Source organism: Sminthopsis crassicaudata, chromosome 1 (genome assembly GCF_048593235.1).
Source record: "Sminthopsis crassicaudata isolate SCR6 chromosome 1, ASM4859323v1, whole genome shotgun sequence".
In the NCBI taxonomy this organism is placed as follows: Eukaryota; Metazoa; Chordata; class Mammalia; order Dasyuromorphia; family Dasyuridae; genus Sminthopsis; species Sminthopsis crassicaudata.
This window is the reverse complement of record NC_133617.1, coordinates 432,102,418-432,390,775: the sequence shown is the minus strand read 5'-3', so window position 1 is coordinate 432,390,775 and position 288,358 is coordinate 432,102,418. Positions and strand designations below refer to the sequence as shown.

At 37.7% G+C, this 288,358-nt stretch overlaps 3 protein-coding genes across 5 annotated transcripts; 2 read left to right on the top strand and 1 right to left on the bottom strand.

Annotated features, from left to right (window-relative positions):
- The first annotated feature begins 32,557 nt into the window (after window positions 1-32,557).
- LITAF (lipopolysaccharide induced TNF factor) lies at window positions 32,558-78,631 on the top strand. Of its 3 annotated transcripts, none has more exons than XM_074280557.1 (4): window positions 32,558-32,714; window positions 68,960-69,196; window positions 72,316-72,472; window positions 76,199-78,631. In XM_074280557.1, the coding sequence occupies exons 2-4, from the start codon at window positions 68,965-68,967 to the stop codon at window positions 76,305-76,307; spliced, it is 498 nt and encodes a 165-aa protein (XP_074136658.1). In that variant the 5' UTR covers window positions 32,558-32,714; window positions 68,960-68,964; the 3' UTR covers window positions 76,308-78,631. The 3 variants fall into 3 exon arrangements, with proteins under 3 accessions (XP_074136658.1, XP_074136657.1, XP_074136656.1); XM_074280556.1 differs by having other exon boundaries at window positions 32,707-32,833; XM_074280555.1 differs by lacking the exon at window positions 32,558-32,714 and adding an exon at window positions 68,662-68,816.
- Window positions 78,632-101,833: 23,202 nt separating this feature from the next.
- On the top strand, window positions 101,834-257,688 carry LOC141550295 (uncharacterized). Its single transcript, XM_074280791.1, has 73 exons — window positions 101,834-101,840; window positions 101,918-102,078; window positions 105,185-105,255; window positions 107,426-107,591; window positions 107,979-108,116; window positions 109,446-109,626; window positions 113,922-114,046; window positions 124,649-124,752; window positions 127,979-128,144; window positions 131,156-131,338; window positions 132,100-132,252; window positions 132,517-132,661; window positions 134,024-134,182; window positions 136,964-137,088; window positions 145,122-145,334; window positions 146,319-146,474; window positions 146,558-146,742; window positions 149,371-149,553; window positions 149,763-149,854; window positions 150,480-150,643; window positions 151,442-151,601; window positions 152,642-152,721; window positions 155,272-155,452; window positions 156,022-156,177; window positions 157,228-157,358; window positions 160,040-160,198; window positions 161,570-161,750; window positions 163,715-163,926; window positions 165,736-165,924; window positions 166,756-166,895; window positions 168,604-168,766; window positions 168,864-168,950; window positions 170,078-170,212; window positions 170,318-170,437; window positions 172,443-172,535; window positions 174,779-174,996; window positions 175,543-175,736; window positions 177,949-178,251; window positions 178,520-178,746; window positions 183,353-183,517; window positions 184,175-184,252; window positions 188,169-188,525; window positions 190,312-190,668; window positions 192,243-192,593; window positions 195,030-195,161; window positions 196,971-197,120; window positions 197,236-197,352; window positions 198,164-198,337; window positions 199,035-199,245; window positions 202,613-202,779; window positions 204,490-204,602; window positions 205,259-205,340; window positions 207,210-207,347; window positions 208,369-208,531; window positions 209,892-210,013; window positions 211,607-211,747; window positions 212,869-212,982; window positions 214,371-214,499; window positions 215,714-215,875; window positions 216,255-216,419; window positions 223,562-223,727; window positions 224,796-224,980; window positions 226,095-226,187; window positions 227,071-227,275; window positions 227,578-227,765; window positions 227,939-228,036; window positions 232,444-232,628; window positions 235,159-235,361; window positions 243,941-244,130; window positions 247,461-247,570; window positions 248,774-248,896; window positions 249,431-249,572; window positions 256,737-257,688. The coding sequence occupies exons 1-73, from the start codon at window positions 101,834-101,836 to the stop codon at window positions 256,739-256,741; spliced, it is 11,487 nt and encodes a 3,828-aa protein (XP_074136892.1). The 3' UTR covers window positions 256,742-257,688.
- A 15,775-nt stretch (window positions 257,689-273,463) lies between these two features.
- RMI2 (RecQ mediated genome instability 2) lies at window positions 273,464-279,070 on the bottom strand. The gene is made up of 2 exons (XM_074280565.1): window positions 278,695-279,070; window positions 273,464-275,358 (listed from the first exon to the last, which is right to left on the bottom strand). The coding sequence occupies exons 1-2, from the start codon at window positions 279,005-279,007 to the stop codon at window positions 275,210-275,212; spliced, it is 462 nt and encodes a 153-aa protein (XP_074136666.1). The 5' UTR covers window positions 279,008-279,070; the 3' UTR covers window positions 273,464-275,209.
- Between the last annotated feature and the right edge of the window lie 9,288 nt (window positions 279,071-288,358).

Sequence of the window (288,358 nt, the reverse complement as noted above, 5' to 3'; positions counted from 1 at the left end):
GACATCCAAATTCAGATGCACTTGGAACAGGGAGCTTTTGTAAGAGCTACAGGTGAAGAAAGCTGTTTGCTTACCATTTCATCAGGTCTCTTTCTCTTCACATGTAGATTAACCTGTCACTATTTTGTAGCAGCCAAAATTCATTAGGAACTTGACTTCTAATTAGCTGTTTGGCCTAAGAGCTATTCCCAAACAGATGTTGGATGGCAAGACAAGTTTTCCTTCCCACAGATGACTGGGAGTAGAAGCTCAATTATTTCTATTTGGTCTCTGTAGCCCTAGGATATTATGAGTTTAAAATATAGACATTTCTCTTCTCCTTCCTCCTGTCTATTTCAAGCAAATCAAAGACTTGGGTTAAGAAATATGATCACTAAGAAACAATTTTGTTACCATTCTTTTTATAAGCATAATGAACAAAAGGGCTTTTGATTTCTGGGGCTGAACTGACATCTGCTGGTGTGCACATCAAAATTCAGAGACCCGACCAGCTTTACAGAAAGTGGAGAGAAGCATACTTCTAATTATTGTCAAAGATTAAATATTTCCGGCTGGAGAGCTGCAGCTTTTCCTCCAGCATCCAGCCTTAACCTACATATGCACATATACTTTAGAAACTTAGTGGTGAGTACCTTTCACATTCTTGGCAGTGAGCCTAGGAGAGAAGGTAATAAAAGAAAACAAGCAGTTCTTTCTTAAGGATAGGTATCACTATTTTTCCCTAGAGGACTCTCCCCCCAGTATGAGAGACTTTCATACAAATGCAGGAAAAGAGTTATTTCAACCATCAGTTCAAGGTGGGGGGTATGGAGGTGTCCACCTTCCTTCTGGTAAATATTTTTTGCTTCAGGCCTGTTCTAGAATGGCTTAATAGTGGGTGTTTCCTTTTCTTTATCATCTTCCTCCTCTAGTAGTTAAGAAATGTGCCATTTCCAGATGTTTCAGCTGGGGTTCTCCACCCATTCTGGAGCCACCCCGTGTGGTGCTTAGCTGTCAGATCCCTTGCATATTACTGTAGATTGTATTATTTATTATCAAAACCAGAAATAATTATCTCTCTGCTTTTGTGGAAAGAAGGATCATTTTTCAAGGGGAATTTGCTCATTTATCAGCAGCCTCACTACTTCCTGACAAAATGGTTCTTGAGAAAGTGGAAGCATTTTTGTTGATGAATGAATTAAAAAGCATTTATTAAGCATTTACTATCTGTACATTTTAATCAGAGGAGACAAGAAATATAAGTGCTGAAGTAGATAGAAGGCTGGACTGGGAAATCAAGAAGATCTGAGTTTGATCTGCTTCAGATAACTAGCTAGCTGCATAACTCTAGGCAAGTGATTGAAGCACTTTCAGCCTCAGTTTTTTCATTTGTAAAATGGAGTAAATAATAATACCTCACAGTGCTGATATGAAGAAGGATGAGTATTTTAGGCATATCCTCAAGGGTCCTTTTGTGTGGGACAATAGAGACCACAAAAACAATCAGAAACTCTCAGAGTAAGAAAAAGCAAAAAGGAGTTTATTATGAACTTGAGTATTTGTCTGTAAAAGAAGTGCAAAACATAAACTGCAAAACACAAGATTAAATAGAACATAAGCCCTCCCCTTGACCTTTTTTTCTCATTGTTTGGGGGAGTCCAGGTTTACATCCTAAACCCAGAAATCTATCCCAGAAGCAAAAGAATGAAAGTCAATAATAACAAACTCTTAATTTAAATTTCCCTAGAGAACTGTTATACAAGCAGATATCTCAGATGAGAGAATTCAAAGCCAAAGTCACCTTTAAAAGAAGTACTTAAATGCTAATTAAGAGGTGGTGGGAAACTGGAGAGAAATGTTCATTCGAGATAATCCAACACCTGCAGCTTTTTTAGCTATAAATCAACTTGTTATTATAAAGTCTCAAGTCATAATTAGGTCATATTCCCTTGAGAGGGTCTTAGTTAACTTAGTTAATCCCACACACTTAGATCAGCCCCCACTGACATCATTGAGTTAGGTCCTCCAGAGCTAGGCTAGCTATACTTCATCCTTAGAGTTCTAGAGGTACCACTGAGAAGTTGAGGGTGTCTTTCTAAGTGCTATAGGCTGGAGTTCCTCTTCTAGGGTATTTTCCCTGTGTGGGATTAACTGAGTGAAGACAATCTCATGGAAATATAGCCTAAAATTATACCTTAATTGTGATTTGAGACTTTATACTAACAGAATTGTAGCTAAAAAAAAAAAAATGTTGCAGGTCTTCATCCCCTCTTATTTCCCACCACCTCTTAATTAGCATTTACATACCTCTTTTAAAGGTAATTTGTTCTTTTATTTCTAGAATAGATTTCCAAGATTAGAATATAAACTGGGAATCCCTTAAACTACTAGAGAAAGGTCAAGCAGGGAAGATTGGGCCTTCTGCATTCAGGACATTTAATCTTGTGTTTTCCAGTTTTTACTTTGCACTCCTTTCACTGACAAACACCTTGTTGTATGGGAGATGCCCTTTCTGGGAAGATTTTTGCTTTTTTCTTACTCTGAGAGTCTCTGATTGTTTTGTGGTTGATACTGTCCCACACAGCCCTAATATTAGTTATCATTTAACACTTCAGCATCATTTAGTCAAGTAACATAAAATAACTTTTTATTTTTTATAGAGAAGATACAACAAGAACAAAAGTACAAATTGCTTTCTCTCCAACCTCCAGAGGCACACTATCCTGAAGAGTGGATTCAATCTTAAAGCAGTTGCTGCAAAGCACTCTTGCCATGTAGTTCACGGTCCAGATTTGGCATATTACAAATAGACAGAGTTGCTTCTGGCAGGATCTTAGCTATAGGGGTTATTCATTGTTAGAAAGAGTTCTAATTACTGCTCTGTGCTGTGCTGGTCTATTGAACTCTGAAACAGATGTCTGGTGGCTCTCTTGACCACTTAAAATTTACAAAGGCACAGTATGGTCTGTTCCATCTTCAAAAATCCTTCACTCAGGACAAAAAAGAATAGGTACAATAGGGACACAAGTAAGGGCCCATGCTTTCAGCATGGGTGGGAAGAGTCACATGCCATTAATATGAGCATATTTCTCTCAGCAATCCCAAGACAATGAACCTGAAGATTGTAGGTGAAAAACATAATCTCCATGAGTAAATCCACAGTAACTCTTCCTTGCCGAGAAATACCAAGGAAAAAGAAAAGCTAAATTACTTCCTGAGGAAATCTTGTACCCCCTACCTACGTGTTCTGATTTAACAGCCAATCAAAAGTACATCTTTTCTTTTTCTTTTCTTTTCTTTTCTTTTTTTTTTTTAAACCATAATATCATTTCTGTTTTGGATGTTGACATTTGTCAGGGACAAGAACTTTGGTGGTGTTTTTTTCTGTGTCTTCAAGAGCTGTGATTGATAAGAAGATGGAGGCTTCTGCACCTTCAGAGAAAGTGGCTCTATAGAACAATGGCTGTAGGGGCTGAGCCAGAAAAAGGATCTAATCCCTGAAGGTGGTATTCTTTCTGAAACTATTAGGTTTAACTGCCCACTGTTGACAGCTGGTTGTTGTTGTTGAGATAATATCTGTAAAATACTTAGCATAGTATCAGGTAAATATTAGGTGGTTAATAAGTGCTTTTTCTTTCTCATCCTCTCTTCTCCACAAGGGTTGTCCCCTTGATGATGATTGCAAGGCTCCCGGTGGAAGTGGACCAATGATTGAGGTGGTACCATTATTCCAGGGGCTCTTAAGAAAAGACTGGCTCCATTAAGGCCTCAGTGGAGGGAAGTGCAAATATTAGTATGGTTTAGATCCACTTAGCACACATTTCCCCCATACCTCCCTCAGGACACCTGAGAAGGGTTGTATTTTGTTTTCTTAAAGGAAGGCTAGATCTCAGGCCTACCTCCAGGAAGCCTAGATAGATAATAGATTATTTTCTGAATACAGATTGCAGCAAAAAGATTAAATGAAATGCACCTTAAGAAAAAAAAAGAAAAGTGATTATGAAAGATAAATAGATGATTAAGATTACATGAGAAGTGAGGTTAAATTGGCCTATAGGGACCATCATGGAATGTGCTTAGAATTTTTATTCTTGATCTTGATTGACCATGTGGGAGCTTTGGGATTCATTCCCTACCATTCAGCAATAAAGGGTTTATATTTCTGAGATGACAAAAAAAATTCCCTTCTTGTAGTTGGAACCAGAAGAACGTTAATTCCATGTCTATACAAAAGGGAGTGACTGGTCCTTCAGCTTCCCTCTTCCTTTCTGTCTTATTGCTTCTGATGAGGGATATGGGCTAAGAACTTTTGCTCCACTCTCCCACCTTGGCTTCCCTAAGGTTGTGAACACATTATATCTAAATCACATATTTAGCCATGATGAGAGTGAGCCTGTGTTTGGGCTAATTCTTTTGTGTTTATTCTTTTCTAATCTTAGGTGAACTAGTATCTCTTGGAGGTGATTGAATATATTTTTTTACTTCTTTCTTTTTTAGGGAAACTCTAGATGTAAGCCACAATCTAAATAATAAGTAAAATCATCCCATAGTGTCAAAATGAGAATTTAATAAACGCAAGTATAAGAACAAGGAAATTAACTGCCCTCTCACTATAGGCTAAGTTTTCAATACTAAACTTAATCTAAACCCCATACCTGGGTATAGAACATGTACTGGAACAGTTTTAAGGTCCTTGTGAGACCTGGTCTCTAATATTGAAGTTATGAATAAAACTGAAAAGTATTTGCATAAATAAAATTAATGCAACTAAAATAAAAAGGAAAGGAATAGACTGGGAAAAAATGTTTCAAATATATCTGATAGGGATCTAATATGAGAGATATATAAGAAACTAATAGAAATACATAATACAAAAAGCCAGTATTTGGTAGATAAGTAATCAAAGGATATGAACAGTTCTCCAACAAAGTATGAAGTATTAACAATTATATGAAAAAATGTTCCTGTTAGTAGTTATGGAATATATCATAATTCTGCTATAAGAAACAATGAATGTAAGGAATATATAGAAATAGAAATAGATATGGGAACTGATGCAAAGTTAAATAAATGGAACAAGGAAAACTAATAGATATTGTGGCAACAAAAATGTAAACTGAAAGAAATATAATAAAAACAAAAAAAAAAAACCATAACAATCAGAACTGATTGTAAGTGAAAATTTTAGTTTCCTGAATATTGTTTCATTTAGAAACCTGTAAAATAGATAAGATAGATAATATCCCCAATTTAAAGATTTACTTTTTGGGGGTGAAGCCTTTGGGGGGTGTTAAGTGACTTGCTCAATGTCAACTAGTAGGTATCAATGTTTGAGGCTGGATTGAAGTCAGGTACTCCTGACTCTAGGGCAGGTATTCTATCAACTGTGTCACCTATCTGCCCTTCCCCAATTAAAAAAAAAAAAAAGATTGAAGAAGTGTTAAAGTGCAAATTTTTCAACCAAGGGAAGTCGATCTCAGGGGAGGTAGTCACTATTCTCCTATTTGACTAGCAAGGGTCAGATGTAGAATTTGAATTGAAATTTCTTCTGACTACAAACCAGGCTCCAAATTCTAGAACCAAAACACTCCTTGGAAAGATGTCATGGTTTCGATGAACTTGGATGGAAAAACTGCATCTTTATTTTAATATAATTGACTTTCTTTACAACTCTATATATTTTATTTTATGCATTATTCTGAAAACTCCACAAAAGAATTAAGTGACTTGCTTAGGGTGAAACATCAAGAGACTCTGGGCTTCACTTGGTTACCAAAGGTGTCCATAACACAAAGATAATGAAGAATCTCATTGCTTTCTTGTTGTTGAGTTCACTCGACTCTATTAGGAGTTTTCTTGGCAGAGAAGCTTTCTTTTCTACTTAGATTATAAAGTCCTGGAGGGCAGGGACTGTGTCTTCAACTTTCTGTACATCCCACCCTAGTGCCTATCACACAGCTGGGCTAAGTTGATACTATAATAAATACTTGTTGAATGATTTTTCCAGGATGATACAGGTTTGAACCTTAGGGCATATTAGGAATCCAAACAAGCTCAGACATGATTAAAGTTTTTGCTAGCTCTTGAGAAAATAATTGTTTCAATTATTGAAACATGTTGTTTCCCCTCAAGAGAACATAAACTCTGTGAAGGCAGAGATTGTTTTGCTTCTGTCTTCGTAATTCCAGAGATAGACACATAGTAGTGTAATACTGGAGAAACTGAGGCAAAACAGAGATTAGAGAGTTTTTCATATTTTATTTGGATTTCTGAGAGGGAGAGATTATGCTGGGGGCATGTTGCCCCCAGGGCTGATGTCTCAAAGCACCAGCAGTAAATGTGAGTTCTCAATGACATATATATGGCTCTAAGCTCAGGTACACAAAGGGGATGGAGTCCAAACTCTGGTGATCGGGAATCTACAGGCAGGGACCATCAATCCAGTTCTGACAGGTTGGGGGTAGGACCATAAATTCTTACAAAATGGGAGTTAAAGAGCCAGGAAGTCTGAAACTTAGAGATACCAATTAGGTATCTGAGATAGGACATCTGGAGTTTTGTTGTTGTTGTTGTTGTTGTTGTTGTTGTTGTTGTTGTTGTTGTTGTTGTTGTTTTTGAATGCCAGATCTCCACAGTTCTAATTATCTCAGTTCTAATGAGCAGAAAAGGGGGTTTGCTATCAGGAGGAACTGAGGCAGAACAATTAGGGAAACTGAGGTAGAACAATTTAGGGAAACTGAAGTAGAACAATTAGAGGAGACTGTGGCACAACATTCCACATTCTCTCTTCTGAATATTCAAATCATTGAATTACCTTCCTCTAGATACTTGGAAGGTCTCAGCACCATAATTTTGACCAACCCTATTTGAAGCAAATAAACCAAAATAAAACTAGAAAAATGCAATGACTTATGGCAAGGACAAATCTCTCCCTGACAACCCCAGAGTTAACAGCAGTACAAAGGCTCCCTGTTGCAGCGTGTCAAATCCTCTGCAATTGGAGCAGCCAGAGATCCAGTTTGAGATGGACAATTCACTGTGAGTTAGGCTGTGGTCATTTGTGCACTTAACTCAGCCTCTGCTTATACAGGGAATAGCAGCGCTCAAGATAGTCCTGCTGCCCATCCTAAGAGGACAACAGAAGTCTGTCAGAGACTCCAAAGTGGGGGGGAAGAGTGGGGCCTGAAGTAGCTTCATCTGTTCCTACTCAGAAGAACAGGAGCTACTACTAGGATACAGAAAGATCCAAATTTCTAAGCAGAATTATCAGAGTATAACCATCAAGGCAGGCAAACCTTGAACTTTTAGAGGCCTGATGCCAAACTCCAAGGTCATTTGAGAATGCTGAAATACTAAGTAAGGAATTGGAGCTACAGCAGGACTGGAGAAATAGATCAGAGAGAATGCCAGTCCCAAGACAGGTGTCTGTATCTTGGAGATTTCCTAAAAAATAGGCCCCCAAATTGAGTCTGCCAGGGCAATTCTAACAGAATAAGGGGTTCCAAAGCTAAAGCATAATCAGCAATCATAGTCCAGTAAGTTTAAAAGACTGCTTGGAAGGACTTCCAATTAAGTCTGAACTGGTGAGCTAGGGGTGGCAAAGTGAACTGAAAATTAGGGGTTCCCATTCTTTCAGGTATTTTGAGAAAAATCCACCAGTTTCCCTTATTCCCTATATATTTTCCTCCCTTCTTTTTTTCTTTCAAGCAAATGGAATCATCCAAAAATAAATAAATTGTCAAATAACCAGCCCACATATAAATTCTGAGAGTGAAGTAAAACATAAACATAAAAATCCCATAAACATAACAGCAATAGATACACAATTTTAACATTTTCATCCTAAATCTTAACAGTCATTCATCAACCATTCCCAAATCCCCCATTACAAAGTCCATTGGGACAGGGGCTGTGGTCTCTCATTCAAAAACAGCTTCATGCTGATAAGGGATGGAGAACTGACTCTCAGTCCAAGTAGAGGGATGAGTGTGGTGTGCTGATCAATGATCAATGGGACTGATCCAAATCTCAGAAGCAGTTCAATATAACTGTAATTTGACCATAATCTAGAACAAAAAAAACAAATCTAACAAATGAAGTTTATAATAGTCTGCTACAAAATGTGAAAAGGCCAGTATGGCCAGCAGCTTCCTATGTAAGGAGACATGCTTGTCTCACAGGACAGGCAAATAGCCGTCAGCTATAGTTTCAATAAATAAAACAGCAGTTAGGCCTCACAGACAACTGTGCTAATTGTCCTCTCACTAGTTAGAAACCTTTAAAAAGTCAGTAACAGATAGATGACGAGGCTAAATACTCATTTGCCTAAGTACGTAGGATATAATGATTACATATAATCAGATTGGAAACAGCAAAGTATGACACAAATGAATTGCATTAATAGTTCTTATTGACCATTGGCTCTGATCAGTCACAGGAAGAAAAAAATGCAGGGACATGACTATAATATAACATAAGCAGTCAAAACTGATCCTTTAGCACATACAGGATAAAATAGCCTTAACTCAGTTTTACTCCAGCTAATTGTCCCACCAACTGTCAGAGGGTGGAGCTTTAAAACTCCCAAATAGCATTTAACTATAAGCACAAGAAATTTTACCTCCCATAACAAATCCCATTAACCAAAGTTTCAGATAAATCCCAAATAGGTATTTACCATGACTTTACATTGATAACAGTAAGAAATTTGTCCCAGTAAGTTCACAATTTATCGTTCATATCCAAGTAGATGTTTCATAAATTGAACATTATACAAATCATTTTGCTTTAAAATACCCAATACATAGAAAAATTCTAAATTGCATATTGTTCATAACAGAAACATTTTCAAAAGGACTCAAGAAAAAAACTATTATTTTCAGAAGCCCTTTAAATGACCTCAGGATACAATCAATACAATCAATTAAAACTTATACAAAATATCCTAATTCCATATAAAAGAATCTAAGAAATTCTTTAAAATATTAAACTTTTAGAAATAACCCTGCCAAATTATAGATCACATTTATGATTATATTTCTAAACAAGGAAATCATTATGTATCTAAAAAACCAAATATTCAGTCAATTAATTTAAAAGTAGGCCTGTCTCTTCAAATCACAGTTTGCTGCACTGGCAGCAACTTGATTTAAAAAAACATCTGAAACATACTTGGGGAGGGGGGGTGGATTCCATGTGGCCACCCTTCCCTCCACTCTACCTCCAAAGAGTCAGGGGGGAGGGAAGGCGAGCTAAACTGCACCCTTGGACAAAAGATTCCCTCCTGTTTCCCTCTCAATTTTCCCCACACAGAAATCCTTCCATTAAAAACCTTCCTCTTTCTTTCCCTACTTAACTCTTCTCTTTCCCTTAGCTACAATTTTCCTTCTTATCTCCCCTTCCAAACACTTTCCCTATACTTTCTCTTATTTCCTAAAATCATGCAAACCTTTAATTGCGCTCACAAATCAATCCTTCATAAATCCATTATCTTTTCCTTTCCCTTCAAAACTTAAGATTCACAATACACTGAACAACTAAGTATGTCCATGTCCACATGTCCAGCATACTATCTATCCACACATATCCAGAAAAGCATAACTTATAATGTTAACAAATTACTCAATTTGTTTCAGAAGGTAATATACTCTGAACCAAACCAAATGCAGTTTTTAAAAGTTTTTTTTTCTTTCTGAATTTACTTCTCACAGCAATTAGCATCTCTCTTAGTTGTCCAGGCCCAGCTTCAATCGGATAAGGTTTTATTGCTTTTTACTCTACTCTAGCAGGCTCTGAAAACCTGCTTTTTAAGGGAAAACTTTCCTGCTAGTTTAAAATAGCCAAGCTTTCTGTTCTTTTACTTACAAATTAGTACAACAGGTTAAAAGGTTTAAAATCACAAGCATTTTTTTATACTAAGCCCAGTTGCAACATTGAAATGACCAATTCTTAATCATTGTTCTTAAAATTTAACAGAGCTCTTAAATCAACAAAACAGACATTCTAGTCACACAGAACACAGAACACAAATCACACAGACATAGACAAAACATTTAACACAGAGACTAGGGCTTTTCCCCAGGAATAGCTCCAAGGAAAGTTTCAGCTTGAGATTCTTCCCTGCCAGAATCCAAATGGAGCTTTTCTAAGCTTCCAAGCCTCAGTTTGGTGCATTTCTCTGCCTACACAGAGAGTGCCCAGAGATAACCAGATAGTGCCCAAAGGCACCCAGACCAGATAATACCACATAGCATCCTATTGGCATTCCCCAGAGTTATATGGCTCGTTATATAACTGGGGACCCAGATTTGCTAGCAATCCGACCACACAGAAAGCTTACCCTGCAAGGGTTTCAAACCAGATTCTCCATTTTGGCCAATAGGGGTGTTGAACTGGAAACTGTGTAGATGCCCATCAGTTGGGGATTGTCTGAATAAGTTATGGTACATGAATGTCATGGAATATTATTATTCTGTAAGAAACGACCAGCAGGATGATTTCAGAGAGGTTTGGAGAGACTTACATGAACTGATGCTGAGTAAAGTGAGCAGAACCAGGAGATCATTATACATGACAACGGCAAGATTATGTGATGATCAATTCTAAAGGACATTGCTCTTTTTTAACAATGAGTTGATTTAGGCCCATTCCAATGATTTTATGATGAAGAGAGCCATCTGCACCCAGAGAGAGGACTGTGGGAATTGAGTGAAGATCACAAAATAATATTTTCACCTTTTTGTTGTTGTTTGCTTGTTTTTTTTTGTTTTCTTTCTCATTTTTCCCCTTTTTTTGATCCTGATTTTTCTTGTGCAGCATGATAATTGTGGACATGTATATAGAAGAATTACATATGTTCACTCTATATTGGATTACTTGCGTCTAGGGGAGGGGAGTAGAGGGAAAGAAGGGAGAGAAAATTTGGAACACAAAGTTTTGCAAGGATGAATGTTGAAAACTATCTGCATATATTTTGAAAATAAAAAGCTGTTATTTTAAAAAATGCAGTTTTCAGTTGGTTGAAAGTAACAGCAAGAAAACTATCTATAGAATATTCTAATACTCCTGTGGAGCCTTAATCTCATAAGTGAATACCTTTCGTGCCTTCTCACCTTTCTTCTGCAATTCTTGATCATGTCTTCAAATACTCTTTAATAAAGGAACTGCCCAATGATGAGCCTTGCAATGATACTTTAAATGGTTGGTATATACCAGAGCAGCATATAGATTTTCTCTTAATTATCTCTGACTTTATGGTCCACTTTTAATGGTCAGATATATTTTTAATGATATTTTTTTTGCAAAACTTTTCATGTTTAAGCCTTTCAATCAGTCAGTAATCAATAAACAATTATTAAGTGCCTACTATGTGTCAAACACTGTGCTGAGTCTTAGATAATATTCGTAGTTAATAAACAGTAGTCTGCTATGCCCATCTTCTTTAGACATCTTTTAAACTAGGTTGCTGAAAAAGCAAAGTTTTTTTTTCTACTTTGGGAATAAGAATTTAAACTTCAATTTTATGGAAAAATTGAGGTCTTCTTTCTCCCATCCATTCGTTTACTTAACTTAAAGCAATCACCTAGTCCCTCAATAATTTAAATAAATTAAGTTCATTGAAATGAGATGCAGAGGCAGACAGACACACACATAGACAGAGAGATAGACAAAGAAACAGTGAGAAGCAGCAGGGAGAAGTACATAAAATGCTTCAGAGACAAAAATAATTGGGTTCAAATCCAGCCTCTGACTCATACTAACTGTGAATCCAGGCAGATCATTAAACTCTCAGGGTTCCCAGGCAACTACCTAAAGACTATAAATAGCAAAATTGCTAATCTGCAATGTTAAAAGAAACTCTTTCACCTGGAATTCACTTCTCCAAAGAAGACACAGAAACTGACAAATAAAAAGTGAACTAAAACTCTTGCTTAAATGGCATTTCCAAAGGTTTCAGAGTTCATCTTGTTAGTGAGTATTTGTGGGATGGAGTGGGGTGCCATGAAGGCTCAGGCTCTAGAAAGTGTGATTATTATTGAGTTGTTTTGCCAAGAGTTCTGGCAATCACTAATTAGGACAGGATAGTCAATCCCAGGCAAAATTATGAAGTAAATAGCATACCTACCAATTTTCCTTTTGCCTCTCAGTACTTTTGCCTAATTAACCAGTTCGCATTAATTTCATGCTTATCTGTACAGTAATTGTGCTATTCTGTGACTATAAATATAAAAGTGAGTCAGCTTTTATCTTCAGGAAGCTTCCATTCTACTAGGAGATACAAAATGTGGCTAGATAAGTAAGGCCATTCACAGGGGAGGCATTAACAACTGGAGTTAGGGGAAAATTAGGAAAGCCCCACACAGGAGGTATCCATGTGTTATAAAGAGAGCAATGTGTAGTCATTAGAAACAAATTCCTACATTGCCCATATCCAAAACAACAAAAAAAGTCTTATTCTTCCTACACTTTGAGTCTTTTGCCTTTCTGTCAGGAAGTGAAGAGCACATTTGGCCATTTCAACTATCCCTTCCACATTGTAGGAGTTAGGAGTACAGCCTCCCATAATCTGGGATGAATCTGCATAAATTTTTTTTGGTCTTCCCTTCATATCAGAAAAGATGTCTGAAATTTTTCTTTTTCTTTTATGGGGTATTTACAATATCTTGTTATAAAATTTGAATTACTTTGATCCAGCAATATTTCTACTTAGTCTGCATCCCAAAGGGATCATAAAAGAGGGAAAATGATCCATGTGTGCAAAAATGTTTGTAACAGCCCTTTTTGTAGTGGCAAGGAACTGGAAATCAGTTTCATCATCAGCCCATCAGTTGGAAAATGGTTTAATAAGTTATGGTATATGATCAATACAATGGTATAAACCATTTCTATAAGAAGTGATGAGCAGGATGATTTTAGAAAAGCCTGGAATGACTTATATGGACTGATGCTAAGTGAAATGAATAGAACCAAGAGAACATTGTACACAGTAACAAGATTATGTGATCAACTTGGTTCTTTTCAAGGCAGTTCCAATAGACTTGTGATGGAAAATGCCATCCGCATCCAGAGAGAGAACTATGGCAACTGAAAGTGGATTAAAGCGGGTATTTTCACATTTTTTTTTGTTATTGTTATCTGTTTTTCTTTCTTGTGTATTTTTCTCTTTTGATCTGATTTTTCTTGTGCAGCAGGACAAATATGGAAATATGTTTAGAAGAATTGTACATATTTAACCTCTATTGCATTGTTTGCTGTCTTGGGGAGGGGAAAGAGAGGGAAAGGGAGAAAACTCTGGAATACAAGATTTTTTTTTATAAATAGTGGATGTTGAAAATTATCCTTGCATGTATTTGGAAAAATAAGGGGCAGTTAGGTGGCACAGTGGATAGAGTATCAGACTTGAAGTTAGGAGGGACCTGAGTTCAAATCTGGTCTCAGACATTTAACACTTCCTGGCTATGTAACTTAACCTCAATTGCTTCAGCTAAATAAATAAATAGAAATAAAATCTGGGTTAAGTATTTGATTATAGGCTATGCATTATTTGCTGGTCTTTACATGTAATCTATAGCTTTCACAAAATTGCCATTTAATTTCTTATGCCAACCCATAAAATACTGACACTGCTATGGGGAAAGTTGCTATATCTAATGGATAATTGTATCTTTTGGAATTGTGGTTAGTCATTATGCTGATTAGAGTTCATAATTCTTTCAAAGTTGCTTGCCTTTATTATATTGTTGTCATTGTATGATAGATCCTCTCCCCCATTTCCTATCACTTCTCTCAGTTTCAGTTAATTTGTATACTTTAACTAGCATTTAAGAGAAGAAGCTCCTAACTTTATTGTCCAATATCTCTCCTATTACTTAATGTATATTAATGAGAATTTTGAATCAAGGAGGAAGTGAAAGTAAAATGATAGCAAGTCAATGTGAGGATATGCTTTTGAAGAGGTGAAACCTTAAAAATAATAACTAGCATCTAATTTAGAGTCTTGAGCCACACAAATTGCTTTATAGAAATCTTATTTGCTCCTAACAACAATCCTAAGAGAAGGATACTATTATTATCTCTATTGAACAGATGGAGAAAAACGAGTTAAGTATAGGTTAAATTACTTTCTCAGATTCTCATAGCTAGGAAGTAATCTGAAGATATATGCAAACTCAAGCCCTTGTAATGTTCTACCCATCTCAGGAAACTGAGGCAAACAGGATTAAGTGACTTTCCTAGAGTCACAGAGCTAATAAGTGTCTGAGACCAATTTGAACTTATGAAGATGACTCTTGCTGCCTTCAAGCCCATCATTCTATCCACTGTACTATTTAGCTGACTTAGAGTTAAAATAAGGATGTTCAAAATTATTTTTAGCTCTTTATGAGATAACCTAACAATTTCTAATAGTCTTTAACTCATATTCTGATTTATCTTTTAAAAATTTCTAAGAATCCACTAGAAAAAGCTGTTTGGGGAAGTCAAAGTTCTGATTCCAGAACTAAAATTTTGGGTTTGCACTCACCAAGTCTTATGGACTTACTAAAGTTTCTTTTTGACTTATGTCTCCAGCTAGAAAGTTCCCTGGGGATATTGGAATATGGCTCATTTTTCTTCAACTTTTTGTGTTATCCAGGAAACTTCCCTCTTCTATCCAAAAGGTTTGTTCCAGTAACTTTTTATTGTTCAGGAACATGTCATCTGATCCCAGTTGGCTCGGTCATAGAATTCCATGGCAACTTTGTGGTGCGATGGATAGAATGCTGGTCCTTGAGTCTTATATGTAGTTTGTTTACATTCTGTAGAAGAAGAAAGCATCAATGCTAGAAACAAGTCCCCATACTTTCAATCTTGTTAATCTTACTAATGTCAACTAGGTGCCTTCTGATCCCTCATATTACCAGAAGATACTGTGAACATCTCTAAAAAAGCAAGTCTATCTCACTAACCATCAAAAATCATCACCAGCAATTCCAATGGTCTTGTGATGAAGAAAGCCATCTGTACCCAGAGAGAGAACAGCGGGAACTGAATGTAGTTAGTATTTTCACTCTTTTTGTTGCTTGCTTGCATTTTGTTTCTTTCTCTTTTTTTTTTTCCTTTTTGATCTGATTTTTCTGGAGCAGCATGATATTTGTGGAAATACGTATAGAGGCATTATACATGTTCAACATATATTGGGGAGAAAAAAATGGGGGAAGGGAGAGAAAAAATTAGAACACAGAGTTTTGTAGGGGTGAATGTCAAAAATTATCCATGTTAATATTTTGAAAATAAAAGGCTTTAATTTTTTTAAAATGTGGTCAAAATTTTTTCTTGTTATTGTCATGTCAAACTTCTTGTGATCTTATTTGATGTTTTCTTTATAAAGATAATGAAGTGTTTGCCATTTCCTTCTACAGCTCATTTTACAGATGAGGAAATTGAAGCAAAAAAGTTAAGTGACTTGCCTAGTTACATAGCTAATAATATATATGGGGCCAGATTTGAACTCAAGAAGATAGATGGCTCTAACACCACTGTATTCACTGCATTGCCTAGCTGACCTAGACATAAAATAAGGATGTATAAAATTATTTTTAGCTCTTTATGAGGTGACAAAGAATGGGAATCTGAGTGATACCTATTAATTGGGGACTGGCTGAACAAATTATAGTATATGAATATGACAGAACACTGTTGTGCTGAGAGAAATGATGAAAGGGATGGTTTCAGAGAGATGTGGTAAGACTTGTATGAACTGATGCAAAGTAAAGTGAGAAGAACCAGGAGAAGAATTTATATGATTACAACAATATAGTTAAAGGCAAAAAACTTTGAAATAACTCTGATCAGCATAATAACCAACTTGTGATTCCAAAGTACTAATGGCAAAACATACTACCCACTTCCTGATAGAGAGGTTAAAAAACCCAGAATGCAGAACAGATCATTTTTTTTCCCTTGGCAAACATGGCTAATGTTTGTTGTAGATTTTATTTTTCTCATATTCTCAGTTGGAGAAGGATTTGAGATGCCAGGGCATGGTAAATTTTTGCTGATTGAAAAAAATTAATATTTTTAAAGAGTCCTAGAGTGATAGAACTAAAAAGAAGACCTTCCCCAAAAGTCAAACAGAGCCAGAACTGGAACCCCAATCTCCCAATTCTTAGGAGTCCCCTTATACTCTGCCAGATTACTTTAGATAGTGATGGAAGTCAGCTACCATCACTTCCACCAAAAGCATTTTAACAGAATAAAGTGATAGTTGATATTTTAAAAATGCCTCTAAGGTTAGCAAGGATTTTATATTTATTATTTCAATTCAATCTCATAATAAGCTAGTATGATTTTTAGGTAGTACAAATATTATCCTCATTTTAAGATAAAAATATTGAGCATCAAAGAATTTAAGCTACTTGAACATCATCACCCAGCTAATTAGTATCAATCAGTACTTATATAGTGCTACTTTTTAGAATTTTACACTGAATCCTTCCAGCCCATTTCAGAGTAATATCTATAATTTATAGATAAGGAAATCAAGACTCAAAAAAGATTGCCTTTTATTAAACAGCTATATGTGTGAATGTTTAGTATCCTCAGGGTCTGAGAGTCAGGAGTACTCCTCCCCCTAAAGGGGACATAGTTTACATCAGGGCTCCCCCAAAGATTAAAGGGGATACAATTTATATCAAAACCACTCCTGAATTGGTCTTCAGAGCTGGCTCTTTACCAGACTCAGTTATTTATTCTACCAGCTTTCATGGTCATTGCTACCGGTTCTTATTGCTGAAGTGACTTCTGATGGCTCATTTGACCTTTTGAGATTTAAAAAGTTGTAATCTGGTCCATTCTGTCTCCATATATTCATTCCCCTAATATCAGAAACAGAAACACCATGTCTCAGAGACACGTGGTGGCCATATGGGAGAGAGGGCAACCTGACCTTCCTTTACTCAGTGGCTCACAGCAATCCCCCTTATTAAAAGGAACAGGGGAGACAATCCACTGGAATATCTCATATGTATACTCAGTTCCATTTTGACCTCTGAGTCATTAATTTTTCCAACTTGTCAGCTGACTAGAAGACTGTCCCATTAAACTTGCTCCTCTTCCTTCCCCTCTAATCACTCATAGACAGAAACTATTTCCCCAAAGTTCTACATACTGGATTGAAATCAAGTAGGACACACTATGCATACTGAAGATAACCCACTAAGAAAGGAAAATCTGCCAATGTCCTAAGAACAATTTTCTATTGCATGTAAAATGAAAGGATGGGGACTAGATGTTCTCTCCTATGATTCTGTAATCCTATGATCTTAAAAGTCTCTTCTAGCTCTATGACCTCATGACCACTAAGGTGCCTTTCAGCTCTCAATCTAAGAATAAATGGAGAAGGTTTGAAAATTGACCTATTGAATTATCATCATGAACATGGTTGAGTCACATGGGGCCAGAAGTTTGCCAGGCTTTTTTAATGACTTTGGACCCTGTGATTGACAAACTGCTGCATTTACAGACACAAAGTCCAACTGAATAGAAAAAAAAAGCTTTTGATTATTATGCAAACACAGTCAATGAGATACCCTTCCATACTTATTTTGTCTTCTAGATAATATTCTTTTTTTTTTTAATCTGTTGGTTTTTAGCAGAAAGAAACATTATCTTTCTACAAATAGAACACATAGAGAAAAGAGGATCTCAGAGAACATAATAATTTTTTTGCAATATTTTTGCCACATTAGAGCCATGGAATGAAAGAGAGACATAGAGAGAGAGAGAGAGAGAGAGAGAGAGAGAGAGAGAGAGAGAGAGAGAGAGAGAGAGAGAGAGAGAGAGAGAGAGAGAGAGAGAAGAAAAAAGATAGTGTGAGGAGGATAGGTAATTGAAAGGAACCATAAGGAGAATGATAATGAGAAAATCATAGATTTAAATCTGGAAAGGACCTCAGAGGCCATCTGGCCTAATTTCCTCCTTAAAGTTAAGGAAACTTCTGGCTAGAGGGGAGGATTGACTTGTCTAGGGTCCTACAATTAGTAAATAACAAGGATATGCTTCAAGCTCAGGTTCTCTGACTAAATTCAGGGCTCATTTCACTGTATTTCACTGGAATATTAAAAAAATACCAAAAAGAAGTCAAAGGGAAATGGGGAGGGAAGCTCAGATTCTTTTTTTTTTCTTCCACAGCATTAACAAAGCAAATCTGTGAGGTTTTAATTCCTTAGGAAGCAAAGCATTAATTTTTCAGTTTGAAAGAATAGCTAGAACCCTGATTGTTCTGTAGACACATACAGAGATTGTTCAGGCTTGAGTTGGAATGGGTATGTTCCTGCATTCACATTTGTTTGATCACAGATCTGTCTTGCTGAATTTGTTCTAAACAAATTATAGTTTTCTTCCTCTTCTATGAAAAGTATCACATGTTCTCTGTGCCTCTGAATAAGCTTTCTTCTGAATAAATCTCCTGTAATAGCTGTGTTGGTCATATTTATATTGCACAAATCAGCCTGCCCCCCCCCCCCCCAATCATTTCTTAAAAGACTAAGGGAAAAAAAAAAAAGGTCTCATCTTTATTTTCAGGGTAATATGCTTAGATGAGATTTGGGGATTTGGGTAGTCCCTCTTCAGTTCCTAAGAAGAAATGAAAACAGCTTCCTTAAATAGGGTATGAATTATCTGTAATCTGTTTCAAAGGGCCCTTATGACTGATTTGAATCCCCTAAAATTCTGGTGGTTTCCTGGAGGAGGAGAATAAGTTTCTCTTCCTTCATTATTATGAACTTTTTTGACCTCTAGTACTTGGCTGGTGGAAGTCTGGGTCACATATGTTGCAGAATTGGTGGAGTAAGAGTCTCTCTATCAAGCATTAATTTTTAAAATAAAATCAGTTTGGATGTTTACTGAGGGAACTGCTCAAATACCTGGTAATCAAAGTGAGGCTGGGTGGTTCAGCGCATCAGAGTTGAATTAGGAGTCAGAGGATTTGGATTTGAAGTCTGGTTCTGCTACTCACTACCTGTGTGATCTTGGGCAAATTATTTTACTCCTCAAGCTCAGTTTCTTCATCTATAAAATGAGAGGTTTGAACTAGAATCTAGATGGCCTCTATCTAAGTCCCTTTCCACTTCTGAATTTGATCCTATAATCTTATCAACAATTCATTTTTTTGGGTCACAACTTCTATACTTTAAATAATATTTTAAATAAACCAAAATATTATTTTAAGATGTATTTCTCTTTTTTAAAGACTCCACCGATTTTTAGAGGTGAAAGGAAAAACATATGAAAGAAAAAGAGGTGACATGGACATTATCAATAAGAAAAGAATGACTAAAATGTCTCCCAAAGATGAATAAGTTGATATTTTTTTTTGCTTTGTCAAGATTTGTTCACCAACTAAACAATGTTGTTCTTTCTATGCTTAAGTGCTATTATAAATTATATTTTTGCACATGTGGGACCTTTCCCTATCTTTGATTTCCTAGAATCTGTAACTATCCATGTGAGGGTAAAGGAAGACTAGATAGTTGGAGAGTTTGAAGAATTAACCAATAACTAATATCACTACTCAAAAACCACTTTAACTTGAGAGTATTTATACTTTAATAAATTCCTCATTCAATTTTCCTCTTATTTGATCATATATAGTAAGGATTTCATTTTTCCAGTTCTGCTTTCCCCTCTTTGAATAAAGTCTTTCCAGAGTTTTTTGTTTGCCTCATCTTTTTTAGTCTAAATGGCACCATAAGATTCTATTACATTAATGTACCACAATTTATGTAACCATCCTCCTATTGTTGGTCATTTAAATAGCTTTTTTGTAGTTTTTTGTAGTTAGTGAGAATGTTGCTAGGAAAATCTTTGAGCAGCTGGCTCTTTTTTGGTTGTCTTTGACTTTGACAAAATACTTCGTGGGTATATTCCCAACAATGGAATTATTAAGAAAGCTAATACAATTAATTCACCAATATCCACTTGAAAGTAAAGAATGAATTAGGCCAATAATCCTTTCAAGACCCCTTTCTTTACTTTGCTTCTATTTAAAGGGGAATCATTTTAAACCAACCATATGCGAAAAGTGATAGTTTTAGAATGAGAGGACTTGGGTGCAAAATTATATTTAAAGGGGATCCTTTTAAATCAACCACATACAGATACAATAGAAAAAAGTGCTAGGTTTGGAATGAGAAGACCTGTCACATATCACAACAGGTGGCACATTGGGCCAGAGAACTGGACTTTGTGTGGGGAAGACTTGAGTTCAAATTCTGCCTCAGATATTTATTAGCTGTGTGACTCTGGGCAAGTATCCTTTCTGATTCTCAGTTTCCTCATATAATGATAATGATTACAATAATAATAGCAAGCATTAATACAATACTTTCTGTATGCCAAGTATTGTGGTACAAATTCTGGAATAGATAAATTTGACAGTTATTTCCATTTCTAAAATGATAATTCTATAACTGGGTAGTCTAGTGGAAAGAGAATCGGACTAGGAGTTAGGAAACCTGGACTCCAACTCTCTGTGTAACTTTAGGAAAATAAAATAGCCTCTCTGTAATTCAGAATACTTGTACCCTAGACTACAGAATTAGAGATCAGAGTTAAAAGAGACCTCAGAGGATATCTAATCCAATTCATAAATGATATATTTGGTCAATTGGTCAATTTGGTTGATTGGTCAATCAGTCAACATTTAATATTTATCAAATTAACGTATGACAGGAATGAAGCTAAGTGCTGGGAATTATTGTTGTTGTTTGTCCTTCCCTCCGGAGAAGAGCTAGGCATTGCATGACATGCAAGTAAATTGGATTCAAGTGAATGAGGGCTGTGCAAAGTTACCTGTCCCAATTTCTCCTCCAAGGTCATCTGGGTCAAATGGCCAGATATAGATCAGAATGACTGTAGATGGCCCCAGAGGCCATAGGAATGCCTTTTTAAACTTAAGTCTTCAACAAAGAAAGGGTCTTTTCCCTTTTCTGTTCTCACAGAGCATTCATTCTCCGGGGGAAGATTACTTGTTCCCAACTATGAAGAAACAAGTTATATACATAATAAAATGGAGAAAATTAAAAAGAGGAGGCATTAGCATTAAGGGGGATCAGAAAAGACTTCTTACAGAAGATGAGAATTTAGCTGGGACTTGAAGGAAACCAGAAGATAAAAATGTGAAGGGACAACATTCCAGGCATGAGGATAGATAGTTGGTGAAAACACCCACACTTCTCTTGGTGTCACAGATCAAGCTTTCATTCATAGTCCCTTTTCACTTAAGAAATTTCTACGTGATCCTGGGTTTATATGTATATAAAATAGGTATACAAATCAAATATTTAATGATAATAAATCATAATTTCACGACCCCCACATTCAGTTACAAGACCCCATTTGGGGTCATGACCCACCATTTAAGAAGCTGGGTAGTAAAATACTGAATTTGGGAATCACTGAGACTTGGTTCAAATCCCACTTCCATCCTTATCCATGTGACCCTTGTTAAACTGCTTAATTCTCAGTTTTGTTATCTGTAGAATGGGGAAAATAATAGTACCTACCACATGAGGCTTTTGTGAAGCTCAAATGAGATGTAAATGTAATATATGGTGTTTACAAATTACAAAGTGTTATGCAATTATTATAATATTATTAATAATATTAAGTTCCTATTATGTGCTAGGTCCTGGAGACATGGAAAGTCATATAAAGACCAGCCACAAATCTAAAGGATTCCAGATGAAATGTACTATTCATCTCTAGACAGAGAGTTGCATCAGCATGCACATTGAAGCATATTTTTTTTTCTGTTTTAGACACATAGTTAATGTGGGAATTTATTTTGCTTGACTATATGTACTGGTATCAGTTTTGCTTCTCTTTTCTCCTCTTCAATGGATGGGGGTAGGGAGGGAGAGAATTTAGAATTGAAAATAAAATAAATTTGAATAAAAAAAGGAAACCACATAAAGATGCTCCTCAAATGATCTGGACTATTCCAGCTTGAGTCTGACCCAAGCACTGAATCATTCTGGTTTTTGTTAAAGTGGGAGATGAGGGCTTGTCACTCATCAAAAAGCCTCAGAAGAGAAAAGGCTTTGCAGCTCGATTTTGGCCTGAAACATGCCTCCATCTCCCTATACACGTAAAGTTCTAATCTGATGCTGGGCCTCTAATAACAAAAATGGAAAAAAAATTCTACCCTCTATGAGTAAACATTCTATTAGAGGAGATGATACAGATATATATGTAAATAAACATATATGAGTTGATATAATCTATATAAAATGTGTGCAAGCTGAGTTTTTTGGGAAAGGCAATAGCATTTGAACCTAACAGGAAAGGCTTCAGGTAGGAGGTGGTATTTGAACTTAGCTTTGATAGGAACTAGGGCCTCTGGGTGACTGGCTTGAGGAGGGAAGTACAATCCAGGCATAATGCCTTTTGGATAGCTGCAGGTACTAGGAAGTCCCTTCCCCAACATCATGTGTAATCTGCCCATCCACTGCCCATAGCTCTGTTCTCCCAGGCAAAAGCTGCCTTTTTTTTTTTCATTAGGCACTAAAAACCAATTACTATCTCCCAAGTTTATCTCGAAGATCAACTGAGGGATTAGATGTGACATTTTTGGAAGAGGAAGAGTAACACATTAAGCAACTGTAGGACTGCCATGTGATACAATGAATAGATTGCCAGCTTGTAGTCAGCAACTCATCTTCCTGAACTCAAATCTGGCCTCAGACATTTATTAGCTCTGTGAATCTAGGCAACTCATTTCTTTTTGTTGTCCTCAGTTTCCTCATCTGTAAAATGAGCCAGAAAAGGAAATAGCCAACCATCCTGGTATCTCTTAAATCCTTGAATGGATTACAATAACAACATCACATCCAAGTACATTCTTTCCCTCCTCTCCCTGTCTGCTCCTGCCCCTCCCCAAGTCCTTCTCTTTCTTGGCAAGGATTGAGAAATCTTAATTGAAACAGCTGGTGCCAAGTGTTGTGGACAGAGCTTGCTGACGGATAAACATTATTGTTCAGGTTCAAATTCCAGGAAACATAACAATTCAGGGCAAAAAAACTCTGGGAGACAGAGACAAGGAAGTCCCTTTGATTGATGACAGATTAGCAGGGTACTGGTTCTGGCCAAGAGCGGAGGTGAGGAGGACACTGAGGTGGGAGTGAGAGGTACTGAGATCAGAGAGAGACAAAGGCCTGTCAGGTATTCCAGTGAATGGAAATAGAACTCAGAGACAGCAACCAAAGTGATATTGGGTGAGCTTTAGGATCAAATGTTTCCTTGAGATGGTGTGGAAAGGACAGTGATTTGCTAAGATTAGCCAAGTAATGGTGGCAACCTGTTTGTAGACTCGAATGCTAATTCTGAATTCCCAACATTGGTCTTAATGTGTCTCTGGAATTGGAAAGCATTGTCCGGGAGCTCTGGGATTGGTCTGTGTGCAGTTCTGAGAAGGCTGAAAAAAAGGCAAAGTTGACTTCTTCTGGAAGCTTATTTTTCAAAGGTGCACCTTTGGCTGTTAAAAAGGAGAGCCATATTCTAACTTTGGGGAGGCGAGCTAAAGGCTAATTCTATTTGGAAGCAGGCAGTTTATCTTTCTGTGAAGGTAGAGACGATGGTGGGAACTCGACACGAATAGAAGCACTAATGCTCTTTCAGGCTTTTATATGAAAAAAGCTAGAACACAGAAGGCAGTCTGGAAAAGTACCCAGGATTTAACTTGGTCTACCAGGCAAGGGCTGCTGTTCTGATTACATAGGGTCACCATCTTCAGACAATTAAATTAGCTGTAGGTAATTGCCTGCTTGCAGGCAAGGCTCTCCGGCTTATACAGAAGCACTCTGTTTGTATGTCTTTCTCTGCAAACAATTGCATCTCCATTTCAGGGCATGATCTCAGCTGCCTTGGAAAAAAGGGAACACTGTTTAGTGATAAATATATGCAGCACTAAGTTGCCTTGGTGAAGAGGAAGAGTTCACTTACAGAGGCTGGCTCTGGCAATTACTTGTACTGCTCAAGTCTCGGATTATGTATGCCCAGAGGGGAGAAAAAAAATCAGTTGAAATCAGTGCTCTCCTTTTAAGACTGGTTCATGTGATACCATATGTATCCAAGGATAGAGAATACACCTCCCAAGTCCCCTTCGAAGTCAAAAGAGAGCTGGAATCTCCCTAGACTTGGCAGTAGCAATAGTTCAGTTTCCTGTGTACTAGAAGTTAGCCAGTATGTTTTTCCTCTTGCTAGATGATAACAGGGCAACACATGAAACAAGCGGCATTATTTTTTGTGCCCTGCTGGAAAGCTGCTGGTTGGAAATCCAAGTTATAGGTTTTTTTCTGGAAAATTTTTTAAAAGGAAGAAAGAATTAAGAAAGGAAGGGAGAAGACAGAGAAATGGAAGAAAGAGAAATAAAGAAAATTAAGAAAGGAAGGAAATAAAGAAATTTTAAAAGGAAGGAAGATTCTAGTGAAATGTTCAGACACGAGATAGACAGCTCTGACCAGATTATTCAATTTAATCATTTATTAGCCAGCTGGAAATTGACCCCCACTAGACAGGCTAGTAGAGATCATCCCCTGAACCTTTAGTGAGGTACACTTTTAAGCCTGTTTGCCACATCCAAGTACAGCCTTGTGGTTACAAATTTTGGGAATCACTGACATAGTTTCTCATTTACAATGGGGAAGTGTCTGGATGAGAGTGAGTAGATAAATGGAACCTGTGGCCATATTTTGCAATGTTGTGACTTTGTTAGACACACTCTTCTCAGAAAGTCTAGGGTCTCATGAACTGGGGGATGGGCCCAGTCTGAACATAACTGTTAGGATTACAAGGTGATAACTCAGATTGTCTAAACAATTCTCTAGATCAGAATTCACACCTTTGGTTTAGGCCTTTGAAAGGAGTTTGCACCTTTGGACTTCTGAGGTAGAGTTTACATGTTTAAAGGAGTTTGCACCTTTAGAGGGAGCAAGTTCATTGATTGAAGTGTTTCTCACAAGCCCCGTTGAGTTCTCACTAGCCCATTCTTTGCTAGGATAAAAGAGGAGGGCAGTAGGGAAAGGAGTGAGTCTGGCTGGGAGATTCAGTTGAGAAGGTGGTCTGGAAGGATAACTTAGAGAAGACCAGACCTTTACACATAACAGTTCCTTTAATTTTAGTTTAAGCAACATTTTCCTATAAGCCTGAGGCCCCTTGATGCAGGGATGAGAGGGCCAGTCTTTTGTCCATTTCACTCCCCTCTTTTTTATGTTCATAGTTGTGACTCATCTGAAGCCAACAGGGAATAAGTCGTCTTGAGGGTAAAAAGTTTCAGGATCTGTAGTGACTGATACCTTACGACTGGCCTCCTGGTCATCCAATCACTTACACAAGGAGGTAAGCAATTCCCCTGACCGATTTGCATAGAAGCAACAAGATTCTCCCAGTCCATACATAATCCTCCTTGCTTCATGAACAGCAAATTTAACCCATGGCAGTTCTGCACAACCTCCACTAGGGAGTCCACTGATTTTTCTAAATGGCTGATGAGACTCTCTAGAGTCCTACTGTCTGCATCCACTTGGGAACTAAGAAGGCAAATGTAGAGCCAGAGAAACTGGGGCAAGATAGAGTCAGAGAGCTCTCAACAATCTATTAATTGGAGAGTTTGATGGACTGGACAGGACTCTATTCTCAGAGTATCCAGTGATGATATGAGTTCTTAATGACATGTATACACACACATGGCTCAGCTACAGGGGTAGACTAAGGCAGGGGCGGGGTTAGAACATTGAGAATGGGAACAGACAATCAAAATGGTTCTGACAGCGTGGTGGGAGACACTGGACATTCTGATAGGAGCCAGGAAGTCTGAACTCCCCCTTATCTGGAGTCTCACATGAACAATTTGTAATCTTAGAGCAAGTGGCCCTCAGTCTTCAATGAACCAGAGGGGAAGTTTGCAACTAAGGGGACTGAGGCAGAACAGCCAAGGAAACTGAGGCAGAACAATTTAGGGAAACTGAGTCAGGACAATTCTCAAAGTATAACAGTTAAGGAAACTGAGGCAGATCAATTTAGGGAAACTGAGGCAGAACCAATTAGGGAAACTGAGTCAGGATAATTAAAGAGGACTGTGGCACAACATTCCATACTCTCTCTCTCTTCTGAATAAACCAAAATTTAACTAGAAAAGAAAAAAAAATGCAAGGACAAGTCTCTCCCTGATAACCCCAAAGTTAACAGCTGTACAAAGGTTCCCTTGTTGCGAGCATGTCAGGTCCTCTGCAGTTGGGGCACCATCTCAGCCAAAGAATCCAGTTTGAGATGGACAGTTCACTGTGAGTCAGGTGGTCTGCAGTTATTTGTACACTTAACTCAGTCTCTGTTTATAGAGCAGCAGGGCTCAAAGGCTCAAGACCCAATCAGAGGGGCAACCCTCTCCAGGTGGGAAGGATGAAGCTTGGAGTAACTTCACTTGTCCCCGCCCAGAGGAACAGACAGAGCTGCAGAAAGGATCAGATTGCAGAGCAGATTATGCACAGTCAGACCATCAAGGCAGGCAAACCCCAAACTTTTAGATGCCTGATATCAAACTTCAAGTTCCTTTGAGATCACTGAAATACTAAGGAACTGGGGTTACAGGACTGGAAAAACAGATCAGAGAGACTGCCAGTCCTAAGACAGGTATCTATTTTCTGGCTTTGTCTTAAAAAAAAAAAAAAAAAACTAATCCCAAGAACTGAGTCTGCCAGGGCAATTCTGACAGAATAAGGGGTTCCAAAACTAAAGCATCTGACCTAGTGAGATGGGGGTGGGGTAGAAGTGCCTAAGGCAAAGTGAATAGGAGTTAGGAGTTGCCATCCTTTCAGGTATTTTGAGAAAAATATACCAATTTCCCTAATGTTCTATCTCACCCTCCCCCCCCCCCTTTTTTTTCCTCATGGAAAGGAATTATCAAATGACCATTCCACATATAAATCCCAAGAGTGAATCAAAATCCCTATATATAACTGACTAGTACAGTAGCATTTCTTAAAAATCCCTCAAATATAACAGCAACAGTTTTAACAAACTCCCATCCCAAATCTTAAACACACAGTAATAGAAGATCCAGTCAAGGTCTAACCATTCCCAGTCATCAACCCTTCCCAAAGTCCCCCATTTCAGTCCATTAGGTGTGAGGGGACAAAGCTTCTCAGTCAAAATTGCATCCTGGCGAAGATGGTCGGTGACTATCAGTCCATGCAGAGGGTGGATGTGCCATGCTGACAATCAAAGCTGATCAAAGCTGATCTGGGTCCCAGAAGCAAGTCAATATCCATGATTTGACACAAATCTCACAAATAAAGGTTAGAACAGTCTGAGATAAAAAGACTGGTCCACCAGACTGCTGCAAAATGTGAAGAGCCAGCAGCTTCCTATGTGAAGAGATGACTGCTTTACAGGACAGGCAACCAGCTGTAGTCATAAATCTTAACAGTGGTTAGGTCTCACAGATTGATGTTAATTGTCCTCTTATCAGTTAGAAACCTTAAAAAAAATACAAATACCCAATAACAGACAGATGACCAGGCTAAATACTCATTTGCCTAAGCATTTAGGATATAATGATTACATATAATCAGACTGAAGACCGCAAGGTATGACATAATTGGGTTGCATTAACAATTCTATTGACCATTGCTCTGACCATAAAGATCAGTTACAGGAAGAAAAATTGCAAGAATATAACTATAACATAACATAAGCAGTCAAAACTCAACCTTCAGCACCTACAGGATAAAATAGCTTTAACCCAGTTTTATTCCAATCAACTGTCCCACTAACTGTCAGAGGGTGGAGCTTTAAAACTCCCAAATAGCATTAACTAAGTAAGTATAAGCCCAAGAAATTTTACCTCCAATAAGAGATTCCATTAACCTTATAGTGGTAACAATAAGAAATATGTCCCAATAAGTTCACAACTTCCAGGTAGATGTTTCATAAGTAAACATTATACATACAAATCAGTTTGCTTTTAAAGTACCCAATACATAGAAAAATATCCCAAATTACATATTTTCCATAAAGAAACATTTTCAAAAGGACAAAGAAAAAAACTATTATTTTTAGAGGCTCTTTAAATAACCTCAGGATGGCCCAATACAATACAATCAATTTAAAATTTATACAGAATGTCCAAATACCACATAAGAGAATCTGAAAGATTCTTAAAAATAGCAATTAAACTTTTAGAAATAATCCTACCAAAGTATGAATCACATTTATGACCATATTCCTCAAACAAGGAAACCATTATGTATCAAGAAACAAATATTCAGTCAATTAAGTAAAAGTAAGCCTGTCCCTTTAACTAATAACTTTCTTAACTAGACTTTCCACTGCTAAAATAGCAGAAAGAAGTGGGGGGTGGGTGAGTTGCTCTCTCTCACCCTTCTTCTTTCTGCTACCAAAATCTTTCTCTTACTTCCTAAAATCATGCAAACCTTTAATTGTTTCTACAAATCAATCCTTCATAAATCACCTGCATTCTTTCCAGTTCTCTTCACTGAGTCTTTAAGACTCACAATATAGTGAATAGCTAGATAACTCCATAAAACATAAGTTACAATGTTAATAAATAAACTGAATCAAACCAAACTTTCCTTTTTTATTTTTTTCTGCCTGAGTGTTTGTCCACAATTAGCATCTCTCTTATCTGTCCAGGCAGAGCTCAAATTGTATTGCTCTTTCCCTTCCTCTTTAGTAATAGAGGTATCAATATTCAAACAAATTCCAAGATCTTATACTCAGAATAAACAAATCTAGCATGCAAAAGCAGTAGCAAAATTATATTTCCCATAATTTCAGAATCATCCCCAATATTCCTAATCAAATGTTTGTTTCTTTATTTGTTTATTTTTTCTTCCTGAGTTTCAATCAGATAAGGTTTTATTGCCCTCTACTCTAGCAGGCTCTGAAAACTGCTTTAAGGAAAAAAAACTTTCCTGTCAATTTAAAATGGTCAAGTCCCACTTACTTACAAATTAGTACAACAGATTAAAAAGTTTAAAATCACAAGCAAATTTTCAAATAACCAATTCCAAGATTTCTTAATCATTGTTCTTAAAACTTAACAAAGCTTTTAAATCAGCAAAACAGACTAGGGGCTTTTTCTAGGACCCCTGCCCTCAGAGAGAAGTTTGTCTCACCTTGAACATTTTTTTTTAATTCTGTTGCTTTTGCTTACGAATTAGTGTGACAGATCTTAAATCTTTAACAGGGCTCTTCAACCAACAGACAATCAATCATACAGGACACACGGGACAAGAACCACAACCAACAGAACAGACAGACAAATCACACAGAACATCCAGGACACAGATTGCAACCAGACAGACTAATCACACAGAGACAGAACATGGAACACATATTACCAGGGAACCAGATTAGACCTAACCATCACACAGTATCCTGTGGAGGTCAACGAGTGCTTTGATGTTGCATCCACCCTCGTTGACTTCCACAGGACACTGTGTGATGGTTGCATCCAACTTAGCCACTTGTTTCAGGAGTACTCAGGATGCTCTGTGTCAATTTTGAACGGAATTCAAAAATTTGGGTCTCACTCGCCTGGTCGACAGAAAGAGATTTCTGGAAACTGAGGCCGAGGTACATCTCTTGATGGCCACCCCCTAGGATCCATAACCTCTTTCGCCCTCCAGGGAGAGAGACTGGCTATCAGACTGAACCAAAGGCTTATCTCAGTAGCAACCTCCAAATGAAATGGACAGACACAAGATAGACAGCTCTGACCAGATTATTCAATTTAAAGCATCATTTATTAGCTGGCTGGCAATTGACTCCCACTAGACAGGCTAGTAGAGATCATCCCCCGAACCTTTAGTGAAGTACACTTTTAAGCCCATTTGCCACATCCAGGTACAGCCCTGTGGTTACAAATTTTGGGAATCACTGATACAGTTTCTCATTTACAATGGGGAAGTCTCGATGAGAGTGAATAGACAATGGAACCTGTGGCCATGTTTTGCAATGTTGTGACTTTGTTAGACACACACTTCTCAGAAAGTCTAGGGTCTCATGAACTGGGGGATGGGGCCTAGTCTGAACATAACACTTCCCTTAATTTTAGTTTAAGCAACATTTTCCTATAATATATATTTTGTCCATTTCAATAGGTTTAAAGATCTTCTAACAAATAATTTTAAGGTCCTAATTGTAACTTGTCTGCATTGGTTTTATTTGTACAAAACATTTTTAATTTAATATAATCAAAATGATCTGTTTAATAATGAGCTCCAGTTCTCCTTTAGTCACAAATTCCTTTCTTTTTCCCTGATCTGAGATGTAAACTATCTTATGTTCTTCTAATTTTGCTTATAATATCACTATTTCTAAATTATGAACCCATTTCTACCTTATCTTGATGTGTTGTATTAGGTGTGGGTCAGTTTCTGCCATATTCTACTAGTAACTTTAGACATTTGAAAAATAAAAACAAACAAACAACAAAAAAAAACCACTGGAGTTAAATGTCTTTTGTGTTCTACATATCAGGGAAAAGGAAATAAGAAATACTGGAAGAAAAAAAATCTTTTTTTTTTTTTTTTTTTTTTTTAAGACACATGTAAAAAGTAGATGTGATATATTTTCATGTTCAAAAATCAAACTGGTTTGGCTTTTGCTGTACTATTTCAGTTTCTTTTCTATTCAGAAATCAAATTGATTATGACTTTTGCTTTTTTATTTCAATTTCTTTCCTATTTCTATCTCCAAGTTTCATGCTTAGTGGCAAAGCACTTTTTGAGTATAGTTTAATGATATGCTGTCCTTTTTTTCTGCCCATGAGCCCTTCCCTTAAAAGATGGCAGTGAACCAGGAATTATGAAGGAAGCACATGGTGTGGCTCCCAGTGATAAGATGTTGCTAAAATGCTGCAGTTAATGAAAGCTTACATAGGCTAAGACAAGTGGCATCCGGATATAATGTATATTTGAAGCCTGGCTTCAAATGAAAAAGTCCTGGACTTTTTCTGCCTCTGACAAACGCCTCTTGGTGATCATGGGCAAATTATCTGATCTCAGTGCTTTAGGTATAGACAACTTTCTAAGACTATAAATTCTAGAGAAATACAAATCTGGACTGGTAGAGGGAGTTTTTTTCACTTGAAGTATCTTGTATTAATGAAATTGAAGATTCAATACCTATCCATATAGGCATATATGCTGACCAGACATTCCCTATATTGATGAAATCACAGATCCAGTGTTAATTCATATATGCACATGCACACACCTTTTAAATCATCAGAGGAAATTGAGTAGCTCCTTTAGGGAGGAGTTATGGAAAGAAATGAAGAAGCATAACAGGATAAAAAGGTGTTTCAATCCATTCTGATGAGATCATAGATTTATTGATGGAACTGTTCACAAACTCTGCCAGACTCTGATATACAGCCCTTTCTAAAGCTTTCAGTTTTGTTGTACTGAGTTGGATCATTATGGGGATTTTGGTGGAAGAAGTGATTGGACTGGGAGTCAAGAGTCAAGAGTGAGGAGGACCTGAGTTCAAATTCAGCTTCAGAGATTTACTAGCTGTGTGAGTTGAGGCCAGTGGCTTAACTCTGTTTGCCTTAGTTTCTTTATCTGTAGAATTAGCCAAAGAAGGAAAAGGCAAACTCTTTTGGTACCTTTGCTGCGAAAATCCCAAATGGGGTCAGGAAGACTTGGATAGGACTGAACAACAACAAGGACAACTAAAAGGCCATTCTAGAAAGGGCAAAGAAGACTGAAAAGAGACTGTGTATATAATCAGTTCAGTGAATTTCCTATGAAGGGACATGGTCATTGACTCCTCTGAAAGAAGGAACAGAAAGAAATTGGTTTTTGTGAAAGGACTATACCAGAGCCTTTGAGAAGAGAGAAGTAATGGGGTGCAGATGGAAATCTGGGAAAGGTGGACAGAGGGATGAGAAGAGATTACTGGGGAAGGCTCAATGAAGGCAAAACTGGACCAAAGAAGGGGAAATTTTGAGGGAAAGAGCAGTGAGATATCTAATGTAAAGACTCTTGAATGGGAAATAAGTGACCCAGAGTTCTAACTAAAAATCTAGGAAAGTGACTAATTCTCTTCGGGTTTCAGTACCCTCCTCTGTAAAATGAGGAAATTGAGACCAGATCAAGGGTTCTCAACCTGGAATCCACGGACTTAAAGGGTAGGGTGTGGATAGATTTTTTAAAGGACCGTGAACTTGGCCAAAAAAATCACATCTTTATTTTCACTCACCTTTGGATTCTTTTATAATCCTTTGGATTTTATACATTCGTGATTCTGAGAAAGGCTTTGCTAGACTGGAAAGTGGACCATGACCTAAAAAAGGTTAAAAGCCCCTGAACAAGACGATTTCTGATTTTTCTTCCAACTCTGAGAGGTAGGAATCAGAGGATGGGGAAAGCTTAAGGGCTCTGCAGCGAACTGGATGGGGGGCACAGAGGGAAGCCAGGGCTCGTGAGTAGGGTTACGGAGCTTTCAGCCATAAGAGGAAGGGGCTGGGCAGGGAAGGGAAAGGGGAGGAGAGCGAGACTAGGCGGGACGGGACAGGACGGGACGGCCTGGCTGCTCTCTAGGAGTCGGGCCAGGAGGCGGGGAGAAGCCGGAAGCCTCTCTAAATGCGCTGCCCGCCCCGGTCAGCTCAGACCCGCCCCCTCGCCTGCCCGGGCTAGCTCAGACCTCCCGGCTCAGCTCGATAGGCGGTGGTAAGTGCGGGGCTCCTTGAACCGAGACTCCGGGAGATGGGGTGGGGGGTAAGGAGACCGGGAACTTGTCTTGGTCGGTTTCGAGGCTCGAGATGGGGATTCCGAGAGGGGCAGAGAATGTGAGTGGCCACCTTCAGGCTGGTCCTGGACTGGAGCCGGAACCGTGAGGAGGGGGCGGACTCCCGCGGGGCTCAGGCTGGGCCGGGGCCCCACCGCCGCCTTTCTTTTCTCGGCAACTCCCTGGTTGTCTTTTCCGGGATCTGGTTACTGGGAGTTGACTTTATTGGGGTCGGGTTTCCTTTTTCTTTTCTTTCTTTTTTTCTTTTCTTTTCTCTTTCTTTTTTCTTTTTTTTAAGATTTGGGAGACCGTTTCTCCGTCCCTAATGTTTTGATTTCAGAAGTCTTTAGGACCAAAAGCTGTAAGTCCTGGATGGACAGAATTTGAGGGGAGTCCTTCGTCCAAGTTAGCTCAGTTAGGCAGGCACCTTCCCTCCTCCCAGGGCTGTCCTTCTGGGTCAGTTAAAGAGGAGAAAATTCACCCCACACTTCCTCCCGGACTTTAGGTGATTCGTGGCGACCTGCCCCGGGGCAGCTTCAGCTCGTTCGGGACTTCGTCCATACCTTAGGCTTTTTGATTGTGCTGTCCAAAGAGGAAGTTTGGGCAAGCTTAAATGCCAACAGGTTGGTGCCGCATTGGACCACCTGGTTTTGGATCTATTAGAAAACAGCCAAAGGGTGTCTAGAATATGGACTGACCCCTCCAGGCTTGTGCGATTCTGTTTGGGGAAGGAGAGGAAAGGATCTAGCAACTTAGAACTGATCGGGATGAGAAAGTCACTGAGGGAACTGCTAGTTATTGGTTTCGGAGTTAAGAGTTGGAGTTGAGGTCTAGCAGATGTCCGGTGCTCGGGGCAGAGTGAATGTTGTGCACCAGACTGCTAGTGACGTTGCTGCTTTTCAGAGTGATTGGTTCAGACTATTTGCAAAAGCAAGTAAAGTCACTAGTCCAGTTTATGATAACTGGAGGGAGTTTCTATTTTTATTTCCCAGGGTTAGTCCAGTGATTTGATTGAGGTTGGAAATTAGAGGCAGAGCCAGAAGAAAAACTCAAAACTGCATTTAAAGTCAGAAAAGGAAGAAAAAAAAAAAAAAACCTGTTGTGGCAGTCTACAGATCCCAAAGAAGGACGCATAGTTCTGTTAGGAAACACTCTGAGAAGACTTTTAAGCAAGCAATTGCCATACTGCTCTTCATTTTTGATGAGAAATAAGACATTTTCACTGTTATTCGACATCATTTACCTGTGATGAACACATTATCTCCCTTCATTTGAACTTCAAGTTAGGAAGACCAGAGTTCAAATATAGTCTCAGACACTCCCTAACTATGTTCTCCTGGGCAAGTCACTTAACCATTCTCTGCTTCAGTTTCCTCATTTGTAAAATGGGGCTAATATTGGCACTTTCCTCTCAGGATTTTTATGAGAATCAAATGAAATATTTGTGAAGTGCTTTGCAAATCTCAAGGCTATATAAAATGATTATTGTAACATTATTACTAAATATAGTTCTTAGAACTTGAAGTGAGAAATTGTAAGTATTCATTCCTGAAATAAAAGCATACTGTAGATCTCATTCACCTTAGTTACTGACTTCTTTCAGCTCCTTTATAGGTTCCCTATTTCCACATCTAGACTAAAATATTAATTTGGTTTATTATAATCTAGAGCAAATGGGATGCCCCTGTTTTCAAACATATATAATTCTGAATAAAAAACTTCAAATGAGACCTCAGTCCTTCCTGAGTCTAGTTGAGGTGTTCTATCCACTGTACCCCAAAGCAAATATTTATTAAAAGCCTATTATGTGCGAGGCATTGTTCTAAATACTTTCAAATATTATCCCATTACAACATAATGATTTCTTTTAGACCTGGGATTTCAACTCTAGTGTCCAAGAACTTAAAATTGTTTGATAAGTTTTCAGTACTCTAGTGTCCAAGAACTTAAAATTGTTTGATAAGTTTTCAGTATAATTGATTTCCTTTCTACTCCTGTGTGTTTCATTGTATGTATTTAAATAAATTCTGAAAAAGACTCCATCCTTTGACTAAACCAGATTGCAAAAGATGTCCATGACATACACAAAAAAAATTAAAGAACTCCTGATTTAGCATGTCTTGTCAAGTGAAATTTATAAGAATTAGACAAAGGGAAATTTGCCTAAAAGGGGTCGATTCATAGTAAAAAATAATTGTGTAAATATGTGGGTTTTAGGGGCTACTAGGTGGTGAAGTGGAGAGAGCACCAGCCCTGAAGTCAAAAGGACTTGAGTTCAAAAGTAGTCTCAGATACTTAACACTTCTTAGCTGTGCGACCCTGGGCAGGTTCACTTAACCCCAATTGCCTCAGCTAAAAAAAAAAAAAGAAAAAAGAAAAAAAAAAAAGCAGGTTTTAGTCTTAGTTTAAAACTATAATGATTGCTCATTAAGCCTGTGCTAAAGCTGGTTTTCTTTTAGGCTATAAATTATTTATACCTTGCCACTGCATTTTTTTTTGATGGTGTAACTTCATTTACCTTTTAAAATTATTATTATTGATTTCCTTGAAATCATCTAGACTTTCTAAAGTTGGTGGTTTCTTTGCAAAAATGTTGCCAGGAAGATTCAGCTGCTAACTTTCAAAACTAGATAGATTGCATTCAGGGCAGTTGAGTTTATGTTCTTTCACTTGTAATTTGAAACTAAAGTTTTGCCTGAATTATATCAACTCTAAAAATCCCCTGAGACACGTTACTGAAAAGTAATGGCTTGCTTTAGATTGTGGTAAGACTACTTCATCTTCCAGAGTCCCCGCCTCCTGCTGCTTACCCCCAATCTTCCTCATCTCTTGCCAAGTTGCTTTTCTGGAGAGTTGGCAGTTTTAAATTATTCTTTCCTAGGCGTGCATAATTAATAAAACACTGATTCCATTGGGATGGAAGATGACAACATAAAATAAAATTAATAGTTTTAATCCAAATATTTAAAATTAATATTAAGTTTTCATTTTATCATATAGCTTCAGTTTCTGCAATTGTTGGGCAAGTCACTAAATTATTGTGGGACTCAGTTTCCTTATCTGTAAAATGAAGGAAGTCATAAACTTCCATAAATTTCTATAATTCCTGTGTGCCAGACACTGTGTTAAGCTTTGGTACAGGCTATTCTTCTTGTTTTACAGTTGAAGAAACTGAGGCAAATAGAAATTGAGTGACTTGGCCACCGAAATCACTTTGAGCTAAGGTTTTCTTGGCTCCAGGACCAATGCAAGTATGTTGGCCACTTTATCACCAGCTGTCTCTGGAGGATATATAGGATTTAAAGTTGGTAGTTGAGAGACTATGTATGTGTGGCAGCTCAGGTTGGAAATTGAAATGTAGCATGGCATATTGAAGGGGGGGGGCGGTGTCCAGGGACCTGATATAAATTCTATCTCTTGACTTGCACTGATTGATAAAAAAAATTCCTCACTATGAAACCTTTGCGGGAGATGACATGGGATTTGATGTAGAGAGTCTGTCTGCCCATTTCCCTTCACTTTCTTGCCCTCTCCTCTTCTTGTGTCAGAGAAGTCTTACATTTCCCTTGGGGACCCTAGAAGCAATAGGATCAAGTCAACAATAGAATCAATAATCAGTGAACATCCTTGAGACATTGCCAAGTCACCTTCAGACCCTGAGTATTCTCCAATCTCCTATTTTAGGGATCTAGGATATGGATTATAAGAGGTCAGAAGGGACCTAGGAAAAGACGATTGGGAGGATTTGTGTGTATGTGTGTGCTGAGGCAATTGAGGTTAAATTTTTTGCCCAGGATTATGCAGCCAGGAAGTGTCTGAGGCCATATTTGAACTCAGGTTCTCCTGACTAAAGGGCTGGTGCTCTCTGACTTGGTAGTCAGAAATCCTACTTTTCATAATCATATCAAGGTTATATAGGTGCTGGCAATATAATCAATAGCAGAGATAGGATTAACAGAATGTTTGAAATGTCAAATCAGGCATACAGAAAGAATTACAGGTCTGATAGTTGAAGCTGTAAGGGACTGAAGAGAAAGAAACCAGAATTTCATGGCCAGAAATTTCTTGAACATCTTTTCCAAGTGGTCGTTTATCTCTTGTTTAAAGGCCCATGAAAGGGAGCCAATTACTTTGTTTTTGTAATTTGCTTATTATCTAAATCTTGAACCCATCTTGACTTTAGCTTGGTGGTGGTCTATGCCTAGTTTTTGCCATACTGAGCCATTTTGGATCGGAGTCTATAAAGATTTATTAAGCACTGAATGTATCAGTTTCTATGTTCAATTATGGTAATGAGAGATAAGCAGAAAGACAGTTCCTTCTCTCCAAGAGTGTATATTCTAATGGAGGGAGGTATCATGTAAGAAGAATCTGAAAAGGATGGGAGGAGAAATAAAATCTCATGTTAGAGTTTGGATCTCCAGGAAGGAAGGACTATAGTTATGGATGGTCAAATGCATTTTCTCTTTCCACATGATAGCCTTTCATATACTTGATGATGGCCAAACCCAACTTTTCAGATTGATCACTTCACAAACTACTTGACAATCAAACCAAAGTCCTTTCTGTCTCCATATATCTGTATGAATCATCTCCCATACTTGGAACAATTTCCCTCCTCACTTGTGGTTTTTGGAATAATTTTTGTTAAATAGAGAGTTCTAATCCTGGAAGCTTGAGTCTGTGGGTTTATCAAACACTAAGTTACTATAATCATTGACTAGTGTGAACTTAATCTATTCCATTGAACAACCACATTTATTCCTTAGTTAATATCAAATGGTTTTGATGACTGCCACTTTCTAATACAGTTTTAAGTCTGGTATGAGTAGGCCACTTTTACATTTTTTTTTTCATTAATTCTCTTGAAATTTTTGACCTTTTGTTCTTCCAGATGAATTTTGTCATTATTTTTTTCTAGCCTATAAAATAATTTCTTGGCAGTTTGATTGGTATGACACTGAATAAGTAGATAAATTCAGGTAGAATTGTCATTTTTATTATATTAACTCAGCCTACCCATGAGCACTTGATATTCTTCTAATTGTTTAGATCTAACTTTATTTGTGCAAAAAGTATTTTGTAATTGTGTTCATATAGTTCCTGGCTTTGAGGACAGGTAGATTCACAAATATTTTATATTGTCTACATTTATTTAAAATGGGATTTCTCTTTCTATCTCTTGTTGCTGGGCTCTGTTGGTATCATATGTTTCTAATAGTTTTTTGTTGTTGTTTTTATTGTTGATTCTCCAGGATTCTCTATACTATCATCATTTGCAAAGAGTGATAGTTTTGTTTCCTCATTACTCTTCATTAGGTATTTCTTGACCACTTATTGTGTAAATTGTACTCCCCTTCTTAGACAAGAAAGACATAAAAGACATTTATTCCTTCCCTTGGGGAAGATATAGCTTAAAAAGAGTAAAAGACAGAGAGTTCTATAATAGTTCAAATTAAATGGAATGTTGAGAACAAAAATTAAGGAAATATTTTCCTTGGGGTCAGGTCTATCAAGTAAGAATTCTTGGAGAAGATGAAAGGCTTTTATTCTGGGTAGATGAAACACTTTTGGAAGTTTTTTGGAATTTTAAGGGAACAGAAATGATAGAGCGAGAAGAGGCATTTTTGCCTAGCTCACCCAGCACACTTCCTCCTCAACAACCCAGAAGATGCACCACACCAAATTCTGATATAGAAAACCAAGAAAAAGTCACAGGGAAAATGTTTTGATAAACAAGAGAGCAACATTAGTAAAAGTTAGAAATATGCAAAATTATGAAACTTGACAGTCATGAGACCAATCTGGTTGAAATAGAGGAGCAAAGCATGGTTTCCTTTTAAGTTTATTTTGAAGTAATTCAAAGTGCTTCTTTATTTTTTCTTCTTATCCTTTTCCTTTTGTATTAAAATTAGTACAGATCAGTGTATCTTCATGTATAGCATTTAGGGCTTTTGGGCAAAGCTGCCTAGGAGTTGGAGTTTTGCTTCATTTGAGTCTAAAAAGGTAGAATATATCTTATAATCACCGAGGTGATTTATATTCTTACCCCAAAAATAACAACCAGAGACTTCATACTGTAACTTCTGTGTAAGTCAAATAGCAAAAATGGAAGAGGAGACTCTCTATTAGTGGTAAGTTATCTTCTTGCCTTTGAAATGTTCTACTTAAGTTACTTGGAGCTGTTTGGAAAAGAGACCATTCAGTATAGTAGTTTGTGCATTAGAGATAATAAATAATTTGAAACTGGATAGTGAAATGGGCTAGTGCATGGAGAAAATAGGCTTCATGTCAGAAAGACCTGAGTGCAAATGTAGTCTAGCCCACTTACTAGGCTGTGTAACCCTGGGCAAATCACTAAACCTTTTTCAGCTTCAATTTCTTCATTTCTAAGATGAGAATGTTGTCTCTAAAAGTTTTTCTACTTCTAAATCTTATGAATTGAAGTGAGACTATCTAGTTTTGATTTTGTTGGATGGTTTCTACTTTGTATGCTGTCTTCTCATATGTTGAGGTCTAACATGTACATGTTTTTATTTTTTGGAAAAAATAGTAAGTTGATTAAATGAGTCTTTGGCTGAAGATTGTTTAAATGGGATGATTTCGAGTCCATAGGAATTACTTCCATGGATAGGGAGGGAAGGAAATAAGAAAAGCATTTATGAACTGAGCATTAGGAGAAATTTTATGACAATTTCCAGTTTTAGTGTCTGGCAGTTGAAGAGTTAACTTCCTAAACATTATAAATGTAATATCGGATTTATAGGATACCTTATTGTTTTTTTGAGTGTTTATATTAGTATTCCTTTAAGGAAAGTTTTACATATGTCTTTTCTCAAATAGTAATAATTGTAGGAATATTTTTTATTCCTTTTGTTTTAGAGATTACAATTTATTTTTTTTCCTCCAAAGCTCCAAAAATCCCAAAGAACTTGTAATCTAAATGTGGTTAGGTTCAGTATTTTAACTATTGAGTTCAGTCAGATGGCATATACACTTTGGTGTAAGGCATTACAGATGCAGAATGAACAGTACTAAGAATTGGAAAGACAGGAAGAGGAAAGCTGGTTAACCCTACCATTTGGAAAATTTAATGGTTTTTGTTGTTCTGAGTTGCTGCCTGCCAGCAAATGCCATCTTTTTTAGCACCAATTCCCCTAGCCATACAATATGACCACAAATTATAGATCATTGCTTGGGTGATTTAAAGGAACCACAATCTGTGAAGACTAAAAATTGTGCGAGATTTGTTCCTGTTAACTTTTAATTAAGACTCATATTAAGAGTAACAAACAAATGGACTTTTAGAATCCCATTTATTAGAGACTTTAAAAAATATATGTATGAATATGTCCATTTGCAATCAATGAACCCATTTGTTGGGCACCTACTACATTCCTTGCCCTATTCTGGGATCTTAGGATTCAAAGAAAAAAAAAATCAACAATTCTTGCCTTCATTGAGCTTACATGCACACTCCTACACATATATTCCTCTCTTTGAGTGTATATATGCATCCTTATCTCATGAGCAGTATTCACATAGAGTGATTTTATATGTACATATTTTTTACATACACATGTATATAGTATATGTGTTCGTTCAATGATCTTGACTCAAGAAATAAAAATGTTAGGGTTAGCTAAAACACCTCAAGTCAGAAAAGTCTGTTTGAGTCTTGTCTTTCGACACATATGGGCTTTGTGTCTGCTAGCTGTTGCAGTGGATAGAGTCCTGGACCTGGAGTCTAGAAATCCTCAGTTTAAAACCAGCTTCAGACACTAGATATGATGCTAAGCAAGTCAGTTAACTTTATTTTCCTTAGTTCCCTCATCTGTAAAACAGGGGTAGTAATAGCACCTATTTTCAAAGTTGAGATGATCAAATGAGATAATAATTATAAAGAGCTTTGCAAACCTTAAAAGTGGTATTTGTTAAATTATTTCAATCATGTCCAACTCTGTCCAAACATGCCATGCTATGCTATGCTTGGCACATCAAGAACCTCTGTCCACTGGAATACTTTTTCCAGTGCTATCCTTTCTTTACCTTCACCTATTTCCCTAACCAGACTTTAACCTTACTTCCAAACCCCATAATAAACCTCATTTATCAATCTAGGTTTTTGGGTCTACAAATTCCTTTACAGGGAGCCTCTGTGCCACCAGAAGGGAGTCCCCAAAACTCCCTACCCTTGCATCAAATCCTAAGGGGTTGCAGGGGAGCTCCATTTGATTCCCTGAACCCCAAACCTGCCACTATACCTCATTATCTCCCTGACCACCAGAAACACTAATTTCATTTGGGTTCCCCAAATCTAAACCTCATCAAACGGACTCCTAGCTGTTGTGGAGTGGAGTTATAGTCCTTTTGGAAGCCACCAGGAACCAAACTGATCTTTTTTTTTTTTTTTTTAAACTTTCAAATATTTTAAATAAAATAACAGCTTTTTATTTTTCAAAATATATGCAGTTTTCAACATTCACCCTTGGAAAACTTTGTGTTCCAAATATTTCTTCCTCTCTTCCCTTCTTTCCCCTTACTCAGACAACAAGTAATCCAATATAGGCTAAACATGTACAATTCTTCTAAACATTTCTACATTTATCATGCAGAAGAAAAAGCAGATCAAAAGGGGAAAAAATGAGAAAGAAAAATACAAGCAAGCAAACAATAATAAAAAAGATGAAAATATATTGTAATCCACATTCCATCTCTATAGTTCTCTTGACAAGGGGAGCCCCAAACTCTCTCTCACTCTTTCTCTTGAACTTTGAGGGAAAGCTTGGGAAACTCCCTCAGAGAAACTCTCCCCTGAGAGACCCACCCCAGGGAATCAAGATAAAGTGATTTCATTCTGTTATCTGGGGCGGACTAGTTGAGTCCAGGACCACTCTTACTTAGCCAGAGCTGGAGATCAAGATTTCTATCCAACTCTATTGAGTCACATAGCTGTGACCCTCTGCCCGCTGAAAAGACATTCTCTTTTCAGTGTTACTCACTCTTTATCTCTTTCACCTATTGCCCTAACAAGACCCTATTCACCTCAATGTCAGGATTTCTCTGCTCCCAGCTCCCACCAAAAGCTGACTTCTCAGTTCTAATAAACTTATTTTGCCAGTTTAACTTTTCGGGTTCATAATTTACAAAGGAGCTGGGCGGATCAGAAGGGGGTTCCCACAACTCTCTGCCCTGCGCCGAACCTCATCATTCTTTCTTTCTATCACAAGTCTATTGGAATTGCCTTGAATCACTTCATAATTGGAAAGAGCCAAGCTGATCATCGCATAATCTTGTTGCTGCTGTGTTCAATGTTCTCTTGGTTCTACTAACTTCACTTAGCATCAGTTCATGTAAGTGCAGGCCTTTCTGAAATCATCCTGCTGATTGTTTCTTATAGAACAATAGTATTCCATCACATTCATATACCATAGCCCAACTGATGGTCATCCACTCATCCATAAACTGATCTTTTCAAATGGATTTTACTCATTTGTTGACATAGTTCTTGACTTGCTCATGAAATAATCCTTACAGAGCAGCACTCATTTGAGTGAACTCCCTGCTCCAATCAATAAGTTGAGTGGTTGGAGGTGTCTATTGTCGGTTTCCTCCACTGACAAAATTGAATATTTGATGTTACAAATGGAATAACAATAGAATATGCATGGACCTTGACTAACTTCTAACTAATTTCTTTGTTTTTACTCGACATAAAAATTCAAAAGGAAGGGAAGGGGGAAGGTAGGTATAAATATCCTATAACGTATTACTGACAGTAATGGGAAAGGAGGTAAGCTAGGTTACAGAATGAGAAAAAGAAATAGACAATTCAGATATTAAGCTAGTATAACTCAAGTATTTGGGGCGGGAAAACACTCGGGAAGAGGCCTCTATCTAACTGGAGAGATATTTTGTGGAGGATTTATGGAAAGACAAGGACAAGAATTATCTAGGATGAGAAAGGCACAGATACTCTGACCTCTGCACTGAAGAAATGAAATAATCCCTTGTGGAGCAGGAGCTCAAGGAGGAAATTAGCTTAAATAAGCACCCACTACATGCTGATCACTGTGTTGTGATCTTATAAATATTATCTCAGTTGAACCTCACAACTTATCCTGTGAGGGAGGTGTTATTATTACCATTACAGTTTTACAGTTGAGGAAACTGAGGCTGCCAATGATTTTAGTGATTTTTCAGGATCACATAGTTACTATCTGTCTGAGGCCATCTTAGAATTTGGGATTTCCTGACTTCAGGATTGCATTTATCTGCCTGAAGAAAGCTAAAGTTGCTTTTATAGGATCAATTTCATACAATTACAAAATAGATAGTCAAGTTTAATGTGGATAAAAATCATCATCTAACACAGAAAAATATTCCTGTTGGCAATTTTAAATTTTGTCAAAAAGATTGAACCGACACATACTGTTAATATGAGTAGATGGTATAGTGCTATTAATTTGGTTCTGTTAAAAGCTATTATTTCACTTAGAAACAGTCATTTGTGGTCATGTGGTTTGTTGAGAAATGGCCTACTCTGGTTTTTTCAAGATATCTTTAGATAGTCAATGGAAGTATTTTTCCATTACACAAATTGTTATAGGTTATAGTTATTATGTATTCAAATATAACATTCAGATTGTTGTAACTTGATCTCTGATCTGTGAGAAGTATCAGACTTAGAAAGGCTCTTTAGTTTGGACTTTGGATTTTCTGAAATATTCCATTATGCATTTTGGCATTATTTTTAAAGTTATAATTAAAGAGTCGATAAATAGGCTCTTTAAGAGATGGAAGTCAGATAAATTATTCTAGGTACTTTTCCCCTGTCTAGATGGATACTCTAGGCAATTCTCCTTTGATTCTAACTTCCTTTCTCAGGATAGTTGTTTAGGAAAACACTTGTAACAGATCCAGAATTGGAATGTACTTCATAGGTCATCTGTACTCACATCGTCCCCTCCCCCCCTTTTGACTTTATAAATGTAGAAACAGGAACACAGAGAGGTTAAGTGATTTGCCTAACGTCACATAAAGAGCTGGGAGCAGGGGTTTAAACAAAGGTCCTTTGATTCGATAACCAGTAAGTCCTCTTTCCCCAACGTGACACTGGTATCTCACAGAAGTCAAATTCCATTACAATGAGCCACCATTACAAAATGTCTGTATGACTAAAATTTCTAGGCAGTGCTCCCTCTGTTTCAGAAAGAAGTCAATATAACAAAATCTCATTTCAGCCAGAGCATGTGAATAATCTTTGAGTTCCTTGAATAGGATCTGACTTTTCATACATGCAATATTACTGGATTATATTCTAAAGAGATCATTAAAAAGAGAAAAGGACTCACATGTATAAAATGTTTGTAGCAACCCCTTTTTATAGAGACAAGGAACTGGAAATTGAGTGAATGCCCATCACTTGGGGAATGGCTAAATAAATTATGGTATATGAATGTAATGGAATATTATTTTGTAAGAAATGATGAGCAGGCTGATTAAAACCCTGAAAAGACTTACATGAACTGATGCTAAATGAAGTGAGCAGAACCAAGAGAACATTGTACACAGCAACAAGATTAAGTAATGATCAGCTTAGCTCTTTTCAATTATGAGGTGATTCAAATCAGTTGCAATAGACTTGTGATGCAAAGAGCCATCTGCATCCAGAGAGAGAACCATAGAGACTGAATGTGGATCAAAGCATAGTATTTTCACCTTATTTTTTTGTTGTTTGTTTTTTTTTCTCCTTTTGATCTGATTTTTTTTGCATAGCATGATGAATATGAAAGTATGTTTAGAAGAATTGTACTTGTTGGGGCAGCTAAAAGGCCCAGTGGCTGATAGAATGCTGGCCCTAAAGTCAGGAGGACCTGAATTCAAATGTAGCCTCAGACACTTGATATTTCTTAGCTGTGTGACCCTGGGCAAGTCACTTAACCCTAATTGCCTCAGCAAAGAAGAAGAAGAAGAGCACATGTCTAACTTATATCAGAGTGTTTCTTGTTTAGGGAAGGAAGAAGGTGAGGAAGGGAGAAAATTTTGGAACACAAGATTTTGCAACAATCTATGTATCTGGAAAAATTTTTTAAAAGCTACTTAAAATTTAAAAATACATGCAGTATTGAAGAAATCTGATAAGCTGGGAAATAAAGCCTAATAAACACATATTCAAGCCTTAGAGCTAAGTAATAGATTTTTGGAGGAAGGGAGCTTTAGCTCATTTAGTCATGATGTTTTTCTAAACTTCATTCTTTTCTAGGGCTTAATGGATTTTCTGTTACAATGACTCCATTTCCTTAAGGAATTAAAGTGTGTCTTATAGAGCTTTAGAACTGGAAGCGACCCAAGAGATCATTTAGTTCAATCACTTAATTAAAAAATAAATTTTAAATGCCTTACTGATTTTTTTTCTTTTGGTTGCTCTCACTTCTCATTGAATTCTCATAAAGAAGTGGTTAGCTAAGTAGTCTGCAGTTGGCCTTGTCTGACCACATGTACCTTTTTTTATCTCTCTGTGAACAGGAGTGAGGATGTTCACCTTCAGTTCTTTGAAGTCAAAATTGGCAACTGATTTGCTAGAGTTCTGATGTATTTCATATTGGGTCTCAACTTCCTTAATTCATAAAATTTTGGCCCAGAAGACCCCTGAGGTCCCTTCCAGCTTTAAATTTGTGATCTGTCATACAATCTTTTGAGCATTACTATGTGTCAAACAACAGAAAAGAAGTTCCTGCCCTGGAGGAAACAATAAAAATTATTTGGAAAAAAGAAAATGTCCTGTTGAGATGCTTATAAAACAATATAATATATAACCAAGTGCCTGATTTACTTAATGAAAACTTGAAGCAGTAAGGAAATTAGATTGGACAAATCAGAGATAAAGTAAACAATAGCATTTAGTACAATTTACGACTAACAGCTTTGATCCTTCTTCTTAGGCATGTTTATATATATATACATATGTATATCCCACAATGGATGCCATCTTTTTACATTTTTTTAAATTAAAGAAAATCATTTGATGATTTTTCTTTGTTCAGTTTTGTCTGGCTTTTTGGGACTGCCTTTTGGGGTTTGCTTGGCAAAGATATTGGAATATTTTCTTTTTCAATTCAATTTACAGATGAAGAACTGAGGCAGAGACACTTACAGATATGAACTCAGGAAGAGGAGTTTTCTTAGTTTTAAGCTCTATCTACTTTGCCATATAGCTGCCCAACCCTACATTTCCCTTGTGATAAAGCAAGCAAAAGCATCTAACCCAGGAATCTTGATGGTTTTAGTATTCCATATGCTCTCCTAGTTGTTTCTATAAGGAAGATGGTATGTTTCTTTAATTTTTTTAAGTATCTTGAGTGTTTTTAAAATTTTGATCTTCATTTCCACTTTCTCTTGCAGAGACTTTGGTAGTAACTGCAATAATTGATGATGCAGTAATATTATTATCTTTTTTATCTTAGCTATTGGCTTCTAACTTATGGAGAACATAATGAATTAAGGAAATAGTTTATTTGATCTCCAAACCCATTGTAAGTAGGAAAAGGAAAAGTGGGACTACATTTACAATTAGAAGAATGAGAGGACTGTGAAGGAGGACCACAGAAAAACTAGACAAAGTAGATGTGCTTTTTAAAAAAGAAAGAAAAATCAGATATAATTTCAAAAAATTACAATAGGAGACTTTCATATGAAAGTCCATGTATATGTACAACTAGCATGCTAAGAGATGTTAACAATGAAGACTGATACCAAAAAGAGGTTTAATTTTTTTTTTAACTTTGTTTAGAAAGTCAGGGAAGTATTAAAAGAGACTTTAGTCAATCAACAAACATTGTTATTGCTTTCTATCAGGCATTGTGCTAAGTTCTGGGGATACAGTTATTAAAATAAGACAGTCTGCCCAATATGAGGGTACAACATGTTTATAGATAAGTAATTGCAGGGTATATGCCTGATAAATATACTTGGATAACACTAATATCTGGAAGAATTTGAAAAGTTTCTTGAAGGAATAGTCAAACTATTGAGTTTTGAAGGGGAACTAAGATGTTTTAAGAGGTATAGATGAGGTGGGGAAAGCATTACAGACATAGAAGGGGATTGTTTGTGTAAAGGCAAAAAGAGAGGAAAATAGATTATCATGTACAGCACCTAGGACTAATTTCAACTGGAAAGGTAGAGTGGATGAGATGAATCATATATAATCAACCTGAAGAGAGACTGGAGCCAGATTGTGAAGGGCTTTAAATGGCAAACATAGGAGTTTGTGTTTTATCCTAGATACTGTGAGCCATCAGAGGTTTTTGAGCAGGAGAGTATTTTGGTTTCATAGGTGCTTTCATATTATCAATTTGACAGGTAGGTGGAAGATGAATTAGAGGCCTTCTAAATAAGGCACAGAAACCAAATTGGAAACTGTTGTGGGAACCAATATAAATAGTGATAAACACCTGGAATAGAGTTGTGGTGTAAATCAACATATGTTATAGATGTTGAGAAGGTAAAATAGATATCATGGATGAATAGTGATTGAAAGTGAAGAATCAAAAATGGATTCCAGGTTATCAACCTGGTTTTGCAAGTAAGTCCTGAGTATTTTAATGCCTTCCCTTTGTTGATTATTTCCAATTTATCTTGTATATTAGCTGGTTTGTACCTAGTTGTTTGCCTGTTGTTTTCCCCCTAAGATTGACCTACTAGAAAGCAAGTGTTTTTGATCTTTGTATGACACGTAATAATAGGTACTTAATATATTTTTATTGACAGACTATTCTACTTTGGTAATTATGAGAATGATATCTCTAAAGAAATAAGAATGTTGAGTGGGAAATAGGTTTAGAGAGAGGAAGATGAGTTATGTTGTGGATATATTAAGTTTGAGATGCCTATGGAACATAGGTGGAGATGTCCAACAGGCAAAGAAAGATATGAAGAGTGGACTGGACTTAGGTCTTTTTAGATAACACCTTTTTCCCTCATCAGAATTATTTCCTTTTATGTCTTTAGAATTTAATTCTTGAGAGCTTATCTCTCCTGGACTAACTCTGTAGTTAGTGTTTGGGATTTACTCAATCCTTCTGCACCCTTTAAAATCTGTTTTTTTTAATCCTAGAGTGTCTGCCAAACTATTCCTAGCTTTCTTCTTTTCTAGAAAAAAAAAATTCTCCCTTATTTTCAGTTCTGAATTCTCTTCCTTCTCCCTCCCTATTCTTCACCCACTAAGAAGTCATGAAAAATAAAGCCCATTACAATTTCCTTCATTCACCATGTTTTTAAAATAAGAAAAAAAAAGATATGCTTCAATGTTCACTCTTCTGGTCACAGATCACTTTCTGGGATGGAGCCTTTTCTTCATAGGATCATAGGTATAGATTTTTAAGGAAACCCTATTGAAGGCTATTTATTCTATTCCTTCATTTTATTGATGTTCAAAGGTTTTAAGTAATTTGTCAAAGGTCATGTTAATAGTGTCAAGAGTTGGTATTTGAGCTCAGTTTCTTCATCTTGTTTCTTTAATACTGACTGATGGAATGAGCAGTTCCCTTCCTTACCCTTTCCTAAGTTTCTCTTAAGTTTTACTCTTGCTGAGGACAACTAGATGGCACAGATGGCTAGAGCACCAGCCCTGAAGTCAGGAGGACCTGAGTCAAATCTGGTCTCAGACACTTAAGCTTCCTAGCTGTGTGACCTTGAGCAAGTCACTTAACCCCCTCCCCCCCCCAAAAAAAGTTTTACTCTTGCAACTGATGCAGAGTGGAATAACCCTTCATTAGTTCTCCCTTTTTTTTGAAAGAGGAAATTCTTATTAAGGCAAGTCAACAAATGTTTAGCTTCTCTGCTTTGGGTAGGCAGAATCCTCTATTGGATATTTAGCCAACTTAAATCTCACATTACCTTGTTGTAGAAAATATTGTACACAATTTATCCTTCCAAAGGTAAAGATAAGTGTTATCCAAAAAAATATTTGGCCAAGGACAAGGACCCTTGATTTTTGTCATAAGCCTCCAGTGAGCAAGCTCCTTCCACCAGTATGGACTAATAAATCTTATTTAATTTACAAATTCAAAGATTTGCCTTGGACTGTCAGAGAATGTCCAACAATAAGTATTTTTAGCATCTACTATGTGCCTGGAACTCTGCAATAGGCCTATGGTTGAGAGTCAACATGGCAGGACTTGAACCCAAATTTTTCTGACTCCTAGGCTGGCCCTCTGTCTATTTATTGTTCCAGGCTCACTCTTGAAAGAATTGTTACCTTCCAAACTACTGTGTATTTATTTTTTTTCTTTGTCCTGATTTTTCTTTTGGGAAGTAAGGTTTGTTTTTTATTTTAATTAATAGATCTTAAAAGGGGGAGGGTAAACAGTCAGTTTTGGAAATCTTAGTTATCTAGAACAGTCATTCCAGGAGTCTCTAGATTTGCCAACTTTTCTGTTTTTGTTTCCATATAAATTTTGAGCCAGCTGGGAAGAAGCTTTTGGACTCAACTAACCTTGATAAGTGTTTACATTGACTTAGAACTATTGGGGTGGCTTTCTCATGTGGGTGGTATCTTCCTGGTACTCTGGAGTCTTACGATTTACACCTTAGTTTCAGAGGCTGCTGGCGTTCTTGGCAAGAGCCATTAACAGTTTTGCTGGTATTTATTAAGGTGTTTTTGGCTCCTTTATTTAAATAAAAGACTTGAACAGAGTCCTAAATGTATGAATGACTTTTTCCACTTAATCAAGTCCAGTTTCCCTTTTTGTCTCTAAAATATAATTCTATTCAATCTAGCCCATCTCATTTGTCCCAACTCCCCAACACCTACTGTTTGTTTTTTGTAAAGTGAGTCTGTTTTCTTGTTTATTGGCATATTTTATACTCTTCTTTTTTCTTTCTTGCCTTTGTCTTTAATTATTTAATATCAAGCCCAGAGTACTGGCCCTGAAGTCAGGAAGACCTGTATTCATATGTGACATTTACTAGCTGTGTAGCTCTGGACAAATTACTTAATTTCTACCTGCTTCAATGTCCTCATCTATAAAATGACAATAGCATCCAATATACCAAGGTTGATGAGAGAATCAAATGAAATATTTGTAAAGCATTTTGTAAACCTTAAAGTATCACGTAAGTGCTAGTTGCTGATATCATCATCATTATGACAGAAAAGAAACAAATTGGAAGTTTTAATTTTTACTGTTATATTTTATATCCTCTTCATTTCAGAATGTCGCCTTCCTTCTATCTCTGTTAGGAAATCCATCCCTCATAACAAAGAATATAAATAAGGGTGGGTGGGAAATTCAGTTTAGTAAAATTAAGGCATAGGTATAGTAAATCTATGATCCTATGGTCACTAGGTCCTGATAGCATAAACAGTATTCTATATCTAAAGACCCCTATCAGTGTTCATTTTAGCCAATTTGTTTCCCTTGAAAGTCACACTCTGGTACTATAAAAATAAAGCATTCCTCCAAGGTCCTCAGAACATAATAAAGATTTCTCATCTGAGTAGTCTGCTTGTTACCTCTTTGGGGTTGAGAGTCTTTTGAATTTTTCTCAGAAGCTATGGTCATGTCCTTTATAAACTGACCAAACTCTTTGCACATCCTGCCTTCCTCATGCTTTTGCTTGTAATTTCACCAAATAATATGTTTAAAAATATGGTGGTGTGAGGGAATCATGGTGTTTGCTTCTGGGTTAGTGGAGAGAATGAAATACTTCTGAAAATTTATCAGTATTTTGATGCTTCAAGTAAAAATTTCTTAAATGTAAATGACTTTTTTTTTCTTTTTTACAAGATGAACCCCATGTTTCATCTTTACTGCCTTGAATTGTCAAGGCTTAATAATTATTGTCTTGTACAGGTCAATCAAACAAGCATTTATTAAGTGCTTACTATAAGGCCATCCATTGGCATTAAATACAAAGACAGAAAGGAAGCAATCCTTATCCTGGAGATGTTTATATTGTAATGGGGGAGATAACATGTATATATAACTATATACATAGAGTCCATACAAAATCAGTAAGAGCTCCTGGAAGCTGGAGGAATTAGGGAAAGCTTCAAGTAAAAGGTAACTTGACTGAGTTTTGAAAGGAAGTAGGGATTCTAAGATATGGAGGAAGTGAGTAGGCACTGTAATCCATATAAGGCAAAATGATGATAGAAACAAAGGATCAGGGTTCAAAGCCCTATTCTCCCCATCTAGTATCAATAGCATCTTGATCAAGTCATTTAACTTCTGTGGAACTCAGTAGCCTCATCTATAAAACAAGAGATTTTGTCTCATAAATGGATTTCATACAAAGGGACAAATGATATCTGAGATCAATCAGGTAGTTTCAGGGAAGCAATTTTGTTTTTATTTTTTGAAATAAAAGTTGACTTTTATTACCTTTCCCTCCCAGATTTTCAGGTAGAAATAGGTAAAAGATGCCATTTTAAAAAATCAAGGAATGGATAAAGTAGATTAAACAGACACTACTCAGAATTTTCTGCAAAAACCCAGAAATGAACAGTTCTTGAGGTTCTGGAAGACTAATTTGTATCTTTTTTCCCCTTCATTTTTTGAACGCCTCTACATTTCTTGGCTTCTTTTAAAATTTATTTCCTCCTAATCATAGTCTAGACTTTTTATCTCTAGCCGGGATATCCTAGAATGAACTATTTAGAGACAGCATTCTTGCCATGGAATCTTGTAGAATATGAATCAAGCCAGTTCTGGAGGTGGAGAAACCTGGGCCTGTTGACATTCTGGAGCTAATTTAGTGATGTTCTGCCATTGAACACATAAGTCCTTGTAGTTGAAATGTTGCCACAAACAAACCAAGACACTGTAGGAGAGTACAAATAGTTGATGGTTTACAAAACACTTTTCCTTATTAATCAGCAAACATTTTATTTATTAAGGTCTTACTATGGGCCAATCACTGTGCATATAAAATAAAAAATAAACTGGCCTTCCTTCTACAAGCCTACATTCTGCCAAGTGTTGCAACAGTTACACATGTAAGAAAATACAAAGTAAATACAAAGTAATTCTAGGGAATAAGAGGAAACATTTGGAAGGAAGATAGAAAAGTGCCCATTATGTGCTAGACATTGTGCTAAGCATTTTACAAACTTTACTGATTGATTCTCCCAACAACTGTGCAAAATTGGTGCTTTTTTAAATCCCCATTTTACTGTTAAGAAAACTGAAGTAGAAGCAGTTAAGGAACTTAACCCAGGGCCAGTCATTTAGTGTCAGATGCTAGATTTAAGACACATGTGTATATAGATACATTCTACATATAGACCTATATTTTGTTCTTTGTTTAGTTTTCTGGAGGCCTTTGGGGCAGCCTTTGTTTCAGTTCAGTAATTACCAGAAGAGCAGCCAGGTGTTAAAGTCCAAATCCTTTATTGTCTCCTTCAAAATCTAGTTTCCTTGCCTGGGGCTTGTTATAGCTTCCTTAGAGGCCTTCCAGAGTCTTGGTTTCAGTGGAGAAGCTTAGGAGGACAGGCCAGCCACCACAGGGTGTGAGATGGGATGAATGAATCTGAGTCCAATGGCTTGTGCTTCAGCCTCCAGTCTGCTGTCTTCCTTAGCTCTGAAATCTGGCTGAGGCTCCCAGCTTATATGCTCTATACTGAGTATAAACCAATCATTATATCACTAGGAAACCATTATTTGTTGTAGGATTAAATCAATCATACTGAACTAGAGAACTATTAATCACCATGCTAAACTAGATACCATTGTCTCTTCAACTCCATTGACTTTACATCCTTGTTTCAGAGTTCTGGCCAATAACAATATTATATGTATCCATGTATACACATAAACACACACACACACACACAACCGAGGAACCCAGCTGATAATTTACCAGACCCGGATCTAGGATGACTAAACTTTCTGAGTTTAAATTTGGCTTAGATACTTAATAACTTTGTGTTCCTAGGCAAGTCACTTAACCCATTTTGCCTCAGTTCCTCATCTGTAAAATGAGCTGGAGAAGGAAATGTCAAACCATTCCCGTATCTTTGCCAAGAAAATCCCAAATGAGATTACAAAGAGTAGGACATAGCTAAAAGCAACTGAACAGCAACAAAAATATAGCTCACATATGTGCGCATGCACACACACACACACACACACACACACACACGATGTATTTAGTTTCTTGTTTAAAAAATACTTCCAGTAAAAGCTTGCCCCATCCTCACATTAGGTTTTAAGTTATATTAGTTCTCTTTTTTACTTCCTCTGATTACTGTCTTTTGACAGTTATCATGGCATCTCGGGCCCATTTGATTGTTTCATTGATGATACAATCATTGTTACTTTGAATGCATCTAGAACCACAACAGAGGACATTTCCTGTTAATTTGAGGAATTGCCTCTTTTCTTGACAGACCCAAGGGAAGATCTAGTTTATGAACATCAAAACTTATAAAAACAAGTTAATTAGGGAGTAAATATTTGTATTCCAAAGGACTTTGTTTTGTTGTTGTTGTTGTTGTTGTTGTTGTTCTGAGGCAACTGGGGTTAAGTGACTTGCACATGGTCACACAGCTAGGAAGTGTTAAGTGTCTGAGACCAGATTTGAACTAGGTCTTCCCGACTTCAGGGCTAGTGCTCTATTCACTGAGTCACCTAGCTGCCCCTAAGGCCTTTTTTCTTCACAAAGAGATTTGCCACAGTATCCTCTCCTAAGTGTATTTAAAATAACCATTCTATTTGTCAAGACTCATAGAGCCAAGACTGGGCTGCCACCTTCCATAAAGGGTCAGGGCCCAATAGGTTCGGTCCTGAGAGTCTGACCTTTAAAGAAGGGAAATCCAGTTATACTCTTGCTTCTTTTGTCCAAATCTGGGAGCCTTGAGGGAAAAAAATCTCATAGTTTAGGTTTGAGTGTGCCTAGGATCTTTCCGAAGGAGATTTACAGGGTGGTCCCATTTAGGAAGCTAATCAGTGTACAAAGTAGAACAGATTGTTATTTCTTCCCCCACAAAAGAAATGTTTAAAAAAATACAGGACTTATAAGCATACATTGGCAAATACTTAAAATGTGAATTGTAACCCATCACAGAGGACTTAACAGAAGATATAAACAGATAAAGAAAACACTTGAGAAATTTAAAGGACTCATAGCAGTAGTTCATGATCTCTTCAGATTTGTGTTTTCTGCATAACTCATAAATCCTAATATCCTGAGCAGGGATGGGGGGGGAGGGAAGAGGAAGTCTACTGATTCACCCTTTTTGCATACTTATAGCAATTCTCTTTAAACACAACTTTTAAAAGTATTTTTCTTTTGTGATATGTTCTTAAAAATCACCCTTTTGTTTGTAAAGACTCACAGTTGAAGAGGACTAACTAGGTGGCCCCCTTCTTCTAAGGGACAGAGTCGAACAGGTTCAATCCTGGGCGGTCTGACCCCTAAAAAAGGAAGGAATCAATTAGCTTCTACTGTAATTACACTCTGACTCCTTCTGCCTCGTATTTTTCCTTTATTCTGAACTTGGAACTTAAAGTTATAGCTTTAGAACAAGGAGAGAACTTTAGAGACCATCTAGTCTTAACTTTTCCTCATTTTTCAGATGAGGAATTAAGTTCCAGAGACCCTCATCTCCCCTCCCCCCAGTCACAAAAAAATAAGTAAGTAGAAGAGCCTGTAGGTTTTAGAATGAGTCAGACCATTGATATTTTTAAGGTTTCTGTGTTTTCCCATTGAGGTGGAGTGTTTAGAAGGCATTAGAGATTACTAATTAGATGGCTTTTTTCCAGGTTCGCTAGTTTTTTCTTTTAGCCAAGAAATCCAAAAGCTGAATTGAGCTTGGGTTTCTGGCATTTTGGAAATGCCAACTAAATTCTGCAATCACTTTTTTATTGAGTGTTGGCATGAGAATGTGTTAATAGTCATCTACAAGCATTAAAATTTCTTTTTCCAGGAGAGTATTGGGTTAAAGGAATAAGCATTTTTTTAAGTGCCTACAATGTGCCAGCACATGCTGGCACAAATATTGCCTCATTTATTTAGTGCCTACTATGTGCCACCTACTATGCCAGCATAAATATTATCTTATTTCATCAGAATTCTGGGAGGTAGGTGCTACAATTAATCTCCATGTTACAGTTGAGGAAAGGGAGATTGAATGACTTGGCCAGAGTCACACATTTAGTAATGAGTCTGAGGCTCCCTTTGATCTCTGGTTTTTCTTTCTCTATCCATTGCACTACCAGCTGCCTCATGACCTATTAGTCACTGTGTCAGCCTCTCTTTGCTTCCCCTTTTTATCTACCATATTTTGACCATCTGAATTTTGGCATGGGACCACCTTCAGTGATATGTAAGAGCTTGATTTCCATTTTCTTAGAGAAGGATGAGTCACCCAGAATTACCTAGCCTTCAATGACAAAGTTATTTGGAATAGAGACTGAACACATCTACCTTTCTTCAGTAGAAAGGTAAAAGATGGCTTTAAGTGAAGCTCTCTGAACATTTTTTTGAGGATGAGGAAGAGAAACCTGTGAAATAGTTTAAAGGAAAAGTTTATATTGAACATTGTTTGTTCCTCTTTCATTCTGAGGGCAAGGCAAAAAAAAAAAAAAGGTGTTGTTTCTAGCTCACTGCTAGAGTTACCCATCTGCTTTGGATATGTGTTGAGAAGTCAACAACATCTTTCTTGTTTAGGGAAAACAGAGAGAGTCTAGAGTGAGGAAGGTGGGGAAAAAAGCAACTGGAGTGAGGTTGGGAAAGTGATGAGTATGAGCTAGGTCTCCTTAGCTCCTCTTCCAATCATGTGAAATCACTGAAAGAGAATCTTTAAAACTCTGGCTGCCCTGGAAGAAAAAAAAATGGTTTCTTACACAGAAGATAATTCTGACTGTAATGATGTTTTAAAGAGATTTTAATTTTTAACAAAATAATTCATTAAAAACTTAATATTGCACCCTTGCCCAACTAATTGTGTATATTGGAAAGATTGCTAGATTTAGTATTAGAAGACTAGAGTTCAAATCCCAACTTTACCATTTACTACTTAAGCATATCCCTATGGAGCCCCTAATTTCCTTACTTGTTTTTTGCTTTTTGTTTTGTTTTTGCTGAGGCAATTGGGGTTAAGTGACTTACTTCAGTGTCTGAAATCAAATTTGAACTCAGGTCCTCCCAACTTCAAGGCTGGTGCTCTATCCACTGCGCCATCTAGCTGCCCCAATTTCCTTACTTGTAAGATGAGAGGTTTAAATTCCAAGTCTTTGAGGTTTTAATTCATTTCTAAATATATAAACCTGTTTGAATTTGCTTAATATACTTATATTTAAATTAATTGCAGGAAATAAATTACCTTAACAGATTTTTAGTTAGGCCCTGGAAGGGCTAATCAGAATTCTTTATTCATTTATTCTCTCTCTCTTTTTTTAATGTCAGGAGTTCTTGTTTTAATTCTTTGGGAGGAAGGAGGAGGTTTTCAGGCAACTGGGGTTAAGTGGCTTGCCCAAAGTCACATAGCCAATATTTACTAAGTATCTGAGGTTAGATTTGAACTCACGTCCAACTTACTTCAATGCCTGTGTTTCATCTACTTGGCCATCTAAGCTGCCTCAGGAGTTCTTAACCTAATTTGTGACCTTACTATATATAATCCCTCCTTTTCAAAACTAGTGGTTCTTCCCATGTGCCACATAGTTATCAAATACTAATATCTATAACTACAATGTAAAAACAACACATTACCATTTGTAATTCTCCTCCATTTTGAGTCCTCAGATTTAAAAATAAACTTATTTTTTAAAACTGAAGTTTTCTTTTAATTAAAGCTTTTTATTTTCAAAACATATGGATAGATAATTCTTCAACATTAACCCTTGCAAAACCTTGTGTTCTAATTCCCCCACCTTCTCTCATCCCCTCCCCTAGATGGCAAGTAGTTCAATATATGTTAAACATGGTAGAAATATATATATTAAACCCAATATATGCATACATATTTATACAATTATCTTGCTGCACAAGAAAAATCAAATCAAACCGGAAAAAAATGAGAAAGAAAATAAAATGCAAGCAAACAACAACAAAAAGATTGAGAATGCTATTGTGAACCACACTTAGTTCCCACAGTCCTCTCTTGGGTGTAGATGGTTCTCTTCAGCACAGGATCATTGAAACTGGCCTGAATCCTCTCATTGTTGAAGAGAGCCATGTCCATCAGAATTGATCGTTGTAAAATCTTGTCGCTGTATATAATGATCTTCCGATTCTGCTCGTTTCACTTAGCTTCAATTCTTGTAAGTCTCTCCAGGACTCTCTAAAATCATCCTATTGGTGATTTGGTGGGCATTTAGATTACTTCAAATTTTTTTTTTTATCATAACAGTACTATAAAAATATTTTAATAAATATACCTCTTAAATTTTTCATATATTTTAGGGTAGATTCTAAACAGTGGAATTATTGGATTTGTAGAGAGTACTTCACATGACACAAAGAAAATTCATGAATAAGCATGGTAATTATAAACTCAATATAATTTTAGCATAGAAAGTGACCTTAGAGGTCATGAAAAATCTAACCTTATACTAATTGCAGAACTTCTGTAACATAACAGGTTCAGAAACTGATAGGTCATGGAAATTGTGCTCAAATATATAACTGGGGATGCAACTAGATGGCACAAGTGAATATAGCACTGGCCCTGAAGTCAGAACCTGAGTTCAAATGTGACCTCAGACATTTAGCACTTTCTAGATGAGTAACCCTGGACAAGTCACTTTATCCCAATTGCTTGGCAAATAAACACATGCTTATTTACTAAATAGATAACAATTTCAGAAAAAAAATTGATAGTTTTTCTTCCTATCCTTTTGGCAGGATGATAATAGTTTATAAAGGTACTGTAATGAGTGAGAGAGATTTTTTTGGTATCACATGAAATGACGGAAGTTGTTTGGTACATCAGCCTGGTGGATTCAGGACTGATTAAATAATTGCATTAGGATAGGGTTAGCTGAGTAGAATCAAATCAATAAGTATATATACTGGCACTTTGCTAAGTTGTGAGGGTATAAAGAAAGGCTAAACAGCCCCTGCTTTTCTAGAATCTCATTTGCAAACAATGTTTTACAGATAGGATATATACAGGGTTAGTTGGAAATAATTTCAGAGAGAAGCACTAATATAGAGGACTGAGAAAGGAATTCTTATTGGAAATAGGAATTTAGATAGGACTTAAAAGAAGCCAGAAAATAGAGCAAGGAAACAATTCCCAGCAGAGAAAATAGCTTGCTAAAGTACCCTAGAGTTGGAAGAGGGAATATCTCTTTCTTGGACTACCAAGAAGACCAGTGTCATTGGATTGTAGCTTGAGTGGGAAGAAAAAGAAGAGATGAACAAGTGGATGGGCTAATGTGTAAGAAGACTAGAAACTAATAGATCAATGTTAACCTGTAAAAAATTCCATATCTAGTTTTGATATGACTAGAGGTAAAATCAACCTGCTATCTTTTTGCCTTCTTCTGGGAATATTCTAATTTACTTGTTAGGTTCTTACTAAGTGCTAATGAAATAATGAGAAGTTAGGTTCTTACTAAATGCTAAGTCGATACTTAACAATTCTCTAGTTCACACCTTTTGGTTTCGGCCTTTAAGGGGAGTTTACCCTTTGAACTTCTGAGGAGGAGTTTACATATGAGAAGGAGTTTACACATCCTTTAAAAGGAGCAAGTTCATTGGTTGAAGTAATTTTCCCATAAGCCTTTGAGTTCTCACACTTCCCTTCTCTGGGAGGATAAAAGAGACAACATTGGACCTGGAGAAGTGAGTTTGCTCTCTGCAGGAAGAAGAGACTGGCTGGGAGATTGAGTTGAGACAGCAGATCTCCTCCCAGAGAGCGATTGGCAGTTTCTGGAGACAACAGGACATTATAGTTACTGTGATGTGACATCTCAAATATAATAGTGACTTCCATTTGTAGAGTGCTTTAAAATTTGTAAAGTATAGGGTGTACCCAAAGACCTAGTCAAGTTTTAAGTTATGTTATTAAAATTGTAGAAATCTGATTCTTCTTGTACAGCACAATAACTGTTTGGACGTGTGTGTGTGTGTGTGTATGTGTGTGTGTGTATATATATATATATATATATATATATATATATATATATATATATATATATATATATATATATAGTATTTAACTATATTTTAACATATTTAACATGTATTTGTCAACCTGCCATCTGGGGGAAGGGGTGAGGGGAAGGAGGGGAAAAGTTGGAACAAAAGGTTTTGCAATTGTCAATGCTGAAAAATTACCCATGCATAAAATTTTTGTAAAAAAAAAAAAAAAAATTGTAGGGCTTAAATTGCACCAAGCCTTTGGCAATACTCTCTACCTTTTTCAAAACAGTCTTTGAGGATAGATAGTATCTCATTATCTCAGTTTTATTGATCAGGAAACTGGGACTGAGCTGATATTTATATAAGTTCTTCTGAATTTAAGTCTCATATACTGTCTTTCAATATTGCCTTGTGCCTCGGATGTGGTCCCACAAGGCAGAAAGTGCAGTTAGACCACTTGAGATATTAGTGAGATAGTAATGATGATATGATTCCTTTTCTGTGCATAAATGAGCCAGCAATTGATTCTTGTATTTATATATACCTTTTAAAAAATATAAATATAGTAAACATTCTTCCATTGTAAGCTTTGTCATGCCTTCATAGTGTGTAAAGCCTCACCACAAACACATACACTCATACACACACACACACACACATATTTTACATTTGAATGATAAACATCAATCAGAAGATATATTTGATCTATGTTTGTGGCATGTGAGAAGAACCAATGATTTTGAAAGAGGGACTAGATACCACATATCTAGGAATTAAGCTAAGAATTTTTGGCATTTTCCTCCATTGGAGTGTAACTGAACTTAGAAATAATGTCCCCTTTCTTCACCTCTCCCCGCCCATAATCTGTTAAATGAGGAGCATAGCTATCAGAAAGCACCCACACTTGACTCCTTAGCAAAGGAGTAAAGTTATCTTTCTACCGTATATTATTAATCTAGGATTATATATAATATTAATTACTGATTTATAATACATTAAATACTACTGATTTATAATTTTTTTTTTTTGAGGCTGGGGTTAAGTGACTTGCCCAGGGTCACACAGCTAGGAAGTGTTCAGTGTCTGAGGCCAGATTTGAACTCAAGTCCTCCTGAACTCAGGGCTGGTGCTCTATCCACTGCGCCACCTAGCTGCCCCCTGTTTTTACTAGGCATCTTCAACTTATAGTGGCAAGAAAATTACAATCAGTTCACTGTGGCCATGATGGGGAATGGAAGTTGTTGAATGTTGAAGTACAATGAAAAGTAATGATAGAATATTTTGAATTTCTAACTCCTTCCTCTGACAAATATGCCTACTCAGATTTGAGTGTAGAAAGTATGTCATTAAAGAGACAAAGAATCATTTAAATAAAGAATGATTAATTGGGGACAATGAAGGAACTAGCTGCTAGGCTCTGTGTTCCCTCTTTTATTTGCTCCTAAGGGCATCACCACATTATAGCATAGTACATTGATTAGTTTGTAATGATTAACCAAAAGTCAGGAAAGAGCTAAATTATGTTTAATACATAAAGGAAGAATAAATTGTATTTCAAAAAGATTAAATGGGCTAGCTTCAATTATTAGGTGAAATACCCATTAAGAACACCTCATTCACTAGTAATGCTGAATAAAAGAAGTATTACTAATATTACTGTAATTATATCTGTAGTATTACGTGAGGTAGTATATTGTTTGTCATAAGAATTGAAATTTAGGGAAGTTACCACTGGTTTAAATGTTGAGACTTTGGAATCCTCAATTTATAGCTAAAAGAGATCTTTAAAAATCATTTGGTCAGTTATGTTACAGAAGTGGAAACTGAGGCCCAGAGAAGTGAGAGAAGGTGCTCAAAATCACATAGCTAATTACTAAAATGAGTTGGATTTAAAAATAGGGTTCTGTGACTGCCTTCCTGCCTAAATCAGTATGAAGTTTAATAAAACCCTTAGCAAGTGCTAGTATTTTCCTGTGATACATGATGAAGTGCTATTTACCATGAATTTCTCTTACTGACTGTTGCTAAGGGTCAGATTTAAAAATAAAAATGATTTTAAATTGTTCAAAGATTCCTTAGCTGCTTTTTGTAATATATAGGAAGTAGCTAATCAAATAATACCAGCAAGATGACGAAAACAAAACTTCCTGCTTTTAGCATACTTTGGCAGAAAGGTGAAAAGAGGGTGGAAAATTGACCAAAAGCATTACTTAAAATGGACAATTCATTCTTGATGCCATTCTGGGCTGCCTAACTTAATAACAAAATCAAACAACTTAAGAATGAAACATCTCCCTGACATTCAAAGTTTCTTGTTTCTATGGGGACTGAGACCCTGCTATCTTTGGTTTGTGACTAAATTGTTCAGTTCCTTCTTTAGAAATGTCTTCCGTTTATTTACATAAATAATTGGGAGGAAAATAAAATATTATAATAAAAAAGTCTTTCATTTAAAATCATTTCCATCTTACCAAAAAGCCAAAAGTTTAAACTTGACTCTTCCATTGCTATTTCTGTTCAACTTAGAAAATCTTAAGTAGATTTTAGCTGTATAAAGTATTAAATATGTCTATTGTTGAAATTCTTGTGGTAGGTTATATTGACGAGTGGTGGCTTCTCAGTTATTCATGCAGTTTTGGGTAGTGGCTGTAGATCACAAGCAGCCTTGGATGTTGTTATTACTATACTTGGTTTTAGGTGGGATGAGAAAGGAGTCTGGCTTCCTGGACAAAGATTGGTTTGTTTAGGCCAGAATAAAGACCTTTAGTGCAAGTAGAAGCAACTTTTTCCTTGTTAGAGGCAAACAGAAAATTTGTAGATTCCTTATGAAAACAAAATTTCAGTTACATGTGGATCATTCTGAACTTTTGCTTTCTCATGATAATGGAAAAAACAAATTCTGAATTGTTAGCCTTTAAAAGTCTTCAGAAATCATATCTTAAAATTCTGACAGATGTGGATCCTAATTCTTTGGTCAGTAAAATATGATGGATATTCTTAGCAAGAAGTAAAGATTTTGAAAACTGAACTACAGAACCTTTCCCCTGCCAGTTCTTCGTGGTCTATTTAGCCATGTACATAAGGACAACATTAACTCATTGCCATTTAGAGAACTGCAATGATAAAAAAAAAAGTGATAGCTTCAAAACTTGTGGCACACAGGATTTATTTTCACCCCACTATGTGTCTGTTTGCATTAAAATAAACGATACATCTAAAATCTTATTTTTATTGTTAACTGATAATGATTTCCAAATATATTATTTATGGTAAAACGCACAGAGACATGTGTTGTGTAACATAAGATTAAAAAAGAGATGGAAAGCAAAAATTAATTAATGCCTCAACACTATATGCAACATTCCTCACCCACTGTCCTTCAGCTTTGTACAAGAACAGTTTCTATAACAAAAGCAAAACTTGGATATAGTGTTTAGTATAAGCTGTTGATTTCTCTCCTCCCTGCCTCCCAACCCTATTTATTATAGGATAATAGATTTATACCTGAAAGGGACTTTAGTGATCTTTTGATCCTTATTTTACAGATGAGGAAACTGAGGCCCAGAGAAGTAAATAACTTTCACAATTAGTATCTGAGGTGGTATTCCAACTCGCTTTTTCCTTATTCTCTCTATTACACTGTTGTTTTCATTATCTACATTGTTTTCCTTCTGCTACACTGGATTACTTTATATAAGGCTTCCTATACTTCTTAATTTAAATAATTTCTAATGGCATAGTAGAATTCTTCTACATTTATGTGTTACAATGTTTATACATTCACCACTGGTAAAGGTGGTGTATTTGTAAAAAAACAAAAACAAAAACTTCTGAAGTCTGTCCCTTCAGCATGTGCTTGCCCAACTTTATAATTTTACACATTAAATGTTAGTAGTAAATCTCTTTAGCAAATCTCTCTGACTCACAGTTTAATTTTTTTGAAATGGAGGATGGGGAAACATTGAGTTCTAAAAGTTCAGCAAAGATATAAATTACTTCAAAGAATCACACTGACAACATTGTTCTTTGTTGAAAATATCTTATATGCACCACAAAGGAAGCCATAGAAACAAATGTTCAGGAATTATTAGTGCCATCTGTAACTAGACTTTAGCTAACTTTGCAATGGATACTTTGAGTTTCCCATTTAAGGACCATGGCTTGTGTGACTAACCTAACTGGCTCATTCATTCTCTTTCTGCATTTTCCCCCCATCTAATCTAATCTCTGTTCCACTTACTCGATGTAGGAAGTTGATAATGATTCTGTCCTAACTAGGGTTTCTTATACCATGGTCACATGATATGTTACCCTTTGCCTCATCCATGAGCAAGTGGGTACAAGAAGGTGGTAGCAGTATATTGGAAAATATGAGAAAAGGCAGAATAAAATAACAATGTCAATATAAAGTAGAACAGGGCCCCTCAACCATGCAATCTCTCTCTTATACATTTTTTTATTGACTTCCGCTTGAGGCAGATACTGAATATTTCTTCTAACCAGGTATGCCCTGCCTAATTTTTTTTAAGCACACAAAGGATGGTACTGTCTACTAATCAAACTACTTTATGGTTCAGCTAACAAAGTCTTGGACTGAAACACACCCTGTTTACGAATTGTAATTCTAGCCACCTGGTTTGTGTGAAACTCCTCCATCTTCAAAAAGGAATGTGTGTGTTGAATGCATTTGTATTTCCTTTTAAAAACTGAGAAAGTTTTATAAGTTGCTTTTTAAAAAGAAATTAAACTCTTTTCATTTTGTTTACTAAAGATGTTAGAGTAATGTAAATGGGAAGTTCAATGGAGCTAAAAGTTTCTAAATATTTTAAAGAAAATTTAAATATTGGCTTATCACTGAAGCAAAGAAAAAGATATTTATGTTAAGCTTTGCTTGGTATTTCCTCTTGGCCTTTTGTGTTAGATGTTGGTTAATTTGGGTCATTTTCTTCATCTGTTTTTCTCATATACTTTGAATAAAATGCATGACAATAATGTCAACAGATCTTGAGGGGAGACATCATGTATTAATTAAGCACCTAGAATATATAGTATTATTCTTTTTTTAAATAGCCTTTTAGTTTCAAAATATATGCAAAGATAGTTTTCAAGATTCACCCTTGCAAAACTTTGTGTTCCATTTTTTCCCTGCTTTTCCCCCACCCCCTTCCCCAGATAGCAAGTAATCTAATATATGTTAAACATGTGCAATTCTACTATATAGATTTCCACAATTATGATGCTGTACAAAGAAAACAAAAAGCAAACAAACAACAAAAATGATGAAAATACTATGTTCTGATCCACATTTAATCCCCATAGTCCTCTCTTTCTAGATGCAGATGGCTCTTACAAGACTATTGGAATTGGCCTGAATCACCTCATTGTTAAAAAGAGCCAAGTCCAAAACAGTTTATCATCACATAGTCTTTTATTGATGTGTACAATGTTCCCTGGTTCTGCTTCCTTCACTTAGCATCAGTTCATGTAAGTCTCTCCAGGCTTTTCTGAAATCATCCTGCTGATCATTCTTACAGAACAATAATATTCCATAATATTCACATACCATAACTTATTCAGCCATTCTCCATCTGATGGGCATCCATTCAATTCCAGTTTCTTTGCCACCACAAAAAGAGCTGATATAAACACTTTTGCTTATGTGGGGTACAGACCCAGTAGACTAGATCAAAGGGTATGCATAGTTTGACAGTTCTTTGGTGGGCATAGTTCCAAATACACTGTTATTCTAAGGAGAAAAAAACCCACAAAAATGAATTTGTCCTTGTCTTCAGGACAATATGGATACTTATAAATCTATGCAAGATAAAATCTAATGTTTTTTGGGGGTAAGGCAGTAATAGCTGTAGAGATGAGGAGGGGCTTCTTGTGAGGAATACCAGAACTAGGTCATGATGGAAAGAAAAAGCAGAGGTGTGAGAGAGAGGGAATGTTTTCCAGGAATGGATAGATTGGGTAAGATATAGAGTGGTGATTGTCAATGTGAGGAACAGTAAGAAGACTTGTTTGAGCCATATAGAGCAAATGAAAAGGAATACTATATTCTAATCCTTAAAAAATAGGCCAACAGAAACTGACTTGTAAAGCACTTCAAATGTGTGTGTGTGTGTGTGTGTGTGTGTGTGTGTGTGTGTGTATACACACACACACACACACACACACACACACACACACACAATCAGTCCTTGGGGCTTTCATAAGTTCTTGAAGGAAAGAACTATTGTTTTTTTTGTCTAGAACAGTGAATGACATAGGGTAGGTAAATAAATACTTGTTAATTAAGATGTAGTGGATAGAAAGCAGGCCTCTGAGCCTTAGTTTCAAGTCCTGCTTCTGACATACTGACTGTATCAATTAATCTTCCAGTGCTCTAGGATCTTTGTCTCCCAGACTGACTTTTTTTTTTTTAAATAAATACACATTTCTTTATGAATCATGTTGGGAGAGAAAAATCAGAACCAAATGGAAAAATCATGGCAGGAAAAAAAAACAACAGAAAAAAGAAGTGAACATTAGCATGTATAGATTTACATTCAATCTCTTCAGATGGAGATGGCATTTTCTGTCCAAAGTCTATTGGGATTGCTCTGAATCACTGAACCACTGAAAAGAACCAAGTCTTTCACAGTTGATCATTGCACGTTCTTGCTGTTACTGTATACAAGGTATTCCTGGTTCTGCATGTTTTGCTGAGCATCAGTTCATGTAAATCTTTTCAGGCCTTTCTAAAATCATCTTGTTCATCATTTTTTATAGAGCAATAATATTCCATTACCTTCATGTACCATAACTTGTTCAGCCATTCCTCTATTAATGGGCATTTACTCATTTTCCAATTCTTTGTTACCACAGAAAGAGCTGCTACAAATATTTTTGCACATGTGGGTCCTTTTCCCTCCTTTATGATTTCCTTGGCATGTATACAGATCCAGTAATGGCACTGCTGGATCAAAGGGCATGTACAGTTTTATATCCTTTTGGGCATAGTTCCAGATTGTTCTCCAAAATGGTTGAATCTTTTCACAACTCCACCAACAATGCATTAGTGTCCCAGTTTTCCACATCCCCTCCAACATTTATCATTAACTTTTCTTGTCAGATTGATTCTTCTATGAAGGCAAAAAATACCATTTTTTTTGCTTCCATTCTTTAATTTAGCCTTTAATGACTGAATGACTTTGCCTTAGACAAACTGAGACCTGAGGAAAAACCTTAGCTTAAAAACACCAAGTTTTTCTTCCGCATCCAGGGCCATTGCCACTGGTCTTCCAGTGACTGGATGGGAGAGTGAGACTGGTAACTTTGCACAGCTCTGTCTAATTCATTTGTCAGTCAAGACACCACTCTCCTGATGTCTTTGATTCTCTTTGAGAATGAAGGATGAACAATAGTGCTTTGGAACTCTTTAAAGCTGTGAATTGTGGGGAAGGTGCCAACTTATATTAGTAGAGAGAGATTCCTCTTCTAGGAATTTCCCTGTTATCACTGAAATCACAAGTCCAATCCTTTTCCCTATTCCCACTTTTTTGAGCAGGAAAGTGACATGGTAAGATCTTTGATTTAGAAAAATCATTTAGTAGCAGTGTGGAAGATGGGGTAAAATTTGAGAAAAAGGAGACCTATTAGGCTTCTGTTGCAGCAATCCAATCAAGAAGTGAGGAGAGCCTGAACCAATATAGTTATTGTATGAATAGAGAGAAAAGGATGCAAGAAGTATTGTGGAGGTGGATGCAGATTTGGTGACTCCTGGTGGAGTAGATTATATTTAGTGAGGTAGATATTTAAGGTAGTGGACAGTGAAGAGTTAAGGATGACTTCAAGACTGCAAACTTCATTTAGGGAAGGATAGGGAATGTCTTTGATAGAAGTAAGGACAACCAGAAGAGGAAGATGAGTTTGCAGAGAAGAAAGAATGGTGTTGTGCATGTAATGATTCTCAGATGCCTCTAGGACATAAAACTAGAAATATTTGATTTTTGTGTCCAATAAGCCACTGGTGATGAAAGAGTTGATCCTGACAGATATATCAGGGCTACATCTGAGGCATCTGCTCAGATGATAATTGAACAGATCTTTACACACTGAGAGTGTAAAGTGAGAAAAGAAGAGGCCCCAGGACAGAGCCTTGGGGATTTACTTACAGATGGGGAAGGAAATCTAGGGAAAGATACAGCAAAAGAGACTATGAGTTGTCAGCTAGGAAAACACACAGAAAGAGCAATGTCACAAAAAAACTCAATAAGGATAAAATAGTCCCATGGGGTTTAACCACAGGGCATGTTAATCTTTTTTGCCTCATGGATCTCTTCTCAGAATAGTGATTTTACTGAGTGGATACCCATCAGCTGGGAAATGACTGAATAAGTTATGATATAAGAATGTCATGGAATATTACTGTTTTGTAAGAAATACTAGCAATTTGGTTTCAGAAAAGCCTGGAAAGACTTACATGAACTGACACTGAGTGAAGCGAGCAGAACCAAGAGAACAATGTACAGAGCAACAAGATTATGTGATGATCAAATATGATGAATGTGGCTCTTTTCAAGTGGGGTGATTCAGAGCAATTCCAATTAGCTTGTGATAGAAAGAACCATTCGCATCCAGAGAGGGGACTGTGCAGACCGAATGTACATCACAACAAAGTGTTTTCACCTTTATTGTTGATGTTTGTTTTTTTCTTGTTTTTTTCTTTCTCACTTTTCTCCCTCTTGATCTGAATTTTCTTATTCAGCATGATAAATGTGGAAATATTTTGAAAGAATTGCAAATGTTTAACCTGCATTGGATTGCTTGCTGTCTTAGGGGAAGGGGGAGAAATTTGGAACACAAGTTTTTACAAAGATAGAAGTTTAAAACTATCTTTGCATATATTTGGAAAAACAAAAAACTGCTATTAAAAAGAAAAAATAGTGATTTTAAATGCCTCATGAAATATGTAGGATTACAAGGTAAATAATAGCTAACATTTATATGGTGCCTACTATGTGCTAAGCACTGTACTAAGAACTTTACAATTATTATCTCATTTTATCCTTATAACAACATTGGGAAATAAGTGCTATTATTATCGTTCACATTTTACAATTGAATAAACTGAGGAAAACAGGGTTTAAGTGACTTGCTCAGGGTCACATAGTAAGTGTCTGAGAGCAAATTTGAACTCAGGTCTTCCTGTTGATAGGCCTGATGATGGACTAACTGTGCTATCTACCTAACTGAATTATATCGAAATATACTTATAAAGATATTTTTTAAATTGTGGTATGGTAATAAATGTTTCTTTAATAACATATTAAATAGCAAAACCCTATATTTAAATATAGGCATGTTCACATTAAATCTTATTTTTAAAAGATAGTGTTAGCCTGAATCAGCACATTAAACTATGGGGTAGTTTTTGGCAAGTTAACATGAATTTCAAATTATATATACAGTCTGTTTTCAGTTGTAATATGATATGAAAATATCTAATTTCTTTTGATGGCAAAATCAGAGGTAATAGTGATACTACTGCTGATTGTTGCCCATATTCATAATGAAGAAAATGCTAAATTAAGTTAGGGATTAGTGGAAATCATGGTATATTTTTTTTCGTCCATTACCTTAAATCTTTCACTTAATTGAAGGTTTAAGGACTGTTCCTTTTGAAAGAGAGAGAGAGAGAGAGACAAAGAGAAGGAGAAGGGGGCGGGGGAAGAGAAAGATTCTTTGCTGTGATGTAACAAACACATGAGAACTGAGAAAAGGATCTAGCAATTAAGAGACTATTAGTATTAGTTTGAACTCAGAAGCCAGATTACAAGGAAGATATTAAGAATGAAGAGAAAGAAATTGAAGCAGCAATTGTAGGTAAATGGTATGGTGGTGGAGGAAGAGCTAGAATTGGTGGAAGAGGAGGAGGATCAGGATCAAGATCTTTCAAGGTAGGGAAGTGTCAAAATAAAGTTACTGTTTTGTAAGAAATTTGTTACACTGGCCTAATTAATGCTTAAAACAGAGTCCTACACCTAGTAGGCAGGAAATAAATATGTCAAATAAAAGAATAATTTTTCTGATTTTATTTTAGTTAAAATGTCTGCGCCAGGACCACATCATCAAGTTCCAGGACCACATCAAGTTGTTCCAGGAGCATCAACTGGTCCAACTGCCCCTCCTTCCTATGAAGAGACGATGGCTATCAACAGGGGTTTTCCTACTCCTCCTCCTGGGCCTGTACCAGGAGCAGTACCAGGAGCAGATGGGAAGGGTATGAATCCTCCTGCATACTACTCACAACCTTTGCCAGTTCCTAATCCTAATGCAAGTAAGTGATTGACTTAACCATTTTTTTTTTTTACAACCCTTTCTTTCCATTTCATCCTTAACCAAAAAGTTTCCTTCTTCAAGTTTTTTTGTTGTTGCTTAGTTATTTTCAGTAGTATTCCACTTTTTGTGTCCAAATGGGGTTTTCTTGGCAAAGACACTGGAATGGTTGGTCATTTCTCTCTCGCACCCATGATGAGGAAATCTAATGCAAACATTATTATATAAAAATATATATTTTATATAATTATATATAATATATATATGTATATAATATATATATTTTTAAAAAATATTATTATATTAAAAAAATGAGGAAATCTAAGATGAGGAAACTAATGCAAACAGGGTTAAGTGACTTGTCTAGGCCTAGAATTTATTAATCAAACAATCTATCAATCAGTCAGTTTATTAAGCACTTAGCTATGTGTCATAAGGCATCTGGGTGGTGCAGTGGATAGATCCTCATCTCCTAAGTTCAAATCTGACCCCTGACACTAACTCACTGTATGACTGGTCAAGTCACTTCACCCATTGACCTCAGTTTGCTCATCTGTAAAATGAGCTGGATCAGAAAATGGCAAACCATTACTGTTTATTTGTTTGTTTGCAAATTCAAATGGAGATCAGGAAGAATCAGATCCTACTGAACAACAACAGCAAAATTTGCCCAGACACTTAAAAAAGTAAGACTGCCGTCAAGGAACTTATTGTATTCAACTGGAAGGTATGATAATATATTCACTGATAAGTAAATATAAGGTATATAGAAAATAAACATGCAGGTTTTGGGGGGGAGATAATCTATCCTGCAATGTTAGAAACAACAGTTTTCTTTCAAGAATTTGGTCTCTTTGGTTATGTCCCCGGATAATTTGTTTGACATTATGAGTTGCTACTGGGACTTGAACATTCATTATTAGAGTCCTGTGAACTCTGTATTTATATATTACTAAAATATATGAAGGAGGACAGATTGAGTTTGTCTCTTTGGTCTGATTTTACAGCCTATAACAGGGGCTTAACCTGTTGTTGGAGTATCTAGGATAATCTTTGGGGTGGGAAGGACAGTTGGAGGGGCCACCATGAATTATGGTTACAATGTGGCCTGAAACAGAAACAGGGTTGGGAGTATTTGTGGCCTGGAAATGAGTAAGCTGGAGCCCTGGAGTCCAGCATGCATTGTACACTTGGAGAAAATTTGCTTTATCCCCTCTCCTCATTTGCTTCTACACTTGCCATCTTATTTGAGCTGTCTTGGATATGTAATTAATTAAAATTTAAGGCCAGTTCAGTTACAGTTCTTAATTGCTATTTTTAACTTCCCTAGCCTTCTAGTGTCTGTTATCTCTTAAGGCTAAAATGAATTCTTTTTAAGGGTGGGGCTGGGAGGAAAGGGGAGGGAATGTCCAGTATGGAAACTCCCTCCACAGATAATACAGATTGGCTGTTTATAGCTTTAGAGAGTTGCCCCGGGGCACTGAAAGGTTTCAGTGACTCATTTGGCTGCGAGTGTATATTTAAAGAAATGAGCTAAAGGGAGGTCTTCCAGATTCCAGGCTGGCCGGCTAACCACCATACCACACTCCATCCTTGAAAGGAACCGGAAAATAATTTTGTTATTTTAGGCCATGATTATTGCCTGTATGTACTTTTCCCCTCTGTGTTAATGTTTAAAAATTATATAAATCTATATTATTGCTAAAATAAAATTAAATTTTTTAAATGACTACACCTGAAGTTCCTTTCTGTTCTTTGTTAATGCTATTATCCTAAATATCTAGAAAGCTAAATAGTTTTTGAATGATTGATTTTTCTTTCCTTCACGGAGATTTATTTTCATTATTATTTTGATCCTTTTGTTTTAGGAGTTATTGAGGTCCCTTTCAATTTTTTATCTCTGAACCTATGGTGCTGTGATCCCATGTCTCCATCACATATATTGGATATTGAAATGTCAGTCAATTTAACATCACATGAAAGAATTTCCTGACAATAATTGATGTCAGTTACAAAGCATTTGCTGTGACACTGAAGAGCAGATAGGCTTGGGTCTCTTGGGATGGGGAGAAGGGAGAGAAGATGGATTCTTCTTCAGGGATTTTTATTTGATTAAATGTTAGAACTAAAACCAAGAGTATATAAATTTTTCTTCTCTGTCTTCTTTTCAGTTTAGAAAAAAACTACCAGCATTTTAACATTCCAATTACCTTTCTCTAGCTCAGACCCCAAACTCTAAGGTGTGATGAGAGTGCTCTGTAAATGGGTTATTTGGGGGGGGGGGGGATTGATTGTGTAAATGTTGATAAATGTGATTTTTTTTAAAGTTTACTACTTTGCCTTTTAGTCATTATCAATTGACTAATAGAAAAGAAAAGAAAAAAGAAGTATAAGAATTAATTGCATTTCTATAAGGCTTCTTAAATTTAAAAAAAAAATTATTTTACCAGATATCATGACGGATCAGCGACCTCATTATAGACCAAAGCTTCTTAATTTGTGGATCACAACCCTATATAGGATCATGTAATTGAATGTGGGGGTCATGAAATTATGATTTATTATCAATAAATGTTTGAGTTGTATGTCTATTTTGTATACCTATATTTACAGGTTTATGTAAAGTTTCTCTGGTGAAAAGGAATTGCAAGTGGGAAAAGTTTAAGAAGCCTTATTATAGACTATTATTGACAACATGACCATCTGCAGCTCATTTGACTTCCCTGAGTCTCATTATCATTATCAGTAAAAGGAACAGATTTGAGTAAATGTCTCTGAGATTCCTTTCACTTCTTGACCTATGATGTTGTGACTATTATTTTGATAATTCTTCCACTTTTCACATTTTATGTATTCATTATCTCTTTATGAGCACTTCCTTAAACTTATCACAGAGCAAGTGACTTTATCTTTCTCTGCCGAATTTCCTTATCTCCAAAATGGGAACAATAATGATAAAAGTTAAATAAAAGCATTTGCCTGCTTTACCTCTAAGATTTGCTAAGAATTAGTTTCCAACTGTGGTGTGACAAACATGTTTTAGTATGACTGGCAGACAAATTAAGTTCTGAATTTTTGATAATCATCCTTGACAAATCATTTCTCTCTTTTTCTAACCAGTTGCAGTTCAGACTGTGTATGTGCAGCCAGCTGTCGCCTTCTTTGACCGCCCTGTCCAGATGTGCTGTCCCTCATGTAATAAGATGATAGTGACCCGACTCACTTATAATGCAGGAGCTCTAACTTGGCTTTCTTGTGGCAGCCTTTGCCTGCTGGGGTAAGGTGTTAAATGTTTAGGGTCTTATCACAGGAAATTGACATTCTGGCAACCAGGAGAACCTGGAGATGCACAGAGACTTTTCTGGTCCTTTGTTCAGGACAAACTTCTCTTGGGTTCTCCTGGTCACCTCTGCTACAGATATTGTACATCATAGTTGTTGTTCTTCAAATGTGAAATAATTAGGAAGTCTGGATTTCATCATTTCTTTTGCTTTCTTGGTAAAATTACTCAACTACATTTTGAAGCAAGTATTAGTCGTTTTTATTATGCTGAGTATTATCCTTAGAACAAGAGTTCCTGATCTGGGATCTGTGATGTTAAAAAAAAAAAAAAATTTAGATAACTATATTTGATCTATTGATAACTATTTCAAAACAATTGGTTTCTTTTGAAGTCTGTGTTATAAAAACATTATTCTGAGAATTGCTAAAGGGACCATTACACACACACTTTGCTTAACAGCTCTTGCCCTAGAGAATTTATTTTTGACTTTGGAATTTGGGGAATATTTTTGTGGCCTGAATGACGGTATTCACTTAAACATATGCAGGGTGTCGAAAAAGGTCTTACTTCAACTTTAAGCTATTAAAACTTTTTGGGGGGAAATTTTTGGGACACCCTTTATATGTCTGAGTCTGTGATTTCATGAGTGAAGGGGAACTCCCTATAAGGAGTTCAATTGAAATTGAAGATTGCTATGCCATTGAATTGTCTCTAGCTCTTACTAACATGAATCCAGCTCTTTCTGACTTTGAGGCCAACTTGTTATCCACTATATCCATACTGCCTTTCATCACAGTGGAAGTTTGGAGCATAAATTTATGTTTAAAATACTTTTATATTAATATCTTCAAAACATTTTTGCTCTATTATGAATTAAACTTTTTTCTCCCATTAACTTAGATGGATGCATAAAATCTGTCTGGATTAAATAGTGTTCAAAAAATGGTCATTACTGGTTTTTGAGAGTGTTTTGAAAAGTTTTGTTTTACTCTCAAAGCAGGGAAAAGTAGCTTCACTTAATTCCTTGGCTACATGTGAAACTTAAATGACTTTGGGCTATTCATGTATTTAGTTACCTCATGTTTCAGTTTTTCCTTATATAAAAGAGTAACCCATATGCCTTTTCTTCAAAAAAGCCTCAAACAATCTTACATATGTTAGCTCATTTTTCTTCATTATTTATGAAGCAGATAAAGGATATGAATAGTATTCCTTTTCCTGTCTCCAAATGAAGATGCCATAACATGCATAAAGTGTCTCAGTTTCTCTACCTTTGTCTCTCTTTTTTTTTCCTCTTTCTTTTTCTTATGTCTTTCTGTCTCTGTCAAACACACACACACACACACACACACACACACACACACACACACACACACACACACACACACACACACACCCCACTAGATTTCCTGGCCCCTGATTTACTATTCCTTTCACCCATTTATACTATACTGTTGATTGCATGTTTGGAATTCCTTAGGAAGAAAATGCTAAACATCCTTTTTAAGCCTCAGCATCAAAGACCATTTTAATCTTAGAAAGAAGGAAAATGCAAAACAGTGGCCCCATATATTCTTAACTTTGAAAAGTTTATTAGCTAAATTATCTCCTTAAGAAAAATGATAAACGGACATGAAAACTAAACTCAATTAAGAGAGATTTTTTTGAGGGGTGAGGGGTTAGATTTATTGCTGTAAAACAAAAATATAATTCTTAATTAGTATTTGTTTGTGTTATGGACCCTGTTAGCAGTCTAGTAAAGCCTAAAGACTTATTTATATTTAAATGGTATTTATATGAAGATAATAATTTATATTTATAGCTTCCTAAGGTTACAAAGTACTTATTATAGTATTTTTAAGTTTCATGACATCGTTTTCAGTAGAAGATACAAATGCTCTTCCCATTTATAAAGAAACTTGAGATTCAGAGAATGACTTGATTGGCAAAGAATGATCTTAGATCTTGTAGGTGTCAAAGGGGTTAAGCATGAACTCACATTGAAGTCTTTTTGGCTGTTTTTCCTCTAACCTAAGAGTGCTTCTTAGAAATAGTAAGCAACTCCTTTCTAGTCTAATTAGCATCACTTTTAAAAATATTTATTTTAGCAATGTTTTGCTTTAGTGTTTCTGATAAGGCTAGGAGTAGAAAGTAAGCTCCCTGAGGGCAGTGCCTATAAGTTTTAGGCCTTTATTAAATACTTGTTGGTTTGAATTGACTTAACAGGTCTTGTCTCTATTAATAATCCCTGGTAAGTTATGTAAGATTTTAAAAAGGGAATTTTGACATAGTGGATAGAGATATGGCAGAAAGAGCTGGGTTCAAAACCCACTTTTAACAGTTATAAGCTTTTAACTCCCCTCAATACCCCAGTCATTTCTCTGAGATTATATAAATTACATAGAACATGCAGATGTACAACAATAGAAAAAATTTCACCCCCCTCTCTCTGGTATTGTTTATAGATTTATTTCATAACAGACATTGTCAATACATTTATTGAACTCTTTTACCCAGGGATTTTTTTTTTTTAATTTTTTTTCCTCAGTAGTGTTTTATTTTTTCAAATACATGAAGAAGACTTTGTGTTCTAATTTTTTTCTCCTTCCTTCCCAAGAGCACAATCTGCTTTGTCTTTTTTTTTTTTTTTTTTTTTTTTTTTTTTTTTAGTAAATACATTTTGCTTTAAGTCTTTAAAACATATTTCCATATTTGTCATGTTACATAAGAAAAATCAGACCAAAATAGGAAAAAACCACAAGGAATAAAAAGTAAACAAACAATAAAAGGTAAAAATTACTATGCTTTGATCCATGTTCAGTCTCTATAGTTCTCTTTCTGGATAGAGATGGCATTTTCGATCCCAAGTTTATTGGAATTGGCTTGAATCATCACATAATCTTGCATTAGTGTGTACAATGTTTTACCCAGAGATTCTTAACCTGAGGCCTATGAGTTTGGCTTTGTGCAAATGAGCACTTGAGTGTGTGTATGTGTAAAAAATTATACTTCAAATCAACAGATTTCTCAGTGTGTGTGTGTGTGTGTGTGTGTGTGTGTGTGTGTGTGTGTGTGTGTGATTTATTTATTGCCACTTGTTATTTTTGAAACATATGCAAGGATAATTTTTTACCATTGACCCTTGTGTTCCAATTCTCCCCCCCCCCCAAATGGCAAGTAATCCAATATATGTTAAACATGGTAAAAAAAAAATATGTAAATCTACTATAGGGATACACATTTATACAATTATCTTGCTGCACAAGAAAAATCAGATCAAAAAAGAAAGAAAATAAAATTCAAGCAAACAATAATAAAAGAAGTGAAAATGTTATGTTGTGATCCACACTCAGTTCCCATAGTCCTCTCTCTGGGATCATTGGAACTGTCTTGAATCGTCTCATTATTGAGAAGAACCATATCCATCAGAATTGATCATCACATAATTTTGCTATGCATTCTTATCTATTTATGCATTTTAAAACCATTCTCTCAAAAATAACTCTTCTAAAGGGGTCATTAGACTTCACTAGATCCTAAAGGGGGTTCATAACACAAGCAAAATTAAGAACCTTTGTTTTTATAAGCAATACTGTTCTGGTTTTCCATAGACAAATTGAGATAGAGGTAGTCTTGGTTGTTATAGTTTATGTCTAAGACAGCTTGTAGGAAAAATCCCATGGCTGATAAATCAAGACTTTTTTTTTTCTTTTCTTCTAGATGTGTTGCTGGTTGCTGTTTCATTCCATTTTGTGTGGATGCTCTTCAGGATGTTGATCACTATTGCCCCAATTGCAAAGCTCTTCTTGGTACCTATAAGCGTTTGTAGGACCAAGGCAAATGAGATGAATCTGCCAGAAAGGTTTTATGGCTTTTCAAGTCCTTCAGAAACTTCACCAAGACCACCACTGGTGATGGTCTCCTCCTTTTTGGTGATCGGATTTTTCCACTGGTGCATTTAAAGGAGAAAAAACAAACCAAAATCCAAACTAATGCTTCCCCTTCTTCCCCAACCTCCAAACTTATGAAGATACTGCGTGGAGGACTTGAAAGGACATACAGGGACATTAGTTTAAGTGTAGTTTGCCTATGTATGCACCAAAGTCATCTTGTCTTTGACTGATTGCTGTCTTATTTAAGATTTCATTTGGTGATTATTGATTGGCAGGCAGACCCCTTCTGCCTCCTCTATTAGCACCTTTGCTGAGGGTCTTTACATAAAAGTTGTGGGCTGCCTAGGTTTTGTGATAGCCAGAAAGAGACTGCATCACTCCATAGTGCCTACACTTTGCTCCTCCATGGAGCAGAATCTTAGTTTAGAGAACTTAGAAGGTGCTAGTCTCAGATACCATTCAATTAGGGACTTTTTATGAGCACAAAAATTCACTTTAACTTTTTTATTGTTTTTTTTTTAAAGGGGGGGAGGTGGTAATATGGTAATTCTAAATACAAGGTGCTTGCTACCCAGATACATTTCTATGAGTTCATGAAAGCTTGTCCAAATTAGAATTTCTTCCTTATAGTTCTCTATTTCCTCAGTTATAGTTGAGTGGCCAGACTTTAGCACGTGAAGTATCCCTATGATCCATTAATTTTGTTAGCAACTGAGTTAGTTAGTTTGTTTGTTTGTTTGACGAAATTTACTTTTGTATTGACTTGCCTTTGTAAATGACTTCAAAGGAAATGTTTATCAGCCCATCTTGACTAATTCTGGGGAATGACGTCATTCTTACATATGCCAGTATGGCATCCCATTTTATTAAAAACAAATACACAAATCAAAAACACAACTCTGCTGCCTTTAATTTGGCTCATTGCAATTCTGAACAACTTCCACAATAATAATTTTAAAAATTAAAAACTTTTGGATTCTGAGGGTTTTTGGTTTTGGTTTTTTTTTAAATGTGAAAACATGGCTTTGATTTGTAGGTAGATCTTATTTTTGGAACCTCTTTTCCAAAAACGTGCATATTGTAGGAAATCCTGTGAACTTAAGGAGTCTGGAGTTTAGTCTTATTTTCACAAATCAAATTAGTTTCAATGTATTATAAGACATGACTGTGAAGATTCAGAGATGTCATGGTTAAAGAACTGCATTGTGTTTGAAATCAACAGACAAACAGGACTTTGGTTTCAAGAGTCCCTCATTCAGTATTCATTGAAAGCAAAGGAAATATCTGGATAATATGTCTAAAATTAGCCCTAAAATGCTAGAAGAAAGCTATCCATTGGTTAAAATTTGTAAAAGTTATGCTTATTTTCTTCAAATGTGCATAAAATTGCATCTTGTTTCTAAAATAAGGTTGTTGAAAAGTATATGGCTCTCTTGGAGCACTTTGACTTTTATTTACTGTACTTTTGACTTTTTTATTAAGTCTTTGATTTACTTGGTACCCCTTTTATAAAAGTCTTCTTGTGGGTTTAGGAAAGGTTTTATATTACATTGCAGCTGTTGCTTTCCCTTCCTTCTCTCCCCCCCCAAAAGCCCAACTTTTTATCAACCAATGGTGTAACTGGATCTCTGACAGTGTACCCTTAAAGTCAATATAGATGATTATGAGATGCACATGCTCAGTGCATCAAATCTGATGATTAGCCTATTTATCATATTTTATCTCAATGATAGCAAAATCAAACCAGAGCTTTTATATTATAAATTAAATGTATAGAAAAATAAAAGTATGATTATACTTCCAACAAAATATGGTTTGTTTGATCATTAACTGAGGCTTTTGTTGGTGCCAAGAGGAAAATAGCATATCTAAGAGATACACTTGTACACTGCTAATCATTCATTTGCTTTTACCTAAGTATACAGTCATATGGAAGGGTTCAGGAAATTAAGGAACCTCATCTCGATGCAGTTTGTGTTGTTGTTGAAACATTTATAATTTATGGTTTTAAAAATCATTGCTTACTAATGACAGGTGTGTTTAGAATTCTTTCTTTGTTGTAAAGAAAGTAAGATGCTGTGTTTCTAGCTGTTTTGTTCAAGTGATATGTAAAATGGTCTCAGGCTATTGTTGAAATTAATATATGCAAATTCTGTAATTCAGGCACTTTGCATTGTGCATGAAAATGCATTTTGTAGATGGCAAAATGTATAATGTACGTAATTAAAAAATAAAATTGGATGCATTTTAGGAAATTCCATTATCTTGTGCAAAGCTCACATTTGTTAATTTGTCATGTTTAGAAGTACTTGGATAATTTGCAAGCAATGGATTTAATAGTATAAAGAGTTTTAAATACATTTGTACTCTAAAGAAGATTTTAGTTCATTTCAGGCTAAAAATGCCAGTGTGCCTATAACAAAGTTGTATAGTTGTAGTATTTTAAAAATTATCATTACATAGGTATCTATTTGCACCGCATTCATTTTTCATGGAAAGTGTTCAATTTTTACTGTAGCCATTCATAATATAGCCTGGGAAAATCAATTCTATAGCAACAGGGACTTTTTGAGTTAATATTGTGAACATATACATTCTTCAATTTGTTACAGAGTCATTTAGAAAAGCTAAAGCTACATTATAGTCCTCTTTTCAGGGGCAGCTTATTGCATGGAGGGTTAAAATATAGCTAGAATTTAATGGACTGAAATCTCCTTCACTGTATGAATATTACAAATGAATTTCAACATGTGCATATTATTTACAAAAAAGTTTTTATTTTGAATTTTACTAAACTTATCTCTGTGTTAATGGAAATGTCTAAAAGTAGTCACTTCTGTTTGGATTTTTGTTTTTGTCAGGAAAATGATGGATTTGAAAATCACATCTAAGCTTATCTATAAAAGAGAGAGCTAATATTACCAAAAAATAATTTTTAAGTAATGTTTTTAAAGAAAGCATTCAAAGCCTTTGAAGAATTTTTAAATTTCATCCAGTTCTTGATTTATTCATTCATCCAATCCCTTTATGCTCTTCAAGAAAGAAGTTAGTTCATTTCATATCTTTTTGTAATGCTCTTGGAAAATGGCTCTAAAATTTTGTCAAACATTTATTAAGCATTCAATCTGTAGCAGACATGGTTCAGGACTGCATGAAGCATGAATAGGTCTCATCAAAACACAAAGACAGGAATAAAGAGAACACTGCTGGAAATACAGGTGTTGGGGCTCAATTGTCTCATTTTTAAAAATGCATCTTTCACCTTGTAACAGTGATTAACAGATCATGGATTATCTTATTTTTGGAGCTCCTTGTGCTGACATTGAAAACTGCCTTTTTCATAAATATGCATTGATCTTGCCTTTTGACTTCTGTGTATCTTAAGTACCTGATTATATTCCCCAGGTATTCTACTGCTACTAAGCATGTGTTTCTGTTCCTTCAGATGGTGATTATAAAATGCCTACAAATAATTTAGGGAGTTCATTTTCTCTCTTTCTAAGGAATAAAATAAATGAATTTTTATGATTGGAATTTATGACAAGATAAGTCGACTGAGTCTATATTATGTAGCTACACTGTTCTTTTATGGTTTCATTTGTTTTTTCTACTCATTCCACTCCAGATCATCCAGTTTTATGACTCCTCATTGCTTACTGAACAAAGTCCAATATTCTTAACAGGAATTCACTTTACATTGTAGCTCCAACTCAATTTTATGACTCATACTAATTGTCACATGTCCTTTGATCCAACCAAATTACACTCCGAATTTTATACTTTAAATAAATCCTGGAGTTCCCAGCTTCTAAGCCTTTTAAAATTCTGTCTTCCCTCTTATCTATTAAATGACATGATGCCCATCCTTCATCTGAATAATTGCCTTCTCCTTGTGATCTTTATTGACTTTCCTTGGCCAGAAAAAATTCCTCTGGAATGTTTAGATCTCTGCTAGATTGTAAGCTCTTTGAAAGCAAGGACTTTTCTTTCAGCTAGGTGACATAGAACATAAATCACTGAAACTGGAATCAGGAAGACTTGAATTCAAAACAGGCTTCAATTGTGTGATCGTAGGTAAGTAACTTCTGTCTGCTTCAGTTTCCTTATCTATGGAATAGAAATAATAACAGCAACATTGACCTTCCAGGATTGCTGGGCAGATCAAGTGAGATAATATTTATAAAATTCTTTAAAATCTTTATTCTATATAAATGTTAAAATTTTATTTATAATTTCATTTATGTAACATTTATACAATAAAATTCATTTATAATGATATTTATACATTTAAATTTATAAATTATTTATAATAATTATTGTTATATCATTTGGTTCTATTCCTGATAGACAAATAAATAGAAGCATTGTCAAATTTTATGTTCTTGGGCTCAAAGGTCTTTGCAGCCATTAAAGTGCATTCATGAAATTAAAAGACGTTTACTTCTTTGAAAGAAAGCTATGACAAATCTGGACAGCATAGTAAAAAACAGCTGCACCACCTTGCTGATGAAGAACCATGTAATCAAAGCTATGCTTTTTCCAATAGTAATGTGTGGCTGTGAGAGTTGGACTCCAAGGAAAGCTGAACGCTGCAGAAGTGACATTTTTGAATTGTAGTGCTGGAATAGATTTTTGAAAGTTCCTTGAATAGCAAAGAGATCAAATCAGCCAATACTTAAAAACACTAATTCAGAAAGCTTAAACACTTCTGTTACATATTGAGAGGACAGGATTCATTGGGGAAAAAAAAACAAAAAACAAAAACCCTGAGTTGCAAAAGATTGAAGGCAAAAGGAGAAAGGAACAGCAGAGGGTGAGAAGAGATGTCAGGGAAGCAACAAGCATGAACTTTGATAGACTTCAAGAGATAATGTAGGTTAGATGATCCATGGGTCATGAAAAGTTGGACACAATTAAATGATTCAACAATAACAAATCTCTTCTCAACACCTAGCCTAGCACACTCAGTTCTTGAATGTTGTTGATGGTATTTAAACATTTGTTAAATTGAAATGACATAAATTGGAAGTATTTGAATGATATCATTTTCATAACCCCATCTTGGCTTTGCCAAATTTAGGGAATGTTGCCTTTTTGTATGTTACACTGGGAGGGAATTATCAAGAATGACTTTGTTTCCAATAAGTAGTTATATATATTCTTACAAGTCTGAATCCAGATAAACACCTGTATTCTGTCTAATAATTTGGCCATGTGCTTTTGAAACAAATACCTTGATGGTTAGTCACAAATGTACCAAGATTATTTATCATTCGTCATCTCCCCATTGCCTTTGAAGTTGTAAGTCTAAGTTCCTTCCTGCTCTAAATCTATGCCATTAACAAAAATGTAATTCACTCTATTTTCCTTCTGTGGTATATACAGTGTAAGTGAACATTCCTTTAGATCCAGGATCATTATAGGAGACTGCTAACTTTACTGCAAGATAAATAAGGACTTCTGGAAAAAGGAAACATTTTACAAAATAGAAATAAAGATTCCCATCACAGCTTTACAGATGAAGAGTATGAAGAAACTTTTAGGGGTCATCTAACCCCAACCCCTTTTTTTACAGATAAGAAAAATGATAGTTTAATCTCCCTAAGGTTCCATTAAATAACCCTACTTCTATACATGTGTTGTCTTCCCCTATTAGAATATAAACTCTTTGAGAGCAGGATCTGGCTCTTCTGTATCAGATCCCTAAATGCTTTGCACAGTGAGTAGTACATAGTAAGCGCTTTTTTATTCATTCAAAATGAGATATTAAAAAGCTTCCCCAAGGTTATGTATAAGTAATAGGTAACAGGTTTTAAGTGGAGGTTCTACACTATATTGAGAAAACTTGTCTTTCTGTGTGTCTGCACTGTATGTACAGAAAAAAAAAAAAAACAATGCAAGATCAAGGGAGAATTTTTTGCATACAGATTTCAAAGGATTCCAGAGTCCTGCCTGACAGTTTGAAGTATAACCATGTGGTTGACTTGTGAAAGCCACTGAAAAGTTAACTGTCTCAATTTAGATCTGGAATTAAGCTGGGATTTGCAAATGTGTAAATTTTTTAAAAATAATTTCAATGTAGCGAGTTCCTTTTTAATACTATATATTTAATTTAGCATTTAGAAATTTAGAAGGAGCTATAGGTTTTGCAGATTATTTTCAAAGGTCTCTGTGAGATTTCTACGAGAAGGGATTGGGAAGGGAAGTAAATGGGGTGTTTGGAAAAAGAATCATGTGGGCACTTGATTGATACAGAGGGCATTTGAGTAGGGTCCAGGCTTAGGCGATAACTGCAGATCTTGAGAAACTGTAATGATTCTTGGCCTATACCTTATCATAATTGAGTGGTTTGTGTTGCATACAAATATGTTTATATGAAACACCAGTTTTTTATGACCAACTTTATTAATTTCTAAAATTGAAAAGTTAGAAAAAGTTTCATTGACTGTGAGAAGGGGCAGAAATTCTTTGTTTTCTTTTCATGGCTGAGCATTTAATATTGTATAATGTACATATTTTGGTGATGTTAAAACAGTAGCTTCCAGAAGAAGAAGAAAAGAATTTATTAAACATCTATTTTATGTTGACAGGCTCTGTGCTTGATAAATGCTTTACAGATACTTGATTTGAGCCACAAAATAATTCTGGGAGGGAGGTTATTATCATTCCCATTCCACTGTTGAGGAAAGGGAAGCAAAAAGAAGTTAACCTATTTGCCCAGGGTGACACAGCTGTTAAATGTTTGAGGCTGGATTTGAACACAGGACTTCCTCACTACAGGTACAGCACTATCCACTGTGCTACCTAATTGCATACAGAGCACATTTTTATTTTGTCATTAAAATATAATCCATTATACAATTGGATTCAAAGAGATTTTTATTTTTCCAGCTATTGTTGACCTTGTTCAGTTATTTTTAACTGAGTCTTTGTGACCTTTTTTTGGGTTTTCTTGGCAAAGAGATCGGAGTAGTTTGCCATTTCCTTCTCCAGCTCATTTTACAGATGAGGAAACTGTGGCAAACAGGGTTAAATGACTCACCCAAGATCACACAATCTTCCTGACTCCAGATCTGGAACTATGCACTGCACCACCTAGCATCTATTATTCAATGTTTCTAGCTATAGCCAGTCCTAAATTTTTCAGCTTCAAATGCTTTTGAACATTGGAGTAAGATGGTAAATATTAATGATTCCCCATCCCTCCTCCCTTCAGTTTTGAAGCTGTACTTGGTTGTGTCAATTTGGTTTCCTGCATAGTAAGAGTTTCCTCTCTTTGTTTTGTTTTCATCCTATTACCTATATCAAATCAGTTCTTAATTTTATATGTGATGGTCAAGCTTCTGAACTTTGTGGTTTATGTATGTGTATGAATCAAAAGGGAAAAGCTCTTATACACCTGTGATTCCAAGTTAAGAATAACAAGTCCCTTATAGCCTTAATTTTTAATTCTATTGAGTATTACTTTTTAAAATGTTCTTTGAAGCTTTTTATTTTCAAACATATGCATAGATAATTTTCCACATTCATGCCTATTCCAAATTTTTTTCCTTTCCTTCCCCCACCCCCTTCCCTAGACAGCAGGCAATCCAGTATATGTCAATCATGATGCTGCACAAGAAAAATCAGATAAAAAGGGGAAAAATTGAGAAAGAAAAAAATGCAAGCAAACTACAACAAAAAAGTAAAAATACTGTTGTGATCCACATTCAGTTCCCATAGTTCTCTCTCTGGGTGCAGGTAGTTCTCTTCATCACAAGATCATTGGAATTGCCCTGAATCACCTCATATTGAAAAGAGCCACATTCATCAGGATTGATCATCATATAATCTTGCTGTTGCTATGTACAATGTTCTGGTTGTTCTCACTTCACTTAAAGCATTAATTTTCTTTGACTTGTTAGGTACACTACTCCTGTCATTGTGGGTCCGTTCCACATATAAGTGGATCACATCTGGATCAGTTTGATCTTAGAATCAGCTTCTGCCAAGCTGCGTCCATCTAGAGAAGTAAACTATTTGTGTGTAGGAAATACATTTTGTTCATGATAATTTTCATATTAATAGTTGCCTATTTTAGGGAAAAGTTGAATATCATCTATTTGTAAAAAAAAAAAAATTTAAACATTTTTCAATGAATAAAAATAGATTTTCTCTATCTTACAGGGGTAAGATTAAAAGAGAAAAAAATTCTTAAAAAATATAGTCACGCTAAGCAAATTTTTACATTTGCTATATCTGAAAAAAATATATTTCTCCATCTTGAGTCCATCATCCCCATATTAGGAAGTGGGTGGAATGTTTCAGCATTCATTTTTGGAAATGGTTGATCTTTGCCTGGATCAGAATTATTGAGATGACACTCTCTTCACTGTTTCAAACCTTGCCCTGATTCCTAGTTTGGCACCTGGTAGTCATTGATATTTTAAAATTGGCTCAAATAATTTGAGTGATAAAGCTGATATAATTTCTCTTTCATTTTCAAATATTTAAGTAATTTAGTTCAAAACTGCACCTGAAAAGCTATCCAAATTCAGCCACCTCTCTAATTTAGCTCTCACAGAAATTTGCAGTCTCAAATGTTAAATATTTGCCCAAAGGCAGTCTTGTGTTTTACCATTTTACCATTATGACTACCACTACCAGTAATTAGTAACTATCTCAAATCTTCTGTCCTCATTCTTTACGGCAGGTACAGTGATAGCTTTTTCATCTCTTGACCCAAACTGATTTTTCAGCTCCTTTTGTGTCCCCCCATCTCTACTTCCCCCTCCCCCCAAGCCTTTTGTTTCATTGGCTTTCTATAAAACTGAGCACAGATCTTGCCTTCTGCCAGAAACCTTTCTCATCCCTGTGACTGCTAGTATTTTCCTCTCAAAGATTACCTTTCATTTTTTCTGTATATATCTTTGCATGTAAACAATTATATTCATATTTGTCACCCACTAGAATGTTAGCTTCTTGAAGGTGGATGTTTTCTGCCTTTCTTTGCTCCTCAGTGCTTAATAAATGTTTGTTGCTTGCTTGCTTTACATGATTGCCAGTGTATAACCAGCACTTAAATTTGTTGACAGAATCACTTGAGTCTTTACTATATTAAAAATGGATCCTTATTTTCATAATTATCTGATGTTGTGTAATAATCCAACATAAAGGAGAGAAATGGGGATCAGCATTTGTATAGTTGAAAATGATAAATAGCTTATTCTTTTAATAAAGGCAATTCATTAGAAGATCACTAGTCATTTGCTATGTTCCATTGAACTCTGCAGGATCTTTCCCTCCTTTTCCATACACAAAATGCAACATGACAAAGTATACTTCATAGAAGCATTTGCAATGCCTCATTTGTATTGGGTGGTATTCAATGGTCAAAGACTTTTTCCTTTTAAAATGTTTTATTCATGCTTCTTTTATATTGCTGTCACTGCCCAATGACTCTGCTACACCCAACAGAGCCCTCCCCTTCTAAGAACTAAGTATAAAAAAAAGACACATTAGCCATAGGCTGAAAATTCACTCCTCCTTTTGCACTTAGAGTGGTGTAATCATGAAAGGATATTGTGGGTAACATTCTGGTTTATAATATCCTGACTATTTTTACAAGAGACATACTCCACCATCAGGTCTTTGAAGCCATTATTGGTCCTTGCACTGATTAGTGTTCTGAAGTTTTTGAATGCGAAAGAATTCTCCACAAAACTTATTTTGTTATATGCCCACACAGACACCACTGCTGTCTTTGAGTGCCACACATGCAACTTGATTAATTGATATCACAAAATAAATACTTATGTTCCATGAAGAATAAAATTTTCTGGCATTAAAATAGGTAGACTAAATTTTTTTTTTAATATTTTGATTTCTTTTGTATTTATGTTACCTACATTTCCCTTTGTATTCCCTCTCAGTCTTCCAAACTGCTATCCCTTATGATAATGTTTTTTTTTTTTTTAAAGAAAAAAGGAAAATCCCTAGTAAAATCAATTAATACATTGGAAAACAATGGATATACAGTGGATAAGTATTTGCTCCTAGAAACTGGTTAAGGTGGGTTTTGATACACAGGATAAAATTCACACAATATATGTAATGCCACAAGACCAAGTTATTTTTAGTCCTAAGGTGCTAGCCTTGCCTACCAAAGGAAGGATAAGTATCAATTAGTTTAACAGCAGGATTGGTAACACATGGAGACAGATGGTGGTGACCTCCATATTATATTTTAAGACTAAGAAAAACAAAGAACCCTCTTAAACCCACCCTTCACAGATTTGAAATGTCTTTCCCACCTTAAACATTCATGAAGGGGCAGAGATGCTTTTTATGGGAGATGAGGGAAAAACCAGTTAGCTATGTAAATATATTTGAATCTTGGATAAATGGAAAGCAAAACAGTTCTAATTATAAAACTATCATTTACATGATAAAAATAATGCATTTATGCAACATAATATATGATTTATAAAGCATTTTATACACATTTTTATTTGATTCTTATAGAAATGAGGCAGGGATTAATATTCCCCCTCCCCCCTTTTTCTCTTGACAAGGAAACTAAAAGAGGTGACTTGGCTAATATGTTTTGGAGTGAGGACTTAAACTCAAGTTTTCCTGTCCTAATTTCCAACATTGCGACCACTGTACCACAAAGCTTCCCCAAAAGGTTGCATAATTCTTTCCTTAGAATGACTCTTTTAAATGTGATATAATCAGTTCTATCCTCATCTTAGAGATGAAACAAATTCTGGGACAAATGATTTATGAAAAGTCGTACAGTCAGGATTTAAATGAAGGTCTTCCAACTCTGATACCCCTCCTTCTTTCCACTATGCAAAGCAGCTCATAACCTTTTTGTGAATCTGTTTCCATTCATAGGCTTTATTGAGAAAAATAATGGTTACAACATGAGGGAAAATTAAGTAAACCTCAAACCATAGTCCTTTGGTATCTTATAGATTTAACAAGTAACATAAACCAAAGGATTCTAATTGTTTATCTGCAAAATAAACTGGAAGCTGCCTTCCCTGAAGTTTTTTTTTTATTCTTCTTTTAGCAAAGCATCGACCCAAGACTAGTTTCAGAAAATTTTTATTCATAAAGAAAAATAAAATGTTAAAAAAAATCCCAAGTCATTGTTGATTAAATTCTTTAAAAAAAAAAAAAAAAGTTGTTTATACTTTTGTTTCAGAAGGAACAATTATCAAAATAAAACCCCAGGTGAAAGAAGAAAAAGGAAGGAAGGAAAAAGAGAAAGGCCTCCTTTGTTTAGAGTGATTACTTGGCAAAAAAATGAAAGCAAAAAAAAAAAAAAATTGGACCTTCCTTCTTTGGGAAAAGGCAGAGAGAAAACTCCCATCAATCATTTCAAAGGGGCTATAGTCATTCACCTTTTATTTCCCTTCCTGGTGAGTAAAATGAGTGATTCTGGGGAAGATAAAACACAATAACGAAAGTCCACCCTCTTTGCCTTTTCCAAAGGCAAGTCAATGTATTCTAATGAAAACATTTCTCTCCAGAGCTAAGCAAACACACCAGTGTGTGGTCCTTAGTTGTGAAACTAAATCTGGATATATTTGCTAAGGGTACAACTTCGATTTTGTAGTAAGTAAGGAGATGAATACAAAATATCCCTCCCTTCTCAAAAAAAAAAAAAATAGGAGTTTTTTCAATCTGTATAGGATATGTTGTTTTTCCTTCATTCTCGAAGAGAATCATAACATCAGGGAGGGGATCCCATGACATACAAGTGAATTGGATTTAAGTGAGGGAGGGCTGTGCAAGATCACTTGTCTCATTTTCCCTCTAGAGTCATCTGGATCCAGGGACCAGATACAGATCAAGACGACTAGAGATGAACTTGGATGAAATGGAAGACTGGTTTTTTTAAGCTAAAATCTTCAGCAGGTCTGAATACAACTGAGGCAAAGAATCTCATCTTTCACCTAGTCCAAATCAATGCTTGTTGACTGATATCAATTCTGAATAAATATTTCTTGAACAGAATTTAGAAGCATATTCTCCAATAATATAAATCTCAATAAAATCCTATCCGAATCATTTTGGCACAGAAGTGCTAGTATGGTGCAGTGCTTACTGAAACTGTATTATGTGTGTCTCATGAAAAATCTACAGAAGCTTACAGTACCCCCTACTGGTCAGTTCTTTTTCTTGGGTGAAGATTCACTTTTTTCCTTCTCAGGGTATTTTTGTACTCAAAATTTTGAGTCTCAGTATGGTAATATAGTAACATTACAGAAACCCCCATGTATGTATATGGCTTAATGGGCCAGTTCTATCTAAAGAAAATCCAGCCAGATGCTTGCCACTTTCATGAGGCAAATATTTGGGGGGTACAATAAGCATATGTACTATTGGAAAAATATTTTAGCTGAGAATATTGTTTATGATGTTGGGAATATTTACAAGAGTCAATTACCTTATGACAAATCATTAAGCCAACAACCATAAATGAAAACATTTTCCTCCAGATCCATCTCTCTGACCAAGGTGGCTGGGGAGAACATGAGGAAATGTCTCATTTATCGGAGGGGAAGACAAGACTAAACAGGAGGATCACAAAGCCAAGAGCTGGGAGGAATGCTACAGATAACATTTTATGCATGAAGAAATTGAGGTCCCTGAAAGTTAAGTGATTTTTCCAAATTCACAGAAAGAGGAGCCATCAAAGGCAGGCTTTGATCCCAGTTCTGATCTCTAGAGAGTCAGCAGTCATCTCTGAAGGAAAGTTTAACAACTCTATGTACTGCTGGTCTTGAAAACCTGCTTTAAATCTTTATTATTCCATTAACTCTTCATTGGCTTCTCAGTGATTTTCCCTATATTCGATCAATGAATCAAACAAAAAACACATCTAAAGTGTCTCTGATATTCAGGCACTAAGTTAAGTATTGGGGACACAAAAGGAGGGAAAAGGTAGTCCCTACCTTTAAGGATTTTACGATCTAATTGGAGATACAACTTGCGAACAATTACAGTTATCACTTCTATATCACGGAGGTTAAGGGTGGTGTTTTCCTGCAATCTAGAAAATCTGAGTAAAATATTTTGACTTTTACTACCAGAGAAGAAGTATGATTGTTATGGTATTAAAAGATAAAACATGTTAATATTATACAATACTATACATATATTTTATGCATTTCTGAGTTTCTAAACCTTTTCTATATCATTTGCTGGCGTTTGTATGTCAACTGTCCCTTCTACAAAACTTCCCCCAAATTTCCATTTAATTTCTTATGCCAATTTGCACTATATTGAAGCAAACGATATACAAGATAAATAGGAAATAATAGAGAAAAGGTACTAAAGTTGAGAGGTTAGGGAAGGTTCCAGTGAAAGATAAAAATAAACATATTTATTCATTTATTAAGTCCTATTACTAATAACTACAGTGAGTTTCATATGAATGTATTCCATTTCGGTAACTGTATTATAAATTCCTTGAAAGCAGGAACTGTGTATTATTTACCTGCATATCCTTCACAACATCTACAATAAGGCATATAAACAAGCTTCCAACCAAGTCTGGCATGTTTTTTGGTCTTCGGAAGTGACTCCTTAATAAGGGAGTGAATGTTGAATTTTGCAAACCTGCCAACAGTTAGTGCCAGAAACTTTTCCAAAAACATGAAGAGAGAAGGAAAGGCTTTGAAAGTTACAGACCTGTTGAAGATCTGTTGCAAAGCCAGCTTTCCTTGTCTCTGCAGCTTCCAAAGTCTTTCCCCCTTATGTCTTTCCTGAAAAATCTCTACAATGATTGATGTCTCTCTTCTAAGAAACTTTGGTCCCAATCCTATCCTTTACCAGATATATGGAATTGCCTCAGCATTCTCTTCCTCAATTAGGAGTCCCTTCTCCCTTTAGATATCAACAACCCCAGGCCTCAATTGGAGAGCCACTTGTAGTCTCTGTCTCTCTATCTTCTCTCTGTCTCTGTGTATCATATATGCATGCATCATGTATTTGTGTTTTATATAGTCATACTTATATATGTATATTTGCCTTATATATTATATAAATTTTTTCACATTGTTATAACTTCTCAGTGACACTTATAACAAATATTTACACATACACACAAAGCAAAACAAATCAACATATTGACCATGTCAGATATGGGTATGCATCTTTCTGCACCTACAGTTTACAATTCATCACCTCTCTTCGGGAAGGAAGGAGGACTGCTTTAAAGCCAATCCTCCAAAATTCAGATCATCATTCACCTAGAGCACGATGCTGAACATAGAAGTTTGTCAATAAAATATTTGTTGAGTCGAATTTCTTCAGCTTGGAGCCAAAGACCATTATTTTTCATCCTGGGAATGTTTCATATTTTGGGACATGATTCTGAAAATTCAGAATGCTGGGTACCAAGCGAATAGAGATGTTAAGGTGTAGAGAGGAAGAGGAAGTGGGCTGCAGAGAAATGAGGTTTTGTTTTGTTTTTTTAAATAGTTTTTTATTTGCAAGACACATGCATGGGTAATTTTTCAGCAGTGACAATTGCAAAACCTTTTGTTCCAACCCTTCCCTTCCTTCCCCTCATCCCCTCCCCTAGATAGTAGGTAGACCAATACATGTTAAATATGTTAAAGTATATGTTAAATACAATATATGTGTACATGTCCATACAGTTATTTGCTGCACAAGAAGAATCAGATTTTGAAATAATGTACAATTATTCTGTGAAGGAAATCAAAAATATAGGCAGAGAAAAACAGAGGGATTGGAAATGCTATGTAGTGATTCACACTCAGGGAAATGAGTCTTTATATGAGACTGAGGATGTCACAAAGAACCAGGTTTTGTTTCTTTGTTTTTGTTTTTTAAAGTATAAGAGCTCTCCCAAGGCATCTTTCCCAAGCACAACAGATCTTGGCTCGGGTTCAAAGACTTTTAAAGTGGAGGTAAATATTATTGGAGATGCTGTGTTCTGAATTTGAAATGAATAACTCTTTTACTTTCATCTAGCTAGAAGTTCTCAATATAATGGATAGGGAATTTCCCTGATTCCAAGCCCAGTGGTCTATCTACTGCACCACCTAGCTGCCCTAGAGTCAAAAAGACTTGAAATAAATAACATCCTACTTCAACCATCTACTGTGAGACCCTGAGCAAGTTACTTAACTGTGTTTGCCTCAGTTTCCTTATCTGTGAAATGAGTTGGAGAAGGAAATGGCAAACCCCACTCCAGTATCATTGCCAAGAAAACCCCAAATGGGATTACAAAGAGTCAAACATAAGTGAAAACAACAACAAATGCTTGCTCCCTTCCCATTGTCCCCTACTTTGAATTAGTGGTAGACACTTCAAATCTTGCCTCAGCTGCTTCTTAGCTTCTCAGTTTAGTATAACCATGGGCAAGTCAGTTAACTTTTCTGGACCTCAGTTTTTTCATCTGTAAAATGAGGAGGTTAGATTACTGGTCTCTAAGATCCCTTCCACCTCCCAACGTTCCCATAATTCCCTCTGCACAGCTGCCTTCTTTTTTCTGCTTTGCCCCTTCCCCAAATGGGGCCTGAGAAAGGGGAAATGATTTGCCTTTCATTCCCAGTGCGTAGTCATTGCATTAGGGTCTGTGAGTTTTGCCAACCATGAGGAAGCAAAACCCTCTCTATTCCTAGTTAGGAAGGAGGGATTTTCTTATTGGTCAGTACCTTTTTCCCCCCTTCCTTTCAGATGGGGAGCTTATAACTTTATCTCAGGGTTCTGATTGGCTGGCAAGTTTCCTCCTAAAGCCCCTTCTCCTCCCCTCCCCACACCCCTCTGGCTAAGAAATGAAGCAGTACTTTGCTAGCCTGCAAAGAAAGTGTCCTTTCAGTGCTGGCCAGCTCTGAGCTACCTTTGCGAGTTGGAGCTGATGTTTGGTTAACTTTGAGCTAAAGAGGCAATCCTGAAGATCATGGGGTTCACGGCTTTCATCGTGCTCTGGACTGTGGTGACAGCAACTTCAGGGAGTAAGTAAATTAGTAGAGTAACTGCAATTCTGGCTAGTCTCCATCCCCACCCCAACCTCCCCAGTCCCTTTTCAGAATGATATTGCTTCCATGGTCCTACTCTGGGGAAGCACATTCTGAAGGGCAAGAAGGCTTTCTATAAGTGTCACTCTTCCCCTTTTCCTCTTCCGACAGCTCTGTTCTACTGTTACACATCAAAGTTTGTAAAATGGGACAATAGAGGGAAAGTAAAGGAAGAACCCTTTACTGGTAATGTCAGAGAACTAGACTCATCTTCAGGCAACAGCATTATCTGGGGAAACAGGGAAATGAGGTGGGTTTGGGGAACTTTGGGGAAAATTATCTCCCAGCACCAGTCATTCAAATCTAGGGCAATATCTGTATTTAAAAACTTGGTTTTTGAAGATATCAAGTTGTCTTTCTGAAAGGTTCCAGTTTTGAAAGAGAGTGGATCACTAGTCCAGATCACCTTTGTGGAAATCTAGTGCAAAAATTACATTTGAAAGAGTGGAGTTAGGTAATTAGATTGGATTTCTTGGGTCTGTGCTTGCAGGTGGTAGCCATTTCAGAGGTTTGAGCTGAGAGGATAAGACATGATTGGAAGTTTAGTCCCTGAAAAAGAATTTAAAACATACACACGCACACCTACACACCCACATACACCCCCTTGTCTTGATTAGTTTTGATTTGCTAAATATGATTTCTGAAGGATTTATCTGTACTTGTTTTCCTTGTTTTAGATTTTTTAAAAAGTTCATCAGAATTGAATGAGAATAGAGAGATGGCTTTTACAATTCCTGTCAGTCTTCAATACCTAAGGGGGAAAATTTTTTGCTTTTTTTCCAGAATTCACAGAATTCTTGGAGGGATCAACTCATCAAGGATAATGAGTAGCAGAGCAAATATAATTATTTTTTTTAAAAAAAGGATAAATGCTTAGCTTTTAATGCAACAGAAATCTTAAAGCTGGTTCTTTCATAAAGCTTTTTAATTTGGCACATGAGCTCGGTCCAAGATGTCCTAGGGAGGAAAGATATTATTTCAAAGAAAAGTCAGATGCGCTAAAACTATATAGAAATAGTTGGAAATGTGACCACCTTTCTGACAACCAATTAAATCTCAGTTCTGCTTTAATTTAAAAAAAAAACTAGCTTTGGGTCAAAATATTTAGAATGAATATTATAGTTCTTGATTATCTTAAAGGCTTTTTAATGGTATATCTTTGTAAAATGATTTTCCTTTATCTTTTTCTTCAATTAGTATTTTTAAATATTTATAGATGGCTACTTTCTTTTTGGGGGTAGAACTCCAGAAAGCACAAAAATCTCTGCAAAATACAGCCACTATTGCAGCCATTGCCTGTTGTTTTGTAAAATTTTGGTTACTCCTTTGCAGAACTATAAAGAGCAATTTTTTGTACCCGGGTTAGGTTTCAGAGATATGAGTGGGTTCATCTAGGTGTGTGGGCACTAGATGCATGAAGGACAAGCTAGGGCATCAGGCTGGACAGGAGAGGGAGTGTACCAAGTGACTGTACTGTTAACATCCTCTTCATTTTCCACTATGGCACAAAACCTTACATTTTCCCACATAGTTATATAGTTGTAATCCTGTCCTTGGAAAATAGAATATGTTTCACAAATGTCTATGAAGCTTGAGTTAAGCATATTAAAAGGGAATAGAAGAGGAAAAAGTATGCACTCCAAGTACCAGGTGATTGCTGTTTAATACTTGGATCTAGGGATATGTTGGTAAATATGTAACAGTCTGCTTTCAGAAAATTCAGGGCACACTTTTAAGTTGAATCTATCTGCATTATTCATATTTTCTCCACCAATTTCTTTTTTTTCTTCAGAACTTGCTTTCTTTTTTTTCTTTTCTTTTTTTTATTATAGCTTTTTATTTACAAGATAGATACATGAGTAATTTTTCAGCATTGACAATTGCAAAACCTTTTGTACCAACTTTTCTCCTCCTTCCCCCCATCCCTTTCCCCAGATGGCAGGTTGATCAATATATATTAAATATGTTAAAGTATAAGTTAAATACAATATATGTATACATGTCCATACAGTTATTGTGCTGTACAAAAAGAATTGGACTTTGAAATAGTATACAATTAGCCTGTGAAGGAAATAAAAAATACAAGTGGACAAAAATAGAGGGATTGGGAATTCTATGTAGTGGTTCATAGTCATCTCCCAGAGGTCTTTTGCTGGGTGTAGCTGGTTCAGTTCATTACTGCTCTATTGGAATGGATTTGGTTCATCTTGTTGTTGAAGATGGCCACATCCATCAGAATTGATCATCATATAGTATTGTTGTTGAAGTATATAATGATCTCCTGGTCTTGCTTATTTCACTCAGCATCAGTTCATGTAAGTCTCTCCAGGCCTTTCTGAAATCATCCTGCTGGTTATTTCTTGCAGAACAATAATAATATTCCTTAATATTCATAAACCACAATTTATTCAGCCATTCTCCAATTGATGGGCATCCACTCAGTTTCCAGTTTCTTGCTACTACAAAAAAGGCTGCCACAAACATATTTGCACATGTAGATCCCTTTCCCCCCTTTAAATTCTCTTTGGGATATAAGCCCAGTAGTAACACTGCTGGATCAAAGGGCATACACAATTTTTCTCCATCAATTTCTTAAGTCTAGACCATCAATGGAACAATAAATCAAGCTCAAATCTGTATCATTTACTGGTTTCTGAGGTATAAATGCTCACATTGAAAATTCAACAATCTCAAAATTTAGTCCTAATTGGCTCTTTTACATCCTTGTTTGAGTTCCTACAGGGCAAGTAGAGAAGACAATTGATATCATCAAAAGAAGTGATCATAAGGAAATGTAAGATTAAAAAAACAAACAAACAAACAAAAAACTTAGATTCTGGCTCATTTGACAGTGAAGGATTTATGACCATCCTTACTTTTGCTTTGCATTTCTCCCATTAAAAGAAGAAGGATTTAAGAGTACCCTCTTTACACTCACTCAGCACCCAATCACCACCATAGGACTATAGGTAGAAAGTCCCTTAGGGCCACCCAGTCCCCAACTTCTTTTATTTTACAGACAAGGAAACAGATGTTAGAGATTTGGGCAGAGGCACAGAGCAACTAACTGAAGACCTCTGGTTCTAGATCCAGTTTTCTTGCCACTGTGCCACACTGAACGTTGGAGCACAGGGGCAGATACCTTCAGATGGCAGGTACTGAGGGAGAATAGAACCTCCTTGAATAGCATTCAAAGGACACTGTTGCTGCTGGAGACAGAAGGGTTCTAGTTCTACCACAAAAGGGAGGTGGAAGGGTGGAATAACAGACTTCTAGTCAACAGCATCTGAAGCTTCACAGCATTTGGAGGTGGTATTTCAAGTTCTCTATAAACCAAAGGCATGGGGCTGTACCTGAAGCTTTGTAGTCGGGCTACAACTCCTACAAATTTCCTTTATTATTTCAGATGCTCCAGAGAATCCGGGGCAGGAAACCTCCTGTATGACAGAGTGTGCTGGTGAGTGAGATACCCTGTACGATGAAGTTAACTTCTAGGAATGCCCAGCAAACTCAGCAATTTGAGGCTTCTTTTTGAGCCTCACCTCTTCTCCCTTTCTTTCTCAGTGAAATAATAGTGATAATGATGATGATGGTGATGACCTCTCACACTGACAAAGCACTATGTGCCAGGGACTGTTATCTCATTTAATATCTACTCTGTAGTTTGTAAGATTATATTCAGATCTGGGAGGAGGGTACCTGCCAGGGCCTCTGCTAGATGGTGACTCAAAGATTATTCTGAGAGTGGCCACAACTGTCTGAGCTTGAGGGCCCACAGGCTCCATTCTGTGCCCCTTCTATTCATAAAACATTTTTAAAAATAAGTGAAATAGCAGAATGAAAACCTACAATGGACTGGGGGTGATATTCATTCAGGCTTTCTGACTGTTTCTTTTCAAAATGTACATCACATTTATTTATTTTAAAAATTAATTTAACTTAAAAAGTTAATAATTATTTAATTTTTCATAATTTTTTGCAGTTAACAAGTATTTTCTTTTTTTTCCCACCTTAAAAAGGAAAATAAAAATCTTTATAACAAAAAGCATAATTGAGCAAAACATATTCCCTCATTAGCCTTATCTGTTCTTTTTAATATATATTCCATTCTGATCCTCTGGGTATTTCTTTTTTTAATATATTTTTTGTCTTTTATATATTTATATCACAGTTATATCCTTTAAATTTTAATTTTTTAATTAATTTTGTAATTATAATTTTTTGACAGTACATATACATGGGTAATTTTTTTTTTTACCACATTGTCCCTTGTACTCACTTTTCCAAATTTTCCCCTTCCTCCCTCTACTCCCTCTCCTAGATGACAGGCAATCCCATACATATTAAATGTGTTACAGTATATCCTAGATACAATATCTGTGTGTAAAACCAAATTTCTTGTTGCACTGTAAGAATTGGATTCTGAAGGTATAAGGAACCTGGGTAGAAAGACAATAGTGCAGACTAAAATTTAATTTTTAAAATTAACAATAATTTATTTTCCTTTTTGTAGGTTTTTTTTTTTTTGCAGTTAAGAGACATTTATTTTCCTATCCTCTCTCCCATCATAAAAACAAAACAAAACATCACAACAAAAAACCTTTATAACAAATATGCATAGTCAAGCAAGACAAATTCCTGCGTTGGTCATGTCTATTCTGTCCAGTGTATGTTTAATGAGATGGGTACAATGAAATATCATCAATATACTGGAACTGTGTTCATATTTTAAGGAAAAAAAACAACTCCTTCCTCCTGCTCTCATCTCCAATGACCTCACACTTTGAATCCTTTTTTGCACTTGAGATAAATAATTAAACAAAAATATCTGATTAAAATAGGGGCTTAGAGTCAGGAAGATATCTCCTTGAATTCAAATCTAGAATTGGACACTTATTAGCTACGTGATCCTGGACACATCACTTAATTCTGTTTACCTCATTTTCCTCATCTGTAAAATGAACTGGAGAAGGAAATGACGAATCACACTAATATCTTTGCCAAGAAAAACCCAAATGGGATCTTGAAAAATCAGGCATGACAAACTACTGAACAACAAAATCTTATATAATATTAGCATCCGACATTATTTGCAACATTCTGCCCCAGCAGTCCTTAATCCCTCTATTGAGGAGAGAGAAGCATATTTCATTCCAAAGCTGTGATTGGTTTTTCATTTAGTCCAAACTTTTACTGCTTTTCATAGTCTTTTTATTTACTTTGTTATAGTTGTTGTATGCAATGTCCCCTGGGGTCTGTTGTTTTGACCTGTGCCAATTTATACAAATGTTTCCATGTTTCTCTGAATTTCTCATTGTCATCCCTTTTTATTGCTCAAAGATATTCCATTAATACACATAAAACACAGTCTTTTCAGCTGTGGTCTTTTTTGTTTACATGGTTTACTTCATCCTTAGCAGTTGCAAATGCTGCACATACTTGACCACACATACTTATGTGATAGAACCATTATAACAATAGCTCACATTCATAGGGTACTTTAAGATTTTCAAAGGACTTCACATACAAAGGATCCTCAAATTCTTGGTTTGTATCCTTAATGGTCAAAACTTCACTAAGACTTTTAGGAGAACCTGTATATATAAAAGATAAAATATGTTGATATTATACATATTATACAATATGCATAGGCATATATTTTATACATTTTTGAGTTTCCAAACTTTTTCTGTTTTGTCTGTTGGCCTTTGAGTATCATCTGTGACTTATGTAAAGCTCCCCCAAAATCCCCATGTAATTTTTTTTGCTGACTTGTGATATATTGATACCACAAAGGGCCAAGTTGAGATGTGGAAGGAATAACTCTGTTTACACACATACCCCCCGCCCCCCCACACACACACTAGAAGGAAGGTTGGCCAGAGAAGAAGGCTTAAGTAGTTGGGGAGATTGAGGTCTCCTAAAGAAGATGATATTTAATTAATTGTTTTGTTAGTTTGTTTTTTTCTGAGGCAATTGTGGTTAAGTGACTTGCCCAGGGTCTCACAGCCAGGAAGTGTTAAGTGTCTGAGGTCAGATTTGAACTCAGGTCCTCCTGACTTTAGGGCTGCTCTATCCACTGCGCCACCTAGCTGCCCCTTATTTAATTGGTTGTTGAAAAAGCAATGAACACCATGAAAAAGAGGTGATAAGGGAGGACATTCCAAGCAGAAGACATAACCCAGAGCAAAGGCATAGAGAAATAGAAATGAGTGCATTGTTGGGGGAAGTGGGAAACAAACTAATGTGGCTAGACCATAGAGTAAATGGAGGGGAGGAAAGTATGAGAAGGCTGGAAAAGAAAGAAGAGCCCAGATTAACTAGCATCACATAGCTAGTAAATATATGAGGCAGGATTGGAAGCCAACTCTGTCTCAAATGTCTCTGAGCCTAACAGATCATCTTAAATATCATCTGGTCTAACTTCCTAATCTTGCAAAATAAAGCATTTGAGGCTCTGAGAAAAAATAAAGTAGTTGCTTGTTATGAATCAGATGAGATAATGATCCGGAATGTGCTTCCAAAAGCTGAACTCATGATGCAAATATAAAGAATTCTCGTGGTTGACCTTGTTGAAGAATACATTATGGAGAAATTTATTCTATATAATGAAATGGAAGTAATCACCATCATTTCCTCATCTTTTTTCTACCAAAATGAGTGTTTCAAAGTCTTTGGACTCCCCAAATTATAAACTCAATATTGTAATTAAATCCAGCACCCTTTTGCTTATAACAGCCAATAATAACTAACTTGTTTTAGTGCTTTCAGATTTGCAAAGGGGTTAATATTGCTTATCTCCTTGGATCTTCATAACAGCTTTGTGAAGTAGATATCATACTCATTTTACAGAGGAGGGAACTGAGGCTGAGAATATGATATACTGTGTGGCTATTGAATAAATACCTATCTACTTAACTGACTAGTTAAATTGCACTAGCTCCATATTGCCTGGAGCGAGGTAGTTTTGTTTTTGTTTTTTAGTCATTTCAAGACTCTTGATCACATTTGGACTTGTTTGGGCAAGGATATTGAAGTAGTTTGTCATTTCCTACTCCAGCTCATTTTACAGATGAGGAAACTGAGGCAAGCAGTGATTTAAATGACTTGCCTAGACTCACACAGTTAATAAGTGCCTGAGGTTGAATTTGAATTAAGGTTTCTCTGATTCCAAGCTCAGATCTCTATCCATTGAGCTGCCTAGTCACCTAGCCTAGGTCTTGGTAAATCCTTAGCAATGTTTGTTAATCTACTATTGCTGCATCTTATCCTCTTCACCCTACAACTCTCAATTAGACTATAATTTCCTTGAAGGTAACTTTGCCTTTGTAATTTCTAGGAGAGTTTCTTTCTTTTTTTTTTTTTTTACTTTATAATTTCATCCATGTGAGTAGCTATAGTTTAAGAGGCACCTTTCCTCAGTGCTGATTGAAATTATTCTGCAAACCTTTTGTTTTTCTTCCCAGGTTATTTTTACCTTCTGAATCCAATTCTTCCTGTACAACAAGAAATTCAATTCTGCGCACATATATTGTATCTAGGATATACTATAACACATTCATCTAGGGGAGGGGGTGGAGGGAAAGAGGGGAAAATTCGGAACAGAAGTGAGTACAAGGGATAATGTTGTAAAAAATTACCCATACACATGTACTGTCAAAAAAATTATAATTATAAAATTAATTTTTAAAATGGATAAGCTTAAAAAAAATTATTCTGCGAACAAGTAGTCTTTAGAGAGTTGAAACATGAAGAGATTAAGATGATTTGCTTATAGTCATCCAGTCAATATGTTTCCAAGGTGTTATGTTTTTTATTATAGAGATTTATTCTTTTTTTTTAATTTTTCAATAGTATTTTATCTTTTTAATGTAAAGATAATTTTCAACATTCATTTTGTAAGACTTTATGTTCCAAATTTTTTTCCTTTCCTTCCTTATCTCCCACCTCTCCAAAATAGCAAGCCATCTGATATAGGTTAAATATGTGCAATTCTATTTTTTAACGATAGCTTTTTAATTTCCAAAATACATGCAAAGATGGTTTTCAACATTCACCCTTGCAAAACCTTGTGTTCCAATATTTTCTCCCTCTCTTCTCCTTATCTCTTCCCCCAGACAAGACAAAACATGTGCAATTCTTCTAAACATATTTCCACATTTATCATAAAGGAAAAAATGAGAGAAAAAAAACCAAGCAAACAATAAGAAAAGTGTAAATTCATTCAGTCCCCACAGTCTTCTGGTTGCAGATGGCTCTCTCCATCACAAGTCCATTGGAACTGGTCTGAATTACTGAAAAAAGCCACGTCCATCAGAATTGATCAGCACATAATCTTATTCTTGCTTTGTTACAATGTTCTCTTGGTTCTGCTCACTTCACTTGACATCAGTTTAAGTAAAGTCTTTCCAGGCCTTTCTGAAGTTATCCTGCTGATCATTTCTCATGGACCAGTATCCATATGCCATAACTCATTCAGCCATTCTCCAACTGATGGTTATCCACTCAGTTTCCAATTTCTTGCCACTACAAAAAGGGCTGCCACAAACATTTTTGCATGTGTGGGTGCTTTTTCCTTTTTTATGATCTCTTTGGGATACAGACCCAGGTAGGAACATTATTGTATCATCAAAAGGTATGCACAATTTGATAGCCTTTGGGCATAGTTCCAAATTGCTCTCCAGAATGGCTTTATCACTTCATGACTCCAAAAATAATCTATCAGTGTCCCAGTTTTTCACATCCCCTCCAACATCCAACATTATCTTTTCCTGTCATTTTAAGTAATCTGAGAGGTTGATATCTCAGAGTTGTCTGGATTTGCATTTGTCTAATCAATAGTAATTTAGAGCATTTTTTCATATGTATATGTGCAATTCTTTTAAACATATTTCCTTATTTATCATGTCGTGCAAGAAAAATCCGACCAAAAGGGAAAAAACATGAGAAAGAAAACAAACAAAAGAAAAAAAAATAAAAACAAAGAAAACAAACAATAGCATGAACAAAAGGTGAAAATAGTATTCTTTGATCTACATTTAGTCTCCATAGTTCTCTCTCTAGATGCAATTGCCATTTTCCATTTCAAGTCTATCCAAAGTCTTTTTGACTCTAATCAGAGTCTACACCATGGCTATATTTCCCCATAATCAAAATAGACATTTAAGGTTTGTGGAATTGAAATGGATGGATAGTGGTCCAGAGAGGAATAATAAACTTGGGGTGGGAGCTGAACTTGGAGTTATAAAACCTGAGTTCAAATGCTGGCTCTGCCACATATTACATGTATGACATTAAGTGTTTCACTTAACCTCTCTGTTAATCTTCCTTAGAGGAACAGAGAGAGTTGGATTAGATGACCACTAAAATCCCTTCTAATTTCTTGACGCGTGTGTTGTGTTCCATGATTTATTTACACGATGCAATGTGGGTTTGCTAAGGCTATGAAATAGCTTGCTCAGGGTTCCATTCCAGCCATCAGTGGCCCCTTTCTTGCTTCCTAGGTCCTGCTGTGCTCTACTTCTCCGAAGGTACCCAGTACAGCTACCGATATTCTACCGGCAGCAGTACCTCTCTGCAAGACCATGGGACCCAGAAGAGCAGTCTTGGGCTTGAAGGGCTGGTGATCCTGAAGGTAATCAGCAGGTGCCACATAGTGCTGTGGGTAAGTATCTTTGGGGAGTCCTCCCAGGAAGGCTGCACTAAAGCCAAGTGGAACAGGCAGAGGCAGTCACTCCCAATGCTTGTGCTTTTATAGAGTGTTAAACATGACTCAGCTGGTGGATAGCTGAAATTCCTAATAAATCACTAGGAATTCTTGTCTTAGGAAGATCATAGCTCTAGGACTGAAGGGCATCTCAGAAACCATTTAGATCATTGCCTTCATTTACAAATGAGGAAACTGAGGTGCAGGGAAATTAAGTGATTTACTTTAAGTCATATAAGCTGTAAATGTCCAAGACAGAATTCAAATTCATATCTTCTAATTCCATGTTGCCAAGCCCAAGTTCTCTTGGAGGTAAGAATTATAAAATAATGATTTATTACATGTGTCATATAGGTTCAAAGGAATAATCAGACCCTAAACATCTCCTGGTTTCTTTTAGTACCCTCAGAATGTCATAACCAGGATCAACCTGAAGCCAGATTGTAAAGTGGGGAATGCTTCATTTTAGTTACAATATTTCTTGGGTGCCTCCTGTGTGCAGAGGATTGTTCAGTATCTACTGGGGAATATAGCGAAATAAATATAATATAAGCTATGATATTTACCTTAAAAAGCTCGCTTCTTTTGGGGGAAGATGGGAGTTATAGCAAAACAAAGAGTAAAAAGTTAGAAGTTCAGGGAAGGGTGTATGGTAAGGGTGTCATACAAGGAAAGGTAAATTTCCTCAGAACTGAGGTGGTCCAGGAAAGATTGAGCTAGACGAAGGTTTCATATCTAAGTGACAGGTAGAAGAACCATTGACAGGGGGCACAGTGGATAGAGAATTGACTCTAAAGTCAAGAAGACCTGAGTTCAAATCTGGTTTTACATTCTTAACACTTATTAAACTGTGTGACCCTGGGTAATTCACTTAAGCCCAATTGCCTACAGAAACAAAAAAAAAACCCAAGAACATTGATAGAAATAAGGTAGATAAGGTAGTTGAGAGAGAGTATGATAGAGCAACAGAGCAACACAGCAAGAAACAGATACAGAGACACAGAGAGCAAATTATAGGAGTATAGATCTGGAGCTACTAGGGAGTTCCAAGCCCATCTACTCCAAATCCCTCATCTTAAATGATGAAATTGAGGCCCAAGGAAGTTAAATGATCTGTCTACATCCACACAGGTAGTAAGTTTGGAGAAGACTACGGAAAGTCCACAAGTATTTATTAAGTGACTACTGTGAGCCAGGCACTGTGCTAAATGCTGAAACAGGCCTTTAAATCAGACTTTTAAATTATCAATTCTAACCTTCCCATTTTATAGATGAGAAAACTAAGGTCCAGGGAGATAAAATCATTTGCCTAAAGCCACAGAGTTAGTAACTTTGGAAAAAATCATAGTTTGCAAATATTAAGTGCCTATTATATCAACATGCCCTGTGCTAAGTGTCACATCATATAATTACAGTTGTAAAGGATCTAAGAGGTCATGAGGAAACCACGACCCAGCATCCAAAGTCATATAAGAGTTAACTGTCAAAGAGATAGGGATTTGTGATTTCAGAAGCAGTGAGTGTACTTCCTACTGTACTGTACTGCCTCAAGTAGAAAGAAAATGGGATGGTCTTGGTTCAAGTAAAAGCTGAGATTTGAAGGGCTTTAGGGATATCCAGATGAAAATGATTTATAAGCAGATAGAGATTTAGCAAGACTAGAGCTGGAAGAGAGAGGTCAGGGCCAGAGAGTTTCATTTGGAGTTTCCCACAAAAGGGAATAGTTAACAATGAATTCCCCATTCCCTAATTTTTTCATGCTCATCTTCTATTTTTCTGTTCTTTACCCTCTACCCCTAACGCCAACCCTATTGTAGGTATCTAGGTTCATCATGCTACCCAAGGTGATCATTCTATGCCTGGGCTGCTCAGAGTCCCAGCCATACTTCTCTTACTAGGACATACCCTGTGTTCCTGATCAAATCATACCTGCCTTCTGCCATATTTCTCCAAATCTCCTCTGTAAGAGTAATTCTCTTGGTAGTCTCCGTGGATCTTAAATTTATTAAGGATAGTTGATGACTTCATATTGCTTTTAAACTCAAAGAAGCGAGAAAAAGAAGGCTACTTGAAGATACTTAGAAGTACAAAAAATTAGAATGGAAGGCAATCTATAATCTATTATAAACTTCTTGTTCTACAAATGAAGAAACCAAAACCCAAAGAGATTAAATGATTCCTCCCGGCCCAGGCTGTGTGACCCTGGGTAAATCAGTTAACCTATCAATGTTCTAGGCAACTCTTTAATTTTATTTTATAGAAGATGCATTTGTAGAGTGACCTCTGCCATCTGAGAGTTCTCTATACCAATGGATCCCTATTCCTAGCTGGCTCTAGAATCCAGATCTTCTGATTTCTTGTCTGGTGCTTTCTGCCTTGTGGGGCATAAGGGGAAAGTCTTTCCCTCTGATCCTCAAATATCATCTCTTTGGCAACTACCTATCTTTGCCAATTTGAGAAATCTGACGCTGGATGCTCTGGATGGTGGCAGACAAAGGGGTATAGAAGATTCTTAGAGCCTAGTGTGATGGGTTTCATTGTCTGTCTTTACTCTTGAAAGCAGTCTGGTTTCTTTTAGGTCTTTGGCTCTTGAGGATAGGCTTGTGTGAATGGATTTTTAAAAGCCTTTCCAAGGTGCTTAAAAGTTGTGGCCAACACAAACGGCATTTTTGTGGCTCTTACAATCACCATACTGGTTCTTTTCTTCCTAGCAGTTTCCTAGCCAAAACAGATGGCTGAGGTAAAAGAGAAAAACAAGTCTTTCTCTTTGCATAGTATGTAATATCATAGAGCTTTGTTTCACCAGTATAGGGGACTCTCAAATGAGGAAACTTCCTCTACCAATGTAGGTGGGTACCTTCTCTATAGTTTGCATTCTTAATAAAGTAACCTAGAGTCTGAAAAATGACTAGCCTAGGGTCATACGACCACGATCAATCAAAGGTGTAACTTGAATCTTGATCTTTTTGGCTCAGAAATCAGGGCTCCATTTATTCAACCATAATACTAGAGATAATTAAGCTATAAATTCTTTGCTAATTAGCTAACAATATTTCCATCTTAGCTCCAAGACATCCAAGTTAAATCTTCTCTGGAATCAACAGAAAAGCCTGTGAAGGAAAGGGAGAGTTTGAGGTAAGGAAATAAGCCCCAGGGTTGCTTTTATTTGAGTTGAAATGACTAACTCCCCCCCCTATGTGGTTCCTTGACAAATGGGTTCTATAAATTACTAATACTCCCTCCCCAGTGGATTGAAAAACTCTGTTTAGGTCCCTAGAGCAGTGGAGAGCTCCCTGGAGCTATTTAAGGACCTTGTGAACACCTAAAGCATGCATAAATAATTTTTTAAACTTCAATCTGTGTGAAACATTATAATCCAAGCAGACAAATGCTTATGAAATTTGTTGACTTTGGTAGGAATTGGGAAGCTACAGTAAGGAATTGGTATTGAGAAATGGGTTTACCTCTTCTTTAGTGAAAGAGAAATTTATTCCCTATCTTTTCTTGAAGTTGAAACTGTATGTGTTGCATATATTATGAATATCTACACAGAATCACTTCCGGATCTATGGAGAACTTACCCTCTCCCTATAAAGTGGCTCCTGGATTCCTACTCACATGGACTGAGGATAGCCTGTCCTTTAAGTGAGGAATCTGGATCTTTTTTCCCTTTCCCCAAACTATTGCACTCTCTACCCCCATCACATGCACTCAACGTACACTATAGATCAGGTCTTGGACAGCTACTTATACATCTCTAAATCTATAAGTTTGGTAATTGAGGGAATTTCCAATGTGGAAACTCCCTTCACAAATACAGATAGGTAACTCTGGAAGTTAAAGAGTTATTCAGGGCACATGGCTCAGAAATGTCAGAGGCAAGATTTGATTTCAGGTTTTCTTGATTCTAAGGTCATTGGACCTCTCATATCTTTAAGACCTTGATAATTGGACCCGTCATTTGCATACACAGCATAGTGCCACAATGCTTATTGGCTGACCGGTTTCTTATATCTGTATTTTACATATGTATGTATATGCACATGTACTTTTACACGTGTATATGTGTGTATGTGTATATGTGCATGCATGCAACATTTAGTTTAGTTTCTTGCCTTTACAATTATCCATTTATGTCTAACTCATTTCTGGTAAGTCCCAAAACCAGCTGATATTCCAAAGTTCTACATTTTCACTCATTTCCTAACTTCCCAAAGATGGAATTTTTCTAGAGAATTGGTTTTCTCTTGTCATCAAGGAAAGCTAATTCTATTATCTAACTTGGTGAAGCCGAGTTATCTCCTGGTATTGTCCAACTGATCAGCTTCCCCCTCCCCTAAGACTGGAACTTTTTGGGAGATAGTTACTTCAAAGCTGAGAATCAAACAGTGTCAGCCCAATCCTGCTCTCCTCATCTCTCCAGCTTTCCCTCTTTTTCTTTTATTTTAAATTCATTTGTTAGAGCTTTTGTCTGAGGATCTGGGAATTTTGTGGAGGCAGATGGATCCTCTGCTCAAAGGTTTGCTTGGGGAGGACCCGCTCAAGATGGGCGGTGATGTCTATTGTCCTGAGCTCCTCATCAGAAATGCTAAGTCACAGGAATGGAAAACATTGGGGCTTCCTGAAGCTAAAAGAGTGACATTCCCTATTCTGGGTGGTCAGACTCCATTAGCGTTTCCCCAGCACAAGCAAAGACGTGTGACCTGAGACCCAGTGGGGATTGCTATCCAAAAGCATTATTATTATGGACTACACAATAGTGCTGAGAAAAAAATGTGCTTTAAGAAGAGTGAAATTGAAGATATGAAAACAGGAAAGATATAGATCACAGATTATAGAATGCAGTTATAGGAATGAGACCTTTGTGGCCAGTTAGTCCAGTCCCACCTCCTTATTTTATAGAAAACAGAAACTGAGGTTCCAAGAAGTTAAATAATTTGCCCATGATCACACAAGTAATAAGTTGTGGAGGTGGGATTCAAAACTTGATTCAAAACTCATCATTTATTATTTTTGTATCACATTTTTTCAAAACAAACTCAATAGCTATTGAGGGGAGAGAGAATGATGGGAAGAAATCCTGACTGAAAGGTGGAAAGGAAGAGCCACTGTAGGGAAGAAGGCAGGAAAGAGAGTGAAAGTCTGATGTTATAAAAGGATTGTAAATAAAAGCTAAGCTCCTAGCAATCTGCCAGGCTTTTCTCCTCTAATAGTATTTCCTGGTCTAAATTTTATGATTCTGTGATCCCCAAATTGCTTCACTGTAGATGGAGTGGTCAACTTAATTCTACTTGGTTCCATTTAGGATGATTTTGGAGAAGTTCCCACTTTCCTTTATATTTCGTGATGGAAAGATTCCGAAGGTCTGCCCCCAACAAGGAGATCCAATCTGGGCTGTGAACATCAAACGTGGTATCTTGAGTCTCCTTCAGACCAGCCCCGGAACCACTATCCCAGAAACCATTGATGAGGTAGGTCTGGCTGCTTCTTGGCTATGGTATAATATGGCACATCTTATCTCCTTAGAGAGATCCTCTCACATGAGGATACTCCTGGATGTGTTTAGTTGAAATGGGAGAAATGAAGCACCATTTTTAGCTTGGATTCTCTGCCTGAGAAAGACCAACCACACAATTTTTCTCAGAGGGATTAGTGTCTAGCTGAGAGATTCAAAGTGTGTGTGTGTGTGTGTGTGTGTGTGTGTGTGTGTGTGTGTGTGTGTGTGTGTGTTTTGGAGGTGGGAAAGAAGGAAAGAGGAAGAAAAGAGAAGAGTGAGAGAGAAATAAAGAAGGGAGAGAGATAGAGAGAAAGGGAGGAAAATCTTGATATCACTTATATGCCTAGGACTTTGGTTCTAGATTGACATCTTGGGAAAATGTCCTACCACATATGAGCGAAAAGGTTCCCAACTCCTGAAGACAAAGGATTTAAACCAGTGTTCCCTCCGACATCATGGATTTTCTTTTCTTCAATCAGAAGTTCTTCCAGGGATGCCAGTAAGTATTATTGACCTGCATTATAGTCCCAACCGAGATTCCTGGGACTTTTGAAGGAGTGTGTTATTTCCCATAAACATGCAAAATTTATCTATTGAATCTCTAGCTCACTCTGTAACCAGCCACTGTTTGGATAGAGCTACTTAACTATTCTCTCTCTCTGGTTCCAATTCCCATCCCTATTGTCAAGGATATACTCAATGCCTCTGTGACTTGTTACTGAAGAATAAAATAAGAAACCCTGGAGGCTAATTCAGGACTCCAATCTGAGGAGAGGTTTCAGTGTGTTTCACACAAGAGGAACCACAGTATTCTCCTGGGTCTCATTCAAGTTTAAGTAGCAGAAGTGTTGGAAGAACCACAGGACTATAGACCAATTGGGCTAGAAAATCCCCTGGATTTCTATCCAATTTCATCATCTATAATTAATAGGATTATAGATTTAGAATTAAATAGTTGACCTATGAGGTCAACTAGACCAAATTCCTCATTTTACAAAAGAAGAAACTGAGGTTTGGAGAGGTGATAATTCTTTCCCAGAGCTACATGGGTAATGGCTGAGCCAGGATTTTAACAAATGTCCTATGATGATTTCAAGTCTAGTGCTCTTATCTATTGACCCACAGTGCCACATGAGGATATCGAGGTCCAGAGACTTAAAGCAACTTCTCCAAATCCATAAAGAGATATAATGGCAGAACTAGTACTAGGATTTCTTGTCTTGTGTTACATGTTCTTTTTACCTTGCCAATTCTTCCCCAATTAAAGATGCAGGTACATCTGTAGGTTCTACATATACATAAATATATCAACTTACATAACTTATTTTCTTTTTAAAATCAAATTTATTTCAATGAACAAAAATCTATTTTCTCTCCTTCCCACTCACTTTCACTGAAAAAGAGAAATAAACAAATCCATGTAACCAAACATGTATAGTCAAGCAAAACAAATCTCCACATTGACCATGTCTCAAAAACTAGGAATACCTCGTTATATACTTTCAGTCTATCACCTCTGTCCACAGGAGTGGCAGACTTTGCCATTTGTCCACCAGAATTGTAGTTGATTATTAGGCAATCTGTTTTCAAGCATTGTCCAGATCTGTTTTATAATTATTCCATTCAGAGTCTTCTCCCCCTTTTCTTTCCTATTTCCTCTATCCTGAATTCAATAGATGAGTCCATCCCAATACCCAAAGAACTCTTTTTTGGCCATAGTAGTTCCTGGGTTTAGAGCTCACTTTCTTGAGTCAGGGTCCTCATTCCACTGTTGTTGTTCTTGTTGTTGTGTCTGAGGTATTTCCTCTGCTTTTCTCAATCCCCACAGCCAATCTTGACTTCAAAACTGGAGTGCTACCAGAGTTTTCAGAAAGGCCTGCTGGAGGATGCAGCCTGCACAGAGTTTGATATAGTCAAACCCTTCTCCGAGAACGGGAATGGTGTGCAGACAAAGACATATTCTACCCTGCGTTTGCTGCATGTGAGGCCCCAGGCCTTGTCCAACAAAGGTAACTTCTATATCCAGAAAGGGTGCAGATTTTCTGCCCTTGCCCACAAAAGTAACTTCACATAGAAAAAATCTTAAGATATTGTCATTCCTCCCTCATCTTTGGCTTCCCTGAGACATTCAAGACAGATGGTGAATTCAAACTGTTTTTGAAAATGTCCAGAAAAGAAGATTCTACTTTTACCCTAATATTTGATAAATTTACTCTACCCAGCCTCATCACCTTTGACCTATCTTATTCTATCTCCTGTGGATACCCATTCAAGTGAATTTTTCTCAGATATAAAAATTCCTTCTTAAGTTTCTAGCTCTAGCTGGTGCTGAACATATTGAAATTTTGTTCAGTTTTGGGCACTATGATTTATTTTTAATTTTTGAATTTAAAACACCAAAGAGGATGATCATTTCTAAACAAAACAGAACAGAAAAAAAAAGATTTTATGTGTAGCCCTCAAGCCAACAATTTAAAAGGAACATTGACAAATGAGGGGGCATCCAGTGGGAGGTGGCCAGGATCTGGGGCTTAGGTAGCCATGGAAAATGGCAGATGGAAAATAATGAACCTGAAAAAATGGGAAAAAATCCTCTGGAGTTGAGTATGAGTAGAGGAGGAAATCCTATTTTGTTTAAAAAAACGAAAAGAGAGTAGGCTTGGTATATAGGCATGTTATACACACACGTGGATATATATATAATACATACACATGTTATGGGTTATATAGGTGAAAATGACAAGATTCTAGTTTAATTTATTTTTTAAAAAGTTTCCAGAGAGGCATGATAGGGTAGTGGAAAGATTACTAGTTCTGGAGCCAGAATCAGTCCATTGAATAAGCATTTTATTAAGTATTTAATCTATGCCAAGCACCATGCTAAGCACTGGGGATAGTTACAAAAACAAGCAAAAATGCAGTTTTTACCCACCTTAGTCCTAGGGGATTTGGGTTTCACCCCTGCCTTAGGTACTTTCTACCTCTGTGATTTCAAGCAATCAGTTGGGTCTCAGTTTCCTCATCTGTAAAAATGAGTGAGTAGGACTAGATGGCCTCTGAGGGCCCTCAATCAATGCTTCCTTTTTTGAGTACTCTACAGAGCGAAGAATTATGTTGCTATGAGATGCTTTCATAGGATTGAAAATCTCTCTGGCTTTCCTTTTCTTGGAAAAATGATTATTTATCTTACTAGAGCCTCAGTAACTAGAATATTTTCCTTGTGTGTGTGTGGGGGGGGAATGCCCACGAATATGTTGGCCTTTGTTCACAGAGGATCTGGGCTTGGGAGCTCCTCCATCTCTGCTGGATCTAAGACAACAGTCAAACTCCCTATTTGGGGGAAGACTCAATTTCAGCATAGAACTAAGAATCTTCCCATGGAGGGCTCTTTCTTCGCCTCCTCCCCTGGGGATGTGAATGGAAGCACAGTGTAGCCTTGGGAACATGGCAGTGGGTCTCCCATTCACCGAGTGGGCTCCATTGAAGAATGACAGCAGAGCAGTAACTTAACAAATGGCTGGCATATAGCTTAGCCCCAGAGGGAAAGGGAAGTGAATAGGAAGTTTTCACAGTCTACAATGGTTGATGAGAACAAGCTGGGACCACCTTGGGTTGAACGGGATAAGGGATTTTTGGAGATAAATCTAGTAATGAAATTTAGTTTTACGACCTTATTTTCTGTTCATATGGTTTTATTGGTATAAGGAATTCCTAGTGTGGAAATTGTTTCCATGGATGCAGATGAGTAACTTGTCTATATAACTTTCAAACTGAGAGATTTGCTTAGGCGGGTAAGTAAAATAGACTGAATTAGTATGTGTCAAAGGTATGACTTGAACCCTGGACTTGTTGACTACAACATTGAACTTCTACTCATGGTGTCATGCTGCCTTTCATAGGTTTCTACTGAAAATAAAATTCATGAAAATATTCTGGTATATCTTTTCAATTCAACAAGCATTTAATAACAATAATAATAAACATCTATAGATTACATTAAGCTTTGCAGAGTACTTTACATGCTATCTCATTTGAGCTTCACAAGAACCTTAGGAGGTAGGTGCTATTATTGTTCTGCTTTTAAAGTTGAAAAAACTGAGGCAGGCAGAGGTTAAGTGACTTGTCCAATATCACTCAGCTATTAAGTGTCTGAGGCATAATTTAAACTCATTCTTCTTGTGCCCAAGTCTAGTGCCAAATCTACCTAACTTTCTTCGATTTATTGAGAACCAAGGTACTCAGAAATGGTCAACTTTTCCCCCCTGTGGCAAGGTGTAACTTTTTTTATTTTACTAAAGGTTTTAGATTACAAAACATATGCATGGGTAATTTTTCAACATTGATCCTGATTGTTTCAAATTTTCCTCTCCTACCTCCCCACCCCCTTCCCTAGATGGCAGGTAGTTCAATACATGGTAAATATGTTAAAATATATGTTAAATCCAATATATGTATACATAGTTATACAGTTATTTTGCTGCACAAGAAAAATCAGATCAAGAAAGAAAAAACCAAGAAAGAAAACAAAATGCAAGCAAACAACAACAGAGAGAGTAAAATTGCTATGTTGTGGTCTACACTCAGTTCCCACAGTTCTCTCTCTGGTTGTAGATGGCTCTCTTCATTTTGAAGAAGTGGAACTAGTTTGAAACATCTCATTGTTGAAGAGAGCCCCATCTATCAGAATTGATCATCGTATAGTCTTGTTGAAAAATGGCTGTTATCTCAATTCTTACCAATCCTTAGTGTAGTCTAAGACAAAACGAGACCTGAGAATTTAGAAAGACCAGTGCCATCTCTAGTCATATTGACCTTTGTATTGTCATTGGATTCTGATGATTCTGGAGGGGAGAGATTGAGGCGGATTACTCAAATCCAATTCATCTGCAAGTCAAGACATTACACTTATGATGTCATTGTTCTTCTTTGAGAATTATGGATAAACAATAGCTCTGAAGAAATAACTTACTAAGACACAGAAGTCTTACTTGCTCTTACATACTAAGACACTTAGAAGTCTGAGATACAATTCCTGCCTTGAGGCACTTTGACAGTTACCTTGTCAAATAAATCTCTTAGAGATCCCTCCCCATCTCTTCACAAGTGTTCTCATTCTCCTTTTACAGATGAGAAACCTAAGGATGAGAGAAAGTGATTTGCTCAGGTTTACCCAACTAGTGAGTGTTGAAAGATGGGATTTGAACTGAGGTCCACTATCACTGTATCTGATGTCCTTTCATTTATATCGCATTATCTCCCAGTTGTGGAGAACAGTGCCTTTGTATCCTAACCTTGAACTAATGATTACTTAATATTTGTTGAATTGGTCAAATCAATTCTTCCTTTGCTACCAAAAAGAGCATGAAAATCTACTCCTCTGTGGCTTTGTGGCCTTCCCATAATTTTTACAAACCAGATTATCCCTTCATGACTATTACTTCTCTTTATTTGTTGCCTCTCCCCATTAGAAGGTGAACTTCTTGGGGGCAGGAACTACTTGTCTTTGCTTCTATATTTGAGTGTCTAGTTTTATCGCCTTGCTTTGCACAGTGTAAGCTTTACACTAAATTTGTAAGTTTGGACTAATTTGTCCTAGAAAGCTATGAGGAACTTTATAGTGATCTCAAGAGATCTCCCAGTTTTTATTTATTTTTTTTTAGTATCTTTTCTCCTTCTTTTACCTCCTGTCCCCTTTTTCATAGAGGAGATATTTAGCTACAAACAATACTTTCACTACTAAATAATTCTGTTTAAAATCATAGAATGAAAAGGGGTCCTTGGAAGTCATTTACAAATATCCCATTCACATTATTGAGGTGCCAAGCTCCTAACCTCCAGAGTTAAGTTTTTTGAACTTTTGTACCAAAGAAGTTTGAATTATCATGGTATTAAAAGACAAAATATGTTGATATTATACAATATTATACATATATTTTAAGCATTTTTGAGTTTCTAAACTTTTTCTGTGTTATCTGCTGGCCTAATCTGTGGTTTCCTCAAAATTCCCCACAAATTGTCCCTTAATTTCTTATGCCCATGGCACAGTGAATAAAGTACTGGCCCTGGAGTCAGGAGTACCTGAATTCAAATGTGACCTCAGATAGTTAACATTTACTAGCTATGTGATCCTGGGCAAGTCACTTAAAACCAAGTGCCTTGCAAAAAAAAAAAAAAAAAGACCAAAAAAATCTCTTATAGTCATCCTTCATGTATCTAAAACCACAAAGGGGAAAGTCACAATGTGGTATCCCACAACTTGAGGCATTAACCCTCTCTGTGTGTGCACTTCTTGTCTCTGAAACAGATTATGGAAAATTTTATGTGAGCAGTCTACTGTATGAATGGGAGGGCCTGGCCACACAGTCCCAGGTAGCTGATGTAGCTGAATCTGTGAGGAAGTTGTGTCTGGCTCAGGCTACAAGTTTTGAGGTAAGCTGATTTTTGTAGCTCTCTCTTAAAGTCTTCTGTGAATCACTTGGGAGTGGGAATGTGCTAGCAAATGTTTAAAAATCTGCTCTCTGGGGAAAATGTATATATGACATTTATATTTGCATTATTTAATTTTCCTTCATTTTTTATATTTAGCTTAATTTTCTTAATTTAATATTTAACTTACTTTTCTTCATTATTTAATTTAATCTGAATTATTAACATGTTCTCTATCCCTTTCTTAAGTAGGTTGTTGTTCATTTGTTTTCAGTCACATCTGACTTTTCCAGAGTCTATTTTGAGTTTTCTTGGCAAAGGTACTGGAATGGGTTGCCATTTATCTCTCCAGGTCCTTTTACAAATGAAGAAACTGAGACAAACAGGGTTACGTTTCTTGCTTAGGGTCACGTAGCTTGTAAGTGTCTAAGGCTAGATTTGAATTTAGGAAGAGAAAGCTTCTTGACTCCAGGTCTGGCATGCTATCCTTTGGGCCACTTCTTCAATCTAGACAATTAATAAAACAACAAACCCAGCCCTGATTTGTAACCTTTACCTACTTCTAGGGTATAAATGCTTACATAGAAAATTAAGCAATTGACTTTATTGAGCTGGTTAAGCTGGCTACAGCACATTCTCTACTAGGGGTGTGAGACCTTTTGAGATCAATATAAAGGGAAGTCCTCTGGAGTCTACAAGAAAGTGGAGTTGATGACCAAATCCTCAAACTCCAAATTTTCCAAGTTTGGATCCTCAGCAAGGAACATAAAAAGAAACAAACAAACCAACCTGGAAGACTTTAGAACTGCTTAAAAATCTTGTAGCTTAGTCCTGAGCATAGCTTTGAAGATTTTCCTATACCCAACTCAGAAACACATGGCCCTAATTTCCCTTCTCGCTTCCACAAGTTTAGAATGAAGCAAGAGATCTCAGAGAGGAATAGGCTATGGAATTATTGTGATTTCAGGGTGTTTGTGATGATCAACATATACTTTCTGAATGGATGGTCCTTCTGTCTCACAAAGTTACTCTGGGAATCAGAATGTACAAAGTGCCTTGCAAGTTTAAAGATAAATATAGTTATTATTACTATTGGGTTTTTTTTTTGACCCCTGGCAAAACTTCCTCTGTGAATTAAAAGAACTCAATAGGATCAGTCTCTTTCCTCCTTCCCAATTCTGAATGACAGGTACAGAGATAAGGGTTCAGTAGCCTTGTAAGAGGAAAAAGGAGACATTCTAAAAGTTAGATGAACAGTGATATCACAATCAGTATTTTTTTCTAGCCAGCTTTGTGTCATATCCTTTCTAAAGTGGTTCATATAGAAAGTACTTTGCAAGTCTCTTCCATGATACCAAAGTCCTATCTTTTAATGGCAAGATTCTTTTGGTGATATTACTATAAGTCATTTTCAATTGTGTCTAATTTGTCAAGACCCCATTTGGGATTTTCATGGCAAAAGTACAAAACTGGCTTGCCAGCTACTTCTGCTGGTCCTTGCACGGATGAGGAAACTGAGGCAAATAGGGTTAAGTGATTTGCCCACAGTCACACAGCTAGGAAGTGTCTGAGACTGGATTTGCATTCAAAAAGATGAGATCTCCTGATTACAAGTCCACTGCTTTACCCACTGTGCCACCGAGCTGCCCTTGAGGCTACTGTAGATAGCTACAAATTTAAATCCTAAAAATGTGAACCTTAAACATGAATAATAATAATAATAATAACAATAATTTATATGGCATCTTAAAGTTATCAAGTGTTATATAAATATATCATTTAATCCTCCTAACAATCCTGAAGACAGGTACTCTTGTCCTGTCACTTCAGACATAGTCATTATTGTCCCCAATTTACAGATGAAGAAATTAAAGCAAAAAAATGTTAAATGACTTGCCTGGAGTCAAACAACCAGTTGTCTGAAGTTGAATTTGACCTCGGGTCTTGTTGACTCGGGACCCAATATTCTTTCTACTGTGTTACCTAGCTGCCAATCTTCATTATTATCTGCTAAGATGGGCCACCAAAGGGCTTAAATTCCATGAGAGCATCTCTGCCATATTGTATTATTGACTATTCGTGTCTGACCTTTGGCAGAGCACTCCAAGCTCATGTCGGACTGGTCAACCACAGTGGGACGCACTGTAACTTAATTCTAACATAGTGATATCCTTTTGGTTCTTTTCAAGAGCAGAGGACAACAACCGATCAACCAACTGTTGTAGACAGTCAGGATATCCAAGTCCTTCATAGCCTCCCTAGCTCAAGTCTCTTATCAACTTCATTTCCTTTACCTTTAGAATGGAAATAATCATAATGGTAGCCCTTGTATGTATGTGAAGCTGCTTTGAAGCAAACCTACAAATAAAATCTGAATGTCAATTATAGTTACCATATGAACTCTTTCCATAACTGTTTATTTATGGTACTGGCTGTGTGCATTTTCTTATGCAAAACCTGGAACATGTGGGGAAAGAGAAAGGGGCTCTGTACTCCCTTTCTGATCCAACACATCTGCTTGGGAGAGTTCAAACACATCTGTTTATTTATTCTTGACACATCAGTTTCCAAAATAAATACTTTCTTCAATTTTTGCTTTTAGGGGGCCACAGGACTTCAGAGAGTGCAGTGTAGTTGGAATAAGCTGAGGTATTTTGAGATTCTGGGACTGCCCATTTGGGGCTCAGAAGGCTCTGTTCATTTCCTCCAGGCAACTCCTTGGACAGGAGTCTCATTTCATACATTGAAACAGAGGACGGGTTTGGAAGGACTATTTGTTCTGTCCCATCAAGCCTGTGGCATGGGCCTTCATCCAAGAGTGCCCAGCTTCCTCTTTGTGCACCCAGTTCTCTCGTCCCAGAGTGCCCAAGCCTCTTTGCTAGTTTGTAGATTAAAATGAAATGCCTGAAACCACATTACTGTTAGTTAAATTGATGACCTCTGAGAGTAAATATGACTTTCATTGCCCCCTAAGAAACCAAACTAGATTAAATGAAAAAAAAAAAAAAAGCAAGCAATTGGGAGATAGGAGTTCTGAGGCTTGGATGCTCACAGATCTAAAGATACCTACCCTAAACCCCTCCTTTTATACAGATGAGGATTAGTGAATGACTTGACTAAGCATAGAGATATTAACTGGAAGGGGTAAGAAATTAATTCTGCTTCTCTGACCAGAGAACTAACAGTAGATCATTGTCATTATTTCTTTGCACCTGAATTTTTCTTATCTGAGAGAAGAGGGTTAAACTGTCCTTTGAGCCTATAATTTCCTGGATCTATAAACTGGACTTTTTTGTTTTATTTAGAAGATTTCAAGCCTGTAATTCTATTGGTTGGAAATGCCTACTAAGGAGACCTTCTCTATCAGTGCATATTGGCAACTACTTTTTTAGTGTATAATTTTTTAGAGTTGCTTGGAACATTTAGAGCTAAAATGAGTTAGCCAGAGTAACTGAGGCAGGACTAAGTCTTTTGGACTCCAAGGCCAGCTCTTTATATACTACTGTTTCATATTTCCTTTAAGGGTAATATTATATAGTGGTTGTTTAGATAATTTTCGTCATGTTCAACAAAAGTTGACCCCTTTGGGGGTTTTCTTGGCAAAGATATTAGAGTGGTTTGCTCTTTTTATAGATGGGGAAACTAAGGTCAAAAGGGTTAAGTAATTTGCTCAGGGTCACACAGATTAGGAAGTGTCTGAGGCCAGCTTTGAACTCAGGAAGATGAGTCTTTCTGATTCCAGGCCCAGGACTCTTGTCTACTGCACCATCTAGCTGCATAAATCATATGATTAACATCACATATTCACCTACCTGGTAAAACAAAACAAAACAAAACTGTACTATCCAAATGCATCAAAACTCTTGAGACTCAACATTATAAAGTGCAGGTACAGTTTTAAAGGTATCTTTGACTTGGAAATTAGTGACATGGACTGGCTGATGCTCAAAGGAGACCGATTCCTTTGTAGTGATAGAAGAGCCAGTTGTGAGGATGAGGGTCAGTGGAAGGAAGCAAAGGGAGGATGATATGACCTTGGGGTCTGGAACATTTCCAGTCCAAAGCTCTGGCAAAGCTCCCAGTCTGCTGTCAGCCTGTGGTTACCGCTGTCCCCTCAAGGAGAGTGCCATTAGACTAGGAACAAAGCCAAGCAGTGACACTAGCTGCAGGAGGGGGAGAGCTAGTGGAGTCATTGTTAAAAATGAGATAACAAAAATTATTTGCTTAGAATGTGGCAGCTAATCCTGTGAGTCACCAAGAGTCTGAGAACTAATGGTAAGCTCTTAGAATCCTACATCAGAAAAATTACCTTTGCTAGTTTTCTAATCCTCAGTTTTTTAAACAGTGGTTCCTGACCCCATATGGGATCTTGTAAATTGAATGTGGGGGTTACAAACTTATAATTTATTATCAGCAGTTTGATTTGTATGTATATTTTATATATCTATATACTAGGGGTCATATAAAAATTTCATAGGTGAAAAGGGGTTGCCTGCGGGAAAATGTTTGTTTTACCTCTGGTAGACTTTTTCTTCTCTTCTTGTGAGAGGATGATGGTGATTCAAGGAGACTGAGAGGCAGTTGCATTGTCTGACCTCTTTCCTCTGCCTCCAATTTATTTTCCCAGTCCACAAGCAACACCTGTGTCAGTAAAAGCTGCTTTGCAACACCTTCAGATATTCACAGCTGTAGAGGCTCTGGGAGAATTGACCTGCCCCTTATAGTGCACTTAGGCATGATCCTTAACAGAAAAAGTTCAAGAAGCTCTGTATCTAAACCAGCCTATCTCTTACTCAGAAATAATCCAAATCTCCACAGCTGTCTTGGGAAGTAATGGGTTTCCTCATTGGAGGTTATTTTAGCAAAGACCAAGGGGTCACTTGTCAAGGGTATTATATAAATTTTTTTTGTTATATACAGTTTAAATAAAAATAATTCTGAGGTTCCTACTGATTGACATTCTGAGGTCTAGGACAGTTGTCCTTATATAGAGCTCACAAAATAAGTATTTAACTAATGCTATATCTCTGGTTCTCATCGATTGGCCAACAATAGGCCCTAGACAGTAGGTTCTTGTTTGGGCCCTGTTTGGCTCAGAGTGAATGTTAATAGCAATTGTTTCTGTTTTGGCCAAAAACTCTTTCTTGAGTGTTTCTACCTCCCAGATTGATTTTTTTTTGACTAAGTAAAATAGTCCTTCTCATTCCTTACCTAACCTTAATCACTGAATGGGTATTGCCATAGTCAAACTGAGACCTGTTAAAGACCTTAGCTTAAAAGGGCCTGTATCTAAGATCATCTCCAGGAGTCCTGATCTATATTACCATTGGAATCAGATGATTCTAGAGGGCAAAAGGAGGCATATGACTTTGCATGGCTCACTTAAATCCAATTTACTTGTATGTCATGGCATCACCTCCCTGATATCATGGTCCTGGACTTAACCCTGTTTGCCTCAGTTTCCTTATCTGTAAAATGAACCAGAGAAGGAAAATCCCAAATAGGATCATGAGAGGTCAGACTGAAAGAACTAAACAACAAAAAATAAAATAAAAAAGTTAAACAACTTCACTTCTTAGTATCTTTCTAGCTTTAATGTTGTTTTATTTATTTTTCCTCCTTTGAGGCAATTTTAATCCCTCTTACAGAAATGTAGGCTTACTTCCTCTAGTGATTGTAAACCCAGTTCACGACATTTAATAATGCCTTCCCCCTCCTTTCCCTCTGTTGTTTAATCATGATTGAGGAAACTTCTGTCCCACTGCCTTTGTGGAATCTTTGTCCCAGCAAAATTCATTGAGTTATTTGGATAGAAAGCTATTAGAGAAGCAGCATGGTGTAGTAGTGGATAACGTTTGAGATGTAGCTTTAGGAAGGCTTCAGTTCAAATCCCACATCTTTCAACAAGTGTTCGTAAAGCAGCTACTATGTATCAGACATTGTGCCAAGTGCTGAAATTGAAAGTACAAGGACTGAAACAATATCTATTTTTAAAGACCTTAAGTTTAAGGTAATTGCTAACTTTGTGATCTTGTGGAAATCCTTTAACCTCTTAGAACTCGTTTCCTTCCTTGATAAAATGTAGAGATTGGGTTCAATGGCCTGGAAGGCTTCTTCCAGCTCTAAATCTATGATTCCAGTCTGAAAGAGACTAGATGCTATATTACCCAGTGTGCTCCCCCCTCTGTCTCTGTCTCTCATAATAGTTTCTTATTTTCAAAACACATGCAAAGATAGTTTTCAACATTCACTTTGCAAAACCTTGTGTTCCAAATTTTTCTTCCTCCCTTCCCGAACCCCCTTCCCCTAGACAGCAAGTAATCTAATATAGGTTAAATCTATGCAAGTCTTCTAAACATATTTCTACATTTATCATGTTGCACAAGAAAAATCAGATTAAAAAGGAAGAAATGAAAAGAAAAAAAAAGCAAGCAAACAACAACAACCAACCTTCTCTTTTTATGGATAAGAAAACTGAGATCCATGGAGTAAAGTGATTTTCCCAAGCTTACATAGTTAAAGGTGTGATTCAATTCTAGATGTAAGTTCAGAGTCAGATTGAAGGCAGGTGCAAATGACCAAGTGGTAAGTCACTTTGTTTTCTCCTATGGCTCAGTGCATTTTAAGGGAAATAAATAATTCCTAAGGCAGCTGGTAGGCTTGAAATCAGGAAAACTTATCTTCATGAACTCAAATCTGGCTTCAAACACTTATTAGATATGTGACCCTGGACAAGTCATTTAACCCTATTTGTCTCAGTTTCCTCATCTGTAAAATGAGCTAGAGAAGGAAATGATAAATTTCTCCCAGTATCTTTGCCAAGAAAACCCAAAACGGGGTCACAAAGAGTTATACATGACTGAAAAATGACTAAACAACAAATTAAAATGATTACTACTGTTAGACTAACTAGGTTGAACAGAAGGGGGTAGGGGCTGGGGAGGAAGGGAAGCAAGGCACATGTTAAAATGACATTTCAAACAATAACAAGCCTGTCATGACCTTGTCCTTTAGAAGGTTTTGAGAAGGCTAACAGGGTTGCCTAGGGGACCATCCCTTTGCTTTCTGGGATATAAAACCCAGTCTGGGAGGGAGCTAAGATTTGTCTTTTTAATCAGAAAACAAAACTCATGTTAAAAAAGAGAGAATCTCTCTGCTCTGGTTCTTCACAAGATGGATGTATAACTCCTGAGGATGTAGATTGGATCAGCCAAGTGGAGAGAGGAATAATAGGGGAAAGTAAGTGGGACCCAAGTAAAGAAACATAAGGGGAGGAGAAATAGGAAATGAATCAGTGAGACTCTTTCTTTGGGTTGCTGGAGAGAAATATTTGAGCATTAAGAAATTCAGCTCCATTCAGCAAACCTTAAATACTTGATTTTTCTTGGCCTTTACATGTCTGAATTTTTTTGATCCAACTGTCATGAATTCTTGGAAAGAAACAAGCTTGGCAGTGGAAAAGGAGGTATAATTTGGGATTAAATGTTGGTCTTTCCAGAAAGCTCTTGATAATCCATGAGATTTAGAAATAGAGAAGAGGAATAAATGATCTCTTAGAAAATGTCACATTCTTATCTAGTGGAAAGAAATGTTCCAGGGAGCTTACTGGTGGGTCTTCATGCTACCATGTCTCCCCCACTGCATCACTGTCAAAGTGATACTTTTTTCCCTTGAAATAAAAACTTATTGTTTCATATTTTGTTTTTTATAATAAGCTTTTTATTTTTCAAAATATATGCAGAGATAGTTTTCAGCTTTCACTTTTGCAAAACTTTGTGCTCCAAATTTTTCTCCCTCCTTATCTTCCCCTCCCCTAAACAGCAAGCAATCCAATCAAAGTTAAACATGTACAATTCTTCTACACGTATTTCCACAATTATCATGTGGTGCAAGAAAAATCAGATCAAAAAGGGAAAAATGATAAAGAAAAAAAAAACAAGCACACAACAACAAAAAGAGTGGAAAATGCTATGTTATGATCCATACTCAGTTCCTATAGTCCTTTCTCTCAGTGCAGATGGCTCTCTTCATCACAAGACCATTGGAACTGGCCTGAATCACCTTGCTGTTGAAAAGAGCCATATCCATCAGAATTGATCATCGTATAATCTTGTAGTTGTTAGGTACAGTGTTCAAGAGCTAGATGTTATATGGTACTTGAAAGTCTGTAAAATGCTTTACTTGTGTTATTTTATTTTATCCTTAGAACAATCTTATTAGGAGATAATGTCAATATTCCCATTTCATAGATAAATCTATTGAAGCTGAGAGATGAAATAAGTTATACAGGGTTACACAGTAAGTGATTGGAGGAGAATTTAAACCAATCTTTCTAAAATCAAGTTTATCTCTTTATCTACTCTACCACCTTGCTTCCTTAAAGTGTAAGCCCTAATGTGTTGTGTGGGAATGTATATGGAACAAAACACCCTGGGTGAAAGATACTTTGGCATTCAAAAAATATGAGAAATTGTTCAAGAAATATGAAATTTTATTTTTAAGTATAAATCTGTACAGAACCCAGGAAACACTAAGAGCTGTTAATGGAAAGGAAATCACTAGTGAGAGGGGAACACATACCTGAATTTCCCAGAAGCCTGGCTCTCTGCCCAGCAATCTCAGGAAAAGGAGAGCAATGATGAAGGACTCCTATTGAAAATGTAGAGCACTCAGAGGAAATGAGCTCCTTGCAAATGCCACTCATGAAATACAGTTCCTAAACTCCTCAGCACTCTAGTATTAGAGCGGGTTGGAATCTGGAAAATGAGAGACCATTGAGGGAAACTTTTGGAATGACCAGCAAAAACCCCAAATTCGGGGCAGAGAGGCAACCCCCTTGTTTAGAAAACATGATGTAGTTGAAGTGGCAGAGTGGACTGGGCCAGAGAGGGAGACTAGTTTCTTAGCCAATATCTGGCTCAAAAGGAGCAGCCTGCAACAGAGGCTCCATTCATAGAAATCAGGCCTAAGGGATTATGAAAGTAGCTTGTTGTAGGCCCATATAGTTATAGGAACCTGGTATTTGGAGCCTTCAGTATTGCTTCGGGTTCTGATATTGTTTTCAAGTGGAGCTGAGATAATCATTAGAAAAGACAGGAATAGGGAGTTTGGAGACAGTGTGGTATTAAGGGGAGATCACTGAACCTGAAGTCAGAAAGGGCCAGGGTTTAAGTCTTGTTTCTAATATTAGCTATGTGATCTTGGCAAAGCATTTCTCTGATTCTCTTTTCTCATCTGTAAAATGGGTATACTATTTTCATTATCTACCTCAGAGATAGCCTTTCGAACCTTACAATGTTATAAAAATGTGAATTGTTATTTAGCCCAGCCACCATCTTAGTTTGTACCTATGGCTGTGGTGATAAACCTGAGATCAAAGGTAAACATTGTGGCAGGATATGATGAAAGTTTCCTAAATCCCCTCTGGAGAGCAGGGATTACTTCTCCAAATGTGCTTAGTTAGTTCTTTGTCAGCATGTTGAAAACACTGAGTGACATGATTCAGACAGAATAAAAAAAACTTTCTTTCCACAATGGTTGATGTATTTTTTCAGATTTTTATTGAAACTAAGTAGGGTTAAAATGAAGGAAACTGACTTATTTTGAAGTTTAATTTGCAATGGGATAATCAAATGAAAATTTTAATCCAGGCAGGGATCCAGGGTAATCCAATTGCCCTATTTTACAATTGAAGAAATCGAGGCCCAAGAAAATTCATATAATCATAGATTTAGAATCAGAAGGACCCTTAGAGGTCACTGAGATTACCCTTTTCATTTTATAGATGAGAAAACTAAGATAGGCAGATGTTAAGTAACTTACCCAGGATCACAGTGATAGTGGAAGTCTGAGGGAGGAATCAAACCCAGTTGCCTGACTCTTTTTATTATGCCAGCTAACTGAATAGTGCCATCTGGAGGAAATGACTTGCCCTATTTTGTTTTAACTTTATTATTATAATAATTATTTTTTAGTTTATACATGTACATTCATTTTTTTCCATATGAGTCATGTTGGGAGAGAAAAATCAGAACAAAAGGGAAAAACCACAAGAAAGGGAAAAAAAGTAAAAATTGTGTGTATTGATCCATATTCAGTCTTCATACATCTCTGCAAAGGACATTTTCCAACCAAGTTTATTGGGATTGCTTTGGATCAATGAATTGACTGCCCTATTTTGGTCCCTTACTTAGTACAGTTAATTTGTGATTATATCTAGAAGCCGGGGATGCTTAGGGCAACTAGGAAGTGTAGGGAATAAACACTAGTTCTGCATTTAGCCAGATCTGAGTTAGAATCCTGACAGATACTAACTGTGTGATTCTGCTCATTTATCCCATCGGTCTCAGATTTTTCAACTATAAAATGATTGTATCTTGTGAGGATTGTTATGAGGATCCAATGAGATATTTCTAAAATGCCTAAATGCTTATTTCCTTCCTTTTTGGGAAACTCATTTTATAGGTGAGGAAACTAAGACTCACCGAGGAGAGAGCTGACTTGATCTGTTTTGGAATCTTGCACTGATATTTTTCTTGCCCACTCTGGAAGCAGTATGATGTATATGATGATCCTTCAAAGTCACTTTTCCCCCTTTATTTCCAGACTGCAGAGCTCTTCATGGAGCTGGTGTTTGAGCTGAGGGGTTTGTCTGCCGATGCACTGATGGACCTCTGGAAAAGATCTTCCTTTAAGTGCAGAGACAATTGGTAAGAGGCTGTTTCCCAGAGTGTAGGATAGAGGGGAAAAAAACAGGTCAGCTTTGCTTAGGCTTTGAGATTCTTGTGAGGGATTTGGGAACTGCCCTACCTTCATGTGTGACTTGTATGCCGCAGGGAGAGATAATAACATCCCTCCATCTGTCTCTCTGCTTGTCTCTTTTGAGTGACACTGACCTGGGTCTTGCTCTTCAGACTTTGGTGTGTCTTGGGAAGTTTGCCAGGACAGAAAGCTGGGCAGGGCAACCCTGAGTTTCCCACGAACCCCAGCACTGTCCTGCCACAGAATAGAATTGAAGGGCCAAGCTGCATAAAGGCTGGCATTGTTCCTTCCCACTTAAGAGGACCCTCTTGCTCAGAGATGGAATTAGCATTCAAATATAGCTCAAGTACCATTCCTGGGGAAAGGACTCAGGAAGGGGGAGAGGATGATAGCAGGGTTGGGGGTACAAGTCTAGTATGCCCAGGCAAGACAGTCATTGTCAGCATCAGAACCTGCTGTAGACAGCAATATTCTAGCCAGCAAGTAGGACCCATGGGTAGAGAGAAAACATAGAAGAAAATTAAGAGGGAATAGGTAAACTGGGTGGTCCTACCTGGCTTGCCTTCTAAGCAGACTTACTAAGAAATGTACCTGCCCACTGGGCTAGGGTCAACACAGAAGGAAGAAGGCTTCTTTTGGCCTTTCTACTTTCTTAGAAGTCTTTGGATGATAGCAGTTTCAATCATAGCAGCCTTTTGGGAGTACTACTGGGTGTCATGATAGGTCATAATGTAGTCTTGATTCTGTGAGGCTAGTGGGATATTTAGGTGTCTTCAGAAGTTCATTTTTCTTTACTGCTCTGATTTTATCTAAGAGGTTTTTTTCCCTGTATTTTTTTCAAATACATGTAAAGGTAATTTCCAACATTCATTTTTTTAAGACTTTGTATTCCAAATTTTTCTCCCTCCCTCCTTCTCTCTCTAAGATAGCAAGCAATGTGATAGAGGTTAAATAAGTGAAATACTTTTAAACAGATGTCCATATTTGTTATGTTGTGTAAGAAAAATCAGTCCAAAATGAGACAAATCATAAGAAAGAAAAACAAACAAACAAAAAAGTGAAAATAGCATACTTCAATCCACATTCGATCTCCATAGTTCTTTCTCTGGATGCAGATGGCATTTTCCATCTTGAGTCTATTGAAATTGGCTTGAATCACAGCATTGTTAAGAAGAGTTAAGTCCATCACAATTCATCATCACATAATCTTGTTATTATGTCCAATGTTCTCCTGGTTCTGCTCACTTCACTCAGTATCAGTTCATGTAAGTCATTCCAGGATTTTCTGAAATCATCCTCTGATCATTTCTTATAGAACAATAATATTCCATCACACTCATAAACCATAACTTAATCAGCCACTGATGGGCATCCACTCAATTTCTAATTAAGTGAGTTTTTCAAGGTAGATAACCTCTTCAGAAAGATTTCTATCTCTTGCCACAGTTCTTAATCCTCACCCAGACGTGGCTTTCAGAGACCTAAGTCCTTATAGAGATATGTATGACAAATTCTTTGGAAGACCATACAAACAGGATGCAGTCGTGTTGCTGTTTGCTGTTGTTATTATCCCAAGTCCTATATTTAGCAGGCTCTGCCTCTGGATGCTGACAATGGAACATCTCTGTTCTTCTCTCGCTTTCTTGGAAGAATGGTCTGTGATTGACACTTCTGAGTCTAAGAGCTCATTCTCAGGCCCTACTGCCCTTTGTTTTTAGAGAATGGGGATTTCAAAGAGATTCATCCTCCCCTATGCTGTGACCTCAAGATCCTAGACTTCTGCATTCATTTTCCAGTATCTAAATCCACCTTTCAACAAGGGTTTGCTTCTATGCTTGTTTTCTAACTCTCTGAGCCTGGTCATAGTCTCTTGAAGTAAATGTGTTTTGGTGGAAAGAACACTAGGCTGGGTATCAGATGTGGGTGGTTTTAAGCTCCAGTTCTGTCACTTACTAGTTCTATGAACTTGAATGAATCATTTTACTGCTATGACCTCAGTTTTCTCTTCTGACAAATGAGAATAATAATGCCTGCCTTCCACTCTCACAGGATTAATGTGAGGATCAAATAAGTTCATTTATATGAGAGTATTTTGAAAACTGATAGGTCACATGGCAAAATACAAAGAACAGGACCTGAGTTTAAGACTTGCCTCTTACACATACTAGCTCTATGGTTATGGACGGGTATTTGGATTTCTCAGTGTCTCAAAAAATTCTTAAGTTATAGATATAGATGAGATGTATTGGTAGAGGAAGCTCTCACACTGGAAGTGTTCCCTATACCTATGAAATAACAGACCATAATGTCATTAGACTTAAAGCTAAAATGGATCCCTATTTTATAGATGAGGACATTTTATAGTTACAGAGAGTTTTAGTGATTTTCTTATGGTTACACATGTCTAAGAGAATTGAAACTCGGGTTTTCATGAGTTAAAGGTCACCACTCTATCCTTTTGTTTTTGTGGTTGTTCAGTTGTTTAAAAGTTTTATACAATGGGGCAGCAAGGTGGCAGAATGGATAGAGCACCAGCCTTGAAATCAGGAGGGTCTGAGTTCAAATCAGATACTTAATACTTCCTAGTTGTGTGATCCTAGGCAAGTCACTTAACCCCAATTACCTCAGGGAAAAAAAAAGTTATATCTGACATGTGACCTCATTTAGGGTTTTCATAGGAAAGATACTAGAGTGGTTTGTGATTTCCTTCTCCAGTTCATTTTACAGATGAGGAAACTGAGGCAGAGTTAAGTGACTTGCCCGAGTCACACAGCTAGTAAGTATCTGAAGCCAGATTTGAACCACACCCAGTGCTCTATCCACTGTATCACCCAGCTGCCCACTCTATCCACTACTCCATAGTAGGCTCAGACAACTCCAAACAGCAGAAATGTAATGGGGTCTTATCATTCCCCAAACGAAAAGGCTCAACAAAATTGAGTGGTTACATGTAAGCAATTTACTCATAGTTTACTTAGTGTGCAAATAAACTTTTCATCAGTCCTTGTTCCCTTCCTACCAGCATCATTTTGGATAGAAAAGCACAGCCAAAGGCTAGATATTCCTGGAGTCCTAGGTTTCCTGAAGTCATCCTGATTCTGTGAAAGGTATCATGCTGGGGGGATGGCTTATTTTGATGATGACCATTGATCGATTGGCCCATGGCTGTTTCAGGCAACCCCTAGTGGATGCTCTGCCATCTTGTGGAACAGAACCTTGTGTTGCCCTCATGAAGGAGCTCATCATGTCTGGAGATGTGGAAAATGAAGAATCAGAGTCATTCCTCTGGTCCTTAGCGTTTGTTCCTCAGCCCACAGCTGGCATGGTGCATTTACTGCTGGTAAGCTTCCACCCTCTTTGTCTGGACGTGACTCTGGTGCTCTATGCATTATGCAAAAAGACATGTAGTGAGCCTGCCAATAGGTCTGATAACCTGCATAAAACAGACTGGAGAAATCCCTGTGATCCAAAACTGAAATCCATATGTTCCAGGCTCATCAGGCTATTGTGACTATCCTATTTTTTTTAAGTATAAGCAGATCTGAATCCAGGTCTTCCAGTCTAAAGTAAAATCTTTAAGTGCCTGCTAGAGAAGTGACTCATTTTCCCTGCTCCTCCTCAGCCCTGAAAAATATGCATTTATATTTCAGAATTGGTGATGGTTTTGAATCATCCAGCTCTATAGCTGGTATGAAAAAAGGACCATACCTACATCAATTTGGGCCTTATTGATAATTCCTGGTTTGTGAGTTTCAATAAGCATTTGATAGAAGATCTGACATTATCCTGGCTAAATGTGTCGTCTTGAAGGATGAATTCATAGACTTGAGGCTGGTGTCTGGCTTGTCTCTCCGATCTGGGTGTGGGAAAAAAGCTCTCCTTGTGACTTCCATGAGAGCCTTTAGTAACTCTGGAATTAGGATTGGAGAAGATTCCTGAGGCTGAAGGGCAGAATACTAGTAGTGTGTGGCAGTATTTAAATACTGGATAAAAGGTTCCCTTTGATAGCTTTGATGTCCAGTTTTTCTTCTATGTTTCCTGTTTAACATACATGTCTAATCTTGTTTTCCCCCTCTTCCTTTCCTTCCAATAATCTCCTTCCTTGGTTTCCATCTCTACCCCCAAAGCATCAATCTGTCTTGCTCTCCAGATGTCTCCTTCCTCAAGTTTGCATGACTGGCAAATATTTGAGAGGTGTTGAGTTCTATCTGAAGCCTGGGGACAAGGAACTCCAATATATTCAGGTTGCTAAGGAGCACAGCTATGATTACTCCAGAGAATCAACCCTTAATCCTGTCTCTGTTCCTATAACTTGGTTTGAACTCTCTATCTCATGAGCTTTGGACCCATTAGCAGCTAGGAAAATGGGAAGCAAAGGACTATAGAGATCAAAGAGAAGATAACTAAAATCGTGGGTAGCAAGCAGGGAATGTTTCAGTACCATTTCTGAATATCTGCATGGAGAATGCAATATGTCAACCAAAACCAGAACCAGACAATAAGAGAGGAATAGTGCCCAGAATTTGGGCAGCTAGATGACATAGAAGATAGAGTGCTGGGCCTGGAGTGAGGAATTCAACTTCCTGAGGTCAAGTCTAGCCTTAGACAGTAGCTATATGACCTGGACAAGTCACTTAACCTTGTCTGCCTCAGTTTCCCCATGTAAAATTAGCTGGAGAAAGAAATGGCAAATACTTCAGTATCTTTGCTAAGAAAACCCAGGACTCAACAACAAAAACTATAACAAAGAGCCCAGAATCAAGATAAAAATAAGAGTCCCAGATCACATTTAGAGCATTGTGTTCCATTCCGTGAATCACATTTTAGAAAGGATACTCACACAGAGGAGGAAGTCCAAAGGAAGAAAACCAACCACAGTGATGGGGTGATAGAAAAGAGGTGGGGGGAATGGAAATAATACTGCATGAAAATTGGTGAAGTGATAATAGATATTGCTTAGTTTGGAGAAGAAAAGGATATCACAATAGCTAGCATTCATATAATTCCTTGAGGTACAAATACTATATCATTTTATCCTCTCAATGACCCTGGGAATTAGGTGCTGTTATTACCACAGTAATAAGGAAACAGTCAAAAAAGGTTAAATGACTTATCCAGGATAATACAGCAAGTAGGTGGCTGAGGCTGGATTGGAATTCAAGTCTTCCTGAGTTCCAGTGCACTGTTCACTGTACCATCTAGCTGCTGCTTATATAGCACTCTGAGGTTTGCAAAGCACTTTACATATATTCTTTCAGTTAGTTCTCAGAATTACCCCGTGTCCTACTAATTTATCTTCCAAAAATGTTCCAAATTGGTATTCCCAAAGCACAATTCTGCCTCTGCTACTCAAGAAGTCTTAATGGTTCCCTCTTATTTTTAGGATGATGTACCAACTCTTCCATTTGGCCTAAAAACACTTCACATTCTGTCTCTACTCCTTTTCTAGATTTACTGTACATTATCCTCTATCATAAATTCTATATTCCAGTCTAAAGGCTTGCTTAACATTCCCACTACATGCTCATTCCTTTTCCTAACTATAGCTTTGCATAGCAAGCTTAGAATGCTCTTCTTCCCTCCATTCTGTCCCTTAGAATTCCTAGTTTCCTTCCAAGTCCAATTCACCTGATGGCTTCTTCTCTAACTCCCAATTGTTAGTGCCCTACCTCTGGAAATGAATTTGTGTAGATTTTAGAATTTTTGCCTATCTATATGTTGTTTTCCCTAATAGATAGTAAGGTTCTTGAATACAAACTCTGTTGTTTTTGTCCTTTTATCCCTAACATCATGCCTGGGACACAGCTGGCATGTAAAAAAATGCTTATTGAATGGATAAATTAATGCCAGAAGTAGTACTACTATTAATAAAATAGGTAATATTCATACAGCACTTTAAGGTTTGGAAAGTGAAAAAATTTTTTTAAATTTGCAAAATGCATATACTTTAATGTAGGCTATATTAAGAGGTCTCATAAAATATGTGATATTATACAAAATTTATCACATAATATATTAATATATAAAATCTGTATTTTCTATATATTATAAATACTTTATCTATCATTTAATATATTTAACATATAATTCATATGTAAATGTCATAGGTATACATACATATACGCAGTTTCTCTCTCCTCTCTTTCTTTCTCTCCTCTCTTTCTCTCTCCCTCTTTTTTCCTTCTCTTTCTCAGTCCCATCAAATAGAACAAAAATAGCAGGTAGAACATTTTCTTGAGTACTTCTTACTTGATCCCTTGTGAGGCTGATCTGATGTTAGTCTGAAATATCTCTTTTTCTGTGTTTGTAAAGAGTGGGCTTTTGACACTGGGGTCTGTTTCTGTTTTCCAGCCCTTACTGCAGTCCCCAGCAGTGAGTTCCAGTGCCTTCCTCAGCATCTCTGCCCTGGTGCACAACCTCTGCATGGCAGGTGGGGCCTGTGAGCGACTTCCAGGAGTGAGCTCATTAATGAAGATCCTTAAAGAAGCCTTAGGAGAGAACTGTAGCTCTCAGGGACCCAAAGACAATGGCCGGGTAAGGGGATCTGGAATTTGGAGGGACTGGCACCAAGATACGATGAGAAAGATTAAGGTGACACGTTCTGGGGAAGTAAGAAAAAAGGGCAGTGACTAAAGTGTTGGCCACAAACTGTTCTGAGGAATTGGAATAGCTCAGCTGTGAATAGAGAATGCTTGGGAATGCTTCTTAGTCTGCAGCCTATGCTGGAGCTCTGCTCTCCTTCTTGGTCTGCACACAACGGGAGTAAGTATGCCCACTGCCCCAGAGCAATTCAACCCTGTACTCTTTCTCAAAATTTTCTCTTTCTTGGATAGAGAGTGGTTTGAAGGACCTCTTTTTAATCTGTCATTTGTCCCTATGATACTCTTTTCTATGAATGAAATGAGATTTGAAAAATATATCTGCTCCTTCCCAGAGAAATTAGGGCTCCCTTTTTGGGGTGAAAAGTGGTCCAGGTGAAAACATGTCCATCTGCTGCACATTCTCTGGATACTTGGGTATTTTACAACCTTTTTACTGCATTTGATCTAGAGGAATAGCATCTCTCTAGCAGATCCCATCCCTGCCTCCTTATTTTGGAACCAATTTGCCAGGGTTTTAAAATTTCCTTCCCTTGCCCTTCCCTGGTTGGAATTTGCCTTGGAAGGGAAGTACTCCCATTTTGGGTCAAAGTCATAGTGACTACATCTTAGTTATGTTTTTGCATGAGGGCAAAAGGGAGGTTCATCCCCCCTAACTTTTAGGAGCTCCCCACAGACTTGTGCATTTTGTTTCAGCTTCAGCTCATGTTGAAAGCCATTGGCAATGCGGGCTTGGCAGCAGCCACTCTCACCTCCGTCCTGAGCTCCTGTGCAGCCATGAAAAGCAATGCCCCTGAAATTCGACTGGCTGCAATCCAGGCCTTCCGGAGAATCCCTTGCTCTGTGAACGTGAGCTTCTCTTATGGTTGCTGTGGTTTGTGGGCACCTGTGTTGTAGTGGGAGAAAAAGAAGTATTCCTTGAGCTAGAAGTCCCAGTTCAGGCTGAGGTTTGGCTCTGTCTTGGCTCCTAGATGTATGACTTTAGGACTTAAAATGCAGTTGTTGAATTGAACTGAATTTATAAATTTTGCCCAATGCTCCACAAATGTGAGGCCTTCAGGTGATTACCATTAATCTAAATTGTTTTGATTCCTTATCATTTGCTTGTGACAGCGCTCTGGGCTTGCCCAGCTGTACCAAGCCCCAGAAGAAGATGCTGAAATCCGCATGACTGCCTATTACTTCTTTATGAAATGCCCCAGTGAGGAAGCATTTGCCTTGGTGCGTGAAACTCAGGCAGCAGAGCAATCTACCCAAGGTTGGTGGCAGTAATTGGCTCAAGTCCATAGGGTTTGGGGGAAGAGCCACCCAATTCTAGACCAGGAAAACAGTTATTTCTAGAATGCACAATAGTGTCCTAGAATCTGGTGGTGCAAATGCATTGCATGGGGATCATATGAAGCAAAATAATGTTAAAGGAATAATAATTTTAAGCTATAATTGTAGAAAAAGTTATAAACTTTCAAGTGGAAAGAACCTGAGAGCATATAGCATGTAGGTTATTTCCCATTTTTTATAGAAGAGGAAACTAAAAGACTGAGATGTTGGATTTGTTCTTCGTCACAAGCATAGGACTAGAAAACTGGGATCCCAATTTTTTGTCTATACTTGTATAGCACTTTAAAGTTTTGGGGTTTTTTCCAAATTATTTTCAGTATTATCTCTCTAGGTATCAGTTTTCTCAAATAACATACCTAGAGGATTAGACTAGATGATCTTGAAGATCTCTTTCAATTCTATTTTATCCTAAATTATCTTATATGAGCTTTACAATAGCCAGGAACTCAGAGTTCCAGATTCTAATATTTCCTCCTCCCCTCCACCCAAGCAAAGAGAATCCTTCTCCCATAAAATGTTTTTTTTTTTTTTTTCTTTTTTTTTTTTTCCTGAGGCTGGGCCCAGGGCCACACAGCTAGGAAGTGTTAAGTGTCTGAGACCAAATTTGAACTCCCATCCTCCTGAATTCAAGGCTGGTGTTCTATCCACTGCGCCACCTAGCTGCCCCTGGGATCATATTTTTTTACCTTAAGGTTGTACTGACATAAAACAGTGTCAACATCCTTATTATGGGATAAATTTTCAGGTTTCAGGAAAAACCCTTTGGTTCCCACTTTCCCAGGAATGGGTACAGGCCGTGAAAACAGGTTACTAGGGAAACATTGGTATGAAGGTTATATAGTCTTTTCTCTTTTTTTAGAAGAGAGGTATTGAGATGCTTTGTATCTCCAATTAGAATCATAAAATTTCAGAATTGGAAGATATTTCAGAGACTATTTAGTTCAAACCATTCCTGTATAAGAAATTTGAACCCAACTTCCCATCAATCCATCATGGAGTCCTTGATTTGATAATTGGCAGTGACTGGGAACTCATTATTTTTCAAGACAGGCCTTGATACCTACAAATATCCTCAAATGCCTAAATATGTAAATACAGATACCTAGATACCTAAAGATCATCATAGGGCACAATCTTGAGGATATTGGCAATCTTGATTGCCATCCTAAGGATGACCTCCAATTTCTCAATGTTCTTCCCAAAATATGATGCTCACACTTGACTTTTGCCTTTTTTTCTTTATGATTATTTTCTTCCTCATCCTTCCCCTTCTTGGCTCTAGTGGGAGCTTTTGTTTGGAGTCACCTCTCTCAGCTGCTGGAGACTGAGGACCCTCTCAAACGCTCCCTTCGGGACTCTCTCCCTGATGATATCCTCAGCCAGGAATTTGAAGCCGAGACCTGGAAACATTCATCCTATTCAGATGTCACCTTTCGCTCAGGTATGGTCAAACTCTATCATTTCCCTTCCCCCCCTCAGCTTTGTTAGCAATTCTTGGAAGAGGGTTGATGGAATCCTGCCATTTTACACCCTTACAAGCTACTCCCAATCTCCTTTTCCCAAGCCTTATAAAATATTACTCTCTCTTATAGACTATACATCTCAGCCAAATAAGACCATTATCTCCTGAATTCATCCTACCCTTTCCTGAGTTTGCTCGCACTTTACATTTTTCATCAATCTCTGCCTATTGAAATTTTCTCTCTCCTTCAAACCTCAACATAAATGTTAATTCTTCTACAAGTCATCACTGAACCCTCTAGCCTGAAGTTTCTTTTTCTCCTATTCCTCTTGGATGCACTTACCATATTCTATTTTCACGGGTAGTTATTTGTTTATATTTTGTGTCTCTTAGTAGACTGTAAATCTTACAAGGAAAATACCAAATTTTATTTATCTCTGTATCTTCCTTAGCATCTAAAATAGGAATGAGTGAATTTATGGCATGGGCTAAAGGGAGAACTGCATTGTTCTGGGAAACATTTCTTCTTGGGTTCATTTTATTTTTGGACCATAACCTGTGATTTTATTAGTATAGGGTATTTCCAAGGAGAAAACTCCCTCTATTAATACAGATCACCACTCCCTCTATTAATACAGATCACCACCTGCTCTCTAAGAGAGTTTTCTGAAACATTGAGAATCCCAACCTTTTGTTTAAAAAAAATTATATATATATATATATATATATATAATTTGAACTTTATTACCATAACATTTCTTTTTTAGAATTTTTCCCAAGTTTATTTTATTTGAAAAAACAGAATAAGTAACAAGAAAAACAGAAAAGCAATGCAAAACAAAATGAAACAAAAGAGAACATTATTATGTTATGTTCACACACACACACATACTCCACATACACACCTCTTTACTATCCCTGTTGAATCTAAGATTTTTTGAAATTTGAGTTTTGAAATTTGGCAATAATATTCCTATGTGCTTTCCCATAAAGGATCTCTTTGAGGTGGTGATCAGTGGATTTTTCCTATTTCTACTTTCATCTCATGTTCTATTGCTCCACGACAATTTAGAATTATTTCCTGCATTATTATGTCAAAGTTCTCTTTTTGGTCACAATTTTCTGGCAGTCTAATTATTTTTATATTTTCTCTTGATCTGTTCACCAGATCTGTTGTTTTTCTTATGAAATGTTTCACATTCTGTTCTATTGTCTATTCTTTATAATCTGTTTTGTTATTTCTTGGTCTATCATAGTTTCACTGGTTTCCCCTTGCCTGATTCTAATTTTCAAAGAGCTATTTTCATCTTTGAGACTGTGTACTTCCTTTTCTAATTGGTTAACTTTTTTTTTTCATAATCTTGTTTTTCTTGGATGATTTTAATTTTTTCTTTAGTTTTTCTTCAGTGTTTCTCGTTCGATTTTTTAATTCTTTTTTGAGTTCTGTAAATTCTCTCTGGACAGGGAGTCATTTCACATTGCTCTTTTGGCTAATAACCTTTTTTTTTTTTTTTAAAACTAAAGTGTCCTCCTCTGAAGATGAATCTTGGTCTTCCCTATTCCCGTAATATGTTTCAATGGTAGGGTTCTTTTTTCTTTGCCAGTTCATTTTTTTTTAAAATGAGATATTAGTGTAAATATCTCTAATCATGGGGGATAGTGCTTCAAACTTTCCTACAGCTCTCTACTCTGACCAAGAAATCTGAACCAAGAGCTCCACCCTCCTGTAAGTGCCCACAGCCAACAGTGCCCCTGCCCTGCTGTTTCTGCACTCACCAGGTGCTGTTTCCTTCTAGCCCAGAGCTGTGTCTCAGAAGTACAGCTAAGCCTGGTGTTCCCAATCAGCTGAGGTTCACTCTATCTTTCCATACTCAAACCCCTACACCACAAGCAGTCCAGGAGGTAAAAATCTCTGTGGTATAGGCTGAGGCTTCAGCCACCATCAGCTAGCCTAAGGGAGCCCCACCTGATGTTTCAGTAGAGCTTGTTTATACTTCAGACAGATTAACCCTGGCCTGGGTCTTTCTTCAGATCTTGTTGGGTTGTATCAGGAGGACTCCAGTTCTGTCCAAGTCTTCTTGGTTTTTTGCAAGTCTATGTTCCCCCTGAGGTGCAAATTTGTTCTATTTGTGGGGAAAATCAGAAGAGCTTGAAATTTACCAACCTATTTCACCATCTTCCCAGACTCCTCCCCAAATCCCAGCTTCTTAAACTGTGAAAAATGACCTCATATGGGATCTTGTAACTGAATGTGAGGGGTCACAAAATTATGATTTACTCTCAGTAAATGTTTGATTTGTACGCCTTTGTTGTAAACCTACATATCCAAGGTCATCTAAAAATGTCTCCCATGAAAAGGGGTCATGAGTGGAAAAAGATTAAGAAGCCTTAGGCTAAATGACTTATCCTCATCACCCTGGCATTGCGTGTTGGAAACAAAACTTGAACTAGGTCTTCTTGATTTCAAGGCAATTCTCTGTATACTACCTTACTTTTGAATCAGGGACCTTAAATTGGATGACCCCATTAATCCAGCTAACATTCATATGGGCATTGAATTAATACCTCTTTAAAAATGGACAACAACCAACCAAATTAATGTTTCCTTCTTTTCCCTTTATTATTTCCCTAATCTTTGTCTCTATGACCTTCTTAGATATCTGTTTCCTGCTCTAGGAGAGCAATCAACTGGCTGCTTAAAAACACTACTTTGCTATAGAAAGGAGATATGAACTGTAATCCTAATCTCTTCCCTTCCAGGCTCCAGCAGTGTGGGTGCCAATCTGGAAGCCACTTTGCTCTTCTCCCCAGCCTCCTTCCTCCCCCGTTCCATCATGACTAATCTGACCGTCCACATCATGGGCCATGCTACCAATATTCTGGAGGTAAAGCCAGTATTTGTTTCATTTTTCATAGTATTTGTCTTGGAGAGCAGGACAGATATTTAGGGAGGTCTCAATAAGGCAGCATGGCATAGCAAAAAAAAAAAAAATAATAAATATATATATATATATATATATATATATATATATATATATATATATATATATATATATATATATATTAGATTTAAATTTAGAGACTGTTTTCAATCAATTAATCAACAACTGTTTACCAAGTACCTATGATATGCAATCTGCTAAGTGCTAGGGAATACAATTACAAGGATACCATCCATCAAGGAACTTAAATTCTTTTTTCTTAATGAAAATTATTTTTTATTTATTTTTAACATTCATCAATTTTTTGAAGTCCAAATTCCATCATTTCTTTCCCTCTCTAATTGAGAAAGCAAACAATATTATATTAATTATACATGTGAAAGCATGTAAAATATTTATTAGCCATGTTTTTTAAAAAAGGCAAGAAAAATAAAGAAAGTGAAAATATATTTAAAAGGGATGAGTTCAACAGTTCTCTTTCTGGAGGAACATAGCATTTTTCATCATGAGTCCTTTGGAATTATCTTGGATTATCATATTAATCTTGGATTATCATATTAATCACTTAACTAAGTCTTTCATAGGTGATCATTATTACAATATTGTTGTGACTACATGTAGTGTTCTCCTGGTTCTGTTACTTTACTTTGTACCAGTTCGTAAATATTCCCACGTTTCTCTGAAAAAAAATCTTCTTTTCATTTCTTATAGCAAAATAGGTAATAGAACTTATATTCAAATGGAAGAGGGAGAGACAATAGGTAAATATTAAAAATAATAATGTATAAAATAGCTAAACTTATCTAAATGTAAATCAATAAGTAAAGTATAAAATAAATATAATTTAAAAGTGAATAAATACATATTTTATTATAGCTATTTAGACAGACTTAAATATACAGATATATCTATATAGATAGTTATCAATATCTCTATTTAGGTAGATATTTAGAGAGAGACAAAGAGAATTCAAGGTGATTTAAGAAGGAGAACACTATGTCTCCTGGGCTTATATCTCAATGAGATTTTAAAGGAAGGAACAGGACCTACATGTACAAAAATGTTATAGCAGATCTTTTTGCAGTGGCATTAACTGAATAAGTTATGGTAGATGAATGTTATAGAATATTATTGCTCTATAAGAAACAATTACAGCAGTATAATTTCAGAAGGGCCTGGAGAGACTTATTTGAACTGATGCTAAATGAAATGAACAGAGCTAGGAGAACATTGTACACATCAGTAAGACTACACAAAGATCAATTCTGATGAATGCAGCTCTCTTCAACAATGAGATGATACAGGCCAGTTCCAATGATCTTGTGATAAAGAAAGCCGTTTACACCCAGAGAGAGGACTGTGGGAACTGAGAGTGGATCACAATATCGCATTTTTCCTCTTTTTGTTGTTGCTTGCTTACATTTTACTTTCTTTCTTATTTTTTTCCTTTTGATTTAATTTTTCTTGTGCAGCAAGATAATTGTATAAATATGTATGCATATATTGGACTTAATACATATTTTACCATGTTTAACATACATTGGATAACTTGCTATGTAAGAGGGGTCGATGGGTAGAGGGGGAAAATTGTAACACAAGGTTTTGCAAAGGTCAATGTTGAAAAACTGTCCAAGCATAATATAAAAAGTAAAAAAGGTCCAGTTTAAAAAATAAAAAGAAACTGTGCTAATAGTACCTTTCTTCAGCAGAGAATTATTAACATGAGATGGATAAAAATAAACCATAATCTTTGATTGCTAAAATATATATATATATATATATACTGAACTTTTTTTTTTTTTTTAGCAATCAAAAAGTTCAGTATTTTTGCTCAGAAAACCCCAAATGGGTTCATATAAGTGAAAAAAAAAATAACAGCAACAACAATAACAAAAAAGAAGAACACTAGAAATTGGGGGAATTAGGCATGGTTTCATGCCAGAGAAATGCCTGAGCTTCATATTAAATTAAAAGTGTGACTGAAGGAGAGATAAGGAATGAGTACATACCAGGTTCCATTTCAAGGGCAGGAAGACAGGAGAGAGAGAGTTTTATGTGTGAAGAACAGAGAGAGAAGGACACTTTTGTTGAATGACAGATGTAAGAAGGAGAGTAAGGTCAAATTTCACCTTGGACACTAGAAAAGTCATTTCACCTTTGGATATGACAATTTCCTTTTCTATAAAAATGAACGTGTTACACCAGATGACTTCTAAGGTTACTTTGATCCCACTTTGATTTGTAGATCTAGGTTGAGTTCTGACTCTAATGCTTAGTAGCTGTCTGTCCAGGGCCAAATAAATCATTGAAACTCAGTTTCCTCTGAGTGATATTGGGATACTTGCAGTGACTTCCTCAGAGACTTGTGAGGATCAAATGAGAAAATGTATATATAAGTGCTTTTTAAACCTTAATGTGATATATAAATTTCAGCCATTTTTATTACACTTAATAATTACAGTAAACCTATAGGATGGGTAGTGTAAGTATTGGTATTCCCATTTTACAGATGAGAGTACTGAAGCTCAGTGTCCTCATCATTTATCTAGGAAACTTTCACCCCAACCTTTCATTTAAAATTAATCATGGTTGAGCTCCACTCTACCTTTTTTTCCTGATTTCTTTTATTTTATTAAAGCTTCTTATTTACATAACATATGTATGAATAATTTTTTCAACATTGACCCTTGCAAAACTTTTTGTTCCAAATTTTCCCCTCCTTTCCCTCACCCCCTTCCCTAGCTGGCAGGTAGTCCAATACATATTAAATATATTAAAATACATGTTAAATCCAATATATGTATACTATTTATCTAGTTATCTTGCTGTACAAGAAAAATCAAATCAAGAAGGAAGAAAAAGAAAAATTGAGAAAGAAAACAAAATGCAAGCAATTAACAACAGAGAGAGTGAGAATGTTATGTTGTAGTCCACACTCAGTTCCCGTGGTTCTCTCTTTGGGTGTAGATGATTCTTCATTACTGAATAAGTGGAAGTGATTTGAATCATCTCATTGTTGAAAAGAGCCACATCCATCAGAATTGATCATTGTATAGTCTGTTGCTATGTACAATGATCTCCTGGTTCTGCTCATTTCACTTAGTATCAGTTCACGTAAGTCTCTCCAGGCCTTTCTGAAATCATCCTGCTTGTCATTTCTTACAGAACAATAATATTCCATAGCATTCATATACCATAATTTATTCAACCATTCTCCAACTGATGAGCATCCACTCAGTTTCCAATTTCTTGCCACACAAAAAGGGTTGCCACAAACATTTTTTGCACATGTGGGTCCCTTTTCCTCCTTTAAGATCTCTTTGGGATATAAGCCCAGTGGTAACACTGCTGGATCAAAGGGTATGCACAGTTTGATAACTTTTTGAGCATAGTTCCAAATTGCTCTCCAGAATGGCTGGATCTGTTCACAGTTCCACCAACAATGTATCAGTGTCCCAGTTTTCCCACATCCCCTCCAACATTGGTCATTATTTGTTCCTGTCATCTTAGCCAATCTGATAGGTGTGTAGTGCTATCTCAGAGTTGTCTTAATTTGCATTTCTCTTATCAATAATGATTTGGAGTATCTTTTCATGTGACTACAAATAGTTTCAATTTCTTCATCTGAAAATTGTCTGTTCTTTTCCTTTGACTATTTATCGATTGGAGAATGGCTTGAAGTATAAATTTGAGTCAATTCTCTATATATTTTATAAATGAGGCCTTTATCAGAACCTTTGAATGTAAAAAACGTTTTCCCAGTTTATTGTTTCCCCTCTAATCTTGTGAGCATTAGTTTTGTTTGTACAAAAACTTTTTAACTTAATATAATCAAAATTATCTATTTTGTGGTCAGTAATGATCTCTAGTTCTTCTTTGGTCACAAATTCCTTTTTCCACAGATCTGAGAGGTAAACTATCTTATGTTCTAATTTGTTTATAATATCATTATGTCTAGATCATGAACCCATTTCAACCTTATCTTGGTATACAGTGTTAGGTGTGGGTCTATACCTACTTTATGCCATACTAGTTTCCAATTTTCCCAGCAGTTTTTTGTCAAATAGTGAATTCTTATCTGAAAAGGTGGGGCCTTTGGGTTTGTCAAATACTAGATTGTTATAATTGTTGGCTATTTTGTTCTGTGAACTTAACTTATTCCACTGATCAACTTCTCTATTTCTTATCCAGTACCAAATGGTTTTTGATAACCACAGCTTTATAATATAGTTTTAGAACTGGTACAGCTAAGCCACCTTCATTTGCTTTTCTCTTCATTAATTCCTTTGAAATTATTGACCTTTTGTTCTTCCAGATGAATTTTGTTGTTATTTTTTCTAGTTCAATAAAATAAACTCTTGGGAGTTTGATTGGTATAGCAATAAATAAATAGATTAGTTTAGGGAGTATTGTCATCTTTATTATATTCTCTCGACCTATCCAAGAGCACTTGATATTTTTCCAATTGTAAATAAATTTACTATTTTTGCCTTTCTGCATATGATTTTGAGGTCTTTATGTCCTAATATATGGTCATTTTTTGTATAGGTTCCATGAACTGCTGAGAAGTGTACTCCTTTCTGTCTCCATTCAATTTTCTCCAAAGATCTATCATACCTAACTTTTCTAGTATTCTATTTACCTCTTTAACTTCTTTCTTATTTATTTTATGGTTTGATTTATATAGTTCTGAGAGAGCAAGGTTGAGATCTCCCACTATTATAGTTTTGCTGTCTATTTCTTCTTGTCACTCTCTTAACTTCTCCTTTAGGAATTTAGATGCTACACCACTTGGTGCATATATGTTTAATATTGATATTGCTTTATTATTTATGTTACCCTTTAGCAGGATATAGTTTCCTTCCTTATCTCTTTTAATTAGAACAATTTTTGCTTTTGCTTGATCTGATATCAGGATGGCTACCCCTGCTTTTTTTACTTCACTTGAAGCATAATAGATTCTGCTCCAGCCTTTTACCTTTATTCTGCATGTATCTCTCTGCTTTAAATGTGTTTCTTGTAAACAACATATTGTAGGATTCTGGCTTTTAATCCAATCTGATATCCTCTTATGCTTTATGGGAGAATTCACCCCATTCACACTTACAGTTAAGACTACTAATTCTGTATTTCCTGTCATATTATTAACCCCAAATTATAATTTTCTTTTTCCTATTCCCCTTTCCCTCCTCCCCAGTATTTTACTTATGAGCACCATTTGCCTTAAGCAGTCCTCCCCCTTTAGAGACTCTTCCCTTTTCTTATACTTTTCCTTTACTATTTCTGTTTTCCCTTCTATTTAGCCTACTCCTTTCCTTTTCCCATTTCCCCTCCCACTTTTCTATAAGGTGAGAGAAGTTTCTCAGTGAAACCAAATATATCTAATATTCTTTCTCTGAGCCAAATCTGATGAGAATAAGATTCACACAATATTAATCACCTTCACTTCTTTCCATTAGTTATAATAGGTTTTTTTTTCCCTCTTCCTGAGATGTAGTTTCTCTCATTTTACCTCCATTTTCCTCTTTTTTTTCTGGTACAATTCCCTTTCTACCTCTAGTTTATTTTTTTATATTATAAGAGTAAAATCAGATTGTACATGCACTCTCTATGTACCCAAAACAGAAATACAGTACTCAAGAGTTTTTTTTTTCTTTTTACCTCTTTATGCTTCTCTTGAGTTCTATATTTGGAGGTCAGATTTTTTGTTTAGCTCTGGTCTTTTCATCAAAAATATATGGAATTCACCAGTTTCATTGAGTGCCCATCTTCTTCCCTGGAAGAAAATGCTCAGTTTAGCAGGGTAATTTATTCTTGGCTGCATTCCAATTTCCTTCATCTTTTGGAATATTAGATTCCAGGCCCTTCTATCCTTTAAAAGTAGAAGCTGCTAGGTCCTGGGTGATCCTTATTGTGGCTCCTTGATATTTGAATTGTTTCTTTCTGGCTGCTTGTAATATTTTCCTTGGTCTGATAGTTCTGAAATTTAGCCAAGGAATATACCTTGGAATTTAAATTTTAGGATTTCTTTTAGGAGGTATTTGGTAAATTCTTTCAATGGTTATTTTACCTTTTGATTCTATAACATTAGGGCAGTTCTCTTTGATGATTTCCTGAAAAAAATAGTGTCTAGGCTCTTTTTTTCATAACAATTTTCAGGGAGTTCAATAGTCCTTAAATTGTCTCTCCTAGATCTATTTTCCAAGTCAGTTATTTTCCCAATTAAGCATTTTACTTTTTTTTTCTATTTTTTCTTTTCTTTTCTTTTTCTTTTTTTTTTGTCTTGCTTGACTGATTCTTGTTGTCTCATTGAGTCATTCATTTCCATTTGTTCAGTTCTGAATTTTAGTGAATTATTTTCTTCATTTACTTTTTTTTTTTTTTACTTTTTTTTGTATTTATCCAAATGAATTTTAAATGAGTTATTTTGGTCTATGGAGTTTTTTCCATTTCACATATTCTGTTTTTTAAGGAGTTATTTTCTGTTTCTGTTTCACAAATTCTGTTTTTCTGGGAGTTGTTTTGTTTTTCCATTTTATTAAATTTATCTTTTAATGAGTTGTATGCCTTTTCCAAACCCTCTTGCAAAATTTTCATTTCCTTTCCCCCTTTTTCTTTTAGCTCTCTTTTAAGATCCTTTTAAATTTCTTGTAGGATAGCCTTGTGTGATATATCACCCTTTTGGAGCTTCATCTGGAGACAATCTGCCTTTAGTCTCCTCAGGGTTTGAAATCTGTTCTTCTCTTTCACCTAAAAGCTGTCTATTCTCAGAGTTCTCTTTACTTTTTTACTCAATTTTTTTTTAAGATAAGGTCTGCTTTTAGGGCAGGGGAGGTTTTCCAAGCTTCCTCTATAGGTGGTGGCTTCCTCTATAAGTGTCTGCAACTGCACTTCGAGCTAGGTATATGTGGCCAGGTCCCTTGAGATTCTGGTATTTTGAAGTTCAGTATTAATCTATTGTGTTTGTGTTGGATGTTTTCTAATTTATCTATTGATCTACAGGCTTGCTACCAGGGCTGAGTAGCCAACCCTGCTTTTGTAGATTCCTCCCCGTGGATTCTCCCCCATGTAGAGCCCACATTGCTCCAGATTTGCACTGTCTGCTCTGGCATCTGTGCTCAGTTGCTTGTGCTGGCTGCCTTCCTCCCATTTCCAATTGAAACAGACCTTTTCTGGAGATCTTTGAAATTATCTTCTGCCAATAATTTGTTGCACTCCCAATATTTGTGGGTTCTACCAGTCCAGAGCTAATTCAGAGGCTGTATTTGCAATTAGTCTGAGAGTTGTAGGAAAAGGTCAGAAAGAAACGTATGTCCTCTCTGCCATTTTGGCTCTTCCCCTGGAAGTCTTGCCTCTGATTTCTCTCCATCTTACCTTTTCAAGGGTTTTTACCTTATTCCCAGCCAAACTGGACATTTTCTTGTTTCTGGGTACATGATTTTCTGTTTTCTGTCACCATGACTTTGCTCAGGCCCTCCAGCATATCTAGAGTAAAAAAATAGTTCAAGTTTTACCTTTTGTAGGCCTCTATGTTAATTCTTTCACTTGTTAATGATATTCCTTTGCCCACTGAAATTACTTTGCACGGATTTTCTACTTATTATGGGCTTCTGGCTTCCAAGTACTTTTATTTATTTTTGTTTTATCATATTACTTATTTTATTTCATTCTTTTTATATCTAGCTACTGGCTAATACAATGTCTGGCATGTCATAGATGCTTAATAAATGCTTATCAAATAAATATACATGTTTGGTAGCAAACATGCAATTGTTCCAGGAGAAGATCTCATTTGACTCTATCCCCTGAAGCTGGTAGGTCTGTTTCCACACTGGATTCAGGGTACTTTCTAAATTTGTCCACTTCTCCAATCTCTTAATGGAACCAGGAGGCTGTGAATGCAGCTTTCCAAGATTCTCTCTGTTCCAGTTCTGCAAAATATCCATTACCTTTTTTGAATGTGCTTCTTTTCTCAGCTTGGGCTCCGGTTAGAAAATGCTGAAAAGCTGGCTTACAGAGTGTTTGGTAGGCAGCCAGCGATGGCAACATTCTGGGATGATGATGAGAAAAGTGAGACCAAACCAGATACTGACATGGAATTGGTTCATGGAGTCAATAAGAAGTCAGGATTGGCTAGGGCAGAGTGCCCAGGTCAGGGGCACAGTAAGTTGAAGGAGTTCCAGGAGAAGGTAAGGGAATTTAAAGACACACCCATTCTCCAACCCATGCACATACTGCATATATCATCCCTTCAGGGGCTCTGGGACAAGTTTTTGGAAATAATAATTCCATTTAAAAGTGACCAGAGCAGGCAGGGCCACTTGAACAACATTGAAATAACATACTTTCTCCCACTTAGAGAAAACAAATCTCTAAGGTAGACCTATCCCTGTTCTTTTTATATGAATAATGCTTGGTATCATGTTCTGTCCCAATTGTATCCCAAGGTTAATCTAGATTCTCTCTATGCTGATTCATCACATTTTTTCTCCCCCTCCCTCCCATATCCAGATTTTTTCTCCTGATATAGTGCACTGTATTAGTATCAGGAAGACTTAGATTCAAATATGTTCTCAGCTACTTCCTAGCTGTGTGACATTAGTCAAGTCACTTAACCTGTGAGTCATGGCGTTATCATTTGTAAAAGGAGGGGGAAACTGGATAGTTTTTAAAATCCTTTCTAGTTCTTAACTTGATGGTCTTTAGATCCCCTGCTAACCCCAAACCTCTCGTGAAACCCCATTTGAGCATCAAGCTTGGGAGGAAACTGTATAGTGATATGTTTAGAACTGGAGGACCTGGATTCAAATCCTAATTCCTTTTTTATTTACTTATATGACTTTGAAGAAGTTATTCCCCATCTCAGGGCCTTAGTTTGCCCTCATAAAATGAAGGGATTGAGGAAAAGTAGGATGTAATAGATAGCCAGGAATTTCTGGCTTCAAATTTTGCCTCTGGCATATAATGAACCAAGAGTTCCCTTATACCAAGGAAGTCACAGGCATCATCCAAAAGTAAAATAAAGAGATTAGACTCAATGAACTCTGAGATGAATTCCAACTATAAATTTATGATCCTTTGATTCTATGAAAATAAAATAAGATAAGGGAGTTGAGTGAAATTATCTCTTTGGAACCTATCAGGTCTAACTTTCTGGGTTCTTATTTGGTCAGATGACTCAGAGATGGGAGAAGAGAAGGCACCTGAAGTGTGATCTTAGTCTGAAAATCTTTGGGAATGAGCTTAGTTTTGTGGACTGTGGGGCAATGAGAAGTCACATGAAGAGGTATTCCCTGAACCTGGCCGAACTGACTGTCAAGCTCCTCAAGGTATATGCTAGGTGGAGCTGTTGCTGGGCTTGGGAGCTGATTGTTGACAGGAGGTGATGTCAATCTCTTCCTTTTGGCTGCAGGGTCAGGAGGTACAGATTAATAGGAGGCTGAGTCTGGCAACTGAAGAGTTTTCCTTTCCAACTCTGTCGGGTTTCCCTGTGCAATTAGCCTTGAATGCCTCAGCTGCCATCAACATCCGGATTCGAGGGACTGTGGACTTCAAGCAGCTTTCAGATTTCTCCTTGGAGGGCTATATCAAGCCAAGGTACCAGAGCTGTCCAAAGTGTAGGTACTGAAGCCCCAATTCCTCAAGGGTATATCCCTAGCATGGCTCTCACCTGCCTCAGAAGAGATTAAAGGAGGCCATGGAGCTAAATAGAATTATCTATGTGGTCCAGGGGATGACTTCAGAACAATAGAAATGGCTCACATTTATGTAGATCTTCGTGGTTCTTATGTACCTTATGCATATTATTTCATTTGATCCATATAATAACTATAAGAGGTAGATATCAATCAATCATTATTAACCATCATGCCAGGTATAGTGCTGGACATCAGGCAGGAAAATATAAAAACAAGCAATCCCTCCTCAGGAAGGGCTTACACACTAAGAGATAACAAATAGAACATATATAAGTACATACAGCATAAATATAAAGTAAATTAAACCATATTCAAAGTAGTTCAATACACGGTAGTTGCGAGTAGAAGGTAAGGGAAAGCATTCTGTGCACATAGTTTAACTTCTTTTCCACCTCTTACAGCTAATTTTCTGCTCAGGTTAGGGCTATGCTCACAGCCCTCCCTGGCCCTGCTCACCCATTCTTGCCCCTGCCTCTCGATGAAGGTCTCAAAGTACTTTCTGCCTTTCTTCTTGTTAACAACAATAGTGAGTGCTGTCTCTCCCTCCATGAGCCTATCTCTCTATCTCTGTTCCCACCCTGCTCCCTCTCTCAGGCAGACACACAGAAGCATTTGGGGGATCAACAAAGTTTCCATACAAAGATTGTGCCTGACCTGCATTTTAAAGGAAGAGAAGATGCTGTCAGGAGAGAGATTGTTCCGAGCATGGAGGACAGCCAACGCAAAAGTCTGGAGAAAGGAAATGGATTGCTGTTATTGAGGAACAGAGAAAAGTTCAGTTTAGCTGCCTAACCAAATCTGGGAGGGACAGTAATGTCTAATAAAACTGGAAAAATAGGTTGAGGCCAATTTGGGGAGAGGTTTTAAACATAAACAGATGAGTTTAGATTTTATTTTTGAAGCAGTAATGAAAATATCATCATTCCCATGTTATAGATGAGAAAACTGAGGTTTTAAAAGTTTGTGACTTGCCCAAGTTCAGTATTTAGCTAATAAGTGATGTGGATGAGAAATGAATCATTATCCTTTGACTCCAAGTTTGGCATTCTTAACAGGAAACTGTACTATTGTTCCCTCTCTTCAAAACCATACTTGTGTGGGAATGGAGAGAGCTTGGTTTTAATCTTAGCATTTCTTAGCATTGATTTTTTGATTTAACTTTCAACAAACAACTTAGCTGAATTTGTTTCCCCTTTATATGTTTTATTAGATAACATATAGATATGTATATAGATATATATGTGTGTATATGCATGTATGTATGCGTATGTAAATATATGTATATCTATATGTATATATGTGTGTGCATTTGAAAACATATACAAAAAAATTTAGGAGCAGCTAGGTGGAGCCAGAGTGCATAGAATGGCAGGTGTGAAGTCAGGAAGATTCATCTTAGTTCAAATCTGGCCTCAGACATTTATTAGCTGTGGGAGCCTGGGCAAGTCATCTCACCCTGTTTTTCCTCAGTTTCCTTATCTATAAATGGCTGGAGAAGGGAGTGGTAAATCAATCCAATATGCCTGCCAAGAAAACCTCATTTGGGGTCATGAAGAGTTGGATATGATTGAAACAACAATAACAAAAAGAAATTTATGGAGGCAAAGTAAGAGAGTAGAAAGAACACTAGCTCAAGAATCAGAAAACTGGGATTCAAATCCCTTCTCTGACATTTTCTATCTCTCTGGATCTCAATTTACTCATGGGTAAACTGAGGGACTTTCTAGATCAATTAGTAAGAAATCAAATTAGTAAAAACAAAAAACCTAAGGTGTACTGTGCTAAAGGATAGGTTAGATTAGATGGCCTCTGCTTTAGAGCTATGATCCTATTAAGAGGAGTAGGAAAATGTAGAATGAAAAGAGACAGAGTGTCTTAGTGGGCAAAATACTGGAAACTGGTGTCTACCACGTGTACAAATCCTGTTTTGGACACTTACTTGCTTTGTGACCATGGACAAATCTCAGATTTTCTATTTTCCATATTAAACTTATATGTTATAAATGGGTTATAAATGGGTCATACTAGGAGTTATCATGTAGATGAAATCATAGATCCTTTAAATATTGATGTAAAATGAAGGATGCATTTTCCTTATTTTTAGAACATAATTCAATCTTCTTACAGAAGGCATGGTGGGTAGAGAAAGGAGCAAAACAAATATCTGAGGATTGGCAGAAGGTATAACTCTGGGGTTATAATCTTCCTGACATTAATAACAATAAAAGCTAACATTTTAATAGATTTGCAAAGCACTTTACATAAGATAAAATTAATTTGATTTTCATAATAACCCCATGAAATAGGTGCTATTGCTATTTTCATTTTTGCAGTTGAGGAAATGGAGGCTGAAGTGACTTTCTCAGAGTCACACAGCTTGAGAACGTCTGAGACAATTTGTAAACTTCAGGTCTTCCTGATTCTGAGATACCACTCCATTCTTTGCTTTTCTCCTGGCTCCTTCTTCTAAGAAATCATTATCATACATGGCTCACTAATTATAGTCTATCTGTGTGTTTTACCTTAGTGCTTTAATACAGATTGCAGCTCAGATGGGTGTGACAGGCTTCCATGGGAAAGCAGGGGTCAAGTGGGTGACTGGCATCCGAAGTTCCACCAGCCTCGATGGAGGAATCACAGTGAAAAGAGGTCAGGAGCTCAAGATGTTCCTGAATACGCCTGAGGAATCCATGGAACTAGTGAATTTCAGGTAGGCCCCAGGAGCAAAGCACCATATTTTACCAGATGTTTGTGAAGGCCTTAGTTCAGTGTCCCACCTTCCCTTTGGACATGGTTTGTATCAGGTGTTAACCATCTCTTAAGAGATGAGATAGTGAAGTCAGATGGGCATGATCTCAGAGGCATAGTAGTGTCTGAGTTAAATGGAAGAATCCAGGACTAGCTATGTGTTTCCCTTAGCTCTAAGCTGTATCTCACGACTGTGGATGGTGTAATGAATATTGACCGATTAAACAACCCTTCAGAGATGCAGTTCTGCACTGGAGAAGAAGGTAAGCAGCTAACCTCATCACTCCTCCATCTTGAAAGGGAAAACCTCACAAAGGACATAAGTGAAGGACCTGATTCTAAGTGTTCCTTCTTGTTTAGAGAAAAGTTATAGGAGTATTACTGTAAATTTAGGAAGCATTGTACATGTTTAATCAGTTTCTGGGTCCCTAAAAGGATGAGTTGGGAAACTCTGGATATGTGGCTACATACATGCTTATTACTGGAATGTATTATTACAAGGTTCAGAGTGACCCTAGAGTATTATTCAAAACAGAAATGACAAATCTTAAGAAGAAGAATGTTAATCTGCAGATTTTCCAGTCTTCTATATAAATTCAGGTATTTTAATTCTATTATTCCTTTCAAAGAAGCAAGCTTTCATTTCCATAGGACTGTATTTAAGATCATGGAGCCTCTTTTCTTGGAAATAGAACCCTAGAGGTATAAGGTAGATGTGGGAGTATATTTGGATGTCCATGGATGGACTTTGTCCATCTTTTCAGCATTCCAGGATCAGCAGTAACCCAAGCTATGGGTTGTTTATCTATTACTCTGGAATTGGGATCCACTACCCAATAGGGTAATACTACTATTTCTGCACTGTCACTCTTTCTTCTGTCTCCCTAGCATCCCACATTTGGGGCTGGCAGATGTGTTCCAAAGTGTCTTATCCAGCCCAGGGGCAGCCTTTCTCTCTTGCTGTGCCAATAGCTGCAGCAGTGACATTAAAGAAGCAGGACAAGGGATTGCAGCAGTACCTGCTAGAAGCTGCCTATGCTTATATTCCTCAGGTAGGACAGAACAGGATTCTATCCTACCCCCTTGCACTTCCATAATGAACCTATCATCCCAGTCTGGTTGGATCTCAGTTACCATGCATGGACAGTGCTATTTGTTCCTACAAAGTATCCAATGACTCACATATATCTCATCCTGGCCACCCAGATGGGTCACTTGGCTGAGTGAAAATGGCTGAAGGCAGCAGGATATAGCAGGAGGAACACAGACATAGGAATTAGGCAACCTGGCTTCTGATGCCATTCTGTTCCTAGCTTGCAGTGTATGTGTGGATGTGTGTGTGTGTGTGGGGGGGGTATTTAAGCATCTTTGAGCCTCAATGTCCTCTGTTAAATGAGAGAATTAGAGTAGATGATCACTAATCTAGATCCTTCTAAGGGGTCTTCTCAACTCTCATATTTTATAGTTCTCTAAATTATTTCCAAAGTTCTTTCCAGATCTAACATTCTGAGGATATATTACAGGGTGACTCAAAGGTCCTTTCCAACTTTAATACTCTACAGCAGAATTCTGCATAAATTTTATTTCTAACCAGTAATGCCCAAGGTTTTTTGTTTGCTTGCTTTTACCAAATAGCATGGCTTTTTCAAGAACATCTCAGATTTTATGGGCAATTCAGGTGAGATTCCATGAGATTTCTCGGTTGGGTTCTTTGGAGAGGAGATCAAAAGAGGTTGAGAATGGGGTGGGGAGTTAGGTTTTCTGGAACCTAAAAGGGAAGGTCATTCTAGGTAAAAATCTTGTTTTTGAAAGGGTTTCCAAAGGGTGAGGGAGCTTTCTGTTTTTTCCAGAAGGAGGGTTGGATCCCTGAAGAAGCCACCATCCATTTTTTAATGGGCACCCCAAAGTCAGAACAACCTAGGGATGTCGGTATGGATCTCAGCTTCAGTGTGCCTCAGAAGAAGCTCCGAATCAAGCTGCTTCATCCCAAGAAAAAAATTAAGGTGGATGGTAAGTGTACAAAAGAATGAAATGGTAGAATGGCTCGCTAGTGTGCCCTTATCCCGCAGCTGAATCTTTTTTTGGCAGTTTCTTAGGGTGATGTGCTTAATTTTTCACAGAAACTTAAAATTGGTAAGAACCTTAAAGGTCACCTCCATCAATAAGTATTTAGTAAGCATACATTATTGTGAGACTCTTCATCAGGAAAACTAATAAAGGCAAAAACATGGTCCTGGAGGTCATAGGGAGCCAAATTAACCTAACTTCCCTTCAAATGCAGAGGAACTTGTTACAACATCCCTGGTCTATAATCACCATTTAAACAAATCCAGTGACTAGGAGGACTTCTTTTCTATAGGCTAAACTGCCCAAGTTCATTCAACAAGTTTTTGTTTTTATTTTTGCTTTTATGCCTTGGCATCCCAACCATCCTTCTCCTTTGGATCCAATGTAGTTTGTCAATGTCCCTCTGAAATGTGGCTTCCTGAACTGATCCCAATAAATACTTCATATGTTATCTGATCAGGACAAAATACAATGGAGTTATCCCTTTTCCTGACTTGGATCCCACGTGTATCCAAGTGCTTGGGGCTAGCTATTTTGTGCTTGCCTTTCTTTGCATTCTCAGCACTTAGCACAGGTGCTTGGCTTTCAGTGAGCTTGATAAATGCTTACAGACTAAATAATATCAATGCAGTTCACAATTACATTAGTTTTTTTTTTAAGTTGTAGTTTTACATTGTTGATTCATGTGGTCAACTAAAACCTATATTTTTATGCTTCCTTCTGCAATATTGCCTCTAGCTTAAACACATCTTGAATTGAAAAGTTTACAATTTTCAGACCACCCAGTAATAGGCTCAGCTAAAGCTGTGGAAAGAGAAATTGATGTAGGCCCTCACCAAATATTCATTTAGGAATAAAAACTTGATTTTGAAAGTACTAAATAAAATTTTTACTCCTTTTTGCTCCACTTTCCTCCATCAGCTCTTTTGACAGAAACTCATTAACATGTTTTTTTGTTTTTTGTTTTTTGTTTTTCCAAATAGGAAAAATAGATTCTTTCCAAAGTACCCGCTTTGGCCACCTGGAAATGATCTTGGATGACAAGGATGTCTATTACATCAAGGTTTGTCCATGGGCCCCCAAGTCAAATCAGTTACATTCAACAGATTTTACAAAATAGTTTTTACATATGTATGTAATTCTTGGAGACTTCTGTAACAAAGTAACATCAAAAGACTTTTTCTAAAGAAACTACCATGTGCAATATACTAAAGATAAATAAATTGTATTTGTCTTCAGGGAGTTTATAGTCTAGGAGATAAAGAGAGCAACATAAATAATAAAAATTAGAATGTGATAAGTGAGTGGTATGGGAAGAGAAGACTATGTCAGAATTGCACAGACGGCAAGATTATGTCTATCTGGTGTGGGAAGTTTTTATAAAGAGTCTAGCATTTTTGTTTGGCCTTGAATCATGGATAGGAATTCAGGGAAAAGAATAAGAATGGTGAAATTCCATGGCTAGCAAATGACATGATGAACATTTGAGGTTTGGTAAGAAATCCAATGATTTGTGGCTTGAACATAGAATTTGTGAAGGTGGTGGAGGTGGTAGTAATAATAATGATAACCATACTTTGTTGTTGAGTTGTTTTCAGTTGTATTCAATTTTATGACCCAGTTTGGGGTTTTCTTGACAAAGATAATAGAATGGTTGTTGTTTCCTTCTCCAGCTCATTTTACAGATGAGGAAACTAAGGCAAAAAGACTTAAGAAATTTGCCCAGGGTCACACAGCTAGTGTCTGTCAGATTTGAATTTAGTTCTTCCTGATTACAATGATCTTTACCCGTGGAGTCACCTGATTGAAAATATTGAATGAAAGTTTTGCAAGAGTGAATTTTGAAAATCATCCATGCATATATTTTGAAAATAAAAAAGGAAATATTGAATGAGGTCAGATTTTGGGTATCTTTAAATGCCAAATTTGGGAGTTTTATTCATAGAATCATTAATCTAGAGCTGAAGGGACCCAAAGGCAATCTGATCCAGTTTCTTCATTTTACAAAGGAGGAAATTGAAATTCAAAGTAAGTGAATTGTCCAAAGTCCCACGGCAATGAATGTCAGAAGTGGGTAATGGAGAATCATTGAAGGTTATGGGGCAGAGGAGTGATATAATCCTAATTGTTCTTGAAGAAATATTTTTGGGCAGCATGAGAATAGTATATTGGAGCAGGGGAGACTGGAGGAATGCAATTCATTTAGGAAGGTATTATAATAGTGCAAGTGCAAAGACTTAAACTAGTTTGATAAATAATAAATAATATATATGATAAATAATAAACTAGTTGGAATATAGAGGAGAGGACATATAGAAAACATATTTTGAAGGTTGAATCATATGGGCTAATTATTCAGGAGATAGATAATACACCCATTTTCCCTATCTCCAGATTATTTTTATAATGCTTATACTATGTCATTTTTCTCTCCTAATGGGGACCCTTAGATCCTAATTAGTATAGATATTTTTCAGACTCAGCTATACATGTCCAGGGGTTCTGGGTTAGTGCAATATTTTTTTGGAAAACATATCTGATACATTATCTTCTCTACACCTTTGGGAAGGAAGGTGATCAGATGTCTAATGAATGAAAAAGCATTATTAAGCACATACTATGTTCTTAGCATTTATGTAGTACCTACTAAATGCTAGATGCTGTACTAAGTGTACTGTACAAATATTATCTCATGTGATCTTCACAATAACATTGTGAGGTAGATGCTGTTATAATCACTTTTTTGAAGAAACTGAGGTAAAGGTAAAAAGAGATTAAATGATTTTCCCAGGATCACATAGTTAGGCTGGATTTTTAGGTCTTCCTAACTTCAGGCCCAGATCACTATGCATTTTACCACTTAGTGATAGAGGCAATCATTAGTTGGGAAAGAAGAATATACATTGTATTTATATTTATATAAATATTATATGTCAATAGTTTAATCAGGTAACCCCAGGTCAAAAGGTCTGGGGACAAAAGGGGTGAAAAATGATTTCTGACCTAGACAAAAAGATAACTGAAGAGAGAAGCAGCTCTTTATTTCAAAGTCATAATAACCTCCCATTAAATGAACCTGGGGGCCTGCCTAATAATGACAGCCTAATTAATTGAACACCTTTGCCAATTGTGTGTGCCAATGTTTGAACTAAAAATGTCATATGACTCAAGTCCCTGAATTTATAAATAAAGAAACTGAGGCCCAAAGAAATCAAATAACAAGTTAATAATGGGATTGGAATGAAAATTCAGGTTTCCTATTTTTCAGTTCAATGCTCTTTCCATAACCGAGCTCTGTTATTTTTCAGAAATTTCAGCATTATTAGAGTTCTACTCAGTGGTCTATTTGTATCTGCCTAGGGTCAATGGTCATTCCCTAGCTGCCCTCACCATTTTCTATTGCCCTCTGAATTTCTGAACTCAATCACATGAACATCTCTGAGTAAATTCTCCCAGATAGAGAATATCTTAAAAGCCAAGCAAGAAGGACATAAGGACATAGAGGAAGAGTTAATTAAATCCCCCTAACTCCCACTATTTCATTTCTATTACATTTAATGACCTAACTTTTTAAGAAAGGGACAAAGGACATGAACATGGATGCTTATTTCAGGGGCTGAGTGATGTCCAGACGTCCAGAGGGGAACAGAGATATGAGACTCAGCTGGAGGCGAAGCTGATCAGACAAGGCAACCCTGTAATTCTCATGGGCAACATCACCAAACAAGTTGGCAGGAAGATGACATTCTCTGTGTCCCTGATGAATGTGCTGAAGGACAAAGCCTTTTTGTCAGGTAGGAAGAAGGAACAAATCAATAATAGTCCTTGTCCCTGTAGACTCTTACATTGTGAATTCCTTCTCCTTCTCTCTTTTTTCTTCTTATTACTCTCCTAGCCCTACTCAGCTTCCCCCCCTCCCTCCAAACTTTATAGATGCACAAAATGTTTGGGATGAAAGAGACCTTAGAGATCATTAAGTCTAGTTTCCTCACTTGACAAATGAGGAAATGGAAACTCAGAGAGATGGAGTTATTTGTTCAAGGTCACTCAGCTAATTGGTGGCAGAGCTTGGAATAAGAACCCAGTGTCCTAACTCCCAGTGACTGCCATCATTTTTCTTAAGGCTCACTGAGAACAAATCCAAGCCATGAATCCATTCCTCCCCTCCTCCCTCCAGCCTCAAATCCTGAGCTTTCTCATAAGTCTCTGGTTAGTCCCAGATCTATCTTCCATCTCTCTTCCTCCTCCTTTCCTTAAATCCATTTGGAGATTATTCCCTTGACTATTGTTTCACCACTGGGTCTGCTGTCCCACTGATTGGTTCTGCTTATTCCAGTCACTTAGTGAGCCTTTCTCTCTGTAGCAATCCTGGAGAAGAAGTCAGAGGATGGACTCCAGCTGTATGCACTAGAAGGAGAAGCCTACCTGCCAGATATTCTGGGTTTCCATGCCATTGGCCTGTTGCAACAAAGAGGAAGCCTCTGGACCAATGCTCTAAGGATAAAATATGGTCTTCTAGGTATTACACCATTTTTGTGAGTGTCACATTTCCCAGGAAAGAGGAACTGGATCTATGTATCCCAAGTTAGCATCCTATCCAGGAAGTTAATGCCATCTGAGTTCTTTATTGAGAAGTAGATTTAGATCTGGATAGGATTTTAAAAAATCATTGGATCCAACTCTTTCATTTTACAGATGAAGAAACTGAGCTACAGAGAAATGAAATAACACATAATTAATTAATAATTATCTGGAATTTAGACTCAAGCTCTCCAGACTCTAAGACCAGTACTCTGTCTACTCATTACTCTCTGCTGCCTCATTGAAAGGGCCCTTTATATTTCTTTTTTGAAAACTGACTAATGATAACATAGAGTATTGGACTTTATATTATCTCTGACAGATCTCTAATTTCTTCTTTGCTGCCAACAACTAAGAGGAAAAAGAGGATGGTAGTCTTCTTTCAAAGTTGTGATTGGCAGGAAGGCAGAGGAAATCTTGAAAGAAAGTAGAGATATGAACTCAGAGATGTATTTTCTACCTTAAAATTAGTTGAAATCTAGAGAAGCATAAATCCAAGGTGTGTGTGTAAAACCTGCGTGAGATATGGCATGGTATAGTGGGAAAAAGCTTGGAGTAAGAAATACTTGGATATAAGATCTAATTCCATTACTTTGTGACCTCAGGCTATTGTGTTTTGAGAAGTAAAAGTAATTAGGTAGTAATGTTATTTCTACCCCATGTTACAGAAGATGTTACAGGGCCATAAATTTAGAACTAGAGAAGATCTTAGTGAACATCAAGCCTAGTCCCCTCATTTAACAAATGAGGAAATTGAGGATCCAGAGAAGTGATGCGATTTGGTCAAAATCACATATCTTATCTCTGATTCCATAACCAATACTCTTTCCACCATACCATGTCTTGATCCTCTCTTGGGACTCATTAAATACTAAAGAAAGGCTGGTTTGCTGGGGCTGTGGGTATCCTGTGCTCTCCTATCCCAGGAGCTGGGCTGTGTGTTTGCCTGGTAGGAGAAGGGCAGGTCTTTCTGTGTTGACCGGCATAGGAGAGGCTAAGCACCTCCAGCAGGAATGCAATGCTGCCCAGAAGCTCAAAGTGGAGAACCACCTGGAGGTATACAAGCTGGACCTTGGGCATGAATTTCATTGTACCCAGGTGCCCACGTATAACCACAAGGTAGGTGGCTGAGCAGAGTAGATATCTACATTACACCCCAGTCTGCCTTTGCTGTAGTCCTGAAGATGGGATTGGAGATGCGGGAGGGTTCTATTAATTTATTTTACTAAATCACAGCTGATGTCACAATCATGTATCATGAATGAGAACTCTAACTTCTTTTATAATTTGCTTCTGAGGGAAGCCAAATGAATCCAATGTTTAAGGCTAGGCTTGTTTAAAACAGTAATCCACTGTTTTTTGGGGGGCCCCTGGATATTCATTTATTGACTTATTTCAGGAGTACTTATTAAGTGATCTAAGATCCCAACCAGGAATGAAAACCAACTCCTTGACCAGATCCCACCAGAGAGGCCAAACTGAAGGAGAGTAAAATAGGTCTGAATGTACCCAACAGTTATGGGAAACAAAGAAGGATTGTTTTTTTTGTCTCATTGACTAACTTATTCAATGGGTAACTTAATTGCTGTTGCCCATCTAGCAGTTGAGAGAGACTAAAAGACTGGATTCTTCTCTCTACTTTTTCCCCCCTTCTTATGAATGATCTCTCTTGACATAAGCTGCACTTGTCAGAACATGTGAATCTTTGTGTTCACATCCAGGGGAAGGAGAAGGAAGGACATTGAGAGGGCTATCAGGGGAAAGAGGGCTTTAGGAATCATAACATAAAACTAGGGATGTTTACCTTGAAGAAGAGAAAGCTTGGGTTGGGAATGGGGAAAGATGATAGTCATTTTCTAAAAATTGAAAGGAATTGGAAGAGGAGACTTCTTCAATGTAGTTCTACAAGACAGAGCTAAGACTGAGGATTGGATGTTTCCAGGTCCCACTTGATTTCTAAACTAATCATAAGAAACAGTTTTCTAAAGCAGTCAACAATAGAATGGCTATCCCTGTAATGAAGCAAAAAATTTTCTGACTTTGGAAGTATTCTAGTAGAAGAACAAATATGTGTCAAGGATGTTGTGAAAGGAAAGTTCAAAAGAATCATATGTTTGAACTGGAGAAACCCTGAAGTGTAATCTGATTTAACCTCCTCATTTTACATTTATGGAAACTGAGTCCTAGGAAGTTTTTAGTAACTTGCCCAACATTACTCAAATGAGATGTAGTACAATCAAGATTTGAACCCAATTCCTCAGAAGCCAAATCCACCAGTGACTTCTGAGTCTCTTTCAGTTCTGAGCTTCTGTGGATTCTCATAACTTTAATAATTATTCCAAACTCTTCACACTGACCTTCTATTTGATTATTAAATAAAGCCCCCTAAGGAATGCATAAAGTGAGATACTTTATATTTTGACAGAATTACGGAACTTAGAAATAGAAAAGACCTAAGTGCCTGTTGAATCCAAATCATAATTAAAAGAAAAGAAATCCCCACTATTGCCTGTTCAACAAGTAGTTATTCTGCCTCTGCTTAAATGCCTCCGTTGTGAAGGAACCAATTCTTCTCTCAAGGAAGCCCATTCCATTTCTGGATGGCTCCATTAAGGTTTTTCTGGACATCTAATTTGAATTTCTTATATTACAACTTCTGCCCATTGCTCCTGGTTCCGTCCTCTGGGGCCAAAAAGTCTCATTTCTCCACCACGTGAAAGTCCTTCAAATACTTGAATATATATTTGACTTTCTCTTTCCTTTTCCTGCTAAACTCCTGAATCTTTCAACTAGACAACATGTATTATGGACCTAAAGCCTTTCTCACCATGCTGATTGCCCTGCTCTGAAAGCTTATGATATTCTTACATGACATTACCCAGAATTGAATACTGTATTCCAGATGTAGTCTAACATGAAGGAATTTTACCTAAGTTCCTATTCCCTTTTCCCCCTACTTTTCCCTACTCCCATTTCCCAAGTTTTTGAGTTTTTTCAAAGTAGTCTCCTTGAAAAAGAGTGAATATTGAAAGAGCAGTAGTGATACTAAAGATGCATAATGAGACATTCATTTCTAGACTGGGACAATTCACAAATTTATTTTGCTTTATTATGCATATTTGTTATAAGGGTTTTTTTCCTTCTCCTATCCTATACCTCTCAACCTGTCTCAAATGTAGGGAAAGAGATGAGGAGAAAAAAAGAAATGCTTGTAAATTGGCAAAAGAGGGAGGCTGACAGAGAAAAGAGGGACTTAAGGGAAAGGAAAGAGGGATGTGATTAAGCACTATATTGTAGTTTTTGTTGTTGTTTGTCCTTTGTTCTGGGAGATAACCATGACATTAGAAAGGTTGTGCCATGATATATAAGTGAATTGGATGAAAGTGAGGGAGGACTGTATAAAGTCATCAGTCTCACTTTGTCCTCAGAGCTATCTGGCTCTTGTAGCAAAATACAGATCAAGATGATTAAAGATGCCCCTGGATGCAGTGGGAAATCCTTGACATTTTTAAGCTAAGGTTTATCAAAAGGTCTCAGTTTAACTATAGCAATAGCCCATATTCAGTGATTAAGGTTAGGTAAGAAATAAATGAGACAAAGAATGGCCTTTTTTTAAGGAGATTGAACCAATCATGGATTGATTCAATGAGTTCTGTGTGTGGAGTACTGTGCTAGGGTGTGGAGGAGATGCAAAGTGACAATAAGACAAGGTTCTATTCTCAAGAAGCGAGTAGTCTTACAGAGATAATATGTAAGTCCAACCTTGAGAGAATTAACATTGAGGTGTTTTTTTCAACCAGGTTCAACTACAGCACGAGGAGAGTATGTCCCGTCTATATTCCATGTTGGAAGTGAGTTATGGAAAACACTGGGATGAAATCAACAATAAAAGGAAGCTCCGAATCAGCCAGACCTTCAAAAATGACTCTGGCCCATCCCTGAGCAACTACTTCATGGAGGTAAGCCTTGTCTCTCTTCTTGAGGCTGTTGAAATACAGTCTATGAGGTGGAAAAGACAATAAACAGAGGGAGGCACTGAGGTATGTCTAAGCCACAGTCTCAGACATCTATAATTGAAGGAGAATTCAAGGAGTCGCTTAGTTTAGCCCCTGCCTCCAGACAGAACCACACTTGGTGATATGGATTTACTCTAGGTGGAAACTTGGTAGCCAACAGAGCTGATGGCCAGGGAGCACTTGCTCTTTATCATAAAGATATTAGATCTGTTCCCAGGAGAACCTGGGTTCAAATATATCACAAGTTTGTGTGAACCCAAGCAAGTCATTTAACCTCTCATTTATAAAATGAGGAGGCTGACATGTGCAAAAATGCTTGTGGCAGCCCTTTTTGTAGTGTCAAAAAAACAGAAACTGAGTGGATGCCCATCCGTTGGAGAATGGCTGGGTAAATTATGGCATATGGATGTTATGGAATAATATTGTTCTGTAACAAACGACCAGCAGGATGATTTCAGAGAGGTCTAGAGAGACTTACATGAACTGATGCTGAGTGAAATGAGCAGTACCAGGAGATCATTATACATACAAGAAGATTATACAATGATCAATTCTGATGGGTGTGGCTCTTTTCAACAATGAGATGATCCAGGCCAGTTCTGACGTGCCCTCTGCCATCCAGAGAGAGGACTTTGGAAACTGAAGGTGGTTCACAACACAGGATTTTCAATCTTTTTGTTGTTGTTTGTTTGTATTTTATTTTCTTTCTCATTTTTTCCCATTTGATTTGATTTTTCTTGTGTAGCAAGATAATTGTATAAATATGTATGTATATATTGGATTTAATATATATTTCTACTATGTTTAACATATATTGGACTACTTGTCATCTAGGGGAGGGGTGTGGGAGAAAGAGGAAGCAAATTGGAACACAAGGTTTTACAAGGGCTAATGTTGAATTATCCATGCATATATTTTGAAAAATAAAAAGCTTTAAAAATAATGAGGAGGTTGGACTTGGCCTCTCAGGTTACTACTAGCTTCAAACCCCTTTTTAGTGGTTTTGAACTACAAAGATGAAAAAGGACCTCTTTTTTGTGTCAGGGACCCTTTTGACTGTCTGTGAGGCCTATGAACTCCTTCTCAGAGTAATGGTTTGTAAATGTACAAAATGAAATAAATAAGATTGCAAAGAAAGCCAATTATACTGAAATGTAGTTATCAAAATGTTTTTAAAATCCACATATCCAGGTTATAAACCCCTCTTTTAAAGCTATGATCCATTGATTTCCTATGTTTGATTTCATTACCACACATAGTACTGGAGAAGTGCTGAGGATGCCATCAGTCACACCATGTCCTTTGTTCCCCTAGTTCCTGCTGCAGGTGCCTGAGAGGCAGGTGGATTACCGAACTCAATTCCAACATTCCAGCTTCTCCGAGGGCCACGTGGAGATCAGCACTCATCTGAAGGTGCAGTATAATGGTCGCCTGCCCTTCATGGCTGGATTTCAGTGGAAGGACATGTCCCGAGGTCTTCAATGGAAATGGGAAGGTGAGCAGCTGCAGGACATCCCTAATTTCTTGGGGAAACTTTTGATGTCCCTTGGAGAATTGGTGTGAAGGAATACCCTTTGAGACTTCTTCCCTAAGAGACCGCAATAGGGCTCCTGTAGAAGGGTAGAATTATTAATTCATGCCATAATTGGATGGCTCCATGAGACCCAGCATAGTCCTAGATTCTAGGAATCAGAACAACTTTGAGACATGATTCTTGACCCTAGGGACTTTCATTCTAATTGGGTGAATAGGATGATAGAGGAACAAGTCAGGTGTGGTTTAAGTAAGGCAGGAGTGTGATAATAAATATTTAACAGTGAAACCTGTAGCACACTTTTAAGTTTAATCTGCATTGTTTGCATTTTCTCCATCACTTTCTTAAGTCTAGATAACCAACAGAATAATAAATAATTATTTTTCCCTTTCTTCATATACCTAACACTTAGTTTCTGATCATGGTGAGATTCACTATGCCGGGAATCTCTCAAGGAATGAATTGGAAAAAAAGGTCAAGTCAAAGGAGGCAGAATCCACTTTCATTCAAGTCAACATTGCCATTCTAGAGATAATCATATATGGGATTGTCAGAACTCAAATATTCCAAAAGATCTGTGATCTCATTGATGTAGATGTAGATCCTCCCTCTAAGGATGCACACCCATTCAACTTTGTCACCAACCTAACCCTGTTACAGCAAAAATTGCTGTTTTCATTTCCTTTTCTTTCCTTGTCTACTCACCCCTGCAAATCTAGAACCATGAACCATGATGAAATTAACTCGTGACATTATTTCTGGCTAGGATAGTCTACTCCTTTTCTTTCCAAACCAAAATCCTCATCTCTGGCCATAATTTTCTCATGTATGCTATTTCCCTTATTAGAATATAAGCTTTTGACATCATCAATATGGGAATTTGTTTTTTCTTGACTATGCATATTTGTTACAAGATTTTTTTTCTTTTTTTTTCCATTGGAGCAGTAAGAACAGAAAATAAAAAATAGATTTTTGTTAAGATAAAAAATTAAATTTTATTAAGTTCATTAGTAAAGATGTTTCTTCGTATTTAACATGTATTGGTCAACCTGCCATCTAGGGGAGGGGTGGGGGAAAGGAGGGGAAAAGTTGGAACAGAAGGTTTTGCAAGGGTCAATGTTGAAAAATTACCCGTGCGTATGTTTTGTAAATAAAAAAATAAAGTTTAAAAAAAAGAAAAGATGTTTCTTGAGAGCAAGGGCTATCTTTCCTTTTGTTATTTGTATCTCCCATATTTAACAAAATGTTTGGTACATAGTAAGTAGTTAATAAATATTCTTTCATTCATTCATTTGATCAGTTGGCATTTTCTTTTAATACATGACCAACTCATCCCTTTTCTCTGCTTATATATTGCTTTGATGTTATCCTTTCCTCCAGTTCTTCATAATTCTTTGTACCATGTTACAGCCAACTCATATCCATCCATCACTGTCTGGATGATAATCACTTTCACTTCTTCAGAGACTCTTGTCTTCAATGACTTAACAACTCCAATAGAATATTGGTAACAAGGCTGCTATTATCAGATTATATTCCAAGTTAACTCCTATGGCCTCATGTACTTGTTCCTTTCCAGTCCCTTGGTCAGCAGAAAGTAAAGTTTGCATGTAATAACAACATCAGTAATAATAATAATAATGGCTATGGCTTGCAGAGCTATATACATTATTTCATTTGATCCTCACAATAACTTTGTGAAAGTAGATGCTATTATTATCCTCATTTTACAGATGAGGAGACTGAGGCAGAAAAATCAATTCCAGTATTTCAACCAACACCTACATATGTTTGACCTGGGTAGCTTTTCTGTCTCTCTCTTTTTTTCCTTGACAAAGGAACTCAATATTTATAGAAGGCTGTGGTCCCATGGCTTCCATTCTTCTGTCCTTCCCTCCCTCTTCTCTCTCCCCACCCCCAAACAGGTGCATTGAACTTGGATACTCCATGGTTGCTGTTGTCCCTGGCTCACAGGCTGCACCAACCTCACCGTTCTATGTATCAGGCCATTTGGGAGCTGACAGCAGGGAAAGCCTTGTCCATCAAGAACCTAGTAGTGGAGCTGTCCTGCAAAGACAAAATTCAAAACAAAGAAGGGAAGATCCACATTTACACCCCAACCACCACCTATCTCAAGGTGAGTCCAAGGACTTCTGTTCAATGGTTGGATGTATAATAAGCACTCAAGAAATACCTATATGATTAAGCTACATATTCTATATATCTAGAAATACTTATTAATTAAGATAGAGAGAGAGGATTTGCACACACATATGCACACACCTATATACATATCTATATATAGTAAATGTGTGTCTCTGCTTTGCATGACAAAGTCCTTGTACATAAGTCCCTCCTTATTCAATTGGCCTCTGGTCCTTGTCAAGATTTAGCAACTTGGTCCTGGGAGGTGAGACTCCTTGCTGTTGGGGGAACTTGATTTTGCATCATCAGTGAGCATTTGTGTATGTGTATATCTGTATTTGTATACGTGCACACACACACACACACACACACACACACACACACACACACATATATATATATATATATACATACTAAATTATAATACTATGCTGAATTATCCTGAGCAAGTTGCTTTTTCCTTCTGATGATTTATATGTAACCCTTTAAAATCTGCAAAGCTCTTTAAGAATCCTTTGAAGGAGATAGGTTAGATAGAACTATTTCCATTTCAGAGATCCAGAAACTAAGTCACAGAGGTTACAGCCATAGTCACCCAGATAATAACTATCAAAAGCCAAATTTGAAACCGGGCTCTCCCAACTCCTACTGACTTTTTCCACCATTCAATACTGTATTTAAGCTTCCTCTAACTCTAAAACCCCAGGATATTGTTATCCTATGAATCTTGTGTGCAGAGGATGTGTATGAGTGTAAGCCATAGAACCAGGATTTGAACTAGGGTCCTAGGATGTCCTCCAGCATCTAGAACTGATCACCTTTAAGTCTCTTATAAATATAAGATTTTTTGAATTGTATATCCTGTAATAGTTGTCCCAAAAGGAGAGAGTGATATAATTTGAGAATTGCCATGTGGTATAGTGGATAAAGTGCTGAACTTAAAGTCAGGGAACCCGAATTCAAATTTTGCCTTAGATATGTGTTAGCTGTTGAAGGAGATAAGTTAGGTACAATTATTTCTATTTTACAGATCCAGAAACTAAAAGTCAGAGACCTTACATGAGAGAGAACCATGATTACCCAGATAGTAAGAATGAAATTTGAAACCAGACCCTGGACAAGTTACTTCTTTCAGATTCAGTTTTCTCATCTGTAAAATGGGATAATAATGGCACCTACCTCCCAGGATTGCTATAAGGAAAAAAAAGTGAAATAATATTTGTAAAGTTCTTTGCAAGCCTAAAAGGATTCTAGATGTACTAAATATTAACACTTCCCCCTACTGACCCATTCCCAATGTCTGAAATTTCCATGATTAGAGCTTTCTTTAGATCGTCCTATGAGGTTTTTTGGTCTTTCTATCTTTTCTGCCAAATAAATGAAAATACTCTTGGGAAGGGCAATACTTTTGGCCTTTATGAGTAGTCTGTTGTATAGCGCAAGTTCCTGTAAAGAGAGGACATGGGAAAAGTGGATTAAAAATGAAAAGAGAGAAAAGGGTCTAGTCTTCATCTCCTTCCCAATTTTGCCTCAGGCTGGACTTATCTTTTCTTCTAGTTTAAGGGGATGTTTTGCACTTTGGCAAATCTGGCTTTGGCTTCTGCTGACTTGAGACTGACGAGTTTTTTCCTTTGGCGCTTGGTTTCCAGCTTCTTAATAGTTGGATTGGCCTTCTCTTTATAAAACCGTTGCTCCCAATGCTAGAGGAGATAAGTAACCTTTTCCCACTGGCCTCAGAAAGCTGGTGCCATTTCCCTGGGAGGCCTCTACAAGGAGACCAGTGTGGTTGTCTCATTTACAGGCCTCCACATTGATTACCTGGGACCAGAGTGTTCTCCGAAGCCATGGTGAGCTGGTGACCACCTGGAGTCCCCTGATTCAGATCAAGGTTCACCTGGAGAATCGTCGGGACAAGAAGCTCTTCCACTGTTGGCTGAAGGGTCCCAGGCAGGGACTGAACCTGACTTCTGTTTACAGACACACCGAGCAGGTGAGAACATGGCCCCTGGTTGTTTATGCGGTTTGGCTGGGAGGGCCCTGTCCTCCTTCTGTAAGGTCAGTCCCTGAAACCAGTCACAGACTGGTTGATGCTTTTATAATTTTGATGCTTAATAATTGTGACCTCTGGAGACATGATACCCAGCTACATTGTCCAGGGCACCCAGAGTCCTTGGTGTGGTCCTTGTGCTCAGCTGACCTCTGGTCTTGGTCAATGCTCTGCAAACTGGTTCTGAGAGGTCAGATTCAGTCCAGTGCAGAAATTCTTGTTTGACATTATCAATCAAGAAAGTTAAGCATTTATTAAATGCTTATTCTGTGCCAGGCTAGAGAGACAAAGGAAAGCAGAATCAGTACCTACCTTTGCATTGTAATAGGGAAAACAATATGTACATAAATAGGTATATGAAAGATACACACACACACATACATATATATATATATATATATATACACACAACTGTTCTTTCCCTTAAGGGACTTGCAATGAAATAGGGATATAGCATGTAAATAAAATAGGTATATGCAACATACATATGTTTATGCTCTCTCTTTGGGGACCTTTGCATTGTAATGGAGGAGACAAAATGTAAGTAATTAGATATATACAAAAGTCATACATATATATACATATATGCATGTGCTCATATTCACATAGCTCCTACTTTGGGGACCTTGCATTATAACAGTAGAGACAACATAAAAATAATCAGGCATATATGAGAGCACCTGAATAATTTGACCCTTGTTTCTCCTCAAGACAAGCTGAATGTGTGACTTTTTCCTCATTCTTATATCCTGGACTTTGTATTTTCTACCACAGCCTAGAAAGACCACTGTGTTAATAATGGCCATGTGGACTGATTCTAAGAGCCAGCCTGTGGGATTGCACCTAGAGGGCCAGCTGGAGGAGCTGAAGAGGGAGAGGCTATTGTACCAGAAGCGAGGAACCCTCCAGTTCAGGTCCTCATACTTCCTTCTTGAAGGATCATGATCATCAGCCAGCCTTGGTTTCCCTTCCCAACCCATTCTCTGTACAGGAGATGTCTGGGTTACAAAATCAAGGAAACCTGCCTTGGTTTTCTAAAAGCAAGTCTTCTTCTCACTGAGGGAATAGCTTTTTTCAAGAGTGCAGAATGGAGCAGGTGGAGAGCAGCTCAGCTGGGGCCTAGGATGATACCTGCAAGGCAGACACCAGCCCAATGAACATAGATCAGCACCATCAATCAGGCAGCATGCATTTATTAAATGTATATTGTGTGCTAGTAATGCTAAACCTGGAAATACAAAGAAAATACGAGAATCCTTGGCTTTAAGGAACGAACAAACCACAGTTAGGAGGACATGTAGATAACTATTTAGTTATGATATTGTAAAATGAGGTTAATTGTACCTGTCTCCCAGGTTTTTGTTATGGTCAAATGAGATTACATAAGTAAAGCACCTTGTAGACTTGAAAGCATCATATAAATGCTAATTGTTGTTGTTATTTATGAACTTATGATCTGTAAAATGAGTAGGTCTGAATGTCTAAATTCCTGGGTTCAAATCCTGCTTCTGACCCATGACTCCTATGTCTTAAATAAGTCACTTCTCTGGGGCTCAGTTTCCTTAACTGTAAAGTGGATTAGATGTAAAATGAAACATAAAATGGAATAGATGAGCTCAAGAATCCTTCTCGCTTTAAAACTATGATTGTATAGACTTGGGATGGAGAGAGCCGTCCACATCCAGAGAGAGAACTATGGAGATTGAATGTGTGGATCAAAGCATAGCATTTTCATCTTTTGGGAAAGTTGTTGTTTGCTTGGTTTTTTCTCTTTCCCATGGTTTTTTTTTCCTTTTGATTTGATTTTTCTTGCACCGCATGATGAATATGGAAATATGTTTAGAACTGAGCATATTTAATCTATATGATTGCTTGTTGTCTTGGGGTGAGGAGAGGGAAGGAGAAAAATTTGTAACAAGGTTTTGCAAAGGTGAATATTGAAAACTATCTTTGCATGTATTGGAAAAATAAAATACTTTTGAAAAAAAAAGAAATTCAACAGGTGAAAAACAAATACAAAAATTATGATTGTTGTATTATTTTTTAATAAAGTATTTTATTTTCAAAACATAGACATGGATAATTTGACAACATTGAGCCTTGCATAGCTTTATGTTTCAGATTTTCCCCTCCTTCCTCCCATCCCTTCCCCTAGATGGCAAGCAATCTATGTTAAATCTAATATGTATAAACATTTATACAATTCTCTTGTTACACAAGAAAAATAATATCAAAAAAGAAAGTAAATGAGTAAGAAAACAAAATGCATATGAACAACAACAAAAAGAGTGAGAATATTATGTTTGTGATCCACACTCAGTCCCCACAGGCCTCTCTCTGGGTGCAGATGGCTCTCTCCATCACAAGATCATTGGAACTGGCATCAATCATCTCATTGTTGGAAAGAGTCACATTCATGATTGTATTATTATGATTCTGTGATCCTTTTCAGCTCCATTTGCACCTAGATGGATTGAACACAAAGAGAGACCTTAGAATGGGGTTGACAGTAACCCTAAGCTAGTATGTGGCAGCAGTGCAGAAGTTTGTTTATTGTTCTCTTCCTCTATGGTGCTCTTGTTAATTTTATATTTTAAAAAATTTCCTCCTACTCCATTCTAGGCATCCCTTAAAACTGCCCATCCCTCAGAGCCTCCTCCTACAGGAGACCTTTACTGCGGACAAAAGCCAGAAGCACTACATGTTAGAGACCAAGGTCTTGGTGAATGGGCTGGAAGAATGCCTGCAGACCTTGACCCTGGGCTATCAGGCTGACCGCCCCTATGTGAGTGGGTCAAGGAGACTGGAGCAGGGGAGGGAGGGATAGCTGAGACAGTGAGCTTAAGCCAGTAAGTGCTCAGATTCATGTGTATTCCTTGTAGATCTGTGTTACTCTGACTCATCCATACAACAGCAAGGTCATCCCCAAGAACATAGACACGTGTGTGCTGACAAGGATTCGACAAAACGTAAGTGGGATCTTTGATGGCCATGGGATAGGGTGCAGGAGGGGAAAGAAGCTCTTTGATATTGAAACCTTGGCCAGACATGATTCAATGTATTTTGACCAAAAAGGATTCTGGCACTTGGGCTTGTCCCAGAATTCTCATTGAGGAGGGAAGAGGAAGGTTTTTCTTCTCAAAGATGCAAAAGAGACAGGACACTTTCTGGTGAAAAAAATTGGTTAATATTCCTTAAATACAGATTTTATTATGCTATGTCTCTGTTGGGAACCCAAAAGACTATTGCCAGGTCGAATCTGAACTTATGGTGGTGCTAGAAAGGGCTAAAGGGTACTCGGAGCTGAATCTTGGTTCTACCATTAGCTATGTGACCTTGGGCATGTGCTTGGGTCTTTCTCCCTGGGTCTCAGTTTTCTTCCTTGTAAATGAAGGTGGTAGAATAAAGGTCCCTTCTAAGGGCACTGACTCCAGAAACCCAGGATCCTGACTAAAATTCTGCTTCCTATGTGGAGATGTGTAGGTCTCTTATCCACCTAGGGTTAAGTTCCTTAACTAATTGTTCGATCCTCCTCCTTCCCTTCCTTCCTTCTTCTCTCTCTCCCTCCCTCTCTCTCCTTCCCTCCTTTCCTTCTTTTTTTTTTTTTTTTTTTTTTTGAGTCAGAGGACCTAGGTACAAATCTTGGGCAAGTAATTTAACTTCTCAGTGTTTCAGCTTCCATATTTGTAACGTGAGGGGATTGGACTAAAAATAGCATTCAAGCTCTGGATTTATGAGTCTATAATCCCCCCCAACCCCAACTCCCACTCCACCATGGGCATGTGGATGTGCATGAAACTAATAATCAGCACTTTGTCATGAAGAGCCACATTCAAGTCCCACCTTTGACACATACTCTCAGGGCTCTGGGCGGCTAGCTCTTCAAGATATAAATTGCAGAAAGCATGCTGACTTGCATAAAGTTCTTTGCTACACATGTGTATATTTGCACACACAAATATATATGTATAAGTGTGTACCCACATGTGTATATGCACACATACACAAACATATTTAACACATAGCTGTAACTATTTGTTTAATATCCATTTGAAAAGAAGGGGTTTATAACAGCATCCCCATCTTGTCTACCCAGAGTAACCAGGAGGTTGAAGCTACTTTGAAAGTTAATCAAAAGGATATTCTACATTTTAAGGGAAGATACCATAACAGGACTATGGAAGGAAATTACCGTCATGGCCTGAACTTGGATTTGACCCATTCAACTCAGGTATACAAGGTTATGTGATTCCTTTCTGGCTCCATCCTTACCTCAGATTCTCTTAACTTTCTCTCTCCAGAAGAATGAATATCACTGAGTGTGTTTTTTCCTCAGCTGAGGATCCCTCAGGCACTGGGCTTTAATGGTGAGATCTTCTTCAGACAGCACCCCATGGAAGAGTTTGACTGTGGTATAACTATGCAAGCTGCTGTCAGCCAGAAGGTCACATCTCAGGTGGGGAAGTTCACCTGTCCCTTCCTCTGGGGATGTGGAAGAGAAGGGTGGGTCTATTTTATTCTGGGTTTCCAAGTTTCCTTCTAAAGTGAGGGCTCTTATAAATCTGTTTTCTCTGGTAAATAGGTCAAGCAGAAAAGACTGAACTTTCTGCTGCCCAACCAAGTCTTAGTGAATGTACAGGCTTATTGGGAAAAGAAGTTTGTGGTTGGCAGGAGGAGAAAAGATTAAAAAAAGATTAGAAATTTGGCAATCCTAGATTTTTTTTCAGCCTTTCACAAATTCCTCAGACATTATCTTCCGAACCTTTTCCTCTGTGCTATGGGGATGGTGGGTTGTGCAGGTCAGAGGTTTGGAATTTCTTTTCTTTTGGGTTTCTAAAACACTGTTCCCTTAGGGGGGATATGCTATCCTACCTGTATTACTGTTCTTTTTTTCAGTCTCTTCTTTCACACCTCTGAAAGGTCTGTCCTGGGTCCTCTTTTTTGTACACGTTCTTATTTAATGATCTGATCTATTCTCATATGTTTAATCATCATCTCTCTGCAGATGATTCCTAAATCTTTATATCCAGCTCTGGTCTCTTTCTGGTGCTTCCATCCTGCATCTCATTATCATTTGAACACAGAGTTAGACCTGAAAGGGGCCTTAGAATCAAACTACCTCAGGCCTAAGGAATCTCTTGAATCTTGGATCTCTTTTATCCTGTACTTATAAATCACTAATTCTCTTCAATGCATTGTGAATTTCTGCAGACCAGTGGTGTCAAACTCAATGAGAAATAGGGTCCATTAATTAACTCATAAGAATCTCAATGGACCATACATTGACTTAGTTTTAAAAATGTAATGGTATCTAAGTTTGATTGTATTTCTATTTATCTTGTTAAATGCTTCCCAATTACATTTTAATCTGGGTAAATGCCCAATAGTGTTGCAGGCCTTGTATTTGACACTTTTTTTTTTTTTTTTTTTTTGGAGGCTGGGGTTAAGTGACTTGCCCAGGGTCACACAGCTAGGGAGTGTTAAGTGTCTGAGACCAGATTTGAACTCAGGTCCTCCTGAATTCAAGTCTGGTGCTCTATCCACTGCGCCACCTAGCTGCCCCCGTATTTGACACTTCTGCTTATAAACACCTCAAGCTAAAAAGAGAACCATTTCTCTGTCTGTCCCAACCCATCTCTCCTCCTAACTGTACTGTTAATCAAGGGCAGCAGCATCCTTTCATTCACCAAGTTTTGCAATCTTGGTACCACTCTCAACTTCTCATTATCTCTCATTGTCCCCTGTTCAGATCAGTTATGGCAGCCCTGTATTTCAGGTCTGAACTACCTCTTGCCTGGATTATATTTCAACAACTTTCTAACTGGTGTCTCTTCCCAAATTCTCCCTCCACTCCAGTCTAACATCCAATGAGCTGTCAAAGTGATTTCCTTAAATCACATATCCGACCATGTCATTCTCTTATTCACATGATACAGTAATGACCTGGTAAATGTTTAACAATCAGCTCTCTGAAAATGTAGGACACACTTTGAAATTTTAACTGTATGATTAACATTTTCTCTACCATTTTCTTAATTCTAGAACTCAGCACAATAAATCAAGTCTTGATTTACTATAACATTTGCCAGTTTTCTGAGGTATACAAGCTTACATTAGTAAATTTAACAATCAGCTCTTAGAAACTGGTACCAGTTGGCTTCCTCATCCCACCCTATCTTGATTTTGCATATACTTTTATGTATATGTTTTGTATACCCTATTAGAATGTAACTTCCTAGAGGACAAAGACTTTCTCCTTGTTTGTATATCCCTAGGGTCTGGCACGCTACTTGTGCTTGATAAATGCTTTTTGATTGGTTAATCTCAAATGGCAGAAGATTCCCATTATTGGCCTGAACTAAATTTTGGATGAATCTCCAATGTAAAACTCTCCCCTGAGCTCCTGAGAGAACCCAGCTAGATTCTTTGATTGTTCTTCCTCTTTCCTCTCATCTCTGCAGTTCTTGCTTCAGCTGAATGGATCCAAGTCTCACTTTGGATTTTTCTCCCAACTTAAGCATCCTGTCAGAGTGACACTTCCTCCAAATTTCCAGGTACTATATCATCTATGGAATTCTAAATAGCCTCCCTAGGAGGATTTTTCACATGTGATTCCCTAGGATGAAGATGGAATCAAGAAGATTCAATTTTTTAAATGTTATTCTTGGGACGTTGGTGGGAAACTCAAGGTGGATCTGAAACAAAAACAGACTCTACTAAATTTTCTGTTAAACTGCTCATAAATGGCTAAGATTTTTGGTACTTTTTAGGATGGAAGAAATTAAACTTCTTCATGTCTTTTCTCCCTTTGAAATACAGGAAGAGAATGTTTGTACTATGGTGATGCCACTTTTACTAATAACTGACTGTCCTCAGTATTTTGCAATTGTTATCTAGTTTGATCCTCATACCCACCTAGAGAGTAAGTGCTATTATTATCCCATTTTATAGATGAGAAAACTGAGACAACTAGGCCTTAAGTGACTTGCCATGATCACATAATTAAATATGAGGTCAAATTTGAACTTGTCTTTCTGATACCACATCTACAGTCTCTCCAATGTGGTACTTAGTGAATAAAGTACTGGTCCTAGGAATGGCGAGACCTCTGTTTGAATTTCACTTCTGTTTCTTATCAGCTGTGTGATCATGGACCAATCACTTAACCTCTAGGTCTTATCTATAAAATCATAATAGTAGAATCTACTGTATGGATTGTTTCATAGATAAAATGAAATAATATAAATAAAGAACACACTTGTACCCTTTAAAGTGCCATGTAGACAGGTTCCTCCCTTTATTTTTAGTCAATCCCTCCCAGGGAGATATTTAATTTTGAGAAAACAAAAGTGGATCAGGTTAGGCAAAATGGTCTCCCTGAGAAGGAGGGAGAATTAGTTTTAGTTTACTTGGTCTACTACATTAAGCAATGATTCTAGAACTGGCTCAGATCAAGGTTTCTCTATTCTTAATCCATTTAACCCTACTTTGTGCTTGTCATCATAGAAAATATAAATGAAATATTTGTTCAGTAAACATTAAGTTCCTCCTGGGTCCAGATTGTCATTCCAGACATTGGGGGAGAATTGACTAATGATCCTTCACTAATGTAGCTTATAGTCCAATTGGGGAGTGAGGTACAAACACAGGTAACTATAATACACTGCATTATGTGCTAAATTATTAGGGGCAGCTAGATGGTGTTGTAGAAAGAGCAATTGAGCTTAGAGTCAGGAAGATGAGCTCACTTCTGGAATCAGACACTTAATTAGATTTGTAACTTTAAGCACTTTCCTCAGTTGCAAAATGAGGTTAATAATAACAGTTGTTATAAGAATTAGTTGAAATAATGCTTGTAAAATACAGTTTTGACACATAATAGCTATTTAATAAAAATTTCTTTCCTTTAAAAATATGACTATCTATGCACTTAAGGAGTTTATTTCTAGTGTTTTATTAATGCTTTTTTTTTAACTCCACAATTAGTAAAATTGTCTCCACCCAACAGAATTTTCCCTTAAAACATAAAATTAACTTAGTAGAATCAAGTGATGCAGCAAACTCCCCTGACAGTATATACAATATTTTCCACTGTAGGCCATCACCTCTGTAGTGGGAGGAAGGAGATATATTTCATCATCAATTCTCTGGAACCAAGAATGATCATTATGTTTAATATAATCTCTGATACATTTTACTGTGTTTTTTGTTTATATTAGTATTGTCTTTGCATTTTGTTGTTCAATTGTTTCAGCCATGTCCAACTCTTTGTGATTCCATTTAGGGTTTTCTTAGCAAAAATACTGGAGTGTTTGCCATTTCCTTCTCCAACTCATTTCCTAGATTAGGAAATTAAGGCAAACAGGGTTAAATTAATTGCCCAGAGTCATACAGCTAGTAAGAATCTGAGGCCAGATTTGAACTCGAGGAAAATGAGTCTTCCTGATTACAAACCCGGTACTCTATCCAGTGCACCACTTAACTGGCCCAGTCCTTGTATTCAGTTTAAAATATATTCGAGTCAACAAATTATTTGAAAAAGTAGCTAAGAATGCCAGAATGTGTGTGCTAAATGTCATGTAAAACCCAAAGACACAGTGTTTTCAAGTTTAGAGCAACTGTTTTGAATTTATTTTCATGGAAGACTTTATGGAGTAGGTGAAACTTGAATTAGACTTTGAAAGCTAGGTAGACCTTCCCTTCTCTCCTTCCCCAACTACGCCTCCTTTATGGTTCCCCTCTGCTATAAGGCGGAACCCCATTTGACCCTTTTGCCTCTGTCTGATCTACCCTGTAGGTCCAGGCTGCTGGTAGGTATTACAAAGATCGAAGCATCAATGGCTCCTTATCTGTGCATGTCTCGGGGAAGGAGCAGGCTCTGCTGGAGGCCAGCTTGAGCAGAGAGGCCAGGAAGAGCTCCCAGGGATGGGATGTGCGTGCTCTCCTCCGGCAAGCCATCTTCAATGATCCTAGGGCAGTGTGGCTACAGATGTCCAGCAAATTCTCTCCAGCAAGGTAATAGTCTACAAAAGTCAGTGTAATAGTGGTCAGGAGATTACTCAGCTAGCAAATAATTTGGTGAGTAGAAAAACTGATTTGATGGACACTTAATACCTACTGCAGTGGAATGTTATCTTTTTGAGAATGGCTGGGCTATAGCTGGAAGTATTTTCTTCTCCACTCACAATTACCTATGTTGTTGGATATTCCATGATAATGATTTCCAATCATAGGATCTAGGTTTAAATACCATCACTGATGCTTGCTACATGCATGATCCTAGGGAAATCAATCTCTCTGGGACTCAGTTTTTTCATCTGTAAAATGAAGAGATGGAGCTAGATATCCACTGGTAGCTATATCCCTTCTATGGAGTGTGAGTATATTGGCTTAAGAGGGATCCAGGAGAGAAGAAAGGGACCCTGAAGAGAAAGGGAGAGACAAACTTCATCTCCTTTATTGTTTTGTACAGGGCATATTCTGCCCCTAGCTTTAAAGAAAATGTCCAATGGGATTGATGTGGTCATTCTTATCCCTTCAATTTGTCTTTTTCCCTCTTAGGGTCTGGTTCATTACCAAGATGTCACTCAATCAGAATAGCGCCCAGCTGTTTTTCATAGGACTCAAGGAACAGAAGGTGGGGTCCGTCTTGTCCTTGCAGGGTAGAGTCCAACACAACATCGACAGTTGGGAGGCTGTCCCAAAGCTCCTTGACCTCACCGGATTTCTTAAACAGAAGAATCAAAGCAACGAGGGTGTGTCTGCCTTTGATTTCACTTCCTCTCCTCTTCCCTGGGAATTTGGCTTTTTCATCATTCCCTCCCTCTCTTCAGTTTTCCCCTATTTACTAGCATCTTCCTCATCACATGCAAACTTAAAAAAAAAAAAAAAATGAACTTCATTTATCTGCAGCTCTTTAAACAGATAAATATCCCTCCTCTTTGTCAATGGTTTCTATGACACTGCTCTCTCCTGATTCTTTTCTTATCAGCTGACCACTCCTTTTCAGTTTGCTTTGATGAATCATCAGCCCTCTCTAGAGCTTAAATGAGTCTCCCTTCCATTGCATTGTCCTAAGTCCTTTTCTCTTCTATTTCTACCTTTTCTCTTTTGAACCCTATCTTTTCTACCCCAATTACTCACAAAGCTATTTATTCAACCATGAATAGAAAGTTAACTAATGTGGTTTGGAGGTATGTGGTAGATGACAAGAAAGAGCTTACTGCAGATGGTTTGTGATTTTATTTTAATTTTATTTTTAGTAAAAGCTGTCAAGATTTTTTGCTGAGAGGAAGAAAAGATAAGATGTTGTAGGGAGATAAAGTGAAAGAGAGAAAGAGAGAGGAGGAAGGGAGAATGAGAAGCAGGGAGGGAGAAAGGAGAGAAAATGGGGGAGAAAGAAAGGGGGAAAGAGAAGGGAAGGGAGAGAGGGAGAGAGGAAGAGAAAGAGAGGGAGAGGGAGAAGATTTTGGATAGCTATTTCAAAATGCAACAAGTGATCATTCAAAAAATAAGAGGATTGCTGTTCTTCATTGAAGGTGCAGTTGATTTTAGGTTACATGAACCTATAATGGACACTGTCAATTTAGTTGTGTGACTTATAGCAATGTTCAGCAGCATAGGAGAGAAAGCATATGGCAATAGCAAACCAGGGATAGGGTTTGAGAAATAGTGTATGATATTATGATAAGAGGGCAAGGCACCCATGAGGAGACAACAGCATATTTGTCAACCTTGGGGGAAAGCTTTTCCAACTAGAAACTGGAAAGCCCAGCGAGAACAGCACATATGAGTGCTCAGACCAACTTTGTAATTCATGATTATATGATACAAGTAATTAAATAAAAATAACACAATTAAGTCAAATTCAGTTGAGTGAGAGGATAGACTTCAGGACAACAAGATCTTTGTGGATAGATACCCTACGATACTTACAAGTCTTAAAGTGAAAAGAGACCCTGAAATACAATCCTTTTTAGGAAGGATATCCCCAAACAGTAATAGGCAAGCAGAATGTGGCCATTCCAGGAAGAAGGTAACCTATACTAGTTCTGAAGGGAGGAAACAGCATATAGTAGCTTCCTATTTAATTAATTATATTTGCTAACTAGATGTCAAGTTCAGTTGCTTCTGGGCCATCAAACTGCAAAGGTTCTCAAAAGATAAATTTAGCCATTTTAAAATCACACTATCTTCTAAAGTCATTATTTTAAATTTTTTATCCTTTCAATTTCAGTGCCTTAGGACAAAGCTCAGGTTATTCTAGTTCCAATTGTAAGCATAGGGCCAAGATTATGAAGAGAGAAAAGTAAAGAAAGAACTGGGAAGGACTGGGAACAGAAAAAAAGACAGGGTTGGTAAAAATAGTTTTAAGTGAAAAATAGAAGGTGTTATGGAAGGATAAAAGGTAGGAAGCAGGAATTTCAGAGTTCAAGATCATGGAGGTAACATAATTATCAGTGATGATGAAATCTAAATAGTATCTGAGTATGGCTAAGGTGGAGTGAAGATAAAGATGATGGGAGCTGTAGATGTTGTTCTATGGTGTGTGTGTGTGTGTGTGTGTGTGTGTGTGTGTGTGTGTGTAATATAGTGTAGTATTTTCAAGAGGATAGCCAATTTGTATATCAAAGATCCAGGTGTGAAGGCTGGAGTGGGTAGGAATATGCTCATTCAAATACTGAAATCCTTGAGGGAGGAAGGAGAGTGACCTGGAGGCTGGTCCATTGCTTCAGTAAGGATATTAATTGGGTAACACAAACAGATGAAAAAGACTTCGAAACAAGCAAAGGGCTAAGTAATGGGCAAAGAGGAATGTGTCCTCCAAGGGACAGGGAGGAGCAAAGAATTCACCACCTGCTCCTAATGTGGAGTCTCGGACTGTGAGCTCCTCTTCCAAGGGATATAAGAAATTGTGTTCTGTTCCTCTGTGCTGAACTAAACAGCCCCACTTTCTGTTTCCCACAGGGAACCTCAGCATCCTTATTGATGATGCCATGTTTGGGCTCCGTCTAAGGGACAAACACGTGTTCGGGAACAGCAGCATGCACAGTGTGACCTGTGTGATGATTCAGAATGGCAGTCAGGCCTTTCCTGAGGAACTTAAGCTGAGGGGGCAGTTGAAGACCCGACCAAATGGCTATCATACCCATGTTACCTTTCACGCAGAGGAGACCATTTTGTCCCTGGGCACAGCCTGCACCATAGCTCCAGGGCACAGGCAGCTCTCTGCCAGTCTATCCCACAACAGTAACACCTTAAAAAGTTCAGGTAGGAAATACAGACAGAGCCCTGACCATACACTGGGGGTGGTTCAGGATTAGGGGAGGGAGAAGGGCAGCCACATTCTCCTGTTTGCATCATGAAAATCCAGCAAACTCTAGAGAATCCAAGATAATGGAATCAGTGGTATCAATACTCTCTGATTTCTTCAACCCCAGCATGGCTCTTGAGGAAATGGACTGGACTGAGTTTTTCCGAATAGTCTCATTGTCTATCTCCATTTCTCTTGTCTCTGTTTGTGTCTCTTCCCATCCAGGACTGCCTACTAATGGAGAGCTTCTGTTCTCCCACACCTACGTTACTCCCAACCACAGGCTGACTCTGGGGCTACAGAGCAATGGACACCATATTGATGCTGCCTTGAGAGTAGAAAATCCTGGGGAATTCTCAGAGGCCCGGATCACTGCAAACCTGAGCCATAATGTCGAGGACTTCAGGCAACTTGGAATCCCTTTTTCTGTTGAAGGAGACTGTTATTATCAAGTAAGTAATTACTTAATGTGGGGTCTTATTTGACACAGGAGTGTCTGAGTGAGAATGAGGAAGAATGACAAGGGAAGATATAAGATACTTGGCTGGTCTCAACTCCCTCTTAATACCTAGAACTTTTCTCTAACAGTAAACTACAATAGGTCTCAAGCCAGACCGTGAAATTTTTCAATGCTCTTCCTTCCTGTTACAGTTGAGAGGGATGGGAAGAAAAGATGTCTCCTGGACCTCATGGAGTATGAGCCTCTGAATAGGGCAACAATCATGGATTCAGAAGTCGGGTCATGGGCTTTGTAGATTTAGAAACTTGGTTTTATCAGTTCAACCAGGTGCAGATAGGGGCACTCACTGGTAAACCAGAGAACCAGTTTATTAATTTCTCATAGAATTTGAGATATGTACATACAGAGAACCAACTCTCCTAGCACCAGGAGATCCAGATTCTAGTCCTGCATCTGAAACATACTGGCTTTGTGACCTCGGATAAGTCAGTGAATCTGCACAGTAATTACTGAGCTGTTTTGGTAGATGGAATTTACTCACTGGAAGTTCCCTCTGCCAGTAAAATTACAGGTCCAGACTGAAAAATAATTACCTTAGGAGATTTTTGTGGCAAGATCATTTAAAAATTATTTGGCAAGTAGGTAGAACATTGGATTAGAGAAACTTGACTTTATGGTATAAAGAATACTTTATTTGATTCTCAAGAGTTCCGCTACTTACTATTTGAATGATCTTAGACAAGTTATTTTCTTCTGTTTTCTCATCCATAAAATTAGAGAATTGGACAAAATCCCTTGTCATCCTAAAATGTCACTCACTGATGGCCTAAATGTTGTTAACAGATATTTCCACCAAATTGTGGTAGCTTGTTCAATTACCCTTTTGCATTCAGGGCATACTTCTAAGTTAACAGTCACTGATTATGAGTAAAGCAGTTTGGCAGTGAGGTATTATAAAAGAATGAGGATTGTATTTGGAATAAGAAAGGGACAGGGAGGTGTTATGGAGTCTTAAGAAAGATCTGAGTTCAAATTCTGCCTCAGATACTTACTGCCTCAAATATTGGGTGAGTCATTTAAGCCCTGTTTGCCCCAGTTTTCTCATCTATAAAATGGGGATAATAATAATAGTACCTACTTCCCTAGATTGTTGTGAAAATCAACAGCACAGTGCCTGGCACATAGTAAGTTCTATATACATATTTGTATCTTATCTGAAGAATGGGGATAATAATAGTACCATACTTACAGTGCTTTTATAAGGATCAAAAGATGAAATATCTAAAATGCTATATTAATAAGCAATGAATAATGTTGTTGTTTTGTAGTACTGGGGAAAGATTAGGCTTTGGAGGTAGAGGGTGTCTTCTCAAGTAGAGGGAGTTGGATTAGCTGGCCTTTGAAAACTATTCTACCCTTACGATCTCACGACTTCTCTGGATCTCCAATTCTTCATTTGAAAAAAGGGGTTGGGGAAGGAGGAAGAGCCCAGACTAGAGGGCTTCCAAGCCCTCTTCCCTTGCTAATAAATCTATGATCTCAACATGGAATATAGAAAAAAACAGCAGACTTGAAATCAGATCCAAGCTTGAGTTTCAACACTGCCATGACCAACACACATTGCTATGGAATTTTGGAGGTTATATTATTGCAAATAAAAGAAAACATAAATAATTCTAATATAAATTTTACTGACCCAGTACACGTAGTATGGTGCATATGGTATTCAAAAAATAAACAAAACCTATCCATTATCTACGTGTACTAAACCTCAGAACTCTGTCATACTTTGAACTCAAAATTCAACAAAAACCAGCTGCCCTTAGAAAAGGAAAACCAAGAATGCTTAATTAAGTTTCCTCTCTCCTTCACTCCTTTGGTCTTGCCAGTTTAAACATTCAGAGTGCTGGGATTCTTCTGGCAAAGAATATTGTATTGTGAGGAAAAAAAAGTTTGAGAAATACTAGCTACCTCTCTGAGCCTCAGTTTGTTCATCTATAAAACAAGGATAATAACAATGAAGTTAGTTACTCCTGATAATACAATAATAGCTGGCATTTATATAGTGCTTTAAGGTTTGCATAAGTAATATCTATAAATATGAGCTTTTGTTATTTTTCCTTCCCTTTTTGAGGAAGAAATATATTCCTGGGGATGGAATTTTAAACCTAACAGCAGAATGGTGGGAGAGGCGCACTAGTAAGGTCTGGAGCTTTTACCTTCATCCTTAAAAGATCAATGACAGGCTGGACAAAGGCCTGGCCTGGATCATTGTAATTTGTCTTTAAATATTGAATTTAGAGCTGGAAGGCAGACCTTCCTCCTCTCCCATCAATGTGGGACACAGTACCAAATGTAACAGGAGATTGTCAGTTGCATATGTGAGCAGGGGACTTTAATGGTGGCAGAAGGATGGGAAGGGATGAACCTTTGGTGAATAAGATTATTTTCCTTTCCCAGGCTTCTCTTCCAGCTCCCAGATTGAAGGCAACAAAGTGAAGGAAATGCAGGGCTAGATAGTATATCTGTATTGGGGGGGGGTGAGACAAAACAACTCTATTAAGAAAAAGTATAAATTGGGCCAATGACACTGATGATGTCTAGATTTATGAGATTTAAGGGAGACAGAATTGTGCAAAGTACTTGATCTCACTCTCTCTCTTCTTGAGTCAGTAAAGTCCAGGGACAAGACAAAAGTCAAGACAAATGGCCTTGGCCTGTCTTAGCTGTTTGAGCAAGCTCTAGACACTCCACAGCACCTGCTTCATTCAGCCTTGTGACTGTTGGAACAAGTTATTCTCCTCTGCCCATTCCACTGGGAGATATATTCACATGCTAAGGGGAGACACCCTCCCCCAGCTCACCAATAGGTGTATCCCATCTGCAGAGATGGTTTATGGGGTGGCCACTGTGCATGCTACCTCTAACACTTGGTAAATGAGGCAGCCAGCAACTTGGGAGGAAAGGCGTAGAACAAAGCTGACTTCTCCCTTGAGGAGAACCTGGAAAATGACTTTGGAAAATGGTATCATATCCCTTCTCCTTGAGAATCTCAGTCTCACAGCTTTAGAGCTACAAGGAACATGGTCTTATGACAGAGTCTAACTTTCTCATTTTACAGATAGGGTAAACTGAGGCACAGAGCATTTAAGTGACTTTTCCAGGGATATACAACTCAGTGTCTGAGGCAGGCTTTTAAAATCCCAGGTCTTCCTGACTACAAATTCAGCTCTTTTATCTACTATGTCTTGGTGTCTCTTTAATTATTATTATTATTATTAGCAACTATAACAAAAATGACAGCTTATTGGTAATTATTACTTCCCATGAAGCCTGAGCCAGAATTACTGATGATGATGAAGGTGAAGAAGAGGAACAGGATGAAATATCACCAAAAATATCATCAGACTAGATTGTAAGCTTCTTGAGGGTAGGGACTGTCTCTTGTTTCTTTTTCCATCACTAGCATTTGGCACAGTGCCTGGCATGGGGTAGGTGCTTAATAAATGTTCATTTAACTGAAATAAGGCAGTGTGGTACAATGGAAAGAACATCTACTTTGGAGAAAGTGATATCGAGTTCAAATCCTGTCTGATACTTATCACCTATGTAACCTCAAATAAGTCCCCTAACTTTCCTGTAAAAATGGAGAGTTGGACTAGATGGCTTTCCAGCTCTAGTTGGACAATCCCTTGTATTTGGGGCAGTGTTTTATGCTTTTAAAAGCCTGTTCACTAATAGTAATAATGAGAAGAAAGATGATGATAACTAGCATTAATACAGTACTTATTATGTGCACTAGCATTTATATAGCACATATTATATGGTAGGCACTGTGGTAAGTATTTTACAAATATTATCTATTTTTTCCTTGTTGTCCTATAAAGTATGAAGAGCAGGTAGGTTCATTCTCATATTATAAAAGAAATTAAACCAGAAGACCAGAAAATAAAATGGTTTGGTCAAAGTCACCCAATGAGGACTAGGTCTATGCCTTTTCTATCCTGGGCAATGTTTCCTTCATCTCTCTCTCTTTATTTTGGTAGTTGGGCAGTATAGTGGATATAGGTGTTAGAATTGACTTTAGGAAGATCTCAGCTCAAATCCTGTCTTAGAGACTTATTATTTGTACAACACTAAATAAGTCATTTAACTAGTCTGTGCCTCAGTTTCCTAATTTATAAAAAATTTTATTAAAAATATAAAATTATAAATAAATTTATAAAATTTATAAAATATAATTTATTTAAAAAAGCATAAAATTGGACTCAATCGCCTCTAAAGCTAAGCTAGAAAAGCTCTAAATATATGATCCCATAATAGCCACTATTTATACATTATTTTAAGGTTTACAAAGTACTTTTATCATCTCATTTGATTTTCACAACCCCCTTATGAGGAAGGTGCTGCTATTATCTTCACTTTACAAAGAAATTAAGTCAGAGTGATTCTTCTCACTTGGCTAGTAAGTGTGTCTGAAGCTTTCCCTTCTCCAAGTCCAGAGTTTTCTCCACCATGCTACAAGCTTTTTACATTTTGCTGCTGCTCCTCTGTGGCCCAGAGTCAAGGGCTCAGAGACATCCAATCTCATTGTCTAGAACTCTGGCTCCAGGCTGGTGGCTGGCATGAAGGCTGGCTTGGATGGGGAGTACCTTCGCTTGGCGCTGGAGAGAAAGAAGAATGGAGGCCGTTCAGAGGAGGTGGTTCTGGGGATACAGCACAGTGTGCCTGGACTCATTGGTGTGGTGCCTTCCAGGTTCCAGGTAAGCAGGTCTCAATCTGCAGGTAAAGCCCTGTTTGCTCCAGCAGGAGTCCTTTATCTTAACTAGTGTTTGATGAAGCCCATGGACCTCTTCTCAACATCATGTTGACAATTAAAGTTGAACTGTTAAAGTTTAAGAGAAAAAAGTTAAAAACAGTTAAAGAAAATCCTTAACAAAACCATTAAAGAAAATATTTTTAGTTGGAGGTTAGGGAAAAGCAGGAGTCCTTTATTTTAATTGGTATTTGGTGAAGCCCAAGGATCTCTTCTCAGAATTAGGTTCACAGTTAAAGTTGAACTGTTAAAGTTTAAGAGAAAAAAGTTAAAAGAACAGTTAAAGAAAATACTTGTTTTTAGTTGGAGGTTAGTGAAAATAAAATGTAATTTTTTTCTTGTCCAAGTTTACAGACCCTTGAAATCTATCCATGGATCCCTAAGGGATCTGTGAATTCCAGATTAAGAGCCCCTGCTTGATAGCCTCTCCTTAACATTTGTAGCTTTCTTGTCAGGGACAACAATTGTGATTTCTTGAGTGGGGTCCTTCTGATCAGAAGAGGCGTTCCAAATGTGGCAAATAAAAGGAGAGAGCCCTTCTCCACTCCTGCCCAAGTATCCTTCTATCCTTCCAATGTTTAAATGTATCTCCTGGGTTCTGCAGGTCAGCTGCAGCGGGGAAGCCTCCTCCAGCCAGCTGTCCGGTCACTGTAGCGGAGACATCTCCCACCGTCCATTTGAGGTACAGACTTCCTTCTCAACGATGGGGTTCCGTAGATGTGGCGCAGTGAGGTTCAACTATTGCCGGGATAGCCTAAGCGCAGGTGGCTGTCACAGCAGGGGACGTGGGCAGGAAGTCGTAGGAGAGCTGGTGCACACATTCTCCCACCTCCGTTTCCTTCACATCCCAAAAGACATGAAGGTCAGAGCCTTGCTCACGTGTCAGCCCAGTAGACTGAAGGCCAGGCTAAATCTAACTGCAGAGGGACAAGGGATCTACACCCACTTAGATGTTCAAAAGGCATCAGGGTTCAAAAAGGGCAGAGTAACTTCTTCTCTGAGGGGAGAGGCTGATGCACATCTCATCAACCACACAGCAGACACCTGGAGGGTCCCCAAGCCACATTGCCATGGTTTTGAAGGGCATGTTCATGCCTCCCTTGACAGGAGAGGTGTATTCCTCTCAGCAAGAACTCACTGGCAGGGCTGGGGCATAACCAAGGTCAAGTTGCTCCAGGATCTACCACAAAAAAAGAAACCACAAAATTTAGGCAGGAGGTGGTCAATGACATTATATGCAAAAGCAAAAAATAAAAAAATTAAGGGCAGCTTGAAAGTTCGAAGAAACCAAGATTCTTTCCATACAAGCGGGTTTATCTGGCTGCTGGATCATGGGGCCAGAATGAACTGGACTTGGGAGCACCAGTGGAGACAGCTGAGGACTCTCCTTGTGCCTTCAAGTGTACAGCTAGTGGGGTGGGTGACCTACGGTCCAACCTTGCTAATTAGCAAGGTCCGAGTCATTGTGGGGGGCCAGCCCTTGAGAGCAGAATTGCTGACCTCCTGGGGAAGGAAGACAGAGCTGAAGGTACTGCTGCACCACACCATCCTGAGCTGGCTGCAGACCGGCATTCCTGAGAGAAACTGGTTCCACGGAGCAGCTCAGCTTGGGAGTCGGGCAGAACTGAGTCTGGAGATGTTGAGTGGAACCTGCAGGGTGTCCGGTGTGGGGCGACAAGGGAGGAGTCCACCCGGGCAGTGGAAGCTGGCTCTCCGTGGTCACTGTCCCTACTTCCAGGTAGAAAGGAACATGTTCTTCCCAGAGAAGGACATGTTTCAAACTGCTTTGGCTCTTGCATGCTGCTGGCTGGGGCTCCACTGACCTTGGAGTGGGCAGACAGGTCCAGAATGATGCTGGGGATGGAGATATGGACCATTTCAAAATGAATCAAACAAAGGCGCAGTTTGAGGGAGGAGAGGACAGAAACCCTGAATTAAGGGAACTGAAAGAGGCTAAGCCATAGCTCTCTCACCTTCCAGTCTGATGAGGCTTTATAAGTACCCACATGATCCAGAAACTGTGCCAGCCCCTAAAATAGACCCTAAAACACTTCTTCCCCCTGGAGAAATGTCCATTCTCCTTGAGGCTGGAAGGAAGATGTTAGCCATATGAGTAATTTCTAATTCTGGAATTTAGTGGTAGAACTTCATATAGCTCCATGGACTTCTGTCCTAAAATCATAGAATTAAGGTTCAGAAGGGACCTTTGAGGTCATATATTCCATTAATTTTACAGTTGAAGTCAAGAGAGGTTAGTGTCTTGCATTAGATCACACAAGTTTTAAATGGCAAAGGAACAGAATTCCTGTGATTCCAAAACCAGGGATCTTTTCATTGATGGAAAAGATCGTATTTGTAGTAGTAATAATTAATGATAATGACTAGTATTTTAAGATTTATAGTGTTATATATAAATATACACACACACACATATATATATGTATATATGCTCCTTTAATTCTTACAATAACCATATGAAGTAGGTATTATTACAACATTTTAACAAAGAAGGGAACTGAAACTGACAGAGATTAGTAGTTTCCTTGGAGTCAGATAGATAAAAAGTGTCCAAGATGGGATTTTCTATTGCCAGGTCTCCTCTTTATACCTCTATCATTCTGAGCTTATGATTCCAATTCATCCTTTGCCTTCAGGTAGTCTTAGAATAAAATCAGAAAAGAAAAAATAGTTCTATCCCTATGGAAGGTCAAAAAGTAGGCTTTCAAGAAATCAGTACACTGCCTTATCTTTTTCTCTTCCCTTCTTAGTATTCCTCCACCTTCTGATCCAGGAATCTGAATTGTTTAGGAACCTTAAATTCCTTTGCCAACACACATTGTCATGGATTTAAAGGATTTTCCTTATTTTTTTCTCTGAACTTTTGACTTATCTTTCTCTTCTCTACATTAAGTAGTCTCAAGGGTTTTTTTTTCTTTTTTTTCAATTAACACTTCTCCCAATTGAAAAAGAAAAAAAAAAAGTCTTGTAACAAATAGGAATAATCAGGCAAAACCACTTCCTACATTGGCCATGTCCAAAAATATTGGTCTTATTCTGTGGCTTGAGTCCATCATTTCTACTAGAGGAGGGCAGCATGCTTCATCTTTGGTCATCTGGAATCATGGTGTAGCAAGCTACAAGCATATATTCCCTAAGTCTTCTTTCCAAGTTAGACATCCTCAATTTCTTCTATTGGTTTCTTGCTTTATCACCATCTTCTGGATTCATTAACATGTTAAAGCATGAATATTATTTCCTAAAATAAGGCACCCAACATTGGGCTGAACCCTCCCAATGTGAAGTGGGCAGGGCATATATTCTCACCTTCCTCATACTGAACACTTTCCACTCAGTATAGCTTAAGATTGGTCTTTGTTTTTGTGACTTCTATTGTTAATCCTTATTGAATTTGCAGTCCACTAAAAACAAAGATCTTAAAAAAAATAATAACACATAAAAAATTTTGCCTAACTACGCTACTTTCTCCACCCTATACTCAAAGAAAAAGCAACTTATGTGAATAATTTTATTTGTATTTCTCTTAATTAAAATTGATCTTTTTAGATTCAAATTAAAATTCTAATTTATGGAGATGTTTCTGCATCTTAAAATTGTTATCCAGCAAGTTATTTTTTTCAGTTTTTTTTGGTCAGCTGCCCACCTAATAAACCTTTATCAAAATTATTGATAAAGGTCTTTAGCATATATTCTCATTTCTATCCTTCCCTCCTTTCTTTCTTCCTTTCCTCCTTTGCTCTCTCTCTGTCTCTATTTCTCTCTCTTTCCCTTCCTCTATCCTTCTACTCTCCCTTTTTTCTCTTCCCTCTTTTCCCTCCTCCCTTCTTTCCCCCCTCTGTCTTTTCCTCTCTCCCTTTCCTCCTCTCCTTTTCCCTCCTTTTTTCTCCCTCTACCTTCCCACTCCTTCTTTCTCCATAAACAAAATATATGAATATGTATGTATATATACACATACACATATATACATGTTTGTCTTTACAATGTAATAGTATAAATTTGTTCTAGTTCTGCTCATTTCACTATATATTTATGTGTGTATTATATAGTATATATAATGAATATATCCCAAAGATCTGTCTCTGAAATATATTTCTATATCTATAACTTTATATTTCATTTTTCAGCTGTCATTGAATTATTCATGACTATTCTTTTGATCCAGATATCCACCTTAGCTTGAATATACTCAACTATACCGACATCTAGTTCATTTCTTCTGATTTTGTCCAAAAATTTAAAAAAGCATTAGATACTCTTTTAATGTTTTGCTGAAATATAAATCTATAACATACTTGCCTTCGACCAGTCTGGTTTCCTTGTCAAGAAAGGAATAGGCTTTTAGTGAACATTGCTTCTCTTTCTAAATGTAAACAAAGCATCTCTTTAATAAAATGTTCTGGAATTTTTGCCAAGAATAGATGTCACATTTTTCACTTTAGAGTTTACACACACTCTGTTCAAGAAAAATGCTTAGGCTATAGGAGAAATGATATATTCTCCCATCAGAGAGAATGGGTTGGTTGTGGAGGGGTTCTTGAGGTCATTATTTCCCTAACATCCTCAATCTTCCTTGGTTGCAGAGTCCAGCCATGCTGTCCCTGAATGGTTCCCTTCTGGCACATGGTTGCAAGGCCAGGCTGGCTGGACACCTCTCTTCTGGTGAAGCCTTTACCCACGTCCACTTGTACACTTTCTGTGGTCTCCACAACCACTTGGAAGCCCAGCTTCAACAATCGTGGCCTCTACTCAAAGGACTGGGAATTGCTGAAGAGAATCTGTTCAGGGTGTCAACTACAGGCGGAGATGCACCGAGGGTGCTGCTCGAATTGACCATAGGCCCATGTTCTGTGATGGCAGATGGAGATATCAGGATGGAAAGCAACACAACTCACACCAACTGGACCCTTTCTCTGGAGAATCATTGCCCTATAATAGAGGTATAATCCAGTCTCAATTTTTAGGTCCATTCTATATTCAATTTATATTTACTATATACCTACTTACATCAAAAACTGCGTTAGTCATTGTGGAGGATATCCTTGGGTTCATGGACCCAGCATGGACCAGCATAGGAGCTGCTTAGTAGTTTTTGTTAAATGAGTGAATGGATATATGAATAAATAAAATAAATTTCAGCTAAGGGAATGAGGTTTGAAGTGACCAGGGAATGTTTCTGAATCTTGAAGGATGCATTAGATTTGGCAAAGATGAGGAAGACAAGGGTTAAAAAAAAAAGGTAAGAACCATTTCTACTATGTACCTTAGTGTTAAAAATCTAGAATTTTCTGGTTTATTATTAATCAGGCTCTTAGGTCTTTCATATCAGCATAATTCTCCTAATAACTCCTAATTTCTGCCAGTCTTTTCCCTGGTTATTTATCAGCTATATTTATTCTTTTGCTTTGTTCTCAATGATCATCCCTAACAAAAGACTGAGGGGCAGACATTCCCAGTGCATCATTGTGATTGCCATCACAGCTTTGTGCTTCTATGGCAAAGCAATAAATTGCCTAAACTATTTCTGTATCTTCTGGGAGTTTTTAGTATCATTTGGAAGTAGGGATTAGAAGACATCAGAAGAACAAAAGAATGAATTATGCCCTAAGAATTCTGAAAATTAAACTGAGTATAAATTATGTCATGCAATTCTTAAGTGAATTAGCTTCTTCACCAATTTATTACAAATATTTATGTATCTACTGTATATGATACCTCCAATAGGCAAATACAAAGATGTATAAAACAAAATCCTTCTCCTCGAGATTCTGATAGTCTAGTAAAAGGAATAAGTATGTAAATAAGTGGTATATAAAAAGAATTTGGTGAGTGCTCAGGAAAAAGAAGATGGAGAAAGAAGGGGAGGAAGGAATTCCTTGATGGTGATGGTGGCCAGGGATAAGAGGAAAGATCAAGGAAGGCTTTGTGAAACACACATTTTGACTACTGAAAATGGTTAAGATTTGAGTTCTAGAGAAAAGTATGAGCAAAAACACAGAAGTAAGAAAATAGAGATCATGTTTAGAGGACAAGTAGTCATTTAGCTTAGCTGGAGCATGGAGTATATAAGAGAGATTACTGAGATAAGCTAAATCAACTGGGTGTGTTTGTGAAGAGCCTTGAATGCCAGGATAAGAAACTTGGGCTTTATTTCATAAACACAAGAGGTAGAGGATTTCTGCATAAAGGAGTGATGTGATCTGAGCTATGGAAATGTGAGATGTGTGCTAGTAAATGTTTAATAACAGTCTCTCTGAAAACCATGACATGCTTTTAAATTTAATCTGAATTATTAACATTTTTCCATCTCTTTTTAGAGTCTAGATAACCAATAAAATAATAAGTCAAGCCCTGAGTTATAGCATTTACCAAATTATGAGATGTAAATGCTCATATTGCAAATTTAACAGCAGAATCTCCTAAGTCTGTATTAACTGACTCCAGAACATCCTTGCTAGTGACTGCTGTGGAGGATGGAGAAAGGCCAGAGAAGAAGAGAAATAATTCACAGCTGATATTGTGTACTTGTTAGGAGCTATTATCTTTGAGGGACTGCCTCTTAGCCATTGTATACCAGGCTTGAGATTCCCTTAATTCCCCCCCTTCCCCAACATGTCATTTACCTAAAAATGCTGGGGTTCTATTGGTCATTCAACAGGTTCTCTGATACATCAAGTATAGCTCATGCTTTTTAAAAACCTCCATTTTCTTCTTCCATGATTACAGAAAGCAGGGTTTCCACAGAGTCTGGCCACCAGGGGCTCCCTCAGGATTGGACCCTGTGATAGTGCTCTCACCATGGCCCTCCAGAGTGATGAAGGAGATGCTCACATGCACTTAGCAACTTCCTGCAGACAAAAGCCCTTGGTACAAGGAAGCCTGCACCATTCCTTCAGGTCCCTGACCCATCTGGGGCTGCCCCCCAGCAGCACCATCTACCTGCAGACAGGGTTGGGCTCTATCCCACAAAGCTCCTTGACTCTCCAAGTTGGGCAGTGTCGACTTCTGGGAAGAATGGAGTTCCAGCCCAGGAACAAAACCCAGTGGGTACTTGATACAGAGACAGACTGTGAGCTACTGCAGGTAGGTCTGGGCAATGAGGAAGGGAAGGAAAAGTGCAAGAAAACAGTATCCTCTGGTGATTATAATATATATTAATAGTGGGAAATACTAGATAGTTATAATTTACAATTGTGTAACATATAGGAAATCTATTGTATTCACCTTGAAATAATCCATTTTATAGATGAGGAGGAACTCAGGTTAAGAAACCTGGTCAGGGTCTATAGAGAGTGATGAAGTAAATAAACTGAGTCACTCCATGTTGTGTTTTAGGATCTCAAATCTGTTAGAAATACGGGTTTACTAATTAACCAGGCAATTGCTGAGACTCTGAGGTTAAGGATCCTGGCCAGGGTCACATAGAGAGTGATATCACTCCATATGGTGTTTTAGGATCTCTTATTGAGTGGTGTGGATTACCCTTCCAGCCAAGAATCCCAACTAGCAATGAAAGCTTAAGACTTTATATATCTTTCCAGTGGGTTTATGGATGATTCTGAGAAGTTATGTACCTGTAAATCTTGCCTTGTAGTTATATCTCAATAAGACTTTATTATCAGAAAAAGCAAGCAAGTTAAAGATATAGTTGACAGTAGGTGCTTTATAAATGCTGGCTGACTGACTTTAACAAGTTGGAATTAAGGTTCTTTTAGGGTTATTTTGGATCCATGCCTTTGTATGTGAGATTTATTTGTGAAGCAGTAGGGACAACCTCTTTAAATTCCTGCAAGGTAGTGGGTGAAAGAAGGTAAAGGAGGAAGGGAGGGGAAGATTTAGATTATCCAAATGCCGTCCTAGGAAAAATTCCAGACTGAGACATTATGATTTTGCTTCTATTTCTACTGCATTTAGGAAGCTTGGGGGGGTGTGGAAAGAAAGGGGAAAATGAGAAGCAGGAAAAAGAAGAGGCGGAGGGAATCCTTTTTTAGAGCTCCAGCCTTGGTGATATAACTTCTCCTCAGGTAATGTGGTATGGTGACAAAAAAAAAAAAAAAAAAAAAGGATGAATTTGAAAGCAGATGACTTGAGTTTAAATAGCCAACTAAAATTCAGTTACTTTGGCAAATCCAGACTCTCAATTTCCTCATCCATAAAATGGGGCTAATAATATTAACTTCACCAAGCTGGCAGGGCTATTGTTCAAAAAGCACTTTTTAAACCTCAAAGTGCTTTTGCAAAGTGAGGGGACTATTTAGATCTCTCCTTTTCTAAGCCTTCACTGACTCATTCCTTCTCTCCTTAATCCTCCTTCTAGACATCTGGACACTTGGGCTCCAATTTGACTTTCATCTACTTCGCCTAAGTCTAACTTCCCGCCAGCCTGTCTTCAAACCCTCATCAATCAGTGGGCTTCACTTTCTTGCCTGCTTCCCACACTCCTACACCCTACTTAGCAACTCTTCAGCATTTATGAGCACATTAATTATTTCTCCCCTCCAATCTAACATGCTTTCTCCTTTGCCAAGACATCTGTGATTAAAGTGTTTAGTCTAGCTGAACAAATGGAATCAGCCAAGAAGGGCTATGCTTGGTGGGGAGGAGGCGGGAAATCCTTGGTGTAGAGCTGACCAGGTATTTTGTCTGACTGGTGGCAGGACCTTGGGATCCCTGCCCGGATGCACCTCAACGGATCAGCTCAGGTTGCCGACAGTCAGGTCAAGCTGCTCTGCACTCTGGTGATGGATGGCCCGGCAGCCTTCTTGGAACTCAGGGGGGCATGGCAACCCCAGATCACCATCCGAGCCACGTTCAGGCACACCTTGCCTACATTCTGGGCCATTCCTCAGGAAACCAAGCTGTCTTTTCAAGCTGGCAAACAGGCCAAATACCAGCTGGGCCTGACTCTGAGATCGGGAGCCTGTGAACTCCAAGCTAATGGGGATCTGCAGCTGGAGAAGAAGTTCCAATGGAGGGCCCTGGTTGAGAATTTCTGCAAAGCAACACAGGTACTTCAGGAGGGAGAGCTCCCCAAAACCCACAGGACATTGTGCTTCCCAATCCCTATGAGACTGGGCAGGAAAATCAATGAGGCAACAAAGTGCTTACAATGTATCTGTCAGGCATGGTGCTAAGTGCTGGGAATTAAATTGTCTTTACATTCTAACGGATAAGGTAACATGTACAAAAGTCAGCTAATGTCACAGATACAAAGAAACCTTACAGGAGACAACAGGAGCAACTGGGGTGGGCTGGAAGGATCAGGAAGGGCAGAAGGAAACATTTGGATTGAGTCTTGAAGGAAGCCAGGGATTCTAAAAGGTAGAAGTGAGAAAAAAGTATATTTCAGGCATGGGAGATAGAACATGGTTAATGAGAAATAGCAAGTATGCTGGTTTGTATGGCCTTGCAGAGTCCATAAAATGAAATGATTTATAAGAAAACAAGATAGGAAAAGTCCAGATTGTGAGAGGCTTTCAATCCAAATAAAGGGCTTTATATCTGGTCCTAGAAATAATAGGGAGATACTAATATGCTAACCTGAGTTCAAATCTTCTTGAGATACTTACTATCAATGTAATCCTGGGCAAATCATTTAACCTTGGTTTGCCTCAGTTTCCTTAACTGCAAAGTAAGGATCATAATAGCACCAACTTCTCAGGATCAGATGGTATAATATTTATAAAGTGCTTTGCCCAGTGCCTGTTAATAATAGGGTACCATATAAATGATATTTTTATTATTGACTCATTGAAACAGAATTTTAGTTCTCTTTGAAAATGAAGGACAAACAACATTTATTACTGTTATTATCATTAGAGTTTACAGAGTTTGTATATAGAGGGGTGGGGGCAATATGGTTTTATCTACACTTTAGGTATATCATTTATTGAGTTGTGTGAAGGATGAGTTTGAATAGAGAGAAATATGAGACAAAGAGACTTCTAATTAGGAGTCTTACAACAGTTGTCCAATAAATTTGGTGGCCCTGTGGGTACAGAGAAGGAAGGAGAGATATACAAGAAAGTTATGGAGATAGAAGCAGCAAGGATATGTTGGGCAAATGAGAGTAAGGAACCAAGAATAACACTGAAGTTTCCAACCTGAGTGATTAGAAGGCTAGTAGTAACCTTGATAGTAACAGGAAAGTTCAGAAGAAGGAGAAAGATAATGAGTTTTCTTTTGGACATGTTGAGTTTGAGATACGTATGGGACTTCCACTTTGAAATGTCATATTTGCAGTTGGTGATGTGGGACTGGAGCTCAGCAGAGACTAGGTCTGAGAATTAGCTGCATGGAGATAATTGAACTCTTGGGAGATCGCCATGAGAAGATGGAGAAAAAAAGAAGTGAGACAGGACAGAGCCTTGGGATATTCAGAGTTAATAGGCATAACATGGTAAAGATCCAGCAGAAACCGAGAAAAGAATGGCCAGACGGGTCAGAGGGAGAACCAAGAGGATGGTTTCACAAAAATTCAGAATACTTAGAAAGAGCAGATAATCACCAGGGTCTGAGACTGAAGAAAGGTCAAGGAAGGTGAGGATTGAGGAAATGCCATTGGTTTGGACAATTAAGAGATCACACTGGTAGCTTTATGAAGAATAGTTTTAGTTGAATGATGAGATTGAAAGCTAGACTGCAAAATTTAGAAGAGGATAAGAGAAAAGGAAGTGGAGACAGTAGTATTGATGGCATTTTCAAGGAGGTTAGCTGCAAAGGGGAGGAGAGATAAGATGACAATTAGAGGAGATGGTAGGGATATAGTTTGTGTGTGTGTGTGTGTGTGTGTGTGTGTGTGTGTGTGTGTGTGTGTGTGAAGAATGATAGAGATATAGACGTTATAATCTGACTGCAAAAATAAACAGTGACCCACATGGCCAGAGAAACTAATGTAGATCTAATGAGATATTGGTCATTATACAGTACCAGGCATTGTAAAAGGACCATTAGGTTTTTAATGGGTTCTTTGTAATGATCACAATGTTGATAGGTCCAAATAAAAATGAAAATAAACTGAGAATGGTGGCTTGTGCCTACAAGCCCTACTGCTGGGGAGGCTAAGACTGGTGGATTGCTTAAGTTCTAGAGCTCTCAGAATCAATGGGAATAAAATCAATTACGTGGCACCAAGATGGTAAAATTTTAAGAATTGCCTAAGGAAAGTGAACTGCCAAGGCAAGAAAAATGAAGCAAGTCAAAATTCTCATGCTTGCCATTATTGAGATTGGGCCCATGAGTGGTCGTTGCATTTGTAAAACACAGTCTCTGGCACCAATAAATAATATTGATGATGGTGATGATGGTGATGATGGTGGTGTTAAAGTAACTAATCTCTAAAGTCCTGTTGAACTCTTAACTCTAAACACAAACTAAACACAAAATTAGAACTAATTAACATTAATTAGCTGTTTAAACTAATTCTCTGATTTGATGCTCTCCAGGCTCTTGGGGTCCCAGGTCGGATTGATGGCTCTGGCTATGTGGTGGTGAACAATATGGATCTGGATGCTCAGATGTTAGTCACTGTAGATGACAGCACAGTGAGAGGCCTTCTTATCCTGAAGGCTACTGAGGTGAGTAGGTCACAAGTAAAATACTGGATATTGGGTATGGAAGCCAGCCTGAGGATGCTGACTATTCTCCTCTAACACAGCTAGAATATCTGACAGGAAAAAAAATCAATAAACATTTATTAAATACCTACTGTGTGCTAAACACCATACTTGAGTACTTGTTCAAATTACAAGGAAGAGAATTGAAACTGAAACTGCTGAAATTGGGAAAGGTCAGGGCTCTTTACACAATGGAGAGAAACCCAACCAGGTAAGTCATCGAGAGCTTTCTTCTGCTCTGAGGATGAGGCAGTGTGATGCAGTAGGAAGAGTCCTCTGATATCAGGGGACCTGGATTTGAATCCTGTCTCTGCTAATTTACTATCTGTGTGAACTAGCAACTACTGTAGTCCTCACTGCCTGAAGGCCCTATCTCCTATATTTCACCTCTTCCAGTGCTATTTTTGGATGGTGTCTAGTATCTCTGCCATTAACTCCATCCCCTCCCTCAATTTTGGGAGTGTCCTTCACCTCAGTTCAATTAAATCATTTACCAGTCAAATTAACTTTTATAAAGAAATATTTGCCTCAAGGCTGTAACAAGAACAAATGTTAAAATACCTCTCTCCTTACCACATACACACATGGAAATTCTTGCTCAAGCCACCTCAGTCTTTGGGGAGAGGAGGGAGATTAGGTGCACAAGTTCCTTCAGTTCTCATATAACCTAGTCCTACCAGAACTTCTCTTTGAACTCAAATCATGGTTACCTTGGCTTCTCAGGGGCTTCCTTCTAGATTGGCTACAACATTTGAACTGGAATTTTGTCTTTGATCACTAGGGCTGAAATCTGGGTCCAGAGACTCCACTTCTCATACTTAGGACTAAAAAGGACAAAACCCCAAGTCCATTCTCAGACCACAAGGCCCTGAAAGGAAAGGGCTACTTTTCCTCAGCCAGCTGTTTTTCATGTGAGAACCTGGCTAAGTCCCCTAACCTTTCTGGGTCTGTTACCTAATCTGTAAAATCAAGGGGTTTGATAAGAAGAGCTCTACAATCCCTCAAAGCTCTAAAGTTATGATCCTACTATCATAGGCCCTAATTTCCTGAGCAGTGGGAATAAAGAATCCTAAGATTCTTTAGGAATCTTTGACAAAAACCTGACTTTCCCTGTGGTATTCATTTTCTTTTTCATTTCTCTTTTTAAAGTCTTGTTTTTATTGATAGCTATTTAAATATCATATTTACTGACTTTCCCTATGGTATTCATTTTCTTTTTCATTTCTCTTTTTAAAGTCTTGTTTTTATTGGTAGCTTTTTAAATATCATCTTCATTTCTGAATGCATTTCTCATATCTTCCCTATGTAGTGAACCACAATGCCTTTAGCAAAGATTTAAAAAAGAAGAGAAAAAATACTTTAACAAAAGGAACTAAGTTATTTCTGATAGAATATGCATTATTATGCATCCATAGTTTAGGTAGTACATTTTCTCCACTCTTCCTTAGGGCTAATCTTGGCCATTATAATTTAATTTTTGTCTTTGTTGTTGTTTCTCTTTCTTCTCATTGCTATAAGTATTGTGTATATTAGTTACCTGGTTCTGTTTATCTTATTCTTCACCTGTTCATGTATCTTCCCACCCATAATTTTTTACATTACAGGAAAATTCCATTGCATTAATTCAATACAAATTATTTAGCCTATTCGCCAATCATCAATATTTGCTAAAGTAAGATGTTACTTTATTTCTATTATTTGCTACCACAAAAAGTGCTGCAATGAATATTTTGGCATATATGGCTCCCATTTCTTTTTTACCTGACCCAGACACATCAAGAGCTAGACATGCTGTTTACCCACAACCTCCCTGATGCTATCCACTTTGGCATCCCAGCTCGGATCCTGGTGGATGTAACCACAGTGAGAAGTAATCATAATTATAGGCGTACCATCCGATTTGGAATGGACAACAAGCAGGTGAGAGGGAAAGGCCTATGAAAGGACTCTCTGGGCACTGTCCGGCACAGCACTGCAGGAGGAATCCTGTGAAAGCTGCCATCTTGGCTGATCTTGTATCCTTTGTGGTCAACAGATTTCTGAGGAGCTTGGTTTCACTCAACAGTCAGACTATGTTTCCCTCGACTACAAAATCCGACACAATGTCCCAGCGTTACAGGCATTAGGGCTGGAAGACAGGATAGACTTGCAGGTAGGTCACCTTTCTCCCCATTTCTCAGATCTCTCTCATCTTCCCCAAATACAAAGTTTGAAATACCATTAGGGAGGAAACTTGGTGGAATTGAAGGTGCATTCAACTAATAGCCAAGAGGCCCAATTTATCTTCTCAGTCATCCAGTTTTCTTGATCTATTTGTGGCTATTGGATCTAGAAAGCTCTGGAGGGGAAAAGTGAGATAGGTGACCTTACAGAGCCTTCCCTCGCATAAATGCAGTGCAGTTAATGTCATGCTATCACCTCCCTGATGTCATGGCCCTCTTCAAGAATGAATGACAGACAACAACCCATTAATAAGATCCATGACCTTGGGGAAATAACTGTTGTAATTGTTGTAGAAGGGAAAAACAAAAATAACCTGATATTAGAATTAGAGGAGTCAGGTTTGAATGCTGGATTTACTGTTTCTGTGTGACTTTGCAAGACCATCTGGCCTTCAGTTTCCTCAGTTTATAAAGTGAGAGGGATGAGGTCGGACTAGATGATTTCTAAGGCTTGAGCTGTGATTTAGACCTCTCTGGTTTAAACCTTTATGGAGCACTGGCCCTGAAGTCAGGGGGACCTGAATTCAAATTTGGCCTCAGGCACTTGATTTCAATTGTCTCAAAAGACAAGCAAATAAATAAAATTGCATAGTCCAGGTTGAGAACCCCTTCTCTAGCCCAACCTTCCACTCCAGCCCTGAGATCCTGTAGAATTCCACTTGGTTCCCACCACCCTGAGTTGATGTTGATGTAGCTGATAGAAAGAGAACTCTTTTCCGACTTAAATCCTGTTACTCCCAGCTGTCTCTGGACCACCAAGCAGCCAAGAACTTGAGTATCAGAGCCCAGTATGGCTCAGGGATCATCACCTTTGGAGGCCAAAGCTGGAGCACCACAGCCAAACACTCCTGGTCTGGGACTCTCTGGCATAATTGGCCTGTGTTGTTGCAGTGTGGACTTCCAGAATCACTTCAGGTACATCAGACCTCAGATTCCTTTTCCATAGCCCCATGAAATGCTTCCATATTAATTCATGAAAATCTTGTTCACCTGCGCATCCAGGAGTGATGACCATTGCTTGAATTCCTGTAGTATTTTGGTGCCATGGAGGGCAAGCACAACTCTTGGCCCTGGTCTCCTATTACCACTGAGAAATAAAGTTTTGAGTCCCCTCCAATAAAGAAATGGGGAAGCAAGATGGTTAGTGGGGTTTTCTCCCCTCATTTCCCACTAACCCTCTTGCTCCCACTTCTTTATGTTGAGTTGATTCAATTATGTCCTACTCTTTCATGACCCCATTTTGGGTACTTTTATCTTCCTTTAATGGACTTAAGTCCAAAGAAGGATGGATGAGATCCTCTCTGAAATCTTAGTTAAGCCCATAGATTCTAGGATTGCTTAACTTGGTTTTCATTTTTTATATAATGAAATGAATATTTTATATGTGAAATCAATTCCTTTCATGTAATAACTTGATAAAAAAAATGAAATGTTTCTAATTGGATCAGATCCTTGAAGAGTGTAAGGACCATCACAGAAGTCAAAGTGAATTTATTCTGTGGAAGTTCTGAGGTGATGGATTTGGATTTTTTATTGTTATTGTTCTCAGAAAATGACAGGTAAGGAATTTAGGGTGGTGGCTCAATATCTATCTCCCTTTGCTTTAATTCAGGTTGCGATGTATCTCCAAGGAATCAATTCCAACATTGACAGCTCTGTGAACATTCTGATGGGGCAGACGTCTCTCAACTACACCATGAGCTGTTTTTATGCCAGACAGCAAATAGAGTTCTCTTGTTGGAGCAAACATAACAGCAGTGCTCTGAGGCAAGGAACTGGCTACCCAGAGGTGGTTGGCTTTACTGTAGTGCTACAGACACAAGGTAAGAATGGTGTATTGCCTTCCTCAGGCAAAGACTGGGTCCAGATTTTTACCCTCATCCAAGGACATGTCGGAAGGCAGCACTGTCTGCCATTACTTCTGTGGCAGTCAGGCAGAGAAGAATCCATTGGAGTCAGGATGATAGTGCATTTAAAGTAGTGGTCCTCAGTCAGTAATCTCATACTAGGGATTTGTGTTTTTAATAGCTAGTACTTTACATCTATATTCTCATTTAATCTTCACAACTCTGTGGGTAAGTGTTATTATTATTCCCATTTTAGAGATGGGAAATTGAAGATGAGAACTTAAGTGATTTGCTCACATACATAGTAAGTATCTGAGGCAAAATTCAAACTCAGATTTTCCTGATTATAGGCTCAGAGTTCTATCTACCACATCACTTGGCTGCCCCAAGGGAACTGGTAAGAGGAAAAGAGGAAAGAGCACTTTTATTAAAAAGGATTGAACTGTAGTCAAGTCTTGATTCTTTAGAGGCTGTTTATCTAGTATGTATATTATTGAAGTTCCCGCCTCCTCTTCTTCTTCCCCACCTGACTCTTGGCCATCTCACTGGTCTTTTTTTTTTTTACAGTATGCATGTGACCAGTGTGGGGAAAAGAGACCTTGAAAGCAAACCTTGAGAAAAATTTTGATGGGAAAAATAGGTGGCAGCAAATGGCTGAAATAGTTTTAAATTACTTATTCTCAGAGATATAGTGATTAGATTGTTGAACCAGGAGACAGGAATACCTTGATTCAAATTCTGCCTCTAACAGTTGCTAACTACATCATCATGAACAACTTCCAATCTCCCCAAACCTCCATTTCTTCATCATATTCTTAGTGGACTAGATGGACTTCAAAATCCTTTTTCACTGTAGTTTGATGATCATATGGTTTAATTTAGTCTTACATCTTGTATAAGACATGCTCCCCAAACTCTTTGTTGCTACAGATTAACAAGAGTTTGTGGGTTATTCAAATAATCAGAGGATTGAGGGGAAGAGATTAAATCAGTTCTTAATCTATGCAGTAATCTTTGCTTGAGTTTGAAAATCCTAGCCAGTCTATACATAGTGAAAGCTTGAAGATGAACTAAAAACTTTTATTAAACATTAACAAACATTTCTTAATTACCTGTTGTGTTTGAAACACTATGCTAGAGTTTAAAAAAATGAAGTGATGAATAATACATGGTTCTAGCCCTCAAGGGATTTATAATCTAGTGGGAAAATGACCATTTTCTTTTGAGGGTTAATTAAAAACATGATTTTCTTCTTCTATACATCAATTCCCCAAAGTCAGAGAAAATAATTTCCAAGACTCAGAGAACTGATAATTTTCCCAGCTTTTACTGCCATGCTGAGAAGTAGGCTTTTCAGAGCCAGGGAAAGAATAGATAAAGATGACAGTTTGACATTTTCATTGTGTGGGAGAAAGGAAGGTTCGCTGGCAAGGAAGTGAGACTTCAGCACCATCTGCCATGGACCCTCAGAAAGTAGCTTCATTGGAAGCCCCTCAAGAATCCACGGAGCAGCCTTGCTTGCAATGTCAAAGGAACTTTTGAAATCATTTTCCACATTGGGCTCATGAAGTAGAAAACATGGTTAGGCATATCTGGAGGGAATTAAATGTATCACAGGAACTTGGCTTTCCAAACAAAACCCCCAGATTTGCTCATAATGAGTTTTAGTTTTCTAAAAGTACTTTAAGAAACATATAGCATGAGGGTTTCAAGTAAGAGAGAGAATAATTTCCTGACAGTGAAAGTTATTAGGTTTTAGAAGGGGTGGCTAGAAAGGACTTCAGAGTCTCTTATCTACATAGCTTAAAAACAAGCAAACCCCCAAACCACCAAGTTTTGAAGAAACAGAATATTTTAGAAATCCTTAGGTTTGTTTTCTAATTTCCACGGACTGCCCCTAACCAGGTATGGGACATTGGACTATATGGACTAACCCCTTCTGGGTTTTATTTCCATCATCCACAAAATGAGATATACCATGAAACAGTCAGGTGGCAGAATAGATAGAGCATAAGATACAGAAAGACTTAAGTTCAAATGCTGCTTCAAGTAATTACTTTGTGGCCCTGGGCAGGTCATTTCACCTCTGCCTCCCTCAGTTTCTTCATCTGTAAAATGGAAATAATTATAGCATTTATATTACAGATTTCTTGTGAAAATCAAATGAGAATCTATATAAAGTGATTTACAAATCTTAAACTAGAAATATTAGTTATCATCACTACATTAGATGATCTCTAAAATCTCTTCTAGATCTAATGAAATGTAACTTATCTCTTTGGCATGGTCTACATGTGATACTGCCCACAAGCAAGCAGACCAAACAATCAAGTTGGTAGTGGGCCTTTTGTCCATGTCATGTGAAGATTGTCTGAAAGAATTGGAGAATAGAAGACTTGAGGAAGAGAAGATAACTGTCTTCAAGAATTTGATTGACTTTTTATGTGGAGGAAAAATTAGATTGGTTCTATTTGGCCCCCGAGAATAGAATTAGGAGCCATGGATAGAAGCCACAAAAATAAAAATTTAGGTTTGATGTCCAGAGGAAACAAAAACAAAGATTTCTAATAGAGTTTTCCCAAACTGTAAGGGCCAACTCAAGAAATAATGGGTCCTCTCTCCTGAGAGGTCGTCAGCAGAGGCTGGACAACCACAGTATGTTATAGATGGAATTCCTTTTGTAAATGAGTTAGACTGGACATCTGCTGGGGTCCCTTCCAACTTTCAATTTCTGTGATTCTGTGATCCTGAGCAAGCCAATCCTCTGAGTGTTAGTTTTCACCTCTGTAAAATGAAGGATTTGTACAAGATGGCACCCAAGATGCCTTTCAGCTTTTAATGTTTCAGTGATCTGAAGGTCTCTTCCAGGCTAAGGAAATTACTGAGTTGAGACCAACTGAAGGATGCTCTCCATGCAGATAGGGCTTGTAGCTTTCTTTACTCATTGGTGGGGACCAGAGAGAGCAATATCACCCTCACTGTAGTCTCTAGTTTCTTCCCTATCTTGGAAGGGAACAAAGGGAGAAGAATGGCTACATAAGGGCATAAGGAGACATCCTATCATAGAATGTAACTCGAAATGGAATTGGAAGGAACATCAAAGGTTATCTAGTCTAACCCTCTCATTCTATAGATAAGTAAACTGTAGCATAAGAAATAACTGATTTGCCCAAGTGGCTGGATTTGAATTTAGGTCTTCCTGATTCTTAAGTGACTTGCCACAGATAGTAAATATCAGAGGTGAGATATATGAATCCAGGTCTTGTGACCTTAGAGCCAGTTCCCTTTCCACTACACCTCATTGGCTTGCTATTACTAAGTGTTTTTATCCTTCCACATCTAGAAACACAGACCCAGGGCAGCGTGAACATCCAGGGAGGGGACAGGAAAATCAGTGTCAATGTAGCAGCTCTGGCGGCCTTGGAAGTAAATGGGACCCTCGAGCTTGTAGTCCATATCCAACACACAGTGCCAATTCTCAGACAGCTGGGCCTGCCCTTCACAAGCCAGGTAATGAGAAGAGATTATTATTCTGGTCCCTAGGAAAGGACCACAGCTAGAAAAGCTCTAGGAATTAGTTATTTAAGTTTTCCAACCACCGTTTGCATACTCAAGCCACTTTCTGGATGGACCATGTATTGAAAAAAGTTTTACTCCAGACTGGCTCCCTCCACTACTCCCTGAAATATTTTTCTCAAGGAAGATTGGTGTGTTTATAAGGAATATGATTAACTTTAGTTGGTTTCCTAGGTAAATCTGCTGTGAAAAATCATCTCATGATGAAGTGAGCAGAACCAGAACATTGTACACAGAAAAGCAAAAATGTATGATGTTCAACTATGATAGATTTAGTCCTCCTCAGCAATGGGAAATGCCATCTGCATCCAGAGAAAGCATTATGGAGACTAAATGCAGATCAAAGCATACTATTTTCACTTTTTTGTTGTTTTTTTTCTTTCTTGTGGTTTTTCCCTTTTGTTATGATTTTTCTTGCACAGCATGACTCATGTAGAAATATATTTTAAGTGGATGTACATGTATAACCTTAAAAAAAGGAGAAAAACCATCTTATGCATTCCAAAGTTTTAAAAATGATTTTAAAATTATCTACCATTTTGAACTAGTTTTGCTCTACTATTAATAAGAACACAAAAGATTTGCTTTTATTTGGAATCCTTGAGTAACGCCCTCAAAAGTCAATCTGTAACTTGTTAAAGTGGTTTTCAGAAGACTTGTTTCTTCTGTATTCGTATTTTTTTCTTTTTTTTATTATTTTAATAGTTTTTATTTACCAGATATATGCATGGGTAATTTTACAACATTGACAATTGCCAAACCTTTTGTTCTAATTTTTCCCCTCCTCCCCCCCCAGATGGCAGGTTGACCAAAATATGTTAAATATGTTAAAGTATAAATTAAATACAATATATGTATACATGTCCAAACAGTTGTTGTGTTTTTTTTCTTAATAAAGTGAATTAGATTCCTTCTCACACACATGTTCACCCTAGACACACACACACACACACACACACACATACATGCATTCTATATACACATATACTTCCAAAGGACTCATAAAGTGATAGAAAACAGTTTCTATTTAACTTATTTCTTGTTGAAAGTTGGCAATCTGGTCAGTTACCAAGTCTGTATTAAGAATCTATTAAGCAATGGTACAGAATTGGAGGTGAAGAAAGAGGGGGATAAAAAGCACATAAAATCCTTGTCCTCGGGAAGTTGAGAGTTTGAAAGGAGAATAAAAGAGAAACATACATATGTGTGTATGTATGTACATAAACACACATATGTGTATCACACTATAAATAAATATATAGTATACATGAATATAATCAATAGTAATCATTAAGTCTGATTATTGCAGTGTGAAAAAAGGAAGGATTCATCACAGATCACATCAGCGATTTGGAGAAGGCTTAGATCTAATCAGTCTACTTGATAAACATGTGTTTTCCATCTTAATCTTATTGGGGTAATTTTGTAAATTCAATCCATATCAACAAGCATTTATTAAATATATTCTATGTGACAGACACTGATAAATTCTGGAGAGACAAAGATAAAAAAAATTTAGGTTCCATCCTCCAAGAATTTTTACTTTATTTTTTATTTTTATGTTTATTTATGTTATGTTTTGTTATGTTATTTATGTTATTTATGTTTATTTATATTATTATTTTATCCTCCCCTTCCTACTAGTTGTTATTCCAGGAAATCTTGGCAGCCAGTGAAATGAAAACATCCTTGGAGGTGACCTGTGAGAACCAAACAAGTCTTCTCATCCATGTGAGGGGAAGGAATCAACTGCTCAGGTAAGGAAAAAGTCTTTGGATCTGAGTTTCCAGATACTCACAGATCATGAATTCATAGTATGTTGAGGGGCAGGTGGACTAGGAAGGAGAACTTAGAGCTAGAATACTTCTTGACTAAATGACCACATACAACTCACTTAACCTAACTGCCTCATTTTTCTTATTGTTGAAATGAGGAAATTGCACTGGGTCACCTCCATGATCCTTTTAAGCAGTGAAATAATGACCTTATATTCTAGGGAAAGAGAATAAACTTTGCTAAAAAAGATTTCCTATATTATAGGTTTTCTTCACCAATATTATAATAGTAAATCTGAATTGCCCTACTAAAATAAGAGGGAATTCCTGAAATTGTTCCTTAATTTTTCCTTATACTCTTATAAGAGGCCAGTACTGATTTCAATATTTCATTCCCGTTTTTGTAATCCTAGTTGGAAAAATACTTATGTTTTGTTTCTCAAATTATACAATGTGGTATGATCAAAAGTGTTGCATTCAGAGCCAAAAGCTCCAACTTCTAATTCAAATTCTATCACTTACTTCCTGTGTGATGTGACATTAATCTTGCTAATCCTTTGTTTTCTCCTTCATTAAAGAAGGGAGTTAGGGTAAATGATCTTTAAAATCCTTTCAGGTTCTATGATTATTTTTTCCAGCAAAGAACTACATGTTACCAGCCAACAGCATCTCTCCTTCCTCCTCAACCACTTCCCCAGAAGAGCCAAACTTTCCACCAAGGTAACTATTCCCTGTGGCTCACATTCCTGTTGGCCAGTCCCTGAGCTCTGCCGGCTCCTAACTCATTCCACATGCATCTTTTTTCTCTTCTCATGGCTGCCCTCCAGAGCAGAAAGTTGAGGGAGAGAGGAGTATGTTGAAAGGGAGGAGGCAGATGGAGATTTGGAAGGGGGCAGTGTTAGTGATACAGAAGAATTTGTTAACATGTTCACATCTGTTTAAAGGAGCTAAAGAAAACCCCAGGTGAGCAGCCCCAGGCTGCTCTACAGAAATGGGCCTCTAGCTTTTTAAAAACCCCATTGGTGTTTACGTGCTTTAGCTGGCTTGCTGGGTACCTTTCCTCCCAACCCCCTCCAGACAGTATCTCCAATCCCCAGCTCAGTGGAGATTCTCCAGCAGAGCATCCTGCTGCTGGGGCCCACGCTCTGAGTCTGGGATAGATTAAAGAGCGTTTCAAGCCCATCAAGACATGGCTTTAAAGGCTTTTCCAGTTTCCCGACATCTCAGACTTTGTCTCCCAAGCTCAAAGGTTTTTTTTTTTTCTTTTTTCCCCAAACAAATGGTTGGCCTGGTATCTCCCAACATAAGTTGTTCAGCATTTCTTTTAATACCCTTGTGTCTTGATAATTGTATAAATATGTATACATATATTGGATTTAACATCTATTTCTACCATATTTAACATATATTGAACTATTGGCCATCTAGGGGAGGGCATGGGGGAATAGAGGGGGGAATTGGAACACAAGGTTTTGCAAAGTCTAATATTGAAGAATTGTCCATGCATATGTTTTGAAAAATAAAAAGCTTTAATTAAAAAAAGAAAACATTTTTTAAAAATTCACTTCAGTCTTGAAAAAAAAATAAACAAACAAACAATCCTTGTGTCTTACATCTGCTGGCAGAGTGAGGGGCCTGGCTCAAAATGGGGATGTCTAACACATGTTCCTGTCTTGAACTTTCCTCCTTCTCCTTGGGGAGTCTGGGTCAGAAATAAGCTCCAGGAGAGCTCTGGAGAGAGTTCAGCCCTGCACATAGAGCTTGTTTCTCTAGAGATCTTTCAGCCCAACAGAGACGAGAAAGCGGTTCTCTTTCCTAGCAGTCCCAGGACTGTAGGTAGCCTTAAGCTTGTTCCCAGCCCTCAGGTCACAGTGAGTGAATGCTGATGATAAAGTTCCACTGTGATAAAGGCATATACGTGGATTTGACTCCCATCTCAGAATTTTCCTAACTACCTGACTTCCCAAACTGTAAAACAGGTTTAATAAGGGCATTGCCTTACATACAAGAAACAACACCAACTCTGTGGCCAGAGGGCCTAGATACTACTCCTGTTTCTCATTTATTATTTTGGGCAAGTCACTTAACCTACCTCAACTGTAAAATGAAGGAGGGCATACTAGATGGCCCCTTTGGGCTCTAGATCTATGACCCACCACATGGGATCTTTGTGAAGCTCTAATGAGATATGTTAAGTATTTTGTAACTAGGACATACCATACAAATGTGCATATAGATATAGATATACACATACATACATGTATTTGAAACATAACAATAATAAGTAACATTTATATAGTACTTTAAAGTTTGCAACGCACTGTACATATAATATCTTATTTGAAACTCACAACAGCTCTTTGAGGTGAGTGTTATTATTGTCATAAATGGGAAAACTGGATGTGAAATTAATAAAATGATTTCCCTACAGTCACACAGCCAGTAAGTATCAGAAGCAAGATCTCTAGAATTTGAGTTAAGCGCCTCCTTCATTATGCCAGGGGTTGACAAACTATGCCCAGATCAGTTGTGAAATGTTCCCTCAGATTCTTGATGAAGCAACTTCATTTTGCCCTCTCACCCACCTAGGTAAGTTATTCTACAAGTGGAGCTGAAAACATGATTGCTGTTGACCTGGAAAAGCATCATTTCCACATGACCACAAAGCTGACATTTGCTGCATCCAACTTCACTCATGTGACTGAGCTGATGCATACAATTCCCCAGGTAGGGAACAGCAACTTGGGGCCCTGTGTGGCAGCCAGAGCCCGATGTTATAGCCAGGTTATAGAAATGATAATATTTAAGTTTCCTGGGCAAAATCCCAAAAAAAAACAAAGAGCCCAAAAGTCAAGTGAGCCTTGTCAAGTGGGTGAAATTGGTCTTGGTCTTGACCACTCCTCTTTTGGGAGTCACCTTTCATCTGAAGCACAAACTCCCTAATTGCCCAGAGACTTCCATTAGTAGTGCCTCATACTCTGACTTTTTTCTAAGTCTTCTCCCATTAAAAAAAAAAGGGGGGGGTTCTTAACTTTTTTTGATTCATGGACCTCTTTGGCAGTCTGGTAATGCTTATGAACCATTTCTCAAAATCATCTTCTTCTTTTTTTTTTTTTTGGTGGAAGTAATTTGGAGAGCCTAAAGTTTTCTGACTTACTTTTGTTATCTTCCTAAAATCCTCTACTAAAATCACATTTTTAAATGCATAAAATAAAATATATAGGATTACAAAGGAAACTATGTTGAAATGAAGTTTTTAAAAATGGTTTTAAAAAAATTTGTTGGTAAAGGTTTGGCAATTGTCAGTGCTGTAAAATTACCCTGCATATATCTGGTAAATAAAAACTAAAAAAAAAAAAAAAAGTTTGTTGGTCCCAGCTTAAGGACCTTTCTGTTAAAATGTACCCTTTTTGAGTCCAAGTACTTCTAGGAAGTCCCATTCTCAGACTGGCAACAATGAATGGTAATGTTGTCTCGTCATCCTTTACACAAGTAACTAAATATCTTATCACGATTAAATCATTATTCAAACAGACAAGTATTTATTTAATATCCACTTGGTGCAAAACACTGGATTCTCCAAACCAGATTGCTGACTCCAAGACTAATGCTCTGTCTCAAAAAGCCCAAGGCCTAATTAAACTTTTTCTCACCTTTCTAAAATCTTTTCTCCTTTAGTCCCTTCTAACCTGAACCCCCACCTGAATTGCCACTCTGGTGATGATGCTTCCTTCTTTCTCCTTTGTAGCTCAAAATGATCCCCTGGGAAATGGTGCTTCTGACCATGTATCAGAAAGCCAATGGGACTAGAACCATCCAACAATTGGTACTATGGGGTGGCCAGGAGTTCAAATTCATTGGCAGCTACAAGGGACTTTTTCCCAAGTTCTCAAGGGGCCAGCACCTGCAGGGTAAGTTTCTCAGTCGCAAGTCATTGAATAGGCAACAACCAGTAGATATCTATCGACAGATAAAAGTCAAAGATTAGAGAAGGCATCAGCTGTGTTCATCAGGCGTCCCTAAGCAAATATAGAGATTAAAAAAGTTTGTAATAACTTCCTAAAAGGGGCTAATTCTGGCTCTAGACATGTGTTCTAATCCCAAATTCATTCCTAGGAAATATTCATTTATAAACAGCAATCCTTGATCTTAATTTGATGCAGTCCTAAAGGAAATAGTCTTTCCTGAGAAGAATTATCAATCACAGCCCCTCTGTTATGAAGGCTTTTTTGCCAACCCTGAATTATGCCATGGTTGATTAATGTGAAAAAAGAGAAGAGGCCCAACTAACTGGGTCCCATCTGCTACTTTCCTTTCCTCCCAAACTAGGTTTCCCAGTCTCCAAACTACCAATCAGTCAGTTAACAAATATTACTTTGTGTATCTCTCTGGAAGGCATTGAATGCCCGTCATTGAGTCAATATCTTCCTCTTGGTGAGCTAAGGACTAATAAGTTGGTGCAGGTATCTGAGATGGGAATATTTGCTGTGTTATCCCATTTCTGTTATCGTCCCCTCAGTGGAGATCCCAGTTTTTTAAAATGATCATAGGATCATCAATTTAATCTTAAAGAGCATCCACTTTATCCTATTTTCCAGATAAGGAAATTGAGGTTCAGAGAAACTAAATGCTTTGTTCAAAGTCACAGGAATAGTAACTGAGAGATTTTGAATCTGTCTTTTTGCTTCAAATCTATTACACTTTCCATTATACCCTAAGAAATAACCAGGTTCTTCTTTAATCTATGTGGTTCCAGGAAAAAGAGAAAGAGGGAGGAAGGAAAAAAGGAATGAAGAAAGGACAGAAAGAATGAAGGAGAGAGGGAAAGAAGAAAGGAGGAAGGCAAAGAAATAAGGGGAAAAGGAAGATGAGGAGGAAGAAGGAAGGAAAGGGGAAAAGGAGAAAATAAGGAAGGAAAGAATGAGAAAGGGAGGGAAAGAAGGAAGGAAAAAAGGAAGGAGAAAAGCACAATTACTCTCTTTTGATCCTCAACAACAATCCTGGGAAGTAGGTGCTTCCCAGTTTGGAGTTTTCTTTTTTTGGTGGTGTCCCAGTTTTGCTGCTGACAAAACTGAAGTGACTCAGAGAGTAAATAGCGACTTAAGTGCCCAGAGTCATATATCTAGTTAGTCTCTGAAGCTGTACTTGAACAGTCTTTTTAATTCCAGGCCCAGTGATCTATCTATGCCATGATTGTGTGATGGAAAAATGTAGCCACTGGTAAACAGCCCTGATTATGTTCTCCCCCAACTTTTCTCCCCTCTCTTACAGTGGAACTTGTCCATCCTCTCTCCATCCCTTTTCCTCAGCATTCCAAGATCACCATGTCTCTGCTCCACTCAGTTCACAGCCATCACAATAATGTAGTCATTGAATGGAACAGCAAGGAGCAGGTAAAAACAATCTGGGGAGAAGAGAGACAGGAAGCAAAACATCAGGAAAAATCATCCCATGTCAGACAACTGAAAAGCACCTTGGAGACCACTTAATTCAGCCCCTTCATTTGATTGACAAGGAACTGGGATTCAGGAGTGTTAGGATTACTAAGTGAGAACTCAGGTTGTCTTGATAGAGGGTTAGAGAGCGATCCAGCAGCTTCTAGAGACGAACAGCTCGCTACACAGGAGCTTTCTGATTTTCTTCAAATCTCAGCCACCTTCTGCAAGAAAGATTTTTCCCAGTCTCTTAATCTAGAGTCTTCCCTCTATTGCTTATTTTCAATCTGTCCTGTTTATATCCTGTTTCTACATAGCTATTTACATAAGGACTATCTTGTATTTTGTCTTTTTTTAAAAATTCCCAATGGTTATCATAGTGCTGTCCAATAAGCAATGGATGCTTATTGTTATTCAGTCATGTCTGATTCTCTGTGACCCCATTTGGGATTTTCTTGGCAGAAGTATTGGAATGTTTGCCATTTCTTCCTCCAGCTCATTTTATAGATAAAGAAACTGAGGTTAAATGATTTGCCCAAAGCCACACAGTTATTGTCTTGAGACCAGATTTGAACATTGGTCCAGCACTCTCTCTAATGCAGCCACAGTAGGTGCTTAATAAATGTTTATTTGTTGTTGATGTGGCTTGTCCAAATTCACACCATTGGTCTATGATAGAGGTAAGACAAGAGCTAAGTCTCCTGACTCTCAGCTCAGTGCTTTTTCTACTATATCTCTCATACATTTAAAGACAAGAGGAAAAATGTGACAGCTAAATTATATACAATGGTGAGTGAGTAAGTGAGCTTGAAAAGCTCCTCTCCAATTAACTCTGAGCATGACATAATATGGTCCCTGGTCTATAGTTCCTTCTCACCTAAATTATTTGAACTGATTCTTTAGAATCTTCTGCCTCTAGTGGGTGGGTTCAAGCAGAAGGCACAAGATAAAGGGATAAAAGTAAATTAGGGGATAAGTCAGAGGGACTGCTCCCAGTAGAGACCCTAGCTCCTACAAGGTAGAGTCCCAGTCAGATCAAGTGAAGAAGAGGCTTTGCACGACTCAGGGAAATTCAAACTAACAAATGTTGGGTTCTGGGGACCAAATCTCCAGTTTGGAATGTTCTTCCAAGGGTCTTCAGGGGACATCTAACTTTCTTTGCCTCAGAGCTAAGTTTCACAAATATCAAACCCGCAAATCAATAAATCAATCAACAATATTTTATGAAGCATTCCTGTGGCAGGCATTGTGGTACCTATAACTCTTTGTGATCTAAGGGCCCATGAATGGGGACAAGAATATTTTACTATCTGCCTGTTTTTCCCCTGAATGGAGGTCCCAGCTATTGAAAATGATCCTAAGATCATTGATTTAGAACTGAAAGGGATCTTGGAGCTCATTTAGTCCAATTCCTTTATTATTTTCCAGATGGAGAAACTAAGACCCATAGAGTTACTTGGGAGTGAAGGGTTTGGGAGGGGGGGTGTGGGCGACAATCAGAGCTTCAGTGCCCGTGTGATATTTCTCTCTTTGACCTCTGACTCTGGCTAGGTGGTGCTCTCCTCCTCGCTAAAGCTGGGAAAAGATCAAGTGGATGGCCAGGTGGCATTTGTGCATCCCTTCAACCTGTCCTGGAGCCACGTGGAAGCCAAGGGCCTGGCAGAGAGGAGGGGGAGCAGATACAAGCAACAGGTGAGATTGGTAAAGGGACAGAAACAGGGAGGGGGTAAAGAGACAGAAATGGATTGCAATTGGCTTTTTCTACCTAGAATTCTTAACATTTAAGAGAACAGTCATATTTCAAATGAAAAAAAAATGGGGCTTATACTATTATTTGATTCTTTAAAATTACAAAAGTTTTATATCACATTACTTACCATCTTAGGAAGGAGGGAAAACAGAAAATTTGGAACTCAAAATGTTATAAGAAATAAATGTTAAAAATCATCTTTGTGTAAAAAATAAAATATTATTTTGAAAACTACAAAGATTTCTAAGAAGTGGAAAGAATCTCTGTAATCAGAGGATCTAGGTTCAAATCCCACTTTATAATTTCTGATTTATATGTCCTAGAACAAGGCTCTGAACTTCTCTGGGCCTCAGTTTCCTCATCTGTAAAATAAAGAAATAGGACTAGTTTTCCTCTGAGTCCCCTTCTAACTTGAGATATTGTGATTTTAAGAATCCCCTGCTTCCAGGTAGGTCATTGTCAAAACTGTTCAAGACAGATGGCATCTATGTTTTTTTAAAGTTTTATTTATTTTTAAATGCATTTATTTTTTATGTCAAACTAAATACAAAATAAGAAAAAACAAAATAGAAGAAGAAAGAAAAACAAAACACAAGATTGCCATATGCCTAGCAAGATATGAGAGAGGATTCAAAATAAGAATAAATTTCCATTTCAAGAAAGCATATATAATAGAATATAATATTCATAATTGTCCATCTTTGCTTCCTTGTAGGTTATTCTTTTGTTCTCTGCTGTGTACTTTTTACTTTCCTTTCCCCCACCTCCCCCAAGCAGGCTGCAGTTAAGCATGGATTATTTAGCATCCATCCTTAAAAGAAGGATGATGAGAGGAAAAAAGAGAGGGGGAGGGGAAGGAAAGAAGGGAGAGGAGAGAAGATAAGGTCTTTCCTGCCCTGGTTTCTTTTGGTTTCTCCATATGGTACCCAGATCTCAGCCATGGGACAAGTCTACTGCTTGGAGACCTAGTGTAGGCACTGGAGCCTGGTACAAAGCAGAAATGGGGGCTGCCAGTCCAGTCCTGTTATTCTGAAGCACATCTGATTCTCACCTCTGATTATAGGTACAACTTGCCTGGAATAGGGGGAAACCTGTCAACTTCCAGCTCCTTTGGGCAGATAGGTCAGAGGCTATCATGACCATCTGGGAAGGCTGTCTGACTGCAACCTCAGGACAGGTACCTGTGACGGGGAGGGAGGATCCCTCTCTGAAAGGGTCTGGGGATTGAGAGGGCAATACCATGGGCAACCACTGGGCATCAGCTCCAAGGGCGCAGTCAACCCCTGCTACCATCAACAAGGATGTGCTAAGGACACACAAAAAAAGGAAACAGCTTTTGCCCCCAACAGGGGTCCTATTACAACAGGGATCATTGCAGAATATATACATTCCTTTAAGAATTAGTCTCCACCAGCTCAGAGAGGAAGAGTTTGGGGGAGTCATAAGTCTTTAAGTTCATTTGATGGTTGTTCTAAAACCTTCATTTTCATCATAGTTCTTATGTCCCCCAGAAAATGTGAGCTCTTTGAGGACGTGGACTTTAATATTAAAAAAAATAATAACAGCAACAAAAAACAATTTTATATCCACAGCATCTAGCACAGAGCCTTACACATAGCAAATACTCTGGAAATGCTTTGATTTGGATGCTCACAGATCGAGATGTGGTACTCCGTACAGGCCTTGGCCATGATGCTACACAGAAATGCGGTTATTCCTCCAATTCTCTGGCACAAACACAATGCCTTTCTGCCAGAAAAGTTAGGCAAAGAGGAACAGAATTCTACATCAAGTTCAAATTCCAAAGATGTTTCTTTTATATTAAGCTATTATTATTTTAGTTCTATTCTGTGTTTTATATTAACCAACCAATCTACCTCACTAGATTTCTGGATCAGGATTCAGGTTTTGTGACCAGACTTGGCTTTTAGGGCAAGAAGAGATATCAAAGTAAAGTTAACGAGCATTTATTAAGCACCTGATATGTGCTCTGCTCTGGAAATATCAAAAAAAGGCAAAATAAAACCAAATCCAAGATATGCTCTCAAAGAACTCACTGTCTAGACCAAGGGCCTGAGTTCAAATGTGAGCTCAGATACCTATTAGCTGTTTGACCTGGACAAGTCACTTACTTTCTGTTTGCCTCAGTTTCCTCATATGAAAAATTGGGGATAATAAGAGCATTGTTGATGAGACCCAAAGAAGATGAAATTGTAAAATAGTGCTTAGTGTCTGGCACTGTATAATATAACATATGTACATATACATATATGTACATATATATACACACGTATATATGGTACTTATTACTATATGGCAATATAGCAAAGACTGTATAAATATTGACTATTATTATTGTTTTATATATAAACATCATTGTGCAAGCATGATGCAGACAGGATAAATTGAAGACGGCTAGCTGGTCTATCCCTTTCTCTCTGAGTATGGCTGTATTTTATTAAACTCTGAGAACACTACTAAAGTATGATCACTTAATTTTCATACCAAAGAAAAAAATAACCCTTTTCCCAGAATCATTAATACCGATGCTTTTCCCTTGATTAGCTCCAGAAATTCCTGCCCCTGAGCAATCTCAAGGCCTGTGGGTCTGTAACTCAGACTGCAGTAGTGTTCAGCGAGCATCTTGATCTGTCCTGGGACAGCCGGAAAGTCAAACAGAGTCTGAAATATGAGGTAACATGAGAAAAGCCAAAGCAATATTGTGATATCCAGGAAGAGGGGGGCTGTTTTCTATTATCTCTGAATTACTTATTCTCATGAGCCTGGAAGGAAGACCATTAACTCCATCTCATTTCTTTCATAGAAAATGGTACCTGAGTTATCCCATGGCATGTGAGGTGATTTGATTCTTGGATTTGGTGTTCATTTCCATTTATTTTTTTCAACCATAGCTGGATTTCCTGGGGATAGAGCAGAGAAGCTTCTTCAGTCCTTTCATAAATAAACTGCTTTATTCCACACAGAAGGCAGTGGCTGCTGACCCTGGACAGCTTTAGCATTTAAAGGCTCCACGATATAGTGGCTTCAGAAGGGAAAGTGCAACATACCTTTTCTTCTGGGATACCCCAAGTAGAGAGATTCTGTTGGATGACTAAGATATTAGGGAATAGTGTTGGGAGTGGGGAGCTGAAAATAGGGGTGTAGTTGGACACAGAAATGGGAGGGGAGAAGGCCCACAGGATGGCTCTTCCTGGTATTTGCCAGAGGTACCTGGGATGACTTGAGGAAGCCTTGTAGCCAGAGCGATGCTAGCATCCAGACCTTATGATAGCCAGCTCAGAACTTTGGTTTCCAGGAAGCTAGGGTGGAGCTAGTGCTAGACAGAATTGTGAAATACAGAAAGTTTGTCTTTAGTATTTTCTTTTTGCCTCTCTTTCCTCCTTACCTCCTAGAGAAAAAGGATCCTTCAACTTTGCTTTCCTTCCCTTCCTTCTTTTAGGACCTGCCCTACATTGTAAAAACTAGCTCAGAAGCTGATAAACACCTTACAGTTGTGTTCTTCTTCTGTCATGTTTCCCTAGTAATGGGAATAGATCCTTTAATAAAGAAATGAAATCCAATGGTAGGTAGAATTTCTGACATCGGCAAGAGACTGGATCGTGAGAGGAGATATATTTGGAGGGCTCTCCTTTTTCCTGCTGTAAATCTCAACAGTACTTGGACGTATCTATAACCATGGACATACATAGATGATAGTATGGCTTGTCCTGTGTGGAGAAAAACACACTCCCACTGCTTTCTGTAGGGTAAGAACAGTGTGTCTCTCCAAGATCTGTAGGGCCAAATGCTATAGGGGTGACCAAGAAGTCAAACCCAATTTAGCAGGCATTTTCTTTCTTACTGAAAAAGCTACCACCAACCTCTCTGGGTTATTCTGTTCCCTACAGAAACACCTGCCACTCCAGTCAGATAGACTCCATGCAGAAGTGACTCTAGAGAATATCTTCTTGACCTCCTGCCCCAAACAAAGCTTCCAGGGAGAAGTAGAGACTGACTACCTCAGTCGTCTCAGCCATTCTCTCAGCCTGGGACTCTGTGATCTTTCCAGGGTAAGTCGCATCTGCTTCATAGTAGAAAGGGATTGGGAGGGGGTGAAGGGATGATTATTATTGGCTGTTGATTTGATAATTAATGAGGCTGTCTACCCCATCTGGAACAAAGATCAAGAGTCTTTCCCCCATCATCCAAGTGAAGATGTTCCCTCATTGATGCTATTATTTTCATTGTAAGTAATATTAACTCCATTTTCAGCAGAGATCTCCATAGTCTACCTTACAAAAATATGGCTCTCTGAAATGTCTTTTGACACCTTGAACACAGAATCGATAGTTTTCTTGAATTGGGCTTGGGTTTTGTTTTGAGGAGGCAGTCAGCCTGGTGGGGAAGGCTTCATTGTTTAGCTTAGAGACTTCCCATGTCTCTCTCCAGGCTGTTGTGATCTCTGGAGAACATCTGCTGAGCCAAGGTAGCTTCATGCTACAGTCCAGGAGCCTGTTCCGCCTTGCCCCGGATCCTGGGGATGGTTTGGTGTTGGTCTTAACCCTCAGGAACCACAGTACCCCAAAGACTCAGGACTTCTCTGGAGAGCTAGAGGTGAGTAGAGCTCTTAAGTGTGAGGAGGGAAGAAGCCATTTAGTTTGAAGGGGCACACATGGACCTGGTTTCCCAAAATCTTTAAAAAACAGGCAAAGACCCTGTCCTTTAAAAATCCATTAGTCTTTCATTTCAGGGAGACATTGTTCTAGTCTGCATTAAGTCAGTACCTCCCCTTGTGACCCCTGGGAGTCAGTTCTGGGTCCCACTGCCTGTCATGTAAGCTAATGTACTAGGAAGCATTTTGAAAAGTATTATGTATAATTACAAAGCCAAAAGGGAACTGGTCTTTAACCAGGGTGAATAATGCCTCAATAACTCTTCTTTTCTCATCAGGGGCAATTTTAGCTCATTTACAAGTGAATCACATTCTTTCCAGTGGTATTTCCCTTTAAGTGAACTCAGTTGCAGGGATTTGCTTCAATCAGAGCTTTATTGTCTAAAGATGAGGCTGCGAGCCTGGGAGTGGGAGAGTTGTAGGAGGTGCCTCTTTCCAAGAAGATTTCCCCATGCCTTTGTGAGGAGAGATTAAAAGGAGGAGTGATTGATTGTAATCCTTGGTGGGGGACGGGGGAGGCCCAAGGAGGGTCTTATTAATTGGGACATCTGGATGCAGGCCAAGTGAGAGATGTGCTGGGGGTTAGGGGTGAGGGCAGGTTCTATGTGAAGAGTTCCAGATCACTGGGGCAAAAGGGCAGAGGTTACAGTGAGGGTGCATTTTAAACTAAGCAGAGTATTTGCCTAGGAGCTCCCCTCTGTAGAGTCAATGTAGATCTCAGAATATGTTAATGTCTTACTTCTGTGGTTTATCTCCAGTTTTCCCTCCCATAGGTAGTTATTTGCTAGTATCCCCCACACTTAACACAGAGCCTGGCACATTGTAGATGCTTAGTAAATGTTGTTAATTGACTGAAGTCAGGTATGAATCTATTTACCTTAAGGCTCAAATTCACATTCTTTGATATTTAACATCCTTCCCAGGTAGCCTCCAACCTGCCTTTCCGTACTACTTTGCTCCCTTTTATGAACTTTTTGCTCTTCTTCTCCCATCTAATCCGTGCCCTTTGGAACTTTGCACGCCCAGAACGCACTTCCTCTTCACCTCTGCCTCTTAGAGACTGTCTCTAGTTTTCTTCAAATAGTTCAAATACCTCTTCCTACACGTTCAGTCGTTTTCCAGTTGTGTCTGACTCTCTTCATGATCCCATTTGGTGTTTTTTAGGCAAAGGTACTAGAGTGCTTTCCTTCTCTAGCTCATTTTAAAGATGGGCAAACTGAGGCAAATACCCTCTATAGAGGGTGGGTCTCAGGAGTTTGACATAACTTGGATTTCAGACTGGACCATCTCCCCGAAGGGTGGGACCTTGGAACTAAACTGATCTCTTTCATAACCTTCTGCTGGCTTGCCTCAGGGATCAGTTCTTCTACTAATCATATCTAACATTGAACCTCTTCAGTGCACATCTTTAGTACCAGGATATCTTGCTGAGCCACAATTTTAGCAAAGCTCATCCACCCATCCAACGGGTGCCTCCATGGTCAGCTTGCCTGATATCCACCAAACCTGCCTAGCGCCCACTCTTTCTAGGAATTTCCACCCAGAGGCAAGTTCAGCTGGGTTTATGAGATTAATTTAAGTGTACAGACCTTTACAAACCTTTACTTATTGGTATACACTGCATCCTCCAAATCATGAGCCCTATATCTGTATATATATGAATTAACAGACACGTAATAAATGTCTACTATATATCAGGCACTGTGCTAGGTCTAGAGATAGAAACAGTCTCTATCTTCAAGGAACTCTATCTCCTACTGGGGGAAATAGAAGTATATACATATAAGTCTATACAAAATATAAATAAGGCAATGAGGGTGGAGGAGTTGGTAGCAGATAAGAGGGATTAGGAAAGACTAAAGGAGTCCTTTAGGAGATAAAGGACTAGACATGGAATCAAGAAAGATTCATCTTCCTGAGTTCAAATCTGGCCTCAGACATTCACTACTTGTGTGACAAGTTACTTAGCTCTGTTAGCCTGTTTCCTCATCCGTAAAATGAGCTGGAGAAGGAAACAGTAAGCCTTTCTGCCAAAAAAAAAAAAAAAAAAAAAAAAAAAATGGAATCATGAAGAGCTGGAGATGATTGAAAGAAACAATTGAACAACAACAAAAAATGTTAGACCATTGCCGGATCTGAGAGTTCCTTGGCTGAGAAGAGTATTTTCTCAGTACATATTTTTTGGAAAGACTCATTTTAAGGAGTTAGCAAGTTACCTTACTCTAGACTAGGGGGTTCATTTATCAGTTATCTTGAAATCCACATTTCAAGAAAGTCTGTGAAGTTAGGGAGAAAATACTTTTTTTTTTTTTACTCATCTTTGATTTCCTTTATAATCCTATGAATTCCATTTTATGAATTTAAAAACAGTCTGGTAGGAGTCCATAGACTTCACCAGATGCCAAAGAGGTCCACCCATTCATTGAATGGACATAATTATCTGACTGAATCATCAATCAACCCACAAGCATTTATTAAGTGCCTAAAAGCGGAAATGATTGCTATTTACATCCACTCTGAATCAATCAGGACCCACACAATGAGCAAATGGGGTTTGGCCTGGGACCTTGGCCAGAAACTCTGGGGGTCTTCCCTTCCTAGATTGATTTATTTATTTGGATTTTTGTTTTTGACGATGTAAAAGAGGAGATTCTTTGCCTCAATTGTCACCTAGTCTTAATCACTTAATGGTGCAACCTTAGTCAAACTAAGACCTGTCAGAGACCTTAGCTCAAAAAGGCCAAGGTGTCCCATTGCTTCTGGGCCATCTCCAGTCCTCCTGATCTCTAACTTGCCACTGGTCCCAGGTGGCTCTGGAAGGGAAAGTGAGGCAGGTGACCTTCCACAGCCCTCCTCACTTAAATCCAATTGACTTGCAGCACCTCCCTGAGGTCATGGTCCTCTTCAAGAGTGAAGGACAAATAAGTAGATTGAAGTGGCAGGTCGTGGGAAGAGAAAGCATTGGCCCAAAGGCTAGCCTTGCTGTTTCCCAGCACTGGTGGGCAGAGCATGCTCTGATTTTGTTGTTGTTGATATGGAATCCTGGATCATCAGTGATCCTTGGGATCAAGATGGGAAAGGGGAACAAATAAGCAAGCAGGAGAGAACAGGGAAACAGCCACTAGAGGTCAGTAAGAAACCTCCATTCCCCAGGGTATAATCATACTAGGTTTCCCATACCCAAATTAGCAATGTGAAAATTGAATTACATTATTGTCATCCTCATCATCCTCATCTCATAGCACTTGTATAGTGTTTGAAGGTTAGCAAAGAGCTTTTTAAATATTCTCTCATCTTAATCTTACCATCATCCCGAGGGTAATAATAGGTGCTACTATTTATTTTTTCATTTATTTGTCCATTGATTAATTCATTATAGAGAGGAAACTAAGGTAAGCAAGGGTTAAATGACTTGCCCAGCTAATAAGTGTCGGAGACAGGATTTTTGGGAACATCCTATATTTCTTTGAGCCTACAAAAAGTAAGAATTCAACTTCAAAACTGACCATTTCCTAAGGTAACATATATGCTAAACCATTTTGAAAACTGTAAAGCACCGTGAAATTCAGGGTCAAAGTCAGGAGAGATCTCAAGACTGATCAGCATCCTTTCTGTGTTGAGGGTCACAGGAGTTCTGAGAGGCCCTACAGATAGAGGTGAGAAGGAAAGTCCCTTCTTTGGGAAGTACCTTTAAACTCAAAATTCATCTCAGATGACAAGGAAGGAAGAAAGGAGGATGTAGGAATTATTGAAATGGCTTACCTCAGTCCTGTTGACCCCTCTGAGAAAAAAGGAAAGGGGGCTTACAGAAAGGACCTCTGACCAGGGCATTGAGACAAGCCATCAGAGCCTTTTTAATTTGCAGACTCACCCATCCAGCAAAAAGGAATGGATTCTCTAATATCAGGAATTCTTGGAAGTGCTAGGCACTTCTCTCTTGGAGACATGCAAAGAAGGAGGGACTACCTCTTCTCTAAAGGGAAAGGAGTAGGGCTTAAAGAAGGGTTCTGATCTGGAGAGAGGGTTGGAAGGGGGAGAAAGCTAGAGACATCATTGGCTAGAACATTGAAAGAACCCTTTTCCCAGTTGTAGGATGACTTGAAAGAGGAACAATTTTTCTCTGGGAGAAGGGAACACATTGAGGGATGTCAGAAGTGAGCAGAGTGCTGGTAGTATATGGAAAGGGTGCTTAGGAACTGGACTGGACTAAAAACACTAAAACATAGAAGATGGAGCCTGTGATGAGTGTGTATTTCAGGATGAGAAGGGAGGGAGTTAGGGAGAATAGAATGTATGTAGGTCACCCTTACCCTATTTAGCACCTGCCTTACTTTATCTTTCTCTGTGAAAGCATGTTGTATATCTGTGGTGTGTGTGTGTGTGTGTGTGTGTGTGTGTGTGTGTGCAAGGATGTGAGGATCATGCTTGGTTTTCTGGTACAACCCCTATGTCTTAAGCAGCCAAAATGACATCATTATGTTAGAACAAGGTACAGTATATCCCACAGTGGCTGATCAATCAATATGAACTTAGAATGCTCTACCACAGGTCGGACACAAATAGTCAAAAGTTTGGAGGGCAGAAGTCTCTAAATTTGTGCATCTCGTGCTTCTTTTGAGCTACTGCAATACTGCTTCACTCAGAATACAGAGCATTCTTTGATGCAATCATGCCAAGCTGGTGGTTTGTGCCAGGATCTCCCATGCTTCTCAATAGTGAAGTTCTTCAGAGACTTTGAGGGTGTCCTCACATCACTTTTCCTGACTTCTGTGTGAGGGCTTGTCTTGTGTAAGTTCTCTATAAAATAGTCTTGTAGACAAACATGTTTGGTGTTCAGTGTAGCCGTCCCATCAGGGTTATGCTCTCTGAAGGACAGTTTGAATAATTGGAGGTCAGCTCAAGAAAGGACCTCAAAGTCTAGTACCTTATCTTGCCAGGTGATCTGCAGAATCTTCCTAAGTCAATTCCGATGGAAGTGACTCAGTTTCCTGACAGGGTGCTTGCTGGTGGACCATCCTGGCATAAAACAGCAGAGGAGCAGGGATAACAGCTGTGTGATCAGATTCTTTTTAGTATAACTCCTCTCTGGGTTGTGGGCACAGATAAGCTTGATTCCAGCTTTCTCTTTAGAAAGAGACAGAGAGGAGATGGGGCAATAGATTACCTAATACTTGCAGCTAGAGCCAAGTTATACCTCCCCAGGTTTGGGGAAGAACTGCAAGCTAGAGCTCCTTCAGGGGGTCCTGAAATGATGACACCTGGTCCTCAACAGACACACCAAAACCAGTCAGATTCTGTCATCCAGTGGAAAGAATTCTGGCTCTGAAGGAAAAGAACCTGCTTTCAAATTCTACCTCTGCTGATTGCTTTCTGTGTGACCTTGAGCAGATCTTTCTAGGTCATGGATACAATTGAATTTGCTTTCAGCTTTCTGTTTTCAAAGAAGAGAGAACCTCGTGGACTTGTTTTCTCATCTGTAAAAATAAGTAATGTATGTAGTCCCTTCCAGTTGTAGAAGGTTATAAAATTGGCAAGATCAAAAGAATGGATTGCTGACCTTGCACCTGAAGCTACATTCTGGTTCTCAGGGCAGAAGAGACAGCTCTTCCTGGCTCTGGGACACTGGCCAGCATTCCCAGTCCTTAGGTCTCTCTTTCTACTGCCATGCAAAAGTACAGCCGGGAGCTAGCCCTGGGCTCCTGAGTAAATGTTCAATTCCCCTCTTTTGGAGATGTGTTGGGGAGGGGAGGCTGGCTGCTTCTGCTTGCACGACACCCCCATCTAGTGGCAGATACTGGAGGGAAACATGTCCCCATCTCCTTGGACAAGCATCCCTCCTCTTGGGTCATATCCAATCCTTTGGGGCCCGTGATCCATAGGCAAAAGGGTTGCTTTTCCCCCTCCTTATGGCCTCTGGGCTTTCATTACTGCAGAAAAATTTAATAACTATTCCTATTACTTTCTCCCATGGTAGAATTAGCAGCCTCAGCATTAGACCATGGAAGGTATATGGACTTTAAAATTCGTCTTTACCAGTGTGACTTTGGAGAATTCACTTAACCTGCTCGGAGCCTCAGTTTCCTTAGCTGTAAAATGAAGAGGTTGGATTAGATAGTCTTCTAGCTCTATCTAGAGCTGCAATTCTTATCCTGCATACAGTAGTGCTATATAGTTTCCAAAATACTTTTAGCATCTATTTTCTCTTAGGAAATGCTCAACTCAGACAGGAAATCACATCATGGTTTATATTATATATTATAGGATAAGGGCTAGAAGAGCCCTGGTAAGTCATCCATTCATTTATAGATGAGGAAACTGAGGGTCTGATGACTTATTCAAAATTTCCCAAGTGACAAAGGCAGGATTAGAAGTCTTTGGGTTCCAAACTCTGTGCTTGTATGTACCACACTTTCTCTCCTCCTTGGCTGTGTTTTAAAGGTGAAGAACTCGTTCTGTGACTCTATATAACTGGGTTGGTGGGTCAATGATGGAAATGTTTTGGGAGCAAAGGAGCCTGCAGTTTGATGCCCATATTACCTAGGATACCATTTCCTTATATAGAGAGTCTCTCATTTTTAATAGTATTTTGTTTTTCCAAATACATGAAAAGATAGTTTTCAACATTCATTTTTGTAAAATTTTATGTTTTACATTTTTCTCTCTCCCTCCCTGATTCCCCCCCTTCCCAAGACAGCAGGCAATTTGATATAGATTAAATATATGCAATCCTTTTAAACGTATTTCCATATTTGTCATGTCATTCAAGAAAAGAAAAACCATGAGAAAGAAAAATAAAAGCAAACAAAAAGGGGAAAATACTATACTTCGATTCACAATCAATTAGTCTCTCTTATTCTTTTACTTCAGAACCTTAATTTCCTTTCCTGCCACACACATATCATTATTAATCAAGAGGGAGGGAATCTGGGGAGCCAAAGAAGATTAGGAAGATGGTCAATCCTATTGTTCTTTTTCCCTTCACTCAGCACATCCCCAGACATGCCTTTTTGGGCGCTGCGGTTAATGGAGGCTAGGAGAGGATTATGATCAATCCAATGGGCTTGAGTTTCTCTCTCCGCTATAGATGAGGGCCCCTGGAAATCAGCAAGTGAGCCTGCTGGGAAGGGTCTCCGAATCAGCCTCTCGGAAGGTAGTCCTGCTACAGGGGAGCATGGAAAGAGAGGAAAAGTTGAAGTTGACAGCTTCCCGGACTCCAGACTGTCTCCGAGCTTACCTAGCATATGGAAAAGGTAGGTGAAGGCAACAGTAACTTTATGGGAGTATGTATGTGTATTTTGGGTAACTAGGTGGCTCTGATTATAGAGTGCTGCAACTGGAGTAAGGCTTGTTTTTTTAGTTCAAATCTGCCTCACTGACTAGTTGTGTAATCCTGGGCAAATCACTTAATCTGTTTGCCTCAGTCTCCTCATCTGTGAAAGAAGTTGGAGAAGGAAATGATAAGACACTCTAGTATCTTTGGCAAGAAAACCCCAAATAGGGTTACAAAGAGTTAGACATAACTGAAAACATGGCTGAAATATGTATATTATTCAGAAAAAAAGTCTCATAGTGGAAAGAGCCTTCTAGGGTGATCTTTTCTAAGCCATGTCTGAAAAAGCATCTCCCTGTAACTTATTGGGCAAGTGGTTATCCAGTCAGGGCTTAAAGGCCCCTGATCATATATCCAACCAAAATTTGCCTCTTTCATTGTTACTAGTCTGTCTTCAGGCATTCCTTAGGCCTTACTTTGGAGTAAGAATGTCACCTAAACCCAGATAATTCAGCCAAGTAACCTAATCTCATTCTGATTCAACATTTATGGGACACCTTTTGTGTGTTCTGCACTGTTAAATGTGAAGAATGCCAAAATGTGCTTCCTGTCTTTTGAATTGACTGCTTCCATGCTTGGAATATATTCCCTCCTTACCACCATCTCATAGAATCTCTAGGGACAGCTACCAGCCCTGAAGTCAGGAGGACTTGAGTTCAAATCTGGTCTCAGACACTTAATACTTCCTAGCTGTGTGACCCTGGGCAAGTCACTTAATCCCAGCCTCAGGGGAAAAAAAGAAGAAAAAAAGGAAAAAAAAACCCTCTAGCTTCCTATAAGGCTCAGCTAAAGGGCTTCCTTGTACGTGAAGACTTTCTTCATACATGTTAGTGCTCTCTCCCCAAAATTGTCGAATATGTGTATAACTATATCTAGGTATATACGTGTGTGGTAGTTTAATATCCAGCCTATTATGAGTGTGTCCCTTCTCCCTTCAGGGGCCAGTGTCAGAAACTAAAGGAGAAGCATCTGTTCTTTATTGCCCTAGGGCCAAAGGAGGAGGGTGTGGAGATCAGCACCTGCTCTGATGGAAGGCTGGTGGCCAAAGCTGAGGCTGTACTCCGTGTCAGTGGTGGGCAAAATGAACCCTTGGGCCAGCTGGTCCTCAAGGCTGCCAACCAGAGTCTAAGCCTGACTGCCCACGGCTGCATCACTCCAATTGGAAACGTGGAGGTAAACCTGTAAGGGGCCTCCGTGTGGCGCTATATGTTGGGGGGGGGGAGATGCTTGAGTGGCCATTTAGAATCACGGTTCATAGAAAATAGAGCATTCATATGTGCCGGCACTGTGCTAAGTGAAGAAGGTACAAATACAACCAAGAAAGATGGCCCCCACCTTCAAGAAGCTTCCATTGTAATGTAGGAAAACGAGTCATATAAGGAGTGAGTAGGGAGGATCAGCCTCAGGGGAAGAGAAAAAATCTGGACTGTTGAGGCAAGAGTGATGTGAACTAGGGCTGATGGTTTTCCTAAAATGGTGGTCCTGAGGAGGGAGTCATCAATTTGGGACAGGAAGGCCCCAGAGCAGAGACTTGGGAGGAAGGATAATATATCAGAAGAGGAAAAGGAGATGGCATTTGGAAAGTCAAGACTCAAAGATTACAAAGACAACATCTTTGGGTTTTCTTTCCATATTTTCCCCTCTTTGTTGGGGGTGGGCAGGTCGCTTCCATTCCCTTTCTCCTCACTTCTGCCTTTTTGTTTTCTGAGTAGTAGATGGTCTAAATTAGATGGGCTAGGAGGAAGTAGTTTGGGGCTCAACTTTCTGCTCTATCACCTCCTATGTGACCCATCATAATACATTGGAAAAATCAACCCACCTCTTTGGTTTCCTTTTCTTCAGTAGTCTAGTGGGGAGAATGTTCCTTAGCTGCTGTATCTACTCAGGCTGGGGAGAGCATAAAGACAAGGTGGAATAATTTCTGCAAAAAAAATCCTGAAATTAATAATAATACAGGTGTGCAAGGGATTATTTGTAGCATTAAGTCAGTTGATTAATAAATTATTGTAGATCATCATGTAACATATATTATACTAATATAAGAAATTATTTGCAAGTGTTAAAGTTTAAGCAAACAAAGTCTAATTTTTAAAGCTACTCTCTCTCTCTAAATCCCCACAACTAGAGCTTCCCTTTGAAGATAGGCCCTGGGGCAAACTTTTACCATTCACATAACCTGTTGGGCTCTCCTCGGGCTTTATGTCCCTAGCTCCAGTTTCAGGAGCCTATAACAAGTGTGACTCCAGCTGTCTCTACCTCACCCAGTCCTACTTTCCTGTTTCCTCAGTCCAAACTGGCCGAGGTTGGGTCTCACCTGCAAGCCAGACTCGTGGAGAAGTTCCAAGTGTTTGACACCTACCTGCAGAAGTTCCGGGACCTGGTGCGTGGGTCTGGCCAAGCATGGCCTTTTCTATTGCTGAACGGTTCTGGGGAAGGAGCTCACTCACTGAGGAAGACCATGATTCCTATTGAACCCTCTCCCTCTCTTTATCTGGGGTGGGCTGGTAGCTTCCTTTGTCTTCACTCCCCTTTTTTGGTTTCTGAGGAGTAGATGGTCTAAATTACAAGAGACTTAGGCTAGGAGGAAGTAGGTTGGGGCTCAAAGCTTTTCTGCTCCATCACCTCCTATGTGATCCATCCATTGAAGTCAGTTCAGCTCTCTGGGTCTCCTTTCCCTCAATTGTTGAACTTTGGTAACAGGGCATCAGTTTCAGCCATCATCAGCTTTCTTTCAGCTTGATTTTGCTTCTATTGAGGGTGAAATTGTCTGAGAGGGCACACAAATATTAACTCTGTTACCCTGACTAGTTATGGAACTATTGGGAAAATTGGGTGGCCAATGAGCATAAGAATTTGGAGGGGATGTGGGGTAAGGGAGGAGAAATATTGGGCGCCAGAGGAAAATGATAACGAGATGGAAAGAATCAGAAGGACTCTAGAATGATAAAAAGATATGAAGGAGGGCTACTATTTCCTGAAAGCTGATGCCCTTTTTCTGGAGTCCAGGACCGAATTCTCTGAATCAGGGAGGGGTCCCATATGTATGGAAAATCCCTATCTCACACGAACCCTTCTCTTTCTTAGATGAAGGAAACCTTCTCCATATCTAAAGTTATATCAGATACAGGCCCTGGCGCACTGGGAATAGAGCCAAAACTTCCCAGAAAGGCGTGGGTTCTTTAGAGAATGAAGATGCTGGAGGATACTCTCCAGCCTTCAAAGCTGCTGACAGTTAGGAGGGGATTTCCTCTCTGGGCTGGCAGGTGCAACAGATTGACTTCCTGGACAGTACAGCTGGCTGGGTCCTGCAGATGTCCCAGGATGCTGTGAAAGCACTACAGGCAGGGGGAAGAGCTGCAGCTGGACTGTGGAGGCAAAGCTCAGCCAGGCAGCTGCTGAGACATCACCTCCCTCTGCACCTGGAGAGGCTCCAAAGGCTGATGGAACAGACACAGAGCGAGCTGCAAAGTAAGTAACCATTCCCTTGACTTTGCTGTGTCTCATTTTGCTCCCCATTTGCCCTCCATTATTCCCCAGAGTCTCCCAGGAACTAAGCAGAAAAAAGAAATTGCCTTTAGAATGATTTTCTAGGTTATTCTAGGTGCTGGATATTCAGACTAGTGCTTGTTTGATGCCTGAGTGCTGGGACTTCTGCTCTTGGAGAGGCCTTAGTAAGACTGGGCTTGGAAAGGTTGGTCCTTTTTGGTTTGCTGTCACCCACGTGGGAGCTCCCAGAGGACTCCAGAGCTAGAGACAGTTAATTTTTACAGAGCCATTAGCCACGCTGAAGGATGCCTACTACGAAGTCACCCTCAAACCCCTGGATGAGGTATGGCAGGAAAGGACTGAGGAGGCTCTGAGGAGGATGCAGGCCTGTGTGCCCTCGGGGATGACAGACACCTGGCTCACCAGGCCAGTCCTGCTCTCCTTAAGAGCTGTGAAGGGCGCCCTGGATCTGGTGAGTGCCAGACAGAAGGCATCTCCTCCCATCCCCTTCCCCCTGGTGTCCCAGGTACCCCATTGGGCCGATACTGAGCACCCTGGGAGAGAAGGGGCAGCCACAAAAACCATGACTACAGAGAATGGGAGACTGAATTCTTATTGTAGCCGTTTTGACCCCTTCTTCACCAGGCTGCCCACCAGATACTGAAATGGGCAGAAGCCAAATTCTCCAGAGCAATAAGAAGACTACGGAAACCCTTGTCCAATATTTACAGCTTCTCTGCGAGGTAATGGGGTGAAGGACACATTTTTGTTGTTGTCGTTCTGGTCCAGAAACTCTCAGAGAGGAAATTTCTTCTGCCCTGAAGATGAATATTCTATTTCCTACTTGTGGACAGCTGCCTGGGATTTGTCCAAGTATTGTCAGATATTACCATTATATGTCAGAAGTGGGATTTGAACCCAGGCTTTCTTGAGGACAGTTCTCTGGCCTTTATGGTACCCCTTGCTGCCTTTCTCATCTGCTATTTAAGCCCCACTGTGTTCTTGTTCGCTAGGTAGAGTACCCATGATTTCCCCTATTTGACCTGAGAAGCCAAAAGCTTCCCTAATTCATTCTTTACATCATTGCCCAAATGATCTGCTTAATGTATTACTTACTCTCAACATTATAAAGAATGAATTCTTGATTTAGGCATTCAAGGCTCTCCCCAATCTGCCTTAAAGTTTTACTCATGCTATTCCCCTTCCCATAGCCTTTGTTCAGTCAACCTGTGTTAGTTTGTGATTCCCTATGATTCCCTATTCCTCTCCTGACCTCTTAACTCCAGGACTTTGCTCACACAGGGAATCGATTCCCACCTTTTTTCTTAACATTGAAACTCAACTTTCAAAGCTCGTCATCACCATTTTACCAGGAGAGCCTTCCGTAGCTATTCAGATAAAAGAAGAATTAAAAAAGAAGCTGAACTCTTTGTACTGGTAATGACCAAGTGTGGCCCTGAAGAAGAGATGACAATGAAATTCTCTCCCTTTTTCACAAAAATGGGGAACCATACATAGACTATCAGACCCAACCAACATGTTGATTAGTTTTGTTAAATGTTTTTTCCTCCTCCTTTTTTACTCTTTGTTATAAAGTATGGCTGTCTGGGTAGAGAAGACTCAACAGATCAATGCCATAAGTGTTTATTAAGCACTGATACTGTGCTAAACACTGGGGATACAAGGAAAGGCAAAACAATAATAAGGAATAGTCCCTGCCCTCAAGGAGATCATAGTCTAATGGGAAAAACACGTAAATAACTATGTACAAACCAGATAGAGAGGAAATAAACAACTGAGGAAAGACCCCAATATTAAAGGGAATCAGGAAAGGACTCTTGTAGAGAGTAGAATTTTGGATGGGTCTTGAAGCCAGGATGATGATGAAGAAGATCCTAGGTATGGGGAACAAACAGTAAAAATGGTCTGATTAGGGAGATGATATGCCTTGTGTGTCAATGTACAGCAAATGGACCAGTGTCATTGGATAATACAATATGTGTGAGTAAGGTATAAAAAAAGACTGGAAAGTTTAGAAGAGGCCTACTTATGCAGGGCATTAAAGGCAAAGAGGATTTTGTATTTAATCTGTTAAAACAGCTAAAAATGAGGGTGGTCCAGAGGAGGGAAAGACTTGAGGAAGACTAGTCAAAAGGCTCTTGCCAGTGATGCTCACTTGTCCAGTGATGCATATATTATATCTAGGATATACAGTAAAACTTTTTTTTAATTTTTTTTATTTTAAATTATAAAAAATTTTTGACAGTATATATGCATGAGTAATTTTTTTATAACATTATCCCTTGTAATCATTTTTCCAAATTATCCCCTCCCTCCCTCTACTCCCTCCCCTAGATGACAGGCAGATATACGGTAAAACATTTAACATGTATGGGATTGCTTGTCATCTAGGGGAGGGAACAGAGGAAGGGAGGGGAAAATTTGAATACAAGGGATAATGTTGTAAAATAAAATTTACCCATGCATATGTACTGTCAAAAAAATTATAATTATAAAATTAATTTAAAAAAGAATAATATTTTTAAAAATAGTCTAGTAATGGGGACCTGCACCAAGGTGCAGGGGAGGAGAAAGGGAAATAAAAAGAAAAGGTATCAATTCAACGTACAAAATTAAAATAGACTTTGGCAACAGATTAGATATGGAGAGAAAGGAGAAAGACTAAGGAGCTGAGGCTGATACCTAGAATAAAAGCCTGGGAGATTGGGAAGAGTGAATGGTAACTTCAAAAATAATAAGAAAGGAAGGGGAGAAACTTGAAAGGAAATTAATATTGGACAAGTTGAGTTTAAGCTATCTGTGAGACATCCAGCTAGTGATGTCCAATAGATAGGTGGAGATGAAAAATTGGAGGTTAACAGAAAAGTTAGGGTTGGATAAGTGGATCTGTGAATCACCTGCATAAAGGTGATCATTAAATCTATGGAAGCTGATGAGATTACCAAGCAAAATAATATAGAGGGAAGAAAGAAGAAGGCACAAGACCTATCCTTGGTAGACACCCATGTTTAGTAGGCCCAACCTCAAGGAAGATCCAGTAAAAAATTCTGGGGTCAGACAGATAGAAAGAGACTAGAGATAGAGTGGTGTCACAGAAACCTCAAAAGAATGAGTTAGAGGAGGAGTTGATAGTATTGAAAGTTTCAGAGAGGTCAAGAAGGATGAAGATTGAGAACGGGTCATTCATGAATTCATTAGATTTGGCCATTAAGAGATCATTAGTATTTGTGGAAAAGACATATATTTGGAAATAAAGATGATAAATTGGCAAAATAAAAACTATTTAATAGAAGTGATTTTTCCCTCCTCTTGTTTTATGGAACACTTTAGGCCACACTTTTACACTTGTTGATCGGTCATGTCCAGCTCTTTGTGATCTGTGGACCATATTACACCAGTGCTGTCCATGAGATTTTATTGGCACAGATACTGAAGTGGTGCCATTTACTTTTCCAGAGGATTGAGACAAACAGAGATTAAGTGACTTGTCTACTTTACCTTTGTACTTAACACTTCTCAATCAATCAATCAAAGATAGGCCCTGGGGAAAGAATCCAATGAAGGAAACAATTTCTACTCTTAAAGAGTTTCGTTTTATTGTAGTGATATCATGTCCTATTTGTTTTTTCCTTCCTGAGCTCCCAATCTCCTGGAGGACAGGTCTCTGTCATCTGTCTGTATGACCAGCACCTCCTGGGGTAGAATGATTTGTTGAATTATAGTGGTGGAATAAATGTGTATTGAATTTTGTTGCTGAAGTGCTTAAGAATATCCTGGTTTGTTATTATTATTGTTGAAGTTGATGGTAATGATAATAGGTAGCATTTATATAGTGCTTTAAATATGATATCTGACTCTCACAAGAACCCTGTGAGATAGATGTTATTATTACTATCAGCATCCCCATTTCATAGATAAGGAAATTGAGTCTGAGAAGTTTAGTGACTTGTTCAGCTAAGTAAGTATCTGAAGCCAAATCTAAAGTCAAGAAGAACCTTTCTCTTCTCTTCTCTGCTCTGGCTTTCTTTCCACTACATCTATCCCCAGGTCTACATCATTTGAGCTGAGCTCAGAAAATAAGGTGGTTAAATAGAAGCTGAAGTCTTTACATATAGCTGGGAACTGACCAGGAGACAGACAAGGTGAAAGGAAAAGATCAGTATTTAGAAGCTACTCTCTGAGACCCAGATAGCAGGACATCCCTTCCTTTAATAACAAAACAAAACACAAACAAATCTTTGCTGAAGAGAAAAATGCCTGCCTTCCCCTGTCAAACCCCAGAGTAGCTCCCTTGGAAAGCCAAGGGATTTTCCTTCCCCCTCCTGTTCATTAACTGACAAACTGACCTCAATCTTGAACAAGACTTCCATTATTCCTACACGAATGTCTGGGGCCATCCACTACCCTCTGGGAAGAAGGTTCACTAGTTTATAGGCCAAAAGAATATAAACTTGTTAAGGGCAGGGACCATTTTGTTTTTTGTCTTTGTAGTCCCAATATAGAGTTTCTGGTGCTTAATAGGCACTCAATAAATACTGGTAGAATTTAATTAAATGGACAACTGCTGGTGACCTTCTTTTTCCTGTTTCCCTGCCTCCTCCTTTCCTCATCCATTCTGTAACTATTGTTTCCCTATCAGAATGTGGGCTATTTGTTTATTGAGAGCTATTTACAACCTTAGAATTTAATGCATTATTTGGCACATCATCATTTCTTAATAAATGCTTTTTTCAGTCATTCAAACTTTTCATTCATTTTTTTCATAATAAAAAGACAAAGAACCAAAAGAAAAAGTATATATAGGGTATGATCCTTCAGTGCCCACATTTAGCACAATGCCTGGCACACATTAGATAATGTTTAATAAATGCTTATTGCTTGTAATTGAACTGAATGGAGGGACCTGGAAGGAGACAGAGAGAATCTCTCCCCATCAGGCAATAAAAGGAAGGGAATAAGCACCTACAGTGTGTCAGGCACTGAGTTTTACAAATATTATCCCATTTGATCTCACAGCAACCCTGCATTTCGGTACTGTTTATATTTGCATTTTACCCTGAACTCCTGATTCTCAGGGGGGATAAGCAGGCCTTGATTCCCACTCAGGGGTCTCTGTATGTCCCTTCTAGGAATTGCTCTGTGGTGATAAGGCTTCCAGTGCTGCCAGGAGGGGATCAGCCGATGGACTTGGCCAAGGTGACCAACTATCTCATCGAAGAAAAATTGCTGCAGCCCCTTCGTGAGCTGTACGGCATCAACCTCCTGGCAGAATATTATCGTATCAAGCATCGGCTGCTGGAGAATCCCTTTGAACGTAAGTCCCCATCCATCTTCCCCCTTCCTTGGAACCCCAAGGGTTTTGTTGGGTGAGATGGGAGTTCCCAGCTCCTCTTTATCCTATTTATCCACACCCTTTTAAGAAAAAAAATCAGTAGTGATTAAGAAGAAAGATGATAAATGATATATCTGATGACATAGCATCAAAGAAGGAAAGATCAGAATTTAAAGCCAGCAATGGACCTTAATGACCACTAAACCCAATCTCTTTATTTTACAGATGAGAGACTGAGCCACAGACAGCTCATGTAACTTTTCCATAATCACACATCCTATGTGCCCGAGGCTGGCATTTGAATTCAGCTCTTCCCTCTCTCATTTTGAGAGGCTCAATCTGGTTGGGCTCGCTGTATCATTTGGGGTTGGACAAGCACATTTTTGAAAAACCAGTTTCTAGGGAAAGGGAGTAGAACTCATAAATGGGACCAATTGTTTTCTGAGTGCTCAGAACTGGACTAACCCCTAAAGTAGTAGCGGTTCATAACCTTTGCTATTTCCCCTTTAGCACTTCTGAGAAGCCTATAGACTGCTTCTCAGAATAATGTTTTTAAATGCCTAAAATAAAATCCATAGGATTATAAAAGAGACCAATTATGTTGAAACATAGTTTTCAAAATATTTGTTACAATAGCAAGCTCCCAGACCCCAAGGTTAGGAACTCTTGTTTAAATGTCTGACAGAAATCTGGATTCTTGCACAAAGGCCAAGGTTTGAGAGTGGAAAGGGTGAGAAAGCAGTCCTCTATAGTGGGCGGCAGCAGCGAACGGAAGCTAGACCTCCTCCCAAGCCTTGGAGCCAGCTGGTTCCAAAGCCCAAAGGGGACCCCTCTGATTCCAAAGGAAGTTGAGGGGTGGGAGGTGGGGCTCATATAATACACAGAACCAAGAGGAGCTTTTTTAAAAAGCAGGAAGTCAGAAGGCAAAACGAATGATAATTAAATCCAGACTTACCCTCCACCTCTTCCAACCCCCCACGCCAGGCTCAGGGGGCTGTAGATTGAGAAGCAAGAGCAGAGCCAGATTCCTTACTGGGAAAAGACCAATAAACTTTAGAAAATGGTGCCTCCAGGGAAATTTGGTTTGAGAGAGGAGCTGGGATTTTTATTTTCCTGCTTGAGAATGAATGGTCTCTGTCTCCACTTCAACCACTGTAACCACATCATGTGGGAGCCCCATCTGATGCAGAAATGAGGATGGACACTGCCTCCTTCCGAGGGGCCTCTTCCTGTGAAGCCCATCTGTGATTGGCCGGCCACAAAATGGAGATGGCACATGTTGCTGAGCACTTACTGTGTGTCTAGTATTGGACATTCACTCCCCGTTAGGGTTTCAGTTCTTTTCTCTTCTTTTTGATGAAGCAAAGGATAGGAGCATAAGATTTACATCTAGGAAGCATACAAGAAATTATTAAGTCCAGGGCTCCTTAAACTTCTTCCACTCACGAGCCCTTTTCACCCAAGAAATTTATACTCAACCTCAGCTCTATAGGCACATAAAACAGGTTTATAAATCAAATATTTACTGATAGTAACTCATAATTTAGCAACCCCCATGTTCAGCTACAAGACTGCCACCCACAATGTAATAAACTTTGATCTAGGAAACTGAGGCCCACAGAAATTAAATGGCTTGCTACAAAGCTGCACTAGAGTCCTAACGCTGACTTCCAGGGTCTTTGTAGTCCAAGCAGCCTGCTAACATAGTGGGAAAAGAAAAAGATCCCCAATGAAAGCAACCTGAATTAACTTCTCCCAAAATCATCTCAGCTTCCCACCGGCCACCACAAAACCTCCAGAGCTGCGAACATGGGACTCGATGGATGCAGTAGACAGTTTCCCCTCCTTGCCCTGCCTTGCCTTCTACCCTCCTGTCAAGAAGGACTGAAATGACCCAAAATCAGGAAGGCAGGAGAGAGAGAAAGAGAAGGGAAGTCAGCACTAGAGGCTACATTTGGGAACATCCTTGAAATACTGTCAAATCACCTCCCAGCCCTAAGTGTTCCTGGCTTTTCTATTTTGGGGATCCAGAACTTGACTCATGGGTACAAGATGGGATGAGGGACCTTGTAAAAGGAGCCCAACAGGATGTGGCAAAATGTCCTTGCAGTCAGACAATTTGAAATCTGACACTACAAGCCAAAGTACCACGGGTGACTCACTATAAAATGGGTATGTTCCAAACAGGACTGGATGCCTTGTCAGCTGTAAGGTGCCAGTCACACAACGGTATGAGGCTGCAGCTGCTGAGCTGCAGGGAGCCCCATTTGTTTCTCTATTAAAAGAACAGTTTGGGGGAGAAGTTCTGATCTCTAAAGTCCTTTGCAATTCTCCCACCAACTGTGTGAGACTGTAGACAAAAAGCAAGTTTCCTTAACACTTAGTTGTAGCCAGGGGAGCTAACAGTCAGGGTAACCCCTTATCCTTGTCACACCTCAGACCCCCAAAGTTCAAGTATTAATATCTGATCATGCTGGGACATAACACTGGCTTTGTGCCTCCTCTTCACCAGACCATGCTGTGATGATTGGGGACAGGCACGTGGTGACATTCGATGGGCAGGCCTACGACCTTACCTCCAAATGTAGCCTCTTGCTCGCCAAAGACTTTGCTCAGAACTCCTTCCTGTTTTTACTGAACCAGCCGAACACAGGACCCAGATCCTTGTATGTGGAATTGAATCACACAGCCTTTATCATCTATCCAGGACTAAAGGTAAGAGAGGATAGGCGAGAAAGAAGGTGATGGGCGCGATTTGGTGTTTCTAATCTGAGTGTAATGAGGGGGAAGGGAAAAGGGGAAAGAGGGGAAAAAGAAAGGGGAGAGGAGAAAGAGAGAGAGCATGTTAATTTTTGTGTGTATATAAGATTGTTCAGTCATTTTTCAGTCACATCCTATTCTTCAAGACCACATTTTGGTTTTGGTTGTTTTGTTTTTTTGTGGGTTTTTTGGCAAAGATACTAGAATAGTTTGCCATTTCCTTCAGACTCATTTTACAGATGAGGAAACTGAGGCAAACAGGAGTAAGTGACCTGCTCAGGGTCACACAGATAGTAAGTGTATGGGGATAGATTTGAACTCAGGAGGATGACTCCAGATCTGGCATTCTATCCACTGCACCAGCTAGCTGCCTATACAAGATTACCTTTTTTTTGAATCCAGGGATCCTAACTGCATATTTCTCCCATGGTAACCATGTGCTCCCTTCTCATAGAATCATAGATGGAGAGCTGAAACACACATATATCAAGCCACTAAGTCAACAGGTATTTATTAAATATCTGCCATGTACCAGATACCATGTTAAGTACTCAGCATTCAAAGATGAACAAAATTAGTCCATCTCCTCAAGGAATCCACAGTAATGGGTGAGACAATATGAACAAACTTCAGAGAGCTGAAAGAGATCTCAGAGCCACAGAAAGCTTATGTAACTTTTCCATAATCACACATCTACCTGCCTGAGGGCATTTGAATTCAGGGCTTCCTGATATGTACTTATGATTCCTATTGTAAAACTCAACCATAACTCTAACTCTTCTTTACCTGGAGTAGAATAGGGACTGGCATACAGACTAAAGGAGGCTTTTTTGTAATAATGCAATGACTATTACTGCCAGAATACCTACCTACCGTTTAAAAGAGCCACTATTCGATAGTGTCCCTTCCTTAAGAACAGGTGGTATAGTCCCCTTCCTCTGCATAGACCAAATACCCATCATCTGCCCCATAACACTTGAGAATTACAGGGATCAGAATCTTTAGCATGTCATCTTTGAAAAATTTGCTCATTAATTCAAGTAAAATGGTGATATAGATATCTGATCTCATGATGAAAATAATGAAGCTAGTCATGGAAAAAATAAGACTTGAAACCCCTCCAAAGAAGTCTTTTTTCCCTTCCTTGTACAGAGGAAAGGACATGGGATATGACATCAGATCTGGGTCCAGATCCCAGCTCTTTCTGACTCTAGGACCTTAGGTGAGATTCTGTGGTATTTCATGTCTTTAGCAGCACTTTTTTTTAATCTTCAAAATGAGGGGATTAGGCTCTAAGCAACTTTCCAGATTTCTGAATCTATGATTTTATGACCTTTGTGCCCACTGCTTTGGATACCTTTTAACAGAGGGGGTTTCAATTTAGACCCCTTTGGAAGCCTAGCGACTTCTCAGAATATTTTTAAAATTCAACAGTATTTTATTTTTTTCAAATACATAGTTGTCAACATTCATTTTTTGTAAAACTTTGTGTTCCAAAATTTTCTCCCTACCTTCCTCCCTTACTTCTACCCTCCCCAAGATAGTAAGAAATCTGATATATTTTAAATATGTGAAACTTTTAAGAACATAGTTCTATATTTGTCATGTTATGCAAGAAAAATCAGATCAAAAGGGAAAAACCCATGAGAAAAAACAAAAATCACAAGCAAACTAACAACAACAAAAATGAAAATACTATATTTTGATGTACATTTAGTTTCTATAGTTTTCTCTCTGGATGTGGTTGATGATTTCCATCACAAGTCTATTGGAATTGCTTTGGATCATTGCATTATTGAGAAGAACCAAATCCATCACAATTGATCAATGCATAATTTTGTTATTGTATACAATGTTCTCTTGGTTCTGCTTACTTCACTCAGTATCAGTTTATTTTTAAATGCATATGGTAAGATACATATGATTACAAAAGATATCAATTATAGAAATATAGCTATCAAAATATTTTTAAAAAATAAATTCATGCATCATGAAATGCAAAATGGATAATTTTAATTCTTTTAAATTAAAAAGGTTTTGTACAAACAAAACCAATGCAACCAACATTAGAAGGGAAGCAGAAAACTAGAAAAAAAATTTACATCTAAAGTTTTTGATAAAAGCCTTATTTCTAAAATATATAGAGAATTAACTCAAATTTATACGAGAACAAGCCATTCTCTAGTTGGTAAATGGTCAAAGGATATGAACGGACAATTTTTAGATGAAAAATTTAAAACCATTTTTAGTCAGATGAAAAAACGTTCTAAATCACTATTGATTAGAAAAGTGCAAATTAAGACTGTAGCGAGCTGTCGTCTCCAGAAGCTGCCGGATCGCTCTCTGGGAAGAGATCTACTGTGTCTACTCAAATCTCCCAGACAGATTCTTCTTCCTGTAGGGAACCGTTGTCTCCAGGCAGTTGCCGTTAACTCTTGTCCAGAGAAGTGACTTCCCTTCCTGCAGAGAGCCCCGTCAAGCCTGATGTAGTGTAGAGTCTTCTCCTCTTTGACTCTTGTCCTTCTCCAGTCCAATCTCCTCTCCAGGCCCAATGTTGCCTCTTTTATCCTCCCAGAGAATGGGCATGGGATAATTCAAGGGCTTCTGGGAAGAACCACTTCAGCCAATGAGCTTGCTCCTTCTATCAAGTCAACCTGAGTTCTCACCTTGTAATTGTCCAGACCACCTGAATTCTCACCTTGTCACTGTCCAGACAACCTGAGTTCTCACCTAGTAATCCTAACAAAGACAATTCTGTAGGACCACTTCATACCTCTCAGATTGGCTAAAATTACGGGAAAAGATAATGATAAATGCTGATGCTGAGTGAAGTGAGCAGAACCAAGAGATCACTGTACACAATAACAAGATTATGAGATGATCAAGTGTGATGGACATGGCTCTTTTCAACAATAAGGTGTTTCTGGCCAATTTCAATAGACTTGTGATGGAGAGAACCATCTGCATTCAGAGAGAGGACTATGGGGACTGAATGTGGATCACAACATAATATTTTCAACTTTTTTGTTGTTGTTTACTTGCATTTTTTCTTTCTCGTTTTTTCCTCTTTTGATCTGATTTTTCTTGTGCAGCAAGATAAATATGGAAATATGTATAGAAGAATTGCACGTGTGGATATTGGATATGCTGTCTAGGGGAAAAGAGGGAGAAATTTTGGAATACAAGATTTTGCAAAGATGAATGTTGAAAAGTATCTTTGCACATATTTTGAAAACAAAAAGCTATTATTATTAAAAATAGGAAAAAATAAGTTCATATTAAGAAGCTTTGCTTCCATAGCTTCCAGCCTAACTCTCTAACTGGTTAATTCCTTGAACTGCATTTCTATCTCAGAACAATATTCTGATAATATTTTTGAATGGTGGCTTAGACTACAGCCCTGGCTTGTTTCTCTAGGAATATTCCTACAGGGAATGGATGGAAGGAAGAATATCATAGTTTTATCTCTCTTTACAATTCCAAACAAATACCCCCCTACCCCTATCTCTGTGTGGGTTTGTGCATCTTAAAAAGCCTCCAGTCAGTGATTTATGATTTATAAGAGTTGGTTTAGCCCTCCACAAAACTGGTTTATATTCTGGGAACTTTTGAAACCTTGCTCTTAGAAGCTAGTGATTAGCTTCAGAAGCTGGTAGAGCCAGCTACCTTGCCTGCCTGCAGCACAATGAGTCCCCCAGATTCCTTCACCAGGTGGATAGAGGACCTCCCAGAGTTTCTGGCTCAATGAAAGCTGTTTATAGCTCTCCATACATAGGGCCTCTCCTCAGCCTGAGCCAAGGACCTATTGGGAAAACAGAAAAGCTTATTGCAACCCTTGCTGACTCCCCTAGATAAAACTGAAGCTGTGCCCTCTCAGAGAGGAAAATCTTAGGATCACAGATTCCATCTAGGAAGGATTGCAGAGACCATGTAATTCTACCCCCTCTTCTTGGCTTCCCTCCCCCTTTATTCCTATACTTAATAGAATGCTTATTACATGGAAAGTACTCAAATGTTAGTTGACTTCAATTTTTCCATTTTATAGATGAGGACAATGAAAGCTTTGGAAATTAAATGACTTAATCAAAGTCCAGAGCTATTAAACATTAGGAGCAAGATTTGAAACCAGATTCTTCTACAAGCAAGGATGGTTAACCTTTTTTAGGGTCAATGAACTCTTTGCTAGTCTGCTAAAGTTTATGGACTTTTCCCAAGATCTGTTAACTCTTATTAAGCATTTACTATGTGGCAGGCACAATGCTGATGTTTTAAAAGCTTAAGACAGCACATGTGGGATTAATATAGCATATATATTAAGTTAGCATACAACGTATAGAAGAATTGCATGTATTGGATCTCTGGCTATGGAGGGAAAGGGTGGAGGGAAGAGAGGGAGAATTTTTGGAACAGGGTTTTGCAAAAGGGATTGTTGAAAACTATCTTTGCATATATTTTGAAAATAAAAAGCTATTATAAAAATCAGCATATATAGAAGCAGCTAGGCAGTACATTGGAAGAGTGTCGGGCCTGGAACCAGGAATATGACTCATTCAAATCCAGATTTAGATACTGGTTATGTGATCCTGGGTAAATCACTTAACCCTGTTCACCTCAGTTTCCTCATCTGTAAAATTAGCTGGAGAAGGAAATGGCAAACCACTCCAGTATTTTTACCAAAAAAATCTCCAGAATCACACATAACTGAATACCACCAAGGAGTATTACCAAAGAAGTCAATTATATTGAGATAAAGGTAGTATGAATTATGATTTTTGTCCCTAATTTTCACCAGGACTAATGCCTTTACTATAGGACCCTTCCTATGGTTGATGGCTGCCTGGACTAATTAAAAGATTCCAAGGATGGTTTGCAGGCTATGCTATGGAGAATCATGTAAATTCTATTTCAATTGCCACTAGAATCTCCCTTTGCATCCACCCCCCATCTCCAAGATCTAAGGTATAAAGTATCAGATTTATTTGTGCCCCCCAAAGTCTGATAGATTTATACTAATAGGTTTTGGAAAAACTGGTTCATGATGGGAATCTACCCCATCACTCAGGTAATACAAATAAAAACCTCATGACTATGAAATAAGGTTAATGTCTTCATTATGCATCAACTCTATATTCTTACCAACCTTTGTAATCAGGCCACTTTGACTTGACAACAATATATGATCAATCTTGATCTACTCTTTGCTACTCAAGTAAGAGAGGCAATGGGGCTGCCTTCATTCTGTTATGAGCCCAAAGAAACATGGGAGCCTGGGTGTGCTGAACATGCATGAACATTAGATAATTTGGTATAATGAATAGGCCGTCAACCTTAGAATCAGTAAAACCCATGGTCAAATCCCTCCTTAAACATTAACTGTATTACCACAGACAAGTCATTCAACTTTTTAATGGCTCCCTTTCCTTATTGGTAAAATGAAGGAGTTGAATCCTAAGGTCCTTCCAGGTCTAATTTTATGACCCTATGGTAGAGACTTTCCATCAAAGTAATCTCACCAAGCTACAGCTGAGGTTTGGGGGCCCAGGAACTAGAAGCTGGGGCTTGGATTCTGGCCACAGTGGAGAGGAGTCCGGGCTGTTGGGTGAAGTGTGAGAAGCTACTTCTTGCTCCTAACTCCCTTGTAAAGCCTCTCCAATTCTTAAAAAAAGCCAGTTCTGCTGGACCAAGTGACTTGTGTGAAAGTGAATCCTGTTTTTAGCTTTGGATGAAGGCTTTAAAAGCGTCCCTTCCCCCTCTGGCATGTTTCCTCCCTTGGAACTGTTAATTTGTCTCTGATCATACCTATTGGGCCCCATTCCCAGAGAGGGTAAAGATCCAACATAATCCAAAACAGCAGATAATCCAAAAGTAATTTATAGAGTATTTGACTTTGGGATGTTGCCAATTTGCCTTCATAACAAGTATTTATTGTCTACTCTTTGGCTGAGACCAACATTAAAATGAGTTTACATTCTTTGGCATGTATCAACTATTATAGGGGGTGGAGGAGAGTGGAAGAGAGAACAGCCCAAGACTATATTGGGCAGTAAGGATGGAAGCCAGTTGGGAGAGAAAAAAACAATTACTACAGCTAATCAGATATCTGAGAATGGACTGATCACAATACAGTGGGAAAAAATTCAGCACTGGGGGCTGAGGAACTGAATCCTGATTCTGTCTCTGCTACCTACTATTTATGTAACCTCCTTGGGCCTTAATTACCTCATCTGTGAGAAAGGTGGCGTTAATGGCCTCTGAAGTGCCTTCTAACTAAATCTATGATCAATTAACAAGCATTTATTAGATGCTTATGGAGAGATTTGTTGTTTAACCATTTCAGTCACCTCTGACTCTGTTACCCCATTTGGGGTTTTCTTGGCAAAGATATTGGAGTGGTTTGCCATTTCCTTATTCAGCTTATTTTACAGATGGGGAAACTGAGGCAAACAAAATTAAGTGACTTGCCCAGGTTCACAAAGTAAGTGTTTGAGGCTGGATTTGAACTTGGGTAAGTCCAGGTGCTAGTGTCCTATCCTGGGGATATTAATGATAAAAAAAAAAAAAAAAAAAAAAAAAAAAAAAACAGCCCAACCCCTGCCTTCAAGATTGAACATGTTTACAAATAGAGTGGAGAGGCATTAACTTTAATACCCTGGGAACTAGAAAGGGGACTGTTAGGAACGATAGCTCTTCCCATCCTAATCTTTCTAACAGGCACCCATCCTCACCTCCAGAGCTCAGGGGCCCTGTGACTTGGAGAGTAAACATGAAGGAATGTGGCAGATGTAAGAGGGATATTTCTGGGCCCAAGCATTATCCTTTACCTTTGGCTTATTAGGAAGCATTCATCAGATGCTGGGATCACTTAGCATAAAATCTATGGTAGGAAAGCTAAGGCAAGAGCTGCCAGGGGGTGGGTGGGCAAAAGATGCTTTGTGGATGACTATTCATTATACATCTGTAACTACTAATGCAGAGCCATAATTAGGAATTCTTTCACCTGGGGAACAAAAGTCTGGGGGGAGGACAGACTAAAGCACAGAAAACACTCAAAATGGGCCAACGGGGCATAGTGGAGGACTGTTAATTGTAGGGACAGAAGTTGCTGTGGGGAGGAAATATACTCCCCTCCATGTCAGTGCCTTAGAACAAAGACGTGTTTGTCCCACACTAGTTACAGCTCTGACCTAACATTTAACAATGAAAACCTTAACTAGAGGCTGAATAATATTTGTTGTTCAGAGGTAATCATATATTTAAGGAGATTTCCAAAGGTGTGATTACACCTCTGACTCTGTTAAACATTAACTAGGCTAACGTTGGACTGTTCTTAAACATTTCCTGTAACATATCCATGCGAATCTCTTTAGACCTTTTCTCAAAAGGCTGCCTCTGTGGAAATCATAATTGCATATATCATTGCAGAACCCCAAACAATACCAACAGCCCATCCCTCTAGAGAAACAACTATGCTATTTCCTGGATAGCAGCTATGTCACTGCTGTTTTTTATTTTATTTTTAATTAACAAGTATTTATAGTATTTTCTTTCTCTTCCAAGTTCCCCACCCCAATTAGAAAGAAAGAGAAAGAAAGAAAGAAAGAAAGAAAGAAAGAAAGAAAGAAAGAAAGAAAGAAAGAAAGAAAGAAAGAAAGAAAGAAAGAAAGAAAGAAAGAAAGAAAGAAAGAAAGAAAGAAAGAAAGAGAAAACCTTATAATAAATATGCTTAGGCAAGCAAAACAAATTCCCTCATTGTCCAAGAGTCAAAATGTATGTTTCATTCTGTATCTTGAATCCATCAACTCTATTAGGAAAGAAAGACAATATTGTGCTTTATCAGTGGTTCTCTGGAAATTTGCAACTGATCAAATATCTTAAGTCTTTTAAAGTTGTCTTTACAATGTCCTTATTATGTAAGTTTTTCATCCAGGAATATTTGCTTTGCTCTGAATCTGTCCATACAAGTTTTTTCATGTTTCTTTGACCATTTTACTTCAGAGTTGGAGGAGAGCATAGAACTCAGTTATTTCAGTGGCATCAAACATTTACTTCAATGCATAGTGACTTAGAAAACCGCAAAACAGTATCATCTGAATCTTACTGCATTTTATTAAATATCCCTTTCAACATTTTTATGGCACAATAGCATTCTATTACATTAATATACTATAATTTGTGCCCCCTTTTAGTTTCTAGCTGTTTGCCCCTAAAAAAAAGAGCTACTATATGTATTATAATTATATATATGGATCTTTTCCTCATTCTTTGACTCTTTGAGGTACAGTTGTAATATCATTGAGTCAGGGGGGTATGCATAGTATGGAAATGTTTTCAAATTGCTTCTCAGAAGGGCTGGACCAATTTACAATTCTATCCAGAGTGCATTAATGTGTGTGGTTGCTATTTGAAGGCTCCTTTTCAGTTAGTAGGGCTATATCATTCCTCCTCTCTTGAATGAAGGCCCCTCCCCATTTCATCCTCTATTAGACGATCAAATTCTAAAGATATTCTTTTCTATTCCTTTGTCCAAATCACAGGTCTACAAGATATATGATTCTTCCTTAATAGGAGAGAACTGTCTGGGTTTGGATCCCTTGCCTGCCAAGATCAGAGCCAATGGGAGGAAAGAAGTTTATAAAATAGAATTATCCAATGATAATGGTGCTATGGTCTCCTGTGACATTCATTCTGATATCTGTAGTATGACACTGGCTGGCTGGAATCATGGTAAGCCTTCACTTAAACATCACGGGGGACAAGATATCTTTGTTTCTAGCCTGGTATTTTCAAGTTTTTATTATTATTTTATTTATTATTAATAGTATTTATATTAAAGCATTTATTTTATATATAATAATATGTAATATAAAATAAAATATTGATAATATTTATTAATATTATATATTAATGGGATTTTGGATTTCTTAAGTTGGGCCCTGAGGCCTCCAGAGGGATGACAAAAGTTTGGTTCCTGCCTTCCATTATTTTGTGACAAATACCAATGGTAGTTACCATTATCCCAAAATCGTAATTATGTATTGCACTGGGAATTATATGGGGAAAATGTCACAAATAAAGGGATTTACCCTTTTTAGGTTTACAGTCTGAATCTTACTTTAGACTCTTATGGCTGTGATCACTTACACAAGTCACTTAACCCTGTTTGTTTCAATTTATTTTATTATAAAATGAGCTGGAGAAGGAAATAGCAAACTCCTCCAATATCTTTGCTAAGAAAACCTCAAATGGAATTGCAGAGTCAGAATGATTGATACCACCAAACAACAACAAATCTAAGACAGACAAAGTAAAGGAAAAACTGATATTGAACAGAATCAGATAATGTCAGAATTGGAAGAGATCTTAGAAGTCATTTAGTTCAGTGCTATCAAATATAATACATATTAATATAGAAACTTCAAAATAATATTATGTTGTTTTATTTTTTATTTATTTTTTGTTAAATATTTCTGAATTTCATTTTATCCTAGTTCCTTGGTCACAACTTGGGAGTTCTGGGGGCTGCAGGCTATGCATTTGACACCTCTGATTTCTAGGTCAACCTTTTTGGTAATGCAGTAATCTCTACAATGTCCCTAAGCAGGTGATCTACCGATATCTTGTTGAGTTCCAAGAATGGGGAGCTCACTACAGTCAATCCATCAACAAACTTTTAGTAATAATTTACTATGTGCTAGGTACTGACATACAATGATAAAAAACAGTAGTTTCTGTCCTCAGGACATTTACTTTCCATGAGGGGAAAGTGACAGAAACAATATAATATAAAAGAATGCAAAATATATACACAAAAACATGAGGAAAATCATTTTGTCAGCTTTGAGGAGAATGAAGAATTATGAATCTATTGGAATAATCCAAGCAAGAGTTGATAAGGATCTGAACTATGGTAATGGCAGTAAAAAGCAAAAAAGGGTCAGCATCCCATGGCACTGTTGGATGCTGTCATTAGCTGCAATATTTATATGAGTCTGGCCAAGTCATTTACACCTCAAAGGCCTCAGTTTTGCATTTTACAATGAAGGGACTACAAGAGATAATTCACAAGGCCCCTTCCTGCTTGATCTCATGATCCCATAGCTAGATTTTATTGTTTCCTTTGACATCTCTACCCACTGAGCCTCATTATGCCTTTGGCGTACAGAATGAATCTAATCCTCCTCCATGACAGCCCTTCAGAGAGCTGAAGAGAGTGTCCTTCCTGTCTCGAGTTGTCTCTGATTTAAATCAAATACTCTCAGACATATTAAACCCTTGAAAGAAGGCAAGGCAAAGTCTCTATCATATGAGCACACCAGAAGAAATTGCATCTGGGGTGGAGGGAGGATGCATTTAAGTTGACTTAGGAATATATATATGCTTAGATTTTCCTTAGACGCTTTTCATTTTAGTGATTTCTTTATGACTTTGTGCTCTCCTATAACTTTAGGTTGCAATCTGGGTCTTCAACAAGTGCAGGGGTGCTGTTTATGGCTCAAAGGGAAAGTATAGAAATGCACATCTTACCTGGGGAAAACAACATATATGTGTGTCAAAAGAATTTAGGGAGAAGGCCCTAGCAGTTGAAATGATCAATAAAAGCCTTATATAGAACATGGTTCTTAAATGGCTAGAGATACTAAGAAAGAAGTACATATCAGGGATTAGAGGGGACCTAGATGGGGAAGGGAATCTGTGCAAAGATGTAGAATCAAGAGATTGAATTTCATATTCATATAAGGAAGAATAAAAAAGCCAAAATATAGGGGAATATAGTGTTCTCAGTGGGGAGTAAAGTATGCTAAAAATTAGAAAGGCACCTTGGGGCCTTCTCCTAAAAGATACTTTCTGCTTCATTTAACCAATAAGCATTTATTAAATACTCATTATGTGCCAGGCTTGTACTTAAGTGTTTGGGGGACAAAGAAAAAACAAAATTAGTACCAGGCTTAAGGAAATTATATTCTAACAGGTATAGACACAGGATACAGGCAGAGTGGGTCGAGAAAAGGGACTATGGCAGAAGGGCGGGAACCAGGACCAGTGACCCATAGAGGTTATCTCTGATTGAAGGAAGGTAGGGATTCTTTGAAGCAAAGGTGAGAAGGCAATTCCAGTAATTCCAGTTATAGGAGCAGCTGGTGCAAAGGCCCAGCAGTGGAGATATTTCCTCAAAAAGTGTCTATAGATGGATGTAGACATTAGTATGTCACCCAAGTGTAGGCACACCTTCCAGGTGTATTGCCCAGGTGTAGGCACACCTTCCAGGTGTGTCCTGGTAGGTCTGCTTGGTTCCCCCTTCCCTGCCCCACCAGTCCACTAAATACACCCCACCTTCTCAGTTATATGGTCCAGACTCAAGTTAATTTTATTTCATAGAATGGGAAAAATATTGGGTTTGGAGTTTAAAAAAAACAACAACAATCTGGTTTTGAGTCCTTTGGAGAATACTGGACAAATCACTAGATTTGTTTCTAGAATGCTAGACTTTGGAGTCAGGAAAACTGGATTTCAAATCCTGCTTCAGTCACTTTTGTCACTGTGTAATCTCTGACGAGGTCAATTAATACCTCCTCATCTATAAAGCGGGGATAATAACAATACCTCCCTTTCAAGTTTGTTGTGAGGAACAAATATAGTGATGAGCAGAGCACTCATGGTTCTATGGATGTTGTTAATGAGTCCTTAAGTTGTGTTTGATTCCTTGTGAGCCCCTTTGAGTCATGGCAAAGATACTGGAAGGGTTTGCCATTCACAAGGCTGAGTAATAAGGTGAAATGACATGCCCAGAGTCACAGAGAGGAAGCATTTGGGCCACATTTGAACTTGGGTCTTCCTGACTCAAGGCCCAGTGCTAAGATCATTGCTTGGGGCAGACAGCTAGTAAGTATTGGAGGCAGAATTTGACTCAGGTTCAAGACTCCTTTATTTTCACTATTCCATTTCAGCAGTAAGATCCTCTACTATGGGGGAAAAAAGAGTCAAAGGTTGTTCCTGCCCCCTTTTAAGTCAGCTTCTCTCCCTCACCCAGCCTTGCTCCCCGGCCTTTTTCCACAGGTATGTCGGCAGGTATCTTGGGCACCAATGACAATGAGGCAGGCAACGATTTGTTGCTCCCAAATGGATCCCTGGCGGGGAACCTGGATGAATTCACTGAGGCATGGAAGGTCAGTCCCATACCCCCCATCAAGGGGAGCAGGAAACAGGTCCTCCAGCAAAGTCTCCTTACTCACTAGAAGGTGTCTCCAGGTCTCTATTAGAAGAGATTTATTGCCTGACAATATAGGGCAATTCTTTAATAGGGCAGCTAGGTGTACCAGGCCTGGAGTAGAGATCACCTGATAGAGCCTTAATGCAGATCAAAGATAGATATTTTTAAACTTGCTTATTTTTACTTTCTTTATTTGTTTATACCCAGGGCTCTGTTGCACTACCCAGTGTCTCTCTGCTAGGCTACCCCAGAAAGACCCACTATCAGAGGCAGAGGCATACAGTGAAAAAGGTGTTAGAGCATATATTGGATTACTTGCCATCAAGGGGAAGAAAATTTGGAACACAGTTTTTCAAGGGTCGATAATGAAAAATTATATATTGAAAAAAATATATATATATATACCCTTAGATTGTGTTCAATCTTGAGAACATAAATCTGCATCTTCTATTTGGATTATAAGAATGCAGAGAATGCTAGCTTTTTGCTCAATCATTTCAGTTGTGTCCCAACTGACTTACTTAAGGTCACACAGCTAATAAGTGTCTGGAGCTGATTTGACCTCAAGAAGATGACTCCAAGACTTCTACCCTCTTCACTTTAGCTGCCCCCTCAGAACATATTGTAAACATTCTAATGACTGATCTATTTAGCTAGCCCCTCCATTACTGGGGCTTCTCAATAATCATATTTACAACAATATTAAGATCCATCATGATTTATTGTGGAGAAAACCAAAGATCAAGTGACGTAGTCAAGATTATATGAGGTAAGTAGCAGATCTCGAATGTTAGAAATGGCATATTTTAAGTTGTCCCAGGTTCTTAAATTCTGGTTTTCACTAGAAATGGAACTATCTGGGGCACAAAAAAATCCAATCTTCATTAAGTAGCTGTTATGTGCCAAGCATCGTACTAGATGTCAGGAATATAAATACAAAGACTAAAACAATTCTAGCCCATAAATCTTGGATTCAAATCCAAGCTCTGATATTTATAAACTGTATGACTGGGGGGGAAATCACTTAACATCTTGGAACCCTAATTTCTGCATCTATGAAATGGGAATAATGTCTGTGATACTTATCTTACAGTATTGTGAGGAGCAATGACAGAAGCCATTATTATTCTTCGGGAACTGTTTATGTTTACCCCACTAGGTGGATAGCGAGTGCCAGGCCCAGAGAAGGAAAGCAGAGGCCTGTCTCCAGGCTCCGTCCTTCAGACTCTGCAAGGCATTCTTTCTGGATGCCCACTCTGAGCTGCGTAATTGCTTCCGAGTGGTGAGTACAGGTTGTGCTGGTGATAAAAACAAAAAAAACAAAAAAAATTAGGAAGAGGAAACACCATAGGAACAAGGAGAAGGGAAGGACCATGCTTGGTAACATAGGGACCTTCTTCCTGAGTACTAAGACCCATTGCCCCTAGTGGAATGGAACAAACAGTCTCCAACTGCAGTTATTTTTTCCACAGTAAGTTTCCTTGATCTTAATACACCAGTTCTCTAAATAGTCTTTTGATTAACCCTACACTAAGCAGATGAAAGGTCAAAATTCTTTAATTCTAAAGCAACTTTTTAAACCTGATCCCAGGAAAATGTGAGTCAGCAATACCATTCCAAGCTGGAAAAGCAAATTTAGTAAATGACAGATTCACCTCCTCCTTGCCTCCAGGTCCTAGAAAACTCTTTAATAGCCAACAAAAGGGTCTAATTTCCATCCCTTCTTTCTGTTGATCTGCCCTATTCCCCAACCTATTAGTCACTTATTGATTGACCCACAGTTAAGATAAAGTGGCTGTGGGGCATTTTATTCCAGGTAGATCCTGCGCCCTTTTACAGTATGTGCATCGGAGATACCTGTGAGATAAGTGAACTCCAGGCTGCCTGTAACGTGGTCTCTGCCTACATCCATCTCTGTGGTCGAGGCTTTGTACCTCTGGCAATTCCCCCTCGGTGTGGTAAGTACTTTTTAAAACTCTCTGAAATTATCTTTGTCTAATGGTTCCCTCACTCGGTCACTCAAAAATTTCCCATAGATGTTCCTTCCTAATTATTCATTTATAAATATTGAGGTCTTATATGTGAGACATTATGCCTGTAGCAGAAACAGAAAAATATTTTGCTAAGGAAATAAAACACAAGCCCAAATGATTGTAGATGACCCTTCCCTTGACAAATTACTTTATACACATTTTTATTTAGCTTTGTGTAAACATACATATTATTCTCTATTCCTTTTTCTCCTAGCATATAAACTTAAGGAATTTCTTTGTTTTAGTATCCTTAGTGCCTCCCATTTTGATATTTATTGAATGAATGAACTGAATACAAATTAGACTGTAGAGGGGGAAGATAAGCATTTATTAAATGCCTACTATGTGCCTTTAGCATGTTATCTCATTTGATCCTCACAACTGTGAGAGATGAGATTGTGCTCTCCATTTTACAGTCAAGGAAACTGAGACAGGCAAAAATTAAGTGACTTACTGAGGATTATAAAGTACAAGTCTTCATGACTGGTACTCTACAAGATTTCATGTCATCTTTGAATTTCCAATGAGACACAAAACTTAGCAGGCACTAGATAAATGAGGTGATGACCTTTAAGCTGAGCTTTGAAGGATGGATAGATATCAGATGAAGAGCATATTCCAGGGAGAATGCACAATTAGAACAAAAGCATAGAGACTGGAAGTTAGGGGGTGATTTCAGTTTCAATGGTTAGAGTACAAAATAGGGAGAAATCTGAGATAAGCTCAGGCTGGTTCCAATTTTGGGAGGCAATGAATGCTAAAAATTTGTGCTTTATTAGATAGCTAATGGGTTGCACTTATCCTTATTACTGCACACAAATACACTTTGCTTCGCCATATTTAACATTAATGCTTCCCCCTATCCATTTAGTTTTACATTGTCTGAGGTTACATACTTGTGTTATCAAACTTTAAGTGCCAGGGATTCCCTATAGTGTTCTTCAAATGGTATCCAATAATAATAACTCACATTTATATAGTGCTTAATAGTTTCAGAGCACTTTACACATACTACTTCATTTAACCTCTACAAAAGGCCCAATCTGAGGGCTTATGGTCATGTGAAGGTGACCCCATATTATCCAAAGGGATATCAATGAAATACAAGCCATGGAAAAGGCCTAACAATTTGGGAAGGCTTTGAGTAGGAGCCAAGCAATGGACCAGATGGTATCTGGCCAAAGAACCAAACTAGCTGAACTCAGGGAAACTTATATTGAAAAGTTGACCAATAGATAATAAATCTTGTTGACCGAAGCAGCTCATTGAACTATCTACTTGGTATGAAGGAATAGCATACACACTATTAAAACCAGAAATCATTTATAAGATTGAGCTATTTTACTTCATAGCGAGGCATCAGATAGAAATAGGCATTTAATAAAGGCCTTTTATAATAGTAATATAATAATGGAAAGGTCTTTTCTAAGATGATTTTTTTATATAGACAGCACTGAAATAGCATATAAGGAAAGTCTTAGAACTAGCTTATACCTCCAGTTATTAAATTGTCAGTGTGTGTGTGTATGTGTGTGTGTGTGTGTATTTCTTTTTGTAGAGCCAGTTATTGAATATTTACCTGCACTACACTTTGACTAATTGTTTGGCATCTTTTCATCCTATTAGGAAATGATTTTTTTCAAAGTTAGATGACTAAAGGAAGATCTAGCCTGGAATTGCTAATTTTTTAAGTTTGAAAGGATCTAAAGATATCATCTACCTCTATACATCAAGGCAGAATTATTATTAGTCAGAATAATCAATCTCCTGAAGCACTGAATATCTTCACTGGGCTAGAACCAAATATATTTTACATAATTGTAATTTTGAATAGTGTAAATTAGAATACATGCAATCATATCAGGGAATTTATTATTTGAACTAATTGGGAAGTAAACATATTATTTTTTTAAAAAGTCATTCAATCATAAAAGCCTTGATTGAATATTTATTTTCCCAGTGTTATAATACTTTTGAGCAGCTATGCTGCACTCTCACATGTGAGCCCTAAGAAGAGGACCTTATGTTTGGAGGCATTTTGAGCACCAGGATCCATCCATTCAAAAATAATACCTTAAAGCCTCCACTAATGTGTTTCCTATTGCCAAACTAACCAGAAGATGTATTATTAATTGAAATCAAAAGACATTTATCAAAAGCATTAGAAAGTAACAAAATATTCCTCTAATAGATTCTTTCCCATAAATTACAAAAGAAGGCATAAACATATATGTCCAAAGTAATACATGCCTCTGACACCTCAGAGCTGCTTCTCTCTTTCTGCAGTTCTTAGCTGACATAAAACTACTTCCTCATAGGGAATGGGGGCTACCCACCCTTTTTGTCGTTTGCTAAACTCATGGGGTATTTATTAACTCCTTGATGATGAAACCCCAGCCCACTAGTTAGAAATTTCCTTATTCACTTTAAAGGCTTATCTTTTAATCTCCTTTTCTCCTATTGCTATCTAGGGTCTTTCAGTCTAAATTCTTCCAGTTATAGTCCACAGTTTCTTTTAACTTCTAACATATTTCTGAGTCTCTAACATGGTTTATTTCCAAATCCTTCCCCCATTTTACAAAATTGCAAAAGATCTGGTTAGTGCTAAGGTGAGAAGATTCTTGGTTACCAAGGCAAAATGAACTCAAGCATATTTTATACCATATAACCATATTTTATACCAACAACCAAAATTATTCTACTTCCTACGAGGCAATCCTTTAATTGCCTATCTCATCATCTATAGATGCTAATTGCAACTCACTTTACTTGTTTGTCCCCTGACAATTATACCTATCTTTCCATAAATACTTCCTTGGAGGTCTACCCAAAATACTGGGATCCTTTCTTTAGATCTCTTGACATTGAATGGAACAAGTGGCATCCCTCCCTTTAGGTAGTGTTATGTAACTGGTCTGTCTTGTGTCCTATCTTACCTTTCTTTGATGATATCCTTTACACTATGTCTTATTTGTAATGGTTTGTAGCCTGCTTATTCCCCCATGCACCTCTCTGTCATACCGTGAGCAATCCTTAACTTTAATTTTCCAGAGGCTGGCATTCCTTTATTCATATGATTTCACCAGAAAAATATTGGTGTTAAAAATATGGGCCTTTGTTTCAAAGAGAGAAATCTGGCTTCATTTGTGATTTTCCAAAGGCAATCCAGTTCAAACAAAGTTTATGAATTGTCCATCCATTTATCATAAGACTAAAGGACACAAATGTAGTCTTTGCTCCCTTGGGATTCATAACTAAGAGTAGCCAACCTGGCTACCTACATAGAGGACATTCAGATAAAATACATATATGTTTTATATATATGGAGAAAGAAAGGTATGGTATTTGGGATAAGATCATTAAGAAAAGAGCATTAAAAATTATATTACTTCATTCCAGGTACGATCTATCTTTAGACCAGGGAAGGATACAGCCCTGTATTTCTCAGTCATCTTACCTCACCAAGAATGGGGATGGAATATCACTTGTATCTTGATACAAGTTAGCATTCCAGAGTTTTACAGTTATCCCCTCCACATCATGCCTTTCTCTGATCAAGGGGTTGGTCAGCATAAGAAATTAAATGGGAATATTTTGGAAGTTTCATGGAAACAGACAATATTGAAAAAATAATTTTACTTAGGATTGACCTACACATAGCCTATGACCAAATACTTAACCTAAATTTTACAATAAGGTACTGTAAAAACCCCATAAAAAACAAAGAAAAAATTCTGACTTTTTCTTTGGTGAAAAGTGAGGGCCAAAAAAAAATTTATGCAACTTTTCCAGATCATAGCAGTACCATACCCCTAACCCCCAAGATGTGGAAGGGCTAACTGTATTACCTGCTCTCCCAACAAAAATAAACTTGGAATCAAAGAATGATTCCTTTCCCTCAAATCATTAACAGTTATTGTTTCTTCCATAGCTTCCCCAAAAGATAGAAGTCAAGTATTACTCTCTCCCTTTATAAGGCAAAGTCAAAGAAGTCTCAGAGATATTAAATGACTTCTCTGAGTTCATTCAAAATGATCTTGAGAAATGTTCCTGCTGTTCCCTTGTGTACACAAGTCACTGGACCAACTGGCTTGTCCTGAACTGAGGGTTTGTCATAAACTTGGCTTCCAGAAACTATAGTAGTTCTACTCCATACAATATGGAGTTGGAAAGTATTTTGCACCAACACTAAAACACTATTTCCTACTTATCAAGACTTTGATAAAGCTCTTATCTCATCATCTACAGATGCAAAATGCAACTCATCCTTGTTTGTCTGCCCCCTGACTATCATCTGTATCTCTCCATAAATCCCCCAGAGGAGATCATACTCCATAACAGCCACAACAGGAGACCCCCCCCAAAAAAATAAATGTGGCAGTGTGGGATTTTGTGGTAGAGTGTAAAGGCCAAAGGATAGGAAAAGGGATTTGAGATGCAAATATCCTTACAAATGGTGAGAGCATTTGCTAGTCTCTTGTATACACCTAGGGAACATGTTCATTGTTAAAGCTCTCCTTCAATTTCATTTTTTTTCCTTATAGGTGAAGAAAGAGGAATTGGCTTTGACTTTTAAAACTTTGCTGAAATAATAATCTTTAGCCCAAGAAATCTAAACCAGGAGTTTCATTTAATTTAGTCATTTTCAGTCATGTCCAACTCTTCATGAATTAAATAGAGCTGGAGCTCTATCTTTTTCTCTGTTTTTTTTGTTTGTTTGTTTGTTTGTTTGTTTGTTTTTGTTTTTGTTTTTAACACAAGCTGAGCTTCTCAAACATGTTTGGTCTTTTAAGACCAGAAAGTACAGAAAATCAGTTTCATTTTAGTTTCTGTTCAGAAAATCTGAAGACATTGAGGGAGAGCTTGGTTGTTTAATAAGTCAGTATTTCTGACAATGTCTGTATTTCTACAAAAACAACAACAACAACAACAACACACACACACACACACACACACACAACAATTAGGGCTGCTCCTTTTCAGGCCACCCAGTACTTATTAAGTGATCACACACATGTATGGCACTTTTCTGGGCACAAATAACAAAATAGATTTAGTACTTGCCCTGGAGGAGTTTGTTTAAAAAAAAAATAAGTCTTTGCCAAACCACATACATTCACATGAAGGAAAGCAAAGAGATGTCCAACTTGGTCTTCATCAGCATTGGCTACCCTCAGGGAAAAACAGCGATAGGTTCTGAGTTGTTGCCAAATTTGTGGCCCAGCCAGCTGGGTCCTAAAATCAAGAAATAAAGGGCTTAGACTTAGGTTACTAAATTTACCTGTTACATGCCCAGTTAAATCTCCTACAGTTGTCTCAACTTTCAAGTTCTATCTTTTGCCATTTTCTTGGACACATCTATATTGTCAGAGTTCTTCTGGCTTCCCCTTTTTCCTTCTGTTAACCATAGCAAAATTTTTAAAGTCATAGCTGTCTCCCAATTAGTTGTTGAAAAAAATTGATAATGGATACATTCCCTGATTGTATCCAAGAAGATGGCAAAAGTATGAGATAGGAGTTAGTATAACTGTTCAAGACTTAGCTGTGCATACAAAAAAGCAAATTTAGCACCTAGAAAAATTATCAGGAAGAAAAAAGGAAATTCCTCTGCCTAAAGCTGGGATGATTTCTGGTTCTATTATTTTATCATCAACATTTTTTTTGTCAGTTCCTCTAACAACTTTATTTCTGAATCAGCATGTATTACCTTCAGTATTTTTTTTATTCGTGATCCCATTTAGGATTTTCTTGGCAAAAATACTAGGGTGATTTGCCATTTCCTTCTCCAGCTCATTTTACGGATGAGGAAACTGAAACAAACAGGGGTAAATGACTTGCTTGCCCTGGGTCACATAGCTAGTGTCTGAGACCAGATTTGAACTCAGGAAGACGTTTCTTTTTTTTCAACAATATTTTTTAACAACATAAATTTGTGCCACAAGTAAGCCAAAGTTTGGGAGGAGGGAGGAATTATATTTTAAATCATATATATGTACATATATAACACATATATACATATATATGTAAGTATATACACACATACACATATACTGATGATATAATTGTAATTTGTTGTTTTATGAGTTGCAAACCTTCAGAGTTTTATTATGCAAGGAACACTGCTGGGGAAAGGTCCATCCATCTAACACGAGCCCTAGACAACCACAGCCCATACTCAGATCTTCACTATCTTTTATGTGTGTCTCTCAGTTTGACCCTAAAATAGAAAACATGGTAGAACAAGACTACAATCCCAAAATTACAAAGAACCCAATTACTTTTAGGGCATGATCTGAAAAAAGTGATAGCTTTGTGTCATTTTTGTCAGATTGATGAAGGATAAGGAAAAATAAATGAAAGGTAAGTTCAATCACTTCCTTTAGGATACTGCAGGATCATTTAGTGTTTCTGGGAAGTGATTACTCCTCAGAGAAAAGGATTTATTCAAAGTGAGTCTATTTCCTCACTGGCCTAATAAGATTGAAACTGCAATTTAAATACAGTAAGCATTCAATATTTCCTCATTTTTAAAAATGGAGATAAAATGGGTTATTCCCTAAAAGGGTCTTTTATTTCTAATATCGTATTATTCTATGAGTTTAAGCCCTTGGTACCTTGACAGTACCCTCTCAATCTGGATTTATAGGACTGAGAAAGGAGAAGCATAGGAAGAAGGCATCCTTTAGGGACATTAAGACTAGTTCACATAAGTAGTAAGTTATAAAGGGGAGATTTGAACTCAGTTCCTCAAGTCCAGATTTGTGATTATATGTCATCTTCATTGATTTATTTGGCTTCAGTTTTATAGAAGTAGCTTCATGAAGGTGTTATTGAGAAGAAAAAAGTCTCAATTCCCTTAGCTCTGGATTGGATAACTTTGACAATTCTTTCCAACTCTAGAGTAGTCATTCCTTAAAAGCAAAGACTTTGTAGTCTTCATGCTTACACTGAGTATAATAGAAGATTTATGAAGGCAAAAGAAGATAATTTTGGGATGCATTTGGCAGAGTGCAAGATGCTAAGGCCTGTCAAGACAAGGTTTGTTCCTTCTGCCCTGAAGAAGGGCCTCATTTCTATTTTCTCTTGCAGCTTAAGATTCTGCTCAGGGCTGCTCTGGGCCGACAAAGGAGAGCCAGCTCTTTCACCTTTTGACAAGTTCTAGCATCCAACAACCAATGGCAATCTTGTAGAGAATCATCCCTAAGAAGGGAGAAAATGCATCCCCAGGACACCCAAGAAAATGAAGAAAATATCTAGCACGCTAGCCCGTGGCCTGCTGAAGGGGAGCCATTTATTGTTTTAAGTAGTATGGCCAAGGACACATAGTTCTCTCCAACAGGTTTCAGTGAAGGTCTTCTTCCTTCACTGCAAGAGCCTAAGACATTAGGTACTGTAATGTTCCCTATTCTGGCCCAAAAAGCTCTCCTCTGACAGTTCAGAGGATTTGTTTTACTCCAGAGTGAAGAAGAGAGAACAATATGCTTTGGCTGGAAAGACTACTTATTCATTGTCTGTTTAGTGAGCACTTACTACACAAAGCATGGTAGTTCTGAATCAGTTGTGTCAGCTGTAAGGAAGTCTTACTATTAACTCAGGTTTCTTCCAGATGTATTTTATCATCAAATTCTATTTTATGATTGGCTTAAAAAACCATCCAATTTGGCTTCCTTGACCTTAGCTGTCCCAACTTCTCATTTCCTACCAGGATTGAGGAGAAATTAGGGTTGCATTTTGCTCAGGCAGCCATAATATTTTCAAAAAGTGGAGATCTTTTCAGATTTTCTTGTTATTAAGCTATTTTTTTAAATTACTGTAAATAAACTAGATTTAAATTTTGAGCTTTGGTGGGAACAACCTCCTGAATTAATATTCCTGGGTAGCTCTCAAGTGAATGAGCACTTAGTCACGGGTTTTCATAACTTATTCTGGCCATGACATGGAATAACAGGGTCCTGATTTATACTGTAATCAAAATTTGTGAATTTGATTTAATGTAATTTCTTTAATTTTGTTACTTATTAATAAATTTGGTTGAATCCAATCAAATCACTTGTTTGTTTTGGGGAATCTATTACTAAATCCACCAGTAAAAATAATTTAGGTTTATGTGGTACTTTGAATATATTATTAAACCGGATTCTGAAACCTATGTAACCCTTTTGTTTTTAATAAATAATTTAATAAAATACATAGAATTATAAAGAAAACCACATGTCAAAATATAGCTATCAATTATTAAAAGTTTATGATCTCCAAGTTATGAACTTCTGTTTTAACTATCTTAAATCCAAAGTAGAGAGTATTATCTCTCTTTTACAATGATGAAATCAGCCCAGAGAGGAAAAACATCTCAAGATCACATAGTTAGACTAGTAAGTGGTAGAGTTAAGCCTCAAACTCCTGCAGGATTCAGGAGAATTCAGCATGACATATTACTGGAGTACTGAAGAAATGGCCTGGCTTCAAATCCCTGCTCAGATATTTACTAAATATATGATCCTAGTCTAGTCAGATATTCAATTTCCTCATATGCAAAATGGAAATGGAGGAAAGAGGACTGGATTTTGATGGCTTCTGTGGCTATTTCTAGCTATAAATCTATGGTGCTATGATTTAAGTCTGTGTTCTTTCCACTGTCATGCCAGGGAAATTTCACTTTTGTAAAAATTAATTATAAATGAGCACTCATTCCACTGTGCCCACTTAAGGTCATGCTTTCAGAATTTAAGATTTCAGGGCAAAGAGAATAATAGGCTTTAGGCTTTCTCAAGTTGCATTTCTGACAAAAGGCAAGGGACCATTTGGGATTGCCTTTGTTTTCACTATTAACTAGTTATCATTTAGGAGCTCCTGCTTTCCCCTTGGCACTTAAAAGATTAGCTGGAATTAGTTTACTCACTTATTGCTTAGGGTAATACGGTGAATAAGCCACCATATGGTACTCCTAATAAAGTCTGCATTACCAGCTCAAGAAAACCATAGGTACAAACAGAACTAAGTCATTGTAAATTCTGAGTCCCCTTTTCAATTCTTATGCATATATACAGACCCTTTCAGTGCTTCAACCCAGGCTAGTCCAAGGATGAATATACCCAGAAATAATTCACCATTTATCACATTTGAATCCTAATCCATGGAAATTCTAATCCCTAGACAGAAGGAGGGACATTTAATTTTTTAAAAATTAGATGTTTAGATCATTAAGGCTTTTCCTAGACAGAATTTAAAATTTCAAGTTCTTCAAATCTGTCATTTCATTTTAGTCATACCTGATTCTGTGACCCCATTTGGGATTTCCTTGGCAAAGATAATAAAATGGGTTTGTCATTTCCTTCTCCAGTTCATTTTACAAAAGAAGAAACTGAGACAAAGTTAAGTCACTTGCTAATGATAGCTACTAAGTAGCAGAGGCCAGATTTGAACTCATGAAGAGTCTTCCTGGTTGCAAGCCCACCACACAACCTAAGTGCTTCAGATCCTCCTCACACCACAATGAAAACAAAATGGACTATGTTATCTTTGGTCTTAAGTTGCAGAGAGACATGTATATACAAGAACAAATTACAGGGCATTGTCATCATTCTAATGATTCTTTAAAATTTGCAAAGCATTTTCCATGTTATTTTATTTGATCCTTATAACAGGTCTATGGAGTAAACGGTCAGATCAGGATTCATGTTAGGCTTGGGATGTGAAGGATAAGCAGATTTTAGACAGGTGGAGAGAGGAAGAGAAAGGGCAGGAGAAATATGAGAAGGAAGACTCTGAGATAATAATTCACAAGACATTTTCAAGAAATACAAAATAAATCTTTGTCTAAAGCAATTGGTACCTGTAATGAGACAGTAAGAAATAGTGGGACTAAATTCTCAATCATAAGCAAGCACACAGCCAAGGGCCAAGTTACTTTTTGCATGCCTATATTGCCAATTAAAATTTTAGATTTTATCCCTGTAGAGAATAGGTACTCATTTTGAGAAGGAAAATTTAGAATAGCCTATTGTTGTTAAAAGTCTTTTTTCAGTTGTGGCCAATTCTCCATGACCCCACTTGGAATTTCCTTGACAAAGATATTGGAGTGGTTTGCCATTTCCTTCTTCAGCTCATTTTACAGATGAGGAAACTGAGGCAAACGTGATTTGCCTAAGTCATACAAATAGTGTCTGAGGCCAGATTTGAATTCAGGTAGATGTCTTCCTAACTCCAGGCCCAGTGTTCTATCCACTGCATCACTTAGCTTCCCTCTGGGATAAACTGGAAAGACCAATGGCTGGGAAATTTTAGATTATTGTAGTAGACTACAATGTGGATGGATGTGGAAAAGGCTTAAACTATATCAGTAAGAGAAAGGGATGGATTAAAGACATTATGAAAAGAAAATCAAGATAACTAATGATATGAGGGATAAAGTAGAAAGAATCCTTAATAACTTCAGGATTTCAAACTTGAATGACTGAATGACTATCAAAAGCAATGGTCCTAAAGACAAATGGAAATTTACAAAGAGGAGGAGATGAGTTTAATTTTAGACTTTTTAACTTTTAAGTGGTGGTGGACATTTACAGTAGGAGATTAGAGATGCAGGACCAGTATTTGGATGAGTTATTGGAGTTGGAGTTTTCCATTTGGGAAAAATGAAAGTCAAAATCTTTCAAAGTGATTGAAATTCCCCAAAGTAGAGAGTGAGAAAAGCAAAGGATCTTTGTTTTGCAGGATACTCATGTGGCAAGGATCTAAAATATGGAAAAGGGGGAAGAAAAATAGGAGAACCACGGTAGTGTGATATCTTGAAATGAAATGAAGGAGACATTCTCAAGAAATATAAAACAAATCTTTGTCTAAAGCAACTGGTACCTGTAGTGAGGCAATAAGAAATAGTGGAACTAGAATCCCAATCATAGCAAGTACACAGCGAGGGGCCAGGTTACTTTTTGATGCCTACATTGCCAATTAAAATTTTAGACTATCCCTGCAGAGAATAAGAAGTCATTTTGAGAAGGAAAATTTAGAATAGACTATTATTAAGTAATTTTTCAGTTGTGGCTAACTCTCCATGACCTCATTTAGAGTTTTCTGGACAAAGATATTTCAAAGAGAGTGGTCAGAAGTGTTGAATCCAGTTTGTGTGGTATTTTTAAGTTTTAAATATGATGTGATCATCTTTTCACCCAAAAGAGCTGAACCATAAGCTTCCTTCAATCTTAAACAGCATTAAATAGGATTAACTTATTAAAAAAAAAAAACTCCTGGGTTCAAGAATTATGACAGTCTAACTTTTGAGGATCCAATTTCAGTAAAGTTGAAGGCTTGAACAAGAGTCAGATTGTAGGTGGTAAGGAAATGGAGGCAGCCAATAGTGACCACTTTTTCAAAAAGCATGGCTATGAAAGAAAATAGGGAAATAAATAAGGAAATAAGTTAAAAGGGATCAAATAAAGGTGCTTCCCCCCAAAAAAAATTTAGAAAATATATCTGTACATGTTTATAAGCTGAAAAGATGAAGCCTGTAGAAACAGGATCCTATAAAGAAAAGGAGTGAGAACTAAGCTCCAGGTTTTAGAAAAGCAAAAATTCAGAGCACACATAAAGAAGTTAAAATATCTGAATTAGAAAAGATCTTAAAGGTAATCTTTAACTACACAGGAAGCTCTTTAACATTTCCATTTCCCAACAAAGAAAAATATAATTCACACAGAAGGTTGCCTCAGTATATATAGCATAGTGGAAAGAGCACAAAATTTGTTGTCAGAGATCTTTAATTCACATTTAGAATAGTGAGTAGAAGTCAAATCTTGGGGTCATGAAGATCAAAGTTCAAATCATTCCATATGATGCTTGTTAGTTAGCTATATGGTGATATCACTTAAAGTCTCTGAGCCTGTTACCTCAGTTCGAAGACAGAAATAATGTTACCAGCTGTAAGACATTGGTGAGATAATAGATTTAAAGGGTTTTGAAAACTTTAAAAGTGCTATATAAATATTTTCTCATCTGTAAAATCTGGGGGGTTGGATGAGATAGTTTCTTTTAGGCCTATATATATATCCTATAATTCTCAGATGGTTTCCTCTAAAAATGGGAGAAAGCACATCTGCTAAGATCATGATTAAATGAAAATGTCCTGTAGTAGATGCTTGAGTATTTGAGCAGATGTGCTGCCAGGAAAAAGAAGGAAACTATTCACTCTAATTTTTTTTTAATTTTCATAAATGTAATATCCATCACCAAAGGCAATTCAAGTAAATAAATATATAGAATAGGTAATAAAATCTTACATTGAGACTTTTGATATCTAACAAAACGGAACTAAATAAATTCACAAGCAGAAAAATATTTGTTCCATGTCCATTTTCAGGAACTTGTGAAGTTTTACTAGCTGGGCAGTTGGCAAGCATTTATCAAATCACGTGCCAGGCATTGTTCTAAAAGCTGAGGATATAAAGAAAGGGAGAGAAATAGTCCTTATTCTCAAAGAGTATTCTACTGGGAGATAAAACATGCAAACAATTATGTGCTAGCAAGATACAGACAGGATAAATTGGAGGTGATCAACAGAGAGAAGGCATTAGCATTGAAGGGCATTGGGAAAGACTTCTTGTAGAAAGTAGGGATTTTAGCTTAGACCTGAAGAAAGGCAGGGGGCAGAAGGGAGGAAGGAGAAAATTCCAGGCCTGAGGGATGGTCAGTGAAAGATACAGATAAAGGGTGGTGGCTGGGGTCTTGTAGTAAGGAATAAGGTATAAGACGACTGGAAAAATGGGGGGTAAGCAGTTTTATAAGTATTCAAGCTATTAGGGAGCCACTGGAGTTTAATGAATAGGTGCGATCTATATCTTGGGGAGATCAATTCAATTGCCCAGTGTATGGACTGGAATGACAGACTTGAGGCCCCGAGATTAACCAGATAGCTACCACAATAGTCCTGGAATGGGATGGTGATACCAGGAGGAGAAGGAGGAGAAGGGGAGGAGGAGGAGAAGGGAAGGAGGAGGGAGAGAGGAGGGAATCATATATGAAAGATATCACAAAGGTAAAATCAACTGGTATTGGCAACAGATTAGAAATGGGATATGAGAGAATGAAGAGGGGAATAAGTTTTGTGATTTAATGTATATTTAATTACTTCACTTGCACTCTCAAGCAAATAAATGAAAGGAAGTAAAGTGATGCCATTACTAAATAGACCAGCTCTATAGATCAAAAACTCCCTATAAATGGATAGATGGAAAAAAGAGGTGATGTATATATATGCTAGCCACTGTGCTAAGCATTTTACAAATACCTTGTTTGATCTTTACCACTATCTTGGGAAGTAGGTGCTATTATTATCTTTATTTTACATCAAATAGCAATTTTCAGTCATGTCCAACTCTTTATGGCCCCATTTGGGGTATTCCTGGCAAAGACAATGTACTGGTTTGTTGTTTCCTTCTCCAATTCATTTTACAGAAGAGGAAACTGAGACAAATTGGGTTCAGTGATTTGCCCAGAGTCACTGAGCTAGGAAATGTCTGAGGCCAGATTTGTACTCAGAAAGATTAGTCTTTCTTACTCTAGTACCAGTACTCTATCCAATGTACCACCTAGCTGCCCCAATAAATAGAATTTAAGTGACATGTTTGCCATGAATAATGTATGTAGATTATTCAGCATTGATAATACAGTAAAAGAAAGAACTATTAAGGAAGACCAAGTTTATAAGCTTTTTCCATATGACAGAAATACGATTAGATAAGTTTAATTATCTAGGGAAAAAAATTACTCATGTGATCCTCTTCCTAATTACAGATAACAAGGTGTTGCTATATTACTATTACTGCACCTTCTACTATTACTAAGTTACTACTTAACTTGGGTATTAAATTTATGGATCTAATCCAAATACCTTTTAGATGAAGAAACTGAGATTCAGAGGGACTATGGCTTAATCGAGGGCATTTCTTCCTACATGTTGTCAACATATTTTAGTTCCTAATCTTTAACATTTACTTTGATTAGCTTTTCCTTAGCAATACACCCTTATTCCTTCTAACAAAGCCAAAATCTCTTCCCAGGACATATGAGTTTGGGATTTCATTTAGTGTTAGTCCCCACCCTCCATTCCAGAAGCTTTTTTTTTTAAATAGAGCTTTTTTCTTCCATAATGAGAGTATCTTTTTGAACTCTGCTCCTAGTGATCAGAAAGTGGCTTCATTGTACTATATGAAAATGATATTATGTTAGAACTAAGAATTATTGATTTATGACTATAGTAGTGAAGTATAGTTAGTGAGTTGATTGTTTTATTTATACTTCCATCCTCAAATCCCTTAGCCCCATGTCCAACCACCAATTTAGAACCACAATGCCAAATCCCAACCAAATCTGGATCATCCCCACCATCTATCTTAGAACTCATGTTGATGCACTTTTAATGCTCTCAATTCCTGGTGGCCAAGAGATTAGTAGTAATAAGACAGTTGTTAAGAACCCCCTTTAAATTGGCCGCAAGTTTAGAGTGAAAGAATTCACTCATTCCCGAAATTATTAGTTGCAAAATGAAGCTTATTGTTGGATAGAGATCAGTTTACCAAGAGACTGACTTCTATTGTGACAGATCTATGGGAAAATGGAGTTTTGTACTGAGAATGCTTTCTCGGTGGACAGAAGGTCCTGGTCCATCTGCAAAGACCTTAGTTGAAGGAAGCTGTTATATTGGGTTATTTTGGTGGAAGCTGGGACAGCCCGAGCTGGTCCGATCAGGCAGGGGGCTGGGACAGCCCGGATCTCCTCTTGGAATTAACAACACTTCAAAAGGGTGCTTTTTGACCAGGATTTCTAATTGAATCAAAGGCCCTGGCATCCTGGAAAGATAATTTATGGTGGGGGGGAGGCCGAAAGGGCGAGAGATTTGCCTTCCCCAGGAAGGGCTGAGACTCTGAAAGGGATCACAGATCAAAAGGAAATAGTTTCTTAAAGGGACCACAACCTGCTTCAATGTATGGTAAAATACTGCTGGGGAAACAAATAAAACCATGCCAAATGGATTTACCACAAATCTAGGCAGCATTTACTTTATTGAGAAATCAGAAAATTTAATAGTAAGCTCCTCTCCTCTGAGCTTCAAAACTTGCCTTACTCATTCTCCCCATTACCTCCACCATTGCGATGAAGAGGTGGATTTTCTACCTGCCAAGCCTAAATGCTTTTAATCCAATTGTTTCCTGACTTCTTATTCCTTCTCATTTTTTCCACTGGCTACTTCTTTAAACATGTTCAGTTCTTCTCCATCCTTTAAAATACACACACACACACACACACACACACACACACACTCTTTCATTTTATCCTGCTATTCCTTCAAACCAGTATTCTAAATCACCTTCCTAGGCAAAATTCTGGAAAGGGTTATTTATACCCAGTGCCTCTATTTTCTTAACTTGACATTCATTTCTTAAACTTGCAGTCTATTTCCCATCCCATCACTTGATTGAAACTGCTTTTTCCAAGACTGCTGACAACCTCAAATGCTAAATCCAGTGACCTCTGCTGTCAGCAATCTGATCTAGATAATCTTTTAAATTTTTTTTTGAGACAATGAGGGACAAAGTCCCTGGGGGGACATGGCAACTATGTCTGTGGTTACATTTGAACTCAAATCCTCTTGACTCCACTGCTGCCCTATTTTTAAAGTTTTACTTTTATTTTGTTACAGCATTATTTTGCAAGATGATGGACTGAGGTTAAGAATGAAAATGGAGAGTTTCTCTTTCCCTCACTTTATTCGTGCTTAAAAACCCAGCAACTCTTCAGTGGTTTTTCCTCACACTCTCTCCTTAAGCCTCCAGTTTGACCATTCCTTCCCAGGCTTCTTTGCTGATTGATCCCCCTCCTCTTATTAAGGATGGTTTTATTCCTAGGCTTAAACTCTGTTCTCTCCACACTCTCCTTTGATGATCTCTATTAGTTCCCATGAATTCAAATCTTCATGAAAATTACTACTGAATCCATATATACTTAATATGTTTCCTGAACTATAGTCCCATATTACCAACTGCCTGCTAGACCTAACTACCTTGATGCCTTGTAGGTAACTCAAACTGAAAATATCCAAAACGGAATACATTTTCTCAAAAAGTTCTCCTACATCTCATTTCCACTGATGGTATCACCATCTTTCTAGTCATCTAAGTGCAAAATCTAGGAGTCCAGAATATATTTCATCTCCTTTCTTCATAGCACAGTTTTATCTGCCATCTTTTAAACAAGATTTTCCCTAATGATTTTCAATCCAGTTTTTCTCTCTCCCACTTAAAAAAAAAGAAGTGGAGGAGGTAGGAATGAGGGGTGAGAATAGAAACTAAGTAAAAAAGGTAGAAAAGGCCTGTGTGAGAATAAACTGGGAAGTCATCCTGATTTTCTGTCTTCCCAAAGTGGTCCCCTTGTTCACCTGTCTTTCCAACTACACTCTATCCTAGGAATGAACAAAGGGCTAATACAAGAGTTGTCCTCTGGAAAAGGTTCCCAATCACATTGAGACATATTTCTTTGGAGCTGTCACTAGAGCTTTGGCCAGGTTCTATACTGAGTTTATTGCAGCACAATGAGCAGTTGGAGAGACAAAGGCAATAGGCTTAAATTCACCTTTTAAAAACTTTGGAACTCACATTTCGCAAATGAATCAAGTCCTCTCCCCCAAGCCTTCTCCCTTCTGTGACAGCAATAGCTAAACATCCAAGTTAATGATTACATATTACATATACTACAACTATATCCCATTTCACTTGACTACAAAGAATTCCAGTTACCAGTCCTTCCCTTATTATGCTAATATTGTGGTTAATCCTCAGATCACCAGTGAACTCTAAAGAGTTCTTCTATAGTTTGGCAATAAAGAGAGGACAAAGGCTTTGATTAGTTTCAGTGACAATGAATTTTACAATTATGGTCACAACTGTACCAGAGCTTCCAGATGTGATCAATAGCATGTTTCTGGCTGAGGTCAGGAGTTTAAAATGAAGTTCCTCTCCTACCCACTCCCATGTCCCATTCATCATTTAAACCTACTATCTTAGCCTCATTAGCAACAGAGCTCCAGAATTTTTTTGCTAACTTAAGTAGAATGCAAATATGCCATTTCATTCACCACTTGGGAATCTGAAAGGTCTTTTCCTTCGAAACTCATTTTGGGGCTCCAGAAGGGAAGTGGAGACAGTGAGAGGAAACCCCAAACCCACGCTCTCCTACTTTATCACCTCAGGATGCCGTCTTTCAACCCAGCATCTTCATCGCATCCTCATTTTCCTGGTGGCAATGCTGTCTCTGCTGGATTTAGAGCAAGTACAATGAGACTTAATGCCTGCAGAGATTTTGGAGTAATATTCCTCTCTGCTGATTGAATTCCTTCTGAGGAAAAATCACATGGCCATCCAGATCTCTTTCCATAGAACTGTCAAACAGATCTTTTCATTTCTGTCTCCACAGCATCTGCTGCATATGTGCCATTTTCTCTACTCTCAAATAACCGCACTCCAGTTCAATCCTTCATCACTTCTCAGCTGAACTATTGCCATTGCCTTATAATTGGACTCCTTGTCTAATGTTTCTCCCCACTCCCATCTGTCCTTCACACAGTTGCCAAAGGGATTTTCCTGAAGCTAAATCTGACCATTGTAACTCAGTAAATAAACTCCCATGGCCCTCTCCTACTTCTAGAATCAAATAAAAAGTCTGTTTGGCACATAAGCTTTTTCATAACCTGGTCTCTTCCTATCATTCCAGTCGTCTTACACATTATTCTTTGCCATATAATCTACAGTCCTATCCTCCATCTTGGGAATGCACCCACTCTTAAAATCCCTGGCTCAAAAGCAATCTCTTTTTTTGCTGAGGCAATTGGAGTTAAGCGACTTTCCGAGGATCACACAGCTTGGAAGTGTTAAATGTCTGAGGTCAGATTTAAACTCAAGTCCTCCTGCCTTCAGGGCTGGTGCTCTATCCACTGCACTACCTAGCAGTTCCTCAACTCCAGTCTCTTACAGGAGACTTTCCAAATCCAGGCTTCAGTCCAGATGCTAGTATCTTCTCCACAAAGATTAAGTTCCATCTACTTAGGGGGGAGGGGGTGTTTATAAAATCTACCCCTCAGGATGCAAGACTTTTACACTTTGAAAACAATGTGTGGAATTCATGATTTGGTTTTGTGTTTTTTTTTAATTAACAATATGAAATAGAGATCTGTGATTTCATTTTTTGTGTGTGTTCTACCCTGTAATAAAAATGTTCTTTGTCTTTTAAACTCCTGGGGGACAGGAATTCTTTTTGCTTTTTCTTCATATGCCAAGCACTTAGCATAGTGCCTGGGACATAGTAAGTCCTTAAAATATGACTGCATGATCTGTGATGGACATTGCCTTCAACTGTGCAGATTACAATCTATTGATACCTGCCCAATCTGTGTAACAATTGGGACTATGTCTCTATGTCCTTCCATGTTGAGTGGAGATGAGTCCATTTAATATGTCAAAGGCTTTATTCTAGTATCTCAAGGCTACAGACCCAGAAAAATCCTACTCTGATGCCTCAACATAAGGTAGAGATAGTCCTGGGTTCTCGAAGTTTTGCAGCAGTAGAAATAAGTTTTACCCCTTTTGGAAAAGCTTTGAGCATGTTCTAGTAACAGACTGAGTCTATGTTCCCAAGAGCAGGTTAGCCAAGGGTAGAAAAGGATGGGATTTCACCCTTGGTCTTCCTGACTCCAAATATAAACATGTACTTTGCTTACAATATAAGCGTTACTATGATTTGAAAGGTAGAATATTTGTTTGGTTATCATTTTATAAATAACGAAAATATTGAGCATGGATTTGATTCTCCTAGTACTACACCCTGCCTTCCACAGCTCATGTCAAAAAATTAGTTTTGAGGCCAAAAACCATTCTGCCAGTATTGTTAAAGAAATATATTCTGTGTGAGCAATATTCCACAAATTACAACTGTACTTGAACATTTCAGCACCCTGGATTCTACAAATAGTATTTAAGAGAGCTAATACCACTTTGATAGGGCCAAAATATCCAGTGAATAGGAATAGCTTATCTCCAACTCAGAACTAAGATGACTAGGGAAACTTTTGGCAGAGGAACCTACACAATCCCAGCTATAACACAAAAACAGAGTGAGTTATTTTGCTTCTATTCAGCTAAGAAATCTAAAGCTGATCTTGTTCTAATGAATCCTTGGGAAATGCTCTAAACCCAGCATTTTATAAAAGGGATTTTAAGTTCAGCTGGGAGGCAACATAGGTTTTGTTTTGTCTTGTTTCTTTCAGTTAGTATAACCCCATATTGGGACTTTTGCAAAATTGGCCAGTTGCTTCACATTACCCAACTTTCCTCATTCCTTTTTTCCCCATAAATAATTTCACAAGATTTTCAAGCAAATTTGGTACTGAAAGCCCTTAATCATAGTACAATTACGTCGCCAATGACTCTCAAGGGAGTGAGCCAACACCAAAACATATTTTCCAAGTCTACTCTGATAGAGTTAGAGTAAGATAGAATCTGGTACTTGAAATTAGGTTCTACTTACCAAACACAAAGCAAGTACTCATTCTACTTTATACACAAACAAATGTAACAAATTAAATTAAATTTTTGTTAGATGCTAAAAATGTTTTCTCAAGACTTTATTTATCAACACTTACCTTTTCATTCAAAGTCCAGCACGACTAATTCAGTTAGTTGGGAATAAAGTCAAGATTTGGGGCCACTTCTGATGTTTCACAACCACAATCTACCAACCATATGCTATATGGAGTAGTTTAAAGCAATACAAATCCTTTCCACTACTGGAGAAATAATATATTCCCAATTTTCCTCATCCCAGGCCAACCAATACACATAAAATGATAACCTTTAGTCACTCCCTTGGAGTTATTTGACAAGTCAAAATGATAATGTCACCCCAAGGTAATAAACCATTGACTTATTACTTCTATTATAAGGGATTAGTAGATCTGATTAACTTTCACTAAGGAATTCCAGGGAAAGGAATCCAACTAATACTAACCTGAATTACTCTGAAATGGGGAGGCTCAGATGAATTAGAGAATTCAAAACTATTAAGGACCCACTGACTTTGCAAGGCTTGGTGATGAGGAGCACACCTGTAGTCAATGAAGATAAATTCCAACATACCAGTTTTGCTGGGGAAATCATCTGCCCACATAAGGGGTAAACACACTTTTAGTCCAAAATCTTACAGAATTCGCTACACCTGCCTAATAAAGCATCTAAGGCTGCACTGCTATCTCAAATCAGAGAATTTCTTAATAGATGATTCTGTCTCAAATTATACCCTCTACAGAAAAGGACTTGGCAAAAGATAACATGGGGCTTGGAATCAGGATTCATCTTCTTAAGTTCAAATCCACTCACAATGGATGCCCATCAATTGGAGAATGGTTGGGTAAATTATGGTATATGAATGTTATGGAATATTATTGTTCTATAAGAAATGACCAGCAGGATGAATACAGAGAGGCTTGGAAAGACTTATATCAACTGATGCTGAATTAAATGAACAGAACCAGGAGATCATTATATACTTCAACAACAATACTGTATGAGGATGTATTCTGATGGAAGTGGATATATTCAACAAAGAGAAGATCCAACTCAGATCCAACTGATCAATGATGGACAGAATTAGCTACATCCAGAGAAGGAACACTGGGAAATGAGTGTAAACTGTTTGCATTTTTTTCTTCCCAGGTTATTTTTACCTTTTGAATCCATTTCTTCCTTAACAACAACAACAAAAATTCGGTTCTACACACATATTTAGGATATACTATATGTAATATGTTATTTAATATTTAAATATAATACTATAATAAATTTAAATATAATAATATTTAATATGTATGGGAATGCATGCCATCTAGAGGAGGGGTGGAGGGAAGGACCAGAAAATTCGGAGCAGAAGGGAGAGCAAGGGATAATGTTGTAAAAAATTACCTATGCATATGTACTGTCAAAAAAATGTTATAATTATAAAATTAATTTTAAAAAATAAAAAAAGGATAAAATAATAATAAATAAAAAATCCAGTCCTAGACACTTACTAGCTATGTCATCCTGGTCAAGTTACTTAATCCTATGGATGACCTCGGTTTCCTCATCTGTAAAATTAACTGGAAAAGGAAATAGCAAATCACTCCAACATCTTTGCCAAGAAACACCCCCTCCCCCCCAAAAAAAGGGTTATGGACATGACTGAAAATAACTAAACAACAACAGCAGAGTATTAAATGATAAGGTAAACTTTCCTCAATTCCTGATCTTACTAGATAATCAATTAGCTAACACATGCTTCAAAACACTTGTAAAAATAATCTTTCGTGTTCTATCAAATGTTCGATTTTACTATGACAAATTTAAAATGACTTAAAATTAAAAAACGATCCACCAGATAGGTGGATCAACCAGGGTAGCTTCTTCTTTATTATCTTTCCTCCCATCACGTTTCTTAAATTTCACAATCATCCTTATTTCTATTTTATTAAAGAAATGATTAGTAAAGGGAGAGATCACTTCTACTTGGTTTTGCTTCCCACCCAGGCTACTCTATATTATGTAAAATAGCTGGGACCAAGGATAACTCTATAGAAATATTCTATAACTCTTCACATACATTTTATTAGTGGGTTTTCTGCTGCTTTTAACTTTGTTTTATGTATGTATGTATTACACATGACTACAGACTTACATACATATCAGAGACTGACCAGCAGGTGGCATGAACATCTAACTTAAAAAACCATGAGTTCCTGGACAGCCCAACAGAAGATTAAAAGCTCTAACCACTAATCCAAAGGAAAGCCCTAAGGTATCTAGACTCCCTTTCAAAAACCAAAATAATTGCACTATCAAATAAGAAAATATTAGCAACTTTAAAAGCATGAGCAACTTTTTTTCAAATTAAAAACTTTTTGATAGCTTTAAAAAAAAAATCTCCATTTCCAAAATATCCCTCTCCTTTCCCCTACATTAGCAACTTTTAAAAAGAATGCCTGAATAATTCTCATAGGTTAAATCCAAAACATGTGAGTCTTCTCAAAAAGGCCATGTAATTCCAAATTCTTCCCCAAACACAAAAATCCTTTGTTGCTTTGTCTTCCATTTCTCCCCTTCATTTTTAAACATTTCTCTCCCCCGAAGCATTTCAGGAATAGTACTTCCAAGCACTTAAAAACCACAGCAAGCCCAGGACCACCAGGCTCAATGAATATACCAGGTGTCCTATGCAAAAGTTTATTAGTTAAATGCAGCTTTCATAGGGTTTGATGAAAGATTTTATGTCTGGCGCCTAAGCTAAGTCCAAAGAGTCTCATCCTCAAAAAGTTAGCTATAGTAATCATTTTATGTAGCTATTCCAACCCCTCAAGCCCTCAGTTACAGAATTGAGGAATCATCTGCAATAAGAATCTAATGAAATTACAGATTGAAGTATGTCTTTTTAAGTTACTTTAAGCACCTTGCAAGAATAGCCTAGTATATAGTCCTCTGCCTAAATATTTCCAGCTAACTGTTGTATGTTAACTAGTGTGTCCTAGTCTAAGCAAAGGACTCTATAATCTGGCTCGAAAATGTAGACTAGTGATCTATGGCTCCAAGTGTGGTCTTTTTTTCCATATTCCTACAAATAAACATCTGTTCCCTATGTTTGGACCACTGCCTAGAGGTTTAGCAATAACTTGCCCTCACACATTTGGTGGCCTGATAAATCTCAGAGCCATGTAGCCAATATCTAAAACACTTCATTCTGTGTTTGCCTTTCCTGGACTGCTTATATATGGCTTAAGGAATGAAAAGAGAGGAAGCTGGAAAAGACATCTGTATTACAAATACAGTATACTGGCCCTAAAAATACTAATATATGTAGTCATTTCTTCCCCCCTCCTACTTTACCAAATACATAAGCATTTTGTGGTCAAACCTCAGCTTATAAAACTGCAGCAGAATGAAGTCGGGAACTCAGTGATCCAAAATCAGCCTTTCAGAAACCTATATTAGGGTTTTATTTATTTTTCTTATGCAAAGTAGTTCCAAGGAAAGTGAAGTCAAGGCTTAAGTTCCATATTCTCAGTTTTTAGAGGAGAGCTAATTTTAAAAGGGAAGCTTTTCTACCTTAGTACATAAGCTCACCATAGCCTGGCGCTGAATGCTAATCTGACTCTGATTTGGCATTATGAAACCAAAATACCGGAATTGCATTTTCATTTGACTATTGCAATAGGAGGAAGCACCAGTCAAAAACAGTGAGAGTTATTAATATACAGAAAACCACAATAGTTCAATTTGTGCTGAGGCTTCATTCTTCAAGCACAGAATAGCATGAAATCTGAACTAACAAACATACAATGTTCTGCTTTCTCCAGGTCCACCTCCCCAACCAGACAATACCATTAGCTCAATTAACATTCTTCTAAGATGAATGCTGATGCATAAGTGAAAAATTATTTACATGAATTAAATAAGAACAAATTAGTCCAAATGTGCTATATTTGAGTAACAAAATGTTATAGGCTACATTGCTCCCTAGAACCAAAGCCAGTTTCTAGATTGACAAGCTGGCTCCAAATACAACTTTCTGTAGAAAGGGACCCAGTATATAATAAGGCAGGTCCTAACATGAACTTTATCCAAGGGGTTTACTACTGGAAATACCAGAAAGATTTTGTAATAACACTGTCTCACTTATAACACAGTCCTGTAGAACAAATGCCAAAGACAGCATCATTATGAGATTCTGATGGGATTAAGGACAAATGGTAAATGTAAACAAATCTTTTACTTTAAAAGGTCTTCAAACTGAAAAACACAAAAAATAAGATAAATGCTTTTCAATCTCCTACCCCACAAAGTAAAACCTTAAAATGTAAGTCACAATTATAATTAAAAAAGAAAAAAAAAAAAAACAAACCCACACAAAACATTAAAACTGTATCCTCCCCCTCCATTCCTTTTCTCCTTCCTCCCTCTCCAGGCTAATGGGTTCCATGCCAGAACCCATCCTAGACAGCCTTCTCTCCTTGCCTTCCCTCTTGACTAGAGCTTCATGACTGTTCATAGGTCCTGGCTGAGAGTCAACAACTCTATTCTTCTCAATGAGATGATGGACCATAAGGTCGTCTTCTGCCTCTACATCCTGAGAGCTCCCATTATTGTCACCTGCATATATTTTTACAACATAACCTAAAGACTAAAGGTACTTGCCATTCATCCATTCATTCAAAGTTATAAACAAATTACTCTTTAATTCTTAGGACTTTGGATACAAAGCATATGGAAAGATTCAAACTTTTTTACATGCTATTTCCTCACGTGAGTTCCGTAAGAGCTGGAACTATTTCAGTATTTCCACTGATGACAATAGAAAATTGAAATCTATTAATGGCACTTGTCATAGTACTTAGTACATATTTTAAGTGTTTAATAAATGCTTTCCCATTCATTCATTCCTTTATATCATGTATAAAATATAGTCCCTATCCCCTTGGAACTTATAATCTAAAGAAAAAAATTACATATACAGATGGCTCTCTGGGAGAAGGGAAGTGTAGATGTAGGGGAAATTTAGGCAACATGAAAACAAAAAGTTCCAGTAAAAACATATTTTAAAAAGGAAAGAAAAAATGAGGCATGAAAATGGAGACACAAACACATACTCAAAATTTACATAATAAAACTGCCCTGTTCTTATTTTATGGAATAAGAAGTCAGAGTGAACACACTGCTGCCTCAAGTATTCTTGTCCAGAGTTACAAAGAAGCTATAGTTCAGTTAAGTCTTGAATACATACATGTATCTATTTTGAAGTTAGCTCTCTTCTTTATAGAACCTTTCATCAAGCTTTTCAACAATATCTCTTAAGAAAGAAATGCCCCTATCTAAGGGAAAGCTAAGCTTCAGTGGTTGAGTGGTGTTTGAAGAGGAAAGACAGCTGTATTTTGCAGACAGCAGTTTGTGCCCTGCAGTTATAAAAATGTCATTTGACTTGCAAACTGGATCTGGAAGTCGTTGATGGAGAATAAACGGAGCCATGATGTCATTTCTTTTACACAGTCTGTTTTCCTGACCATAACCACATTTTAATCACCATAGCCAATGACTGGGATTCAAATTCCGCATTCTAAAACAGGGTAGCTGCAGTAATGGAAAAATACCATCACTTGTAATATTTGGGAAATGCAGTGTGAGGTTTTCATGTGCTTTTAAAATAAAACAAAAACAAAAAAGCATAGCAAGCATCTGCTTTCCATCATCAACAACATCATTCTCAGCAGGGGGAAAGGATGCTTCTCCTGGAGTTGAATATGGTGAAATAGCCACAGCATGAAAATGTCCTAAATTCTCACTGTGTCTGTAAACCAATTATCTGGCCAATTCACTCCAAGTGTTCTAGGAACTTTTGAGAAACATAAACTAGCAAATATAATTAGGCTCACGAGATCCCAAAGGTGCAAGAACCAAAATACACTCATAAATCCAGTTTCCTTAAGTTATATTAAAATGCCCTTAGGGAATGTTCCTGTGCAAATCTTCTACTTCCAGTTCCCACATGCTTTCATGTATTGGGTTTTCTGAAAGATCTGTCATCTTCACAGCTTGAAGACAAGGTTCAGGGTTGCAGGTCTGAATGACTCCCATCACCATCACATATTTTCCTAGGACAATAAATAAATAAATATAGTTACTGAATAAGTCAATTAAATTTTAAAGCAAAACAAGTTCTGATTCTTCAAAGAGAATCATTACCCTAGAGTGACAAAGTAAATACTTAGTACCAAACAGGAAAAAAAGATGAAGAAATATTAAAGATCAAAATTCCAAAGCACTGGGTAATCAAAGAAATGAAGTAATATAAGATGTATAAAGCACTTTGCAAACTTAAAAGCACTATACAAATGCTGGCTATTATTATTAGGAAGAAGATGAGTGGAGAGGAGCCTTAGAAAGCAAATACTGCTAGACAATGTCAGCATTTTTAGTTCCAAGTTCAAAACAAAACCATAGCAGTCAATCCTCATGTAAATAATGACTTGTGCTGAAAAAGACTTTTCCTGTTAAGGTGTATGTTAGAATTAGATGGGATTTTAGGAAAGTACAAGAAAATCTCTGTCATCTAATATAATGCTCTCTTATTGATAGCCATGGAATAGCTCTAGAAGAAAAGAACTGACCCGTGCTCTCTGCAGATGGGACAATCTTCATCTTTGCAGGGGTAGGGTAAACTTTTCTGACGGATCCACAGAGAACAAATCCAATTTTCCTTTGACGGTGCCAAAAAAAGCTTGGCAGACAGCACCATTCTGGTCCAAATTGCACAAAACTGATATCCTGCCACCTTCCACTTAATCCCAGACCACTCACTGGGCAAACTAAAATAAATCAACAAGAGGGCAGTCTGCCATATTAATGATCTAATGACATATTAACCACTATCCTCTTCCCAATTCCTCAGAGAAGTGGTCCTCCTTGAAAGCAAAACTTGGCTGGTCTAAACCACATACAACTCAATTGTGTAAAAAACCCCAAACAGCATGAAGGACCGGCAAGCTGCCAGGCCTTGATACATGCCATAGAGTTTGGTTTTTTTTTTCCTTATCACATTATCTCCATCCTCCAGAATTGATTTATATTTTTGTCCCCAAGGCTATGACCCAAAGAAACCAGGGAGATTTAGTCACAGGTTCTCTTTTCTTCCCCCCACCACATGTGGTAGGGTTTCCACTTAGGCAACAACACCCTAGTCTCCCACGGGCCAACACAAATTCTAAATCTACATCTGCCATACCCTTTGCATGATCTGGAGTTGCAAGGTAGATTGACTGATGACCCAGAAAAGAGAGAAGTCAAACAAGAAGATAGAAGTTCTCCACTAATAGCTTGACAAAGACACTGAAAGCAGGCTCAGGTACTCTCAAGAGGTGCCAGCTGCACCAGGGATGTGAACAAAGTGTGCAGGGTGTAAACAGGGATGTGCACAAGTGATGTAAACAAATGGCTGTTGTTCAGTCATTTTTAGTCATATCCAACTCTATTTGGGATTTTCTTGGTAAAATATTGGATTTCCTTTGCCATTTTCTTTTCCCGCTTATTTTACAGATGAAGAAACATAGGCAAATAGTGACTTGCCCAGGATCACACTGCTAGGAAATATCTGGGGCCAGATTTGAACCCATGAAAATGAGTTTTCCCAACTCAAGGGCTGGTACTCTATTCACTTTGACACCAGGCTGCCTCAAAAATAGATGGGAGACCTAAACAAAGAGCTAGCTGCAAGTTTCTAGATAAGATCGAAAGAGTCCAAATGGAAAACTGCTGGGGACTGAAGATGGCTGTAAATTTCCCTGGCTCTGGGGAGCAAGAATAATTATTTACAAGCAGTCAAGAGCAGTCACTCTCAAATAGATTACATGCAAACTCAAAAAACATTCAAGTCTCTCATGAAAGAGGATAGTCAAGATTTGTACTCCTTTAATAAGCTCTTTATGCTTTGCAGTTGCCAGGTGTTATTACAAGGGTATTATTTTGAAGACCTGTTTTTTTTTTTTTAATTATTTTTGGTTTGTTTTTCACTTTGTCTATTTGCTGTTGAAATCCTGATTCCCATGAGTATTTTAAAAATGTATCAGAGGAAAATCAAGTACTTAGAAAACAAAAATAAATCTGAGAAAAAGCTTATTTTGTTCTGTAAAATAAAGACTAGCTTTAAGAGTATTACCTATTAAAAATCAACCACATTACCGAATGACCAAGTCTAAGATTCTAAACTTGTTGAATGATGAATGATCCACAATCTGCTTGTTGATCTATCTGACAGGTGTTTTTTTTTTTTCTTTTCCTTTATTTTTAATAGTACTTTATTTTCTCAAATACATGCAAAGTTTTCAACATGCACCTTTGCAAAACTTTGTATTCCAAAATTTTCTCTTTTTCTGCCCTCCCCATGAGCAAGCAATTTGCATAAAATAATTTGTAGTCTTAGCTTTTTGAAAGAATTCCTATTTATGTACCATTAAAAAAAAAAAAAAAAAAAAAAAAAGCCTTTTTGGTTTTAAATCTCGCGAACAGCCTGAGGGAAGGGAAAGAAGATTCGAGAGAATAGGATTCTAGTTCCATTTCTGTTGCATTTGACTTCCCTTCTGCATTGCTTTCTTTCTGGTAAAATGATAGGGCTCACTGATTTAAGCCTGGAAGGAACAGGCTCAGACAAGCCACAGGATCACCCATAGAAGATTTGAAAAGGACCTCACAGGTCCCTCGGAAAATTGGGCCCGGAGTGCCCTTGCCAAGGTCCCACAATGACCGCTCTGGGATGGAGCTGAGCTCCTCTGGGATTCGGATGGAGCATTCCTTCCCACCGCATCCAGGGATGACCTTGAAATTCCCTTCCGCCTTATTAAAACAATATCTGACATGTTAAACAAGCACTTTTGCATGTAAGATCTCCCAGAATCTCACAACCTGCCGCGCCACACAACTGTCAAAAGTCTGAGTTAGAATCCAGGCTTCCCGCGTGAACTACGGAGGTTCGTGAGTTTGGCCGGGTAGGGGTTGTGGAGGCATCACTTATTCTCATTTTATTGATACAGAATCTAAAATTCAGAGAGGTTAGGCGATTAGTCCAGGGCCACACGGCAAAGAAAGCCCCGAAGCAAGGTTAAGCCGTAAGCCTCCGTAACTCCGCCCTAAAGCTTACAAATTTCGATTATAGGTGTATAAATTGGCCACTAGAAGGGAATCTCTCTAAATCCAATTCCTTAATTCTGCAGAAAAGTTAGCTGGGGTTCTAAGAGCTTAAGTAAATTGCTGGAGTTTCTCAGCAATAATGTCGGTGGCTGGATTCGAACCCGGGCCTTTCCAGCTGTGGTTGGTCTGTAGGTCCGGGCTCCACGTGCCTAGTCTGACGCTCACCCGGTAAAGCTGGGCTCCGGAACAGATAGAAGGGGCGTGGCCAACGTTAGGAGGGGCGGGGCTAGGGGTGCAGGGAGGGTTACCTGGAGCCAGACAGGGCTTCCCCTGGGGCACGCGCTCTAGGCCCCGCACCGTGAAGGAGCCACTCGAGTCTCGAAGGCGGGCCCAACTCCCCTGTTCCGCCGCCTCCAGCACTCGGCCCTGCATCCACACGGCCGCCAGCTCCAGCGGAGCTCTGCCGGCCGGCTCCCGGGCCAAGTGCCAGGCCCCCGGACCGCCTCTGGCGCAGTGCCGCAGCTGGCCGGCCAGCAGCTTCAGCGGGGGCGCCGTGGGGAGACGCACCGAGAGACCGCTCCGGCCCCGGCTCGAATCCACCGAGACAGCGTCCGACGCCATGGCCCAAACAAACCTCGCTCTCCCGCCACTTTGATGGACGGCGCCAATGGCACAAGGCTCCGCCAATCAGGAGCGCGCGGGCGGGGACCGCCAATGAAGAGGGCCGGGGGGCGTTCTTTGGAGGAGGCGGGGACTTCTGGGGCTTGTGCGCCGGCTTATTGAAAGAATAACCTAGAAGGTTCGAGGGCTGGTGGGCTGGGTCCCGGCACTAAGCGTTCCCCTTGCTCTAACCTCCCCTGAGAGCAGGTACAGCCATTAGCCCTAAACTTCCCAAACCAAAAAACAGGAAAGCTCCAAAGCGCCCGAGCACTTCATCATCATCTTCTTACTGACAACTGAGAGCTTTAGTTCCATGCAGAGATCACGGGATTCCTCCGAAAATTAAATTCCTTTCCTTACCCCTCAAAGGAGATATTCAACTCAATTCCATATCCATTTATTAAGTTCTTACTGTGTGTCAGGCTGACTAAGCGCTGGGGATACCAGAAGGAACAGTCCCCGTCCTCAGGGAACTTAGACTCCGTAAAAAACGCTTCCGGGGCAGCTAGGGGGCGCAGTGGATAGAGCAGCAGCCCTGAAGTCAGGAGGAGCCGAGTTCAAATACGGCCTCAGACACTTCCTAGCTGTGTGACCCTGGGCAAGTCACTTAAACCCAGCCTCAGAAAAGAAAAAAAAAAACATATAAAATGCTTCCAGATCGCAAAGCCTTATACCCATATTAGCTATTATTTCTCAATATTAGGCAAAGTATTGTTAGCTATAATTAACTCAACATTATTAGGAAATAAAGCATTTCTATAAGTGTACTACTATGTTATCAGAAAAAAATACTTATTGTTAGCATATGCTTTAAAATTTGCATGATAATAAAATTTGCATGATATTTACATAATAGTTTGCGAACAGGAAATAATCGTGTCTAACATTTACATACTACTTTAAGGGCTGTAAAATGTTTTACATATATTATCTCCTCTTAAGTAGCAGGGTGGAGATCCAAGCTTTAAAATGCTAGATAAATATTAACAACTATTGTTTCCCAATAAAATATTACTATAATATTATTGGGAAATATTAAGTTAACAAACTTTAAAGTTTGCACCATGCTTTAATATTGGGAAATAGCAAAGCTCATTTATAGAGGGCAATCTTTCCTTCTCTGGAGTTCAGTTTTGTTTTAAAATGAAGGTGCACTGGATTAGAGGATCTTTAAAATTTCTTCCTGTTTCTATAATTTAGGATCTTAATTTCCTGCCAGAAATGGAGAGGTTTTTTTTTTTTTTTTTTTTTTTTTTTTTCCTGAGGCTGGGGTTAAGTGACTTGCCCAGCTAGAAAGTGTTAAATGTCTGAGACCATTTAGTCTGAATAGGACCACAAGAAGTTTATTCCCTGACTCTGGTCAGATCCACTGTTAAAAATCATTCCAAGGATTCACACTATTAAAAAGCCGGCAAGGGTGGGCTTGGTTGTGTGTGGGACAGATGCTAGGCCCCCTTTTCCCATCTTAACTAATCACAGACATCTTCAGGTACAAAGAGAAAGCATTTATTTAGTCCCAGGAGGGAGAGGCCCAGGCACACACCTGGGAGAAATCTCAGTTCTCAACGTGTGCCCCCAAATGGACAAGGCAGAAGCAGTATAACTGACCCAATCCTTTTCATTGGATAGACTAGAAAAAGTAACCCTCACATGTATGGGACTGCCTGCCATCTAGGAGAGGAGGTGGAGGGAAGGAGGGGAAAATTCGGAACAGAAAGAGTACAAGGGATAATGTTGTAAAAAATTACCTACGCATATGTACTGTCACCAAAAAAAAAAAAAAAAAAGTTATAAAATTAAAAAAAAAAAAAAAAGTAACCCTCATTGACCAACAATCCCCAATGACGTCTGCTTTCTGTAAGTCACATCACTTCCAGTCACTGACCTAGGGTCTTGGCCTTTAGAGACCTCTAGGCCTAGGGATCATGTGACTTCCTGCAAACTGGGCCCAAGACCTGATCTTCCAGCTCTGCTGACCTCCGGGAATCACGCAACTTAGGCCTGGTCTCATAGACTTGAGAAAGCTTCACCTGTCTATCTCACTCAGTTACATCATAATTACCTTTTGATTTTGGTCTAAAATATATCTCTTGTTTTTTATTTATGTCTAATAGAACTTCAATCACCTCTCCATACATACTACTAATAAAAATGAAGATGGAGAAGGAGACCGGTGGGGGAAAGAGCTCTTACTAGTGAACCAGGAAAAGTATGTATAGTACCTCTGGGATTACTTCCCAACCCCCACTCACATTTGTGGGCCTCGTTTTCAAAGGATGGATGGCTATAATTCCCCCGCGGCTTCTAGGAGTGATGGTAGAAACAACTGGAGTTTCTAACATGATTACTAATGAGTTAGGGTTCAATGTTTAGTTAATTCAACTTCTGAGAAATTGAATTTGAGATGCCTAAAAGATTTCTAATAAACAGTTGGAGAAGCTAAAATGATGATAGATATTTGCATAGAGATAATAATTATATATATATATATATATATATACATAATAGATATACATATAGATATACATATATATATGTGTGTGTGTGTATTATCATCTGGATAGAAATGATAAACCCATGGGAGCTAATGTGGTTACTAAGTAAAAGAATGTAGGGAGACAATAGAAGATGGTCCACAGGATAAAGCCTTGGTTTTTCCTTTTAGTTATGAGGCACATGAATGATCAGACAGCAAAGAAGACTAGGAAAGAGTGAGTGGTTAGAGAGGAAAAAAATCAAGCATCATGAAAATCCAAAGAGATGAAAATATTCAGGAGGAGAGGGTGATCAATGTGTCCAATCCTGCAAAGTTCAAAAAGGATGAAGATTGAGAAAAGACTACTAGACTTAAGAGCACAGTATAGCCATTCTAGATAATTGGGAATTATGTCCATAAAATTATTAAACTTTGCCTATCCTTTGATCCAGCAATCCAAGTATTTGAGCTATGCTTTAAAGAGATCAAAGAAATAGGATAAGGATCTAGGCGTGAAAAAAATTGCAAAGAAATATAAATATAAACTAAAGGATTGTCCATCCATTAGAGAAGAGCTAAACAAATTACAGTATATGAATACAAAAGAACACCTCTGTGATCTAAGAAATGATGAAGGAGATGGTTTTAGGGAAACCTGGGAAGATACATATTGACTGAGGCAGATATAGGTGATTAGAACCAGAACAATTTACACCATAATATTAGTATTGTAAAAATGAACAATTCTGGAAGTTCTAAGGACTCAGATCAATCATAATTACAGAAGTCTGATGAAGAATGCTGTTCACTTTTTGAACAAGACATACATTTTTAGACATGGCAAATATGGGAATTCACTTTGCTTGACTATGCTTATTAGAAGTGTTTTATTAGATGTTACTATTTATTAGTTTATTATAATTACTAATATTTAATTAATATTAATTATTAACATTTATTAGTTTGATAAGGATGACAAAAATGAAAAATAACAGTCCTTGGAAGAGGCTGCACAAAAAAAGGACTGACCAATGCATTGTTGGTGGATCTGTGAATTGTTCTAAAGCATTCTGGAAAAATGCTTGAGACTGTACAAAAAGTCATAGAACCATGTATCTACCCACTGATAACTATTACAAGGGCAATCAGATAAAAGAAAGAGGAAAACAATATACATGTTTAAAAAAATATGTATAGCAGTTCTTTTTTTGGTAATAGCAAAGAATTGGAAATGGGGAATAACTAAACAATTACATATCATGAATATAATGGAATATTATTGCACCAAAGGGATGACAAAGTAAATGGGTTCAGAGAAACTTGATTTGGATAAACTAAAAGCAGATTCAAGTGAATAGAACCTAGAGAACAACTTACACAATAATAGATTTTGTGACCAACTGATTCCAAAGGACCAATGGCAAAATATGGTACTTATAACCTGAAGTTATAGACTCAATATGTGGAAGGAGACATGCATCTTTTGATACAGCTAATCAGGGGTTTTCTTTTGCTGGACTATGCATGATGTTTAAATTTTTAAAAAATTTCAATAGGGATAATATAATAGTAAAGAAAAAAAGAAAGAAAAGGAAAAGAAAAAAGGCTAATAGAAGATTTTCTTAAAAGTTTATGGGGAGGGGCAGATAAGTGGTGAAGTAGGCAGAGATATACAGGCCCTGGATTTAGGAGAACCTGAGTTCAAAAGTGTGCCTCTGGACAAGTCACTTAACCCTGATTGTCTCACAAAAAAAAAATAAACAAAAACTTTGTAGAAGAGTACAGAAGGCAGGCCAGAAAGAAATTCTGATAAGCAGGACAGCTTTGAAAGCTATGTGTTGAATTTATTATATTCTTAAAAGGAAAAGTAAAATTAATATAGAAATTACCTGATTCATGTACAGTCTTTTTTTTCTATCCTTGTATATGCAAATTCTCACTTTATTTTTTTTATTGATTACTCTTTAGAGTAAGAAAAGAAGAAATGGAGATAGTAGGTATCTACAGTTTTCTGGTTTCCTGTGCATGCAAAGAAGGTAATAGCTTTGGGAGATGGTAGTATCTAATTATACATATATATGTAGGTATGTATGCATATGTGTATATATATATTTAGTGTGGGAGACAGTTTCTTATATAATTAAATTACTATATCTTTTTTCATATTATCTCTTTTAAGCTAAAACATGTTAGGAATTTATCCCTTATGAAAGGACCTGCATATGGAAAAATGTTTGTAGCAACCCTTTTTGTACTGGCAAGGAATCAGAAATCGAAGGGATGCCCATCAATTGGGGAATGGCTGAATAAGTTCTAATATATGAAGGTAATGGAATGTTATTGTTCTATATGAATTGATGAGCCAGATGATTTCAGAAAAGTCTGGAAAGACTTATATGAACTGCTACTGAGAGAAGTGAGCAGAACCAGGGGAATATTGTACACAGTAACAACAAAAATTATATGATAATCAAGTATAATAAACTTAGCTCTTCTCAGCAGGGAACTGATCCAAGATAGTTCCAATAGATGTAGGTAGGATGGACAGTTTCATCTGCATCCAGAGAGAGAACTATGGAGACTAATATATAGTATTTATATAGTATTATAGCATACTATTTCACCTTATTTTTGTTGTTGTTATTTGTTTCCTTTTTTCCTTCTTGTTTTTTTTTTCCTTTTGATCTGATTTTACTTACACAACATGACAAATATGGAAATATGTTTAAAAGGATTGTGCAGGTATAACCTTTATCAGATTATTTGCTGTCTTGGGTAGGGGAGTGGTATGAGAAGGAGAGAGAAAAAAATTGGAATACAAAATCTTACATAAACAAATGTTGAAAACTATCTTTACATGTATTTGGGAAAATAAAATACTATTAAGAATAAAATAGCTGTATTAAAAATTAATCCTTATCTACATTTGTGAAATATAATTTCCTTTTTTACACTTTTTTCATGCTTTAAATTTTTAAAAATATTATTAGCTCATTATTTATGATGTATTATCTGAGAGGGTAGTCTGTTTCCCAGTTATCACCAGATGCCTGTTTGTAAGAGGATTGGCCATAGAAAACTGAATAACCAAATTGTGTTTTCTCTTAACTCCTGGCTTTAGAACAACTTTTGTTTTTCTTGGGAATACCTGAACATAGGAGAAATTATGAAGGTGCTGCTACAGGGTAGTGAGTTTTCTAAAGCTCAGGTCTGATCATGGTCACACACACACACTCTCAAACTCTAGTGATTATCACCTTCAAAATTAAATATATATATATATATTGTATATACATATATATATATATATATATATATGTATATCCTATATAAAGTTTGCACATTGTCTCTCCCACTAGATTTCTGTGAGCTCCTTGAAAACACTGACTGTCTTTTACCTCTGGATCTCCAGGGCTTAGCACAATGCATGGCACATAGTAGGTGTTTAATGAATGTTTCTTTACTGATGTTAGTGTTTTATTGTTTCTATGCAAAGTATAAACCTTTTATAGTTAAACATGGTCAGTTTCCATGATTCCATTTCTGTCAAGGTGATATGACCAAGGATCAAGAGTTCAAGGAAGAGTGAGGGTTTCACAAATAGGATTGGAGCTTGAGAGGCAGTTATGCTTGGGTATCTCCATAATTCCCATACCTCTTAGATGAGCAAATTGGTACAGCCACTGCGAAAGAGATGGAGTTGTACAGTAGAAAATCATCTAATCTCTAAGAACCATAGAGAGCTTGTCAATATTCCAGCAAAAACATTCAGCATCACAATTGTTAGGGTAACAATGGAACTTGACCAATTTCTGATCCTTCCTATTGTAAAAGATCAAGTTGGTGGCAAGCAGCACAACATGATGGTTTAATTTCAATTTTTTCTATGAATGTGTAACCCCAGGCTCAAGGTCTTTGGGATTGGGGTTACACATGGGTAGTTTTAATCTAAGTAAAATGAAAAGTTCACAGTGAAATTCCCATTGGTCTCTTAACTGAGCTGATCAACTAATGGTCTGCTCTTAGGAGTTTTGCAGGAGAATCAGATTAAAGTGTAATTGGGAAATGTTTAGCAAAATAAATAAAAACACAATACAACATAATGCTAATTTGTGGTTTTCAAAGTCAATATGTGGTCACTTAGGGAGTCTCCTTTATAACAAGGGAAACAAAAATAAGCATTTCTCAACCTCTTATATGGAATTCTTCTCTACAAAGTTCCCCTTATTTTCACCCCAGCAACCAATTCTTCCTTGTTGGAGAGAATCAGATAAGAATAATATTTCCTTTTATTCATTTCTCCAATCTTTGAGGGATGAAATTATTAAGACAAATTAAGAAATATTAGCTGCTTTGCTTTTGACAAAGAAGGCACCAGCAGATGTCTAGATAATTGAAGTCCCCCATCACTGCTAGATTAAATTTCCATGCTAGATTTATGATCTTTTCCTTAAATCCTTATCTGTTTCCTTTTGCTGCCCAGGTTGGCTATAGAATACTCCAATGGCAAAATCACTTTCTTCCTTTTGTTATTTATTTTCACTTAGTATCTACCACACTTTTCTTACCTCTAGAACTTCACAGATTTCCTTGCAAATTTATCTTCTTAATATGAAATATAATGTCATCCTTTTGCCAAATCTGATTTTTTGGAATGGGGTACGTGGAGGTTTGAGGCTGCTCATATTTGAGAGCCAGTAGTCAAATTTTCAGTGTGAACATTTACACTTCAGCAAATATTACAAACTGGGGCTTGGTTGATTGTTTTGCTGATTGTCTAGACTTAAGAAAGTGATGGAGAAAACATTATTAATGCAGATTAAACTTAAAAATGCATCTTGCTCACTACGAGAACTGGTTGTTAATTATTTGCCACAAATGTCAGGAGCTATGACTTTTTTTGCTTGAACAGCTTCAGGCCTGATGTTTCAGGTAGGTGTTGGTACTGCTGCTTTGCAGACTAATGAGGCTGACCTAGATGGAGAATTTATGTAGATAACACTAAGGTAACACTTTGAAGGCCTTGATCTGAGAATAGACCCAGAGGGCTGGTCTGTATGAGGCCAGTTAGATCTGTAGTTTATAGTCTAGGAATTCTCTTCCTTCCTTCCTTCTTTCCTTCAGACTCAGATGTAATAAGAGGTAAGAGGAATGGAGATAGGATTTAAGGAATTGAGGGGTGGAATTTTGTATTGGCCAAGCTTCTGGCACTGTCTGCTTGTTTATTCACAGTGCACAGTTCCCTGGAACTCTACCTGCATACATAAAAATTTCACCAGCTTTAGTGATTGCAAAATATGGCATCTCAAATTGCTGCCATTAGCAAATTGTTGGAGTCTGTTCACACTTGTTAGATCCAGCTCCATAAACCAGAAATCACTAAGGATTTCTTAGCCACTCTCCACCCTGATCCCCAAATTCATTTCATCAGGTTTTCTTGAAATAGCCTTCCACAAGTAATACAAAGGTTAGAAGAGGAAATTTTCATATTGAAAGTGGCTCATCTGTTACCTAGAGAACTTTTCTGTCCACATGCTCCTCACCCAAGAGTGATACAAAGAATACCCAGGCCAGGCCTGAGAGAAGCTGTTATAATTTTTAGTACAGTTCTAGTCTGATTCCTTCTTTTACTTCCTTCCTGACTTTCTTCCCTTCCTTTCTTCCTTTCCTTCCTTCTTTCCTTCTTTCCTTCCTTCCTTCCTTCCTTCTTTCCTTCCTTCCTTCCTTCCTAATTTCCTTCCTTCCTTCCTTCCTTCCTTCTTTCCTTCCTTCCTTCCTTCTTTCCTTCCTTTCTTCCTTCCTTTCTTCCTTCCTTTCTTCCTTCCTTTCTTCCTTCCTTCTCTCCTTCCTTCCTTTTTTCATTTTCCCTTCCTTTCTTTCCTCCCACTAAAATATCTGCAATGAAGATCTCATAGAACTTAGTTTGGATTCAATTTGATCTAGAATTCCCAGAAGACATTAAGTAAGATTTTTATTTTTTTTAGAAGTTGAAATATTTTTATGAAAGAAATGGAAGCACTAAAAGAAAAAAAATTGACAAAAAATATATCTGTGGGAAAAAATTGTAAAGGAAATTAATAGCTTGTTACTTGATACAAAACCTTGCTCAAGGAACTGTTTTCCTGAAAATTAGAATTAACCAAATTGAAACTAATGGCTTTATAAGGCAACAAAAATACTAAAACAAAGTTTGAAGAATTAAAAATAGGAGAAAATATAAGCTATCTCATAACAAAAACAACTGACCTGGAAAATAGATTGAGGGAGAAAAATTTTAAGAATCATATCTGAAATCCATGAACAAAAAAGTCTAAATATCTTTAGTCAAGAAATCTTTAAAACTGCTCAGATCTTTTTGAACCAGAGAACAAAAGAGAAATAAGAAAAAAAAATCTATATATTACCTCCTTAAAGAAAACCAGTTATATATACATACATATATACATTTACACACATATATATATAAATACAAATCTACACACACATACACACATACACACACACATGTCATAGCCAATATCCAGAATTTCCAAGTCAAAGAAAAAATACAATAAACAGCCAAAAAGAAAGAATTCAAGTACTAAGGAGTCACAGTGAAAATTACACACAATTTAGTCCCACAACTATAAAGGAGCAGAGAGGCTGGAATATGATATTCTAGAACAGAAAGAATATAGGACCTAGGATAATCTATGAGTCAAAACTGAATAATATCCTGCAAGGGGAAACAGATTTTTAAACATCTAAACATATGCATGAATAATTTTCAACATTCACCCTTACAAAACCTTGTATTTCAAATTTTTTTCTTCATTTCCCCTATTCCCTCTCCCATG

Bases quoted from the DNA above. Each gene is read 5' to 3' on its own strand.
- RMI2 (XM_074280565.1), bottom strand. From the start codon at position 279,007: ATGGCGTCGGACGCTGTCTCGGTGGATTCGAGCCGGGGCCGGAGCGGT. The intron at 275,359-278,694 runs GTAACCCTCCCT...TTATTGTCCTAG, and splicing joins GAAGCCCTGTCTGGCTCCAG to GAAAATATGTGATGGTGATG.
- LOC141550295 (XM_074280791.1), top strand. The intron at 145,335-146,318 runs GTAAGGGAATTT...TTATTTGGTCAG, and splicing joins TGAAGGAGTTCCAGGAGAAG to ATGACTCAGAGATGGGAGAA. The intron at 227,766-227,938 runs GTGAGTGCCAGA...CTTCTTCACCAG, and splicing joins TGAAGGGCGCCCTGGATCTG to GCTGCCCACCAGATACTGAA.
- LITAF (XM_074280557.1), top strand. From the start codon at position 68,965: ATGTCTGCGCCAGGACCACATCATCAAGTTCCAGGACCACATCAAGTT. The intron at 69,197-72,315 runs GTAAGTGATTGA...TTTTCTAACCAG, and splicing joins AGTTCCTAATCCTAATGCAA to TTGCAGTTCAGACTGTGTAT. The intron at 72,473-76,198 runs GTAAGGTGTTAA...CTTTTCTTCTAG, and splicing joins GGCAGCCTTTGCCTGCTGGG to ATGTGTTGCTGGTTGCTGTT.